The sequence below is a fragment of the Bombina bombina genome, chromosome 3 (genome assembly GCF_027579735.1).
Source record: "Bombina bombina isolate aBomBom1 chromosome 3, aBomBom1.pri, whole genome shotgun sequence".
NCBI classification, from domain to species: domain Eukaryota; kingdom Metazoa; phylum Chordata; class Amphibia; order Anura; family Bombinatoridae; genus Bombina; species Bombina bombina.
Window position 1 is genome coordinate 207491220 of NC_069501.1, and position 288358 is coordinate 207779577.

At 36.7% G+C, this 288358-nt stretch overlaps 1 protein-coding gene across 2 annotated transcripts; it reads right to left on the reverse strand.

Moving 5' to 3' along the window:
* Positions 1-62521: 62521 nt before the first annotated feature.
* LOC128653055 (transient receptor potential cation channel subfamily V member 1) lies at positions 62522-195614 on the reverse strand. Of its 2 annotated transcripts, XM_053706107.1 has the most exons (17): positions 195237-195614; positions 168090-168391; positions 165139-165430; positions 152218-152360; positions 135411-135563; positions 131676-131819; positions 129125-129423; positions 128077-128253; positions 126603-126761; positions 116927-117022; positions 115425-115495; positions 112110-112275; positions 105201-105267; positions 102768-103069; positions 83889-84016; positions 80896-81002; positions 62522-65489 (listed from the first exon to the last, which is right to left on the reverse strand). In XM_053706107.1, exons 3-17 carry the CDS (start codon positions 165366-165368, stop codon positions 65374-65376), a joined length of 2358 nt encoding a protein of 785 aa, XP_053562082.1. In that variant the 5' UTR covers positions 165369-165430; positions 168090-168391; positions 195237-195614; the 3' UTR covers positions 62522-65373. The 2 variants fall into 2 exon arrangements, with proteins under 2 accessions (XP_053562082.1, XP_053562081.1); XM_053706106.1 differs by lacking the exon at positions 168090-168391 and having other exon boundaries at positions 195237-195609.
* Between the last annotated feature and the right edge of the window lie 92744 nt (positions 195615-288358).

The following is a 288358-nucleotide window of genomic DNA, read 5'->3' on the forward strand; positions in this document are numbered from 1 at the left end:
AGCATCTCTCTTGGTTCCCTTCCTATCTGTCTAACCATACCATTAATGTAGCCTTCTCTGGGGGATCCTCTGCCCCGTTACCTCTTTCTGTTGGGGTACCGCAAGGCTCTGTCCTTGGTCCCCTTTTCTTCTCAATCTACACGTCCTCACTAGGTTCGTTAATACAGTCGCACGGGTTTCATTATCATTTGTATGCCGATGATACCCAAATCTACCTCTCTGCACCAGAACTACCTCCTTCCTTGCTAACCCATGTCACTAACTGTCTCTCTCATATCTCATCTTGGATGTCCTCTCATTACCTCAAGCTAAATCTCTCCAAAACTGAGCTCCTTATTTTCCCCCCTTCTTCCAAAATCTCCACCCCCCATGTCTCTATAACTGTTGATAACTCCATCATTACCCCAAACTCACATGCCCGATCTCTTGGGGTCACACTAGACTTAGATCTTTCTTTCACTCCTCATATTCAGTCTTTCCACCTTAAAAACATCACTGAAATTAGATATTTCCTTACACAAGACACAACAAATATTTTAATCCACTGTCTCCATCCTTTCCCGCCTCGACTACTGCAACTCTATCCTAGCTGCCGCATAGCTCCTTTACAATCCATAATGAATGCCTCTGCCAGGCTCATCTTCCTTGCACGTTGCTCTTCATCTGCCGCACCTCTCTGCCAATCCCTTCACTGGCTTCCTCTTGCCTCCAGGATTAAACACAAAATTCTCACTCTAACACACAAGGCCCTCAATTGCACTGCTCCCCCCTACATCTCAGACCTTGTCTCCAGATACTCTCTCTTCCGTCCCCTTCACTCCGCTCATGATCTCCTACTCTCCTCCTCTCTTGTTACCTCCTCACATTCCCGTCTTCAAGATTTCTCCAGATTGGCTCCCATCTTATGGAACTCTCTGCCTCGCTCCACAAGAATCTCCCCTAGTTTTAAAAGCTTCAAGTGCTCCCTGAAGACTCTACTATTCAGGGACACTTACAACCTACACTAACCTTCCTATCTCCACTGCTATCCCATAAAACCCCATACCATGTAAGCCTATGAGCCCAGCTGTTTGTAGTTCACCTTCACAAGAACCGACTACAACAGTGCAACTCTCGGCAGGACCCTCTCTCCACATTTGATCCCTGTAATCGTTTTTATATACCACCTATGTTCATAGCGCTGTGGAACCTGTTGGCGCTCGACAAATACCTGATAATAAAATAATAATAGTTGGCTAATGAAACGTACAGTACTACATTCATTTTTTTCTGAGGATAAAAACAATTACTTTTGAAGTCTAGTTTATTTGTTATTAATATGCACATTTTCTGGTATAGTCTATGTATGGAGGTCGTTATGATGTTCATGATTCATCCATGATGGATATCAGGAAATCAGTGACAATGCAGAAAAGCCACAGCATTCTAAATAATGACTCCAACTGATTCCATATAAAGATAAGCTGCTGTAATACATCATTTTGTGCCCTATACAAAATGAGTGTGATCTTAAAGTGCCATAAAAATGTTTGAGTTATGTGCATATTATAAAGGGCCAACTGAAGTAAACCCGTATGTGAAAATAAAGCTTATAAGTATTTTTATTTTTTTTAAATTCTTTTTTATTGTTGGAGGTGAAGCAACCACAGGAAAATTAACAAATATAGAATCAATTAAGCACAATATACAGATCTTCGAGTACACAAAGCATTACATTGTACCTTCATACATTATCTTTGCGTTGTCAATTAGAACATTCTGGAAAGAGTTCCTGAACAAATCTGTCCATTTATCCATATGATAAGAAAGTTGTCGATGATTGGTATCCAATCCTGTGTGGTCGCCCTACCACCAAAACTTTTTAATAACAACATAACTCAGCATTTAGAACAATCAACTAAGAAAGAGGGGATAGGGAGGGTCTGGAGAGAAGAAAGAGAAAAAAATAAATAAAGGGGGGGTATGGCTCTACATTGTGATCTGTGGGGTCCTATATGTTACAGGTTGGAGTAGCTTTTCTATAACTAATGCTTAAGTACTGAAATTTTCATCATAGGTGGAGATACCACAGGCAAAAGCAACTTTTTAAAGTGATGGTAAATCCAAGCGTTTAAAAAACACTAGGTTTTAACATACTTAAAATAAACTAGACTTTCAGTAATGAGTTTGTAAAAACAAACAGCTAGATTACGAGTTTTGCGTTAGAGGCTGTGCGGTGCTAATGAGCATTTTTTTCTCACCGCTCACTTACCTACAGCGCTGGTATTACGAGTTTTTACAAACCCGTCGTCAAAAGACAAGAAGTGAGTGTTGAGCAAAATTTTGCTCATTACCGCACTCCAATACCAGCGCTGCTTAAGTCAGCGGTGCGCTGGTTGTGCACGATTTCCCCATAGGAATCAACGGGGAGAGCCAGCTGAGAAAAAGTCTAACACCTGCAAAAAAGCAGCGTAAAACTCAGTAACGCAGCCCCATTGATTCCTATGTGGAAATTAAAGTTATGTCTACACCTAACATGAACCCAAGTCTAAATACCCCTAATCTTACACTTATTAACCCCTAATCTTCCGCCCCGACATCGCTGACACCTGCATTATATTTATTAACCCCTAATCTGCTGCCCCCAACATCGCCGCCACCTACATTATATTTAGTAACTCCTAGTCTGCTGCCCCCAATGTCGCCGCCACCTACCTGCACTTATTAACCCCTAATCTGCCGCCCCCAACGTCGCCGCCACTATAATAAACATATTAACCCCTAAACCGCCGCACTCCCGCCTCACAAACATTTGTTAAATATTATTAACCCCTAATCTGCCATCCCTAACATCGCCGCCACCTACCTACATTTATTAACCCCTAATCTGCCGCCCCCAATGTCGCCACCACTATACTAAATGTATTAACCCCTAAAACTAAGTCTAACCCTAACACCCCCTAATTGAAATATAATTAAAATAAATCTGAATAAAATTTCTATAATTAACTACATTATTCCTATTTAAAACTAAATACTTACCTATAAAATAAACCCTAAGCTAGCTACAATATAACTAATAGTTACATTGTTGCTAGCTTAGGCTTTATTTTTATTTTACAGGCAAGTTTGTATTTATTTTAACTAGGTACAATAGTTATTAAATAGTTATTAACTATTTAATAACTACCTAGCTAAAATAAATACAAAAGTACTGTAAAATAAAACCTAACCTAAGTTACAATAACACCTAACACTACACTATAATTAAATAAATTAACTAAATTAAATACAATTACCTAAATTAAATTAAATTAGCTAAAGTACAAAAAACCCCCACTAAATAACAGGAAATAATAAACAAATTACAGATATTTATATATATATTTCAATTAGGGGGTGTTTTGGGGGACGGCAGATTAGGGGTTAATAAATGTAGGTAGGTGGCGGTGATGTTAAATATCCCTCCCACTTCCTCATTACCCCAGTCATTCTTTGCCTTTCGTCACGTTAGGACAAGGTCCATTTTTTGTCAAAATCTAGATTCTCTGAGGCTGACTGCGTGGAGATTGAACGCTTAGTCTTAGCCAAGAGAGATTTCTCTGAGAGTGTAATTGATACTCTTATTCAAGCTCGTAAACCAGTTACTCAGCGTATATACCACAAGGTGTGGAGGACCTACTTATTCGGGTGTGAAGAGCATGTTTTTTCCTGGCACAGAGTTAAGGTTGCCAGGATCTTATCTTTTCTCCAGGATGGGCTGGAGAAGGACCTTTCTGCTAGTTCCCTGAGGGGACAGATTTCGGCCCTGTCGGTTTTATTGCACAAAAGACTGGCTGAGCTTCCAGACGTGCAGGCCTTTGTTAAGGCTCTGATTAGGATCAGACCTGTGTTTAGATCTGGGGCTCCTCCTTTTAGACTAAATCTTGTTCTTCGGGTTTTGCAACAGGTTCTATTTGAGTCTCTGCATTCCATTGACATTAAATTGTTATCTTGGAAGGTTCTCTGCTTTGCAATGTGAGCCCCCTTATCTAATTTTTCATGCAGATAAGACAGTTTTACGTAGTAAATTAGGTTTTCTTCATAAGGTTGTGTCAGATCTCAACATCAATCAGTAGATTGTGGTTCCTTCCTTGTGTCCTAATCCTTCTTCATCGAAGGAACACTTAATTTACAATTTGGATGTGGTTTGCTCATTGAAGTTCTATCTTCAGGCTACTAAGGAGTTTAGACAATCTTCCTCCTTGTTTGTTGTCTATTCGGGGAAGCATAAGGGGCAGAAGGCTACTTCGACTTCCCAATCTTTTTGGTTAAGGAGTGTCATGCGCTTAGCTTACGAGACAGTGAGACATTGTCCTCCTGAGAGGATAATGGCTCATTCCACTAGAGCAGTGGCTTCCTCTTGGTCCTCCTTACATACTTTTTTTTAAATTTTACAAGTTTGATGTTTTTGCTTCGGCTGAAGCAGCTTTCGGGAGAAAAATTTTGCAGGCTGTGGTTTTCTCAGAATAGGGTCCGCCCCTTCCTTTTTGTTCCCTCCCTTTATTTATTCAGTGTCCTCTGGAGCTTGGGTATAGTTTTCCCAACAGTAAGGAATGAAGCCGTGGACTCTCCCTATCTTAGGAAGGAAAACATAATTTATGCTTAAAAGATAAATTCCTTTCCTTCCGGATAGGGAGTGTCCACGGCCCCTGTCCATTTTATCTTGTCCATGGGCGGTCCCCTATTATTTGCTTTATTCTTCTGGCACCATTTATAGCCTAATGTTTCTCATACTTCTCCTTGGTCCCTCGGCAGAATGACTGGGGTAATGAGGAAGTGGGAGGGATATTTAAGCCTTTGGCTGGGGTGTCTTTGCCTCCTCCTGATGGCCAGGTGTTGTATTTCCCAACAGTAAGGAATGAAGCCGTGGACTCTCTCTATCCGGAAGGAAAGGAATTTATCTGGTAAGCATAATTTATGTGTTTCTCAATGAGGTGACGTATCCACCTCTAAACCAATAGCCGTGTTAGTCATCAGATAGTGTTCTGTAAACTAGCACGGCTATTGGTTCAGAGGTGGAAACGTCACCAGGCTGTGCCATAGGCGGCCGAAGGCACTGACTTTAGTGAGGAGGCCACGGCAAAGAAAGGGTCCACTTTATTTTTAATGATGGTAAATCCTAGCGTTTTTTTAAACACTCGGATTATTCTAACTTTAAGATGCAAAAATAAAGGTAAAGGAGCTATTTGTAAACAATGTAATACACTACAGCAGTTAAAAGAGATATTGAAAACAGAATTAGTAACTATACTTTGTAATGTATTTTAGATGTGTTTCTTGCAACTTTTATCTTTCGTGAAACAGTTAACCAGAGCTCTGAAATCGCTGTAATCATTCTAGCGTAAATCGGATTTACTTTACCTAATACGAGTGGTAAGCCCTAGGAGCACAAACCCTTGCAATAAACCACCTATGGATCGGGCGCAAACTTTTGCGGTCCAATCGTTATCTAGCCCTAAATAGGGGGGGGGGGGGATGACAGTACATTATCCCTTTATGGTCAACCTGCTTAAAATGATGTGAAATATAAGCTAATATATTTATTGCTCCATTATTTGAATTAAATTACACTATTCAAATGAAAAATTATAGAAAGTTGTGTAATTAAATAAACAAAATGCTGTCGTTATCATAAACCTGAGATTTGAATAGTTCTACCAACCGAATATCAAAACTGATTGTGGTTGTTTTTTTTAACTGCTTATGTTTTAGTCATGTTGAGGAAGTGTAACCAATCACTGAGTACTTGTTCTGTACAGGCATATTTCCCAGATTCATATTAATAGAAAAAAAAGCTTTCATTTAGTATTTTTTCATGCAAAATACTGTAACTTGTATGATTACTCTTTTTTCATATCCTGGAAATAACTATTTTAAAGCAGTTTTTGTTTTTTGTGAACACCATAAAGATATACATTATGTATTAGTGATTATGCAGATGCCCTTTATTACAAAAAAGGCAGTATAATTTGGGACTGATTTATCATTGGGCTGACAGACAAGGTTCACATCCAGGATGTCCTCTCATTACCTTAAGCTAAATATCTCCAAAAATGAGCTTATTTTCCCCCCTTCTTTCAAAATTTCCACTACCCCATTTTTCTATAACTTTTGATAACTCCACCATTACCCCTACCCCACATGCCCAATGTCAACTAAGATTTTAATCCACTCTCTCATCCTTTCCTGCCTTGACTACGGCAACTGCATCCTCTCTGGTCTCCCTAGCTGCTGTCTATCTCCTTTACAATCCATAATGAATGCCTCTGCCAGGCTCATCTTCCTTACATGTCGCTCTTCATCTGCTGCACCTCTCTGCCAATCCCTTCACAGGCTTCCTCTTGCCTCTAGAATTAAACACAAAATTCTGACTCTGACATACAAGACCCTCAACTGCACTGCTCCCTCCTACATCTCAGACTATCTCTCCAGATACTCTCCCTCCTGTCCCCTTAACTCTGCTCACGACTTCCTCCTCTCCTCCTCTCTTGTTACCTCCTCATATTCTTGTTTTCAGGACTTCTCCAGACTGGCTCCTATCTTGTGGAACCCTCTGCCTCAAACCACAAAACTCTCCCATAGTTTTGAAAAGTTTGAAAGCTCCCTACAAATTCTACTGGTCAGGGATGCATACAACCTACACTAATATTTCCTAACCCTAGTTCCTCTCCTCCTTTGTTTTCCCCTTGAACCCCTTTAGCATGTAAGCTTATGAGCCCAGGTGTTTGCAGATCACCTTCATAAGAGCCGAATACAACAGTGCAATTCTCGGCAGAGCCCTCTACCCACTCGATCCCTATAAATGTTACCATGCATATCATGCCTATGTTAATAGCGCTTTGGAATCTGTTGGTGCACTACAAATAACTGATAATAATAAAAATAATAATAATCTGTCTGCCTGAAATTGCAAATTATAGGGCGCATTCAATACCCATATTTAGAAATGCACGAGTATCCAATGATGTAATCCCGCTCCCCTGCACTGGCTCAACCAATTGCCCGAGAGCAGGGCTTGTCAGTCTCCCCGGTCAGATCAGTCCAGGATGATTTTTATCTGCAAGTTGGTGTAGAGGGTTTAGAAAGTAGCGGTTTAAATCACTGCTTTATAAATATCAGTTGCAGGCTCAAATAAGCAAGCTTATCGTCTCTTGATAAATCTCTCCCTTTGTGATAGATCATATTGTCAGCATTAGAGAATAACACAACTACTAATGTGATTTGCAGCACCAGTGGTTACATGTCAGCTCCTTGTTTCTGATCATTGAATCAGCACATTTTAAAAAAAATCTTTAAAAAGACTTCCAGACATAGATATGTAAATATGTGGTTGGCCATTCACACAACCATTGAGTAAGTGTTATTTTACTTATTATTTAAATCTTTTGCAGGCAGAATCAACTGCAAATCCTGAGCTTACTCACAGGTTTCAGTATAAAGGATTTTGATTATGTAACTATTCAAAACCATTCTTTCAATTAAAGAATTATCACATGGTCAGTTTGAAAATGACAGGGGCATATTTCACCAAGCTACAGTTAAAAAATGAGCTGGCCTAGAGGGCAAGAAACCTGTGATAGATTGCGTTAGTGTCTAATGTACATTATGAATACCAGTCATATACATATACTTTAAATGACTATACCTTTGAGTAAAGCCTTTAAAAGGGAAATTAAAGTAATTATTAATGCACACACGCACCTAAACACAGTACATTGTAGCAGTTAAAGGCACATGACATTCAAAATGAAATATTAATTATTTATGCAGTGCTTGTCGCTTTATTTTACTTTTCAATTTATTTCTATTAACATTTACTTTATTTCTATTGGTGTTACAGGAACTTCCCAGAACTAAAGATATAAATAAATAAATACTTATATTATATTTATTCCATGAATGGCAAATAACAGGTTAAAGTGAAAAGCAAATACAAATTAAACAGGTGATGAGACTTCTTGAGATTGTAAAGTGATGTCTGATAGAAATCTCTTCTGTACAGGCTTTTATATCTTATTATCACATATACACCAATTACTACAAAGTTCTAGAATATTCTCTTACATTCTACGGTGAAAATAACTTGATTGTTTAAAATAAAGCAGAATAAAGGCATATTTAAGAAAACATACATTTTGTGAAATACAGCATTGAAGCAGTAAAGATGTAGTCATAGCTAAACACAGCCTGGTACTAACTCACATTCCAAAATCAGTAGGGGGATTGTCTGTAAGTGAAGCTGTAATTCTAGAAATTGACTATAACTAAATACATTCATATGTGCATAAAGCCATATTAGTTATTTTCTCCATCATTTGTTATCCCTTTATTGAAGAGCATTTCTCGGGATCAGGACAATGCATGACTTCAGCACTTTATGGTAGTCAGTATTTTCTTTTTTAACAATGTTATACATTGTTGTAAAATATAGGGCAACAGCATTACAAATAACAGTGCCCGAGGTGTTGACAGTTATGTGTCAACAAAGACAATTGTATCTTCAATTAAAATGTTCTATATTGCTAAATATTAGAGAGAGCTGTGTATTAACTAGTTCAGTGAAACAAAAAGGAATTAATAAGATAATTAAATTTGCTTTATCACACTAATCCTACAACTATGAAGAAAAAGAAAGAAGAGAATACAATTCTTTGTTACTAAATTCTTAAATTCTCAGAGACTATGAAAACATAAATATAGTTGCAGATTAAAATGTGTTTGTGAGAACATCTGGTGCTTACTAAATAATGTGTTGTATGGGTAACATAAGTCTCAACACTACATTTTATTTTTTGCATTCCATAAATTATTTACACAACTCTTGTTAACCATAACAGAAAAAAACTGTAGCTTTTTCAGTCAATAATAGTGTAATTTCTAGGTGTCACATAGACATATCACATTTGCCACATTTTTATATTTATATATTTTTATTTTATATTATAAATTAGTGCAAAAATTAAAAATAAATTCCATTTTTACCACCCAGATTTACTCATGCAAATTATCTGCAGTGTTTTGAAAAACCAATTAAAACAAATTTGGTTACATTTAAAATATGATAAATATAAGGTTTGTATTAACAATTAACTCAGAATTAACAGTGAATACAAACAATTAAAAAGTATAATGATCTTACTTAATAAAAGAAGAATGTTGCATGCTTTAATGTTAGTCTTCATTCCTATGATAGATCCAGACCAGGAGTACAGTTTGTGCTTCAGCATCATGTGCAGAAAACGACGTATGTTCTGCTTGCGCTTCCTCACAGTACACTTCTTTCAGACGTGTGGCGTTACTTCAGTCTGCTTTGGGGTTTCCTATATTTTGTTTCATTAATAATGATTGTTCCACTTTCTGTAAGCAGCAAAACAACCACTAACAGTCATCAGATAATATTATTTGTATTTCTTTATTTCTTTACTGCAGTAGTTCCCTAAATGCTTCAAACAACATAGGTTAACGTAGGATAATTATTAGACTGTTTCATTGAACATTTTTATATGTATTATATATATATATATATATATATATATATATATATATATATATATATATATATATATATATATATATAGTAATAGGTAATCCCCAGAAAAGAGGACAAAAGACGGCTGAAAAATCATCCACGGCTGGTTCAAAAAAGGTATTTATTGAAGCAAGGTGCTAGTACATTAGGTGAGAGCAAAGCCTTAACACCTGACGCGTTTCGCGCATGCGTACATGCGCTTCATCAGAGGTGATATGTTCAAGGAGTGCATTGACCTATATGCAGCAAAGGAACCAATCCTGTTATCGGTTCAATTAAGAACTATTGTCTACACCTATGAGTAAGGTAGCTGAAACCTTTGCTGCAGATTGGTCATTAATTGTGTTTCTTTAATTACTAAGTCAAGTAACACAGTAAACAATTATACAAATCTTCTAGTACTAGTACAGTTGTTAATATATATACATATATATACAAGCTATTCATTCTAAGCCTATGTAAACTAAATTCTAATAGACAATTTAAATAAAAAATATCTAAATTAAATAAAAATAAAAAGTATATAAATAAAGAGTTAGCCGTCACATATAAAAGATATGTAGGTATTCAATAAAGCAATAATATGTAGGAATGGTTTAGAAAGAAGATATGGCGATTTTTCCAGAAATGCAGACATATCGATAGTAGTGTCAATTGCTATAAGTCAGTCACCATCGATGCATATGTGAAAAAATCGACAATCTAAATTAAGAATGGGGAAACCATCACATTAACATAAACAAAACAATATGTTGATATATGAATAATACAAATGAGATTCATACAGGGAACAGGAATTCTATTTAAAGAAACATAAATATAATAATAAAAAAACATAAATATTATAATAAAAAATTATAATAAAAAACACACAGTTAATTTCGGATGTGCTAAATTAATTGTTCACTATTTAAGTTAGTACATCCAAAGATTTTATTAGATTTTTTCTGATTTTTTCATTCATTTATTTGTGGGACCTGAGCTGTGGTAGTAAACTATAGAGGGAAAAAGAAGACACTTTATAAAGGGTAAATGTGGAGAAAGGTTTTCTCTTATGTTGTTTTATTTTATTTTAGATTATATTGTAAATTGTATTATTCAACAAATAGATCATCATCCATCCTTTTGTTAATTCCTTCTGGTGCTCTAGTATGTAATTTTATAATCCAAAAGATCTCTTTCTTTCTTAAGCATTTTTCCCTATTACCACCCCTAGGATGTTTTTTAATAATATCAATACCTATGAAAGAGAAATATTTTTGTCCTATACCATGCAATCTAAAATGCTTAGCTACCGGCGTTTTAGGTTCTTTTTCATCTAAGGAGCGTAAATGTTCACGAATTCTTTCTTTTAATGGGCGGGTAGTTATACCAATGTATTGACAGGAGCAAAATAGGCAATTAATGAGATAGATAACATATTGTGAATTACAGTCAATTCTATCTCGAATGTGGAACACTTGTTTAGTAATATTGGAAGAAAAAGTGTCTGTTACAGTGATGTACGTGCATCCTTTGCATGGTACATGGCCACATTTAAAACATCCTGGTTTTGGGCTAAGCCAGTGTGCGCCTGTTGTTTCTTTGTCTGTAAACTGTTTGCATAGTCTTATGGTTGGTGCTCTTCGTGCTATACATTTTATTCCTGATGTTAAGATGTTATTAAGTGCTTCATCACCTTTTAGAATTGACAGATTCTGTCTGACTATCTTACAAATTTGGTTATATTGTCTACTGAATTGCGTGATAAACAAAAGGTTTTGGTCAGGCAATATAGATTTTCAGTTTTTCCCGGTTTCTTAGGGCCTCCTTTAAGTAATTCTTGTCTATTTAAATCTGCCACTTGTTTCTCCAATTTAAGTAGCAGATTCCTATGGTATCCTCTATCTGTCAATCTATTTGTTAGTTCTCTTGCTTGGGGGAAATAATCTACCAGTTCTGTACAATTCCTTGTTAAACGAAGGTATTGTGCCTTAGGAATGCCTCTTTTTAAATGATTGAGATGGCAGGAATCAGCTCTCAGTATCGTGTTCCTAGCCAATGGTTTGCGGTAGGTGCATGTGGAGATTGTGTTATCTTTTGCTCTCAGACTTAGATCTAGGAAATCAATAGACTGTTTATGTATCTGTGCTGTAAAAATCAAATTATATTCATTATTATTCATAAAGTCTACAAATTTGTCAGCTGTACAGTCATCCCTGGTGTCCCAGATGACTATAATGTCGTCTATAAAACGGCCATATATTATAACATTGTTCTTATATGGAAACTGGTCTGAAAAGATCATATTTAATTCCAGCCACCCCATATATATATTTGCTAGCGCGGGGGCAAATTTTGCCCCCATCGCTGTACCTCGTCTTTGTAAGTAATAAGTACCTTGGAAGATGAAAAAGTTATGTTGTAAAAGAAATTCTGTTATTTGGACAATAAATGATATAAATTCGTTGCTATAGTCTGAATATCTATGTAACATAAAATCTATAGCCTCCAGTCCTTTTGAATGAGGGATGTTGGAATAAAGGGCCATGACATCAATGGTGGCCCATACATAAGATTCTTTCCATTTTATGTCACTTATCTGTGTCAGTAAGTGTGTACTGTCCCTGATGTACCCTGGTAGGGCCAGCATGATAGGTTGTAGTATGTGGTCGAGCCAGCCACCCAATCTTTCACACAATGATCCATTACTGGCCACAATGGGTCGTCCAGGTGGATTTTTGAGTCCCTTATGTATCTTGGGTGCAATGCGAAAGTATGGGGTGGTTGGCTGTTCCACATATAGGTAATCAGTTAATTCTTTATCCATGAAGCTATGTTCAATAGCATAGTCAAATAAGTGACTAAGTTTGTTTTTGAAGGAGGTGGTGGGATTGAACGTAAGTTTAGTGTATAACATACAGTCTTTTAATTGGTTCTCAACTTCACCAATATAATCACTTTTGTTCAATACCACCACTGCTCCTCCCTTATCCGCCTGGACTATCACCACACTGTCATTTTTCTGAAGTCTAGTCAATGCCTGTCTTTGTTGTCGGGTAAGATTATCCCTAGATATATCTAAGGGATTTTTTTCAATTGTATTTGATAAGTCGGTCAATTCTCTCTCTACCACTCTCTGATATAGGTCCAATAATTGATGTCTAGAATTTACTGGATAAAAATAAGAACTATTCTTATATGTGAAAGATGTGCAATTGTTTGTTAATGTGTCAGTGGATCTGGTGGATTCCTGTTGTAAGGAAATCAAATTAGTGAGATCCACCAGATCAGTGTATTTCAGTCCTACTGAACTATGCTTACTAGAAGCTTGTGTGTTATCAAGTGAGTGCTCAACTGGGATATCTTTAAAGTGTTTTTTCAAAACTATCTTACGGACAAATCTGTTGATATCAATAAGTGTATTTACAAGATCAAAATTATGTGCTGGTGCATACGATAAACCTTTATTTAGCAAATTACATTCTATATATATATATTTCAAGAAAAACTATTTAAAGTTAGAAAAATAACTATTTGTTCACATGAAACAGCGCTGGTAGGTTACAATACTGGCATATGAGTTAGATTCAGCGCTGCAGAATCTGTTGACGCTCTACAAATAACCGATAATAATAATAATAATAATAATAAATGAGGCTATCCTATACAAGGGTAACACTAGGATTCTCTTTCTTGGGTGGGGAATAAAATATCCCAAATGTAATAAAATCAATGTAATGAAACAAATATGCATTTAGAACTTACTTTAACACCCAATCTGCCTGCTTAACTCTAAAGCAAGTTTATATAAAGATAAGTAACTTATAGTTTACTGAAATCATATGATATGAAAATGGTCATATGACCAATATTTTGAAGCAAAGAGTCTGTAGTCCATATAATGTGAGATCTCAACTGTATGTTTTTTGTTTATGTAGTTATTAATTTAGTTTGTTTTTGGTAGGAAATTATTATTTTCGTCTATTGGATTAGCTTTTCACTCTTTTTATCATCATTATGATATTTAGGGCTAGATTGCAAGTGGAGTAATAATTACTGCTGCCGCTCGCAAGCTAACTCCACTCAGCATCTGCTCTCTACACGCGTCAGGTATTAAAAGTTGAAATAATTTTATTTTCACTTCTGCGCTAACCTGACGTGCGCAAAGAGCAGAGGTTAGAATATTGCGACCGTGTTAATGTACTCTCCCATAAACTTCAATGGAGAGAGAAAAGTGGAAAAAAAACATAAAAAACACCCATACTTGCACGCTAAACATAATCGCCATAAGCCCCCTACTCTAATAACCCCTGAACCACCACATAGCCCACTGCAAAATCCCCACTACACTATTAACCCCTAAACCACCACATAGCGCACCTCAAAGTCCTTGCTACACTATTAACCCCTAGACCACCACATAGCCTACCGCAAAGTCCCCGCTACACTATTAACCCCTAAGCCTCCACATAGTTCACCACAAAGTGCATGCTACACTATTAACCCCTAAACCACCTCAAACCACATTGCAAAATACCCCTCTACACTATTAACCCTTAACCACCACACCCCCCACATTGCAAAATACCCACTAACATCTAAACCCCCTAACCTAACACTACCTAAGTTACCCCAAAAAAAACTTACTTTACCTAAAAAAATAAATTAACCTTACCTGAGAATAAAAAACAAACAAATATTACATGAAAAAAGCTACAATTACAGAAAAAACAAAGTGCTAAAAATAAAAAATAAACAGTTATGCCTATTCTAAAACTAAAGCCCCACGTAAAAAACACCCCAAAATAAAAAACTATACTAACACTAAACTATAGCAATAGCTCTTAAAAGGGCTTTTTGAAGGGTATTGCCCTAAAGGGATTTAGCTCTTTATCAATAAAATACTAACCCATTCTACAAGTAACCCCCACCCCCCAAAAAAGGCTATATTAAAAAAGATCTACTCTAAAAATTGTCCTGAAAAGGGCTTTTGGTTAGGCATTGCCCTTAGAAGGGCATTTAGCTTTTTTGCTGCCCAAAAAAATACCCTTTCTAAAAAAAAAAAAAAAAATTCACCCAAAACAAATCCTATCACTAAACTCCAAAGATTTTACTCACTAAAGTTGAATCCGGTTCATACGTGGCAATCCATTTCATCCTGGCAGTGGCAGTCCATCTTCACCCCGCCAGCAGTAATCCATCTTCATCCAAGCTGCGGCCTTCTCTTCATCTATATTCTTATTTTCGGATCTTCCGTCCCCCGATTTCGTCTTCACGCAGTGACGCAGTCACCTGCAACAAATTTTATATAGGGTTACCCTTGCATTCCTTTTGGCTATTTTTATTTTCTAATTCAAATCAGCAAATAGAAAAAGCTTTCATTCTATCAGGAGAAAGATGAGCCACCACCACCACCAGGATTAAGATGGAACGCCGCCAGGTTGAAGATGGAGCACCGCCGCCGCGTAGGAGCCAGATTCAACGATGGTAAGTACAATCTTTGGGGTTTAGTGATAAGATTTTTAGAGTGGTTTTTTTGTTTAGAATAAGGTTGTTTTTTTGAGTATTTTTTTTTAGATAGCCTTTTTTTAGGGGAGAGGGATTACTTGTAGAATGGGTTAGTATTTATTTTATTGAAAAAGAGCTGATTACTTTAGGGCAATCACAACGCCATACAAAAAGCCATTTTAAGGGCTATAGCTGTAGTTTAGTGTTAGTATAGGTTTGTTTTTTTTATTTTGTGGTAGTTTTTTTTAAGTGGGGATTTAGAATAGACATAACTTTTTTATGTATGTTTTTTTTCTGTAAAAGTAGTTTTTTTATTTTCTGTAACGGTAGCTTTTTCCATATATTGTTAAGGGTTTTTTTCAGATAAGGTTAGGTGTTTTTCTTGGTAACAGGGGGAGTTTGATTACTGGGGTTAGCTGGTTAGGGGTTTAGATGTAAGTGGGCATTTTGCAGTGGTGGTTGTGGTTGTTTAGAGGTTAATAGTGTAGAGGGGTAGTTTGCGATGGAGTTGTGGTGGTTTAGGGGTTAATAGTGTAGTGGAGTATTTTGCCATTGGGGCTGTGGTGGTTTAGGGCTTAATAGTGTAGTGGGGTATTTTGATTGGGGGTTGTGGCAGTTTAGGGGTTAAAGTGTAGGTTGGTAGTTTGTGATGTGGGGTTGTGGCAGTTTAGGGGTTAATAGAGTAGTTTCGTGCAACTGTTTCCTGCGGCCAAACTATTTAGGTTGTGTAAAAAGTTTGAGCATTAAATGTGATTGCGTTTACTTTCAACTTGTAAAACAAATGGACATTGACGCTTATTGCCACCCATAGAAAATATGGGGAGTGTACATTACCGCAAGTTTGTGCAAACAAATTTTTGGTAATTTAAACAGCGCACCACTTGTAATATGGATTTGAGGGTAAAAAATACAGCAATCATCCAAAAGGATTTGAGCAGCTCTCATTCTATTGGCTGATTTGAATTTTCAGCCAATAGGAATGCAAGGGTACCCCAATATAAAAGGGGTACCTTGCATTCAATCTTCAGTGTGCGACGGACGATTGCATGAAGAGGACCTCAGTGTCGGACCGATGGACCTCCGCCTCCGCGTATCCACCGACCGCTCCACCTCCGTCATGAAGATAGAAGATGGGCCCGCAATGGATGAAGATAGAGCCGCCCGGGTGAAGATGTTTGTCCGCTGGGAAGAAGATGGATGTCCTGACTTCATCAATCCTGAGTACCGATTTTGGGGTTAGTGTTAGGTTTCTTGTTTTTTTTGGGGTGTTTTTTTTAGATTAGGGCTTTTTTATTTTTAATGGGCTGAAAACGAGCTGAATGTCCTTTTAAAGGCATTGCCCATACAAATGCCCTTTTCGGGGCAATGGGTAGATTAGGGTTTTTTTAGTTAGATTTTTTTATTTGGAGGGGTTGGGGGGTTGTGATGTTAGGGGGTATTTGGTTTATTTTATTGGCAAAAGAGCTGTTCACTTTAGGGCAATGCCCTACAAAAGACCCTTTTAAGGGCTATTGGTAGTTTAATTATAGATTAGTGTTTTGTTTTTTTATTTTGGGGTGTTTTTTTTTAAACGGTGGTATTAGAATAGGAATAATTTGTATTATTTTGGATAATTTCGATTATTTTTTTAATGGTATTTTTTTATTTTTTGTGATTTTAGTGTTTATTATTTTTTTTTTTTTAGTTTTTTTTTAGTTTAAGCTTAGGTTTTATTTTTGCTTCACAGGTAAGCTTTTATTTATTTTAACTATGTAGTTAGTAATATTGTAACTTTAATTTAGGTCTATTTTAATTATGTTAAAGTTAGGAGGTGTTAGGTTAAGGGGTTAATAATTTAATTTAGGTAATTGCGATGTGGGGGGATGGCGGTTTAGGGGGTTGGTGGTCTAGGGGTCAATATGTTTACAGGGTGTCGGTGATGTGGGGGAACGGCAGTTTAGGGGTTAATAGGTTTATTTAGTATTGGTGATGTGGGGGGACGGCGGTTTAGAGGTTAATATATTTATTTAGTGTTGGCAATGTGGGGGGACGGTGGTTTAGAGGTTAATATGTTTTTATTTAGTGTTGGCGATGTGTGTATAATTTACAGGGCTAGAGTGAAAAAACATTAGTACCATCATGTAAACAGTGCTTTTATATTTGCGTTCATATTACCAGTCAGTTATTTTTTATTGCTTAAGTAATACTCTAGGGTACACGTGTCAGATAGCACAGGTGTGCTGAATCCCTCACAAAATGGGGCATGCCGTAAAATTCATGTTTAATATCGCCCAAGCTGATGGAGTGGTAATTTGGAATGAGCTCTTCAGTGAAACTCAACTCACAACTGTAATACAAGTGTGATGAGCGTGCTAATAGCATTTATCAAAGCCTCAACTATGCTGCATTCACCGGCACCAATACGCTCGCCTAACATTGCGGCCGCGGTCCTGAATACGATCTCCATATTTATAAAAAAAGACGCGCACCAAGTACGGGCAATGAGCATCGGACTGTTGTTAACTAGCAGCCATCGATCTCGTGTCTATTTGGCTTTTTACCAACTTTATTTATACCCTGTCACTAAACGCCGCCACTATACTAAAATGTTTAACCCCTATCCCGCCGCTCCCGGACCCCGCTGCCACTGTATTAACCCCTAAACCTCTGACCTCCAACATCACTACCACTAACTAAACCTATAAACCCCTAAACTGCCAGTCCCCCACATCGCCATAAAGTAAATTAAGCTATTAACCCCTAAACCTAACAAGCCGCTAACTTTAAATTAAAATTACAACATCCCTATCTTAAAATAAATTTAAACTTACCTGTAGAATTAAAATAAACTATTTTAAAACTATTAATTAACCTACCCTAACTATTATCCTACAATTAAATTAAACTACCAATTAAATTAACTAAATTACATATTAAAAAAACCTAACCCTAATCAAATTATTTAAATCTATTATTAAAAATTACTGAATTACCAAAAAAAATAAACGCTAAGTTACAAAAAATAAAAAACACTAAATTACTAAAAAAAAATTAAAAAATACACATTATCAAAAATAAAAAAGAATTACACCTAGAGGCCAAATTATCAAATGTCTTGCAGACCTGATCCGACAGTGCAGATCAGGTCCACAAGACATCGCTGAATGCAGAGAGCAATACTCTCTCCATATTCAGCATTGCACCAGCAGCTCACAAGAGCTGCTGGTGCAACGCCACCCCCTGCAGACTCACGGCCAATGGGCCGCAGCAGGGAGCTGTCAATCAACCCGATCGTACTCGATTGGGTTGAGTTCTGGCGATTCCTGTCCGCCTGCTCAGAGCAGGCGAACAGGGTTATGGAGCAGCGGTCTTTGTGACCGCTGCTCCATAACTTGTGTTTCTGGCGAGTCTGAAGAAAAAATAAAAAAGCCCCCCCAAAATAAAAAAACCCTAGCCTACAATAAACTACCAATGGCCCTTAAAAGAGCCTTTTGTGGAGCATTGCCCCAAAGAAATCAGCTCTTTTACCTGTAAAAAAATAATACAAACACCCCCCAACAGTAAAACCCACAAATTTCAACTTTTGCCGGTCTGTAGGCTTTGATAACTAGGTCGGATCAAGCTTGCAACAATTACGCTGCAGAATTCCGGTGTATTTGTGGTTGACGGCTTGATAAATATCCCCCATGGTGTTTTTAAAAAGTGTTGGCCATATTAAGATGATCTGGTTTCAATTTTTAACCATCCAATTGTAATACCATATTGTGTGTTATTTTTAGCGTGCAAGGTAACACACCCTGTGCTATCAGATGCAGTTCACTTATATAGCCCAAAATGCCTAAATAGACATAGCTAGCTACTACTTTCTTTTACTTTGTGTTTGCATACATTGCGAACTGTGTGTGAAAATTATTAACCTAACTGATTTTATCCTAATAGTGTCCACTGTCCAAGATTACTGCCAAAATTGTAGCCACCAGCACCAACAACACAGTAGGCCATATTGTGGCTAGCTGCTATTTTTTTTCTAATTGTAGCTTTATTTTTTTTCCTAGTACTAATTTTAGTATAAAAACAGGTTAACTGTGTGTGACTGACTTATCTTACAGTGTACTAGTAGTGTGACCATCCTCATTCCAATAGCCAACACTGCAGCCAACAATACTGCACCAGTTCCTCTTGTGCCTCCTCCAACTTGCCCATCTCTATATTTAAAAAGCTGTAGCTGTAATATTTCTTATATTCCCTCAAATTATACACACAACTGGGAACCTCTCAGGGTGACACAGGCTTTTATAACCTCACCTAAGCTGTGTACCCAGTCCAGTCTGTGAGTGTGGTCCATTCCTGTGTTTTGTATTTACATAGGGGAGGTTACAAAAACCTGTGTCACTCTGGGAGGTTCCCAGTTGGTTTGTTTGGAAGTATGCATTGTGTGGGTGCTGGTTTAGGGTCCCAGGAAGGGGGATCCCTTGTCGTGGTCCTGGGCTTGATCCTTTGGCACCAAATGTAACTGACTTCCCGAGTTTTGCTTTTAAACATTACTGTAAGTCTGCTTCCCTGCGGGCCTGTCACCCAGGTTGCTCTGGGGTTAACTGCCTGGGTTGCTGGGAACTATGTAGCTGTCTGTCAGTGTTCAGGGCTGTGAAGTTTGCTGTGGCTTAGGATATGTACCCAGTCCAGTCTGTGAGTGCGGTCCATTCCTGTGTTTTATATATATATATATATATATATATATATATATATAGTAAAAAAACAAGAGGAAAAAAGAGATATAGTGGTCAGCCTGTAATAAATTAACCCCTAGAACTCTTTGGGAGGCACCCAATAACAAGAAACTAATTCAGTGCTGCTCAAAATACCCTATAGTACATGGGGAAAGCTCCAACTATTCCCAGCACTAGAAAAATGGCAAATACAAGGGTTAGGTAAAGTACAGCGCAATCTGAACAAATGGAAAAATAAAATGTATACTAAGCAGAAACAATTATTGAATTAACAGATGTGTAAATGTAACAATAGACAATGCATGAAGTCTGTTTTTGCAGATAATAAATATATAGATGGATATATTCACTATCGAGTGGTCAGTTCTAAAGACGTAAATATGGAAATGTATGACACCCTAGTGAGGATGTGCGCACAAACTACTCACAAGCTGTAACCTCAATTGTATGAGGTAAGGACTGGACGTCTATGGAGAGGATTCTGTGCCCATGGAGACCCTCTCTCTACTGGAAGAGGGAGGGTTCGGAACGTCTTCTCTGTTTAATTTATCCACATCGGCACTATCCCAGCGGAGAGGGGGAGGATACGTCTCTCCAATTATATAAGACCTTAATCCGTATGAGGTATCAGTTAAGCATTGAATATATACAGTCCAAACTGTTAGAGTAAAATCTGAAGCTTAAGTTTCTCCAATATCCAAAACTAGTCCGCATCTGTTATTACCATACGGTTAAATGTGAATATAGTGATGCCAGGTACAAAACTGTCAAAACCTTACGTGTTTCGAAGTACAGCAACTTCTTCATCAGAGGTGAGTGTTCTTGGATTTCCCGGAATCTATTTAAACCGCTCCTAATTGGTTGCGTGTCAGGAGGGTGTGTACCCGGCATTAGTTTTGATTGGTGTGGCTTGCCACACCTATCAATTTCTTTTTCATTTAAAAAAATCCGGAAATTTTATTCTTATACTCTAATTAAAATATATACATAATGAATAACATATTCAGTAATTTTAAATATCTAAAGACATCAAACCCACATATTTTCATTAGAATAGTATGCAAACATTTGTAACATGTTGTAAGACTCATATGTCATTTTTATCATTTTAAACTTATTGTATTGATGAAAATAATTTCATAGCATACCTATATTACTCCGAATCTTGATATACATATTAAAACACTGATAAAGATATTGGGGGAAAATATATAAAAATTTGTTTATAAAAATTATTATGGGGGCATGTCCGGACTATGGCCCAAGATGGCAGCTATTCTGGGAGCTCAGTAATAGGGATATGCATTCCGCCGTGTATCTCAAACTATGGAAGCCATCCGGTAGGAAATTTTATTGTAGGTGATAGCTGAAAGTTTGCTGGAAATGAAAATATAAATATTTGCATGATACTGAACTCCCCAGACTGGACCGTTGCAGGCTTTGGCAGCCCAGATTGGGAAAGCCTCCAACACCCCCTCCGGGAAACCGGGGTCTGAGTGAATAACAGTAAGTTTCACTCATTTCAATCTATTATCATGGAGGAGCTTATTATCCAAATACAGGCTTTGTTGGAAGACCAAGTAAGGAAGATATGCGAGAGGATTGATCGTATTATAATTATTCCTATGTCAGTCGTATGGTGTTCAGGCTTGGAGATATCTGAGACTGAGGAGGAGAGCACAGAGACACACCAAGCCATATTTCAAGATGCCCCCCCCCCCAGCCTAGATTTGGAAGAGTGTGTGGTGAAATACCTTGTGCCTACTACCAGGGATCATTCGCCAACTTTTGTGGCTGGGCAACCGGCTCCCGGGTGCTATGCTGAGACTGCTCAGGGGATAGTGGCTGGGTGTAGCGGGGCGGTTTTTCGACCGCTCGCGCATCTCTTGGGTTTCCGACACCCTGAGTTAGCGATCCAACTGTTTGCTGATGTTGGTCCAGTGCAAGAAAACTCCCTAGGCCCTGAGGCCCTCTAGCCGCTGGCGGCTGTGAGAGCTGGGGTGGGGTTGGAATTCATCATGAGGACAATATGATTGTGGCCCAACGGCAGTTGCCGGGCTGTTAGCTGTTGCTTGCCTAAGCCGAAATTGATACAGTTGTGCCCTTGTCAGGTCCGGTGTTGAAGGCTAATAATAAGTTTATTTCTCATTGTACTAAAGCACCACTGGATCTGACTGCATAACTCTGTCTTGCTGGGTCTCTTTGGTCCATAGTTTTTAATAGCCTTGGTGTACTGTCTACGGCAAAACAGCAGGCACTACAGCGAGGGCTCCATAAAAGTAAAAAATCCTTTATTGAGATCCATTAAAACAAAACAGCAACAAACGCTGTATCACACGCTATAAAAAGACAATGGCAGGAATGTAAGAGACACAACAAGCTGTCTTCTCTGACTAACCGGCATCATTTCCGGTTCACTTGCCGGGTCCCCGGATGTTGCCAGAAATGCCGCACTCTCTATGACATCAACTTACTTTAAAGTTTTATTGTTGCTTGTGGCTTTGGTATGTTTCAAGTTCTTCAACTCATTCAGCTGCATATAAAAATTATAGAATACAGGTGGCCCTCGTTTTACAACAGTTCAATTTACACCGTTTTAGAATAACAACCTTTTTTTCCAGTCATGTGACTGCTATTGAAAAGCATTAAGAAGCAGTGCATTTATTAAAATAGCCAGTAGGTGGAGCTGTTCGCTTGTGTTGCAGCAAAGCCAAGCAAGCTGAAATAAATCACTTTAACCAGACCTGAGCTATCAAGCAGACTTCAAAGGAACAAATCCAGAAATCAGTCCAGATTGGAATGCATGGAAAGAACTGTTTGCAGAAAAATGCAAGTGAAGTCTGTGTTGTGTGATTATTTTATTAGGTTTATAATGCTGTTTAGCAAATGTTTTTGTTCTTTTAACTTAGTTTAATTATATATTCTGTGTTGTGTGATTATTTTATTAGGTTTATAATGCTGTTTAGCATTTAAAGTCTTCATTTCAAAGCTTTAAAAATAATGTATTAGGTGTTACTTATGACAATTTTGAGTGGAGCCTGGAACCTATCTCCCTCACTTCCCATTGACTTACATTATAAACTGGGTTTCAATTTACAATGGTTTCAATTTACAACCATTCCTTCTGGAACCTAACCCCGGCGTAAACTGAGGGCTACCTGTATAATGTGCCCCATTACTTTTAGTTTTCTAGGGAGGCCTAGCAGGTATCTAATAGCTACAATAAATCTTCGGGAGCCCTCTGCTTAATAACATTCATCTTATCTATACTTTTTCCTTTGACATAGTAAAAATCAACCTCCCCAGCTAACTATACCTATTGTTTGTGTTGCTGAGGCCTCAGAGAGGCTTCTAATATCAGGGAGGATGAGTCATATATGATTAACCAACTAATAAAATAAAATGAGGCTCTACCCCCAGATGGGACCCAAGAGTGGTCTCCTACCTAACATTTGCCTTCTATAGGTTTTAGATTTTGTAAGGGTCCAAATGTGGCTCTCACTATTAACAGGAAGGCTTTACTATGTTGTACTAATGAATGGGAATATAGACAATAAGTATTGTAGTTTGTGATGGGACTAGGTATTGATAATTTCTAATTGTATGTAATGTTGACCTTATGCTTTTAAGTCTTCCTTTGTACCTAGTAAGTTATGTACTGTTGGGTGAACCTTAATAAAAATTATAAAAAAAAAAAAAATATTTATAAAAAAGCCACTATATCTATGTCTTTATTAAGACCTGCAGGGATCATGGTGCTAAAACGATGGATCCAATTAAACCTGGACACACATGCATTGACTCACCATCACCCCACTCATTTGTCTGATTTCCCAATATTCTGAGCTATAGAACAAGAACAAATACAATCCCAGGAAACTTGTATACAACAGGGATTCACATGGTTTAAATCTGGTTTACCTATAGACGAACACGACTTCATAACAACACACCACCAAAACAGAAACATGACAGTACCGCTAAGAAAATTTAAGAATTTATGCGTAAGAGAACCCCCAATAAGACACACTCTTTCTCTTCTATACAAAATACTAAGCACCCCTTTTTCAGGTTATACAATGCCATATGTTGAAAGACGGGAATCAGACCTTGGAACTCCACAAATATCTTCAGTAATAATTAATTCCTCACTTAAAACTTCTATATCATCAGCAGCACTCGAAATCAACTTAAAAGTTCTTCATACTGTAGATGGTATTATACTCCTCGGAAGCTTCACCGTCTATTTAAAGGGGCAAAAAATAAATGCTGGCGTTGTGGTCACGTCGTTAGCGATATGGCCCATATGTGGTGCACATCCTTACAAAACCTTTGGAGATCCATAATCTCAGAAATTGAAGATATCCTAGAAATTCATATCCCCCTAGACCCCCTTATATGATTATTAAACAACCCCCCTAAAATAAAATATAAGCCATTCCAAAAAAAATAAATTATAATGACCAACAGTATCAAAAAATGTTTTTTAAATACTTTTTATTGAGGTTAAATGCATAATACATAAACATAAAAAGGAATCACAACATACATTTCAATGAAAATACTAAATCATGCCTAAAGCCTCGCAGAGGAATCCAGACATACAAAAAAAAATACACTTAGCCTCATATTTTCTAATTTTTTCTTCTAGAAAATAGTCTAAAAATATGTATGAAACTTATTTAAAGGATTACTTTCTGTTATAATTTTTAAGCTAAACAACTAACATATTAAAGTTAATAAACATTAATTAAAACCTACTGACCTATATTTTCTCCAAAACGAAGTTTCATAACGTTCTAAAAGTTATATCTTTTATTCGCCGATGATGTCACGTTATCCTGCCCACTATTTTCAGCACTGAGTGTTCAAAATACTTTAACCAATAACTTTGTGTTTAAAGCGCCATTTTGAACCTAGGTATTGTAAACGGATTGGTACAGAGCAAAGGATACCCACAGAGTAGGTTTGGAAAACAATTAAATTTGCAGACAAGATTTCTGACATGCGGTAGAGATATGTTAATGAAATTCTATTGATAAAAAGCGTATTTGGGATAGTTAGTTAGTAACAGGCATAGAAAATATTTACTTACAGTGGCCCTTTAAGGCATGCAAGACACACAATACCTGAAATGATGAAGAAAGAACAATCATATCACTTGTCTTGCTACAGCTATTATACTATCATATCTGTTAGATAAATGAAATAATATTCTGAAACTTGTTTTATGACATACTAAACACACAAAACTTACTAAACACACAAAACTTACTAAACACACAAAACTTACTAAACACACAAAACTTACTAAACACACAAAACTTACTAAACACACAAAACTTACTAAACACACAAAACTTACTAAACACACAAAACTTGAAATGTTGAATTATTAAGAAAAAGAAGAGACATATAATTGGTCTTGCTACGAATATCATACAATCATATCTGTTGCCTTAATAAGATAAAAATTATAATATATAAAATGACATACTCAATTGCACAAACACAAAAGCATTTAACAGTTATATAACTAAATGTCAAATGAAGTCAAAAACAGATATGGTATAACATTAAAGAGTTTGTGTTTGCTTTCTTTCCTTTCAATAAAATGGTTTGAATACATAGCTCTATATTGCTGTGAGAGTGACAATATTAAAGATAGAGAGCATGGTTATTTATATGATTGGGTTTTTTCCATATAAAGCATCTTACTGATAAATGCGGTTATTCACAAGGGAACCGCGAGTTAAGTATCTGGTCTAAATTATAAAAAAACAGAATACTATATAGTAGGGGGGGAGGTGATAATGTGAATTATTATACGAAGGATCTGTAGCCTAGGAACTAAAAGGCTCATTGTGGGTTGGGGGGGAGATAATTAAATAAATGTAAGAGGCAGCAAATACTAATTAGATAGGCTTTAGTATCACTGGGCAATATATTCATATATATAGTCACATGAACATATAGGTTAACCATGGGAAGATAAAAGTGAGCTGGTTTTATAGTAAGCTAATGGTATATCTAACATAAAATAGCCTAGTTCTGTATAGTACAGTACTATAATATGGCAGTATATATATATATATATATATATATATATACATACATATACATACATATACAAAAAGGAGTAATTAACTCCATGACTATAGAGTATTTAATAATGCAAAAGGCTTACCGCCTGTTTAAAGCTGACCAGTGTCCCACACTAAGTTGTTGTCCTTTAACTCTAATCCATACCAAATTAACCAAACGCATACTGTTCTTCTTTAGGAGCACCGTTACACTAGTAAGGACTGTCTTGGGCTAGGACAGCAAATTAGATTAGAATTCTACGCAGTAAGTAAAAGTCTAAATACTACTGATGAGATCCTAGATTACATATAAGATTAAGAATAACTAGAATAATTCTAAATAATATCTCCACCATGGCCGCTGGCAGAGACATAACATCAGCTCACTCAGTAAAATCATCTCACTAGCTGCTAAAATTGAATATAAATTTTAAAAATGTAAGCCTTCTCCTATTACAAATGATCTAATCTAGTAAACATAGACAGTAAGAACACTATAGGGAAATTGCTTTGCATATGAAAAATAAGTAGGAATATCTGGCACAAGCCTATAGATTTAACATAGAATATAAAACCATACATAAGGTAAATTGAAAAATATATTACCCTTTCACATTCCTGAACCTCTCATGCCCAACTTGAGTAGAATATATAAATGAACTGATAAAACATACACAATAACAATAGACAGGCTTACCTATAAAATTAATTAAGGTGGGACAGTGAACCATGTCAAGGACACTGATATAAGCTAATATAGCAACAGTGACCGTATACATTTCTCTTAAACTATCCCCCATAGTCTGATTTGTAACTTTAGTATCCTAGCTTATATAGGGATAATATATGGCTGAAAGACCTCAGCAAGTTTTACCCTAGAACACACTGAGGAAAGATATTTAAACGATTCATATGTAGGCAGAGTTTACATGGTTGGGCGTAATAGCCTACATATAGATATGCAGAAATATGTAACAATAAAGTTTAATTACCATGTAAGAAAAAGGAAAGTACTCATTTATAAAAATACATTTCTCAGCATGTAAAATACAATTTTCAAAGTGAAGAAATCGTTTGACACAAAAACAAAAAGTCAAGTGTAGATTTGTTATTAAAAATAGCAAGTATATATTCCTAACTGCGTCGCTCCTAAGAACAATAATATAAACGGCATGTCTAACTGGGTATGATGACCCTCACTTGCACTTTATTATTATATAAACTAGCAACCCGCTACACAGAACCTGTAGAATCCATTATAAAAGTAAGCAGTAAATATAGTGAGGTATAAAGTATGAAGTCCGGCATCTCAGCCAGGATGGGCTCATAAAAGATTTAGAGGAAGTCTATAGGAAAGCTGACCAGTGTAAAAGTTCATTTAGAGTTTGCTGCATTGCTGCCAAATCTATCGGCTTAGAAGATAGCCTGTCTTTTTTTTTTATCCGATACCCGTACTGTCCATCTATGCCCCGAGCTCGAGGTATGCCTTAACAGCATATATCTCAAGGATGATATGCCAGATAGAATAAGGTAAGTAGCTTTGTCTGTGAGCAGGAGGAGGCTGATGTAATGCCATCCTGATTTGTAAAGCCATTGGGGAAATACTAAAGGCGGCTAAGTGGAAAGCGGCACTAGGAACATCGAAGCACTTGAGAATTTCCTGAGACCCGTGATCTGTATGAGTGGAGTCCGCTCTTGTTTGATTATTGAAAATCGCTTCAGATAATGTGGCCTCAGCGGTAATCACCTCAACTTTATGAGATGTCTCCGTCTCAGCCGGTGTAAAGCTAGAAGTGCGTGGGGGACGCCGGGGCCCCAAAGCATCCTCCTCAGTAATATTCACCTCCGCCGAGTCCGGAGACTTCACCTACACAGGTCCGCATTTCTCCTCCAAATCGATAGTACTATTTAAAGTTGCACAGAGTATTTTTCTGTGATAAGTTAAGAGTCTTCCAATTTCTGCAAGCATCAAGCGAGTGTCCATCATAACAGCTATGCTCCCACGAGGGAAATAAAATGGCCGCCACTTGTGAGGTTGTTAGAAAAGTCTCTCAGAGCCAGTACACGATAAATACCCAAGCAGCCAGATCGAGCATCCTCCAGAAATCAGATGAGACTTTAGGAAGGCAAGCAGCTTATAATAAACGCTAATAATGAGTCAAAATCCAGTCTGAGGTCCTTATTGACAAAAAATGTTCCGGAGCTTTGAAAATTTGTGACCTCTCTTGCTCGCTGTTGGCTCCGCCCCCCTCATCAGTATCAAATTTTTAATAGCTAATAATGTGAAATCCAAAGACCCACCCACAGAAAAGATGTGGATACAAAGAGTATCAGAATTGTTATTTTTAGAGGAATTGTATTATTTGAAACAGGATATAATGGATGTTTATGCAGAAATACTGATGACATGGGAGTCATACCTCAAAAGTAACTTAAACTAATCACAAATCTGGGGCCGCTGAATCGAGTGATTTATAGACTGATCGGTACCTAATAAATGAAGTAAATGCTAAGAAAAATAAACATGGGGAAAGACACCAATCACATTGTCAGAGATATCTTGCATATGTATTACTTTTTTTTTTTTTTTTTTTTCTTCTGTTCATTGTTAATTTATATGTTATTTAGAAAAATCGAATTAGCTTAAAAATATATTATTACAACTCAATTGTACTAAAATGGAGCTGCATCTCGAATCTATGTAAAAAACTTATATTATTATCAATAAAGCTAATAAAAAAAAGTGGATCCAATACGTTTCTCTCTGCCTTAATTTTTTAAGCCTATCTCCCCTTCCTGTCCTGGAGGTATGTGCTCTAAAATTGTGCCTTTCAGGTATGCAGGATTTTTTTAATGATTTTTTTTTTAAATGATCTGACACACTATGCCCCTGAAAACCTGATTCTATATTTTTAATGTGTTCCTACAATCTTGTCTTATTCATTCTTTTGGAACGCCCTATATATTGTAATTTACAGCTGCATTCCAGCAAATACACAACATATTTGGTTTTACAATTGGTCAGTGCGTTAATAGTGCAAAATCTATTGTTTGAATGGGATTTTACTATTTGGGTGGTTTACAATCATACGCATGTATGCATTCTTCACAGTTTTTTCTGGTGCACTTATAAAATCCCTTACTGTTGTTTTCTAACCAATTTTTTTTCTTAACATTGTTCTTCAATTTACTAGGAGCTAGCAGGTTTTTCAGATTTTTATTTCTTCTGAATGTAATTGACGGTTTGTCACCAATGGTTCTTTTAAAAAATGTATCTTGCTGTAAAATGGGCCAATATTTATATAAAATGTGTTTGATTTCTGGAGCTGCTTCATTATAAGTTTTTGTAAATCCTATATTCTTTGTATTGCTCTGTCTAATATTACTGTTACCCTCTCTTGGTTCTGATGTTGGTGAATCTCTTCCTAAAAGAGTATTCCTACTTAGATTTCTTGCTCTGTAACATGTCTTGTCTACTAACTTTTTATTATAATTTTTATTGAGTAGTTGAGATTTTAAAAAATCTGCTTCCCTAGCAAAGTCTTCTAATGTTAAACAGTTCCTTCTTTATCACTGGAACTGTCCTAAAGGGAATGTTAGTGATCCATGGTTTATAGTCTCCACTATTGGCTGGAAGATAGCTATTGCTGTCAGTTTCTTTTCTGTATATTTTAGTTAATATTGTATTGTTTTCATGATACAGAATAAGGTCTAAAGATTCTATTTCACTTAGTGCCATCTTGTGTATGAAGGAGAGCTTTATATAAGTATTGTTAATATGTTCAAGGAAGCTCTCCAATGTTTTATCATCTCCCTTCCAAATAATAATGATATCATCTATGAACCTCCCCCACCATACAACATGTTCCAAAAAGTATATGTTGTTCTCTTCCAATACCCCATATATAGTTTGGCATAACTGGGGGCCATGGTGGTCCCCATTGCTGTTCCTCCTGTTTGTAGGAAAAAATACATCTTTAAATTTGAAGTAATTATTTTCCAAAACAAACCTAGCACTTTTCACTATGAAATGTTGTAGTTCCTCGTTCAAATTAGTTTTTTCTTTTAGTGTATGTTTTAAGACTCCAATTTCTTTGTTATGAGTATATAGTTGAAGCCTTAACCCAACAATTAAGGGCCAGATTACAAGTGGAGCTCTAAATATTGCTTTCATGAAAGCATTATTTGCGCTCCAATGTGTAATACCAGTGCATGCTAATGTGATATACCTTTAAATCTTTCACTTCCTCTTGAACCACAGGCCTATTTAAGAAAGCAGTTCCAGGTCATCATTGCCTGAAAATTGAAGTTGTTACCATATGTGTTAATCCTAACACGTGTTCCTAACTTTATCCACAGGTCAATCTAAACCTTGAGAATTTAACTGTTATTGATCCCCCAAAGTGTTTCTTACACTGTGTTTTCAGCCTGTTTCCAGACATACCTAATTTTCTCCTTTTATCACGGAGTTCCTGTTTACAAGATCCCTGAGCATCCGGATCTACTTTTCCTCTCCGCTCTTGCCGCACTCACACAGCGGGTACCGCGCTCCAGGAGTTGTCACGCTCTGCTCCACACTTGGCCGCTGCAGCCTCCAGACTGTAATTAGAAAGTATCGCTCTCCACGCTACAGATTGGTAACGTTGTACTCAGTACTTGTGACATCAATAATCTGTTCTCTGGTATATTCCTGTATAACGGTCAATCAGGTTTATAACCTATCTCCACTTGACATTTGAATACCGGAACTGTTTGTATGGATGCATTTGTATATATTTTAGTATGGCTGATGTGAGTGCGTGAAGTATCTTAAAGAGAAATCATTCCTTGTTAAATCCTCTATATATTCATCTGATATTAAGGGTTTTAACCCTAAATATACATCTGAAGCTTTTACTTACTCCTCTTGTTTACTAATCTTAAACAGATTGCTCATTATTTATCTTGCTCTTGTTATAATTTATAAATCTTATTGAATATTAGAATTGTATTCATATAAGCTACACAATTACTTAATAGTATTGCCTCACTTTGTAGAAACTGAGGAAATCAACTATTTTTATTTCGGTTTTTGCACAAAAGAGCTACAAAACTTATTTAAAGGTACAGGGTATTACAGAATTTTCAGGCCTATAAAAGTAATTGCTGGGTTTTTTTTTGAGACATTGTTGTTATTATGGATCCTAATGAAATAAAAAATGAGTTTTCAAACATACATCAAAAGCTAGAATATTTAGCAAGAGCTTTAACAGAGGTTCAAAGTGAAAATAAAGCACTAAAAACTTTGGTTAAGGACTGTATGCCTACCAAAAGCTCTGAAATCCCAGAACCTCATATTTCTTATCCTCAACCTTTCACAGGTAAACGCAGTGAGTTCAGAGATTTTAAAAACGCATGCAATCTCTTATTTTCTCTGCGACCAAAAACATATCACACAGACAGGATAAAGGTTTGCACCACCATATCCTTCCTCCAGGGGGAGCCCCGCACCTGGGCCAATAGATTCTTTGAACATAATCACCCCATTCTGGATTCTTTGCAGGACTTTTTTCATGCTATTGCAGCTTTGTATGAGGATACCCACACTCAAATAAATGCTGAGACAAAATTAAGATCCCTTAAACAAGGAAAACGTAATGTGGAAGAGTACATAACCGAATTTCAGATGTGGGCTGACGATTCGGAATGGAACGAGATCAGTCTAAAAAATCAGTTTAGACTTGGTCTTTCTGAAATGCTCAAAGATGAGCTATCCCGCCTGGAAATACCAGACAGCTTAAACGGACTTATGAAACTGAGTACAACGCTCGACCGAAGATTGCGTGAAAGGAGGGCAGAGAAGACCACCTATGATCCTACTGGTAAAAGATCTTATACCTTTACATCAACACAGGAAAGAGTCTCCTCCAACCAGACCCCCATGGAAATCGGAACCGTTAAGGGACCCTTATCACCAGAAGAAAAGGCCAGAAGAAGATCTGAGAATTTATGTCTCTATTGTGGCCAAAAGGAACATTCCGTCAACAACTGTCCACTTTTGTTAAAACAGAAGAAGGGTAAGATTATAAAAACACAAAATATTTTTCATATTTCAAAAATCACGCAACTGACTTTAAACCTTTCTTTACAGTGGGACCAGAAAAACGTTCGTACTAGTGCTCTGATTGATTCAGGTGCATCAGGAAACTATATAGATTCAAACTATGTTAAGATTAATAAAATACCCATAATTTGCAAACCTAACCCTGTTTCAGTTCAACTTATTGATGGTTCACCAATACAACAAGGAGCCATAACTCACCAGACAATTCCTATATTACTCACAACTAGTACTGGTCACACAGAGTATCTTACTTTTGACCTAATACCTATACATTTACACACATTAATTCTGGATTTTTCCTGGTTACAAAACCATAATCCCACTATTGACTGGACTAAGACAGAAATAACATTAAATTCTTCTTACTGTTCAAAGACATGCTACCCTTATCAAACGATTTTGTCAATTGAACACGAACTTCCCCGTATTTATCAGGACCTGGCAGAGGTGTTTGATTTAAAGGAGGCAGAAAATCTTCCTCCTCATAGAAATTTTGATTGCCCTATTGATTTAATTCCCGGCTCTCAAATACCACATGGGAAAATGTATCCCCTATCACAAGATTAATTAGAGAGCCAGGAATTAAATCAATAGGGCATTTGGAAATCGAATCGGTCTAAGAAAATGGACCACCGTGCTTGACGAGCCGATAAGGTTTTATTTCTCTTTAAATATTCCAAATTTTTATGGTCAGTGAATTTTTATGGTCAGTGAATTCTTTTATTCTTATCAAATTATATGCCCCATTAAGATCCAATTTAGTGTATCTCACACTCCACATCTCCCGCTGCTGCTGGAATGTTTCTAGTACGCAATAAAGATGGGACCATACGAACCATCATAGATTATAGAGCCTTAAACAGCATTACCATAAAGAACAGATACCCTTTTCCCTTGATCCCAGAACTTTTAGAACGTCTACATGAAGCAACAATATACACTAAATTGGATCTTAAAGGGGCATATAATTTGATAAGAATAAAAGAAGGACATGAATGGAAGACTGCTTTTAGAACTCGTTACGGCTTATTTATTCCAATACAATGTCATGCCTTTTGGACTCAGTAACGCCCCAGCGACGTTCCAACATTTTATTAACTAAATCTTTCATGACTTGATGGACATTTACGTCATAATCTACTTGGATGACATCTTGATTTATTCCAGGACAGCAGAGGAACATGAAAAACATGTTCGTTGGGTCCTAATGCATTTAAAGGAACATAAGCTTTATGCAAAATTAGAGAAATGTGAATTTCATGTCTCTGAAATCAAGTTCTTAGGATACATTATCACTCCAAACAAAATACAAATGGACCCTGACAAGGTAACAGCCATAAAGGATTGGCCAATGCCCACCTCTGTGAAATCTTTACAGAGATTCATAGGTTTCGCGAATTTCTACAGAAAATTCATAAAGAACTTTTCTACGATTATTAAACCCTTAACTCAATTGACTAGCATTAAACAAAGATTCAGATGGTCTGAATCAGCTCAAGAAACCTTCAACCACCATAAAACTTTGTTTACTACTGCTCCAATATTATCCATGCCAGATTATCAAGAAAAGTTCCTACTAGAGGTAGATGCCTCCAATACTGGAATAGGAGCAGTCCTCTCACAACAAAACAGTGAGAAAACAGAAACACATCCCATAGCGTTCTATTCTAGAATGCTTACAAGTGCGGAGATTAATTATAGTGTGGGGGATAAAGAACTCTTAGCTATAAAAAGTTCCCTAGAACACTAGAGACATCTTCTAGAGGGATCCAAAGTTCTGTTTCTGATATTCACTGACCATAAAAATTTGGAATATTTAAAGAGAAATAAAACCTTATCGGCTCGTCAAGCACGGTGGTCCATTTTCTTAGACTGATTCGATTTCCAAATTACATACAAACCAGGAACTTTGAATACGAAAGCGGATGCACTTTCTCGCATACATGAAATTTTACCTCAAAACACTCCAGAACTAACTATTCCTGCTGAAAAGATCATAGGGATTTTAACCCTCATTGAAGAAGATATCCTTAAAGCATTGAAACAAGAAAACATTTCTCCAAAAGATTGTAACAGAGATCCCCAAGGTTTTCCTTGACCAAATTGTTAGATTACATGGCCTTCCATCTAACATTATAACCGACCGGGGCACACAATTTACCTCCTCTTTCTGGAGATCCCTATGTAAATTGTTAAAAATTGACTCACGTTATTCCACCGCTTTTCACCCACAGACCAATGGGTTAACCGAAAGACTCAACCAGACTATAGAACAATATTTACGTTGCTACATTTCACACTTACAGGACGATTGGACTACTTATCTCTCTATTGCTGAGTTCTCATATAACAATGCTAGATCAGCCTCCATAAAGACTTCACCATTCTATGCCACCTACGGTTACCATCCGAATACTATTACTATATCTAGTAAAATAGTGAATTCACCTAAAGCTTTGGAATTTTCTTCCAAGTTATTGGAAAGACTGAAGACTCTCAAGAATCATCTCACCACAGCAAAAGAGTATCAAAAGAAGTATTTTGATAAAAAACACAGAAACGGTCCTGAATACAAGATTGGTCACTTAGTACTCTCTATCAAGAATCTAAAACTACAAGTACCTAGTAAAAAGTTGGCAAACCAATTCCTGGGTAGAGACTATTTTAGATTCCAGAATTTTCAGACGTAGATTACAATATCTAATAAAATGTAAAGGATATGGTCCAGAAGAAAATTCATGGCAAAGTTATAAAGACATACACTCTCCCAAACTTATTCGGATCTTCCATAGAAGATAACCATCCAAACCCCATTTGGAATCCCCGGGGGTGATTCCCTGAGACTGAGGACATGTGATATACCTTTAAATCTTTCACTTCCTCTTGAACCACAGGCCTATTTAAGGAAGCAGTTCCAGGTCATCATTGCCTGAAAATTGAAGTTGTTACCATATGTGTTAATCCTAACACGTGTTCCTAACTTTATCCACAGGTCAATCTAAACCTTGAGAATTTAACTGTTATTGATCCCCCAAAGTGTTTCTTACACTGTGTTTTCAGCCTGTTTCAAGACATACCTAATTTTCTCCTTTTATCACGGAGTTCCTGTTTACAAGATCCCTGAGCATCCGGATCTACTTTTCCTCTCCGCTCTTGACGCACTCACACAGCGGGTACCGCGCTCCAGGAGTTGTCACGCTCTGCTCCACACTTGGCCACTGCTGCCTCCAGACTGTAATTAGAAAGTACCGCTCTCCACGCTACAGATTGGTAACGTTGTACTCAGTACTTGTGACATCAATAATCTGTTCTCTGGTATATTCCTGTATAACGGTCAATCAGGTTTATAACCTATCTCCACTTGACATTTGAATACCGGAACTGTTTGTATGGATGCATTTGTATATATTTTAGTGATCTCTGATGAAGCGCATGTGCCCATGCGCGAAACGCGTAAGATTGGAGTTCACCTTGTATCCAGAAAGCCTACCTTGCAATAAAACTTTTTCCTGACACCTGGGCTCAGCTCTCCTTCTTCCTCATTTTATATTTTAGTATGGCTGATGTGAGTGTGTGAAGTATCTTAAAGAGAAATCATTCCTTGTTAAATCCTCTATATATTCATCTGATATTAAGGGTTTTAACCCTAAATATACATCTGAAGCTTTTACTTACTCCTCTTGTTTACTAATCTTAAACAGATTGCTCATTATTTATCTTGCTCTTGTTATAATTTATAAATCTTATTGAATATTAGAATTGTATTCATATAAGCTACACAATTACTTAATAGTATTGTCTCACTTTGTAGAAACCGAGGAAATCAACCATTTTTATTTCGGTTTTTGCACAAAAGAGCTACAAAACTTATTTAAAGGTACAGGGTATTACAGCTAATGTGCACTGCTATTACAAGTTAACAGCATTGCGAACTCAATGGAATTGCTGGGAAGCATTGCGCTCATGAGAGTGCGCTTCCATAGGCTCCAACGGGAGCCTTGTTTAGAGACGGTATCAGAAGCAATGCACAGTGAAGGGGGTAAGTAGCTCATTGATTCCAGCATTGGTAAATATATATGTATATGCTGATATATATATTTATGTGTTAATATACAGGGAGTGCAGAATTATTAGGCAAGTTGTATTTTTGAGGATTAATTTTATTATTGAACAACAACCATGTTCTCAATGAACCCAAAAAACTCATTAATATCAAAGCTGAATAGTTTTGGAAGTAGTTTGTTTGTGCAGGTGACTATTACTGTGCATAATTATTAGGCAACTTAACAAAAAACAAATATATACCCATTTCAATTATTTATTTTTACCATTGAAACCAATATAACATCTCAACATTCACAAATATACATTTCTGACATTCAAAAACAAAACAAAAACAAATCAGTGACCAATATAGCCACCTTTCTTTGCAAGGACACTCAAAAGCCTGCCATCCATGGATTCTGTCAGTGTTTTGATATGTTCACCATCAACATTGCGTGCAGCAGCAACCACAGCCTCCCAGACACTGTTCAGAGAGGTGTACTGTTTTCCCTCCTTGTAAATCTCACATTTGATGATGGACCACAGGTTCTCAATGGGGTTCAGATCAGGTGAACAAGGAGGCCATGTCATTAGATTTTCTTCTTTTATACCCTTTCTTGCCAGCCACGCTGTGGAGTACTTGGACGCGTGTGATGGAGCATTGTCTTGCATGAAAATCGTGTTTTTCTTGAAGGATGCAGACTTCTTCCTGTACCACTGCTTGAAGAAGGTGTCTTCCAGAAACTGGCAGTAGGACTGGGAGTTGAGCTTGACTCCATCCTCAACCCGAAAAGGCCCCACAAGCTCATCTTTGATGATACCAGCCCAAACCAGTACTCCACCTCCACCTTGCTGGCGTCTGAGTCGGACTGGAGCCCTCTGCCCTTTACCAATCCAGCCACGGGCCCATCCATCTGGCCCATCAAGACTCACTCTCATTTCATCAGTCCATAAAACCTTAGAAAAATCAGTCTTGAGATATTTCTTGGCCCAGTCTTGACGTTTCAGCTTGTGTGTCTTGTTCAGTGGTGGTCGTCTTTCAGCCTTTCTTACCTTGGCCATGTCTCTGAGTATTGCACACCTTGTGCTTTTGGGCACTCCAGTGATGTTGCAGCTCTGAAATATGGCCAAACTGGTGGCAAGTGGCATCTTGGCAGCTGCACGCTTGACTTTTCTCAGTTCATGGGCAGTTATTTTGCGCCTTGGTTTTTCCACACGCTTCTTGCGACCCTGTTGACTATTTTGAATGAAACGCTTGATTGTTCGATGATCACGCTTCAGAAGCTTTGCAATTTTAAGAGTGCTGCATCCCTCTGCAAGATATCTCACTATTTTTGACTTTTCTGAGCCTGTCAAGTCCTTCTTTTGACCCATTTTGCCAAAGGAAAGGAAGTTGCCTAATAATTATGCACACCTGATATAGGGTGTTGATGTCATTAGACCACACCCCTTCTCATTACAGAGATGCACATCACCTAATATGCTTAATTGGTAGTAGGCTTTCGAGCCTATACAGCTTGGAGTAAGACAACATGCATAAAGAGGATGATGTGGTCAAAATACTCATTTGCCTAATAATTCTGCACTCCCTGTATGTATATACACACATTAACACGTAAATAGTTATATATATATATATATATAGTCTTTATCCAATAAGGGACTGCACTCGCTAAGTTTAGTTCAAAGAACCTTTTAAATCTTTATTGCGGTAATGTTTCGAGGTTCGCAGACCCCTTCCTCACACCAGACAACAGTGCAAGTGAACAAAATGTGCAATATATAGCATTAGCCCCACCCATCACAGAAAGTCAAAATTGCGCCAAAAACACAATCACCATGGTGACACATAAACAAGGCCTAATGACCATAACACCAAAAATAAAAATAAAAAATAAAACTACATAAGCAAAAATCTTCCATTACCTCATTCTAATAGACAATAGTATATATATATATATATATATATATATATATATATATATATATATATGAAACATATGAAGGCTTGGTATAAGTCAGTGGAATTATAAATAAACAAGCATGAATTAACAAAACACAGATCAAAGCAAACAGCATACAGAAAGGGAATATGTGTATAAACTTGATGGTACATTGCTAAAGAGTCATCCCTGTGTCAAAAGGCAGGGATCAACAGAATAGATATGTTTGCAAACGCCATTAGAAGTATTGTCACTGTAATTAACACTGGAGCCTAAGTGTAATGCGGTGAAACAAGCCACTAGTAGATTCGCAAATAGTCTGCTGCTGCGGTACCAATGTCCCCCATGTTTAACTGAAAGGAGGCCCTGATGATTCCTGTGTGAGTGTTGAGCTACTTGTGGTGTATGATGAACGCAAATGTATCAAACGTATCATAGCACCATGACAGCTCACTGATGTCTGTAAACCAAACCCGCATCACTGAGACAAACCTACGATCCACAGCATGAAAAATCATGCGACAATGTGATTACTCAATACCACCCGGCCAGTGCTTAGACAACTATTTAAACAAAGCATGGATCAAGGCAACAGACCATAGAGTGTAGTTTGCCTGAATCGCATAGGAGTCATGTCCGTGATACAGCAAAGCCCAGTGAACGGGCGCGGATCAGCCCGACCCCGCGTGTGTCTGCTTACATCAAGGCCACATGGCTAATTAGCATAGCCTGTCAGATATGCAGGAACATGTGTATAGGTGTCAAACCAGAATGTATAAGATACAAAACATAGGGGAGTAGTCCTGCAATAACAATGAGGGTCATATAAATATAGCAGTGCTGATAATACGTGATATAGTAGAAAACATACATTCACATAAGATCCTGAGCAGCTGAAGATAATGAATGATATACCATTAATAGTGCTATGTGTATTACTAAGGGGATCTATAACGATAAACAAAGATAGAGAAAATAAAAAAGATGGCACAATATGTCAAAGACAAGGCTACTTAGACAAGACCCAAAACAAATCCAAACATAGGGAGATAGCCCCGCACTGTCACCGAGGATCATACATATACATTGGCGCTGATAGAGTGTAGTCATACACAGTGCTAAACAGTAATGGCACAGTTATTGCTGTAGAGGTAACTGCACTGGCTAGGAAGCCCAATCCATGTCTATTAAAAATATAATATAGTTAAATGGTGCCGTAGCCCTGCATAAAAGACAACAAAACACATGTGACATAGACTGTAAGTTCTTGTGCCCGAGTAGATGACTCGTACAGTGGGATCTCAATAAGGATATCATTGACCCCCTGTTTAAAAGTGGCAATCAAGATAAGCATAAAGCCAAAGCCATAGGAAGACAAACCATGGAAGGATATATCATCAGAGCAGAGATCACAGGGATGATCAGGTCACAGACCATAGGAGTCACTATACTTAATGGAGGGTGCAGTGGCATCATATAACAAAGAAAAAGCAGGCAAATATGTGTAGATCATAATCCACGTAAGTTAGTCAGGATACATTGTTGCAAATGAGACGTATATTCATGTCACAGGTAGAGGGATAGATTCAGAGGAAACAATGCCAGTCTTTAGACATATTAAGACCTCTAGGGTGTATGGTATCCAGTCTATGTATCCATCTAGCCTCCATCTGCAGGTGTGCTCTGCTGCGGTCACCCCCGCGCCTGAGTTCAGGGACGTGGTCAATTAAGATAAAACGTAAATCAGTTACCTTATGTCCCGCTTGTAGGAAATGTCTTGCCACCGGTTGGTCTGAGGTCCCTTTGTCAATGGCAATTCGTATAGCTGAGCGGTGGTTTGCAATTCTCAGGCGTGCGTTATCTGTTGTTTTGCCAACATAGAAACGTCCACAGCAACAGCTCAGAAGGTATACAACATGTCTCGTTGTACAGGTGATGGTGCTTTATAGTGTAATTTTGGTTAGTGTGGGGGTGTCTGAATACTTTGCATGGGATCATACCGCTGCACGTTGTGCAGCCCTTGCACCTGTAACATCCCATTTTGCTAGTTTTAAGCCATTTCTTGGTGTAGCTCTGTTGTGGGTCCGTTTGCATGAGTAGATCCCTCAGACTTCTGCCTCGCCTGTACCCCATGATTGGTGGATCCATATGTCCGAAGGGGAGTGCTCGGTCTGTGCCCAGAATTTCCCACCTGTTACGAATGGAGTCAGCCAACACTTTCTTTCCTTTGTCATATGTGGTCGTAAAAACCATCCTTGGGGACTCTTTCTTGTTAACAGCTTGAGTGTCTTGTGCCCTGTCAGATGCAATTTTGTCTCTAACTTGCTTAATGAGGTCATCTTTATATCCGTTTTATCAGCACTGCTATATTTATATGATCCTCATTGTTATTGCAGGACTACTCCCCTATGTTTTGTATCTTATACATTCTGTTTGACACCTATACACATGTTCCTGCATATCTTCTATTAAACTTAACACACAAGCTCTAATCATCCTGTCACTCCGGGACATAGCAACGCCCACTGGGGTGACTGACAGGCTATGCTAATTAGCCATGCGGCCTTGACGTAAGCAGACACACGCTGGGTCGGGCTGATCCGCGCCCATTCACTGGGCTTTGCTGTATCACGGACATGACTCCTATGCGATTCAGGCAATACACTCAAACTACACTCTATGTTCTGTTGCCTTGATCCATGCTTTGTTTAAATAGTGGTCTAATCACTGGCCGGGTGGTATCGAGTAATCACACTGTCGCATGATTTTTCATGCTGTGGATCGTAGGTTTGTCTCAGTGATGCGGGTTTGGTTTACACACATCAGTGAGCTGTCATGGTGCTATGATACGTTTGATACATTTGCGTTCCTGATACACCACAAGTAGCTCAACACTCACACAGGAATCATCAGGGCCTCATTTCAGTTAAACATGGGGGACATTGGTACCGCAACAGCAGACTATTTGCGAATCTACTAGTGGCTTGTTTCACCGCATTACACTTAGGCTCCAGTGTTAATTACAGTGACAATACTTCTAATGGCGTTTGCAAACATATCTATTCTGTTGATCCCTGCCTTTTGACACAGGGATGACTCTTTAGCAATATACCATCAAGATTATACACATATTCCCTTTCTGTATGCTGTTTGCTTTGATCTGTGTTTTGTTAATTCATGCTTGTGTATTTATAATTCCACTGACTTATACCAAGCCTTCATATGTTACTATTGTCTATTAGAATGAGGTAATGCAAGATGTTTGCTTAGGTAGTTTTATTTTTATTTTTGGTGTTATGGTCATTAGGCCTTGTTTATGTGTCACCATGGTGATTGTGTTTTTGGCGCAATTTTGACTTTCTGTGATGGGTGGGGCTAGTGCTATATATTGCACACTTTGTTCACTTGCACTGTTGTCTGGTCTGAGGAAGGGGTCTGCGAACCCCGAAATGTTAGAGCAATAAAGATTTAAAAGGTTATTTGAACTAAACCCAGCGAGTGCAGTCCCTTATTGGATAAAGACTGTGTACTTGATTGACTTTGCACCCTGGTCGATGATCCTACAGCATTGGGAGTGCAGACACACACGGAGGATATATATATATATACTTTTACCAGTGTCATTATTAGTACATTGTATGTGGGTGTGTGGTATGTGTGTGGCAGAATCTTGAACATATTTTATGTACCAATCTGCCTTAACTAGCCATTCCCACATATCAACCTGTGTCTGCTCTGTTTTTAATAGACAGACGATTGTTTCGGCCTCGTCAATGTGGTGTAGCCTTATTGCTCTAAGCACACTGAGCAAGGAGTCCACGTCTGGTTGCCCCTTTTTCCCTTACGAAGACTTAATACACACAGAGAGAAGCTCACTCGCAGGAACGAACAACCAGCTCAGTACCATTGTTAGCCTGTTCTATGGCAATTTATCACCTGGGTGCAGTTTCTTTTTAGCCCAGTAATGCTTTTCCCAGAGAAGAACTTTCCTGTAGTATATCAGTCTGATCCCGCCTATAACATTCCGCCCAACGCCAAAATACTAGGCAAATTCTATTCTATGGCAATTTACCACATGGTAGAACTTTCTTGTGGTATATAACTGGGGAGTGCAAAATTAGCAGGTAACAGTGGGTGCACTTTAATGATTACATATTGCAGTGAATACAAATTAGATTACTTTCTGGTAAAGCAGCTTAAAATCACATCTATTTTCTTATGCATGTGTTTTTCTATTAGTGTAAGCATTTTGCATGATTTGACACAATCTCGCCACCTTTTGAGTTTGACAAAAAAAAGGTAGATCTGCAGAAGAAAAATGTTTACAGAATGTGCCAGACCTGGAGGAGAACTGTCAGCTACACCCATAGAACGCCCCTGTTCAGCCCAATAGTAGAGGTCTGGAAACTCATGTTACAATAAGGAAAACAATAAGTTTTGTATTAGGACATGGACTTCATAATACCAGAGAGATTTCTAGTAATCTCACAAGCCCAGAGAGCTTTATAGAATCGAGCCATAAGATTGACACCAAATGGGTGCTCAAGGTGCTGGTCTTAGACCTATGAAATGCTTAATAAGATTTCTTTTAATTCATAGATTGTAAAACCAAGTGCATTAAAATAGCATGCTTGTCTATACATCTGACTTTTATATGATATAAAAGTCAAATAGACCCAGTGAGCTATTTTGAAATCACAACTGAACGGGCTGGACAGGGAGAGGAAACCTCATTAGCTTATCTCTCTTAAACAAAATACTCATCTTTCACTGTATTCTCAGTGAGACCAATACTTAGGTCCCGGTGATTATTTTTGTTGAGCATTTTAATGTAATGTGGGTGTCTCTCCTTTACATCCAAAACCCTGCATAATGAGATAAACATCTCTAAAACTAGAATTTGCATTTAAAATATTGTTTGAGAGACTTTACAGTACTAGCAACGCTTCTTAGATAATCCAAGCAACGCCTTTCTCAGTTATTAAAAGGCTGTTTCATGAAGACTGATGAAAAAGCCTTTTAATAGCTGAGAAACACGCTGCTTGTTTTACTATTTTAAATAAATGTAAGTTTTATCTTACAACGTGCTATTTGCCAATCATTGTTCATCTCCTGTTTGGAGAGAAATCTATAGAAGATATCCTTTCCTGTTGCTGGTACACCACAGGAAGCCAGTCTGCTGGGTGACTGAGAGATTCCAGCCTGCTCTACAAGGGTGCTATTTTTATACGCATGTACAATTTGACATATTTTACCCATTTCACTGCATTTCTGGCAATACTAGGCCATGTGGCGCATCTGTTTATGTTCATTATCTACAGATTGCTGACTCCGGGATTTGGACCACATATACCTTCACAGAGAGCTGCCTGGGCCTGGACACACAATTTTAATGGACTCACCATATTGTAAGCATTTCTCTTTGATTCACCATATTTGTGTTTTTTCACATTGCTTATCACATTGATAATTTGATTGCAGGTACATTTTTTGTATTACTGGTTCATGATTGTATCATTTATAGATTACCTGATCATAAGTTTTTGTACATTTGACCTTGGGCGCCCCCTATCTCTTCACATTTTGATGACTATAATAGCTTTGAAAATAACTATATAAGGCACTTTAAAAAGTGCATATAAACAAACCATCATTCTGACTTTCTGGATAGTCAGTGCAAATCTTTATTTCTGATTTTAATTATTTGGATTGAAATTTGATTAACCCTGTAAGCCTACTGGACGTAGGTATTGCGTCACAGAGTACTTTGCCCAGCATTCCCAGTTGACCTAATACCTACGTCCAACTTTCTGACTCATGCTGCAGTCCCCGTTTTCAACTTTGAGAGCAAAGACTGCCACCAGAGGCAGAAGGCATCTGCCTTCATATAGTAAGGAAAAACTAATTGTTCTTCCTTTACAAAATGAAGGCAAAGTGGCAACACAGACAGTGACATTCTGTGTCACTGTCTGTATTGGCTTGCGGTGATGCCATGGGTGATGTCGGAGGGAAAGAGGGAGACGGGCGGCATCAGCACATCTTAGATGAAGAAGGAAGGGGAGGGTTCCCTACGCTGCAGAAAAATTGATTTGATGAGGAAGGGGAGGAATCGGCCAGTACGCTACAGAAATGTGTAACGGAGGTGAGGGGGGACTCTATTGATGATCGCATGGAGGGGGAATGGAGGGTTGAGGGGGGATCACTACAGACATTTTTTTAAAAATTAATAAATAGTTTAATTTTTAATTATTAAATAATGCAATTTCTATAAACTGGGTACTGGCACACTGCTGGTAGTACCAAAAATGCCTGCTATTAGTGAGAAAGGGAAGGGTTAGAATGCTGTTTGGGAGGGATCAGGGAAGAGGGAGGGTACGAAAGATTTTGCAGAACAATTGGGATAGACTCCCTGGAAAGAAATGCTGTGTAGCACTCTCTGCCCAGACTGGGGTAGAGACAACTGTGTATTTAAAATTTAACTTTTATTGGTTAACTTAAAAAGATGGGTAGACATAGACATTTAAAATCACTCTATCTCTGGTTGCTACTAGCAACTGTATCTAGTTGCTGTTAGGCGATTCGTGAGACCGGTTGGTTAATTTATTTGGCCTTGGTTATCTGTATTAAATTAATCGGTACTCACTAGTTCTGATCACCTTTAAATGAATAGGGATAACAGGTGCCCTGTAATTGTTGTCTGTAGGTGCGTTAGTTTCTCTTTATTAATTGGAACTCTTTAAATTCCAAAAATTGAGTGTGAAATTTGTTTGAATTATTGGCCTGGGTTAGCGAGAAAGATTTAAAGGTTTTATTTACATATGTACACAGACCCTTGGTTGTGTGGTTTGTAGTGCTTTGGAACCAACTCAATTTAGTTAAATTCCATATTTATACATGAATTTACCCAAACAGTATCAATTGTACCTTGCAATGATATTATCTTAAGAGCGTACATTTGCTGTCTCTCTATTCGATATCATGTTCCCCTTATAGGTTTTACAATGTGAGGTTTTATTCCCATATGTACACAGACCCTTGGTTGTGTGGTTTATGGTGCTTTGGAACCAACTTGATTTTGTTAAATTCCCTATTTATACATGAATTTTCCCAAACAGTATCAATTGTACCTTGCAATGATATTATCTTAAGAGCATACAGTTGCTGCCTCTCTATTCGATGTCATGTTCCCCTTATAGGTTTTTACAATGTGGCAAATTTAAACAAACGTTTTCTTTGGTTACTGTCAATTACAGTGATTGTATAACTTTAAGCCTGTGCTTCCTTTGATCACTGTCAAATGAAGTGATTGTATGTCTCACGGTCTGAAGTGATAGTTATGCAACTTTAGCTGACAATTGAAACTATGGGTCACTGGCTATTGCAGTAAAACCATACTATATTATGTTAACTTTCTGGATCGGCACTTCTATAACTCTGTGGTAACCTTGTTTTAACCGTAATAAATTGCTGTGACGGTTAGTGCTTATTTTCTATATACGTTATGTGGCTGTTGTTGGTAGTTCCTACCAGCTCTTAAATTATTATTGCACTGGGAGTTGTGTGTAATTCTCCAATTGCTCTAACCTATTTGAAATGTTAATACTTGTGTGTGATTGAATGGTTCATATTATGGTGTCATTCACACTGACCGTAAGAGACATACAATCACTTCATTTGACAGTGATCAAAGGAAGCACAGGCTTAAATTTATACAATCACTGTAATTGACAGTAACCAAAGAAAACGTATGTTTAAATTTGCCACATTGTAAAAACCTATAAGGGGAACATGACATCGAATAGAGAGGCAGCAACTGTATGCTCTTAAGATAATATCATTGCAAGGTACAATTGATACTGTTTGGGTAAATTCATGTATAAATAGGGAACTTAACTAAATTAAGTTGGTTCCAAAGCACCATAAACCACACAACCAAGGGTCTGTGTACATATGGGAATAAAACCTCACATTGTAAAACCTATAAGGGGAACATGATATTGAATAGAGAGACAGCAAATGTATGCTCTTAAGATAATATCATTGCAAGGTACAATTGATACTGTTTGGGTAAATTCATGTATAAATATGGAATTTAACTAAATTGAGTTGGTTCCAAAGCACTACAAACCACACAACCAAGGGTCTGTGTACATATGTAAATAAAACATCAAATCTTTCTCGCTAACCCAGGCCAATAATTCAAACAAATTTCACACTCAATTTTTGGAATTTAAAGAGTTCCAATTAATAAAGAGAAACTAACGCACCTACAGACAACAATTACAGGGCACCTGTTATCCCTATTCATTTAAAGGTGATCAGAACTAGTGAGTACCGATTAATTTAATACAGATAACCAAGGCCAAATAAATTAACCAACCGGTCTCACGAATCGCCTAACAGCAACTAGATACAGTTGCTAGTAGCAACCAGAGATAGAGTGATTTTAAATGTCTATGTCTACCCATCTTTTTAAGTTAACCAATAAAAGTTAAATTTTAAATACACAGTTGTCTCTACCCCAGTCTGGGCAGAGAGTGCTACACAGCATTTCTTTCCAGGGAGTCTATCCCAATTGTTCTGCAAGTTCAGTACCAAATGCTAGCAGCACTCCTCAAAAGAAATATAATATAGTGATATTGAAATTAATACAGTATCTCAAGTAACCAAAACCAATGAGGAGCTTGCCTTTATAGTGCCCTTGTTATCTTTGTGTGTCAAAAGGGTACGAAAGATCCTACACTGCAGAAAAAAAAGCCCTAAAACCTAATACTGGCAGACTGTTATGACCGCACATGCGGTATGTAAATAATTTTAGTGAAAAACCAAAAGTTTGTGAAAATCTTAACACATTTTTTAATATGGTGACATGAAATATACCCAAATGGGTCTAGATAAATACCTTGGGTTGCCTACTAAAAAATATATAGTTTTGGTAGGTAAATTAAAAAAACAGCAACAAGGTTCTATTTCTGTTTAAATGGAGTGATAGCAACAATTCTAAAAATTCTCCAATACTTTGAGCAAGTTTTTCTCTAAAATTCCCAGTCCTGAAGGGGTTAATATTGCTTTTTAAAATTATTATATGGGGGGGGACAGACAAGGAATAATGTGATGGGTTACTGTTTAGAGCCTGGTTTCTCAACACCGACCTGTTTATATACAAAACACAAAAGGGGACTGTGACGGGAGTCACCAAGATTTGAGGGCCTGTTATGGAACATTCTTTGGGCTGGAGGTACATGGGCTTAAGGATACCCAGAGACTGCATGGAAATGTGGAATTTCATATGCTGGACACCCCATGTACTTTCATAACTCTGTCTTATGTCCATGTCACCCTGTATCCATAAATACAGGATGGGTACAGGGTGTGAGTGCCCCTTGTGGGAGCAATTGTGACTCTATAAACCAAGTGGGCATAAAGGACTTAATAGATAATAAGAGCTGTTCTTATATTCTGTAATAAGATGTATTTTATTTACGTTTCTAATCTGATTGTGTCTCAGGAGTCTGTCTGGGTAAACTGATTGTGTTCCTGTGTGATTATGTTAAATAGACTGCCCAACATCAGATTGTCTGAGTAAACTTTCTACCCCAGTTAATTAACTTGATATGTTAATCTGTTTTACCTGTGAATAGACAATTGTTAGAGGTCTGATGTATTGTTCATATGTTTGCTTTACTGTTTAACCAATTCCCTATGTAACCTGAAGCTCTGTAAATCTGGAATGCCAGGGTGTATAAATATGTGTGCTGCTTTCAAATAAAGTGTTAATTTTTGTGTTCAGAAAACTGAGTGTTGCCTCAGATCTGTTCTCCTCCATAACTTTAGACTGCGGTCAAAGGGGGGTACCAGGAGCTATTACTCTGGATAAAAGGATGTCCAGGACAAGGGAAGTGTTCTGATGGAGGTACTCATTCGGGGTACCAGGCGGTCCGTCGCAGGGACTTCCCTAAACCCGGGTCCCTAATATAGCCATACAAATGCAAGCTCTCAATCAAACAAACTGGGAATAAGTCAAGGGTTCACAGACTTATGTAATCACCCTAGATATATACAAAACACGGAAGGGGACTGCACTCTCAGACTGGACTGGGTACACATCCTATGATCCTGCAACATGCTCAGCTCTGGGTGCTCAATAGAACTCTCAGGAAGCTGTGCTGTCCCCAAAGTCCAGGCAGTTCACCCCAGACCAGTCTGGGTGCAAGACCCATAGGAAAAATTACAAAATAAATTATTATAACACACAGAAAAAGTCCAGCACTCGCTTGCAAGCTCTCAGCTAAGATTAATAGCAAAACTGGAAGAGTTAGCTACCGCATCTGGCCAAATAGGACAAGCCCAGGTACCATGTCAAAGTCTCTCCCAAAACCTGGGTCCCTAATACAGCCATACAAATGCAAGCTCTCAATCCAACAAAATGGGAATAAGTCAATGGTTCATAGACTTATGTAATCACCCTAGACATATACAAAACACTTGCATTTGTATCGCTGTATTAGGGACCCGGGTTTTGGGAGAGTCATGTTGCAGGGTCATAGAATGTGTACCCAGTCCAGTCTGAGAGTGCAGTCCCCTTCCGTGTTTTGTATATGTCTAGGATGATAACATAAGTTTGTGAACCCTTGACTTATTCCCAGTTTATTTGATTGAGAGCTTGAATTTGTATGGCTGTGCTAGGGTCCCAGGTTTTGGGAGAGACATTGACATGGTACCTGGGCTTGTCCCATTTGACCTGGGCCTGTCCAATTTGACCAGAAAACTCTTCCAATTTTGCTTTTAATCATAGCTGAGAGCTTGCAAGCGAGTGCTGGACTTTCTCTTTGTGTTTTATATATATATATATATATATATATATATATATTTCAAGTGATGGTGTAAGTGCACTCTCACCAACTTATGCAACTTGTCAGGGTGATGTAAGATAATAGATAAACTGTAGCAAAGAAGCACTCACTGAACGATTCCAACTGTGACAAAAGACTTTAATTCAAACGAGTGACGTTTCGGGACAATAACAGTCCCTTCCTCTGACAAGCTAACAATGTGAAAAAGCAGGCCTTAAATAGGCTCCAAAAATACCCTCCCCATAAGTGTGACCAATCACGGTCAAGGTAACAAAACCTATCTTACCCAGTAACAAATAGTGATCGATATTACAATAGTGCAAAGCAAGTTAATCAAGTGAGTTAAAACATAAGACCCCGTGTTGCTAATAGAGTGGGGGGAATAATCACAGTCCAACCCTTTCTAATCAGCTGCTAAACGACCATAAACAAAGGAAAAAACGAAGAAAAAAACATATAATGTGAGGATCGTAATTCAACCAATCAGTGTGATCCCAGTCATGTAGATCGTAATTCCACCAATGGGCAGTCATCAGACTTGTGGGAATTATAATAGTACCAATCAGCAGCCTAATAGCATTCTGTATCAGAAGCGTCATACCATTACGCTTTCCAGATACGCCCACCTGTCACTGACTATGCCTGTTGCCTATAGCAACACAGCAAAAACATTTTGCTAAATCGGATCAGATCGCTGCTTGCCAGTCATGGACAGATGCAGTGATACGCTCGCCATAGAGATCACAGCGGCTTTCCCATATCGGATAACAAAGGCGTTGCACAGCCAAATTAATGCTGTTAAAGAGATGGCGAGATCCGACCAATCAGCCGTGTGTCCACACCCCCATGGGCGTAACAAGACCATCACTATGTTATTGTCCGCCTCTATGCCTCTATATCAGAGATGATGGGCTAATCTATTAAAATAATCACACTCGTCTAAAAGTGACAAGCAGTTTCTATCCTGGGCCACACATAGACTGTCAATGGCGAACATGGCTATATTCGTGTAACATTACCAATAAATTTTAGTTGTTTATTTCATAACAATAAACTGTTATTTCTAATATCTATCTGTTTCAACAGTCGCTGCATGCAGACTCCTATTCTGTGCATCAAACAACATCCTAAGAATAAAGTGTAAACAGTGTGAATAGAAACAATATATGTAAAAAAGGGAAACCTATATGCATAAAACCTATATGTATAAAACAACATATAAGCTATTATATATCCATAGTGAGTAATCACGAAAAAGTGAGAAGTATAAACAAATACATTTTAGTTGTTTATTTCATAACAACCAACTGTTATTTCTAATACCTATCTATTTCTACGGTCGCTGCATGCAGACTCCTATTCTGTGCATCAAACAACATCCTAAAAGTAAAGTGTAAACAATGTGAAAAGAAACTATATATACAAAAAGGGAAACCTATATACATAAAACCTATATGTATAAAACAACATATAAGCTATTATATATCCATAGTGAGTAATCACGAAAAAGTGAAAAGTATATCACTGTCGGTTCCTTGTAAAGGCTCCGCCAGCCTTGTATCTAACCATAATTGTGGCACCGATTATGGGTTTGGTGTGAAGTAGACCACCCAAGCTAAAAAGCAACACGGGGTAAGCACAAAGTGAATATAATTAAAATTAAAATAATGTTAAAATTAATTCGTCCATATAATGGACACAATAATAACAACATGATGTTAAGAGAGCCACCTATGGATATTACATAGGGGCAATATAGGACAGAAAAATCAGCATTGTCTTCGGTTACATTGTGCTTTTAGATCAGTCAACTGTATTCAGGGTCTGGAAAAAATAATAAAATAATAAAAATAATAAAATTAAAATTGAAATTAAATTAAAAATAAAAATAAAGATAAATAAATAAAATAAAATAAAATAAAATAATAAAACAAAATAAAATGAGATGATAAATCAATAAAAAATAGATGAATAAAATGAACTGAAATCAATAAATCAATACATGAATCAAAATAAATAAATAAAGAAAATAGACTAAAATAAAATAAAATAACATAAAATAAAATAAAATAAAATAAGATAAACTAAATAAAATAAAATAAAATAAAATAAATTAAACTAAAATAAACTAACCAAAACAAAATAAAATAAATATAAATATAAAATAAAGAAAATAAATGAATAAGATATAAAAGACAAGGGAAAAAAAGGGGGGAAGAAACTGTAGAAGAAGAAAAAAGCCAGTAGTAAATTAGACAGAAACAGCCACCATACAGAAAATGAAACCACATTAAATAAAAATACGGGGGAATCAAGAAGTCAAGTTAGAAAGGAAAGAGAAATAGAGAAAGAATGAAGACTAAGAACAAATGGATCATGAGCTCTCATTGAAATGGACATCAATATTCATATAGACTGGGTCTCAGCGTTCATAAATAACATTGCCATCCTGTGTGGGTGTTGAGACCCCTGGGACTGAGGGTACCAAGTTCATAGATCCACCTTGATTCTTTGCGGAGTAGCATGTTATCTCTGTCTCCCCCCCTCCGTGGGGTCGGTACGTGGTCGATCAGTCGAAATCTCAGATCGTTGACAGTGTGGCCTGCCTCCAGGAAGTGCCTTGCGACCGGTTGATCTGTCTTTTTGTTTCTTATGGCCAAACGAATGCTGGACCTGTGGTTGGCCATTCTCGTCCTTGCATCGTCGGTTGTTTTGCCAATATAAAATTTCCCACAAGGGCAGTTCAAAAGATATATTACGTATTGGGTGGTGCAAGTCAGATAGTACTTGATCTCGTATGACCTGTTGCTTTCAGGGTGGCGAAAGTGGGAGCCAGTGATCATCCCACTACACGTCACACAACTAATGCAGCGGTAGCACCCTTTCTTTTTCGTCCTCAGCCATGTCCTTGCACCCCCTTCTGGATTGACATCTGCTTTCACAAGATGATCCCTCAGATTTCTTCCTCGACGAAACCCTATCCTTGGTGCCTTCCAATTCTTGAAAGGCAGGGTATGGTCTGCTTCAATCAGTTTCCATTCATCCTTAATCGTATGGGTTAGGGGTATAATATCTGGTGAATATGTGGTCACAAAGGTGAGTTGATCTCCTTGTTTAGATTGGGACTCTTCTCCTGGTACACTCGTACATAACACACCTGATTTAATCTCTAGCAGATCCTTATGCTTGTATCCTCTCTCCCTAAAGCGCTCTGTCATATCCTGTAGTTGTTCTTCACACAATACCTCATTGGTATTATTTCTAATCACCCATTGGTACTGGGCTTTAGGGATATTGTGTATAAGGCTAGGCTGGTGGCAGCTTCTGGCATGCAGTAATGAGTTTCGGTCCGTAGCTTTACGGAACAAAGTTGTACCCAATCTCCCATTCACCTTGAAGACCCTCACATCAAGGTAGTCCACCGTGGAATGACTGATTGTGTGGGTAAATCTAATGGGACTTTCAAGTGTATTCAGATCCTCAATCCATTGTGTTAGGCTATCCTCTCCATCAGACCACACCAGGAACAGGTCGTCAATATATCGACAGTAGTACCTGATGTTAACATTGTTAAAGATCTTCATAATGGATGTCTCATAGAATGCCATAAACAGGTTGGCCAGCGATGGGGCCACATTGGACCCCATCGCTGTCCCTGAGATTTGTAGGTAAAATGTAGAGTCAAAAAGGAAGTAGTTCTCCCTCAGGCATAATGAAAGCAGGCAGATGATAACTTCTTCTGATGGGCCAATGTATGCTGCCTTCCTGAGTGCATGTGTAACTGCTGTGATGCCATCTTGATGTGGGATGACCGTGTAAAGGCTAGCCAACCTGTTTATGGCATTCTATGAGACATCCATTATGAAGATCTTTAACAATGTTAACATCAGGTACTACTGTCGATATATTGACGACCTGTTCCTGGTGTGGTCTGATGGAGAGGATAGCCTAACACAATGGATTGAGGATCTGAATACACTTGAAAGTCCCATTAGATTTTCCCACACAATCAGTCATTCCACGGTGGACTACCTTGATGTGAGGGTCTTCAAGGTGAATGGGAGATTGGGTACAACTTTGTTCCGTAAAGCTACGGACCGAAACTCATTACTGCATGCCAGAAGCTGCCACCAGCCTAGCCTTATACACAATATCCCTAAAGCCCAGTACCAACGGGTGATTAGAAATAATACCAATGAGGTATTGTGTGAAGAACAACTACAGGATATGACAGAGCGCTTTAGGGAGAGAGGATACAAGCATAAGGATCTGCTAGAGATTAAATCAGGTGTGTTATGTACGAGTGTACCAGGAGAAGAGTCCCAATCTAAACAAGGAGATCAACTCACCTTTGTGACCACATATTCACCAGATATTATACCCCTAACCCATACGATTAAGGATGAATGGAAACTGATTGAAGCAGACCATACCCTGCCTTTCAAGAATTGGAAGGCACCAAGGATAGGGTTTTGTCGAGGAAGAAATCTGAGGGATCATCTTGTGAAAGCAGATGTCAATCCAGAAGGGGGTGCAAGGACATGGCTGAGGACGAAAAAGAAAGGGTGCTACCGCTGCATTAGTTGTGTGACGTGTAGTGGGATGATCACTGGCTCCCACTTTCGCCACCCTGAAAGCAACAGGTCATACGAGATCAAGTACTATCTGACTTGCACCACCCAATACGTAATATATCTTTTGAACTGCCCTTGTGGGAAATTTTATATTGGCAAAACAACCGACGATGCAAGGATGAGAATGGCCAACCACAGGTCCAGCATTCGTTTGGCCATAAGAAACAAAAAGGCAGATCAACCGGTCGCAAGGCACTTCCTGGAGGCAGGCCACACTGTCAACGATCTGAGATTTCGACTGATCGACCACGTACCGACCCCACGGAGGGGGGGAGACAGAGATAACATGCTACTCCGCAAAGAATCAAGGTGGATCTATGAACTTGGTACCCTCAGTCCCAGGGGTCTCAACACCCACACAGGATGGCAATGTTATTTATGAACGCTGAGACCCAGTCTATATGAATATTGATGTCCATTTCAATGAGAGCTCATGATCCATTTGTTCTTAGTCTTCATTCTTTCTCTATTTCTCTTTCCTTTCTAACTTGACTTCTTGATTCCCCCGTATTTTTATTTAATGTGGTTTCATTTTCTGTATGGTGGCTGTTTCTGTCTAATTTACTACTGGCTTTTTTCTTCTTCTACAGTTTCTTCCCCCCTTTTTTTCCCTTGTCTTTTATATCTTATTCATTTATTTTCTTTATTTTATATTTATATTTATTTTATTTTGTTTTGGTTAGTTTATTTTAGTTTAATTTATTTTATTTTATTTTATTTTATTTAGTTTATCTTATTTTATTTTATGTTATTTTATTTTATTTTAGTCTATTTTCTTTATTTATTTATTTTGATTCATGTATTGATTTATTGATTTCAGTTCATTTTATTCATCTATTTTTATTGATTTATCATCTCATTTTATTTTGTTTTATTATTTTATTTTATTTTATTTATTTATCTTTATTTTTATTTTTAATTTAATTTTAATTTTAATTTTATTATTTTTATTATTTTATTATTTTTTCCAGACCCTGAATACAGTTGACTGATCTAAAAGCACAATGTAACCGAAGACAATGCTGATTTTTCTGTCCTATATTGCCCCTATGTAATATCCATAGGTGGCTCTCTTAACATCATGTTGTTATTATTGTGTCCATTATATGGACGAATTAATTTTAACATTATTTTAATTTTAATTATATTCACTTTGTGCTTACCCCGTGTTGCTTTTTAGCTTGGGTGGTCTACTTCACACCAAACCCATAATCGGTGCCACAATTATGGTTAGATACAAGGCTGGCGGAGCCTTTACAAGGAACCGACAGTGATATACTTTTCACTTTTTCGTGATTACTCACTATGGATATATAATAGCTTATATGTTGTTTTATACATATAGGTTTTATGTATATAGGTTTCCCTTTTTGTATATATAGTTTCTTTTCACATTGTTTACACTTTACTTTTAGGATGTTGTTTGATGCACAGAATAGGAGTCTGCATGCAGCGACCATAGAAATAGATAGGTATTAGAAATAACAGTTGGTTGTTATGAAATAAACAACTAAAATTTATTTGTTTATACTTCTCACTTTTTCGTGATTACTCACTATGGATATATAATAGCTTATATGTTGTTTTATACATATAGGTTTTATGCATATAGGTTTCCCTTTTTTACATATATTGTTTCTATTCACACTGTTTACACTTTATTCTTAGGATGTTGTTTGATGCACAGAATAGGAGTCTGCATGCAGCGACCGTTGAAACAGATAGATATTAGAAATAACAGTTTATTGTTATGAAATAAACAACTAAAATTTATTGGTAATGTTACACGAATATAGCCATGTTCGCCATTGACAGTCTATGTGTGGCCCAGGATAGAAACTGCTTGTCACTTTTAGACGAGTGTGATTATTTTAATAGATTAGCCCATCATCTCTGATATAGAGGCATAGAGGCGGACAATAACATAGTGATGGTCTTGTTACGCCCATGGGGGTGTGGACACACGGCTGATTGGTCGGATCTCACCATCTCTTTAACAGCATTAATTTGGCTGTGCAACGCCTTTGTTATCCGATATGGGAAAGCCGCTGTGATCTCTATGGCGAGCGTATCGCTGCATCTGTCCATGACTGGCAAGCAGCGATCTGATCCGATTTAGCAAAATGTTTTTGCTGTGTTGCTATAGGCAACAGGCATAGTCAGTGACAGGTGGGCGTATCTGGAAAGCGTAATGGTATGACGCTTCTGATACAGAATGCTATTAGGCTGCTGATTGGTACTATTATAATTCCCACAAGTCTGATGACTGCCCATTGGTGGAATTACGATCTACATGACTGGGATCACACTGATTGGTTGAATTACGATCCTCACATTATATGGTTTTTTCTTCGTTTTTTCCTTTGTTTATGGTCGTTTAGCAGCTGATTAGAAAGGGTTGGACTGTGATTATTCCCCCCACTCTATTAGCAACACGGGGTCTTATGTTTTAACTCACTTGATTAACTTGCTTTGCACTATTGTAATATCGATCACTATTTGTTACTGGGTAAGATAGGTTTTGTTACCTTGACCGTGATTGGTCACACTTATGGGGAGGGTATTTTTGGAGCCTATTTAAGGCCTGCTTTTTCACATTGTTAGCTTGTCAGAGGAAGGGACTGTTATTGTCCCGAAACGTCACTCGTTTGAATTAAAGTCTTTTGTCACAGTTGGAATCGTTCAGTGAGTGCTTCTTTGCTACAGTTTATATATATATATATATATATATATATATACATATACATACATATACTACATCATATATACTGATATGCTACAAGATATTTTTTCTCTGTGAAGGGGCATAGTGTGCTAAAAGAACGCGCACCCTGAGTTGCAATATAAATCAACAGGCATGGAAGTTATTCTAGCTTTTGTTCTGTTTAGGGAGTGCTGTTCTCTGTCTTCTGATATTTATGCAAATTACTCTTGGGTCTCCCTAGGAGTAATGGGGAAACTAGACGTGGACTCCTTGCACACATGCCCTTAGAGAGATGCGACTGCACCTCACTGACGAGGCCCACAATAGGCCGAAATTATCAGCTGAGGTTGCTTCTCGGGCCTTTGGCTTGGATCAAGTGCAGTTTTCTGTGCTTGGTCTTGGTCTTGGTTTGCTGCCTGGAGACCTGCTCCTTCGGCCTGGGGTCCTTTCCCTTTGGGGTTTGGGCTCCTGCTGCTATTGGGGGGGTGGCTACTCCTTAGGCGTAGAGCAACTGGGTAGTAGGGCCGTCCCCTTGGCCTTATGGCATCGTCCCTGGACTTCAGCCACATGCTGCTTTTGGGGGGGCGCTCTGAAATCCAGCCTAAAGAGGCAATAGGGCAAATATGGCTACCAATGTGCCTAATGTTCCCCATACACTTCGGGTGTTGATTTCTGAGGACTTTTGAGAGAAGATTGGTTTGGCTCATGTCCAGCAGGTGGTTTTGGAGGGTGTTTTGAAGATGCCAAGAGCAAGTTTGCATTGTGTTCAGTCATTCCCTTCAAGAGGGATTTTTGATGTGGCTTTCACCAATGAGCATTATTTACAGACCTGCTATCAACGGACTATTGATATGGCTGCTGCTCCAGAGTTGGTTGGCATGAAATTTGTTGCCTGTGTGCAGAGGGAGAGAAGAATCCCGGTGACAGTACATATGTACAACCCTTGGGTAACTGATGTGGAAATTCGTCTGTTTCTTTGTCGCTACTTTGATGATGTTCAAGGAGTTTTGGACTTTCAATGGAAAGCGCAGGTTCTGGGTGCGGTTTGTGCCAGATGAATTAGGTATTGGTGGAAAGAAACACCCTCCACAGACTTTTGCCATTGGTGGAAATAGAGGTTTCCTATACTATGATGACATGCCTCTTTTTTGCCGTAGTTGCAACCTGTTTGGTCACATTGCTGAAAATTGCCCAGGTGCCAGATGTCGAAATTGCGGTGAGGAGGATCATCTTGTTGCCCACTGTAGTAAACGCTGGACCTGTGACCTGTGTGGTTCTTCAAGTCATCTGTGCAGGATGTGTCCTTTGATGATGTTTCAGGGGCTTGATAGAGTGAAGCCTTCCTATGCTGATGTTGCAAAAAAAACATCTTCAGTTGCAGTTGAGCCATCTGTGAATGAGGAGGAGGTCTCTGATGAGGCATTGAACTCTATATTACCTCTTTTGTGTAAGAAATCTGCAGTTGGGGTCCCTGTCGGAGAGGTGTCTGATGTTCCTGTGGTGGTTCCTGTGGTTGAGAAGGTAGAGGAAGCCCAATCTCATCTTCAGGAGGTTGATCTTGCTACATCTAATGTGATAGCTGCTTCACATGTTCTTGAAGCCCTGTTGCCCAATTCTGTGGATGATACTGTTGCTGTTCCTGGGACAGATAATTTTTCCTTCACTGAGTCATCTTGTGATGCTGCTCCTGATGCTGTTCTTGGTGAAGGGGAGAACATTGATTGGTCTGCTGTTGTGTCCTCTAGTTCTGAGGAGGATATGGACACTGAAGGGAAAAAATCTACCTCCAAGCGAAAAATAGATGTGGATTCTGATGGATGGGAAAGTCCTGATTTGAATCTTCCAGTAGTTAAGGGTGCAGATCCAGATACTACAAGTGATGCTGACTCTTTAATTTCAGAGTTTCCTTCTGTCTCTACTAAAGACGTTCCTTCTGACTCAAACCAGTGTATAGGTGACTTTTCTGATGCCTCTTCTATTGGTTATCTAGATAAAAGAGATGTGAACCAACTTGCTGAAGTTACTGGTTATGAGGCTGGCAAGGGGGAGCCTAGGAGGTCGGAACGTCACAGAGGCACATTTAAAGAATCTCCTTTGAGTCCTAAGAAAAAGAAAGGAAAGAAGAAGTCCTGATGTTATTTCTTTTTTTGTTTTTCTTTAATTTATTTTTGTGATGTTTCTGACCATTTCTTCCCTTAATGTCAGGTGTATGACAACTATAGCAAGGAGAGCTGCAATTTTTAAATTATTATCTGTATGTTCTGCTAATATTTTTTGTTTGCAGGAATGTGGTCTCTCTGAACATCCTAAATGTGCTGACTGGGAATATGGTCCTAAAGTATGGTCTTGTTCTTCTGATAGGAATGGGGGGGTGGGAGTTTTGTTTAAGGGGTTTAGTTTTTCTATCCTTAATGTAGTTCATATTGTCCCAGGTCGGGTACTTTTGGTTAGTTTTAGTTTTTGTGGGACTGTTTTTCGTTTGTTTAATGTATATGCTTCTCCAAATAGGGTAGAACGTTTGCTTAATTTTGAAACTTTAAAGTTTTTTCTGCCAGGTCGAGAGCCAACTTTTTTGGTTGGGGATTTTAATTGTATTATTAAGAATGGGGACAGAGAGGGTGTGAGTGATTGTAGGGTGGATAGCTCAGGGAAGTTTTTACTTGATTTGCTTAAATCTTTCGGTTTGAAGGATGCCTTCGGGTCTGTTTCTTTTTCAGGGGAGGGTTTTACTTTCTTTAGTGATAGTGGTGGGATAAAATCTCAAATTGATTTTTGTTTTTTATCTAAATTTTTATGTGTTGATGATTTTTCTTTAAAGCGGATGCCCTTTACGGATCATGCCCTTTTGATGTGTAAGGTGAATGTGATTTGAAGATCAAGTATGGTAAGGGTGTTTGGAAACTGAATGTGGATTTGTTAGAAGATGAGAAGTTTAAGCGTCAGTTTGTTTGGATATATGAAAGGTGGCGTGAAAGAAAATGTGATTTTAGTAATGTGCTTATGTGGTGGGAATGGTTGAAGGTGGAAATAAAGAGGTTTTTTATTAAGAAAGGCTGTGAGAAAGCTAGAATGGAAAGGGAGTTGTATGATAAATGGTATCTGAGGTTGTTGTATTTGTATGAATTGAGAAATTGTGGTATTGATGTGCATGAGGAAATTGCTGAAGCAAGAAAGATAATTAAAAAGTGTATGCATGAAAAAGGAAAGAAAATTGTTTTTATGGCAAGATTGGAGAAAATGGAAAAGGATGAGTCTTGTAGTAAATATTTTTTTAAGAAAGCTTTTGAAGGAAAGACTGGTTTTGTTAGTGTTTTTGATAAGGTTGAGTGTGAAGTTAATGGTACGGATGGTGTTTTGCGTGAAGTTCATGAGTTTTACAGTGAGTTGTATAAAGAAAAAACAAGAGATGTTTTATTGGAAAATGAGTTGTTGGAAAACATTGAGGTTAAGTTGGAAAAATATGATAATGATTTGTTAGAAAGGGATCTAAGTTTGGATGAGATTGCAGAGGTTGTTAGGAGTTTTAAGAATGGGAAGGTACCTGGTTGTGATGGTTTGCCTGTTGAATTTTATACTTGTTTTTGGAATTTGATTGGGGTTGATATGTTGGATGTTTGTAAGTTTGTTTTTAGAATGAATGTTTTGCCTGTTTCAATGAGGAAAGGTTTGATTGTTTTGTTATTTAAAAAGGGTGATAAGAGAGATTTGAGGAATTGGAGGCCGATTACGTTGTTGAATGTTGACTATAAGGTTATTGCAAAGGTGTTGGCAAATAGAATGCGTGGAGTGATTGGTAAGGTTGTGGGTGAAGAGCAAGTGTGTGCTGTTCCTGGGCGTCAGATTTCTGAAAGTTTGTTGTTACTACGTGATGTACTGTGGTATGTGAGGGAGAGGATGAGGTCTGTTGATGTTGCTATTGTGGATTTTGAAAAAGCGTATGATAGGGTAGTGCATGATTTTATGTTTCATGTTTTAGAACATTTAGGTTTTTCTGGTAAGATTATTGGATGGTTTAAATGTTTGTATAGTGATATTGTGAGTCAAGTCCAGGTTAATGTTTTTTTGACTGAGGAATTTTGTGTTAAATCTGGAGTGCGTCAAGGATGTCCTTTGTCTCCTGTGTTATTTGTATGTGTCATTGAGCCATTATTAACTAGTTTGAGGAAGGATAAATTAGTTAGAGGTGTGAGTGTTCCTGGTAGTAATGGAAGGTGTTTAAAAGTGATTGGGTATATGGATGATGTGAGTGTGGTATGTGAGACTCAGGCTGGTTTGAGGAGGGTGAAAACTTTAGTTGAATGTTTTTGTATGGCAAGTGGTTTCAGAGTTAATTGGAATAAGTGTAAAGTTAAAGTTTTTGGTAATGATAGGGAGATTGATTCCTGTGGATGGCCTGTGACTGAAGGTGCAATTGAGGTGTTGGGTGTGAAATTTGATGTGGATTTGAAAGGCTTGGAAAGTTGGGAGAATGTTTTTGATAAAGTGAGTAGAAAACTTCAGTTTTGGTCTTTAAGGACTTTATCTTTGGAAGGAAAAATGTTAGTTATTAAATCGGTTTTGATCCCTATTATGTTATATTTGGCGTTAGTTTTTCCGCCACCTGAGAGGATTTTTCGGAGAATTTTGAGAGTGTTGTTTTCTTTTTTCTGGAGTTCTGGTATGGAGCGTTTGAAAAGAAATGTTGTTGTTAAGAGTAAGAATGTTGGTGGTAAGGGTTTTCCAAATGTGGAGAGATTTTTGGCTGTGAAATATGTTAGTAGGTGTGTGGTTCTGAGTGGTAAGGATAGCATGGCTGGTTGTATGGTAAAGTATGCTTGTGGAAATGTTTTAAGACGATATGGTTTATTTGAGATTGATAGAAAGAAACCGGTATGTTTTGCTGTTCCGTGGTTTTATGTAAGGGTGGAATGTTGGATTAAAAAATATGGTTTGGAGAATGTTAGTAGGGAGATGTGGTGTGCAAACAGAATGGTGTTGAAAATGTTGGAGAAGAAGGAAGGTCTTGAGTTGATTGGGGGTTTGAATGAAAATGAATGTGTGTTGGTATGGAAAAATGTGTGTAATAAGTATTTGATGAATAGGCAGAAAGATATTAGTTGGATGAGTGTGCATAAGTGTTTGCCAACAAGGGATTTTCAGAGAATGCGTCGTTTAGTGGCTTCAGAAGTGTGTCCTAGAGATGGTTGTTTTCAAAGTGAGAGTGTTATTCATTTGTTTTGGAATTGTGAGTATGCTAGGGATGTTTGGAGAAGTTTGAAAAGGATGATTAAGGGTTTGACTGGAGTGCAATTTTTTACTTTTAATATGATGATGTATGGTTTGTGTGGAAGTGGTGTGGAAAAGGAGAAAGCAAGATTGATATGGTTGTTGGCATGTTGTGTGAAGGAGGTGTTGTGGGATGTGCGTAATATTTTGATTTTTAAGAAAGAGGTAGTTACTGTAGGTAATTGTGTGGGTATGATCCGTGGGAAGTTGTTTTTGTATTTTTCTTTTGATAGGAGGCGATATGGGGAATTAGATTCTGAAGGCATCTGGAAGACAAAGAAGTGGAAGGATTGGATTATTTAGGTTTTTTTTTTTTTTTTTTTGCCTCCAGTTTGTTTTTGTCTGTATTTGAAATATGTTTAATTTTATTTTGTGTGATTATTTAAGTTTTTAATGTTTGCATTTTGATTTTTTTCTGATGACAAAAATTTGGGTCAATATTTCAGTTTTGTAACAAGAGATATTTTGTTTGCATTTGTTATTATGATTTTATTTTGTATATATGCATATATGATTATTTTTCTAATAAAAGAATTACAAAACGATCGTCTGGGGTTGTTGTTTCTCTTGTTCAGAGAGGAATTGCCTGGTATTTCGGTGCTGGACTGTCATTGGGCAGGGTCAGACTGATATGCTACAGGATATTTTTTCTCTGTGAAGGGGCATAGTGTGTTAAAAGAACGATCACACTGAGTTGTAATATAAATGAACAGGCATGGAAGTTATTTTAGCTTTAGTTCTATCTCAAGAGTGCTGTTCTCTCTCTCTTCTGATATAGATATATATATAAATACATACACACATATACTGTGTATATATATATATATATATATATATATATATATATATATATATATATATATATATATATAATTTACTGGGCCTTGAAGTCGCTTTGGTTAAGAACCACTGGTTTAGAGGGTAGCTATGTGCTGATTGAACAAAATGTGCATGTAATCCTAGACAATCACATAATGAAATATCGTAGTCTATTTGTAAAAAATTTATTTTTTTCATTTCAAAAAGGAAACTTTTTTTTTCGGAACCTGTCTAAAATGAAGGTTGCAAAAAAGTCTGGAGGATTTAGGTTCTCAGAAGACCTAAATGAACTACTGTAACTATAATAATTGCACTCTGAAGACTTAATTAAAAAATACCATATGCATTTATTAATAAAAAGTATAACAGTGCAATTTGATAAATGCAATAATAAAGCTTTATGAAAAAGTTGGCAATTTCACAATAACAGCAATTTAACAATGAACCATACACCACTAAGACATTATAGAGTTTAGCATCAGAACAGTATTTACTGAGCACTGCTAAACCTCAGAGGAAGGTGTCACACTGTATATAATATCTAACATAATTCATGCACTGAAAACCTATTATCTATCCTGCTAATTTAATACAAATCTTGATATATAAAGTAAACATTGTACTGACAATAAAGCAGAATTATACATTTTACAGAACAGCATAAATTTAAGATAACTAAAAAATAAAAATGTACTCCTACCACTGCAGTATGATACAGTTGTTAGATATATTTCTAGGTGAGAACATTTAATTGCTGAAATCTTAATATGGAGTCTGAAATATTTCTCCAGTTACACTATTAAGAACCCCCAATTGAATCAATTCTACAGGATTGCTACCGACAGAATTATAGTAGCACGGTCACTCCTCACTGTCCGATTGTTTTTCTTACTTTTCCTGCAGCTCTGTTCAAAGCCGTTCTCTTAAAGGGACATGAAAACTAAAATTTCTCTTTCATGATTCAGATAGAACATACAATTTTAAACAACTTTTCAATTTACTTATATTATTTAATTTGCTTCATTCTCTTGGTATCCTTTGTTGAAGGAGCAATAATGTGCTTCTGGGAGCTAGCTGAAAGTCAGTGACAAGAAGAATATATGTACCGCCACTAATCAGCAGCTTCTAAGCCTACCTAGGTATAATTTTCAACAAAGGATACAAAAAGAATGAAACAAAATTGATCATACAAATGAAATGGAAAGTTATTTAAAATGGTGTGCTCTATCTGAATAATGAAAGAAAAAAATTGGATTTCATGCCCCTTAAGTTAACCCCTTACATGTGTCAGTTAGTGAAGCCCTGTATTTTCATAATGAGCATGCCATCTTGGAGCTTAGGTATGTTTTTTTTGCATACATTTTTCAAATACATAGCTCCAGATTCCAATTTGTCAACACATTTAAATTCTGTAGATTGTAAGTTACTACATGAATAGGGCCCTTAATTCCTCTTGTTTGTCAGATTTTGTCTTCTCTTACAAGTTTTGTTGGCGCTTTATAAAGTATAATAATCATAATAATAATAACAGTTTTCCTATAAGGCAGGTCCATTAAAATGAGAGCAAATTCCACAAATCCTAGTGAATTTACTTTCAATATATTATTCTCAAAATTATTTTCCCTCCAGCCTTAACTTTATTTACCTAAGGAGGCAACTTGAATAATATATTTAAACAAAAACCTAAGACACATACTGTAGTAAATATTACAATCTAGGAGAGTAGATGTAAAGTATTATATTTGGATGTGCATAGATTCTGTCAGTTACTGTTTTAATCACAAAAATAGTTTAGCAACTTCAGGGAACTTTCAGATGCAGATGATGGGGCCGATTTATGATGGCCCGAATGGGGCCATCTCGCCCTGTTTCCACGCAAGCCTTTATGGTAGCAGTTAAGCTGCAGCGGTCTTAAGACTCTGAGCGTTGTACTGCAATCAACCCGATCCTATACAATTAGGTTCATTGACACCCTCTGCTAGAGGCCGATTGGCTGCGAATCTGCAGGGGCAGCATTGCACAAGCAGTTCACCAGAACTGCTTGTGCAATGCTGACTGCGGACAGCGTTTGTTGTCTGCATTCAGCGATGTCTGGCGGACATGATATGCTACAGCGTATCATGTCCGCCAGGCATTTGATAATTCGGCCCCGATGTCTCTGTGGGTGTCCTGACATGTCCTTTTTAAACTTATTTTACACAATCAAAAAGAAAAGATCTAAAGAATGTCTTTACAAAGAGCTGAAACTGAGAACATAATCAAATAAAGACATGTTTTTAAGGTACTATATTAAGAAGAATTATACAGTTTGTTTGCCATATAATATAATTGTTTTGCATAAGTGCACAGTCTCTACACCCTCAGCGAATGCAGACCATTCATTCTCTTAAATCAAGACCAATGACAGCATTTCCATTTTTTTTTACTTTTTTTAAGCTTCAAATAATAATGTAAAATTCCTCAGTGCATGATCCTTTAGGTTTACACACAATCTCTTTGCAATAAAAAAGTGGTGGGTTTCACACAAAGGCTTTTTAAGGGTTGTAACTAAACCGCACTTAGCCCCAGGGCAAAGGCTGTGATGGGCCTTACATTTAAACAGTTTAGCCACCAGTCACATAGGAGCAAGAGGAGCTACTTCTATGTGATTGTGATTAGTTATTCCCCTTTGTTTAGTCCACATCATGAGATATGAACTTGTGCAGCCTACCTGCACAAAATATGGTGGCAGGTTTTTCCTTACGGACACAATGTGATGGCCATCTTAAAAATTCTGCCACCATATTTGTAAAGGCAAATCTACACACTTTCCTTACACTGTGAGACCTGTTTTACACCCCACCAGGCCCCCATAAAGCGAAACCAATACTGACTGCATGACCAAATGGGCCCCCTTAAGGTGCAAGGGACCCCTGTAGTTACACCCCTGTTTATATGTAAAGTTGTCGTAAGTTAATAGTTAAGACAAAAAAATTCTATCATGACTTTATAGTGTTGGCTTTTGGAACTTGACATGACCTGCAATATTACAGCATCATATTGCCTTTGTTCCTAAATAAAGTTTTTTTTGTTTCGCTTTGTTTTTGATGACAATGTTATTGTCGAGCTTCTATTCCTTGCATAGTTTCCAATATTTCATTTTCTTCTGTATTTATGAAGAAATGCTGCATAATTTCAGCTCACGCTATCTGGTCAAATGTCTTGTCATCTGAAGGAGTTGTAGAAACTGCATTTAATGGCATTTGTTCCTCCTCTCTTGCTTTTTCCCGAGCTTTTGTAACCCAATGACTCCAACCTACAGAAAATGTAATGAACATGTAGGTATCAGAAAAGAGCACAGTATTACAGCACATCTCAAATGGGTAATCTGAAAACATACATTAGTAAAAATTGTGATTTTTTTTTAAATAAAAAGTGACTGTGTATAATGAAATAACATGAGAAATTTACAAAAACATAATTGCATACTAATCTGTATGTATAATTGAGTAAAATGTTATCGTTTTAAAGGCTTAATCATATTAGACATTTGCATTAGTTTTCAGACAAATGTAAAACAAAGAAACAATAATGTATTCATATTCATTGTATTCATTTGAAAATTATAGGCAGCCCTTTAACAAAAAAAGCAAATGCATGAAAGAAATAAAAAATAATAAATTAATTTGTGCTGTAGGCGATAAAGTGTTTATGGTATGAGGAGTTACAGTGTTATCTTTAATATAGGACAGAATGAATGTTGGGAAAGGGGTGGGTCATACATGGGGCAGGGCATGCAGGAGGGGGGGAATAAGGGGGTGGGCCCTACAAATGCTAAGGGTGACCCTGTGCAATATTTAGGTGGGAACAGCTTCAAAAGTTTACATTTTATACTATTCATTAAAAGTTTTGAAATATCCTTGTAAGTAGATTGATTCTGGTGGTAGGGAATAAGTATGTCAGCTTCACTTTTGTTCTTAGCCCTTTAACTTTAAGTTTAAGCTGCTTTCCAGCTTCTTCTCTGTTGCTATAAGAATGTTTCCAGGGGGGCGGAGCGTGCGGGCGTTCTGAATGGCCGCACCAGCCTAAAGCTCCTGCTGCAGTGGAGACGGAACTCTCCCGTGGGCCATCTATTAACCTCAACAGTGCCCTAAAATTGATACCCAGAGCTTTGGGAAGGACTAGAGAATGTAGTGCTATCACTTACTGGTCCCGGTGTGGACTACAGACCTCGCATTCTGACAACGACATGGGCCGCGGCTGAAGCCTCTCTCGAGTAAGCGCAAGGACAGAGTCCCGAGACCACATATCAGCCCAAGCTCACCTAATCACCTGCAGAGAACACAGCACCTTCACGGACTGCCCAGAGACCGACACGCTGTAACACCCGCTCACTACGGACTTTTACACAGATCCGGTAAGCTGCATCTTTTACAGCACTCACATGGCAGTCGCCATTTTTAATGGGGCATGATAACAGAGACCTCACAACACAGTGAAAGAACCACACACCACCCCAAGCTCCGATAGCATTACTCATTTCCTCATGAGAAGCATTGATCTAGACAAATTCACAATACAGCACTAAAGGCACTACTTATTTTATTATGCAAAGAGAACAAGCTGTATGATTGTACAGGTCTGATTTACTCCATTTTGCTAGAGATGCACAGGCTCACTATCACGCTGCCTGATAAGCATAACAGAAGGAGGTGAAAGGGGTAAAAAGAAAAGCGGAGACAAAAGTTTATTTCAAGTGCAAATCTATCTCAACCATGTCGCAGCGCAGGGTCACAAAACCTGACAAAGCCTTAAAATCCACATCTACATCGGGAGCTGTAAACTCCTTTTTCAAAAAGACAGATAGCACAAAAAAGAAAAATGATATGCCACAGGCCTCTAGCGAAGATGAAGATTTATGTGAAAGCCCACACGCTCAAGAGCCCTTGACATCACCTTCTAACCCACATTTACATCTTAAAGAAGCACCTGTAACATTTAAAGCTATGGAGGACTTAATTGACCAGGTGAAATTATGCATAAAAGCTGAGTGTGCGGACCTAAAAAGGGACATTAATGAGCTTGGATTTAGAGTGGAGACATTGGAAGATGATTGGGAAGAAATTACTAAGGAAATGGCAGAAATGTCACACTCCATAGAGGCCCAGCAATCACAAATCCTTGATTTAGAAAATAAGCTTGATGATGTCGAAAATAGGGCACGCAGAAATAACCTCCGAATACGCGGAATCCCTGAATCAATCAAAGGCGAAGATATTTCAGAATACTTACAAAACCTGTTTCAGTCTCTGGCAATTTCTAACCAACGTGTGATTGAACCCATACCTTTGGAGAGAGCACATAGATCTCTGCGGCCGAAGCCAAACGATAATCAACCTCCAAGGGACATTATAATCTGTTTCCTGAGCTATAAGGACAGAGAGAAAATTCTACAATTGTCTAGAACACAACCACATTTCTCTTATATGGGTGCAAAGGTCCAAATCTTTCAGGACTTGTCCACTAGAACGCTGCAACTCAGAAAGGGATTTACCATCCTTACCTCCCACCTAAGAACTCTACAGATCCCTTACAGATGGGGATTTCCCGTATCGCTGCAAATTATTAAAAATGGAAAACGTCATGAGTGCAGCTCCCCAGTAAAAATTGAAGATTTTTGTAGACTGCTGGACATTCCTATTCCAGAAACCACCACTCCTCAGCCCGAGACACGCAAACTACCACAACCAAAACCTCAGAGACGTCTCTGGTCCGAAATAGTTGACAAGAAAAACAGGAAAAAGATATGCCCAGATCCCTCCACCTCAATGGATAACACATGAGCGAATCTACCCTTGCTTTGAAGTCCTATCAGTAATTCGGATTCAAGTTAACACTGAATCTTAGTTGTGCAATCGTGCACCAGTTATGGAAGTTATATTTGTGATATCTCTCATTCCTTCTTGTTTGCTTGAAGGATTACAGAATGAAGAACTGACCGATTGTGTCCCCCCCACAGCGGACACGATCAGCCTTGACCTGGACTAACTACAAGTACCCTGAGGTCGTGAGTATAAGTAGTTAGATGCCATGATGGGACACTGTTGAATGACTATATAATGAGCTATTTCTCATCTTGTTTGTCTGTGAGCTCATCTACCTCAGACTTTTACTATATATTTGTTTTTTTTTTTCTTTTTGCTTTTTTATGCCTATGTGACATCGTGGGTAACATGTTAAGAGATGTGTAATATACTGTGATGCGCCCTCTTACAGGGCATCGGTTCATGTTGATGTCTTTGTTCTTATGTCTCTCACCCTCGGCCTGTCGGGGGAGTTCCGTCATACTGTACTCATCCCCCTACTCAATCCTTCTACTTTATTCCCTAATTGTTTCTACCACCTATCTTCTTCTCACTTGCCTACCCCCCTTCTCTCCTTTCTTTTTTCTTTCTTTCCTCCTTTCTTTCTTTTCCCCTCCCCCCTTACAGTTCAAGGAGTACCTGTTACAAGTTTTCATTTGTTGAAATAGTTATACCATTCAAGTGTACTAGATAGTGAAGTATTTATCAGAGTGCATATTATAACAGGGTTGGTTTACTTCATATTTATTGTTGAAAACAAAAGCACACCTCCATAAGTTTAGACGTTAACGCTAAGGGTCAAATGCCTGAACAAAACCAGCCTAGTCAATTTCGGTTAGCCACACAAAATGTTAAGGGTTTCCTGTCCCCTCAAAAACGCTCTATAGCATTTCACGACTTCCACCGCAAGAAAGTTGACATTATTATGACACAAGAGACTCACTTTAAAAAGACCAATGAGCCCAGACTTTCGCAGTTATATTATGATCAGCATTTTCTAAGTTCTGGCCCGACGAAACATAATGGCGTATGTATCTCTTTCAAGAAGGGTACCTCATTCACTCTACTAGACAAGTACACTGACGCAGAGGGGCGGATTTTAATTCTGACAGGTCTTTACTTTGGTAGACCCATTACACTGGTAAATATATATGCACCTATCCGCCCCAGATCTTCATTTTTCCGCAAGGTCATCAATCATATTTTAGATATCTCAAAAGGCCCAGTTTTCCTAGGTGGAGACTTTAACTTCCCAATCAACCCCACACTAGACACCTCCACAGGCCGCTCCTATATGCAAAACTCGCAGATAAAAGCTAACTGGCAGGCTATACGCAATATACCCATGTTTGACACCTGGAGAGTGACACACCCAACTACAAAAGACTTTACATTCTTCTCTAATCCACAACGCTCATACACACGCCTTGATTATATATTATGCGAACAACGAACACTACCCTCACTATACAGCTCTAGACTTTTTCACACTGCCTGGTCAGATCATAGTATGGTGTGTACAAATTTTTTATGGTCGGCTAAACCACAATTTTTGCAACATTGGAGACTAAGTGACCAGATTTTCTTAGACCCATTGATCACAACTGATATAGAAGAAAAGACAACTGAGTTTTTCACTTTTAATACCCCCTCAGCCACCTCAGCAACCAATAATTGGGAAGCATATAAATGCTATATAAGGGGGGTGATAATGGGGCACACGCATAGACAACGTAAGCAAAGAGAGAGCCAACTTAATTCATTAACCTCCAACTTTAACAAGTGTGAAAACGACCTAAAACAGAACCCTCAATCTCAACTTCTCCTACAGAAATCCCAACAGGCCAGGGAAGACCTACACCACTACCTAATTAAACATGCGCATATGAGAGCCATAGCCTCCGAATCAAAATTCTTTGTTGAGGGGGGAACTTCCGGGTGGCGGCCATGACAGGTCGCAAGAGTGTTAGTCTCTTCAACCTACAATTATAATCTGTTTAAAATCCTCATCCTAACACTGCATCGTCTACATTGCTTGATCAAAGGTGCACCACTGAAGCAAGCTCTATCATATAATACCACTATCTTTTGGTCTAGCTATTAAATCCAGCACGCCGGAGTGAAACAAAGGTTGCGGCCTACCATCTAATACCCCCCCGGCGGGACACCTCGGTGCTCCTGTCGTTAAGAGACAGTGATTCCCCGCAAGGCACTGCTTGACTATACTTTGAGTAGACAACGCATCTATCTATCGCAACCTTGCTCTTCACATCTGCCTAGCGCCTATCATCTAACTCGCATGCTGGAGATTCCAGCGTATTTCTTTAAAGAGTTAAGCCGCTTACTGTGCTGAATGCAAAGCTCTGGGAGAGTGCTAGCGCAATACACGGTATCCTGACCAGTGTGCTGACCGGACAACATGGACATGAAGAATGCCACTGACGTGTTGCAAGTGCTGCGCAACCTACTCTCGAACCACCATGCGGCCTTAGAGGAAAAGATGGCTACCGCATTTAGCCTCAGAGGCTCCATGACATCCCAGCGAGTTATTCCAGCCAGACCTATTTTGGTGATGTGTGTGGGTGATAGCGCTTTGGGGCCCCAGCGCTTCAAACCTCCTCTAACCAAAATGAATGTCTCGCGCACTACCGCAGGATCTGTGACTGGTGATGTGGCCGTTACAGAGGTGAATACCGAACGGATCATCGTTGGTTCTGCAGCCGATGCAGGACGCCGCGGGGGAGATACAGCAGCGACTCAATCAGCCTTTCTATCAGCTGGGGAACATGTAGCTGCGGAGACCCCTGTGAAACACTCATTCCGAGATTGCGGAGGTACATGGGCACGAATGCAGAGGTCCTCAGTGTCTTTGAAAGTCTTGAAAACCCCTTATTACACAGATGAGTGGTTATTCACCTGGGATACTATGCAGGAACAGGGACGATATCCTTTTACCACTACCTTTGTCTGGCTTAGACTTTGGGGGACCAGGCAACCAACTGATAAAGAGGACTATCTCAGGGGGACTCGCACTGGAGTAGGTTAGACCGGTCCCTAACTGTGTTTAAATAGACTCACATTAAATATTTTATATGCAGCTATAGTTTGTTTGTGAGTTCCTACTTTATCACCATTAGTGTTTAGAACGATTGATACAGCCTAAATTTCTTAGTAGTTCTTTGACCTTGTTGTTGTTTTATTTTCAAATGTATACTAGTTGCATCCTCTTTTCATAACTGTACTTTGGCTTGCATGGGAATATTTCTCCTCATAGCATGTATCTATTTTTCCACAAATATGTACTACTGTCATTATAGAACTATTGTGCTATGTTGTGCAGCTTGCGGCCGAGGCTGTGCACTATGCATATAGTTACATAGCCAGCTTTTATATTTAACAGAGTACCTGGAATAATATTTAGTTTAAGGTGAGACTGCCCATATAAGTAATTCCAAATATACTGCTTTTGTTACAACAGATTCCCAAGTTATGCAATCAGGCACAGTTTATTCTTGCTCATGCTAGGTTGTTCCATAAAATGTCATGCAAATTGTTCCTCTCTCTTAACTGGTTAGTACAGAAAATTTATACCTCAGCCTAGGTTAGTAGCATTAATCTGAAATAAATGTGATAAAATAATAAACAAAGGATGAAGACTAACAAAGTGTACTATAATATAAACTAAATACTCATAAAAAGTTCTTATAAGGATATGTGTGTGATTTTCGGAATCTTCAATCTTCTATTTTCTTTTGATCCTCATATAAAAAGAGAGAAAGAGATGCCACATAGCGTGATTCTGTGATTATTCAGAATGCAGAATGCGTGTTTACAAATGCTTACTCACATGAGATGGAGCTATAGCCTAGCTCAGGTTTATGTGCACACCCGATATTATACTGTTGGGTAAACAGTTGCTTGAACCGGATTTTAGTAAAAAAGATTTATTAAAATACAAGTGTAAAAAGCGTCACAAGAGCTGCAAGGAACACCAAATATACATAGGGTTGGCAATACAATTAAGTAATTGCTCGCATTGAGCTTATACACAGTACTAGAAACCTTGGTAAGGAGTGCAGAAACTTAACCACACAACCTTTCCATTCAGAGTCCAGCATATGTTGCTCTCCTTACTGGTGTGCAGATTCTTGGAAAGACGCCAAGGGTAAGAAACAATGTATCCGACGTACGTTTCGCAAAGGAGCTTTTTCAAGGAATGGTGTGCGCATGTCTGAAAGTCTTATTTGAGTGTTTCTGATTTATTAAACCGGATATCCGGTATTGAGTCCTCCATTTTGAAAGTGGGCATATTTCTGGTTATTCCTTCTTATACTGCCGATAATTGTACACAGGAATCATAGGTACTATTTCTATATATATGAGTTAAGGGCAATAATGGTTTACATCAATTAACATATATAAACGTCCTAATCATATTTTATTAAGACAATATTCGCTAGCAGGTCTAATACATAGCGTATCGTTATATGACATTTGAGGATTATTGTGTGGCACATCGGCTTAAATCACATTATTCATCACTTGTACTTTCATATTACTTATCCATAACAAGAATATACATGTTTAAACTAAACATCACAAGGAATTAACCTTTAAGAAATATCTACACAGTATATATATAGATTAAATTTCCCACAACTAGTACTATTTGGTAACCTTCTCAGGCTGTATAAAGCAACATGTCCTCTTCAATCAGACACAGAGTTTTATCAGGATATCGATAATTTTTATATTATCTGATTTCACTATAAAGATATAAAATACTGAGGGAATTTTATAATAATGGGGGCTGAGTTATATTTTTATAAGAAATGATGTAACTCAAAATCCTTGTTAAGGCCGTTCGGTATGAAACTATCCATAATATGGATCCATTTCATCTCAAGCCGACCCAATTGATTTTGTACATCACCTCCTCTCCAGCTATATTCTACCTTCCTAATACCAAGGAAGTCAAGGTCTTCTATTCTCCTATTGTGTATTCTATCGAAATGTGCTGATAATGAGTGTTTTTGGAGGCCTTTTTCTATGTTGTAAATATGCTCATTTAGTCTGATTTTCAGAAGCCTAGAGGTACGACCAATGTAAATTAAATTGCACGAGCATCTTAATAGATATATTACGTTCTTACTGTTACATGTGATGAACTGATTAATATCATAAGTCTTATTGCCATCAGCAGAGTGGAATATGTTACAAGCTCTTGGTCCCTTTTTCATTTTTTTGCAAGCATTACAAAACTGACATCTTCTGAAGCCTGCTTGTGGAGAGGATAACCAGTTAGTATTAGGGTTTATTCTTTCCACTTTTGTTATATTATGTGAAAGTTGTAATTTTAAATTAGGTACCTTTTTAAAGATTATGTTTGGTTTATCCTCTATAATTTCCGACATACTTGGGTCTCTAAAGAGAATACCCCAATGTTTCTGTATAATGTCTCTGACTTCTTTACTCTGAGTACTATGTTGTAGAATAAGTCTACTTGCTGTTTTTGTGTTGTTTAATGCCGATATCCCTTTATCTCTTTGTTTGTAATGTAATAATTCTTTCCTATCTAGTTTTGCAACTTCCTCTATTTTTTCCTCTAGGAAGGCTTTAGGATAGTTTTTTTCTTTAAATCTATCTTTTAATACTTTCGCTTGAGTCTGAAAAACAGTTTCGTCTTTACAGTTGCGTCTCAGACGAACAAATTGCCCCTTTGGTATATTCTTTAACCAATGTTTCTGGTGACAGCTGTCAAGACTGATATAATTGTTCACATCGATACTTTTAAAAAAATTTTTTGTTTTCAGTGTATTGTCCTCTATGTAGATTTCCAAGTCGAGAAATTCTACCTTAGTATTACTATGGGTCCATGTTAATACTATGTTGAACTCATTGTTTGCCAGATATTTTTTAAATTCGTCCAACTGACATTCTGTTCCTGACCAGATCAGGAACAGGTCGTCTATGTAACGACGATAGGACACCAGATATTGCGCCCAGGGGGAATTATAGATGTAGATGTTTTCCCAATTAGCCATATATAAATTGGCGTAGCTGGGCGCAAATCTGGTGCGCCCAGCTACGCCAATTTATATATGGCTAATTGGGAAAACATCTACATCTATAATTCCCCCTGGGCGCAATATCTGGTGTCCTATCGTCGTTACATAGACGACCTGTTCCTGATCTGGTCAGGAACAGAATGTCAGTTGGACGAATTTAAAAAATATCTGGCAAACAATGAGTTCAACATAGTATTAACATGGACCCATAGTAATACTAAGGTAGAATTTCTCGACTTGGAAATCTACATAGAGGACAATACACTGAAAACAAAATTTTTTTTTAAAAGTATCGATGTGAACAATTATATCAGTCTTGACAGCTGTCACCAGAAACATTGGTTAAAGAATATACCAAAGGGGCAATTTGTTCGTCTGAGACGCAACTGTAAAGACGAAACTGTTTTTCAGACTCAAGCGAAAGTATTAAAAGATAGATTTAAAGAAAAAAACTATCCTAAAGCCTTCCTAGAGGAAAAAATAGAGGAAGTTGCAAAACTAGATAGGAAAGAATTATTACATTACAAACAAAGAGATAAAGGGATATCGGCATTAAACAACACAAAAACAGCAAGTAGACTTATTCTACAACATAGTACTCAGAGTAAAGAAGTCAGAGACATTATACAGAAACATTGGGGTATTCTCTTTAGAGACCCAAGTATGTCGGAAATTATAGAGGATAAACCAAACATAATCTTTAAAAAGGTACCTAATTTAAAATTACAACTTTCACATAATATAACAAAAGTGGAAAGAATAAACCCTAATACTAACTGGTTATCCTCTCCACAAGCAGGCTTCAGAAGATGTCAGTTTTGTAATGCTTGCAAAAAAATGAAAAAGGGACCAAGAGCTTGTAACATATTCCACTCTGCTGATGGCAATAAGACTTATGATATTAATCAGTTCATCACATGTAACAGTAAGAACGTAATATATCTATTAAGATGCTCGTGCAATTTAATTTACATTGGTCGTACCTCTAGGCTTCTGAAAATCAGACTAAATGAGCATATTTACAACATAGAAAAAGGCCTCCAAAAACACTCATTATCAGCACATTTCGATAGAATACACAATAGGAGAATAGAAGACCTTGACTTCCTTGGTATTAGGAAGGTAGAATATAGCTGGAGAGGAGGTGATGTACAAAATCAATTGGGTCGGCTTGAGATGAAATGGATCCATATTATGGATAGTTTCATACCGAACGGCCTTAACAAGGATTTTGAGTTACATCATTTCTTATAAAAATATAACTCAGCCCCCATTATTATAAAATTCCCTCAGTATTTTATATCTTTATAGTGAAATCAGATAATATAAAAATTATCGATATCCTGATAAAACTCTGTGTCTGATTGAAGAGGACATGTTGCTTTATACAGCCTGAGAAGGTTACCAAATAGTACTAGTTGTGGGAAATTTAATCTATATATATACTGTGTAGATATTTCTTAAAGGTTAATTCCTTGTGATGTTTAGTTTAAACATGTATATTCTTGTTATGGATAAGTAATATGAAAGTACAAGTGATGAATAATGTGATTTAAGCCGATGTGCCACACAATAATCCTCAAATGTCATATAACGATACGCTATGTATTAGACCTGCTAGCGAATATTGTCTTAATAAAATATGATTAGGACGTTTATATATGTTAATTGATGTAAACCATTATTGCCCTTAACTCATATATATAGAAATAGTACCTATGATTCCTGTGTACAATTATCGGCAGTATAAGAAGGAATAACCAGAAATATGCCCACTTTCAAAATGGAGGACTCAATACCGGATATCCGGTTTAATAAATCAGAAACACTCAAATAAGACTTTCAGACATGCGCACACCATTCCTTGAAAAAGCTCCTTTGCAAAACGTACGTCGGATACATTGTTTCTTACCCTTGGCGTCTTTCCAAGAATCTGCACACCAGTAAGGAGAGCAACATATGCTGGACTCTGAATGGAAAGGTTGTGTGGTTAAGTTTCTGCACTCCTTACCAAGGTTTCTAGTACTGTGTATAAGCTCAATGCGAGCAATTACTTAATTGTATTGCCAACCCTATGTATATTTGGTGTTCCTTGCAGCTCTTGTGACGCTTTTTACACTTGTATTTTAATAAATCTTTTTTACTAAAATCCGGTTCAAGCAACTGTTTACCCAACAGTATAATATCGGGTGTGCGCATAAACCTGAGCTAGGCTATAGCTCCATCTCATGTGAGTAAGCATTTGTAAACACGCATTCTGCATTCTGAATAATCACAGAATCACGCTATGTGGCATCTCTTTCTCTCTTTTTATATGAGGATCAAAAGAAAATAGAAGATTGAAGATTCTGAAAATCACACACATATCCTTATAAGAACTTTTTATGAGTATTTAGTTTATATTATAGTACACTTTGTTAGTCTTCATCCTTTGTTTATTATTTTATCACATTTATTTCACATTTGCTTCATTTTTGTGATATCATGGTATTTATTCTCACTAGTAGCATTAATCTATCTAGCGGCTTCCAAATAAGCTATATAGCCAGCTTTTATATTTGACAGAGTATTCTGAATAATATCTAGTTTCAGATGAGGCTGCACATATAAGCACTTTTAAAGATACTGCTTTTGTTATAACAGATTCCCAAGTTGTGCAATCAGGCATAGTTTATTCTTGCTCATGCTAAGGTGTTCCATAAAATGTAATGAAAATGTTCTTCTCTCTTCACTGGTCAGCACAGAAAATTTATTCCACAGCCTATGTCAGTAGCATTAATCTATCTAGCGTCTCTCCAATATATTCCAAAATGTTTTACCTTCTAGTATTCCCTGAATAATAATATTGCACCTAAAGAAAAATAAAACAAAATTTGAGGTTCATTTGAGACCCATATTTTAAGGGCAGATGTTTGAGCCTAATATCTTTATGTCTTAGCATTTATATTTATAGTTATGGCATTATTAGTATTTTAAACTTCCAACTTCTACATTACAGCTATAAACCCTAAAACTTGAGGTTGTAATTAGATCCATAAGTGATCTTATATCTAGCAGGCAGCCTCCCATTGCAACAAATTCTTAACCAGGGACCCAAGAGTGGCCCTTTGACTCAGAGGGGAGGCTTTGACTCTTTAAGGCATGTTTATATTAGCTCTTTATATGACATTATGTGTATTGGTTACTCTACTGTTTTACTAACTGGACTTGTTTACATTCCTTGTATCTATACTTTTTTTTTTTTTTTGCATGGATTGCTCTGTAACATGTTTTCTTTAATAGCAATTGTGTAATGTCTTAAAACACTGTATGCCTTACTTTACCTCAATAAAAAAATTAAAAAAAAAAAAAAAAAAAAAGAAAAAAAAAAAAAAATTTTTGTTGAAAGTAATAAAACTGGGCGCCTTCTTGCTAGATCCCTGAAAAAGAAATGCTACAAAACCTTTATAGATAAAATTACAGGCCCAGATGGTACCACATTCACCACAAACACTGACATTGTCAACCAATTTGCAAAATACTACTCCTCATTATATAACCTCCCCTCCCTTGACATGGAAACTAAGCTAGCTAAGATTAATAGTTACTTAACTAATATCCAGCTTCCTACATTACTTCAAGAAGACTGCGAGGCACTGGATGATGGATTCACTATTCAGGAACTTATGTTGGCAATTAAAAGCCTCCCCCAGGGCAAAGCCCCGGGACCTGACGGTTTTACGCCCAAATTCTATCATCAGTTTAAAACCCTACTAGGCCCCCACTTGTTGAGCATGTACCAATCATTAGATGAAGAAGGTCAGCTAACCCCAAATCTCCTAGAAGCCACTATTTCTGTTATCCCTAAGCCAAATAAACCTGCTGATAAAGTAGCCAACTATCGCCCTATCTCCTTAATAAACATTGATATTAAGTTATATGCTAAACTAATTGCCACGAGAATTAACAAATATTTACCTTCCTTAGTGCACTCCGATCAAGTGGGATTTATCCCACGTAGGGAGGCTAAAGATAATACCATTCGAGTTCTGCACACTTTGTTTACCGCTTCATCTACCAAAATGCCCCTGATCTTGCTATCTACAGATGCGGAGAAGGCCTTCGACAGGGTGGACTGGGACTTTCTCTGGTCCATCCTGTCGAGGTTTGGATTCTCGCAGAAATTAATTACTCGCATTAAAGTACTCTATTCTGCCCCTTCAGCGCGCGTTAACGCAAACAATACACTCTCACAAAAAATCCACATAAATAATGGCACACGTCAGGGATGTCCCCTATCCCCTCTCCTATTCGCTCTGGCGGTGGAGGCATTGGCGGCGCGAATTAGAAGCAATCCCCTAGTTCACTGAGTCACTTTTGGAGAGATTTGCCAGAAATGTCTTTTATATGCTGATGACATTATATTTACAATAAGCTCTCCACTTTCTTCTATCCCCACTATACTCAGAGAACTAGAAAGTTATAAACTGGTTTCCAACTTCTCCATCAACATGGAAAAGTCTATGATATTACCCTTGCATCTCGCAGAGGACGAAATACAGTATATAACAAATAACACCTCATTCCAGATAACTAGCAAAATTAGATACCTAGGGATAGACATATCTCCTAACCACACGGAATTGTTTCATCTTAATTATACACCTCTCAAAATAGAAACTAATAAATCCCTAGAGCATTGGAGTAAACAGGGCCACCTTTCTTGGGCTGGACGTATTAATACGATAAAAATGAACCTCCTTCCTAAATATCTATATTTGTTCCAGGTCCTCCCATTAGATCTCCCCACTCAGTACTTAATGAAACAACAAAAAATGTTTGACTTATTTATATGGGATCACAAGAGAGCCAGGGTGGCCAGGAACACCCTGTTTTTAAAGAGAGAAGATGGAGGATTGGGATCCCCAAACCTGATGTATTATTATAAAGCTGCACATATGGCTCGCATAGTTGCATGGAAACATTCGCCCCTAGAGAAACCCTGGATACAAATAGAAACATCTCTGGTGGGTGGCCTGAACCTGGGCGACCAGTGCTGGATCCCACACAGAAATAGACCACCAGAAATTTGGGGAAATTACTATATAGCTTCTACCCTTAAAATATGGGATAAAACTCTAACTGAAGAGAATCAGATCTCGACTCCCATTTCCCCTCTATCCCCTGTGCTCAATAACCCCTTATTGCTACAGGCACACACTTTTCCCTCACCACGTCTAGATGGTAAACCTACTAACATACCAACACACATGATACTCCAAAATGGACTTATTAGATCCCAAGCTGATATCCATCAACTCCTAGGTGCCCCTTTCCACCTTTGGTTCCCATACTTTCAAATTAGACATGCTATTCATAATAGTGCCCATATGGCTAATCTTGTCAGACCTCTTACCCCCTTTGAAACGCTGTGCACAACTACCACAGTCACTAAATCCCATGTGTCCATCATATATAAACTTCTCAGAGGAACTTTCCCTAGTAAAAAACCCACTTACATCATAAAATGGGAAAAAGAATTAAACATAGTATTCACTGACACCCAGTGGCAGCGGATTTTTTTAGAGACCAAAAAATCCTCCCTCTCAATGGCAATGGTGGAAACAAACTACAAACTTCTTTCGAGGTGGTATCTGACCCCCCACCGCTTACGTAGCATTTTTCCTAATTCGTCCTCACTTTGTTGGAGACACTGTGGGGGGGGTGGGTACTCTTTCGCACATTTGGTGGTCCTGTCCATGCCTCCGATCTTATTGGGACAGCATAAATAAACATATTGATAGGGTGCTGGGTAGATCTGTAGTGCTCACACCTAGTCTGATACTGCTAAGTGATATCCCTAAAATTCCATGTGTATATAGAAAGAAATTATTACAATGTATGCTTAGCTGCGCCAGGCGCCTGATTCCTAGCTTCTGGAAGAAAACTGCTGTCCCCTCATACACTATGTGGGTAAAGGAGGTGAGCCACGTGCTTGAATTGGAAAAAGTATATTATGCATATAAGAGAAAACAGGATGCTATTGTAGATATAATTTTTATTTGGGAACAGCAGACCACCTAAAACCTGAAAATAAGCAGAGATATACCCGAAAACTGTTAATACAGGCAATTATGACTGGTATGTGTGTTTTAACATAATATGTTTAATACTTCTTCACTTGGCCTAACAAATCTTGAAATAGAGTGCTTTGAATAGATATCATAAAATGTTATATGACCCTAATGTATATGCTATTGTACACGTGAGCAATGTTTGTACGCTTGGCATTACACTCTTGTACACTTGTTATATGTGATTTTCAGTTTGATCTTGTTTTGAAAATAATAAAAATTACTTGATGAAAAGAATGTTTCCAATACAAAATAGCGTAAAATGGATTTTTGTTTGCAAATTAATTGTGAATGACAAATACCGGATGAAACTAAAAAACTTTTTTTATGACAGGTGATTTATCTGAAACAAATGTTTTTCCTGTGAATAAATGTAAATGTCATGTTTCAGATAGGGTATACTGTTTTAAAAACTTTCCAATGAATTTCATTTGTTTATAAGAAAGTTCCAAAATAATTTTATTTATTTTAAAAGGTTAATTTTGCCTCAAAATTCAAGAAACAATGTCTTTATGGTAGGGCATCAACCAAACAGTAATGTAAATAAATAATGCTTGAAATAAGAAAAAAGAAAACAATCCTTGAATTATGCTGCACTAAGACCGGGCATCTCTATTATTTTAGCCATGTGGGTGTAAATGTATTTATCTAAATATATCCATGATTAACTTTCCTACCTTTGGGACTCTTGTAAGTTGCTTCTTTTGCTTCTTTCTTGTCACCAGGTTCCTCGTCAAGGTTATATACATCCCTTCCCCACGCACCCCAGAGCATTTCCTCTACTCTAGAGCACAGAAAAGCAAAACAAATATATCACTATTGTGAAGGTGCAAGATAGATAGATAGATAGATAGATAGATAGATAGATAGATATTGCTGTTTTAGAATGTAGATTTTTACTTAGAGACCAATAGATCATTCTAACACTGTCCTTCACTAAAATGTAGAACTCACACTAGTGTCACCATATAGCTGATATATTCTGATCTAATCACCAAGAACGCTCTCTAGCCGCTCCAGCTTCAGGGGCTGAACCAACTTCTTCCACTTCACCTATTATTAAAGGGACACTGAACCCAAAAATTTTTCTTTTGTGATTCAGATAGATCATGAAATTTTAAACAACTTTCTAATTTACACCTATTATCAAATTTTCTTAATTCTCTTGGTATCTTTATTTGAAATGCAAGAATGTAAGTTTAGATGCCGGCCCATTTTTGGTGAACAACCTGGGTTGTTCTTGCTGATTGGTGGATAAATTCATCCACCAATAAAAAAAAGTGCTGTCCAGAGTTCCAGAGGCTTAGATGCCTTCTTTTTTAAATAAAGATAGCAAGAGAACGAAGAAAAATTGATAATAGGAGTAAATTAGAAAGTTGCTTAAAATTGCATGCTCTATCTGAATCACAGAAGAAAAAATTTGGGTTCAGTGTCCCTTAAAGTTATTCTATGTATCTGATTCACTGAAGAGTAGAGAGACGAGTGAGCTGCAGTAAATAAGATACACAGAATATCTAAAAAGGGACATTAAACACTAGATACATGATATTAGCAAAGTATTGTAGTTATTGCCCACCTCCCTCCAGTCATAGGTGCTACCATGTTGAAATCTGTTTGCACATGTGCAGCAACTCTAGATACCTGCAGTGAAACCTAGGTTCCAAAATGGCAGTGCCTATGATTAGAGGGAGGTGCATAAAATGTATTTAGTGTTTAGTGTTCCTTTAAGAACTTGTAAAGCTGGTTGGTGAATCAGATGAAGCTGGAACAAACTTTTAGCAAATTTTGACTACTGTGTGATTAAAAAACTGTTATGCCCCCCCCCCTCCCACTCAATACAGCTTTACTATGAATGTACAAATCTAAATAACATAAAAAAGTTCAGTTACTAATGTTGTACATCAAGTACATATATAGGGTCCGATTTATCATCTGTCTGGCAGACATGATCCGCTTTAGCGATCATGTCCGCCAGACATCGATAAATGCCGACAGCATACGCTGTTGGCATTTATCGTTGCACAAGCAGTTCTGGTGAAATGCTTGTGCAATGCCGCCCCCTGCAGATTTGCGGCCGCTAGCAGGGGCTGTCAATCAACCCGATCGCATGCGATCGGGCGGATTGCTGTCCACCACTTCAGAGCAGGCGAGCAAGTTAAGGAGCAGAGGTCTTAAGAGTATGGATGTACTTATTTAAAGCGCCATTAAACTCAAAATTTCATTCCTCATAAAATGTTTAATCATTCATAATTTAAACAATATTTGCAATTCAGTTTCATTATTGATTTAGTTTGTTTCTCTTGTAATTAACTCAGAAATCTGAGTTCCCCTCCCCCCCAGAGAAGCTGGAATACATCCCATGAAATGCAGTACCCTAACAATGCAAGATGCTGCACAGTGATTGCTTCTATTTCCAGCAGCGTGTTTATATCTGTCCCTTATTGGCTACAGCAAAAAAAGTAAGATAAACAACACTCAAGTGGCTTTTATGTAGGTTTGTCCTTGGCCTGCAAAATAATGAATATTTTTTAACAAGAAGCTGTAAATGTTCTTAAAATATGTATTTTGAATACAGATCTATTTAATGAAATTGATCATTTATGATGCATAAATTAAAAAAAGAACATCAATATCCTTTTAAAGAGACATGAAACCCAAATGTTTTTGTTCATGATTCTGAGAGAGCATGCAATTTTAAACAACTTTTTGATTTACTTCTATTATCAAATATTCTTCGTTCTCTTGCTATGTTTTGTTGAAAAGCAGGGACATAAGCTCAGGAGCATGCATGTCTGGAGCACTATATGGCAGCAGTTTTTCAAGAATGTTATCCATTTGCAAGAACATTATTTCCTGCCATGTTTTGCTTCAGACTCCTACCAAGCTATCTCTTTAACAAAGATTACCATGAGAACAATTAAAATGTGATAATAAAAGTAAAATGCCATGACCTCAGGAACTATACTTAAGTTACAGCCAAGCCTGCTGGCACTTTCTGCAGCTCCGATATATATATATATATATATATATATATATATATATATATATGTGTGTGTGTGTGTGTGTGTGCAGCAAAGGATTCTGGGTAAGATATGCAAATTAGATTCACAATGACACACCTTTTCTCTCTCTCTCTCTCTTCTCTCTCTTCTCTCTCTTTCTCTATCTTTCTCTCTCTTTCTCTCTCTCTCTCTCTCTCTCTCTTTCTTATATATACATAAATCATGTGGTACGATAGGCAAAGTACCACACAACGTATATATATATATTGCATTGGCTAAAGCGGTTGAATACATTTGTCATATGTAAAAAAGAGCATTTTAAAATTAATCGGTTTTTTAAATGGATGTTTGTGAGCTGCCCACCAGTAGAGTTGGCGGGGAAATGGTGGCACGAAATATAACATAATGGGCCTAGATCAATACATTGGTTTGTCTGCTTAAAAAACATAGATAGAAAAAATGCTAAAAATTCTCCAGTGTTCTGGCCAAGTTCTTCTCTGAAAGTCCCGGTAGTGAAGGAGTTAATGCCCCTTCAAATTTAAAAAAGGGACACACTAGTTACTTTTTATTCATAGTGGTCCAAAACGAATTATGCTACTGATAATTCACTGAAAGAACACAAAACAATTTCCTCTGCTTGTTTCACACAATATTGAGTTTTCCCTTACCTGAAGCACCATCTCTCATCTGGTTTCCCTTCAGCTGTTCTCCCCACACTGAGCAGGTGCCCAGATCTCCATTTCTTCCTAAGACATCTGGGTAAAAATCGCTCAATGTCCAAGATAGTGGTAGCCCTCTGTCAAACAAATAGTTAAATATTATAGTATATAATGGTAAGTAGGTGATTATAAGGGTAATGCTAACCACTGCCTATCAGGTAAAAGTACCAGCAATACAAGTGCATTTAATATAAGGAGAAAAAAGGCAAACAAAATTGGATTTTATACACCTGTCCCAAAAGCTTTTACCCCACCCTGTCATTAAACATTAAACACTAAGGGCTAGATTACAAGTGAGGCACAAACGGTTTTGCGCAAGCGATATCGTCTTTTCACAAGCAGTTTTAATTGCGCTGATATTACAAGTTGAGAGAAACCGCAATCTCAGAGCTGTGGTTAACTGTTTTCTAAAACAAAAAAGTGTTACAAAAATACATTACAAAGTACAGTTACACTAATAATAACACCATCTAATAACAATTATTTGAAAAACATATTGTACAAAAAAGTTATAAGGGCTCAAAGATATGAATTCTTGGGTGTTAGAAAAAAAAAGCTGCCAAAGTACTTTAACATAGAGATACATACAGATATATTGCTAAAGATGCATCTGTATGTAAATAAATCTGTTTAACTATGTATTTACTGTAAATATTTCACATGCTAATGTTTTGCACATAGTAGAATATGTTCTATGTATTTCTAAATAAATATTCATATATATGTATATATGTTTACCTATAAACATCTATATATACACTATGGGGCCTAGTTATCAAGCCGTCAACCTCAAATACGCTGCGTATTCCGCAGCGTATTTGTGGCGAGGCTGATTCGCCTTAGTTATCAAAGGCTCGAGACCGGCAAAAGTAGAATTTTGTGACGTAAACTTCGATCCGCCGGACTCAGTCCGACACAGATCGATTCTTACGTCACTCCAGATGTTCCGCACACAAGTGCGGCACAATCTCACTACTTTTGCTAGTTATCAAAAAACTAGCAGGTACGCTCGGCACTTTTACGGCCCAGCGTACCTGGTTTTCAAAGCGCCAGCCTGGAGGCGGCGGATCCCATAGGAATCAATGGGAGTCTGACCATAGCGAAAGTACAAGTTCGCTGCTGCCAGACATCCCATTCATTCCTATGGGAGCTGTCTACACCTAACACCCTAACATGTACCCCGAGTCTAAACACCGCTAATCTGACCCCCCCTACACCGCCGCAACTACATAAAGTTATTACCCCCTAAACCGCCGCTCCCGGAGCCCACCGCAACTATAATAAATGTATTAACCCCTAAACCGCCGCTCCCTGAACCCGCCGCAACCTATATTAAATGTATTAACCCCTATCCTGCCCCCCTACACCGTCGCCACCTATAATAAATTTATTAACCCCTATCCTGCCCCCACTACGCCGCCGCCACTGTAATAAAATGATTAACCCCTAAACCTAAGTCTAACACTAACCCTAACGCCCCCCTAACTTAAATATTAATTAAATAAATCTAAATAAATTAACTCTTATTAACTAAATGAATCCTATTTAAAACTAAATACTTACCTTTAAAATAAACTCTAATATAGCTACAATATAAATAATAATTATATTGTAGCTATCTTAGGATTTATTTTTATTTTACAGGTAACTTTGTATTTATTTTAGCTAGTTAGAATAGTTATTAAATAGTTATTAACTATTTAATAACTACCTAGCTAAAATAATTACAAAATTACCTGTAAAATAAATCCTAACCTAAGTTACAATTAAACCTAATACTACACTATCATTAAATTAACTAAATAAACTACCTACAAATAACTACAATTAAATACAATTACATAAACTAACTAAAGTACTAAAAATAAAAAAGCTAAGTTACAAAAAATAAAAAATTAAGTTACAAACATGTTAAAAATATTACAACAATTTTAAGCTACTTACACCTAATCTAAGCCCCCTAATAAAATAACAAACCCCCCCAAAATAAAAAAAATCCCTACCCTATTCTAAATTAAATAAATTTCAAAGCTCTTTTACCTTACCAGCCCTTAAAAGGGCCATTTGTGGGGGCATGCCCCAAAAAGTTCAGCTCTTTTGCCTGTAAAAGAAAAATACAACCCCCCCCAACATTAAAACCCACCACCCACATACCCCTAATCTAACCCAAACCCCCCTTACAAAAACCTAACACTAATCCCCTGAAGATCATCCTACCTTGAGTCGTCTTCACTCAGCCGAGCCACCGATGGAACTGAAGAGGACATCCGGAGCGGAAGAAGTTAATCCTCCAAGCGGCGCTGAAGAAATCTTCCATCCGATGAAGTCATCATCCAGGCGGCGCTGAAGAAGTCTTCGATCCGGCCGATGTCATCTTCAAAGAGGCGCTGAAGAGGTCTTCTATCCGGGCGAAGTCATCTTCCAAGCCGGGTCTTGAATCTTCCTTCCGCCGACGCGGAACCACCTTCTTCACCGACGGACTACGACGAATGACGGCTCCTTTAAGGGACGTCATCCAAGATGGCGTCCCCTCAATTCCGATTGGCTGATAGGATTCTATCAGCCAATCGGAATTAAGGTAGGAAAAATCTGATTGGCTGATGGAATCAGCCAATCAGATTGAGCTCGCATTCTATTGGCTGTTCCGATCAGCCAATAGAATGCGAGCTCAATCTGATTGGCTGATTGGATCAGCCAATCGGATTGAACTTGAATCTGATTGGCTGATTCCATCAGCCAATCAGATTTTCCTACCTTAATTCCGATTGGCTGATAGAATCCTATCAGCCAATCGGAATTGAGGGGACGCCATCTTGGATGACGTCCCTTAAAGGAGCCGTCATTCGTCGTAGTCCGTCGGTGAAGAAGGTGGTTCCGCGTCGGCGGAAGGAAGATTCAAGACCCGGCTTGGAAGATGACTTCGCCCGGATAGAAGACCTCTTCAGCGCCTCTTTGAAGATGACATCGGCCGGATCGAAGACTTCTTCAGCGCCGCATGGATGATGACTTCATCGGATGGAAGATTTCTTCAGCGCCGCTTGGAGGATTAACTTCTTCCGCTCCGGATGTCCTCTTCAGTTCCATCGGTGGCTCGGCTGAGTGAAGACGACTCAAGGTAGGATGATCTTCAGGGGATTAGTGTTAGGTTTTTGTAAGGGGGGTTTGGGTTAGATTAGGGGTATGTGGGTGGTGGGTTTTAATGTTGGGGGGGGTTGTATTTTTCTTTTACAGGCAAAAGAGCTGAACTTTTTGGGGCATGCCCCCACAAATGGCCCTTTTAAGGGCTGGTAAGGTAAAAGAGCTTTGAAATTTATTTAATTTAGAATAGGGTAGGGATTTTTTTTATTTTGGGGGGGTTTGTTATTTTATTAGGGGGCTTAGATTAGGTGTAAGTAGCTTAAAATTGTTGTAATATTTTTAACATGTTTGTAACTTAATTTTTTATTTTTTGTAACTTAGCTTTTTTTATTTTTTGTACTTTAGTTAGTTTATGTAATTGTATTTAATTGTAGTTATTTGTAGGTAGTTTATTTAATTAATTTAATGATAGTGTAGTATTAGGTTTAATTGTAACTTAGGTTAGGATTTATTTTACAGGTAATTATATATTTCTTTTAGCTAGGTAGTTATTAAATAGTTAATAACTATTTAATAACTATTCTAACTAGCTAAAAGAAATACAAAGATACCTGTAAAATAAATATAAATCCTAAGATAGCTATAATATAATTATTAATTACATTGTAGCTATCTTAGGGTTTATTTTACAGGTAAGTATTTATTTTTAAATAGGAATAATTTATTTAAGTATAGTGTAGTGTTAGGTGTAATTGTAACTTAGGTTAGGATTTATTTCACAGGTACATTTCTCTTTATTTTAGCTAGGTAAGCTATTAAATAGTTAATAACTATTTAATAGCTATTGTACCTGGTTAAAATAAATTGAAAGTTACCTGTAAAATAAATATAAATCCTAAGATAGCTTCAATATAATTATTATTTATATTGTAGCTATATTAGGGTTTATTTTAAAGGTAAGTATTTAGTTTTAAATAGGATTCATTTAGTTAATAAGAGTTAATTTATTTAGATTTATTTAATTAATATTTAAGTTAGGGGGGCGTTAGGGTTAGGGTTAGACTTAGGTTTAGGGGTTAATCATTTTATTACAGTGTCGGCAGCGTAGTGGGGGGCAGGATAGGGGTTAATAAATTTATTATAGGTGGCGACGGTGTAGGGGGGGCAGATTAGGGGTTACTAGGTATAATGTAGGTGGCAGCGGTGTCCGGGAGCGGCGGTTTAGGGGTTAATACATTTATAAGAGTTGCGGCGGGGTCTAGGAGCGGCGGTTTAGGGGATAATACATTTATAAGAGTTGCGGCGGGGTCTAGGAGCGGCGGTTTAGGGGTTAATACATTTATAAGAGTTGCGGCAGGGTCTAGGAGCGGCGGTTTAGGGGTTAATACATTTATAAGAGTTGCAGCAGGGTCTAGGAGCGGCGGTTTAGAAGTTAATACATTTATAAGAGTTGCGGCAGGGTCTAGGAGCGGCGGTTTAGGGGTTAGTAACTTTATTTAGTTGCGGGGGGCTCCGGGGGCGCCGGTATAGGGGGTAGAGCAGTGTAGTTAGTGTGAGTGCTTAGTTACAGGCTAGCAATAAAGCTGGGAAAAAGCCGAAGGGCAGCGAGATCGGATGAGTGATAACTGTCACAGTCCGCTGCTCATCGCCCCGCGGCTTTTTGACAGCTTTATTTGATAACTTAGGCATATTTTTTTCAGGTCCGCGGCAGCGAAGGTAGGCGAGCTTAGGCGGACGTATTGGGCCGGCGAAGCCAGAAAAGTAGACGGCTTGATAACTAGCCCCCTATATATAGGTTTAAATATATGTGTTTAAAAAAACATCAGATATATGTAGAAATATTTAATTATGAATAAATAGAACATATTCCATTAGGTTAAGAACATTGGAAAATAAAATATTTATATTTTCATGTCGAGCTAGCGCAATTGTGAAAATGCTATAGTGTTTGCGCAAGAGAGTGGGTGTTTTTTTTCCCACTTTTTTTCTCCATTGACTTTTATGAGTGAATGCAAAAACGCGATCATAATTTTTTATTTTAAGCGCGATTTGGGTTACCGCTAGCGGAAAATAAGTTTTTTTGAAACTTGTACGTAACACGACTAGTGCAAAAAGCTTAACTCTAGCGGAGAAATATACTGCACCACTTGTAATCTAGAACTAAATACATTTTATAAGCATAGTCTAGTCATAAGTGCCGCCATGTTGAAATCTAGCTTTCATTGCATTCTACTGCTGATGTGTTTGCACATGTGCAGGAACTCTCCTTCAGACACCTGCAGTGCAACCTAGATTCCAAAACTGCGGCACACACAATTAGCAGGAGCTGCATATTAAAGTATTTAGTGTTTATGTCCCTATAAATAACTATTTTATGGCCAAAATTAACTGTATCTACCCCCATGCCCGATTACTTATTATTTCCACAATAAAATATATCTGCTACCATTACATTTAGACAGGCCACATGTCTTCCCACACTTTTTTTATTAGTTACTAATATAACAAACAATAACGTATCTCAAATATAGAATGTTCCACAAAGATGTAACAATATTTCATTCTAAATTTAAAGTGTCATAATCACCCATTTAACCTAATACAAATAATAAGTATGTTAACAATTATGAATACAAATTAGGACCAATTTACCCATAAAGAGTCTAATCTCCACACTCCCTCAAAGAAAAAAAGAAAAGAAAAAAAATGATATTTCTTAACTGTTATACCTTGCTCTTCTTCCCCCAATCAACCTATGTTTCCCCCTCATCTTTCCTCTTATTGAATCTGGAAATTAACAATCCGATCTATTTGATTTTTGAACTCTAATCTCATATAATTAATGCATTTCCTCCAAATTTTAATAAAATAATCCCTTTTCCTTCCTCTTTCCATTTTATAATCATATGCATCAATTACTGTATAACATGGTTAACCAGCATATTTTTAACTTGTCTAACTGAGGGGAACTTAGCATTGACTTAGTTCCCATTACCCCTCCATGAATCATCACTAAATAAAAAAAGAATAGTTTCCTTTGTCAGAATAACAAAAAATGTTTTTGTTATTTGTGAGAGAAGGGGTGCCACCCTCAACTAAAATTCTTTCAAGTTAGGGCAATCATAAAACAAATGCCCCAAATCCGGATTCTCAAGTGAACATTTAATACAAATATTTTTAACTTCCTTTTTCCATTTGGCCACCCTCCCAGGAGTCAGGTAATCATTATGAAGTAATCAACAGTAGTTTGGGTTTCCCTCAAGTAAGCAGAAGCGGTTAAATATTGAGTAGCATTTAAACTATTTAATAATATTTTATCCAACTGAGGAGTTTCGAGCATATCTGCCCACTTTCCTCTCAGGTCTCTCAATTGTCTTCTTGTATCTTTTGTTTGGAGTAGTTTATATATTGATGAAAGTGAACATTTCTCAGTTTGGATGTAATTAGATAATGGATGTTTCTGCCAGATGGGAGGGGGGACATTTTTGCCAATTGAGCAATGTAATGTTTCAATTGAAGAAAGTAGAATATATGCCTCGTTTGGACCCCAGGGGAATGTTGTTGTTTTTTAAATCGTTAAAGGTATAAAGTTTTTTTGTAGTAGGATCAAAAACATCTTTAATGATTAGAATTTTTTTAGGTGCCCATAAACCAAAAATATGTATATCCAAAGGGATATACAGGTTGTCCCCTACTGGCAACCATTTAGAAATCTTTACGTTAGTGCCCAGTAGTTTCATAGTCTTCCTCCAGACCCATAGAATATCCTTAAACAGAGGATTTGTATGGATGTTTCTTCCCAATTCTCTATTTGAAACCATAACATTTAAGGAATGAAGATGGCATACGTACTCTTTTACTTCTCTGCAGGAGTATCTGGTTGCTTAAAACATCAAATCTATTGGAAATCTAAGAATTGTTGCATAGATGTAAAATTTCAAGTTCGGTAATGCTAATCCTCCCTTTGTATATATATTGTATATTGATTTTCAAGTTTTATTCTAGCTCTCTTCCCACCCCAAAGGAAATATCGTAGGGTCCGATTAAACCCTAGCAATTCTTGCTTTCTCATTAAAAGAGGGAGCAGCCTCAAAATGTTGGGAGTATAAACATCCTAAATAGATTTAATTTGCCTGTCAAAGAAACCTTTCCTGCTTTTCATTTTATCCCTGCTTTCCTGTAAAACAGACAAGATATTATCCCCATACCATTTTAAAGGGTCAGTCGAAATACATAACCCCAGATAAGACAAGGATTTTGTTTCAATAAATAGATAAGATTGATGGCAATCCATTTTTTTAGCCATAATATTTTAGATTTTGTTAAGTCAATCTTATAGCCCAATACAAGGCTATATACTATTTTTTATAATTTAATAATTTGATTTATATAATTTTCCAGATCAGTTACAAATATAAGAAGATTGTCTGCAAAAAGCGAAGTTCTAAACGAGATATTCCCCAGGCTAATGCCAGGAACAACCTCCCTTAGTTTCACAGCAAGGGTTTCCAAAACTAAGTCAAACAATAAAGGGGATAAAGGGCAACCTTGATGGGTAGCCCTTGTCAACAAAAAAGAACTCAAAATCCCATTATTTATCAATAGAGTTGCCTTTGCATTGGAGTAGATATTACTAATTAGTCCCAGGAAATTACCACCAAAACCAAATCTTCCCAATACTTTCAACATATAATCCCACTCCACCCTATCAAAGGCCTTCTCTGCATCCAAATATAGCAGGAAGGCCTCCAACAAGGCTGGGTGATACTTAGATTAATGGCATATTATATGATGAATCTTCCTAACATTAAATTCTGAAGGTCTGCCACTCATGAACCCCACCTGATCTGGGTGTACCATCTTGGGTAGAATACATTTCAACCTTTCTGCCAAAATCTTCATAAAAAATTTGTAATCAAGGTTTAATAGGGAAATGGATCTGTAAGATGTTAATTCCAACAGATCTTTATCCTGCTTGGGGATCAATATGCTATTTGATCTTTTAAATTAATCTGCAATCTTATGGTTATACTCATAATATTGCATATAAAGGTCCTTTAATAAAGGAACAATTTTAGTTGACAATGATGTATAGAATTCCAGCGGCATGTTGACTGGCCCTGGAAATTTCCCCTTAGCCATTGAATTAATCATTGTATAGATCTCTTCCTCTTCTATTGGATTATTTAAGATGTCAACATCTACTTCTGAGATTTTAGGAAGTTCAATATCTTCTAGGAATTTATAAATATTTTGTTTTTTTTACAACTAAAATAGTTCTTTCTATTCTCCCTAGAAGGATATTGTGAAGAAGGGCATATGCTTCCCTTAATTTGCTTGACAATTTCCTAAGTAATGCAGTCTGAGTTTTCTTTAGTTTATGTAAGAAGATATCTGCCTTTAAATAAACTTTAGCAGTCTCCCCAAAAATTGGGATATTGTTCCTATGTTCTTTATTAAGAATAAAGAATTATTCCCATTTTCGCTTAAAAAATGCCTAAATCTAATTGAATTAGATAGCTAAGAAGGAAAAAAAAAATTATAGGTGAATTTTGTAACTTCTTCCAGTTCTAGCATAACAGGGGCGAGATCTCATAGTGTATGTTCCAGTATTTTACAATTTAAGATCTTAGGGATTAAATATTCTGATGTGAGAAAAATGTCTAATCTTGATAATGTATTATGGGTCTTGGAAAGACAAGTACATTCTAAGTTATTTGGGTTCAAAAGTCTCCAAATATCTACTAGTCTTATTGAATATGTGAATTTTTTTTTTTTTTAAGTGGGGCTTTGTATAGGTAGATCTCTTACTCCCAACATCCAGCATTTTCCTATCCACAAAGGAGTTAGGTGTAACATTAAAATCACCAGTCAATATAATCTTATCATTAGGGAATTTGATCAAAGTTTTCACCAATATATTCCAAAATTTTTCATTGGAGTCATTTGGGCCATAAACCTATTAAATAATCCACACCATGAATAGACAGCCTAACCAAAAATATCTACCATCTTTATCTCTTAATACTTGATGAATCCTATATGTAAATTTCATGTTAAAGAGTATAATTAACCTTCTAGCTGATTATTTTTTTGTATGAAGAGAAGAGCGTTTCTTTAAGCCATTTAGCCTTTATCTTCTCATGTTCAATATCGAAAAGATAACTTTCTTGTAAACATACTATATCAAAGTTTTTCTTCCCCAAATAGTTCATAATGGCTTTCTGTTTTATTGGGGAGTGAATACCTCCCACATGCCATGTTAATATTTTAACCATTTAAACTTGATTATGAAATAAACAAAGGAGAGGAAGAGAGAGAAAAAAAGGAAAGGAGGGAGTGGAGTTAAAAGATTACTGTGAAACGTCTTGATCTTTACAATAAAACTTTAGAAAAACAATTCACAAAATGTAACCAATCAAAATTAAAAATACAAACATGCTATTTAAAACCTATTCTTTCTTGTGTGAATTAAGACTCAAAATGAGCCTGTCTAATATTGATCTCATGTACAATTTACTATGACAAGGAAGGAAAAGTTTCAACCTGGAAAAATTATGGATTTTTTTTTTTAAACACTTATAGACTTTCTCCATTCTCTCCTTCAAGCTCACGAAAAGGCTAAAAATAAATAATGAGAAGGCTAAAAATAAATAAATTAATTAATTAATTAATTAAATAGGTGAGCAAAAAAGGAAAAGAAAAGGTCCTCCCATTAAATTTATTTCCCTACTTCATTGTCTAAGAAAGTTTGAGTCAATTCTGTTGTCTCAAAGGTAAAAAAAAAAGTATTTCCAGATTTAAGCCTCAGTTTTCCTAGATATAAATGAGAGAAAAATGCACCCTCCGTAACCGAGCGTGAGCATATATTGGAGAATTGTCTCCTCTTCAATGATTTTTAAACAGGAAAATCCTGGAAAAGCAAAATTTGAACATCCTTATAGTACAATTGTTGTTGTTTCCTATAAGCTTTCAGTATCGCAGTCTTTCCTTGGAAATTTAAAAATGTGACTATTACAGGGTGAGGTTTCCTATGCCCTTGAAGAGATGATTCCAGCACTCACCCCACCCTCTCAATTATGTAAAGACTTTTCTAATTTTATAGGCCTAGATGGTCAGGGAGAGTCTTTTTCTTCTAAATCCTGAAAGTTGAGGGATTCTGGGAGCCCAATCAGTCTTAAAAGGACACTCAGGTTAAATTAAATTTTCATGATTCAGATACAGCATGTAATTTTAAACAACTTTCCAATTTACTTCCATTAAAAAAATGTACAATTTTTGAGTCACCTCACCAGATCCTACTGAGCATGTGCAAGAATTCACAGACTATACGTATATGCATTTGTGATTGGCTGATTGTTATCACATGGTACAAGGGGAGTGGAAATATACATAACTTTGAAATTTGTTATAAAAAAATTTACTACTCATTTGAAGTTCAGACTAAGTGATATTGCATTGTCTTGTTATCTTGCAGTTGTTGATTATGAAAATCTAATGTGTTGACTGGTCCTTTAAGTTATTGTGTCTAGTTCCGTTTTCAATACCCTCCAACCTATTAATTAAACTTGAGTTTTGTTTTAATAAAATTTCATTTTTAATTCCAAGTTTCTTTGAATATCATCACATTTAGAGACCTTTTGTTCCAGTTCTGCAATTCTATCAGACTTAGTTTTTAGTTCCTCAATCACAGTATACAATCTTTTATGAATCTCCTCTATCTTTGGAATAATCAAAGCTGAAACCTGCAGAGCAATACTGTTTACATCAATAGAGTCTCCATTTTTCTCCTCTATATTTATCTTACTAGGGGAGTTCAAATATTTAGTTGATTTTTTCTCAGGGTTTTTAAGTTTAGGGGATATTTTGGGTTGCTGGAGGTATTTATCCATAAACTTCTCCAATACTGATTACTTCCCAAAGAGATTTATCCACCTTAAATCAGAGTCCTCTATTCAACAAGATAAGAGAGCAAATACCAATTAAAGAGGTGTATGTATGTCTATAAACTGCCCTCTAATATGCATAGACACTTTTTCAATCAAAGTTCCTTAATCATTTTCCAATAATTGTAGGGGAAGATAGGTTCAGGGAGGAAAGAGGGGCTTTATACATAAAGTGTCCCAGGATAGCAGATTATGTCTCAAGGAGATAAAGGCTCTTACCTCAGTCTACCTGAAAGATATGACCTTGACCTCTCAATAACTCAGTACAAGGCTACTTCCCTTCTAACTCCTTAAAGGGACACTGAACCCAATGTTTTTCTTTCGTGATTCAACACATGCAATTTTAAGCAACTTTCAAATTTATTCCTATTATCAATTTTTCTTCTTTCTCTTGCTATCTTTATTTGAAAAAGAAGGCATCTAAGCTAAGGAGTCAGCCAATTTTTGGTTCACACCCTGGACAGCACTTGTTTATTGGTGGGTGAATTCATCCACCAATCAGCAAGAACAACCCAGGTTGTTCACCAAAAATAGTACGGCATCTAAACTTACATTCTTGCTTTTTAAATAAAGATACCATGAGAATGAGGTAAATGTGATAATAGGAGTAAATTAGAAAGTTGCTTAAAATTGCATGCTCTATCTGAATCAAGGAAGAAAAAATGTGGGTTCAGTGTCCCTTTAATTCCTCTTACCTTGCTCTCTTTCTTTAATATTGGGGATAAAAGGCTTTGCCTGATAGTCTGCAAGATAAGGATAAGACCAAGGGACCTATTTATTAATGTGTGAGGGGACATGATACGATGTAGCGTATCATGTTCGCCGCACATCGATAAATGCCGACAGCATACGCTGTTGGCATTTATCATTACACAAGCAGGGGGTGTCAATCAGCCCGATCGTATAGGATCGGGCAGATTGATGTCCGTGGGTTCAGAGCAGGCGGACACGTTATGGAGCAGCGGTCTTTACACCGCTGCTTCGTAACTGCTGTTTCGTGGAAACATGATAATTTGGTCCCCTAGACTTCTCTCTTGGCGGTGCGTAGGGCAGCTCTATAGGCGGTTCCAACACCCTCCTCACAGTTAGCCTAGTCAAGGTTGACTCCCCACGGTGCTCCCTCTCAGCAGTAATCCAACTCAGAAAACTGTGAAAATGCCATGGCTACTTTCCAAGCAGCATGGATATCGTAGCATGCTCCTGCCGCTGCTGCATGGCTCATAATGCATGCGCTGCAAGCATTTACCATGTCCCCTTATCTTTTGACTTCCTACACTTTCAATACATTTTTAATTCTGCTCTCAGAACTGTTCACTTGAACAGGCCACTGAGCTGCTCTGTAATGATTTTTGTCACACTTCTGTTTTAGGATTAATTTGAGATTTTGGAAACATTTAGGGGTCTGTCAGGTTTCAGGTAAATATGTAATAAACAATTTTTTGATACGCATATAACCAAATGTATAAACTCACACCTGGTTAATTATCTTTTTAAAGCACAATTGTATAGTAATTTTATCCAGATGTGTGAATAGTACTGAGGATGGACAAATACAGAATATTCCTAGGTACTGATTACCAAGCAATAATGCTTAGCATTCTTATTCAGATGCATTTCCAGGTGCCATTAAAATCAAAGGATAAAATCCATTAGAAAATGCCATGGCCTCTGAATCAGAAGTCACAATCTCAGGCTTCTCCATTGCTCATTCACACAGGCAGAATTCTGTCTAACTGGCAGCACATTGTCTAAACTAGCAGTTATAGGTCACATCTTTCCACAAGTTTACAGCGTGCAGTCACACAGAACTGCAGTCATCAGATACTATTTGTATGAGGTCAAAATGTAAATTCAAAGTGAAGCTGAAACAATGTGATTGTGCACCAGTAAAGCCCCAGCCCCCACTACTGCATTTTCCTAAGCGTCCTTTAGAAATGTCCCTTCCCTAATGTAAACCTATATCTGCATTTGTTTTATATAGATAAACTGACCGTAAAACTGTATCTTAGCTAATGTCGTATTATCAGTTGGAAGATGCAAATCTTTAAAGGGACAAGAAACATTTTTTTATGTTGTGATTCAGATAGAGCTTACAATTTAAAACAAAAGCTTCCAATTTACTTATTTTATCATTTACTTTGTTCTTGTGGTATTCTGTGTTGAAGAGCATAACTAGGTAGGTAGCATGCACATGTCCGGAGCACTATATGGCAGCAGTTTTGACAAAAGGCTTTCAACAATCTTATACACGTTTGAGCACTAGATGGCAGCAGTTTTTGCACAAGGCATAACAATGATTTGTATTGATGTAAAATCTCTACCATAAAGTATTTCATTAAAGCACCCAAAACCTACCCAGGTATTTTGTTCAACAAAGGATACCAAAAGACTTAAACAATTTCATAATAGAAGTAAATTGGAAAGCTATTTTTTCTAAACGGTACACTCTACGTGTATGAAAAAAGAAAAATGTGGGTTTCGTATCCCTTTAAAGATCCCAAAGACTATATAAATAAGCTTATATTAACTGAGTTCTAAAAATCGGAGAAGACTTTAACACAACATCATTATTAAGGAATGAAGACTCTTAAGAAGATCTACACTGAAAGCGGTCTTTTGTATTTTCCACTTGATTATTCACTTATTCTACAACCAATCACCGAGATTACGAGTTTTGCGGTAACAGGGGTGCGTTGCTAACGAGCAGTTTTTTCTCACCGCTCACTTAAGACAACGTTGGTATTACAGGTTTCTTTAAACCCGGCGTTAGCTGCAAAAAGGTAAGCATAGAGCAAAATTTAGCTCCACATCTCATCTCAATACCAGCGTTGTTTACGGTAGCGGTGAGCTGGCAAAACGTGCTTGTGCACGATTTCCCCATAGGAATCAATGGGGCAGAATCGGCTGAAAAAAAAACTAACACCTGCAAAAAAGCAGCGTTTAGCCCTTAACGCAGCCCCATTGATTCCTATGGGGAAACAAAAGTTATGTCTACACCTAACACCCTAACATGAACCCTGAGTCTAAACGCCCCTAATCTTACACTTATTAACCCCTAATCTGCCACCCCGACATCGCCAACACCTACATTATATTATTAACCCCTAATCTGCCGCTCCAGACACCACCGCCACCTATATTATCCCTATGAACCCCTAATCTGGTTCCCCCAACATCGCCGACACCTACTTTTTATTTATTAACCCCTACTCTGCCGCCCTCAATGTCGCCGCCACCTAACTACACTTATTAACCCCTAATCTGCCGCCGCCAACGTCGCTGCCACTATAATAAAGTTATTAACCCCTAAATCTAAGTCTAACCCCTACCCCCACCTAACAAATATAATTTAAATAAGTCTAAATAAAATTACTACAATTAAATAAATAATTCCTATTTAAAACTAAATACTTACCTATAAAATAAACCTTACGCTAGCTACAATAAAACTAATAGTTACATTGTATCTAGCTTAGGGTTTATTTTTATTTTACAGGCAACTTTGTATTTATTTTAGCTAGGTAGAATAGTTATTAAATAGTTATTAACTATTTAATAACTATTTAATAACTTCCTAGTTAAAATAAGTACAAATTTACCTGTAAAATAAACCCTAACCTAAGTTACAATTACACCTAACACTACACTATAATTAAATTAATTTACTAAATTACCTACAATTAACTACAATTAAAGAAAATAAACTAAAGTACAGAAAAAAACCACTAAATTACAGAAAAAAATAAAATAATTACAAGAATTTTAAACTAATTACACCTACTCTAATCCCCCAAATAAAATAAAAAAGCCCCCCCAAATAATAAAAAGCCCTACCCTATACTAAATTACAAATAGCCCTTAAAAGGGCCTTTTGTGGGGCATTGCCCCAAAGTAATCAGCTCTTTTACCCCCCAACATTAAAACCCACCACCCACACACCCAACCCTACTCCAAAACCCACCCAATCCCCCCTTAATAAAACCTAACACTAACCCCTTGAAGATCACCCTACCGTGAGACGTCTTCACCCAGCCGGGCACAAGTGGTCCTCCAGAGGGGCAGAAGTCTTCATCCGATCCGGCCAGAAGAGGACCTCCAGACAGGCAGAATTCTTCATCCAGGCGGCATCTTCTATCTTCATCCATCCGGAGCAGAGCGGGTCCATCTTCAAGCCAGCTGACGCGGAGCATCCTCTTCCAACGACATCCAAATGAAGAATGAAGGTTCCTTTAAATGACATCATTTAGAGTAGGGTTGGGTGTGTGGGTGGTGGGTTGTAATGTTGGGGGGGTATTGTATTTTTTTTTACAGGTAAAAGAGCTGATTACTTTGGGGCAATGCCCCGCAAAAGGCACTTTTAAGGGCTATTTGTAATTTAGTATATGGTAGGGATTTTTATTATTTTGGGGGGCTTTTTATTTTATTAGGGGGCTTAGATTAGGTGTAATTAGTTTAAAATTCTTGTAATTATTTTATTTTTTCTGTAATTTAGTGGGGGGGGGGTTTCCGTACTTTAGTTTATTTTATTTAATTGTAGTTAATTGTAGGTAATTTAGTAAATTAATTTAATTGTAGTGTAGTGTTAGGTGTAATTGTAATTTAGGTTAGGATTTATTTTACTGGTACTTTTGAATTTATTTTAGCTAGGTAGTTATTAAATAGTTAAAATAAATACAAAGTTGCCTGTAAAATAAAAATAAATCCTAAGATAGCTACAATGTAACTATTAGTTATATTGTAGCTAGCTTAGGGTTTATTTTATAGGTAAGTATTTAGTTTTAAATAGGAATCATTTATTTAATTGTAGTAATTTTATTTTGTTTTATTTAAATTATATTTAAGTTAGGGGGGTTAGACTTAGGGTTAGACTTAGGTTTAGGGGTTAATAAATTTAATATAGTAGCGGCGAGGTTGGGGGCGGTAGGTAGGTGTCGGCGATGTTAGGTATGGCAGATTAGGGGTTAATAAAATTTAACTAGTGTTTGCGAGGCGGGAGTACGGCGGTTTAGGGGTTAATACATTTATTATAGTGGCGGCGATCTCCGGTTCGGCAGATTAGGTGGTACAAATTTTATTATAGTGTTAGCGATGTGGGGGGGCCTTGGTTTAGGGGTTAATAGGTAGTTTATGGGTGTTAGTGTACTTTTTAGCACTTTCGTTAAGAGCTGTATGTTACGGCGTTAGCCCATAAAACTCTTAACTACTGACTTTTAAATGCGGTAGGAGTCTTGACAGGAGAGGGTCTACCGCTCACTTCTTCCAAGACTTGTAATAAGGGAGTTAGACAAGTCCCATTGAAAAGATAGGATACGCAATTGACGTAAGGGGATTTGCGGTAAGCTCGAGTCGTGGAATAAAAGTGAGCGGTGAGCCTGTACCTGCCAGACTCGTAATACCAGCGGGCGTTGAAAAGCAACGTTGGGACCTCTCAATGCTGCTTTTTATGGCTAACGCAAGACTCATAATCTAGCCGAATATCTTGAAATGTTTTCATTGTAAAATGCTGTAAGCTCTATTCTCAGAGACATGTGTCAGACAATCTGTATATTATAATAGACTATTGTAAAAATATTAATGATTATTGCATTGGCAACGGCTTGTAAAAATACATTAATTGGATCTGAATATGTATCTTTAAGTGCAAGTAATAGATCACAGCTAGTTAGTGTTTAGTCATCTTTAAAAGTAAGTTCAACCGAACTATAGAACTGTTGAAACATTTCATTATTTTGCTATATTACAAGAACTGCTAAAATTCATTACAAATATGTTAGCTTTAATTTTTTTTAAAATCACTAAGCTGTGAAAGAATAGTAATTTCTATCTGTATTTTATCTGCTTTTTATAGGTGGAATCTTGTGCATTTTAAAAGTATGAGCATGAGTCTTTATCGAAAGAGTGAGTCATAAACAAATGATGCTATATTTCCTTTAAAAAAAATATTTACTGATGTCCTGTGTGGTTATGTTCTGCAGCACATGCCTTCTCTTGGTGTCTCTCTGTATACGCTCAGTTTCCTTTTTCTCCTTGTGGTTGAATAGCTGACATTTACTGCTTGATGTGTGGTTGTTAACGCAATGCAGCCTGTCTTCTGAAATATCACACACACATATATATATTTATGTGTGTATAAATATAAATATATATATGTGTGTATAAATATAAATATATATATGTGTGTATAAATATAAATATATATATGTGTGTATAAATATAAATATATATATGTGTGTATAAATATAAATATATATATGTGTGTATAAATATAAATATATATATGTGTGTATAAATATATATATATGTGTGTATAAATATATATATATGTGTGTATAAATATAAATATATATATATGTGTGTATAAATATAAATATATATATGTGTGTATAAATATAAATATATATATATGTGTGTGTATAAATATAAATATATATATGTGTGTATAAATATAAATATATATATGTGTGTATAAATATATATATATGTGTGTATAAATATATATATATGTGTGTATAAATATAAATATATATATGTGTGTATAAATATAAATATATATATGTGTGTATAAATATAAATATATATATATGTGTGTATAAATATAAATATATATATGTGTGTATAAATATAAATATATATATGTGTGTATAAATATAAATATATATATGTGTGTATGAATATAAATATATATATGTGTGTATAAATATAAATATATATATGTGTGTATAAATATAAATATATATATATATATATGTGTGTATAAATATAAATATATATATATATATATATATATATATATGTATAAATATAAATATATAAATATATATATGTGTGTATAAATATAAATATATATATATATGTGTATAAATATAAATATATATATATGTGTGTATAAATATAAATATATATATACTGTATATAGTATCTCACCCCTCACATTTTTGTAAATATTTTATTATATATTTTCATGTGACAATATTGAAGAAATTACACTTTTCTACAATGTAAAATAGTGAGTGTACAGCCTGTATAACAATGTAAACTTTTTTCGTTACACAAAAGTCCCATATTTTGTATAATTATCATCTATTAAAAGCTACTAACCTATATTTTGTATAAAACAAAGCTTACAAACCTTATATTTTTACTAAATATTACCCGGCCATGACGTCACCTTTTCCAGCCCACCATTTTCGGCATAGTGTGTATATGAAATGATTGACCAATAACATTTCGCTCCTATGCATATCATTAGCAACATAACCCTTCCTAATAAGCAATTCAATTCGGCTAAATCGCGCATGCGCATTTGTAATTGTAGAAGCCGAAGTTACCCACATCTCTGTTAGTTTTACGCTTGCGCATTGGAGGGAACTGCTGCTGATAGATTCGACTTGCCTTATTCTACTGCAGATGGTGACGTTTCCTGTGACGCTGCGGTAACTCGCGCATGCGCATTAGTTCAGAAAAACGCCATCTTACAACTGCAGTTGTCAGCAAGGATTGGGAATCCGTAACGGCTGACATACAAGTAGGTTGGGAAACAATTAATAGTTCAAAGTAAATTATTGGCAAAAGGGTACATATTTAATAAATGAAGTACATTAGAAAATATATTTGCATATCATTTCTGACTACAGTGTCCCTTTAAGTTTTGCTTATTTAGAACATTACATTTTCTGAAACTACTGCCCTCTTTTAAACTTTTAAATAAAACAAATAAATGTAATGTCACTTAAATAATTGTAAGACTTGCACGGGCATCATAGGTGTTTAACTGTAGTCTTGCCAGTTGCAAAAAAAAACTCACCTGAAGCTTCCAAACACTCTTGCTCTCATTGGAAATCTTGTTAACAGTTTCACTCATCAAGGCAATCAGCATGTTCAGAAGAAGGATGTAAGTGAGCACAACATAGAGAATAAGCAGGAACATGAAGAAGTGCTTGAATTTCAAGTTTTCATTGAACTCCAAATCTCCCATGCCAATGGTAAACTTGAAGAGCTCCAGGGATGTGCTATAAAGTCCACTATATGATGTTCCTGTTCCACTTTGACTCGCATCTGTTTCATTTCCTGCCTTTTGAGGAGCTTCTCCAGTAAGTGTTACCAAAGCTGAAGGAGGACAGATATATTGTTAGTTATATTCATTTTGCTAAAGCGACTGAAATAAAAGCTGCATTGGAAATGACTGCAAGCAGCTCCAGCTTCTCATTGGCTGCAAACACTAAATATCACAAAAGCCAAGAGAAGAGCAAAGGTTACAGATACCTTCATGCTTGTCCGCTATTTGAAATTAAAGGCATATTCTACACTATAATTTTTATTGTTTTAAAATATAGATAATCCCATAGAGATAGATAGATATTACCCATTCCCTAGTTTTGCATAACCAACACAGTTATAATAATACACTTTTTACCTCTGTGATTACCTTGTATCTAAGCCTTTGCAAACTGCACCCTTATTTCAGTTCTTTTGACAGACTTGCATTTTAGCCAATTAGTGCTGACTCTTAGGTAACTCCACGTGCGTGAGCACATTGTTATCTTTATCACACATGAACTAACACCCTCTAGTGGTGAAAAACTGGCTAAATGCATTCAGATAAGAGGCGGCCTTCAAGGTTTAAGAAATTGGCATATGAACCTCCTAGATTTAGCTTTCAACTAAGAATACCAAGATAACAAAGCTAAATTGGTGTTAAAAGTAAATTGGAAAGTTGTTTAAAATCACATGCCCTATCTGAATCATAAAACTTTATTTTGGATTAGACCGTCCCTTTAAATGAAGTGTCTGATTGAGGCAGACATGTTGCAAATTCTGGTATTATGTTAGCATTGTTCTTTAAGCAATACATTATGTGTGGGAGAGTAAAATGTAGGATATCATGTATGTCTGGATCGGTACAGCAACACATCTTTGCACGGCATTACAAGATGGATAAGGGGACTTGTGCAAGATCATGGCGTACATCTAGTTATTCCATTTCTAATCTGGATGATGCATAAGTTATACATTTTATTTTATTTCTTTATTAGTAGAATTTCTAAAGTTTTCTCACTGGCTCTTAGAATTAAAAACATTCTAGCAAAGTATAAAGATAGTCCAGCAAATGTTCTATTAGTATGACATGACACATCCATTTAAAGCCAATAGTCAAAGCCGTGCAAACATTTTTGTTGAGGTTAAGTAGGTTGATTTTAATCCCTGATCTTATGTAAAAATCAGTCAGTGGAAACAGCAATTACAATTTCCTTTTTCAGGCACGGAAAATAGATTTGCCAATGACATCAAAATAATCAAAGCGGAAAACATTTCCAACCGGTTGTATTAAAAAGTCCTTTATTCATTTACTACATAAGGGTCCAAACACAGATATATAGACAAGATAGATAATCCCTTTATTTCCCATTCCCCAGTTTTGCACAGCCAACATGGTTATATTAATAGACTCTTTACCTCTGTGATTACCTTGTATCTAAGCCTTTTCTGACAGCCCCCTGATCACATGACTTTTTATTTATTATCTATTGACTTCCATTTTATCCAATTAGTGCAGTGTCTGCAACAACCCACAGGCATGAGTACAATGTTATCTATATGGCTCACATGAACTAGCACTACCCTGATGTGAAAAGCTAACAAAAAAGCATGGGATAAGAGGCTTTCTGTAGTGGCTTAGAAAAAGGCATACATTTAGAGGTTTAAAGGTTATAAAGCGTATTAATATAACAATGTTGGTTGTGCAAAGCTGGGAAATGGGTAGTAAAGGCGATATCTAGCTTTTTAAACAATAACAATTTTGGTGTTGACTGTCCCTTTAAGTAGCCTGTTTTATAATGCAATTCCCACTCTGTATTCATTAGGAACAGTTTTGTTATGTGATTTAGACAAGATGAGCCATTAAATTCACTACACTAACCTTTGTGATTAACTGCAGTTGTAACAGAATTTTATCTAAATGTATACGAGGTAGAAATATACATAGAGGGCATTAAGTCATAACTTACTGATTGTCATGAGAGCTAAAGCTAAAAAAAGTGCAGGCACTCGTGCAACAGACAAGATTTAAGAACATGGGGGGGGGGGGCATGGAAAAATGTAAACTTACTTTAAACTTTTAGGGTTAAAGGGGTTTTGTTCCATTGACATTCTAAGCAGATTTCAGTGTTAAAATCTAGCAATAGCTGTATAATCCATTGCTCTCTGTATCAGTATGAAACCAGTGGTCATGATAAAATACCTGCTGCAAAGCCAAGGAGGAAGACCAGGTACACAAGCAGGAAGCGTAGCATGTCCCTCAGGATGGTCTAAAAAAAGAGGATGGGATGCATAAATAAAAGGCACATAGGTCAAAGCAGTGATAAACTGTGAAAAGATACCATCAATTGTTGACACCGAAGAAAGGATGTAAAATGAAAAGCAAACAATGTTAGGAAAATATTCAGTGCATCAGTTTCTGTAACCTGTGTAATGTTTTCTGATGATGAGAAGACAACAGCTGTTTCCTAAACATGTTAGAATGGCCTTAAAGGGACATAAAAACAAGTTGAAATGCATTAACAACTTGCTTGCTGAAATTGCTTTTCAATAGCCAAGCTTTCCTTATTTGGAGAAGCCAGTTCCGAACTTACTGAAGTAGAGACAAAGCTAGCCCCTGTCAGTTGTCAGCAAAAGTCCATAGTTTTGCAGTTCTTTATCTGATTGCCTCTGCTGAGGTCATTGAAGGACAGGCGTGAAAAAAAGGTTAGGGTTGTAAAGTTTGCAATGTGAAAAATACACACTTTTCAGAATTATGGAAATTTGGAGGTAAAATATCTTCCCTTTTTGGCTCCTGAATGTTTTTTTAAAGTCGCATTGCAATGGGATGTGGCTACTGAGGACATTTGAGGTAAAATATCTTCTTTTTTTACATAGAGATGCTCATGTAAAATTTTCTAGTCAACTTTATACAGCTATGCTGCACCACTTTCAAGTGTTCCCTTTAATTAACAAGAAGTGCCTGGTTGTGTACAACTAGGTCCCTGGACACTGAAAGGCTTTAAAACCTGCATCAACAGCTTCATAAATTGAGCCCACGATGCTACTTGCGTCAAATTAATGAAATTACACACCTGGGGCGCGATCCGATATGCAGCGTAGTTTGCGGCACAAGCCAGGGAACCCCCGCCGCCCGCAGTTTCAGCTCGCAACTCGAGCTATCCTATATACGGCGCCATCAGATGCTAAAGTGCCGTAAGTCGGATAAACCAGCGATGTCCAGAAATCTGCGTAAGTACAAATTTCTGGAGTCGCCAGTGACTTACGGCACTTTAGAAACTGCCGGCGCCTACAAAACCTGACTAAAGTATGAAATCACCCGTACACGCCTCCCAAACATAGCCCGACACGTCTAACCCTCTATCCGCTATCCCCCCTCACTATCCTAACAATAAAAAATGTATTAACCCCTAAATCGCTGCTCCTGGACCCCGCCGCCACCGAATAAACTTATTAACCCCTAAACCGCCGCTCCCGGACCCCGCCGCCAGCTATATTAAATCTATAACCCCCTAATGTGAGCCCCTACCCCGCCGCCATCTACCTTACCTACCACCTAAAGTGAGCCCCTACCCCGCCGCCATCTATTTTAAAATTATTAACCCCTAATTGAATCCCCCTACCCCACCGACACCTATATTAAATTATTTAACCCCTAATCTAATCCCCCTACCCCGCCGCCACCTATATTAAATTAATTAACCCCTAATCTAATCCCCCTACCCCGCCGCCACCTATAATAAATTATTAAACCCCTAAATTACTAAACTATCCCTACCACTAAACCTAAGTCTAACCCTACAAATAGCCCTGAAAAGGGCTTTTTGCGTGACATTACCCCAAAGTAAACTGCTCTATTGCCAGCCCTTAAAAGGGCTTTTTGCAGGGCATGCCCCAAAGAATTCAGCTCTTTTACCAGCCCTTAAAAGGGCTTTTGGTGGGGCTTTGTCACAAAGTAAACAGCTCTTTTGCATCTAATCTAAATCCCCCTACACCGCCGCCACCTATAATAAATGTATTAACCCCTAATCTAATCCACCTACACCGCCGCCACCTATATTAAACACATTAACCCCTAATCTAATCCCCCTACACCGCCGCCACCTATATTAAACACATTAACCCCTAATCTAATCCCCCTACACCGCCGCCAGCTATATTAACTACAGGGAGTGCAGAATTATTAGGCAAGTTGTATTTTTGAGGATTAATTTTATTATTGAACAACAACCATGTTCTCAATGAACCCAAAAAACTAATTAATATCAAAGCTGAATAGTTTTGGAAGTAGTTTTTAGTTTGTTTTTAGTTATAGCTATTTTAGGGGGATATCTGTGTGTGCAGGTGACTATTACTGTGCATAATTATTAGGCAACTTAACAAAAAACAAATATATACCCATTTCAATTATTTATTTTTACCAATGAAACCAATATAACATCTCAACATTCACAAATATACATTTCTGACATTCAAAAACAAAACAAAAACAAATCAGTGACCAATATAGCCACCTTTCTTTGCAAGGACACTCAAAAGCCTGCCATCCATGGATTCTGTCAGTGTTTTGATCTGTTCACCATCAACATTGCGTGCAGCAGCAACCACAGCCTCCCAGACACTGTTCAGAGAGGTGTACTGTTTTCCCTCCTTGTAAATCTCACATTTGATGATGGACCACAGGTTCTCAATGGGGTTCAGATCAGGTGAACAAGGAGGCCATGTCATTAGATTTTCTTCTTTTATACCCTTTCTTGCCAGCCACGCTGTGGAGTACTTGGACGCGTGTGATGGAGCATTGTCCTGCATGAAAATCATGTTTTTCTTGAAGGATGCAGACTTCTTCCTGTACCACTGCTTGAAGAAGGTGTCTTCCAGAAACTGGCAGTAGGACTGGGAGTTGAGCTTGACTCCATCCTCAACCCGAAAAGGCCCCACAAGCTCATCTTTGATGATACCAGCCCAAACCAGTACTCCACCTCCACCTTGCTGGCGTCTGAGTCGGACTGGAGCTCTCTGCCCTTTACCAATCCAGCCACGGGCCCATCCATCTGGCCCATCAAGACTCACTCTCATTTCATCAGTCCATAAAACCTTAGAAAAATCAGTCTTGAGATATTTCTTGGCCCAGTCTTGACGTTTCAGCTTGTGTGTCTTGTTCAGTGGTGGTCGTCTTTCAGCCTTTCTTACCTTGGCCATGTCTCTGAGTATTGCACACCTTGTGCTTTTGGGCACTCCAGTGATGTTGCAGCTCTGAAATATGGCCAAACTGGTGGCAAGTGGCATCTTGGCAGCTGCACGCTTGACTTTTCTCAGTTCATGGGCAGTTATTTTGTGCCTTGGTTTTTCCACACGCTTCTTGCAACCCTGTTGACTATTTTGAATGAAACGCTTGATTGTTCGATGATCACAATTATATTAGGGTTAATATAGTTAATATCGTTATTATATTATATATATATTAAGTATAATAACCCTATCTAACTCTAACATCCCTAACTAAACTCTTATTAAAATAAATCTAATATTAATATTATTAATTAAAATATTCCTATTTAAATCTAAATACTTACCTATAAAATAAACCCTAAGATAGCTACAATGTAATTAATAATTACATTGTAGCTATTTTAGGGTTTATGTTTATTTTACAGGTAACTTGGTATTTATTTTAACTAGGTACAATAGCTATTAAATAGTTAATAACTATTTAATAGCTACCTAGTTAAAATAATTACCAATTTACCTGTAAAATAAATCCTAACCTAAGTTACAAATACACCTACACTATCAATAAATTAAATAAACTACAAATATCTAAACTAAAATACAATTAAATAATCTAAACTAAATTACACAAAAAACAAACACTAAATTACAAAAAATAAAAAAAGATTACAAGATTTTTAAGCTAATTACACCTATTCTAAGCCCCCTAATAAAATAATAAAGCCCCCCAAAATAAAAAAAATTCCCTGCCCTATTCTAAATTTAAAAAGTTAGCTCTTTTACCTTACCAGCCCTTAAAAGGGCCTTTTGCGGAGCATGCCCCAAAGAAAACTGCTCTTTTGCCTGAAAAAAAAAACACAATACCACCCCCCAACATTACAACCCACCACCCACATACCCCTAATCTAACCCAAACCCCCCTTAAATAAACCTAACACTACCCCCCTGAAGATCTCCCTACCTTGTATTCACCCCGCCGGGCAGAACTCTTCATCCGATCCGGTCGATGTCTTCAAGCAAGCTGCAGTGAAGTCTTCTTCCAGCCGGCGATGTCTTCAAGCAAGCGGCAGAGAGTCTTCTTCCATCCGGTGATGTCTTCAAGCAAAGCGGCATCTTCAATCTTCTTTCTTCGCTCCTCCGCCGCGGAGCATCCATCCGGCACGACGACTTCCTGACGAATGAGGTTCCTTTAAATGACGTCATCCAAGATGGCGTCCGTCGAATTCCGATTGGCTGATAGGATTCTATCAGCCAATCGGAATAAGGCAGAAAAATCTGATTGGTTGATTGAATCAGCCAATCAGATTCAAGTTCAATCTGATTGGCTGAACATATTGAACTTGAATCTGATTGGCTGATTTAATCAGCCAATCAGATTTTTCTACCTTAATTCCGATTGGAATTCGACGGACGCCATCTTGGATGACGTCATTTAAAGGAACCTCATTCGTCGGGAAGTCGTCGTGCCGGATGGATGCTCCGCGGTGGAGGAGCGAAGAAAGAAGATTGAAGATGCCGCTTTGCTTGAAGACATCACCGGATGGAAGAAGACTCTCTGCCGCTTGCTTGAAGACATTGCCGGCTGGAAGAAGACTTCACTGCAGCTTGCTTGAAGACATCCCCGGATCGGATGAAGAGTTCTGCCCGGCGGGGTGAATACATGGTAGGGAGATCTTCAGGGGGGTAGTGTTAGGTTTATTTAAGGGGGGTTTGGGTTAGATTAGGGGTATGTGGGTGGTGGGTTGTAATGTTGGGGGGTGGTATTGTGTGTTTTTTTCAGGCAAAAGAGCAGTTTTCTTTGGGGCATGCCCCGCAAAAGGCCCTTTTAAGGGCTGGTAAGGTAAAAGAGCTAACTTTTTTAATTTAGAATAGGGCAGGGAATTTTTTTTATTTTGGGGGGCTTTATTATTTTATTAGGGGGCTTAGAATAGGTGTAATTAGCTTAAAAATCTTGTAATCTTTTTTTTATTTTTGTAATTAAGTGTTTGTTTGTTTTTGTAATTTAGTTTAGTTTATTTAATTGTATTTTAGTTAGATATTTGTAGTTTATTTAATTTATTGATAGTGTAGGTGTATTTGTAACTTAGGTTAGGATTTATTTTACAGGTAAATTGGTAATTATTTTAACTAGGTAGCTATTAAATAGTTATTAACTATTTAATAGCTATTGTACCTAGTTAAAATAAATACCAAGTTACCTGTAAAATAAATATAAACCCTAAAATAGCTACAATGTAATTATTAATTATATTGTAGCTATCTTAGGGTTTATTTTATTGGTAAGTATTTAATTAATTATAAAGTATTTTAATTAATAATATTAATATTAGATTTATTTTAATAAGAGTTTAGTTAGGGATGTTAGAGTTAGATAGGGTTATTATACTTAATATATATATATATATAATATAATAAATATATTAACTATATTAACCCTAATATAATTAGGGTTAATATATTTAATATATATAATATAATAACTATATTAACTATATTAACCCTAATATAATTAGGGTTAATATAGTTAATATAGCTGGCGGCGGTGTAGGGGGATTAGATTAGGGGTTAATACATTTATTATAGGTGGCGGCGGTGTAGGGGGATTTAGATTAGATGCAAAAGAGCTGTTTACTTTGTGACAAAGCCCCGCCAAAAGCCCTTTTAAGGGCTGGTAAAAGAGCTGTTTTCTTTGGGGCATGCCCCGCAAAAAGCCCTTTTAAGGGCTGGCAATAGAGCTGCTTACTTTGGGGTAATGTCACGCAAACAGCCCTTTTCAGGGCTATTTGTAGGGTTAGACTTAGGTTTAGTGGTAGGGATAGTTTAGTAATTTAGGGGTTAAATAATTTAATATAGGTGGCGGCAGGGTAGGGGGATTAGATTAGGGGTTAATTAATTTAATATAGCTGGCGGCGGTGTAGGGGGATTAAATTAGGGGTTAATTAATTTAATATAGGTGGCGGCGGGGTAGGGGGATTAGATTAGGGGTTAATTAATTTAATATAGCTGGCGGAGGTGTAGGGGGATTAGATTAGGGGTTAATTAATTTAATATAGCTGGCGGCAGTGTAGGGGGATTAAATTAGGGGTTAATAATTTTAAAATAGATGGCGGCGGTGTAAGGGGCTCACTTTAGGGGGTAGTTTAATGTAGTTGGCGGCGGGGTAGGAGCTCACATTAGGGGGTTATACTTTTATTGTAGGTGGCGGCGGGGTCTGGGAGCGGCGGTTTAGGGGTTAATAACTTTATTAGGGATTGCGGCGGGGGATCGCGGTTGGCAGGTAGATAGACATTGCGCATGCGTTAAGTGTTAGGTTTTATTTAGCAGATCGCGGGTGACAGCTAGATAGACATTGCGCATGCGTTAGGTGTTAGGTTTATTTTGTAGCTAGTTTAGGGAGTTACGGGGCTCCAATAGACAGCGTAAGGCTTACTACGGCTGCTTTTTGTGGCGAGGTGAAAATGGAGTAAGATTTCTCCATTTTCGCCACATAAGTCCTTACGCTGTATATTGGATACCAAACTGCGCTGGTTTGGTATACCTGCCTATGGCCCAAAAAACTACGGGCGACGGCAGAAATATACGGGCGTAACTTCTAGGTTACGCCGTATATAGGATACCAAACCAGCGCAAAATTCAGCGTCGCCGGCATTTGCAGGCAGACTGCAGGAAATATTAAAACATATGTATTAATAGAAATCAGTTTATAGAAATTAGCATTGATAAGTTTTGTATATTATAACTTACATGTTTAATATATTACATATTTTTTGCTTATGCTGCCAGTTAGTGTTTCTTTATTATTTTTATATTAAACCAAAATAGAAAACTCTGATACTTTATGAAATACATGAATACGTATTTGAGATAAAGCAACAAGACTAACCTTTTGAATCATGACACTGTAGATACCAGTTTGCTGGAAGCCTCGAGTGTAGAACAACATATTCACCCAGCCAATCACCAATGCGAAGACCATTAACGGCACATATTGCTCGCTTCCTGCCAGATACGCCAAACCACTACACAGCAAGATGGCCGACTGAAGAAAACTGGTCAAAAGGAAAACAATTTAACATAAGGACCATGCATCCTAAAGAATCTACATCCAGAATAAAAGTACTTATTAGTTGTTGTGTGAGAATTATTGTTTTAGTTTAACAGGATGATGAAATAGAAATCAAATTATCATTAGAGAATTGTAGATATTTTTTTTTTGTGCTGATAAAAACATGTCCACTAGTTACTTTCGCTGAGGCATATTTGGCTTATGCTAGGATTCAGGGTGGGCAGCAAATTTTGAGGAGCAGTTCTAATGTATGACGCTTTCTCACTCCTATGATCTCACATTGTTTTATTCACTCATACATTCATTCATTCATTACAAATAAATGCCAATTTTTGGGTGCATAACCCCCTTCATGTGTCTCTGCCCTATGGTTGTGAGAAAAGTATTAACTTAAATTGTTGCGTTTGGAAGAAGAAAAGCGTGCAACAGCACTACACTGGGATTAGGGAGTTGCTTAAGTATAGGGAACAATAAGTTATCCTGAGCTTGAGTGCTTATGCATAAACTGACTTAGGAAAATAGTCAACATAGAAGTTGGGCAAAAGTATGCATCTATATAGCACTCCACTCTCCCTTTAATTATTCTAAAGTAACATCAAAATCGAAGGATGTAGTGAAGTGGTGTGTTTAAAATTTAACCTTTATTGGTTTTTATTAAAATTGCAAAACAAACACAACATAGCATTTAAAAAACACAATAAAATTTAGACCAGTAGAACAATGGCTCTGCTGCCAAGTCAGAAATAATTGCGGGAGATATGCCTATCTGTGGAATGAATTGGTGGTGGAGTCAACATGAATAATGGATATTGGTATTGCATCCACAAATATATGTCAATAGTAGAACACACCATCCGCATATATATTTTATCTTGGACTTCTGTGGGCGAATATTTCAGGTGATTGTACGTGGGATACTACTGTATCTGGTTCTGATATAAGGTATTTAAATATCAATCTATAATTGTAAATATGAGTATACTAGCAAGCAATTACTTCAGGACATGCTGTTAATAATATAAGAGAGTGTGAAATACTTAATATCTCAGGCTCTGTATATACTGGGCAATAATTACAGTCCTGTGTTTCTTGTCAGAGGCTCATATTTGAAGTTGCCAGATAACTATCCGAGCAACTAAGGTACTAATATAGATTAGTATAAGTTACACTATTATTCCAGAGAGGTAGTATAATCCTTTAGTATTATGTCCCACAACTGAATTAACCGCCACGTCTTTTGTCAGTGGCTCATAATATCATTGGGGTATTGTATAATGTATGTGATTGGTGTAAAACACTGTTGAATGGTTTTGCAAAAAACTACAAACTAATTTTTGTATGTACCACAAATTGGTTCTTAATAAAGAAGTTACTTTGTGTATGTACACATACAGATAGAATTAATCACGTGTTTTAGTGAAATTGACATTTTAAGTTTTTTGGGGGCTCAGGTACTAGAGCTCCTTATATTATGGTAGATTATAGGTTTATTACACAGTGTCTGTTCATTTATTGATGGATCCCCAGGATTGGGCAGATATTGTAATCAATATTTGACAAATGCCAAACTGGCAGAATAGTGTCAAGCTATAATGATAGAATTATATATATACGCTTAATATGTTTATATCCTTTTTAATTTTTACAAAATGATAGAATATATGATGTACTTCCACAATTATAGCTCCTGATGTGAGTTCAAATAGACTGACAAATAGTAATGGGGGGAGAATACTGTTTGAAGCATAATATATAGTACAAAGTAACCTGCATTAATTTGCTGCAGTACTGATTTTATATACACTGTTTCAGTTACTCCCCTGGATTGCAACAGTCAGTGCTTGCCTCTAATAGATATAGTTGCAGAAGGGCATAATAAGTTATTAAAGGCAGAGTAGGTAAATTGCAATAACCTGCACTTATCTAAAGTCTGCTAAATGTTACTACTGAGGTACTGCCCTTGACTGCTTTTAATTAGGTATGGCAGTAACTATTTGAGGAATTATAAAATATATCCACATTACAACGGAGCTGGAGTGTTGTAATTGGTCCCAGGCGAAAAGCCACCTTGGTTGCACTGTTTAACGATAGATAGATATCTCAAATAATATCGATTATATTCTGTCACTTTAAATTCTGCAGTTTTACCAAGTAGACTTATTTAGTATTCTTTATATGTTATACAGTCGCTAGGACTTCAACTTAATTTTTAAGGTAGCAGATAGTTCTACTTCGTTAAAGTATTAACCTAAGTAAGGCATTGGCATGGTCTAAATTTTATGCTAAGTTTAAAAACTGTTATAGATTGATATTTAAGTACCCTATATCAGAACCAGATACAGTAGTATCCCACGTACAATCACCTGAAATATTCGCCCACAGAAGTCCAAGATAAAATATATAAGTAATTGCTTGCTAGTATACTCATATTTACAATTATAGATTGATATTTAAATACCTTATATCAGAACCAGATACAGTAGTATCCCACGTACAATCACCTGAAATATTCGCCCACAGAAGGCCAAGATAAAATATATATGCGGATGGTGTGTTCTACTATTGACATATATTTGTGGATGCAATACCAATATCCATTATTCATGTTGACTCCACCACCAATTTCATTCCACAGATAGGCATATCTCCCGCAATTATTTCTGACTTGGCAGCAGAGCCATTGTTCTACTGGTCTAAATTTTATTGTGTTTCTTAAATGCTATGTTGTGTTTGTTTTGCAATTTTAATAAAAACCAATAAAGGTTAAATTTTAAACACACCACTTCACTACATCCTTCGATTTTGATGTTACTTTAGAATAATTAAAGGGAGAGTGAAGTGCTATATAGATGCATACTTTTGCCCAACTTCTATGTTGACAATTTTTCTTAAATTGTTGCGTGTTGGAGGTTTGGGGGGCAGCAGATTTCCCAGTGCCTAGGGCAGCACAAAACTATTTTCACTGCTATTTTCTTATGTATTTACTTTTCTCTCCATCAATATGGTTCTGTGTAATGTTTTAAACAGTATACATTAAGTAATAATCTCTTGTTAAAGTATGGTATTGTATTAATATGTAACATTAATGTAATCAATAAAAAAAATATAATTTAAATAAAATATTTAACTTACAAAAGCACTTCAAAGTAACCATCCATCATTAGAACGTGTAAGGTCGGCCTCCTCTTCCAGAAATAGACTATCTGCAGAGAACACACGTGCAATGATATATTCAAATATTCACATTAAAAAATAAAAGTCATCTTAAAGGTAAGTTTAAACATCAAATAGAAATAAAAAATAAATTCACGTTTTTTTTATTTGCTATAATGTTGTATTCAGTTAAAAAAAATGTATAGGGATAAATTCTTGTGCTTTGAGACTCTGAAGTATGAATAATATATGATATCCTGCTAACTTAAAGGAACGTAATACAATTCAAATTCACATTCATTTTGAACAGAAGTTTTGCAGTGTACTAATTGGAGAGCAATACATGGCAGCAGTGTTTGTATAATGTATAGCTTTGTTAAAAAACATTCTTAAGAAACTGCTGCCCGATAGTGCTTACCATACCTTGGTATGTTCTTCAACAAATGATACCAAGAGAACCAACTACATTTAATAATAAAAGTAAATATGATTTATTTTTTTCTTAATTGTACACTCTAAATCACATAAAAATGTCATTCAATTGAAACCAATTGCTTCTCAAAAATGGAATTGTAATATATTTTATACTATACGATATATACTCTTTTTAGATACTTTACTGTCCCTTTAAACCAATTCAAAATGGGAATTAGTGAAGAGGGAGCTGAACATAAAATTAGATTTATGACTCTGATACAGCATTGAGGTTAACAAAAGAAATACAACTTTCCTGTTTACTTATATTGTAAAATTTACTTCACTTCCATCTTACGGAATCCTCTTGTTGAAACTTAGCTTTTTTCCCTGAAAGGTATGCTCAGGAGTGCGCATGCGTTTTCAGGAGTGTGCATGCGTTTTCAGGAGTGTGCATGTTTTTTTGGGCACTACAGGTATCACTTTGTTACAAACATTGTTGCTTAACACTGCTGCCACATAAGTGCCCAATATACATGTCAGTGCATGAGCTCCTCAGTATGCTCTTATGGATAGGAGCACATTTTTAAAAAAGGACACCAAGATAATAGTGAAGTAAATTTTACAATAGAAGTTAGGATTTTATTTTAATTGCATGTTCTGTGTGAATCACTAACATTTACATTTGACTTTCCCTTTAAGCCAGATATTTCTGTGGTTCACTATGACAACCGTCCATTAGTCATAAATAATCTTCAGATGTTTCTCTTATTGTTGTATATATTAGGGACAGCTCCTGTTTATTAGCCATTGACAGAACTTTCTCAGCACATTTTGTTTTCCTGTTACTTCTGCTTAATGTCACAGGACCAGCAGTTCTCGTCAGCTCCATAGCAGTATTTTAACTGTGTGTTTAACCCATTTTTGCAGGATCTCATTCATATTTGTCCCTTACTGGCTACAGCAGTACAGATAAGATATACACATGTATAATTTTGTTTTAAAAAAATGTTAGTGATACCCAATTAAATAATGTTAATAAAAAAGCAATTTATTATTTTTGGTACCTGGCAAATAAAAATATAGACGCCTCCAAACATGATGATGATTTCCCCAATTAGTCGTAGGGAGTCTGATGATGTCCCTTCCACAGGAAATGGTGGCTGTGAAAATATACAGTGTATTTTAGTCAGAAGCTCTCTCTTTACTGATGTGTGATGTGTGTGCATGTGTATACAGATGCAAATCCACAAAGCCAGATTGCCAAAATCCAAACATATTCTGAAATCCAAACTTTTTAAATAATATTTTTTTTTTAAATAAAATTATGAAAAATTACTAAGTTTCCCAGCATGTAAGTAAAAATCTTCTCTGCCTGTAGCTGGTTTTTTTTTTTGTTTTTTTTCTAAACTGCAAATAATAATCTATATTTATTTAAAACAACAAATATTACCTTTCTAATTACAGAGCTGTACTATCTTTCTGGGGTTACTATGAGGCCAATTTAACAAATGTCTTGCGGACCTGATCCGCAAGACATTGCTGAATGCGGAGAGCAATACGCTCTCCGTATTCAGCATTGCACCAGCAGCTCAGCTTTGTGACCGCTGCTTCATAACTTGTGTTTCTGGCGAGTCTGAAGACTCGCCAGAAACACGGGCCATCAAGCTCCGTTCAGAGCTTGATAGATAGGCCCCCATGTATGCAAAGTATTAAACATTATATAAAACTACCTTTAGGTTGCATGTACGACGTATAAGCTGTATTATGACATGTAAATATTTTTAAATGACATAAGATATTGTTGTTCACACTTGGTCCCATCCTCTCTTTAAACTATCCTATTTACAGATGCAAATATTCCAAAATCCAAACTATTCTGACATCCAAATCTTTTCCAGTCCCAAGAAGTTTAGATAAACGGTTTTCTACCTGTATATGATATCCATGTATATGAATGTGTGTGTATATGTGTGGTTGCGTGTAGATGTATGTGGGTTTCTTTGTGTATATGTATGTGTGTTTGTGTATGTATAGGTGTGTATATATGTTATGTATGTGTGCATCTGTGGTTGTGTGTATATATGATATGTATGATGTGTGAATGTGAGAAGTGTGCTTATTTAGATGCCTAATGTGAGTGCGTGTGTGTGTGTGCGAGTGTGTGTAAAATATGTATATGTGTAATGTGAGTGTGTGTGTATAATATTTGTAATGTGAGTGTGAGGGTATAATATATATATATATACTATATATATATATATACTATATATATATATATATATATATATATATATTGTGTATATATATATATATATACTGTGTATATATATATATATATATATACTGTGTATATATATATATATATATATATATATATATATACTGTGTGTATGTATATATATATATATATATATATATATACTGTGTATATATGTGTGTGTGTGTAATAGGTATGTGAGAGTGTGTATAATATGTATGTGTGTAATGTGAGCGTGTGTGAATAATATGTATGTAAGGTGTGTGTGTGTGTGTGTGTATATATATATATATATATATATATATATATTATGTATGTGTGTAATGTGAGTGTGTGTGTAATGTGAGTGTGTGTGTATGTAATATGTATGTATGTAATGTGAGTGTGTGTATAATATGTATGTGTATAATGTGAGTGTGTGTGTATAATATATATGTGTGTAATGTGAGTGTGTGTATAATATGTATGTGTGCAATGTAATGTGAGTGCATATGTATAATATGTATCACCTAGATTACGAGTTTTGCGCTAAACAGGGTGCGAAACTAACGCCAAAAAGTTGCGTTATTTCACTCTCTATAGTGATGCCATTACGAGTTACTGAAAAGCCTCCTTGTGCGTGCAATATGGTGGCGTTAAGCTCCATACCGCACAAAAGCCAAGGGCTGCTTTGACGTGCTTGTGTACGCTTTCCCCCATAGACATCAATGGGGAGAGAGTGTTAGAAAAAAAAACAACATCTGAAGTGCGGAATAAAAAATGTCCGTAACGCAACCCCATTTATGTCTATGGGGAAACAAACGTACGCTTAAATCTAACACCCTAACATAAACCCCAAGTCTAAACACCCCTAATCCGCCACCCTGACATCGCCGACACCTAAATTAAGTTATTAACCCCTATTCCGCCGCTCCCCGACATAGCCGACACTATAATAAAGTTATTAACCCTATTCCACCGCTCCCCGACATCGCCGCCACTATAATAAAGTTATTAACCCCTAAACCGCCGGCCCCCCACATCACAAAACACTAAATTAAACTATTAACCCCTAAACCTAACACCCCCCTTAACTTTAAATTAAAATTACAATATAAATAGCTTTAAAAAAATAAAAACTGTGAAATAGAAAAAATACAAGTTTAAACTATAAATTAACCTAACTACTCTAATAAAATAAAAAAATACTACCAATTAAAAAAAACTACTACTAGGAAAAAAATAAAAAAAATAAAAATACAAAAAAATAATAAACACTAAATTACAAAAAATAAAAAACACTAAGATTACAAAAAATAATAAACAAAATTATCAAAAATAAAAACAATTAAGATGAGATGGATGAGGATGAGAGCTTCTGATTTGAACAGCCAATAGGATTTTAGTAGCTCTCATCCTATTGGCTGTTTTGAACAGCCAAAAGGATTTCAGAAGCTTTCATCCTATTGGCTGATTTGAATTTGAAGAATCATTTTAAAACAGCTACCTTGCATTAATGTGAGTGTGTGTGTATAATATATGTATGTGTGTATAATATGTATGTGTGTGTGTATAATATGTGCGTGCAATGTAAGTGCGTGTAATGTGAGTGTGTGGGTGTATAATATGTATGTGTGTAATGTGAGTGTGTGGGTATAGAATATGTATGTGTGTAATGTGAGTTTGTGGCTATAATATGTACAATATGTGTGTAATGTGAGTGTGTGTGTGTGTGTATAATATGTATGTGTGTAATGTGAGTGTGTGTGTGTGTAATGTGAGTGTGTGTATAATATGTATGCCTGTAATGTGAGTGTGTGTATATAATATGTGTGTAATATGTATGTGAGTGTGTGTGCATAATATGTGTGTGTGTAATGTGAGTGTGTATAATAAATATGTGTGTAATGTGTGTGTAATGTCTGTATAATATATATGTGTCTGATATAAGTGTGTGCATATAATATTTGTGTGTAATGTGACTGTGTTTATAATATATATGTGTGTAATATGAGTGTATGTGTGTAATGCGAGTGTGTGCATAATATGTGTGTGTGTAATGTGAGTGTGTATAATATATATGTGTGTAATGTGTGTGTTGTTGTGTATAATATGTGTGAGTGTGTATGAATAATATGTAGGTATATATACATATATATATATGTGTGTGTGTGTGTATAATATATATATGTAATGTGTGTGTGTGTATAATATGTATGTGTGCAATGTGAGTGTGTGTATAATATATATATATATATATATATATATATATATGTGTCTGTGTGTGTGTGTATAATATATATATGTAATGTGTGTGTGTGTATAATATGTATGTGTGCAATGTGAGTGTGTGCATAATATATATATATATATATATATATATATATATATATATGTGTGTGTGTGTGTGTGTATAATATATATATATATATATATATATAGTGTGTGTGTGTGTATATAATATGTATGTGTGCAATGTGAGTGTGTGTATAATATATATATGTGTTTAATGTGTGTGTGTATATAATATGTGTGTGTGTGTAATGTGTGTGTGTATGTATAATATATACAGTATGTGTGTAATGTGAGTATGTGTATAATATATACAGTATGTGTGTAATGTGAGTGTGTGTGTATAATATATATGTGTTTAATGTGTGTGTGTGTGTGTGTGTGTGTGTGTGTAATGTGAGTGTGTGTATAATATATACAGTATGTGTGTAATGTGAGTGTGTGTATAATATCTGTGTGTACATGTTATGTATACAGTTGTATCTGCATATTACTATGACATACACACAAGGTTAAATAGTGGAAACAGGAGTTAAGCAATTTTAAGACCGCTGCTCCTTAACTCGTACACCTCCTCTGAAGCTGCGGAAATCAATCCGCCCAATCTCATACGATCGGATTGATTGACACCCCAGCTAGCAGCCAATTGGCCGCAAATCTGCAGGGGGCGGCATTTCACAAGCAGTTTAGCAGAACTACTTGTGCAATGTTAAATGACACAACAGTGGATCGTGTCCGTCCAACTGTTAATAAATCGGCCACATAGATGTTTGTGAGATTGCCAAGGGGCGTCTCTGTCAACACAAGATTATTTTCAGTATTTATTAAGCATTGTTTTACCTATATTTCCATAAATTCATTACTGAGTTTTCCTGCTATTAACATCAATAGTTGTGGAAGGAGCCAATACATGATATCAGGGGCATGAAACAACAACTGCTTGCAAAGAGGAAAAACAATTACAACTGCACCAACAAAGAGTTAAGCATGCAGACTTCCGAACCATGTCTCTATTGTACACAGTGATTGCTTGATCAATGCAGGATCTCATTCATATATGTCCATAATTGGCCACAGCAGGAAAGATAAGATAAACATTATCAAGAGCCTTTTCAAAGAGTTTGTTCCTGGGCTGTAAACTGTGCTCACAAACTACTGCAGATCTTTTCCAGTGCAGTGTTTAATTGCTGGTAAATATTATGTATACTATGGGCTCAATTTATCAAAGGCTTCTCCTCCTTATGACTGCAGATTCTCACAAGAGAACCTGCAGTCGGTATTTATCAAGCAGCGGTCATCAGACCACTGCTTCCCTAACTCTTCTCCACCTCTTAGGTGGAGAATTTCAATCGCCCGGTCTCGTCCGACCGGGGAGATTGACAGCTCCTGGCCGTGCATGATTGGCTGTGCGCAAGCAGGGGGCGGCATTGCACAAGAGCGCAAATAGCGTAAGTAGTATCAGATTAGGATGGCCGGTTCTCTGGATGTTCTTTTGCCTGCTCTGATCATTTTTATGAAGCTGGGGCACTAAGTTTAATACTCTTTATTCTTTTACTGACTGAAAATGACCCTGGCCTTGTTCCAGGCACCAAGCCTGAATGGGAGGTGTTAAAAGGTAATCTCAGACTCCAGCACCCTAGACAAGGAGTATAGAACATGTAGTCCACAAACTATTAACATTATCCCTAAAGGTCCTCATCATTTCATCAGAGATATGGGGGACGATTTATTAGGCAGTGGATGCTGCATCGATGCCCCATCCTTTCAGGTCCTCCTGAAACGGAAGTTAAGAAGCAGCGGTCACCTTTTAGGTGGTGGATTGAAATCATCCTGATCCAATCCGAATGGGATGATTGACGGCCCCTGCTAGCGGCCAATTGTCCGCCAGTGAGCAGGGGGCAGCATTGCAGAAGCATTTCACCAGAAATGCTTGTGCAATGTTAAATGATGACAGCGTCCGCTCGACCATCAATAAATCTACCCCCTGAAGTCTACATCCTTCAAATCATTTAATTCTACCAAAAGTGAAACACTTTAATCAGAAGATTGTGAGGCAGTAAATATGAACAAATTAACAACCACACGGCCAGATTACGAGTTTTGCGTTAGAAGCTGTGCGGTGCTAATGAGCAGTTTTTTCTCACCGCTCACTTACCTGCAGCGCTGGTATTATGGGTTTTTACAAACCCGGTGTTAAAAGGCAAGAAGTGAGCGTTGAGCAAAATTGTGCTCCTTACCGCACTCCAATACCAGCGCTGCTTAAGTCAGCGTTGAGCTGGTCTTACATGCTCGTGCACGATTTCCCCATTGACATCAATGGGGAGAGCCGGCTGAGAAAAAGTCTAACACCTGCCAAAAAACAGCGTAAATCTCAGTAACGCAGCCCCATTGATTCTATGGGGAAATAAAATTTATGTTTACACCTAACACCCTAACATGAACCCCGAGTCTAAACACCCCTAATCTAACACTTATTAACCCCTAATCTGCCGCCCCCGACATCGTCGCCACCTACATTATATTTGTTAACCCCTAATCTACCGCTCTGCACATCGCCACCACTATAATAAACATATTAACCCCTAAACCGCCGCACTCCCGCCTTGGAAACATTAGTTAAATATTATTAACCCCTAATCTGTCGTCCCTAACATCGCTGCCACCTACTTACATTTATTAACCCCTAATCTGCCGCCCCCAACGTCGCCGCCACTATACTAAATGTATTAACCCCTAAACCTAAGTCTAACCCTAACACCCCCTAACTTAAATATAATTACAACAAATCTAAATAAAAATTAATATTATTACCTAAATAATTAATATTTAAAACTAAATACCTATAAAATAAACCCTTATCTAGCTACAATATAACTAATAGTTACATTGTAGCTAGCTTAGGGTTTATTTTTATATCACAGGCAAGTTTGTATTTATTTTAACCAGGTAGAATAGTTATTAAATAGTTATTAACTATTCAATAACTACCTAGCTCAAATAAATACAAATTTACCTGTAAAATAAAACCTAACCTAAGTTACACTAACACCTAACACTACACTACAATTAAATACATGACCTAAATTAAATACAATTAAATAAATTAAATACAATTAGCTAAAGTACAAACAAAACCCCCCACTAAATTACAGAAAATAATACACAAATTTAAACTAATTACACCTAATCTAATAGCCCTATCAGAATAAAAAAAAGCCCCCCCCCAAAATAAAAAAAAACCCTAGCCTAAACTAAACTACCAATAGCCCTTAAAAGGGCCTTTTGCAGGGCATTGCCACAAAGGAATCAGCTCTTTTAACTGTAAAAAAAAATACAAACACCCTCAACAGTAAAACCCACCACCCACACAACATACCCCCCAAATAAAAACCTAACTAAAAAAAACCTAAGCTCCCCATTGCCCTGAAAAGGGCATTTGGGTGGGCATTGCCCTTAAAAGGGCAGTTAGCTCTTTTGCGGCAGAAAGCCCTAACCTAAAAATAAATCTCACCCAATATACCCTTAAAAAACACTAACCCCCTTAAGATCGACTTACTGTTCTGAAGACCAGACATCCATCCTCAAGGAAGCGGCAGAAGTCTTCATCCAACCGGGCCAAAGTCCTCAATGAAGCCAGGAGAAGTCTTCATCCAAGCCGGGCGAAGTGGTCCTCCAGACGGGCAGAAGTCTTCACCCAGACGGCATCTTCTATCTTCATCCATCCGACGTGGATCGGCTCTATCTTCAAGACATCCGACGCGGATCATCCTCTTCATCCGGAGTCTTCTTACTGAATGAAGGTTCCTTTAAATGACGTCATCCAAGATGGCGTCCCTTAGATTCCGATTGGCTGATAGAGTTCTATCAGCCAATCGGTATTAAGGTAGAAAAATCCTATTGGCTGATGCAATCAGCCAATAGGATTGAAGTTCAATCCTATTGACTGATCCAATCAGCCAATAGGATTGAGCTCGCATTCTATTGGCTAATTGAAACAGCCAATAGAATGCGAGCTCAATTCTATCAGCCAATCGGACTCTAAGGGACGTCATCTTGGATGACGTCATTTAAAGAAACCTTCATTCAGTAAGAAGACTCCGGATGAAGAGAATGCTCCGCGTCGGATGTCTTGAAGATGGAGCCGCTCCGCGTCAGACGGATGAAGCTAGAAGATGCCGTCTGGATGAAGACTTCTGCCCGTCTGAAGGACCACTTCGCCCGGCTTGGATGAAGACTTCTCTCGGCTTTGTTGAAGACTTCAGCCCGGTTGGATGAAGACTTCTGCTGCTTCCTTGAGGATGGATGTCTGGTCTTCAGAACAATAAGTCGATCTTCAGGGGGTTAGTGTTAGGTTTTTTTAGGGGGTATTGGGTGGGTTTTATTTTTAGGTTAGGGTTTTGGGCCGCAAAAGAGCTAACTGCCCTTTTAAGGGCAATGCCCATCCAAATGCCCTTTTCAGGGCAATGGGGAGCTTAGGTTTTTAAGTTAGGTTTTTATTTGGGGGGTTTGTTGTGTGGGTGGTGGGTTTTACTGTTGGGGGTGTTTGTATTTTTTTTTACAGGTAAAAGAACTGATTACTTTGGGGCAATGCCCTGCAAAAGGCCCTTTTAAGGGCTATTGATAGTTTAGTTTAGGCTAGGTTTTTTTTTATTTTGGGGGGCTTTTTTTATTTTGACAGGGCTATTAGATTAGGTGTAATTAGTTTAAAGATCTGTAATTTGTTTTGTTTTTTTCTGTAATTTAGTGTTTGTTTTTTGTGATTTAGCTAATTTAATTTAATTTATTTAATTGTATTTAATTTAGGGAATTTATTTAAGTGTAGGGTTAGGTGTTAGTGTAACTTAGGTTAGGTTTTATTTTACAGGTCAATTTGTATTTATTTTAGCTAGATAGTTATTAAATAGTTAATAACTATTTAATAACTATTCTACCTAGTTAAAATAAATACAAACTTGCCTGTAAAATAAAAATAAACCCTAAGCTAGCTACATTGTAACTATTAGATATATTGTAGCTAGCTTAGGGTTTATTTTATAGGTAAGTATTTAGTTTTAAATAGGAATAATGTAGTTAATGATAGGAATTTTCTTTAGATTTATTTAAATTATATTTAAGTTAGAGGGTGTTAGGGTTAGACTTAGATTTAGGGGTTAATACATTTAATATAGTGGCGGCGACGTTGGGGACGGCAGATTAGGGGTTAATAAATGTAGGTAGGTGGCGGCGATGTTAGGGATAGCAGATTAGGGGTTAATATTATTTAACTAGTGTTTGCGAGGCGGGAGTGCGGAGGTTTAGGGGTAAATATGTTTATTATAGGGGCGGCAATGTCCGGAGTGGCAGATTAGGGGTTAAAATTTTTATTTTAGTATTTGCGATGCGGGAGGGCCTTGGTTTAGGGGTTAATAGGTAGTTTATGGGTGTTAGTGTACTTTTTAGCACTTTAGTTATGAGTTTTTTGCTACGGCGTTGTACCATAAAACTCTTAACTACTGACTTTAGAATGCATTAGGGATCTTGGAGGTAGAGGGTGTACCGCTCACTTTTTGGCCTCCCAGGACAGACTCGCAATACCGTGCGCTATGGAAGTCCCATAGAAAAAAGGGTTTACGAAGTTTATGTAAGTCGTTTTGCGGTAAGGCCAAAGAAGTGTGCGGTGCCCCTAAACCTGCAAGACTCGTAATAGCAGCGGGCGTAAAAAAGCAGCGTTAGGACCTGTTAACGCTGCTTTTTTACCTTAACGCACAACTCGTGATCTAGCCAACAGTTATTTAGGACCTCTATGCATGACAAATATCTCCTTGACCATCAAAAAAAGGGGCACTTTCCAAGATTTGTGTGACAATAGTCCTCTAATTAATATAAATACACAACTTATTCAACCACAATTCTCCTGAACTATCTTAGAAACCATCTGTGATTTTTCAGCTCCTATTGCATAAATTCTGAATACCCAAAAAAGTCCTAAGCGTAACCTTAATCTTTTTATCCCAAATATGTGTTTGGTTGGCTGTTATACTGGTGTGTTGAGGGTGTAAAAACAAGGGAGAGTTTTGAATGGATAGTTCTGCAAAAGATATATGCATGCAAATATAAATGAACACCTTGTTAGAAAAATGTATAATTTTTGCAAATCCAGAACAGTTCAGTGATACACCTTTAAAAAAACTGTTTGCTCTCATTAATTTTGTTCTTCCATTTTTTTTCCTCACCTTTCCTTCAAGAGGCCTATTGTACGCAGTCACTGTGAATATAATCATATACAGAAAATAAATCAGGAACTTAAGATAGAAGATTTTGCTGGCAAATGTATCCCATTTTTCTTGCAGCAATTGGTTGATTGGCTCCAGTATTATCATTTTATGCCGATTCTGCAAAAGACCGGATTATTTATACATGAAACGGCAAACTTACAAATCTGAATACATACAAATTCCATTAAGTGCGCTAATTAATACAAAATATATCATATAGATAGATGGTAACTACATTGCTGCGGGACAATAGACCACTTCATAGTCATCCTAGCTAATGGGGTATATGTTTACCAATGAAAGAAGGTGGGCGATAAATACCTAGAAAATATACTGTATATACAATAAAAGTCTTACTAGTATTTGCACACCTTTTTTCTTTGTTCGCATAGCTTCAGCCTGGTACCTTATAGTCTTTTAATGGGACATTCCAGTATTTTAAGTGGCTGTTCAGTAAATTATCGGTAAAAGAAAAATGGTCACTTAACTGTATTTGATCTGAGCCATGGGTCTGAGCTGAGGTCCTGTATAGTAATATAACTGACTGAGGCTGTGGGATGTGATCTAAGATCCTATATGGGTATATATATAACAAGAACCGCAGGATTTTATTCTCAACCCTGTTTGCTAATTTCCCTATCACATGCTTGTCTGCAATATTTTTATGGACAACAGTGGCAACTCTAGCCGTACCATCGAACTAAGAGATAGCAACTTCCATTTGATCTGTATTGATCACTGCCTTGTATTAAAGGGACAGTCTACACCAGAATTTTTATTGTTTTAAAAGATAGATAATCCCTTTATTACCCATTTCCCAGTTTTGCATAACCAACACAGTTATATTAATATACTTTTAACCTCTGTGATTATCTTGTATCTAAGCCTCTGCAAACTGCCCCTTTTTTCAGTTTTTTTGACAGACTTGCCGTCTAGCCAATCAGTGCCTGCTCCCAGATAACTTCTCGTGCACAAGCACAGTGTTATCTATATGAAATACTTGAACTAACACCCTCTAGTGGTGAAAAACTGTTAAAATGCAATCTGAAAGAGGTGGTCTTCAAGGTCTAAGAAATTAGCATATGAACCTCCTAGGTTAAGCTTTCAACTAAGAATACCAAGAGAACAAAGCAAAATTGGTGATAAAAGTAAATTGGAAAATTGTTTAAAATTACATGCTCTATCTGAATCATGAAAGTTTATTTTGGCCTAGACTGTCCCTTTAACTGATGTTTGCTGCACTTATGCCCCAGTAACTTGCAATGAATGTTCATATGCTTCATGTCTATCTCAAAAAGGATCTATATTATACCATGGTTCTCAATAATCAGTACATATCGCCTCTCTTAAGGGCACACCTACTACATTAGTGCGTATTTGAATTACACCTTAGCACTGCATATGTTTTTTCAGTTTTTTTTGTTTCTCTTACCTCTGCATGACTTTTAAATACAATTGTTTCCAAAACAGAATCCTGCTCAAAAGTGTCCACAGATGAAAGATCATACAGAGATGTGTGCACTGGGCCATACGTCCATTCTGTGAATTTCCGAGAAAGATGATTGTACTCTGGCTCTGTAACCTCCCTCTGAAGAATATGCTTAAAAATCTAAAATAAGCAATAGTAACACCAAACATTTAAAACAAAAAATAAACTAAAAATAGAATAAAAATAATTTCAGTATTCCTAATATTTGCTTACCAAATAATATAAGCTACGAAAGCAAATACAATATGACCCCCGTCATGATAATGTGCAGCATTTCTACAATACATTACTTATACAATCCTTTTTAAATAATGTTTGTTTTATAGGTCTATGAATCCAAATGATGTCATTTACATATAGTTTATATATATATATATATACTGTATATATAAAGTGAGTCAGGTGCACTCTCACAAACACTGTTTGTCAAACAGTTCTTCAAATGCCAGGGTGCTAGAATAAGAGTAAGATATGGCAAGCAGGAGACAGCACTCTCTGGTCTTAATAATCAAGTAAATGTATTTAGTGACGTTTCGGGGAATGCTCCCCTTCATCATGCCTTTCCTTCTTGAATTGTAAATATAAAAAATCCCAAATAAGTATGGCCCTGTGCAAATTAGACAGATCTATTTATTCTGTACCATCCCTATCATCATTAAACCAGAATGATGATAAACGTAGAACAAACAAATGTAAACAAGAGGTAAATTATTACATTTCTAATTAAAAGGACATCAGCTTCTAACCCAACAGATAATGACTAACTAACCCAATTTTTAACAGACGGGAGTAATTTTTAACAGACGGGAGTAATTATTCTTCATTCAAACAGAATAATTATGAACTACAAGGGATTTGCCAATTAGAAAAAAAAAATACAATGTTTTTATTGTTAGCAACATTTTAAGAGCCCTGGTTCCCTAGATTTGTACCCCCTGCTAATAAATATGTTTCTATAAATGTTATCAGTTTTGTTTTCTATCAGACTCACCTCAACTTTACCCATCTTTGCGGCCAGTTTGATAGGCGTTAGACCATCCCAGTTGGCAAGTTCTTCCAATTTTACAGGTGGGTTGAGTTTTGATGATTTCTTTAAGATGTCATCGTACATTTTTGTCACCATTTTGGTGTTCTCTTCTGTGTCATCAGCCACCAAAACCAGAGCATGGAGGACCGTGTTCCCATGAGTATCTCTTTCAGCGAGATGAGCATTCTTATATGGGTTATTTAGAAGATAGTTCACAATGTCTGGTTGGTTAGTACAGGCGGCCAGTGAAAGAGGCAGCTCTCCTGTTTAAAAAATAATAATAATAATAATAATAATATATATATAAACTAGTTTTCAAAAATATTGATAGATGTTAATGACTCAATAGGTTAAAGGGGTGAAAGTCATGACTTTCATGCATGTGTCGTACACATATTAACTTTAATGCAATAGAGTCTATTTACATATTTACAAAATATTGACACTGTATACAATCTATCATTGTGTGTCCCTAATAGAAAGGTCCGTCTTTACATTTGCTACCGTGCTTCTTTCATTTCTTAGAGAAACGGTCTCTGCCACGTGTTTCTCTAAAGAGGCACAGCAGGTGTAAAAAGTAAATGCTAAGGCAAAGCAGGTGTAAAAACTAAATGCTTAAAGGGACAGTATACACTCATTTTCATATAACTGCATGTAATAGACACTACTATAAAGAATAAGATGCACAGATACCGATATAAAAATCCAGTATAAAACTGTTTAAAAACTTACTTAGAAGCTTTCAGTTTAGCTTTGTTGCAAAGGTAGCTGGAAAGCCCACTTCAAGTGGGAAATAAGACACTTTTCCCCCCTCCCCCTTCTTTTGCATATGAAAAGACCCTTTACACAAACAGGAGCAAGCTGGAGAAGGTATACATCAGTACTTACATAAAACTTTGGGGCTTGGTTAGGAGTCTGAAAATCTGAGCAATGTTATTTAAAAATAAGCAAAACTAAACTTTTTTTTTTTAAAAAAAACTTCATGGGCTATATAAATAGATCATCTACAAAACATTTATGCAAAGAAAAAATTAGTGTATAATGTCCCTTTAAGTCTGTTTAGTTTAAATGCATGGGAATGGTTTGTATGCTTGTGAAACCATACATTACAACAAAGAGAGTGATTAGACTTATTTTATTACTTGTTTAATGTATTACAAAGTACATCATATTGGCTACTTCATAATGATTCACTTTTCTAATTTCTCAGAACAAGTTGTTTGAATTTCAGTTGCAAAGATAATAAAGCTAAACGTGGCTGCAAGAGCTTTGAATAAGCTGTGGGACTGTTAAAACTGAGCATTTGTGCTGTGAGTAGAATGCTACATTTGGGATTTCTAAGATCATTTGTGTTTATCAATGGTCTGTGCTATATGGTGTCCTTATGTTTTGTAGTGATTCTACAAGGGGTTCATTGTTATTTGTGTTACTGGCAAGCAAGGATTAGCAACAACATTATGTTACTAGCAAACAATGGGTAATCACAATAAGCTGGCATCTAATGGTTAAATCCTTTCTATGTGTAAAAGACATACAGACTGGAATAGATAAAGAGATAGATGGACATATAGACAGACATGGATAGATAAAGCGATAGATAGACAGACAGGGATAAAGACAGACCGATCGATAGATAGACAAATAGAGATAGATAGATAGATAGATAGATGATAGACAGACAGATAGATAGATAGATAGATAGATAGATAGATAGATAGAATTTATAGGGAGAGAAATGAAAGCAAACAGAAAAATGGATAGATAGATAGATAGATAGATAGATAGATAGATAGATAGATAGATAGATAGATAGTGGATGGGTGGATAGCTATATCAGGGATAGATGAATAGATATATTGATATGTAATAGAGGGATAGATAGATAGATAGATAGATAGATAGATAGATAGATAGATAGATAGATAGATAGATTTTATAGGGAGAGAAATGAAAGCATACAGGAAAATAGTGGGATAGTATATCAATAAAATCCCCTTAGCCAGTCCATTGACCATGCCCCTTAGACGATTTAAACCAAATAAGTTTGTCTGCATTCAGACCAAAAACATAAACTTTGCTATTGGGGAGACCCTAATCATGTTTTATTATCCAATATTAATGGAATGTTTACATAATCTAGAAACAATAATAAAGAAAGAATATAAATTGTATATACAGATTGTAAAACTAGATGGTTTAAATACTAAAAGGTACACAGAAGACAAAAGCTACACAAAATCTTAAGAATTCCTGTGTCTCAACCATAGGGTTCCTGACTTAAAGACCATTTAATTTGCTTCTATTTTAAAGGTACAGTTAAGTCAAAATTAAACTCATGATTCAGATAGAGAATGCAATTAAACAACTATCCAGTTTATTCATTTGATCTAATTTGCTTAATTCTCTTGGTATCCAAGAAAAGCATACTTAGGTAGGCTCAGGGGCTGTGCATGTTTATGTAAGTTTTCTTGGCAAGAAATAATTAAGTATTAAGAAATATTTTATGACAACCTACCAAAATAAAAACTGACTCCTTTCTTCTTCTTCTTCTGAAAAAATATTCCATCGGCTTTTGCATGGACGTCAGCTTCATTTTTCATGAGAAGTTTTACTAAATTTAAATTTCTCTTTTCTATGGCAATGTGCAAAGCAGTCTGTCCTAAAAGAGTCAAAGATTGAAAACAATGTTAAATACAATTATAAATAAGTAGTTTTAATACATAGTAAATCATTCATCCATTAAACCTGGTATAGTCTCAATAAGTTATGGCAACAGCTTCCTAGTTTATGTGTGGTGAGGAATCTTTAGTCACATCTCAGCCTATAATCAATATTACAGTAATGTGCATATTTACTTTTATAAATAATTGATAAATACATTTATAAAATATCCCTAACTGCTCATTATTGTTCCCAAGACACAATTGAGGATGATGGATTGAAAAAGAAATCTCATAGACTGGTGAATATTCTGATTTCCTGAGGAGACATGTTGGATCTTACTGGCCACAAGCCAGGTGTTATCTCAGCAGTCTTGTCTAATGTTTTTCTTAATTACTTCTACAAAATGTCTTTATTGATAATAGTGTATCCGGGCCCTGTGTAATGGCAGCACTTTGAGTCAAATGCATAGGCTTCATATCCATGACGTAATGATTCATCTGAACTGAAAACACCACAACAGCCTAATAAGCTCATAGGGGATTATTTAAAATAAAAAAAAAAAATACCTGAATGTGATCAAATTTACTTATAGGGATATGGAAGTCAGATTTCAACTGTTATGGTTCAGACAGAGCAAGCAATTTTAAGATACTTTTCAATTTATTTCTATGAAGTTGACTTTATTCTCTTGATATCCTTTGTTGAAAGGCATACCTAGGTAGGCTCAGGAGCAGCAATTCTGTCCTGGGACCTAGCAAGTGATTGGTGCCTAGGCACATGTGCTTCTTGTCATTGGCTCAACAGATGTGTTCAGCTACGTCTCAGTAGTGCATTTTTGTTTAGGAAATATTTTTAGCTATGTATTTAACCCTTTTGCAGAGGTTAAACACATATTAATATGCACACAATAGTGCAGTAATAAAATGCTCTTACACATTACAGCATTTTCTTTTTGCATCTTTTATGTCACTTTTAGCACAAAGCTAAATTAGGTAGTGCCATCGATGTATAAAAATATATTCATTATTCATTTGTTTACTTAATTATTTATTACATTATCTAATTAACTAATTACTGTCAATGAAGTATAATGACTCAACTAGGTGCATGGTGCAATTTACAAAAGAAGGCAACCACAAAAAACGGTGAACAGGACCCTGTCTGTGACCCACATCTGAAATAAGTAACTTACTTTTTATTACTCTTCATTTATCCTTTTGAAGCTTCAGATTTAAAGGGACTCTAAAGTCACAATAAACTTTAACCAATCTGTTACCTGGAATTTCAAAGAAGAACTTGCCCAAAATACCAGATAATTTTTACTTTCACTCAATTTAAACAGAAATAGAGCCTTGTTTGTTTTTTGGTTTGATTGTTTGTTTTCTACGTGTCAAAAATATCTTTTTTTTTAAGCAGAAAATTTTAGGTATTGATCTAGAACCATTTTGGTAAATTTCATGCCATCATTTCACCAAATGCGATCATATAAAAAAAATTATTAACTTTTTCACTGAAATTATTTACATACCGCTTGTGCAATCATGACACAAATTATTGTAAAAGCTTCTCTGGGATCCCCTTTGTTCAGAAATAGCACATACATGGATTTACCATTAGTTTCTGGTAATTAGAATGCTGCTAACTGCAGCTGCGCACCACACTTCTATTTTTCGCGGCAGTGAAGGGGTTAATCAGGCAGCTTGTAAGGTTAATTTTAGCTGTAGTGTAGCAATTACCCTCCCATCTGGCACCTCCTGCCAGCTGATCCCTCCCAAACAGCTCTCTTGCCTCCCCCCACCAACACTCATCCCCATCATCAGGTACTGGCAGACAGTCTTTCAGTATGCACTTATTTTATTATATTTATATATTTATTTATTTTTATTTTATTTTTTTTCCTGCAGTTTAGTGATCCTCCTCTACCCTCCCACCTCCCTGATCCCCCCAAATAGCTCTCTAATCCTCCCCCTCCTACTAATGGCAGACATGCCAGAACCTAATAAATACATATAATTTTATTATATATATATATATATATATATATATATATATATATATATATATATAAAATTTTCTCTAGAGTAGTGGTCGCCTTACCTCCCCCCTCCAGCAATCATTACTTAGGTCACCCATTCCCCTTTTTTCTGTAGAGTAGCTCCACATTCTTTCCTCTCCCTTCATTTTTTTTTTATCTGCAGTGCAGGGACAATTTGCCTTTTTAATCACCCCTAGACAGCCTTTTTTTCTTACTTTGACAAGCAGGTAGTACATCCAATAGGAAGCATACAAGCCACACTATGTTTTTCTTTTGCTTTTACACTGCTGCTTTCCAATAGCTACAGCTATCGTCTTTCACTGCAACTGCAGAATGCTGCTATAGAAATACATTGTGTGGCTTGTATGCTTCCTATTGGATGTACTACCTGCCTTTCAAAGTAAGAAATAAAATGCTTTTACTGAGAGGTGGTCGGGGTAATTAACAAAGGCAGAAATAAATGTAAGTTTTTATCTTTAACTATCAAGTATCATTTATGGTATTACAGGTAGCCCTCAGTTTACATCGGGGTTAGGTTCCAAAAGGAATGGTTGTAAATCAAAACCGTTGTAAATTGAAACCCAGTTTATAATGAAAGTCAATGGGAAGTGAGGGAGATAGGTTCCAGGCCCCTCTCAAAATTGTCATAAGTAACACTTAATACATTATTTTTAAAGCTTTGAAATGAAGACTTTAAATGCTAAACAGCATTATAAACCTAATAAAATAATCACACAACACAGAATATATAATTAAACTAAGTTAAATGAACAAAAACATTTGCTAAACAGCATTATAAACCTAACAAAATAATCACAAAACACAGACTTCACTTGCATTTTTCTGCAAACAGTTCTTTCTATGCATTCCAATCTGGACTGATTTATAGACAGGAAGATCTTGTTCCTTTAAAATCTGCTCGATAGCTCAGGTCTGGTTAAACTGAGTAATTTCAGCCTGCTTGGCTTTGCTGCAACACAAGTGGACAGTTCCACCTACTGGCTATTTTAATAAATGTACTGCTTCGCAATGCTTTTCAATAGCAGTCACATGACTGGAAAAAAAGGTTGTTATTCTGAAACGGTGTAAATTGAACCGCTGTAAAACGAAGGCCACCTGTAATATAGATCATGGGCTAGATTACAAAGCATCTTAAAGCTATCTAGACTTTTTTAACCTGTACAATACATTTAATGAATAGTGCAGGAAGAGTTTATTAGTGCGTTCATTGTGCTTGTGGTACCCCTAGATTATTTCTTGAGCAATAACAAATTACTTTATACTATGAGCACAAAAATAGAAGCGATATTGACTGAGCTCAAGCGATGTTAACTCACAAAAGCACACATTTTTGAGCTTCACTTGTCATCTAGACCATTTTAAGCTTTTAAAGAATTGAAAAAACATTTTCATTTTACCATCATTTTAATAAATTATACTTTTTTTGTCCAATGTATTAGTATTAAACGCTACCTCTGAAGTACTAAGAGCAACTTGTTTTATTCTGATCAATGTTACAAACCTTTTTAGTATTAATTCATATTGTCTTACCTTTATAATAGGCATTTGAGTATGCAGCATTTACAAACTCTTTGAGGTTCTTTGATTTTTTAGCGGCTTCCAGCAATATTGGGATTGTTTCATTCATTCCATTCTTTAAATTCCACATGGCCTTTAGTAGACATGTCTTCCCTGTGTCAGGATCTAGGAATTAACAAAAAAACAGTCACTTGCAATTATTCTTGCATGGTCTTGCAGATAACATCTTCCTTAGGGTGGGAAAAAAGAGGAGATGAGGAGTAAAATATGTTTTTAAAGCTGACTTTTATTAGAAATACTCTGGTTGGTTTAGTTATTTGTGAGTGCATTGTATATAACACTAGATGATTGCTAGGAAGATATAACATGCTTTAAAGAATGCTTTGACAATCTGGAAAATATTCCTAGCACATCCAGGGTATGCAGGAAACAGACATTCCATTACATCTCTTAAAGGGACATAACACTCAAAATGTGTCGCAGCTTTTTGTTTTAGAATTTATTTTTTTATTGTGCTGAATAAAGTATTTTTTTTTTGTGCCAGAGTTTCCCTGTCAACCAGTGAGCAATACCTAGGTATAAGTTGCACTTCTGTCACCTTAAACAGCCTTTGCTTAATCTTTTTCATGCAAAAATATTTTTACGCTATTCTGCTACTCTTTTATATACATGATAGAAAAATCTAAAATATAATGAGCTCAATTTAATGTCCATGATCAATACTGTCCACTGCTCTCATTTATTATTGCACATGCAACCCCACCCCCTGCTTTAACACAACCAATCTTGCAAGAGCAGGGCCTGTCAATCATCCCAAACATATGAGTTCTAAGTAATTTAAAGTTCAAAATTGAAATGTGCATGGGGGCCTTTCATGTTTTGTATAGAAACATTTTTGCAATATATTTCCATTAGTGAAAATAATTCCTGTAAAAGTTATGCAAAATCACAGACCATACTATCATTAGCAAGTTACTGGATATTAAAAATCCAGGGTAAAGCACATTAACCAGTGAAGGTTAAGCAAAGTCGATTTAACTCGAGCACAACCTATATTTTCAATGGATTTCAATGGGCTAATTTGCGCTCGTATTACAAGTTTAAAGTTATGGGGGTCTATGTAAGAAGCAGCGGATGCTGACTCCGACCACTCCGCTTCAGTGATTGACACCCCTGCTAGTGGCCAATTGGTCACGAATCTGCAGGGGGTGGTATTGTACAAGCACTGCTGGTGCAATGATAAATGCCTACAGTATCGATGTGCGGCAGACATGATTCGCTATATCGTATCATGTCCGTCCGCACATTAATAAATGGACCCCATAGTCTGCACTCGAGCGAAAGCTGAAACTGTGCTAGAATATTTAGTTTGACTTGAGATCTGAAGTAAGCTTTAAGGTTATAAAAAAAGTTGCATAAAACACATACAAAACATATTAACAAAGTTTTACGCACATATATACAATTTAATAAACAATATATCATATTAAAGGGACAGTAAAGTCATAATTAGACATTCATGATTTAGACAGAGCATATAACTTTAAACAACTTTCAACTTTATTTCTATCATTTAATTTTCTTCCTTCTCTTGTTATCCTTTGCTGAAAGGTTTATCTAGGAAAGCTCAGGAACAGCAAAGAACCTAGGTTCCAGCTGCTGATTGATGGCTGCATATATATACTGATTGTCATTGGCTCACCCATGTATTCAGTTAGAAACCAGTAGTGTATTACTGCTCCTTCAACAAATGATACCAAGAGAAGCAAATTTGATTATAGAAGTAAACTGGAAAGTTGTTTAAAATTGTATGTTCTTCCTAAATCATGAAAGAAAATTTTTGGGTTTCATGTCCCTTTTAATATTAATAAAATATGTTTTAAAAGGGTTAAAAAGCATATGGTATTTAGCAAGGTGTTTGACTGGAAAGGACCCCAGTGTGTGTGTGTGTGTGTGTGTGTGTGTGTGTATATATATATATATATATATATATATATGTGTGTGTGTGTGTTTATATAAATATATGTGTATACATGTGTATTTATGTGTTTATATGTGTAAATATATATGTACACACATACATACACATGTATACACTTATATAGACATATATAAACTTTATAGCCCTATAGCCCTTCCCAGTCAAATACCATGAAACAAGCAATATAGTTTTTTTCTAGAAATACTTAAAATTCCTATGTTCTTTACAAAATGATATTTTTATTTTAAAATAAATATTTAAATATATATATATATATATATATATATATATATAATATCTATCTTTATGACATTTCAGTGTCTTCACTAATTCATCACTTAAAATGCAATGAGCGCCAGCAACTTATATTCTATGTGGATTACCTTTGCTATATAGATATATGAGTGAAGATATATATTCTACAAAAAAATAATAGTATATACCTATAGAAATATATATTTTAAAATAAAAATAACTTTTTCTTCTAGAAAGAACAGAGGAATGTAAAATGTACATGTCAGCTGTATTAGTTAAAAGCACATTAGGTTGGTGAGCTTTAAAATGAATATGGATTTAGAAAGTAAGACGGCTAGATTTGGAGTTTTGTCGGTAACGACCCGAAAAACTAACGCCCGCGTTTTACTGGCCGCACCATAAAAATAACTCTGGTATCGAGAGTCCACATAAAGGCTGCGTTAGGCTCCAAAAAAGGAGCATAGAGCATTTTTAACGCAGCTTCAACTCTCGATACCAGAGTTGCTTACAGACGCAGCCAGCCTCAAAAACGTGCTCGTGCACGATTCTCCCATAGGAAACAATGGGGCTGTTTGAGCTGAAAAAAAACCTAACACCTGCAAAAAAGCTGCGTTCAGCTCCTAACGCAGCCCCATTGTTTGCTATGCGGTAACCCTTCCGACGTCTGCACTCTAACACTCTAACATGTACCCCGAGTCTAAAGACCACTAACCTTACACTTATTAACCCCTAATCTGCCGCCCCCGCTATCGCTGACCCCTGCATATTATTATTAACCCCTAATCTGCCGCTCCGTAAACCGCCGCTACTTACATTATCCCTATGTACCCCTAATCTGCTGCCCTAACATCGCCGACCCCTATATTATATTTATTAACCCCTAATCTGCCCCCCACAACGTCGCCTCCACCTGCCTACACTTATTAACCCCTAATCTGCCGACCGGACCGCACCACTATTATAATAAAGTTATTAACCCCTAATCCGCCTCACTAACCCTATCATAAATAGTATTAACCCCTAATCTGCCCTCCCTAACATCGCCGACACCTAACTTCAATTATTAACCCCTAATCTGCCGACCGAATCTCGCCGCTATTCTAATAAATGTATTAACCCCTAAAGCTAAGTCTAACCCTAATACTAACACCCCCCTAAATTAAATATAATTTAAATCTAACAAAATTAATTAACTCTTATTAAATAAATTATTCCTATTTAAAGCTAAATACTTACCTATAAAATAAATCCTAATATAGCTACAATATAAATTATAATTATATTATAGCTATTTTAGGATTTATATTTATTTTACAGGTAACTTTGTATTTATTTTAACCAGGTACAATAGCTATTAAATAGTTAAGAACTATTTAATAGCTAAAATAGTTAAAATAATTAAAAATTTACCTGTAAAAGAAATCCTAACCTAAGTTACAAATAAACCTAACACTAGACTATCAATAAATTAATTAAATAAACTACCTACAATTACCTACAATTAACCTAACACTACACTATCAATAAATTAATTAAATACAATTGCTACAAATAAATACAATTAAATAAACTAGCTAAAGTACAAAAAATAAAAAAGAACTAAGTTACAAAAAATAAAAAAATATCTACAAACATAAGAAAAATATTACAACAATTTTAAACTAATTACACCTACTCTAAGCCCCCTAATAAAACAACAAAGCCCCCCAAAATAAAAAATGCCCTACCCTATTCTAAATTACTAAAGTTAAAAGCTCTTTTACCTTACCAGCCCTGAACAGGGCCCTTTGCGGGGCATGCCCCAAGAAGTTCAGCTCTTTTGCCTGTAAAAAAAAAACATACAATACCCCCCCCCCAACATTACAACCCACCACCCACATACCCCTAATCTAACCCAAACCCCCCTTAAATAAACCTAACACTAAGCCCCTGAAGATCATCCTACCTTGTCTTCACCTCACCAGGTATCATCGATCCGTCCTGGCTCCAAAATCTTCATCCAACCCAAGCGGGGGTTGGCAATCCATCATCCGGTGCCTGAAGAGGTCCAGAAGAGGCTCCAAAGTCTTCATCCTATCCGGGAAGAAGAGGCGATCCGGACCGGCAACCATCTTGATCCAAGCGGCATCTTCTATCTTCATCCAATGATGACCGGCTCCATCCTGAAGACCTCCACCCCGGACCCATCTTCTTCCGGCGACGTCCAACTGAAGAATGACGGTTCCTTTAAGGGACGTCATCCAAGATGGCGTCCCTCGAATTCCGATTGGCTGATAGGATTCTATCAGCCAATCGGAATTAAGGTAGGAATATTCTGATTGGCTGATGGAATCAGCCAATCAGAATCAAGTTCAATCCGATTGGCTGATCCAATCAGCCAATCAGATTGAGCTCGCATTCTATTGGCTGATCGGAACAGCGGACGGCAGATTAGGGGTTAATAAGTGTAGGTAGCTGGCGGCGACGTTGTGGGGGGCAGATTAGGGGTTAATAAATATAATACAGGGGTCGGCGGTGTTAGGGGCAGCAGATTAGGGGTACATAGGGATAATGTAGCTGGCGGCGGTGTGCGGACGGCAGATTAGGGGTTAATAAGTGTAGGTAGCTGGCGGCGACGTTGTGGGGGGCAGATTAGGGGTTAATAAATATAATACAGGGGTCGGCGGTGTTAGGGGCAGCAGATTAGGGGTACATAAGTATAACGTAGGTGGCGGTCGGCAGATTAGGGGTTAAAAAAATTTAATCGAGTGTCGGCGATGTGGGGGGACCTCGGTTTAGGGGTACATAGGTAGTTTATGGGTGTTAGTGTACTTTAGAGCACAGTAGTTAAGAGCTTTATAAACCGGCGTTAGCCCAGAAAGCTCTTAACTACTGACTTTTTTCCTGCGGCTGGAGTTTTGTCGTTAGATGTCTAACGCTCACTTCAGAAACGACTCTAAATACCGGAGTTAGGAAGATCCCATTGAAAAGATAGGATACGCAATTGACGTAAGGGGATCTGCGGTATGGAAAAGTCGCGGCTGAAAAGTGAGCGTTAGACCCTATTTTGAGTGACTCTAAATACCGGCGGTAGCCTAAAACCAGTCTTAGGAGCCTCTAACGCTGGTTTTCACGGCTACCGCCAAACTCCAAATCTAGGTCTAAGTTTGGTGGATACATGCAGCACCACAAAAAAAATCAAATAAATCATGATGCAGACATTTTCTTTACCACACACGCAAGAAAGCTATAATTTAGAGACAACAGAATGTCGGATGCACAGAACTACTGATTAGACAACAACAATAAAATAAGTATCATATTATGGATGCTCATCATTGGGAGACATAGAGCCCAAGGGGCCGATTTATGATGGCTCGAATAGGGCCATCTCGCCCTGTTTCCATGCGAGCCTTTAGGACTGCTGCTCCTTAACTGTATCCGCCACTTCTGAGTGGCGTACAGCAATCAACCCGATCCTATACGATCAGGTTGATTGACACCCCCTGCTATCGACCGATTGGCCGCAAATCTGCAGGGGGCGGCTATGCACAAGCAGTTCACTAGAACTGCTTGTGCAATGCTGAATGAGGACAGCATATACTGTCCGCATTCGGCGATGTCTGTCGGACATGATAGGCTGCAGTATTTTATGTCAGATAGATATTAGTAAATCGGCCCCCAAGTATCTAAAGGTCTCTGGGCTGGCAAGATTTTTTAAGAAAACTCACCAGTATTATGAAGCCCCTAGTAGAATTCTCTAAGGGATGTTTGTGATGAAGATGCATAAATTATAATAGGTGTCACAAAAAAGCCATAGTTTAATAATTATATGAGAAGAATAAATGATGTATTGAAATAAATAGGCAGTAAAAAAAAATAATTAAATTGCATAACAAATCATAACAAAATTGTATTTTAAAATAAATATTAAAAGTATGCAGAAAAAAAATGATTTAAAGGGACAGTCTAAGCAACGAACTTACTTTTATCATCAGATATGCTTTGTTCTCTTGGTATTCTTAGTTTAAGAATAAGAATAATGGGTAGGCTCATATGCTAATTTCTAAGCTCTTGAAGGCCTCCTCTTATCACAATGCATTTTACATTTTTCACAGCTAGAGGGCATTAGTTCATCTGTGCCATATAGATAACATTGTACTCACGCCCGTGGAGTTACTTATGAGAGGGCACTGATTGGCTAAAATGCAAGTCTGTCAAAAGAACTGAAATTAGGGGGCAGTCTGCAGACGTTTGTATACAAGATAATTACAGAGTATAAAATATATTAAAATAATTGTGTTGGTTAAACTGGAGAAAGACAATAAAGAGATTATCTATCTTTATAAACAATAACAATTCTGGAGTAGACTGCCCCTTTAATTAACACAGTAGAAAAAAGTAATAAAACTATGCTAGCAAGCAAAAAAATGCTGCACATTTCGTAATTGTGTGAGTATGAAATTCAAAGTTCATTATTTTCCATATTGTAAAATGTATTTCCCAGACTCTGTTAGTGGTAGGCGCAGCATATTCTTGAACTTTTTTTCCTTCTATCTCCCCTTATGGTAATCCCGGCTCCCCCTTTCTATCTCTCTTATCTTATGTTATTAGCATTTTGGGTACCACCAAGATTCTCTTGGTATTCTTTGGTGAAAAGCATACATCGATAGGCCTAGAAGCAGCATTTTTTTACTGGAAGCTTGCTAGTGACTGGTGGCTGCACAGATATGTCTCTTGTCATTAGATCAGCAGATGTGTTCAACAAGGTCCCAGAAGTGCATTACTGGTCTGGAAATTAATTTCCATTTAACCATATTGCACAAGTTAAATACATAATAGGGCAATAATATAGGGCCAGATTATGAGTGGAGCGCTATTTAGCACTTTCACTAGCCTTCTAATTGCTCTAGAAGTAAATATTTTGTGCGTGTTGGGTTGGTATTACGAGTTGAAAGCAAAAAGTTATCGCTCTCGCACTAACCCGACGTGCGCAAAAAGCGGAACTTAAGATATTGCGCACGCGATAACCTATTCCCCCATAGAAGTCAATGGAGTAAAAAAAGTGGAAAAACATCCAACTCACCTGGAAACCCGATTGCATATTCTTAAAGGGACACTGAACCCAAAAAAAATATTTTGTGATTCAGATAGAGCATGACATTTTAAGCAACTTTCTAATTTACTCCCATTATAAAAATTTCTTCATTCTCTTGGTATCTTTATTTGAAATGCAAGAATGTAAGTTTAAATGCCGGCCCATTTTTGGTGAACATCCTGGGTTGTTCTTGCTGATTGGTGGATAAATTCATCCACCAATAAAAAAGTGCTGTCCAGAGTCTGAACCAAAAAAGAAGCTTAGATGCCTACTTTTTAAAATAAAGATGGCAAGACAACAAAGAAAATTTGATAATAGGAGTAAATTAGAAAGTTGCTTAAAATTGCATGCTCTATCTGAATCACGAAAGAAAAAACATTTGGGTTCAGTGTCCCTTTAAGGGTGCTAACCGGACATGAAAATATGAATATTTCACATTTCATTGTTTATTACATAGCAGAATATGTTCTATTTATTCCTAATTACATATTTATATATTTATATGAAGGTATTTTGGTGCAATATATATGTATATACCTATATATATATATATATATATATATATATATATATATATATGACTATATATAGATATATACATATATATATACTCACCGGCCACTTAATTACACCTGGTCAATTGCTTGGTAACACAAATTTTTAATCAGCCAATCACATGGCAGCAGCATTTAGGAATCAAGACATGGTGAAGACGACTTGCTGAAGTTCAAACCAAGCATTAGATTGTGGAAGAAAGGGGATTTAAGTGACTTTGAACGGGCATGTTTGTTGGTCCCAGACGGGCTGGTCTGAGTATTTAAAAAACTGCTGATTTACTGGGATTTTCATGCACAACCATCTCTAGGGTTTACAGAGAACGGTCTGAAAAAGAGAAAATATCCAGTGAGCGGCAGTTGTGTGTATTTCAGAGGATAATGGGCAGACTGATTTGAGATGATAGAAAGGCAACAGTAACTCAAATAACCACTCGTTACAACCAAGGTATGCAGAATAGCATCTCTGAACGCATAACATGTCAAACCTTGAAGCAGATGGGCTACAGCAGCAGAAGACCACACTGGGTGCAACTTCTGTCAGCTAAGAACTGGAAACTGAGGTTACAATTCGCTCAGGCTCACCAAAATTGGACAGTAGAAGATTGGAAAAATGTTGCCTGGTCTGATGAGTCTCGATTTCAGCTGCAACATTGAGATGGTAGGGTCAGAATTTGGCGTAAACAACATGAAAGCAGGGATCCATCCTGCTTTGTATCAACGGTTCAGGCTGGTGGTGGTGGAGTAATGGTGTGGGGGATATTTTCTTGGCAAACTTTGGGCCCCTTAGTACCAATTGAGCATCATTTCAAAGTGGCCAGTGAGTGTATAAACTTAAAACATATTCTGCTATGTGCAGAACATTGCTTTTACATGTATTCATCTACTTAACTGCAAAGGGTACAGGTATATGTCTATATATGTATTTATATGAGTATATATGAGTATATATGTCTGTAAATACATATATACACATATAAATACATAAATACATATATAGACATTTATACATACATACATTTCCATCTTTATACATGGATATGTAGGTATCTCAATGTTAAAGCCCGTTGCAACACCTGACATATCATATCTTTTAGCCCTTATAACTTTTTTTGTGCAATATTGTTTAGAAATATTTTTATTAGATTGTGTTATTATGAGTGTAACTGTACTTTGTAAAGTATTTTTGTGAGACTTTTTTGTTTTGCAAGACAGTTAACCACAGTTCTGAGAACACGCTAACCCGACAAGTGTTAAAGGGACATTATACACTCAATTTTTCTTTGCATAATTGTTTTGTAAATGATTTTCATTTATATAGCCTATACAGCTTTTTTTTTTTCTTTTTTTTTTTTAAATAATATATAGTTTTGCTTATTTTTAATTAACATTGCACTGATTGTCAGACTCCTAACCAAGCCCCAAAGTTTTAGGAGAATACCGACGTATACCTACTCCAGCTTGCTTCTGTTTGTGTAAACTGTAAAGGGTCTTTTCATGTGCAGGGGAAGGGGGAGGGGGGTATCTAAATATTTATATAATATAAGTGTCAGTGGGTGTTCTAGCTAATCCTTTTAACAGAGCTATATTGGGAACTTCTAAGTAAGTTTTTAAACTGTTTTATACTGAATTTTTATATCAGTATCTGTGTATATTATTCTTTATAGTAGTGTCTATTACATGCAGTTAAAGTGAATGTCAATTTAGATGAGTCGGTGCCCGGTTTTTAATAATCCTATTAAAAACAAGGGCACTTTAATTCTTCAAAATTTACATTTCACTTGTTTTCTTCAAATATTTACCTTTTAATCTTCACAGCCGCTCCAGCGATTCCCCCATCCGTCGGAAGCCTCTTCATACATCAGAAATGATGAATCCGGCTTCCTCTAATCACAGCTTCCCCCTGGGGGAATCATGGCCTGAGGCAATGCAGTGATTAGAGAAAGCCAGATTCGCCATTTTGGACCTGTGAAGAGGACTTGCGACGGGCGGAGGAATCGCTGGAGCGGCTGTAAGGATTAAATGGTAAGTATTTGAAGAAAATAAGTGAAATGTACATTTTGATTAATTAAAGTGCCCTTGTTTTTAATAGGATTATTAAAAACCGGGCACCAATTCATCTAAATTGACATTCCCTTTAAATGAAAATTGGTGTATACGGTCCCTTTAACTTCAATTGCACTAAAGTGATCGCTTGTACTTTCAACTTGTAATACCAGACCAATTTAACCTGCAAGCAAACGAACGCAGAAACCCGATATTGCTTGCGTGTACACGTTTGCTATTCACTCACATTTTTTTGTCCCTTTAATTATATGTTCCGGCAACTATTTATTATTATTGAATATTAATTAAAATGATTATTAAATATTTGCTCACTATCTATTTACTATATTTATGTCTTATTAGTATCTTTTTTGCCACATATATAATTACACAAAAGTAGTGCAGACATAATAGCAGCCTAAAGAACCCTTGTGATAGTAACACAAATTCCCTAAAAAGGCATAAAGCTCAAAACCACTGCGGTTTCTCTATTTGGAATATCTGTTCTCTCTTATAACAACTGGCAGCCTAGAGTACAAATTGCTTTAAATATTTAAAATTAAAACAAATCATAAAACAACAATTTACTTTACAAAATTAGATTTAAGACCAGAATAAATCATAGTGACAGTGTCAGACTGGTCTACAACAGCTGACTTTGTTTATAACAAATAGCAAAACAAAACAAAACAAAAAAAGTGACTCTTGAGTTGAGTTTTAATAAAACTGAGGCTTCATATGGTAAAATTATTAACAATAAATATTTAATTATTTTATTTTAGTTTTTTGCAATAGAAAGCAGTGTTCTAAAGTACATATTTAATCTTGAATAAAGAATATTGAGTGATGAGCGGTCAGTTGATGCATCCCCATGTGACTAGCATGCTCTGTAAACCACATGTTCAGACAAAGTATTCTGTCAGGAAGCAAAGCAAATGTAGAAGATAACAGCTCTTAAACTAATCCTTTAAAGTGCTGAGCATCAATAAGTGAAAACGAAATTACATAATGAGCTAAGCAATTTAGTCAGACAGCATTAGAAGAATAAGCTTATTTAATTCCAAGTAAAAACAACTGTGAATTACATTATGGAATTACAGAAAATTGTCATATACTGACCATAAATGTATACTTTAAATATATACGTGTAGTTCCTTTACAAATTACATCTTGCTGGTTGATTTACTTATTAAATTTTGTGGCAGCCATAATTCTAAGTGCCACTGTTACCTTCTCAGACTTGCCAAATATAAAAAATATTTCATAGTGATTTGCATATGAAATCTAAAGTAATATACCAAAGGGTTACTCCAATTTGTTTTTTATGTTTGCGGTTTAGCAGCAATAGTATTTAACAGTTTTTATAGGATTTGAAATCTAAATATTTATTAGTCAATCTTACACCAGTTATTAGCCTAGGTCAGATAGCATAACGTTTGCATCTCCACCCTTTCTACAATCTTTGCCATTCAGGGGATTGGAGCAGACTTCAGACAAGGGGCCCAATAATCAGAAACTTGCCAGCATATTTATTTATTTATTTATAAAATATTTTACCAGGAAGGATACATTGAGATTTCTCTTGTTTTCAAGTATGTCCTGGGACCACAAAACTCCTGGGACCACAAAAGCATAGACAGAAATCACGCAAAATCTTTGGGGGCTTTTTTAAGCATTTATTGTAATGTATGTGCATCTCACATCTAAGATCTGCATAGAGAGATAAGCAGCTCTTAAGTAGTGATGTCGCGAACTGTTCGCCGGAGAACAGTTCCCGGCGAACATAGCTTGTTCGCCGCTGCAGACGAACATATGCGATGTTCGATCTGCCCCCTATGTGTCATCATTGAGGAAACTTTGACCCTGTATCTCACAGCCTTCTGACACATTTGAGCCAATCAGCAGCAGACACTCCCTCACAGACCCTCCCAGCTCCTTGGCAGCAGCCATTTTAGATTCATTACGATCTTGCTTTCTTAGTGAGAGGAGCTTTAGTGTTGCTGCTGCTGACATTATAGGGAAATAGATAGCTAGGCTAGTGTATTTAGTGTCCACTACAGTCCAGAAGGACTCATCTAATCTCTGCTGTAAGGACAGCACCCCAAAAAGACCTTTTTAGGGCTATAACTTCAGTCGTTTTTTTTGTTTTTTATTTGTAATTTTATTTGCATTTGCCTGGCTTTCAGCCTGTGTGTGAGGCTGACAGCATATGCTGTGATTGGTGCCACCACTGATATCTGCTTAACATTAGTGTAAATTTAACCAACAAAACTTTTAAATCATTTTGCTAGTGTAATCTAATTTCATTTTCTATCAAGTCTGTGTGTCAGGCTTACACAGCATATACTGTGGTTAATTGCTCTGTGCCAGCCACCACTCATATCTGCTTAACATTAGTGTAAATTTAAACAACAAAACTTTTAAATCATTTTGCTAGTGTAATCTAATTTCATTTTCTATCAGGCCTGTGTGTCAGGGTTACACAGCATACACTGTGGTTAATTGCTGTACCAGCCACCACTCATATCTGCTTAACATTATTGTAAATTTAAAAAAAAAAACTTTTAAATCATTTTGCTAGTGTAATCTAATTTAATTTTCCATCAGGTCCTTATATCTGGTGTAACATTAGTGTAAATTTTTAAAAAAAAATATTTTTTACATCAGTCCTCTTCTAGTGTTATTTAATTTTAGTTGCCAGGCCAGCCTGGCTGCCATTAGTGCCAGCCTGTGTGTCAGGCTGCCAGCATATACTGTGCCTACTTCCATCCTCAGTGCCAGTCCACCACTCCTATCTGGTGTAACATTAGTTTAAATTTTGTAAAAAAAAAACTTTTATATCAGTCTTCTAGTGTTATTTAATTTTAGTTGCCAGGCCAGCCTGTCACTAGTGCCAGCCTGTGTGTCAGGCTGCCAGCACATACTGTGCCTACTTCTATCCTGAGTGCCATCACTCCTATCTGTTGTAACATTAGTGTAACTTTAAAAAAAAAACTTTTACATCAGTCTGCTATTGTTATTTAATTGCAGTTGCCTGTCTGCCAGCGTGTGTGCCAGGCCCACTTTCCAACTAGTGCCACGAATCATATTTGTTATAACAGTAGTGTAAATATTTTAAATAAAAACTTTTTTGACTGTGAATCATCAGTGTGCTAGTGCAATTGAATTGCAGTTGCCTGCCTGCCAGCGTGTGTGCCAGGCCCACTTGCCAACTAGTGCCACCAATCATATTTGTTATAACAGTATTGTAAATATTTAAAATAAAAACTTTTTTGACTGAGAAACATCAGTCATCTAGTGTAATTTAATTGCAGTTGCCTGCCTGCCAGCGTGTGCGCCAGGCCCACTTGCCAACTAGTGCCACCAATCATATTTGTTATAACAGTATTGTAAATATTTAAAATAAAAACTTTTTTGACTGAGAAACATAAGTCATCTAGTGTAATCTAATTGCAGTTGCCTTCCTCCCAGTGTGTGTGCCAGGCCCACTTGCCAACTAGTGCCACCAATCATATTTGTTATAACAGTAGTGTAAATATTTTAAAAAAATATTTTTTGACTGTGAAACATCAGTCTGCTAATGTAATCTAATTGAAGTTGCCTTCAATGTATCTATCTATCTCGTGGTTGTGCAAATGGACTGTTTGCGGTTGTTTGCGGTGCGTTACACGGGGAGTTTGGTCTGTCACTGTGAAGCGGGCGTAACCCTTACACTACCTGATCGATACAACATCATACCTGATGTTTTAAAGCACGTTATTCCAAACAATTTAGGAATGTTAGGTGATTTAGGCCCTTTATGGGTTAAAACCAGACTCTGCATCAACTATGTAATTTTCCCTGGGAGTTTTGCCATGGATCCCCCTCCGGCATGCCACAGTCCAGGTGTTAGTCCCCTTGAAACAACTTTTCCATCACTATTGTGGCCAGAAAGAGTCCTTGTGGGTTTTAAAGTTCGCCTGCCTATTGAAGTCAATGGCGGTTCGCCCGGTTTGCGAACATTTGCGGAAGTTCGAGTCCGCCGTTCGAGAACCTAAATTTTTAGGTTCGCGACATCACTACTCTTAAGCTTTAAAATTTGCCTTTATAAATTTGTCTGAGGGACTTCACAGTACTGACGAGGCTTCTTAGATTATATCAACAGAGTGGAAGGTTTAGATAATTGATTGAGTCATTGATGCTTTTCCCTTTGCTCTTTCATAACTGACCCAATGGGCCCATGCAATCTACTCAATTTAAACAGATCTCCACAGATCCTCCAGCTCACTTGCAGTTGGCACTCCTGCATATTTCTATCCACAGAAACAGTTATTTACCAGAGTACTGGTGGTGCTTATTGATGAGCCTAGTAAAGTGGCGAACAGCCAGTATGTGGAAACTCCCATTTAGAATACTCAATGACCTAAACTCTCATCTTTCAAAAAAGGAGACTGAATGTCGGCCATGCAAAAATTATGCCCTGGGTCCTTCTCATCTATCTCCCACCTTCTACATTACACTTGTGCACAGTGTGCTAGTGACTGATAGCACCACACATGGGGATAAGGAAGAGAAGAGAGTGTTATGTTTGGTTGGCATGATCTTGACCACAGACCAGCACCGCTGCTACAAGAATGCAGTGCACAGCATCACACAATACACAGAAAAAAATAAAAAAATATTTTGCAGTAGACCCCCTTACTCATGCACCCTAAGTGGTTTGCTTTCCATGTGTGTATATTTGTGTAAAAATCATTGAAGAATATTCTTTTTAACTAAGCTGTCATAAACTGTTGTTTGACGAACCAGAACACGCCTGTGTTTTCATGGAAATGTGCTTATTGACCTGCATGCAAACATAAATCACTTGCAGAGGGCAAACATATGGCTGGCTTTATACCTAGATGTAATAGACACTACTATAAAAAAGAATATGCACAGATACTGATCTAAAATTTCAGTGTAAATCCTTTTAAAAACTTACTTAGAAGCTCCCTGTTTAGCACTGTTGATGAGGTTAGGCTGGGACACCCAATGAAAGGGACTGGGAAAGCAGAAAGAGCAGACTACCCCCTCCATTGGATATGAAAAGACCAATTACACAAACAGGAGAAAGCAGGAATCTGTAGACTTCAGTCTACATCTGATACTTTGGGGCTTGGTTAGAAGTCTGAAAATCAGCACATTGTTATTAAAAAATAAGTAAAACTATACATTGTTACAAAAACACTTCAAGATGGGCTATACAGGTAGCCCTCAGTTTACGCCAGGGTTAGGTTCCAGAAGGAATGGTTGTAAATAGAAACCGTTGTAAATTGAAACCGAGTTTATAATGTAAGTCTATGGGAAGTGAGGAAGGCCCCTCTTAAAATTGTCATAAGTAACACCTAATACATTACTTTTAAAGCTCTGAAATGAAGACTTTAAATGCTAAACAGCATTATAAACCTAATAAAATAATCACACAACACAGAATATATAATTAAACTAAGTTTAATTAACAAAAACATTTGCTAACAGCATTATAAACCTAATAAAATACTCATACAACACAGACTTTACTTTAGTGCTCTCCATTGTTAGGATCTTAGATAATATCGGGTCTGCAGCTATTCTATGCATTCCAGTATGGACATATTTATAGGCAGGAAGATCTTGTTCCTTTGAAAGCTGCTCGATAGCTCAGGTCTGGTTACACTGATTAATTTCAGCTTGCTTGTGTTGCATAGCTTTGCTGCAAAACAAGCGGACAGCTCCACCTACTGGCTATTTTAATCAATGCACTGCTTCTCAATGCTTTTCAATAGCAGTCACATGACTGGAAAAAAATTTTGTTATTCTGAAACGGTGCAAATAGAACCGTTGTAAACCGAGGGCCACCTGTATATGGATCATCTACAAAACATTTATGCAATGAAAAATCTAGTATATAATGTCCCTTTAATAAAATAAACATATCATTGGTGATGATGAATGTTGGAACAACATGGCATCTGTTGTATAGAGATTTATATTAGGACTTGGTAGATAGTCAACAGCCAGTGGCACGTGAGTGTTAAAGGGCCTATTTATCATGATGTGAGTGGACATGATCCGATATTGCTGATCATGTCCGCTGCACATCGATAAATCCTGACAGCATACGCTCTCTGCATTTATCATTGCACCAGCAGTTCTGGTGAACTGCTGGTGCAATACCGCCCCCTGCAGATTCGCAGCCAATCGGCTGCTAGTAGGGGGTGTTAATCAACCCGATCGTATTGGAGCGGGTTGATTTCTGGCCTCACAGCAGGCGGACAGGTTATGGAGCAGCAGTCTTTAAGATCGCTGCTTCATAACTTGCGTTTCGGGGCATCAAGCTCGATACGGAGCTTGGTAAATAGGCCCCTAAGGCTTGACCTCACTGTTAGTACTCCAAATAGAGTTATGGTAAACTGAGACTCACATATTAATTAGGGTGGACACCCAGACAGTAGTTTATCAGCGTGGTCAGTATTTTTAGGATTTAGATCAATGTACTTAGTACATAAATAAAGGCCCTGCTAAAGTTAAACATCTTGTACATAAATGTGTTTGAATCTAATTTTAAACAAGAAATGTGTCAGATGTCACGTCGGCCACTGCAACATGGTTTAGAATATCTCTGTAAATCCATGTATGCACCTACAATATATTTAGTTTTCTTCTACAACTTACAAGCCTAAACAGTTTCATATAGAAACACAGAGCAGGGCCATACACAGTCAATTAACAATAATTTTGTGTAAGACAAGAGGTTTTTTTTTTTGTTTTTTTTGTTTTTTAATTTGCACAACTTCCTTACATTTTATATTTTCAGCATAAATGAACAAATAAAGAAAATAAAGTGTCTGTTATGTATATGATCCTGGCAAGTGAGCGCTCACATATACAGTGATGCAAATATACCTTTAAATTCAGTGTTAGTTAGGAGTTTCATGGTTTTCTGTAGATACTCTTGAAGTCCAGCAAGGTCCTCTGCATCATCTTTAGCGACAGCACTGAAGATTCTATCTCGTGTATACACATCTGAAGGGTCTATGTCAGGAGGCCTAGCAAGAGAGCACAACAGATACTACAAATAAGTCCATAATTATATTATGCACTGTAAATACTCAATCAGACTTACTTAAAGGGTCAAGTAAAAATTAAACTTTAATGATTCAGGCAGAGCACACAATGTTGAACAACTTTTCATTTCGCATCTATTATCTAAAAATGCACAATCTTTTTATTTGTACACTTTCTGAGGCACTAGTTCCTACCGAGCATGTGCAAGATTCACAGGATATACGTATATCTATTCTGTGATTGGTCGATGGCTGTCACATGTTGCATTAAAAAAGGAAAATGTAACTAACTATCAGCTAGATTACAAGTTATGCGCGCTATATGGAAATTAACGAACGCAACAAAGTTGCGTTATTTAACCCCCTATAGCGCAGCCATTACACCCGGCTGCTTGTGGGTGCAATATGGTGTTTTTAAGCTCCATACCGCACACAAATCAAGTGCTGTTTTGACATGCTCGTGCTGCTCGCAACACCTGTGATCGAGGAAAGAAAAGTTCTGTAATGCAGCCCCATTGATGTCTATGGGGAAAAAACTAACGTTTAAACCTAACACCCTAACATAAACCCCGAGTCTAAACACCCCTAATCTGCCCCCCCCCCACCGACATCACCGGCACCTACATAATGTTATTAACCCCTAATCTGCCGCCCCCAATATCGCCGCCACCTACATAACGATATTAACCCCCACACTGCCGCTCCCAATATCGCTGCCACTATACTTAAGTTATTAACCCCTATTCCCCTGCACCCCAACATTGCCGCAATTAAATAAAGCTATTAACCCCTAAACCTCTGACCTCCCACCTCACTACCACTAAATAAACCTATTAACCCCTAAACTGCCAGCCCCCCCACATCGCAACAACCTAAATTAAACTATTAACCCCTAAACCTAACCCTAACATAACCCTAACACCCCCTAACTTTAACATAATTAAAATATAGCTAAATTAAACTTACAGTTATTAACTAAATAATTCCTATTTAAAACTAAGTATATACTTACCTGTGAAATAAAATCTAAGCTAGCTACAATTTAACTAATAGTTACATTGTAGCTATCTTAGGTTTTATTTTTATTTCACAGGTAAGTTTGTATTTATTTTAACTAGGTAGACTAGTTAGTAAATAGTTTATTTATTTACTAACTACCTAGTTAAAATAAATACAAACTTACCTGTGAAATAAAACCTAACCTGCCTTATTCTAAAACCTAACATTACAAAAAATAACAAACACTAAAATTACAAAAAATAAAAAAACTACCATTACAAAAAATAACAAACGAAATTATCCAAAACAATAAAAATTATTTCTATTCTAATACCCTTTAAAAAACAAAATAAATAAAAAAAAAAAAAAAAAAACTAATCTATAATAAACTACCAAGGGCCCTTAAAAGGGCCTTTTGGGGGGCCTTTAAAGGGCCTTTTGTAGGGCATTGCCCTAAAGTTAACAGCTCTTTTGCTACAAAACAAAACAAACACCCCCTAACAGTATACAACCCCCCCTCAAACCCACAAAATAAAGTAAAACATAATCTACCCATTGCCCTGAAAAAGACATTTGTAAGGGTATTTAGCTCTTTTGCTGCCCAAGCCCTAATCTAAAAATAAAAACCCACCCCAAAACGAAAAAAAATACATTACACAAAATAACAAACAAATTATCAAAAATAATAAAAATTATTCCTATTTTAATACCCATTTAAAAAAAAAAAACACCCCAAAATAAAAAACCTAATCTAGAATAAACTACCAATAGCCCTTAAAAGGGCCTTTTGTAGGGTATTGCCCTAAGTTAAACAGCTCTTTTACCTAAAAAAAAAAAATACAAAGTCCAACTAACATTACAACCACCCACCCAAACCCACAAAATAAAAAATCTATCTAAAAAACCTAATCTACCCATTGTCCTGAATGAGAGCGGCTTAAATCCTATTGGCTGATTTGAACAGCCAATAGGATTTTAGCAGCTCTAATTCCTATTGGCTGATTCAAATTTTTTAGCTAATAGGAATGCAAGGGATGCCATTTTAAAACTGCATCCCTTGCATTGAAGTGCACGGCGGTGACCGTATGAAGAGGATGCTCCGCGCCGGATGTCTTCAGGATGGACCCACTCCACGCCTCCTGGATGAAGATAGAAGAGGCCGTCTGGATGAAGACTTCTCGCCGCCTGGATGAAGACTTCTCACCGCCTGGATGAAGATCGTTCAATCGGGACTTCAAAAATTGTAAGTGGATCGTCGGGGGTTAGTGTTAGGGTTTTTTTTAAGGGTTTTTGGGTGGGTTTTTTTTTAGATTAGGGTTTGGGCTATTCCTAAACAAGCTAAATGCCCTTTTAAGGGCAATGCCCATACAAATGCCCTTTTCAGGGCAATGGGTAGATTAGGTTTTTGTTAGAGTTAGGATTTTTATTTTGGGGGGTTGGTTGGGTGTTGGGTTTCACTGTTGGGGGGTCTTTGTATTTTTTTAAAAGGTAAAAGAGCTGTTTAACTTAGGGCAAAGCCCTACAAAAGGCCTTTTTAAGGGCTTTTGGTAGTTTATTGTAGGCTAGGGTTTTTTTTATTTTGGGTGGGCTTTTTTATTTTTATAGGGCTATTAGATTAGATGTAATTTGTTTTTATTTTGAATAATTTTGTTTGTTATTTTTTGTAATTTAGTGTTTGTTATTTTTTGTAATTTAGTCTTTTTTATTTTTTTTAATTAGATACTTTGTAATTTTTAGAGTAGTATTAGGATTTTTTTAATGTGTAATTTAGTTTATTTAATTGGTAGTTAGTTTAATTTTAGTTTAATAATTATATTAGTTGAATAGTTAGTTTAAACTTAGTTATTTTAATTTGACAGGTAAGTTTTAATTTAATTTAAGATAGGGGGTGTTAGGTTTAGGGGTTACTAGTTTAATTTAGTTTATTGCGTTGTGGGGGGCTTGCGATTTAGGGGTTAATAGGTTTATTATAGTGGCGGCGGTGTAGGGCTTAATAACTTTCAGTGGGGGCGATATGGGCGGATGGCAGATTAGGGGTTAATAATATTTAAATAGTGTTTGCTATGTGGGAGGGCGGTGGTTTAGGGGTCAATAACTTTATTATAGGGGTGATGATGTTAGGGGGGTGGCGGAATAGGGGTTAATAATTATTTTTATTGGCGGCGATGTCGGGAGCAGCAGATTAGGGGTTAATAACTTTAATATAGTATTGGCGAAGCGGGAGGGCTTCGGTTTAGGGGTTAATAGGTAGTTTATGGGTGTTTAGTGTACTTTACAGCAGTTTAGTTATGAGTTTTATGTTACAGTTTTGTCGCGTAAAACTCATAACTACTGCTTTTAGATTGCGGTACGTATCTTGTCGTTTTAGGTTGTAATGCAGGTTATTTTGCCTCACTACAAAACTCGTAATGGCAGCGCTATGGAAGTCCCATGAACAAAACGTAATTTTTACGTGTGCGGGACTGACGTTGCGTTACAGGCTAAAAGGCTTGCGGCACAGCTATACTGACAAGACTTGTAATGGCTGCGGTGCTGTTTTAACGCTGAAATTACCATTTTTTCAGCGTTAAAACACGAACGCAAAACTTGTAATCTAGGTGTTTGACATTAGTCAGAAAACAAATCTACTACTCATTTGAAATTAAAGTGCATTGTAAATTCATTATATATTTATTCATTGTGCAATTCTGCTGAATGTATCGGTTCTTTAAAGGAGTATTAAAATATTGTTTTCTTTGTTTCATTTAAAAGAGAGCATTTAAAAAAATAATTGAAGTTAGTCTTTTCTCAAAGTGAATGTTTCTGTACTGAGGAAAAAAAGAAGTTTTTATGCTTGTAAAAAATGTAATTGTACATCAATAAGGAAGTAGGAATGATATATTTCTGCCAGTAAACATTCAGTCCTTAAAGGGATAGTCTAGTCAAAAATTAACTTTCATGATTCAGATAGAGCAGGCAATTTCAAACAACTTTCTAATTTACTCCTATTATCAATTTTTCTTTGTTCTCTTGGTATCTTTATTTGAAAAAGCAAGAATGTAAGCTTAGGAGCTGGCCCATTTTTGGTTTTGATACAGCTATCAAAAAGCCAGCAATGTCACTGACCTATCAACGTGCACTGCCTCTGTCACACACTGACCCCACTTGCAATGCAACTGGATGGTGTCCAACATGAAGATGCTGAGCTTCACCAACATTCTGTTGAAGTTGTGTCCAACTGTGTCATATCTCTTTAAACTGAAACGTGTAGAAAGCTTGTGCTTGTGTTCAAATGATACTGCTATATTATTGTTTACTGAGTGATGGTGACATCCCCCATATTGGAGAAGACCATGCCATGACAACCATCCATGTTTAAAAAACAACAGGAGACAATAACACTTTTCAAAATGCACTCTGTTAGCTGGAACAAAGGAAATATTTGAGTGTAAACAGACAATTTATTTCTTTATATAAAAAAAATTTAATTTATGAATTTAAAATATATTTAAAAATATTGTTAAAGTTTATTTTACAAAAATGTCAAAGTACATAAATGCATACTATTAATCATTTTCTTTTTATTCACTTTTAACGTTGATACATTTTAATTCCTGGGCTACATTGTGTGCATTCTCAGACATATATTTGTTCTGCTTGTCCTAGTAGCATTTCAGAATTTCAATATTTACATCCTGAAAGCCATTTGTGACCACATCCCCAAGAGTACACAAGAACCATTTTTAAAAGCTCATCTGAAGGATTTTTATCACAACTTTCCCAGGCCACAAAATATTTGACAATAATGAGCTGAAATGAACTGATGAGAGTAGGACAAGATACTTGTAGAAACTATTATATAGGCATTTATTATTTAAAGGTGAATTGTCAAGAATATGACCAATGCACTTTGATCAATAAAACCATACTATTCTATTGCAATTTATTCTATGATTTAGGAAGGAATTACTTGACCAAAAAGCTGACGCAGGAAGCAGTCTCTTCAGATATTACTGGCTCATCCTAGTTACATAGAGCTGAGAAGGATTTAAAGCAAATGTAAATATATGCCCATTAGACAGAGCTATACATTCTACATATTGAAAGGATGTCAGTGATTTCAATAGCACTTAACCCCCAGAGCTGACTCTAAGGTTTGTGAGGCCAGGTGCAAGGTAAAATTTGAGGCCATTTAATGTTTGCAAGCTATTTAGAGTTGAATTTTAGTACGTAGTTATACGCTCCTACTATACATTTGTATTACATTTAAAATACTGTTTGTGTATGTGCACCATCTTTACTGACCACCAGGCTAAATTTTACCCAATACTAAGCTAAAATGGGCTAATATTAAAAATGTTCATTTTTAATGCACAAATTATCATTAAATACATCTTTGATAAATTATGCAATTCATGTGTGCTTTGGATAGCAGAAAATGATATAATTTCATATAATTTCATAATGCCGGTTTTATACTGCATATAGATATATACTGTAAATATATATATATACACACAAAAATGTTTGTCAAATATTAAAGTTGTAAAACAGTGAATTATTTTTAATGGAGTAAAACTTAAAATATGGCTTGATAGCCAAAGTTTATTTTTTCTTGGTAATTCAATGTAATTTGTTTCTTAATTAATGTATTGATTAATTAATTAATTAGTCTTCAGCATATTAGCTGGTACAGACACAACTCCTTGTATTGATAGATACCAGCTTTAGAATAATTTAAAAAGCAATGAGTATCTCAGACAGTATTCATAACAACTGTTTCCCTAGCTTTAAACAATATTGTAGGAAAGTTAGATAATCTTTTCCAAAGGATTGTGAGTGACCCCTTTACAACTGATGCAGCATTTAAATGTAATAGGTGCATTGGCTGGTGAGTTAGCTCAGTTGGTAAATTCCCTGACTACAACAAAAAGCCTGTTTAAAATATCCAAGGTCACAGGTTCAAATCCTGGCAGGGCTGACTGCATCCTTCATCCGTTGGAGGTCAATAAAATGAGTACCATTAAAATGGTTATTAATAACAACTATTACTATTCAGCAGCTGATTTGGTTAATACTGAGCGCAAGCATTGAAAAAGCGCCACTGGGAGAAAGGCGCTCTATAAATGCTAGTTATTATTATTATTATTGAGGAAATAAATTACTGTAAATTGTTCAGGGGCAGTACTATTCTTGTCATTGTATCAATTTGTACTAGCAAATCTGTGGTAATATTTTACTATAACTTTATTTGTTATAACTTTTATTTATAACTAACAATGGGTACACTTATACAAGTCACAGGACAATGCGCCACAAAGGGCATGGTGTCACAAAAAAATGAATAGAAAATATACACAATCATATAAGTGACAGTAGTATATAGTCTATACTGATACAGTACCTTTCAAGATTTTCTATGAGTTAGATAACTTTCAACTGCAAAAGATATCTATAACTTTATTTGTATCAGTATGAATAATTGTGTATTATTTACAACTTGCAAACATATTCTGTTCTATATTATATGGCATTGATTTTCAAATATTATCATTATTATTATTATTATTAATGATAATAATAAAAAATTGTACCTGCCAACATTTAGCCAGGAGTCATAGCAGTCCGTGTTTGGAGTCATAGCAATACAGGGACTCTGTCAGAGTGGGGGAAGAGAGTCAAAACATGTAGTGGGTAGAGTTAGACAGGACATGTGCGGGTCTGGGCTGGCTGGGAGCATCAATGAGTGGTCACTGGTTTCACTTTGTGCAACTGGACATTTATATAAAGTAGATGGGGCAGATGTACAGTTAAAGAGAACTCCCAGACTGGAACTAATCACACAAAATGCAGGACAGTTGGGAGATAACGTAAATCAGATCATTTTAAAGCATGTCTGAAAATAAAAATATTACCTGAAAATTATAATATTAATATAGATTGAGGGCTATGCTGGTTGCAAGGCGCTAGTCGGCACTACAAGCTCCCCCACAGCAAGCTTGCAAAAAAACAAACAATGCATTTAGTGTCCCTTTAAAACAAATATACTTTTCTGAGATATAATGTGTCCATTCAGATTCAAGGCGATGTAGCACAGATTACAATGATATTAATGACCCATAAGCAATATAAGATAAGTAAATTAATGGAACAGAGTTATGTATATGAACACAATGACCTAGAAAATAAATGTAAGGAATGTTATGTTTAAAGAACACAATGCCCCTTTTGAAAACAAGATAGTATGTGCTCCTCATGTCATAGAAACATAAACATGAAAGGGGTTCTCTGCGGTTAACTTCATGAAGTAAACTAAGGAGACAATCACTGTAAGAAACTGTGAATAAAGCAGAACAGGAATAAGAGGAAGGACAGACATGCTAGGGCAAGGTAACCAGCAGAAGTTAAGTGAGCAACAAAATATGGAGGGATACACTCATGCAGAGTATGGGCACACCTTAGTTTAGTGTACACAAATGATTAGTATCATCAAATGCTCAGGAAGGTTGGTAATGAAAACACCTGGCACAATATCGTTATTGTTGTTGGTTCTTAAATGTTTTGTTTGTAATGGAACTGATGCAAATTAGTTAGATGAGAGTCTGGGTGGAGGGGAACTATATTTATCCTAATAATAATAGAAATGTACTGTATATACCTCATCCTTTTGTTTAGAACAGTGATTCTCAACCCCAGTGTTGGATCACTCAGTTAAACAGATATTTTAATGTGTAAAGCTCTATAGCAGCTTTGATATACATGAAACTATGTGTGTCTATGTATATAAATTCAGTAACTTAAGCAATCATAAAAGAGCAACATAGATTGGACTAAAATCATATATTGAGACCATTCCTAGGTCAACAGAGATTTAGTCATTCAAATATACCAAAAAGAGAAAGGGTAAAGATAAGTGAACTTAGCCAGTACTAGCCCATCAATATAATCAATTATAATCAAGAGCAAAATGGAGGAGCAACAGGTATATAAGGAACATATTTATTAAACCATCAATAAAAAGTGTTATGGTAAGGCATAGTTTTATATTTAGATATCACAAAACACTTGTAAAGGATCAATAACCAGAACAGCATTCATCAAACTTAAGCCTTATTTATGGTGCAACATAGTTTACTACTGACTACACCTATGTTGAGAATATATCATTTTAAAGGTCAACTAATCCAAAGTTTAAGAAAAATAGCAAGTGACTTCCAGTTGCCGTATGTAAAGCAAATCCTGAATACTGGTCACAAAAAATATAGAGCTACAATTATCATAGTGTCTCATGTCACTGAAGTTTATGTCACACAATAAATACTTGTGTCTTAAAGTTGTCATTGCACTCACTGAGATAATTTACCCATCTCTTCAATTAAATATTAAGTGAAATACATACCCCAGAAGAAGCCTGTTTTAAGAAGCACTAAAAAGCGAAATGCGTGTTGTTTTTGTACTTCAGGTCCATGGTGATGGATTATAGTGTGTGAACCTTATACCAGAGCTCACACTACAGAGCTGCACTTGAATGTGCATACTTGCTAACTGCAAGTACTAAAATGATTGTCTAACAGCTGAAACTGAAATTGGCTATGTCTATAACAAGCTGATCTATACAAAACTGGATTTAGTTGATTACTCTGAGAAAGGGTACATTCCTTTCAGTAGCATGTAATATTCATCATATAAGGATAATACTATGATAATTGTGGTTCTGTATTCTTTGTGACTAGCATTTCACATCTGGTTTACATAAGGTGGCTGGAAGGCACTTGTTATTTGTTTAATTTTGGATTAGTTAAACTTTGGAATTATAAATTCTCAATACGTTGTCAACCGTGAACTATAGTGCACTTTAAATAAGGCTGTTATATGATCTGTCTTCACTATGATAAATGTTGCTCCATATACCTAATCGTTTAGTTTTTTTTATGTGGTTTTACTATTTGAAATATTTTAAATATGTCTTTCAAAAATGAGTCTATCTGAAAAATTTTAAGGATGATTTAATAAATATTATTTTCATATTGGCTTGTTACTCCATTTTGCACTATATTGATTGGCTGAGTGGCCGCTTGTTTTACCTTTTGACACTGGACATTTATGTAGAAGGTAGATGGGCCAGAGGGATAGTGCAAGAGAAATCCCAACCTGGAACTATCCCACAAAGTGGAAGGCAGTCAGGAGATAATGTAAATCAGTTCAAAGCATGTCTTAAAATAAAAATATGCCCCCAAATATTAACACACACGCATATACTGTACATATATATGTTGGTCTGAAGAAGGAACATTCTTGCTCCGAAACATCACAATAATAAATATCACAATTGATACAAGTCCAGTGAGTGTGGCTCGTTACTATATTGGATACAATTTATCTTTCCTGACACCCTGGCAGTTGCTGTTTCTTTTTGAGATGTTAGTGCAAATCCACCCTGACTGTTCTATATATATATATATATATATATATATATATATATATATATATATATAAAATATATATATACAGTATATAAGTGTGTGTGTGTATGTTTGTGAATATATATATATATATATATATATATATATATATATATATATATATATATAATATATTTATATATAATGTATATATACATATAAATATTTTTTATTATAACACTTAATGTGCCCACAATGTATCACAAATACATGAACAACAAATTACAATGATATTCATGATATATTAACAATGTAAGAGAAATAAATGGAAAAACCAAAGTTCTGTATATGAACAAAGTGACCTAGAAAATAAATGTAAGGTATACTATGTTTAAATTGTATAAAGAAAAGAAAGAAAAGGGAAAGAGGAACATATAGAGTACTCTCTTACAAATATACTGGAGAAGGAGGCTATTTCACAGAATAAAAATAAAACAACTTTTATTAGGGCAAATAAAACAATGGAAACATTATAAAAATCCAAATAAGATATAGAATCTTCACAGCATGAATTGTCAATAACAATATAAAATAAACAATCAAATAAGCAATAGGCATCAGCTGTCCCATTGTGTGAGCTCTAACAAATAGCATTATATAACTAAAGAAGACACAGTCCACCAATCAATTAACTGTTATATAGTACTTCTCACACAATTATTAAAACTGGTTGGGTCCGTGCATCCACATACTGCAAAAATAATCTCTAAAGCCAAGGTATACTATTCAAAAAATCATATCAACTTGCTGAAAAGATTCAAGGAATACGCCTGATGCACATTTTGCCGTTAGGCTTTCTCAAAGTTCCCTTTGGGGTTACTGTGTCCTCTTTAGTTATATAGAACTTTTGGGTGGAGCTCACACAATGGGACAACCGATGCCTTTTGCTTTATGACTCCATCTCTGTTTCTTACTTGATTGCTTATTTGATATTGTTATTGACAATTCGTGCTGTGAAAATTCTATATCCTATCTGCATTTTTAACGTTTTTTATACTTTTTCCTTTGTTTTATTTGCACTAATAAAGGTTAAGTTTTGTAAGTGAGTGCTATTTCACTTTTTTTCCTTTGCTTTGTACAATTTGTTTTCGGCATAGAGCACCCCCTGCATTATATTGGTAAAGGAATGGAATAGTCATTGTTGCATATGGATTATTGAGTGGGTTGATTGACTTAAGGGTTTCCTTACTGCTTTATTTTTCTATATGTTATGTTTAAAGCAGACAACACCACATTTGAAAACAGGGTAGAATGTGCTAATCATGCTATAGATATCTAAGCAAAGAAGAACAAGACAGAATAGAATATATATATATACAGTATATATATATATATATATATATATATATATATATATATATATATATATATATATATATATAGAGAGAGAGAGAGAGAGAGAGAGAGAGAGAGGCCATTCCTAGGTACAGAGAAGTTTTGTCATTCAAATATACAAAAAAGAAAAAAGTTAAAGATCAGTAAACTGTCACCAGCACAACGGTATGATTAAACAACTTTCTAGTCTTTTATAATCAAATTTGCTTTGTTCTCTTGGTATTCTTTGCTGAACGCTAAACCTAGGTATGCTCATATGCTAATTTCTAACCCCTTAAAGATAGCCTCTTATCTCAGGGCATTTGGACAGTTTTTCGCAGCTAGACAATGCTAGTTCATGTGTGTCATATAGATAATACAGTGCTCACTTCCGTGGAGTTATTTATGAGTCAGCACTGATTGGTTAAAATGCACGTCTGTCAAAAGAACTAAGATAAGGGGACAGTCTGCAGAGGCTGATATACAAGGTAATCACAGAGGTAAAAAGTATATTTATATAACAGTGTTGTTTATGCAAAACTGGGGAATGGGTAATAAAGTAATTATCTATCTTTTAAAACAACAACTATTCTGGAGTAGACTATGCCTTTAAGTATAATCATAAGCAAAATGGAGGCGCAGGCTGGTGTGCTGTAACACATTTACTAAACCATCCATAAAAATGTACAGATAAATAGATTTTTTGAATTACTATCCAAAGTATTAGAAATATTAGAACTGCATCACAAAAACATCTCTAAAACATCAATAACCAGAGCAGCATCCACCAAAGTGAAGACATATTATATAAAGCCTTGTTTATAGTGCAATATAGTTGAGAATGTATTGTTCTATTAATTAATATTTTTCTTATTTTGTAATGTGTTTTTATTATTCGTAATACTTTGTATATTTATTTTAAAAATGCATTTTTCTTCACATTTTTTAGGGTTGGTTTGATAAATATGTCATTGTCATACTGACTTTCTTTTTGCTTCTCCATACAATTGTGACATTGTATCAAGTCACTTTGGTTTCCTTGGATTCTGGCTGGAATGAGCAGGCCAGTAATACAACGGTGGGGGTTACACATAAAGAGAGGGCACGGGGTGAATATTACCGCAGGACAACAGCGCAGAACATCACTTTGTAAATAATCTTATTAGTTACAGTTAACATATTAAGTTACGAAAAGAAAAAGATTCAACAGGATATAGAAAACAATGTTTATTTAAGCAATGATTTTATTACTCTTTTGGGGATTTTAAAATAAAACTTTTTAATAATTAAAGGGACAGTAAAAACTTAAATGGGTTGGATAGAACATGCAGTTTTAAACAACTTTCTAATTCACTTCCATGATCAAATATGCTTAGCTCTCTTTGTATCCTTTGTTAAAGTGATGGTAAATTTAAGCGTTTAAAAAATGCTATAGGGTTTACTATCACTAAAACTAAACAGTGGTTTCAGTCATAACTTACTAAAAAAAGGTACTAAACTCACCCTGTGTGTGCCGCAGTAGATCGCTAAACTTTTTTTTAGTAAGTAATGACTGAAACTAATATTTATTTTTAGTTATGATAAATTCTAGCATTTTCTAAAAGCTTGGATTTACCATCACTTTAAAGAGTAATCCTAGGTTAGCTCACAACAGGTATCAGTCTACCTAAGTTTATTTTCAACAAAGGATAACAAGAGAACAAAACAAATTTGGTAAAAGAAGTAAATTGGAAAGCTGTCCCTTTAATAGGAGTTTGGGGAAATATCCATATGCTTATATTAAAAAAAATATATAGCAGTGAATAATCCAAATAATTTTAGACAATCAAAATAATAAGAGAATAGCAGGTACGGTGAAAAGCAGAGGAAGTATTCAGGATAAGAAGATGAGAGAAAAATAAAGATACAAATGTTAACTGAAACTGAATTAAAATCTAAAAGATAAAAAGCTATTTACAACATAACAATTGCACCATTGCCAACAAATGCAGATACATTTTACTTACTTTGTTCCATTGCCTTTTATTTGTGGTAGAAAATCTATATTGATACCAATTGTCACATCAAATTTGTCGCTTTCTTTTTGGTGTGAAGAATCCATAGGGGGTTTCTTGTCCTTTTTTCCATCGTTTATTTGGTCTCCTTTGTTAAAAGCAGCAAGAGTGTCATTATCATGGACTTCAAGACTGAATCCACGTTTCGGTGAATCTGAATCATCTGAATCTGAATCAGACATCTTTACTGGCTAAAGGTCTTCAGGGGTTTCCAGGTAATGAAGCTGTCCACATCTGCTGTACACTAGAGCAGAGACAGAGAATATGTTTGTATAAGAGGGATGACAGAACAGCACTGTGTTTGCACACTGTAAGCCAGCTGTACTGGGAATGGCTTTAGCGCCTATGTAAATAATATAGTGTAAATGTTCATTATAATAGGCTTGAAGCAAAACAGATTGTTTAGGTTTTTACATGCAACAAAAATAATGTATTGTTTAAACCGGCATATGAGAATAGACATGCAGCAGTTGTTTTGATTATTTCAACCGTTTTATACAAACTTTATGTAAACATAAGAAGAGAACAATAATGCAATATCACTTTCAGCCAATATTTACAACTGAAAGATTATAAAATAAAATCTAGATAGACAGGCAGATGGATACAACAAAGTCAAATTAAAAACAACTTTAGGTTGCACATTATTAATGAAAGGGATATTAATGCATTTCTCAATGCATGATAGATAGATAGATAGATAGATAGATAGATAGATAGATAGATACATAGACATAGATAGATAGATAATAGATGGATAGATAGATAGATAGATAGATAGATAGATGATAGATAGATAATAGATGAATAGCTAGATAGATAGATAGATAGATAGATAGATAGATAGATAGATAGACAGACAAACAGATAGATAGATAGATACATACATACATACATACATAGCATACATAAATAACTCCACAGGAGTGAGCACAATGTTATCTGTATGGCACACATGAACTAGCAATGACTAACTGTGAATGGAAAGTTGTTTAAAATTGTATTTTCTATCTGAATCATCAAATAAAAGAAATAGGTTTTGATGTCCCTTAACAAAAACATAGGGGGGGGGAGGCAGGAAATAAATCATGAACATAGATTACATTTCATATTTTTACCAGCATTGTTTAAAATAAATTATGCGGAATTGAATTTTGAGGTTAATTTTCCTTTAGGTTGGAAGCAGCAGAGCAAGTACTAACATAATAAAAATTGTCTATCAGAACAAGTATTTATTTAAAAACAAATCAAAGAAAAAAACAACAACTTTATGCACACTATTCAATGCTTAGCGGCCGAATTATCAAAGTGCGAGTGGACATAATCAGCTGTAGCGGATCATGTCCACCGCACATCGATAAATGCCGAAAGCATACGCTGTCAGCATTTATCATTGCACAAGCACTTCACAAGACATGTTTGTGCAATGCCACCTCCTACAGATTCGAGGCCAATTGGTCGCTAGCAGGTGGTGTCAATCAACCCGATCGTATCCGATCTGGCTGTTTGCTGTCCGCCGCTGCTTCTTAACTCTGTTTCCGGCGAGCCTGAAGGGTCGCACAGAAACAGATGCATTGGGGCCAATTGACGGCTTGATAAATCGGCCCCTAACAGTGCTTTCTAAGACATTCTGGTTACATTGACTTTGACACTTTTAAATGGGTTTTGTTTCATTGTTGCAAATGGAAATAAAAGAAAGTTAAACTTGACGAGATTGCACAAACAATAGTTTCCATTCTATTTCTTATTTTCTTTTACAATAAGGGGGCACCTTAATAACTCTTTTTTCAACTGCTTTTTAAGAAAACAGGGTAAAGCAAATTTAAATTGAATTCTTGTGGTTTCATGTTTTATTTATAATAGCCGATTAACGTGGTACAGCATTTCAGTGGAGGAAGGTCCCAATTTGTGGATGAGAATGTAAGCACGGAAGATAAAATCTAATTGTAAGCCTTGTTTTGTTTTCTTGCTTGTTATGTTTGATCAAATCTTTAACTTACAGATAAATTTAATGTTTATTCCATAATGGTTATATTTATATAATTGGTGTTTAGTTCTGTGCTGCTCTAAACAATGGGAAATCAGCTGCCTCCAAATCCCCCTGTTCCCAAACATTTTATCTAAAATGTTTTCCATATTTCTCACAACCAGACATCAGGGGCACATAGAGTGAAACTGCACCCCACATGCACACCCAGTCTAAATTCCTATATATATATATATATATATATCTGTATATATCTATACCTATATATAATCATGTATAGGTATAGATATATACTGTACCAGAAAAACATCAGATATATGTAGAAATGTTTATTTATGAATAAATAGAACATATTCTGTTATGTGCAGAACATTCGAATGTGAAATATTCCTATTTTCATAAAGGGTTAGCACACATAAGAATATGCGATCGGGTTTGCGCAAGAGTGGGTTTTTTTCCCACTTTCTCCATTGACTTCTATGGGGTATATGTGAACACGCACAAGATATTCTAACTTCAGCTTTTTGCCCTTGTCAGGTTAGCGCTTGAATGAAAACAGTTTACTTTCAACTCATAATACAACCTGATGAGCGCAAAAAGCTTACTTCTAGCGCAATTAACGCTCAAGCAGGAGCGTTTATTAGCACTCCACTTGTAATCTAGCACTAAGACTTTACTGTGTGTAGCAATATGTGTGAATATTTAGCACTTCTACAGCAGCAAGCACAGCTCCTCTGAACCAAGGAAGATGCTGCCTTTAATTGGCTGCATTAGTCTTTCAATATAAAAGAGGACATGACAGGAGGGAGAATGAGGCACAATTTTAGGACAATATTTTGAAAAATCCCCAATTACTTATTAAATACCTTTTTATACAACAAATAATAGAAGTGATACATTAAAACGTGGTATTTACCTTATGTATCTTTACATTCAAAAGAGGAATTTGTTGTCACCTTTTTATTTATTTTCATTTGACCTTTACATATCATTAATGCATTACTTATGAGATGTGACCACTTATATGGAATGCTGTGTACAATTTGTATAGTAGCACTCATGTATCACACAATGATCTTTGGCTTATAAATATTGTGATCTTCATCACAACAGCTTTCTTCTGCTCTGTTGATTTTCTGGAATATAACCTTGGAAGGATAATAATGTATTTGTAGTTTCCTAACTTTTTTGCTGGAGTAAGTACATCACTTTTGCCTGCTGTAAGTACAGGAGAGGAAGAGACATTGTTATTGCATGCTGATCTATACATTATTGTCATTGTTGCAGATTTCATTTGAAGATAGTGTCTTGCTGCAAAGCTATAAATGATGAACCTTAAACAGAGTTCTATATTGATAGCAATATACCTAGGGCTAGAAGTTTTAAAGAAAGACTATTTTCATGTGTGTAAGAACATTTTGTAAATGGCCTTCTATGGTTATTTATGCTGCTACCCACTCTTATGGCAGAAATTACTCTTTTCCACAAGACTGACAGCAAATGCCTCTAGCTTTCACCCCTATACTGTACATGCCCTGTATGCAGAGATGAGCTCAACCTTTATAGTGGATAAGACTTTTAGGTAATATGCAGGACATTGGAGAGTGAATGTCATAAGTCATTAGGAGCCAGGGAGATGATTTATATACTGTGCGTTCAGAACGTATTCAGACTTTTTAATTGTTTCACATTTGTTATGTTGCCTTATGCTAAAATGCTTTAACATATTATTATTTTCACATCAATCTACTCTCCATACCCCATAATGACAAAGCAAAGCAAAAACAGATTCTTGATGTCCAATCAATTGGATTTGCCACAGGTGGGCTCCAATCCAAGTGCAGAAACATCTCAAAGATGATTCAGAGAAATGGAATCCACCTGAGCTAAATTTCAAGTGTAATAGCAAAGGGTCTGAATACTTATGTCAATGTGACACTTCAGTTTGTTCTTTTTAATAAAGTTGCAAATTTATCAAAAATCTGTTTTTTGCTTTGTCATTATGGGGTATGGAGTGTAGAATAACAGAAAATGCCTAAATCCGGGTGTGCAAAGCTTGTCAAATCATACCCAAAGAAAGACTTGAGGCTGTTATCGCTGCCAAAGGGGCTTCAACTAAGTACTGAGTTAAAGGCCTAAATACTTACTGTATGGCAATGTGATATTTCAGTTTTTCTCTTTTTAATACATTTGCAAAGTTATCGAAAATCTGTTGTTGCTTTGTCATTATGGGGTTTGGAGTGTAGATGATGTGGGGGGGGGGTATACCATTTTAGCATAAGACTGGAACATAAGAACATGTAAAAATAAAATTAAACGGTCTGAATACTTTCTGAATGCACTATATTCACATATGCAGAATGTATTAGAAATGTCAGTGATCTACACAGTGCAGCTTCCAGTTTGAACCATAATATTAAAGAGACAATGTACTTGCAAGCAGCTTATAAGAGTTGATTATATTCAAAGCAGCTGCAAGAACACCCTTTCAAATGGTCTGGACTCTCTCCCACCCCCACTGCGAAGTTAATTTATGTGATTGCTGTTACTATGTTACTATGTTGATTGCCCCTTATTCTAGGTTTTATATAGCCAATACAGGAAGCCCTCTGTTTACAGCGGAATCCTGTTCCTGAAGGAACAGTTGTAAAATAAATAGATGTAAAATGAACCCAGTTATATAATGTAAGTCAATGGGAATCAAATAAGTTAGGTTCAAGGCACCTATCAAATTTGACATTAGTAATGTAATATTATATTATATTATAACTTAATATATATAGTATGTGTCATTTTATAATATTATATTATATATTTAAAGCCCTGAAATTAATGCTGTAAAAATAGCAATATAAAAATTGTTTTTATGCTTTTGAGGCATGTCGCTATCCATCAATAAGGAAGTGGTGAGTTCTGTTTATTATGTAGAAAAAAATTCCATGAGGAGCACAGCCGGGTTTAAATAAAACTTAGCTTTTATTTGATTTTTGCCTAAAACATAAAGTAACCCAAGCCACAAATGGAGAATGTCCTTCAGTCCATGAGAATAACGTATGCATTTCGGCTGTGTACTATAATCATAGCTATACTACAATACACCATTCATAGATATTTAAAATATTAAACCCTTATTCATTGGTTTACATTCTGTGACATCACAACATATTTCTCCAATCCCCTCCTAACTTTTCTTAAGGTGGAAATATTTAAATTATAATCAGTGGCTACTGAGCTAACCTGACAAGTTCTGGGATTCAGTTCAATTCTGTTTTATTTTCTAAAAGGGTCAATTTCGCATATTGCTACTCTCTTCTACATTGTCTCATTTCTTTTATTAGAAATGTCATTAATTCAATATTGTTATTTGGGAATTCAAAAAGAAAGGAACTCCATTGTTAACCATTTGTCACCCCAAATAAAATGGTCTATTTGTTAATCTTATTGGCTTTACAAATCATTCTCTTGAACTTTTTACTAATGCTATTGGCTCTTCACCATATATTTTTGTCATTATAATTTGGTATCTTGAGTGTTCAGGAGTTCTGTTTATCAGTCAGTGGGTAATCATTTTTTTATTTGCTGAATAAAAACAACATTCCCACAGGCATACACTACTGGCTAGCTTTAATATCAAAAAGGCCAGCATTAAAAATAAGTTTATTATGTTACTGCTCTTTTATATGTATGATACCAATTTGTTTACAGCTTACTGTACTGACCGTTTACTCACATGTGCTATACACAGTATTATAATGCTATACACTAAATGCATGTGGCAAAAACTCTTTTTAATATCTTTTGTTTGCAGCTAAGGAGCCTATGGAACAACTTCCTCAGTTGTGTTCACGTGATCAGGTGCAATAGTGAAACGGCGTAAAACAAGGGCTACCTGTAATGTATTATTATTTGAAGGTAGTTTTAACAGAAAAAAACACTATTTCAAATTACAAAATAGGGGTAAAAGAACTATTTATAAACTTTATACTTACTATTTATTAATTTAAAACAAAAAATAAATGAACAAAAAACAATAAAAATGGCACATAAATTAGGTACTGGCAGAAAAGAAACCAAAGATGACCGCCAGTAGTGAGAGGGAGGAGGGTTAGAGAGCTTTCCTCGTTAAATACCATATCCCTTTAATTCCATTTTTTTGTCAATAAAAAAAATTGTTTTAGATGTAATAAGTCTACTTATAACTTATCAAACAAATACAGGAGGAATTGAGGGCCCTATTCCTGTGGAAACGTACAATCTAGAAGGGTGAGAAATATGAAATAAGGACTGGAAGCGTGAGAACGATGTTCCTGCCTATTAACACAGCTCTGGCAACAGTCGATATCAGCCAGTTAAAAAGCATTGATTTATCTGCTAGTTTCATTGTGTCATTTTAGCACCTTACTCTCCTAGAACCTTAGCATCTAATTTTTTTTATTATACACCTATTTGTGATTGCACTGAGTGTTTCTAGGTGCAAGTGAGCACATTTTTTAAATGCTACTAATTGAACAAGAAATATATACTGTACTTTATATTCAAATAGCTTGCAAGAGAGAATTATGAATTTGTAATATATATTGTAATAAATACAGTGAGCATAGGTCCCAAACTTTAGTAGGAGGCTCAGTGTGTCTGGAGGTCGAGTCTGAATGGAGTGGGGAAAGAATGAAAGTGTGGCTAGATCAGATAAGCATACAATTTGAAACAATTTTCCAATCTACTTCTTTTATCTACTTTGGTTTGTTCACTTGGTATCCTTTGTTTAAAAGCATACCTACTTAGGCCCAAGATCTGGTAGCTAGCTGCTGATTGGTCGGTGCCCATATATGCCTCTTGTCATTGGCTTACTGATGTGTTCAGCTAGCTCCCAGTACTGAATTGCTGCTCCTTCAATAAAGGATACCAAGAGATTAAAGTAAAATTGGACTTCATGTCCCTTTAATAATTGCCCATAAAGAAGAAGAAAATTGAGAAATCATGGAAATTAGAAGTGCCTGTTAAGGAGGTATTTTAAGAATACATGTATCCAATTAGAAAATTCAATAGAAAATGCAATAGCTACATAGAAGACAAGGCTGTAAATAGAAATTAAGAAAGGATTTAAAGGGACAGTCAAATCCAAAAAAAACTTTCATGATTTAAATAGGGCATGTAATTTTAAACAACTTTCCAATTTACTTTTATCACCAATTTTGATTTGCTCTCTTGGTATTCTTTGTTGAAAGCTAAACCTAGGAGGTTCATATGCTAATTTCTTAGACCTTGAAGACTGCCTCTAATCTGAATGCATTTTGACCACTAGAGGGCATTAGTTCATGTGTTTCATATAGATAACATTGATCTCATGCATGTGAAGTTACCCTGGAGTGAGCACTGATTAGCTAAAATGCAAGTCTGTCAAAACAACTAAAACAAGGGGGCAGTTGCAGAGGCTTAGATACAAGGTAATCACAGAGGTAAAAAGTGTATTTCTATATTTATGCAAAACTGGGTAATGGGTAATAAAGGGATTATTTTTCTTTTTAAACAACAAAAATTCTGGTGTTGACTGTCCCTTTAACTGTGCTTTTACATATTAATATTAAAGATTATTACTCTTATTCACTATCAAGTACCTGTTTTGATATCCACATTTTTTACCTGCCTCCAAATTATAGTAAATAACATGGGGTACCTGTATATTCAAAATTACTCAATTAACTCTTCACATTCCTTATCCATTTATGTGATTTTAATTTTATCTATTTTTTAATCTTATCACAATAAAGTTTGTAATGTTATATTCTGGAGCTTGGTGTCATTATAATTATAGAATTAACTAGAAAAAGGAACAGTTAGTGCTTTACATGTATCCTTACTAGTCAGTGTTTATACTGAATAGAATATTGTTTTTTATTTAAAGGGACGGTCTATTCCAGAATTTTGATTGTTTAAAAAGTTAGATAATCCCTTTATTACCCATTCCTCAGTTTTGTATAATCAACACTATTATATTAATATACTTTTTACCTCTGTGATTACCTTGTATATAAGCCTCTGCAGACTGCGCTCTTGTTTAGTTCTTATGACAGACTTGCATTTTAGCCAATAAGTGCTGGCTCATAAATAACTCCACGGGAGTGAGCACATTGTTATCTAAATGGCACACATGATCTAGCACTGTCTAGCCGTGAAAAACTGTCAAAATGCACGGAGATAAGAGGCAGCCTTCAAGGGCTTAGAAATTAGCATATGAGCCAAACCTAAGTTTAGCTTTCAACAAAGAATACCAAGAGAACAAATCAAATTTGATGATAAAAGTAAATTGGAAAGTTGTTTAAAATTGCATGACCTATCTGAATCATGAAAGTTTAATTTTGAATAGACTTGTCCTTTAAATGCATATTTAGGCTTTTTAAGTGTCTGTGTCTTTCAGGCAAGATTCTCATAAACTCGCCAGCAAGGAGAGACATCAACTTATTTTACTGAGCTTTATACTGTAAATTAAGTGTCTATCCTGACCATAAAGCATGTCAATGAACTCCCCTAATGTACAGTTTCCAAAGTACAAATTTCCTTTAAAACAATACCTGAAGCTTCTTACAGAATTTTACAAGATCTAAGAGTTGTAGACAATCAGGCCCTCAGTCTCCTTAATATTAAATAATGAAAAGGGACACAAACCCCAACATTTCTCATCCATGATTCAGATAGAAAATACAATTTTAAACAACTTCCCATTTTACTTTTATTATCTATTTTGCTTTGTTCTCTTCTTATCCTTTGTTGAAAATCATACCTAGGTAGGCTCAGGAGCTGGGAATTAGCTGCTTATATGTGGCTGGAAATATATGTTTCTTATTATTGGCTTACTAATATTTTCAGCTAGCTCCAAGAAGTGCATTGCTGCTCCTTCAACAAAGCATACTAAGAGAATGATGCAAAATTGATAATAGGAGTTATTTGAAAAGTTGTTTCAAAATCTATGATCTACCTGAATCATGAAAGAAAAAAAATCATGTTTCATGTAGGTTATATGAATATTGTGCTGTTCATTACGAATAGGTTGTGGGATCACGGAATTATAGGACTATGATTAATATTTATTTGTAAAGTGTCAACAGATTCAGCAGTTTTATAACCAATGGTATAATATACAAAGATAACTTTTATGGGAGGCAAATTATAGATCAGCTGAATGGGTAGAGGGCCCTGTCAAGTGTAGACAGCTGTTGTAGATCACATGAAGGTGATCAACAAGACGGGCATGTAAGATTAACCGGGGTAGTCATAATGTTAGCATAAATTGTAAGCATCCTTGTACAGGAAAGTCTTTAAGGAACACTGAAGACTTTGAAAACTAAGGGTGAATATTGTGGAGCAAAGCAGAGTTCCACATGATTGGGGCCCGGTATGGGAGGAAACAAAAGAGGGCAAGAACATATCTGGAAACAAGGGCAGACTTATAGGAGGGACTAATGTTATTGAGGGCCTTGAATTATAGGGTCAGGATTTTGTATTTTATTTTTAAAAAAATATTTTTACGGAATTTTTTAAATACAAAGGTCAAAGATATACAGGCACAGCAACACGATCAGGAGTGTTAAATCCTATACAGATCAATAGCATCAGAATCAAGAAGCTTACAAGAAGGATTTTGTATTTTATTCTGGAGGCAAGAGGACACCAGTAAAGAGAGAGTGGGAGAGAGGTGCAGCAGATGAGCAGCAACGTATGAGCGATCATTGTGAAAGAGGCATCATTTTATAAAGGGTATAGACAGAAGGTAGGGAAAACAAAGAGGAAAGAGTTGCAATAGTCAAAGCAGGAAATGATGAGAGAGAGGACTGTAAATTAACTAATTTGACACCAAAACACTAACATTCTTCTTTGACAGTCAATAATGTATATGCAGTTCTTCTACAAAACTAAAGAATCCTGCATTAGCAACCTTAAAGGGATATGAAACACCTCTTGCTTTTGAGTAAAATTGTTTGCTTAATTGTTTCCTAGAGAGGCCAAATATTAAATTCTGTAGGTTATCTTCAAAACGCTGCCTATATTTCCCATAGGTTTGTTTATGGCTGTTCCTACCACCAACATCCCTAACTGCGTGAGGTGCCCAACACATGAAATCATGCTCATAAAGTAAGAACCTCTTGCAAAGGGGAAAAACAACTTTCAAAGCACACTTTAAACACAGTTACTTTAATTGTTTTTAATTGTAAAACATTTGTATGTAACTTTTGTTATAGGAAAGTAGCTTTGCTGAACAGAAGAAAAAAGTGTCTCTGAGACCTCGTAGACACAAACGATGGGCTGGCCATGGGCATTCTGTCAGGATTTTTCATCACCGCTAATGTCAGATGTGGAATTCTCAAAGACTCCATTGCTTTTGTGAATTATTGTGAAAGCGATATTTAGCGCTCCACTTGTAATCTGGTCCTTTTTATGTTAATTCAATGAATTTTTGCACTATTGCTTGCTTATAACTATGTGTTTAACAACAACAAAGGTGTGAAACACATAGTTAAAGCCACCTCCAGAACAGTAGTGCACTATTGGGAGCTAGCTGAGCAAATCTGGTGAGCAAATGACAAAAGCCACCAATCATCAGCTAGTAATGCACTGGTGATTTTGAGCATGTGTCCATATGGTTTTCAACAAAGAAAAACAAAAGAACAAAGTAAAAGTGACAACAGTAGTGAATTTAAAAGTGTATTAAAACTGCATACTCTGAGGCCGAATTATCATATGTCTGACGGACCTGATCCGACAGTGCGGATCAGGTCCGACAGACATCGCTGAATGCGGAGAGCAATACACTCTCCGTATTCAGCATTGCACCAGCAGCTCACAAGAGCTGCTGGTGCAACGCCGCCCCCTGCAGACTCGCGGCCAATGGGCCGCCAGTAGGGAGGTGTCAATCAACCCGATCGCACTCGATCGGGTTGAATTGTGGCGATTCCTGTCCTCCTCATCAGAGCAGGCGGACAGGGTTATGGAGAAGCGGTCTTTAGACCGCTGCTCCATAACTTGTGTTTCTGGCGAGTCTGAAGACTCGCCAGAAACACGGGCCCGCAAGCTCCATACGGAACTTGATAAATGGGCCTCTTTATCTGAATCATGAAAGCTGACAAGGTTTCTTCATTTTTTTTTTCTCTTCTACTTTTTTACTTTTTATTTTTTGCTTGCGTTAGCGTGGACTGTCTTATCAAGGGAATTTTTCCCCCCTGTAGATTATAATGGCAACTCCTCTCATGTTTGCAACGAGGGGAAGGAGGATATCTTCACATTGTGTGATTTTCATGTTACGACGTTGCATCTAGGTTTTCCTCGAGATGTTATGTTCACAAATTGATTTTATTGGCTCTGAGACAATGTCTGATAACGCAAACATAAAAACATTCTGGAAGAGACAGTTAAACAACACTGGGAATGTTTTCTCAGTCTGTTAACTGCTATTGCTCACAATTACATTTTACTTTACTTTACAAACTTTCAGTTTATGGATCATTACACAGAGCTACAATAATTATTATTTGCACTAACAATAATAATATCCAATATTTAAAACGTCTTCATGAAAACCAAAAAATAATGTTTCATGCTGCTGATTATATAATGCAGGGAATACGTGTGTAGCAGAATCAAGGCACTGCACTATAAAAAGATCCAAACATCTATTTACACCTGGGGCCACTCCCTTTACACGTGGCTCTTCACCTATCATCTTGGTGATAGATCTGTCAGTGGGCTCTTAAAATGATATGCAAAAAGCAGATCTCTCCTGATGTACATGTTGCTATTGGTATAATTATGTCTACGATATTCTCCGAGAGGAAAAACAAATCTGCAGATACCCATGATAAGAGAAGGCAAAGTGTCTCTAGTTCCTTTGTTATTATATGAAACCTTTTACTAAAATATTGTCATCCATGGAGTGTTATGAGTTTGTAGAGGCTGTTAATAAATCTAATTTTGTGTCATGAATGGGGTAAGGTGATGTAGTATGCTCTATTTGTGTTTATGGAATATTTTATAGCTGGATCTAGAAGTGTAACCTTTACCACCCTTGCAAACTCACCAAACAAATGCCTAATCTTTTTACATCATGAAACATTCTTAAAATAAAACACATGCATACATACATACATACATACAAATACATACATACATACATGCATACATACATACTTAAAATGAAACACATACGTACATACAAACACATACAAACATACATTCTTAAAATGAAACACACACGTACATACAAACACATACATACATAACTACAATCTTAAAATGGAACACATAAATACATACATTGTACAAACACATACATACATACATACATTCTTAAAACGAAACGCATACATACATTCTTAAAACGAAACGCTTACATACATACAAACACATACAAACATATGTACATTCTTAAAATGAAACACGTACATACATCCATACAAGCACATACATACATTCTTAAAATGAAACACATACATACATACAAACACATACATTCTTAAAATGAAACACATACATACATACATTCTTAAAATGAAACACATACATACATACAAACACATACAAACATATGTAAATTCTTAAAATGAAACTTGTACATACATCCATACAAGCACATACATACATACATTCTTAAAATGAAACACACACACACACACATATATATATATATATATATATATATATATATATATATATTCATATAAACACACACATACAAACTTATTTAAAATTAAACAAATACATAAACTTAATACATACATACACTTAAAATTAAACACATAAATACATTCATGCAAACACATACTGTACATAAATATGTTCTTAAAATTAAACATACATACATTCATACAAGCACATGCATACATACATACATTCTTAAAATTAAACACACGCATACAATCATACACATACAGCCATACTTCCCTTTATTGCGCTTTGCAGATATTGATATTTTTACAAAGTTTGTTTTTAGACATAATGCTATTGCACACTTTATAAACTACAGTATAGTGTAAATATAACTTTTATATACACTGGGAAACCAAAAACAAATAGTGTGACTCACTTTATTGCTATAGTCGCTTTATTGCGGTGGTCTGGAACCAAACCCGCAATATCTCCGAGGTATGCCTGTTCAAACATACACTTTTAAAATGAAACACATGCATAGATTGAAACAAACACATACAATCTTAAAATGAAACACATACATGCATTCATACAAACACATACATACATTCATAAAATGAAAAACACATACTTACATTTATATAAAACATACATACATTCATAAAATGAAACAAATACATACATTCATACTAACACATACATACATTCATAAAATGAAACAAATACATACATTCATACAAACACATACATACATTCTTAGAATGAAACACATACATACATTCATACAAACACATACATACATTCTTAATAAAACACATACATACATTCATACAAACACATACATACATTGTTAGAATGAAACAAATACATACATTCTTAAAATGAAACACATACGTACATTTATACAAACAATACATACATTCATGCTTAAAGGTATAGTAAACCCAATATTTTTCTTTCATGATTCAGATAGAGCATGCAGTTTTAAGCATCTTTCTAATTTACTCCTATTATCAATTTTCTTTGTTCTCTTGGTATCTTTATTTGAAAAAGCAGGACTGTTAAAGTGATGGTAAATTTCAGACTATAAGAATGTTGCAATAAAACATATATTAGTTTGCAAGTAAAACCACATAATTATTATTTTTGTAAAGTGTATATATATATTTTATAATAAAAGGTTTATAATCCTAATTGGTATTGTCTGTTCCTCCGCCCCCCCCCCCCCCTTCATTTCCTCTTTTGGCTGGGCTGTGATGTATAGAGCAATCCCACTCACACTCACCATAGGCTTTCTATGGGCTTTAAAGGGGCTGGACTTCAAGATTGTCAACTGACACACATGTTGATTGGACGTTCACTGGAATTGTCATTAAAAAAAGAGTTCATCCATGTGGGCCAGCATAACATTGTAATAGAAGCATTACTATATGCACTAATTTAACCCTTTCACAGATGGATTAAAAACATGGCTTCCTGGTTTTGACAAACGCTTAGAGTGATTTCTTCAGTCTTGCTGCTCCGCGTGAAGAGATGCTAAGAATCAACTCCAGCTGTTCCTGCAGCTCTCTAGCATCAGCAGGCATGGGCTGCCTAGATTTAAAAGGGCCATGTCCTAATTGCCTTAACTCACACCTGGAGGCTATTGGAGTGGGAATTTCTATAAATAGTCATTCAGCCCAACACTCTGGGCAGAGTAATTGCCTTACCTACCTTGTTCCTGGTTCCTGGAAGCCAAGCAGACTTGTCTGATACCTGTGTATGCTCACCTTGTTCCAGAGACCAAGCATACTTACCTGTTACCTGTGTATGCTCACCTTATAGCAGAGAACAAGCATACTTACCTGATAGCTGTGTATTCTCACCTTGTTCCAGATACCTAGCATACCTCCTTTGCATCTGAGTATGTTCACCTGGTTCCTGAAAGCCAAGAAGATTTGTCTGATACTTGTATATGCGTTCCTTGTTTCAGAGACCAAGAATACTTACCTGATACCTGTGTATGCTCACCTTGCTCCAGAAACCAAACATACTTACCTTGCACCTGGAATGCTCACCTGGTTCCTGAATGCCAAGCAGACTTGTCTGATTCTTGTGTATGCTCACCTTGCTCCAGACACCAAGCATTCTTTCCTTGCACCTGGAATGCTTACTTGGTTCCTGAATGCCAAGCAGATTTGCCTGATACTTGTGTATGCTCACTTTGTTCCTGAAGCAGTGCTGCTGTACCTATCTGGTATTCTGTGACAGTCCCACCAACAGTTGAAGAAACAAAAAATAAATTGTCACAGTCCCACCAACAGTACCTGCTGGGTATCATGTGCCTGCTGAGAATCCTGTGTTTACCATGCCAGTGATAGCTTTCCTCAAACCAGCTGTGCCTGCTGTTCCTATCTGGTATCACGTGACAGTCCCACCAACAGTACCCACTGGGTATCCTGTGCTTGCTGAGTATCCTGTGTCAGCTTTTCTCCTACCAGCTGTATCTGCTGTACCTACCTGGTACAGGTATCTATTCATTGACAATCTCACCCTCTACTGCACAATTCAAGTATCAGTGTCCACTGGATTTTGTTACTGCAACCTACTTAAGTATTCTGAACTTTGTTTAGGACTTTAGTGTTCTGCATTGGGCCTATTTTCAAACTTGCTTTTTCTGTGATCTTCAATTTGAACTACTAACTGTTCATTTACTTATCGTTCAGTAAAACTTTTAAAAGACTTTTGTTGTTCAGTGTATAGGTCCCTACATTCTGAGGAACATACATACATTCATATACATACATAGATTCATACAAACACATACATACATAGATTCATACAAACACATACATAAATGTATTCAAACACATACATACATACAGTTCTGTCTCTCTGTCCCACTGAGACAACCATATGTGCCTCTTTAAAGGATTTTAACACAGAGTACCCAGAAACACGCACAGACCACCAAGAACCACACACAGACCATCCAGAACCACCCACAATCCCACCCAATAACCACCCAGGATCCCTACCAACATGGCTCCACCCACAATATAGTGACATGCTCCTATCAACCTCATGTGTCCCTCATTCTCAGCCACATTTGTTGTAATGTATGCTAAATACATTCTTAAAATGAAATACATACTTAATTTCATACAAACACATACATATATTCATATAAAAAAAACATACACACATTCATACAAACATATACAGGGAGTGCAGAATTATTAGGCAAGTTGTATTTTTGAGGATTAATTTTATTATTGAACAACAACCATGTTCTCAATGAACCCAAAAAACTCATTAATATCAAAGCTGAATAGTTTTGGAAGTAGTTTTTAGTTTGTTTTTAGTTATAGCTATTTTAGGGGGATATCTGTGTGTGCAGGTGACTATTACTGTGCATAATTATTAGGCAACTTAACAAAAAACAAATATATACCCATTTCAATTATTTATTTTTACCAGTGAAACCAATATAACATCTCAACATTCACAAATATACATTTCTGACATTCAAAAACAAAACAAAAACAAATCAGTGACCAATATAGCCACCTTTCTTTGCAAGGACACTCAAAAGCCTGCCATCCATGGATTATGTCAGTGTTTTGATCTGTTCACCATCAACATTGCGTGCAGCAGCAACCACAGCCTCCCAGACACTGTTCAGAGAGGTGTACTGTTTTCCCTCCTTGTAAATCTCACATTTGATGATGGACCACAGGTTCTCAATGGGGTTCAGATCAGGTGAACAAGGAGGCCATGTCATTAGATTTTCTTCTTTTATACCCTTTCTTGCCAGCCACGCTGTGGAGTACTTGGACGCGTGTGATGGAGCATTGTCCTGCATGAAAATCATGTTTTTCTTGAAGGATGCAGACTTCTTCCTGTACCACTGCTTGAAGTAGGTGTCTTCCAGAAACTGGCAGTAGAACTGGGAGTTGAGCTTGACTCCATCCTCAACCCGAAAAGGCCCCACAAGCTCATCTTTGATGATACCAGCCCAAACCAGTACTCCACCTCCACCTTGCTGGCGTCTGAGTCGGACTGGAGCTCTCTGCCCTTTACCAATCCAGCCACGGGCCCATCCATCTGGCCCATCAAGACTCACTCTCATTTCATCAGTCCATAAAACCTTAGAAAAATCAGTCTTGAGATATTTCTTGGCCCAGTCTTGACGTTTCAGCTTGTGTGTCTTGTTCAGTGGTGGTCGTCTTTCAGCCTTTCTTACCTTGGCCATGTCTCTGAGTATTGCACACCTTGTGCTTTTGGGCACTCCAGTGATGTTGCAGCTCTGAAATATGGCCAAACTGGTGGCAAGTGGCATCTTGGCAGCTGCACGCTTGACTTTTCTCAGTTCATGGGCAGTTATTTTGCGCCTTGGTTTTTCCACACACTTCTTGCGACCCTGTTGACTATTTTGAATGAAACGCTTGATTGTTCGATGATCACGCTTCAGAAGCTTTGCAATTTTAAGAGTGCTGCATCCCTCTGCAAGATATCTCACTATTTTTGACTTTTCTGAGCCTGTCAAGTCCTTCTTTTGACCCATTTTGCCAAAGGAAAGGAAGTTGCCTAATAATTATGCACACCTGATATAGGGTGTTGATGTCATTAGACCACACCCCTTCTCATTACAGAGATGCACATCACCTAATATGCTTAATTGGTAGTAGGCTTTCAAGCCTATACAGCTTGGAGTAAGACAACATGCATAAAGAGGATGATGTGGTCAAAATACTCATTTGCCTAATAATTCTGCACTCCCTGTACACACATTCATACAAACACATACACACATTCATACAAACACATATACACATTCATACAAACACATACATACATTCATACAAACACATACACACATTCATACAAACACATACACACATTTATAAAAAAACACATACACACATTAATACAAACATATACATACATTCATAAAAACACATACACACATTTATATAAACACATACATACATTTATATAAACACATACATACATTCATATTGACATACACACATTCATACAAACATATACACACATTCATACAGAAATATACACACATTCATACACATATACACATTCATACAAACATACACATATACACATTCATTCAAACACATACATACATTCATATTAATATACACACATTCATACAAACATATACACACATTAATACAAACACATACACACATTCAAACAAACATATACACACATTCATACAAACACATACACACATTCATACAAACACATACACACATTCATACAAACACATAAACACATTAAAAAAACACATACATACATTCATACAAACACATACACACATTCATACAAACACATACATAAATTCATACACATATACACATTCATACATTCATACACATATACACATTCATACACATATACACATTCATACATTCATACACATATACACATTCATACACGTATACACATTCATACAAACACATACATACATTCATACACATATACACATTCATACACATATACACATATACACATTCATACACATATACACATTCATACACATATACACATTCATACACATATACACATATACACATTCATACATTCATACACGTATACACATTCATACACATATACACATTCATACACATATACACATATACACATTCATACACGTATACACATTCATACACATATACACATTCATACATATATACACATTCATACACATATACACATATACACATTCATACACATATACACATTCATACAAACACATACATACATTCATACACATATACACATATACACATTCATACACATATACACATTCATACATTCATACACATATACACATTCATACACATATACACATTCATACACATTCATACATTCATACACATATACACATTCATACACATATACACATTCATACACATTCATACATTCATACACATATACACATTCATACACATATACACATTCATACATTCATACACATATACACATTCATACACATATACACATTCATACACATACACACATTCATACATTCATACACGTATACACATTCATACAAACACATACATACATTCTTGAAATGAAACACATTGATAGAAACAAAATCTGAAAATGTTATTTTTACTAATACTGCAGAGTTTACCCTGTAAAAATAAAATATTTTTTTGCATCATTTGTAGGAGTAAAATCTATAGTGATGTGATGACAAAATACATTCATATGTTTTTGGTTGCTATATTAGGAGGTTGCCAAAATATTCTACTTTATTAGCAATCCTCAAGGATTCTACCAGGAACTCCCAATGACATTTTTAAATGAATATCCTTAAATGAATTAGATAGTGCCATCTCTTCTTGCAATACAAAAATGCATATATAGATGAGGGTCAATTAAAGGGATATGAAACCCAAAAATGTTTTTTTGTGATTCAGAGTATACAATTTAAAAAAAAAAGTTTCCAATTTACTTCTATTATCAAATTAGCTTCATTTCCATGATATTCTTTGTTGAATCCATCCCTAGGTAGGTGTCTCAAGCACTATATGGCAGGAATTAGTGCTGCCACCTGGTGCTTTTGCAAATGGATAACATTCTTGCAAAATTGCTGCAATATAGTGCTCCAGACACACTGCTGAGCTTCACATTAGAATCTTTATTAAAAAATCTCAAAGCAAAGAGAAAATTTCACGCATACAACTAACTTGAGCTCAGGTTAAAAACACTTAAACCAAGGTGAATTGTGAACCTCCCACATTGGTTATTTAAATCTTAGTTGGTAGAATTAAAGTATATGAGCTAGCAGAAAAAAAAATCAATATCAACTAAGCCCTTACAATCCAAGGGCTGTAATTAAATTAATTTTACAATTTTAAGTTAACTGCTGGCTGAAATATATAAGTAAGTTGATAGGGAATAATTATTACAACATTGGTTAGCTGATTTAAAAAAAAGAGAGACAGAGCATCTCCAAGGGACCCCTGACGCGCGTTTCACAAAAACGCTTCCTCAGAGGCTGGCTCATATACTTTAATTCTACCAACTGAGATTAAACAATATGGGAGGTTCACAATTCACCTTGGTTTAAGTGTTTTTAACCTGAGCTCAAGCTAGTTGTATGCGTGAATTTTTCTCTTTTCTTTGACATTTTTTAATAAAGATTCTAATGTGAATGAATTTGACCTATTATTTATACCATTACCTTGGCCATTCTAATCTAGCAGAGTTACTACTCCTTACACAGATTAGAGCTATCTATACACAATTGTATACCCTATTACACATACTTTGTTAGTTGTTTCCTGTTCCTCGCTCTGAATCTGTGCCAGGAAATATATACTTATATATACTAAGATTTATCTTATAATACTTGTAAAATTATATTGGTTTCCTGTTTATTGATACTCTGCTTCCCACCACCCTTTATTGTATTTAATACACTGCTTAAGTATCTGCTTTTAAACAAAAGATACCACGATAACTTGTATAGCAAATTACAATTCAAGTTTACCATTTAATATCTCAATATTTGTGTTGCAATAAAGACAGACATAAAACTTTTTCTTTCATGGTTCAGCTAGAGCATGCAATTTTAAACAACTTTCTAATTTACTTCTATTATGAAATTTAACTTTTTTAAAAGCATACCTAGGTAGTTGTCAGGATCAGCAAAGTACCACTGGGAGCTAGCTGCTGGTTGGTTGCTGCACATACATGCCTGTTGCCATTGGCTCACCTAATTATTATTATTATTATTATCGGTTATTTGTAGAGCGCCAACAGATTCCGCAGCGCTATAAACAGACGGTAGTACAACAAAACAATTAAAGGGATAAAATGGGTAGAGGGCCCTGCCAAGAGTTGCACTGTTGTAATTAGCTCTTAAGAAGGTGATCTACAGACAGCTGGACTTAAGGGGGTTCAAGGGATAGCAATGGAGGAGTGGAACTGGTATAAAGTAAGGTTAGCCTAGGTTGTATGCATCCCTGAACAGTAGAGTCTTTAGGGAGCGCTTGAAGCTTTCAAAACTAGGGGAGAGTCTTGTGGGGTGAGGTAGAGAGTTCCACAAGATGGGAGACAGTCTGGAGAAGTCCTGTAAACGGGAGTGCGATGAGGTAACCAGAGAGGAGGAGAGTAGGAGGTCATGAGCAGAGTGAAGGGGACGGGAGGGAGAGTATCTGGAGACAAGGTCTGAGATGTAGGGGGGAGCAGTGCAGTTGAGGGCTTTGTGTGTCAGAGTGAGAATTTTGTGTTTGATCCTAGAGGCAAGAGGAAGCCAGTGAAGGGATTGGCAGAGAGGAGCAGCAGATGAAGAGCGACGTGTAAGGAAGATGAGTCTGGCAGAGGCATTCATTATGGATTGTAAAGGAGCTAGGCGGCAGGTGGGGAGACCAGAGAGGACAGAGTTGCAGTAATCAAGGCGGGAAAGAATGAGAGAGTGGATTAAAATCTTAGTTGTGTCTTGTGTAAGGAAGTGTCTAATTTTGGAGATGTTTTTAAGGTGGAAGCAGCAGGCTTTAGCCAAGGACTGAATGTGAGGAGTGAAGGAAAGATCTGAGTCAAGTGTGACCCCGAGACATCGGACATGCGGGGTAGGGGTAATGATGGAGTTGTTGACAGTTATAGAGATATTGGGGTGGAGATTTTGGAAGAAGGGGGGAAAATGAGGAGCTCAGTTTTGGAGAGATTTAGCTTGAGGTAGTGAGAGGACATCCAGGAAGAGATGTGAGAAAGACAGTTAATGACACGGGTTAGCAAGGAAGGAGATAGGTCTGGTGCAGAGAAGTAGATTTGGGTGTCATCGGCATACAAATGATATTGGAAACCATGGGACTTAATTAGGGAACCTAGTGATGACGTATAGATTGAGAAGAGAAGTGGACGGAGGACAGAGCCTTGTGGTACTCCGACAGAAAGTGGTGACGGGGCAGAGGAGGCCCCAGAGAAGGCTACACTAAAGGTACGGTTTGACAGGTAGGAAGAGAGCCACGACAGGGCTGTGTCACAGATGCTGAATGATTGGAGGGTTTGGAGCAAAAGAGGGTGGTCGACAGTGTCAAAGGCTGCGGACAGATCAAGGAGGATAAGCAGAAGTGGCCTTTTGATTTTGCTGTAAGTAGGTCGTTGGTGACCTTAACAATAGCTGTCTCTGTGGAGTGATAGGGACGAACTCCAGATTGCAGCGGGTCAAGAAGGGAGTTTAACATAAGGAAATGGGATAGGCGTGCATATACTAGTTTTTCGAGAAGCTTTGAGGCAAGAGGGAGGAGGGAAAAAGGGCGGTAGTTGGATGGGGAGGTAGGATCAAGGGAAGGTTTTTTGAGGATAGGTGTGACCAGTGCATGTTTCATCGATGAGGGAAATGTACCAGTGCTGAGGGAGAGGTTGAAAATGTGTGTTAGTATAGGGGTAAGGGTAGCAGAGAGGGAGGGGAGTAGCTGTGAGGGGATAGGGTCAAGGGGACAGGTAGTGAGGTGAGAGCGCATTATAAGTGCCGAAACTTCTTTCTCAGTAACAGGGGAGAATGAACTAATTTTCAGGTTATGAGGGTTGTGGTTGAGTGAGAGCATTTGAGGGGGGGGGGGGAGAATGGAATTATGTTGAGAGCTGATTTCATGTCTGTTGGAGTCAATTTTGTTAATGAAGTGACTGGCAAAGTTTTGAGCTGACAGAGAAGTTGTAATCTCAATGTGGTCTAATGTGGTCAGCTAGCCCCCAGTAGTGTATTGTTTCTCCTTCAACAAAGAATGCCAAGAGAATAAAGCAGATTTGATAATAGAAGTAAAATATATTTAAGCTCTATCTGAGTCATTAAATAAACATTATGGGTTGCATGTCCCTTTAAACACTTTCAGATTGCAATATAAAATGTTTCATTATATGTATTAAAAGACTTTGCAAAATACTTTCATTATTTATTTTGCCTCTTTTCTTGCAATTTAATTCTAAAAATGTTGACTTTCCAATTCTTTTTAATAGTGGACCTGCAGACTCCAGGCTTAAAGGGACAGTAAAGTAATAATTAGATATTCATGATTTAAAAAGAGCTCTCCAATGTACTTCTATTATTTAATTTGCATCCTTCTCTTGTTATCCTTTGCTAAAAGATTTATCTAGGTAAGCTCAGGAGCAGCAAAGAACCTAGGTTCTAGCTGCTGATTGGTGGATGCATATATATATACCAATTGTCATTGGCTCATCCATGTGCTCAGTTACAAACGAGTAGCGCATTGCAGCTCCTTCGACAAAAGATGCAAAGAGAATGGAGCAAATTTGATAATATAAATAAACTGGAAAGTTGTTTAAAATGATATGTTCTACCTAAACCATGAAATTATTTTTTTGGATGTCATGTCCCATTAACACTGCTATATTCTACACAGTCATTGGTTCCACAGTAGTTATCCACCTGTAACTGTAATTAATTGGCCCAGCAGACAATGATTTCTAGGTTATAACATGGTGGTGCTCAGTGATTTTATGTAAGGACACTTATTTTGTTTAATATGTATGCAACTATTACAATTTGAAGGGAGGAAAATGTATCTGCATATTATGGCCTCTAGTTATCAAGGTCTGTCGGACCTGATCCGACAGTGCGGATCAGGTCCGACAGACCTTCACTAAAGACTGGGGCAAGCTGCACTACTGTACTAGAATTATTTACTACTATTATTTACTACTAGTTGGTAAGCATGCCCAGAGGGCATTCTATGTGTTGTAAATACAAAAATTAAAAAAATAGAACTACAGAAAAAATAAACACATTATCCAAAATAAAAAATTAAACCTAATTCCTATGAAAATAAAAAAGCCCTCCCAAAATAAAAACACCCACTAATCTAATGCTAAGCTACCAATAGCCCTTAAAAGGACTTTTTGTAGGGCATTGCCCTAAGCTAAACAGCTCTTTTGCAGTTACAAAAAATTCTAAGTCCCCCTAACAGTAAAACCCACCACCCATCAAACCCCCCAAAATAAATAAATAAACCTAACACTAAAAAAACTAAACTATCCATTGCCCTGAAAAGGGCATTTGTATGGGCATTCTGCTCTTTTGCTGCCCTTAAAAGGGCATTCAGAAGTGCCCATAACCCTAATCTAAAAAAAAACAAAAAAAAAAAAACACCTAAATCTAACCCCCCAAAATTAAACCTAATCCCTAGGGGAAAAAAAAACCCCAAAACAAAAACACCCCCTAAACTACCAATAGCCCTTAAAAGGGCTTTTTTGTAGGGCATTGCCCTGCCTAAGTTAAATAACTGTTTTGCATTTACAAAAAATTCTAAGTCCCTCCTAACAGTAAAACCCACCACCCACAAAGCCGCCCAAAACAGGCCTAGGCCAACAAGTCCGGTTTTGGGAGGGGCAGCACATCTGCCCTATCCTCTCTCTAAAAGCCAGCACACAGTACAGCGAGCAATTAAGTTCAGACTTTTACAGAGAAGACAAGGCACGTGCGCTGATTAAGGTCGCTCTTCACAGACAGTGCTCCTTTAAACCGTTGCTTCATTTAGAGCCGCTGGCATTTTTGCAGTGGAAGCGTTCTTGGTGAGAAACTTGCCCAGGGATATGCTTACAAGGTGCGGCTGGAGGAGAAGACCTTGTGCTGATATGCTGCCTCCCCTTGTCAGCTGTGGTGGGTCTACAACCGCAGTGCTTATTGCAGGTCTTAGTAACTAACAGACTGGATGTATCTGTGCACAGCTTAGATCAGCTTGTGATGTCTAATCAAAAACTTTAATAGCTGGCTTTCACTGCATTCATGAACCCACAGAGTAAATAGTAAACGGACACTTAAAAAGTTTCATTACTTGAATGATGGTAATTACTGTATGTTGTTGCATGTGAAGGGCAGTGTTTGTTTCAAAGTGTATTCTCCTTTCCCTCCCTACCTCTTCTTTCCCTTTCTCCCTCCCTTCCTCCCTCAACTCACTCCCTCCCTTCTTTCTTTCCCTCTGTCCCTCCCTTCTTTTCCTCCCTCCTTTCCTCCCTCCCTCCCTTCTTTCTCTCCCTCCCTCCCTTCTTTCTCTCCCTCCCTTCTTTCTCTCAACTCCCTCCCTTCTTTCAATTCAACTCCCTCCCTTCTTTATCTCAACTCTTCCCTTGCTTTCTTCTTTCACTCCATTCTTTCCCTCCCCCTTTTCTCTTCTCCCTCCCCACTTTTCTCTTCTCTCTCCCTCCCTTCTTTCCTTTCCCTCCCTTTCCTCCCCTCTCCTTTTCTCTCCCTTCTCTCAGGGAAAAAAATGGTATGAGATGCATGCAATTTAACCCACCTACATACAAGTGTTTTGCTAGCCCATTTTCTTTTGAAATGTTATTAAAAAAAAAACAACATTTTACATACTGAGCCCAAAAAAAACCTAAACCTAACAATAAAAAACCTAAACTACCCATTGTCCTGAAAAGGGCATTTGTATAGGCATTGCCCTTAAAAGGGCATTCAGCTCTTTTGCTACCCTTAAAAGGGCATTCAGCTCTTTTAAGAAGTGCCCATAACCCTAATCTAAAAAATTTTTAAAAAATAAACCTAAGTCTAACCCCCAAAAATTAAAAAATTAAACCTAAATTTAAATTAAGCTAAAATTAAACCTAATCCCTATGAAAATAAAAAAGTCCCCCAAAATAAAAACAATATAAGAATAAACTACCAATAGCCCTAAAAGGGCTTTTTGTAGGGCATTGTCCTAAAGAAATCAGCTCTTTTACATTAAAAATAAACAGTCTCTCCTAACAGTAAAACCCACCACCCACCAAACACCCCAAAATAAAAAACCTAACACTTAAAAACCTAAGCTATCCATTGCCCTGAAAAGGGCATTTGTATGGGCACTGCCCTTAAAAGGGCATTCAGCTCTTTTTCTGCCCATCCCTAATCTAAAAAAAAAACAACAAAAAAAGTCTAACCTCCAGGTTGGTTCTCACGGTTGCTGAAGTCCAGCGGAGAAGGTCCTCTTCTAGGCGTTGAAGTCTTATTCCAAGCGGCCGACATCTTCTTCCAAGCGGGGACCTCTTCTTTCTTCATCCAGGACAGGAACTGAAGTCCGGTGACCGTGGAGCCATGAAGCGTGGAGGATCCTCTTCTTCTGATGCAAATCAGCCAATAGGATGAGAGCTACTGAAATCCTATTGGCTGTTCAAATTAGCCAATAGGATTTCAGTAGCTCTCATCCTATTGGCTGATTTGAATTTGAAGAATCAAATCAGCCCATAAGAATTCAAGGGACGCCATCTTTAATCGCGTACCTTGAATTCACTATTCAGTGTACAGCGGAGATCATGCGATGAGAATCCTCCATGCTCCATGGCTCCGCGGTCGCAGGTCTTCAGTTCCAGGGTCACCGGTCTTCAGTTCCAGGGTTCCCGGTCTACAGCTCCGCCTTCTGCTCCGCGCCGGCTTTTTCCTGGAAGAAGAAAGAAGAGGTCACCGCTTGGAAGACTTCAGCGCCTGGAGCAGGACCTTCTCCGCCAGACTTCAGGAACCGTGAGTACCAACCTGGGGGTTAGGCTTAGTGGTTTTTTTTTATTTTTTGGGGGGGTTGTTTTATTTAGATTAGGGATGGGCAATTCTTAAAAGAGCTAAATGCCCTTTTAAGGGCAGCAAAAGAGCTAAGTGCCCTTTTAAGGGCAATGCCCATACAAATGCCTTTTTCAGGGCAATGGGTAGTTTAGGTTTCTCAGTGTTAGGTTTATTTATTTTGGGGGGTTTGGTGGGTGGTGGATTTTACTGTTAGGGGGGACTTAGAGTTTTTTGTAACTGTAAAAGAGCTGTTTAACTTAGGGCAATGCCCTGCATAAAGCCCTTTTAAGGGCTATTGGAAGTTTAGCATTAGATTAAGGGGTGTTTTTATTTTGGGGGGCTTTTTTATTTTCATAGGGATTAGGTTTAATTTTTTAATTTTTGATAATTTGTTTATTATTTTCTGTAATGTTAGACTTTTTTAATTTTTGTAATTTTAGTTTAATTTAAACTTAGGTTTTTCTTATTTTTAAAGTAATTTTAGGTTTTTTATATTTATTGTAATTTTGTATTTTTAATTTAGGTAATTGGGTTTAATTTAGGGGTGTTAGGTTAGGGGGTGTTAGGTTAGGGGCTTAGTAATTTAATTAGTTATTTGCGATGTGGGTTTTGGCGGTTTAAGGGGTTAATAGGGCAATTAGGTTTATTGCAATGTGGGGGGAGGTTGTGGTTTAGGGGTTAATAGGTTAATTAGGTTTATTGTGATGTGGGGTTTTGCGGTTTAGGGGTTAATATGTTAATTAGGTTTATTGCGATGTGGGGGTTTTGCGGTTTAGGGGTTAATGGCGTAATAGGTTTATTGCGATGTGGGGGTTTTGCGGTCTAGGGGTTAATAGGGGAATTAGATTTATTGCAATGTGGGGGGTTTGCGGTTTAGGGGTCAATAGGTTATTAGGTTTATTGCGATGTGGGGGTTTTGCGATTTAGGGGTTAATAGGGTAATTAGGTTTATTGCAATGTGGGTGGTTGACGGTTAAGGGATTAATATGTTAGGTTATTTGCAGATTAGGAGTTATTACTTTATTATTTTGCGATGTGTGGGTTTGCGGTTTAGGTGTAAATACTTTGTGTGGGATGTTATTTTTTTTTTGTTATACTTCGTGCGGGCAGTGTTTTTTTTGTTTTTTTTTAATGCTCCGTTTGCCTTCCCTGCATCCCGGTGGATTCCGAAAATGGCAGGGTGGCACCAACCTGCCATTTTTCGGAATCCACCTGGATGCAGCGTAAACTGCATCCAGGTGAATTCTTTTGGCTGCGTGCGCAGCCAACATTCTGTTGGCTGCCTCGCGCTGCCAACATTCCTTTGAGGAAGCGTGCGCAACTGCCGACGGCGACGGACGCGTTACAAATGCAATTATAGTATAGATAGGTTTGGCAATCAAAAACTTCACCTATGCAAACATGGTTAATATAATCTATAAACAAACATATTAAAGGGACATAAAACCCAAAATTTGTTTCATGATTCACATAGAAAATACAATTTTAAAGAACATTCCAATTTGTTTCTATTATCTAATTTGCTTTATTCTTTAGATGCCCTTTGTTGAAGAAATGGCAATGCACATAGATGAGCCAATTACATGAGACATCTATGTGCAGCCACCAATCAGCAGCTACTGAGCCGATTTATATATGCTTTTTATCAAAGGATATCAAGAGATTGAAGCAAATTAGACAATAGAAGTAAATTGGACAGTTATACCCAAATTTTTCTTTCATGATTCAGATAGAGAATACAATTTTAAACAACATTCCAATTTACTTCTATTATCTAATTTGCTTAATTCTTTAGATATCCGTTGCTGAAAAAATAGCAATGCACATTAGTGAGCCAATCACATGAGGTGTCTATGTGCAGCCACCAATCAGCAGCTACTAAGCCTATCTAGATATTCTTTTCAGCAAAGGATATCAAGAGAATGATTCAAAATGGATATCAGAAGTAAATTAGAAATTTGCTTAAAATTCCATGCTCTTTCTAAATCATGAAAGAACAAAAATGGGTTTGATGTCCCTTTAACATTAGGTAAAAGGACTTAATTTACAAACCAAACTATTATAGTTTTACATTTTGGAATTGCCTTTAAAGGGACATGAAACCCAAATGTTTTCTTTCATGATTTAGTAAGAGCATGCAATTTTAAGCAAATTTCTAATTTACTTCTGATATCCATTTTGAATCATTCTTTTGATATTGTTTGCTGAAAAGCATATCTAGATAGGCTTAGTAGCTGCTGATTGGTGGCTGCACATAGACACCTCATGTGATTGGCTCACCAATGTGCATTGCTATTTTTTCAGCAACGGATATCTAAAGAATTAAGCAAATTAGATAATAGAAGTAAATTGGAATGTTGTTAAAAATTGTATTCTCTATCTGAATCATGAAAGAAAAATTTGGGGTTTAGTATCCCTTTAAATCTGGTCATGATTTAATTTTCCAGAGCAGCATTCTTAAACAAGCATTACCACATAATGTATAGAGAATGAGCCTGTGGAAAACCTTCCAGCTGCTGTAATTGTAACTGGCATACAAGCAGTTAATAAAGAAGTGTTACTCTGTGGTAAAAAGTTCCCATCACACAGTTGTAGCTCAATAAGACTTTCCGGTGTTGACTACAGTTCATATCACTACAGATGCAGCACAAATTCCCCTGTCAGTAAAATAGCCCAGAAGGGATATCACTGCTATCCTGAGAACCCCATCTGGGCTGGAGCCAGCCTCACTTGTTTTATGCTTTAATTTAGATGCAGTGAAAGACAGTAAATATGCATTATTTAAGTTTATGAATACAATTGCAAATCTAAAAAGTCTACAAGAATAGTATTAGTCTGCTCTGATGTAAGTTCTGGGGAGTACCTTAATGTCTAACGTCTGGTGCTAAGGTTTATGCAGGGAAATACAGAGAAATGACATCAGTTCTTTGCTATGAAAACCTGGCACAATGTTCTAGCTCAGTTTGGAAAATGTTTGGGAAAAGTTTTCATTGTGGAGACCATTTATCCTCTGTAGAAAAGCAAAGTTATTCCCCAGGGTGTCCCCCACTATTATGCTATACATTCAGCCCCAGGACACTATAAAAAAAAACAAGAGTTCAGAGACATTTCAGCTCATGGGTGCAGTAGATAGATAGCAGATAGCTCTGCAGTACCTAATGGACACACCCTGGTTTATACTACAAGGCAAGATCAGTGAAGGTTCTCCAACTAAATTCCAACCTCCGAGTCCTATTACACTGGGAGAGTATGAATTCTTGCAGCATATAGTAGGAACTCACAGAACATTGGGATTTGTAACTATAAAAATGTAACTGGTAACAATTGAGACTATTGTAAGTATAAATATAACAGAAAGATACAAAAGGGGAAGTTGAATTAACACATTTTTTTTTCTTTGTAATAAAGTAATCTTTCTATATTATCTCGACTTTTTCTAAATATCTAACCCTGAAAAAAGTGACTATTGTTTCATTGTTACAAATTAACAGTAATAAACTACATATTTGTTGAAAACAAATTTATTAGTGACGTCATAACGTAGCAATCATATAATTATATGGGGCACTAACAAAGATTTAAATAGATTCATAAAGCTGACAATGTGATCGCTGTTTTGCAATGTAACTATGAAAAATTATTTGGTAAAAATATGAGTTATTTTTTACACCAAACTACTTTTTTATTCTACAAACTTATAATATAGTAAATACTATCATAAAAATGCTACAGAATATATTATTTTGAAAGAACCAAAAGGCTATATTCCTGTACAGAAAACCACCTAACCCATAGCTCCAGTTTAACAACTTAAACCTAATCCCCATATGTAACTCAAAGGCTGGTTTAAAGACAAACATCTTGCACAAAATTGAAGGAGTAACGCAAATTATAGAAGATAAATTTACTTACAGAACCAGTTCCAAGGGCTGAGAGTCCCTGTCCAGGGAGAAGCAGAAGCAACAAATAAGCAAGAAAGAGACAAAATTGGAAACCTTTAAAGCTCTTGTTGAAGGCAATGTTGAGTCACAAATGAAGATCCAACGCAGAGCTACAGTGGTGAAGCTGTATAGTGAATTCCAAAGTCTAAAATCCAATCTACAAGCCTTTGCATGTCATTGGATGGACTGCCTGTCTTTTTAAGTCACGTTGCAAGGGTTGCTCTGGTTAACCCTTTGCACTGAGACAAGTATTGAGAAGATGGATTAATGTAAGATTTAAACATTGTTTTAATAGTAGATATGCACCAGACATTCTCTAACCTCCCTGTCCTTACTAAAACTGTCATTCTGTGCAACAAGATTAGTCTACAAGCAGCAATCACAAATCCAGACTTCACTTATTTTGCCTTCCCCTGTCCACACCTCCCATCTTTTTACTGAGTTCCCCTTTTCTCTAGTTCTCACAAGCCCTCCCTTTCTTCTCTATCCATTGCTCTATTGTACTGATTCAGTCTTGTGTGTATGTGCTTCTGTATTTCAACTCTCCAGTGACACTGTGCTGTTTTTCTTTCTCTCTTTTCAGCTCGAGTTCTTTAATCTTCCATTGCACACACTTATCACCACATAGCTTATACATATGGCTAAGTCTGCACAGAGTTCCCCTATTACATGGTATCTTAAAGGAAGCAGCTGACAGGAAAAAAAGTAAACAATGTTCAAGATATGACTGGTCCCTCCACCACCCATGTTATGGTAAATTTATGAGAGATAAAACTACAGTAAACACTCAACTGAAAATGAGATGCTGCATTAAGTCACATATCACTAGTCCAGCAGGTGCTACCTAGGCATAAACTTACTGAGCTGTCCATACTCTGACCTGTAGTAAAAGTGAAGGTTATTTACATCTGGTTTAGTGTCATTGAGAAACAAAATAAAAAATATCACCTGTCAACTTGCACACACCCAGACATACCAAGGACGTTTTCCAGCCCATCATGGCTCCTTTTCATGCGTAATTTGTGCACGTCTGTAAATGACTTCATAAAATGGTCACTTGAATACAATATTTGCTTAAATATCCAAAATGGCTCAAATTGTGTATCTAATCTACTTGCCTTACATTTGCATCTTGCAGTGATCAGTACTCCATATATTATTACCTATTTATCCAAGCCTGCAGCAAGCGGCTGAGACATCAACCGTTTCACAGAACTTTTAAATCTAATTTTCATAGTCACTGCTTTCACTATAGATTCTTATTCTCAGTATAAAATGGCTTTAATGGTTATTTTATAGTATGATGCTGAATTTCAATTTGTGATGTAAAATATATATATTTATTATTAACAAGGAAAACCCACCACTAATTGATGCACTTCATCATTGTCGTGCGTTTTTATGTTATATGCTTTGTGCAGGGTAATCAGCAGATACCTCAAAGCAGGTACAGAAGCTGAGCATTAAAATGATGTGCAAATGAGCTCTCTGTAAATAGAACAAATGTGTTAGTCAGGAGATAAGGGGAAAGCAATGAAAGCGAAGTTGCACATCCTCTAAGCTACTTCTTCTGTACATTGCATTGCAGAGACAAATATTACAGGCACCAGCAATTCTGGTCATAACTCCACAGTCTGAAAAATGTTCTCACAACATCGTTGAGCTACAGGGCAATTCATCATTAGCAGGTATTACCTGGCATATTAGGATGGGTAAGGCAAACGTGTCAATTGTCCGTTAATGAGGCTCAGTGGAGTAACTGAAGTTGTAGTACTAATATAATATTTATATGACATTAGAGCAGGATTATTCCGAGATTGTATTGTTCAATTGTTTGTTTTAAAAGAGAGATACTCCCTTTATAACCCATTCCCCAGTTTTGCAACCAACACTTTTATATTAATACACTTTTTACCTCTGTAATTACTTGTATCTAAGTCTCTGTAGACTGCCCCCCTATCTCAGTTCTTTTGACAGACTTGCACAGGAGTGAGCACAATATTATCTATATGGCAAACATGAACTAGCAGTATCTAAATATAAAAAAACTGTCAATGCACTTCAAGGGCTTAAAATCAGTTTGAGCCTATACCTAGGTTTACATTTCAATAAAAATACAAAGAGACAAAGCAAATTTGATGACAAAAGTAAATGATCTATCTATCTATCTATCTATCTATCTATCTATCTGTCTGTCTGTCTGTCTGTCTGTCTGTCTTTCTGTCTGTCTGTCTATCATTCTTCTATCTATCTATCTATCTATCTATCTATCTATCTATCTATATCATCTATCTATTATACCAAAACAAAGATGCATGCATGATTAAGAGGTGTTAACCTCGAAACATTGCTATCTTATATGTCCTAATAAAGATTTGTCTTATCATTGGAGAGCTGTGGACATCCTCTTTGTTTTGGATTACTTCTGGGTGAATTGGCAGTTCACCAGTCTGCATGGGCACTCCACATCCATTTAGTGCTGTTCTACTTCTATTTGACCAGTAATTATAAGTTTCTTTCCATTACACACAGAACTCTTATATTATATATATAATTTAACCCTTGCCTCTCTTATCTATCACCTTCTGCACAGTTTCACCCCACTTGAAGATTCCCACATCATAACATAACAGCCGTTCATAGGAACCAGCAATTCCCTTGTTACATAGCTTCCCATGGTAAAACTGCCATTTCAATCCCTCATCCCATGAAAGCTCAACATGGGCCTGGTTCCCTAAAGCTCTCTGGTCTGGATTCTCTAAGGTGCCTCATCAGTATCACATGACCCCTAAGGGATTGCTTCAAATGCATTTCCTTTAGAATTATGTACAGTATATCATGAAGGGGAGATCAGTGATATGTTTTATGTGAAGGAGAGACACTTACTTTACATTACAGGGCTCAGTAAATAAAGCTGATGATTTCTCTCCATGCCAGTGAGTTTTTGAGAACCAGACCCCAGAACTTGAAGTGTAACTATGTCATTGCATGATTAAGCACTGATACCCTAAAGCATTGCCTGCTTAAGACCCAAAGCTTGGATAAAAGTTATTTAAAACTTTGATGTTGGTGCTGATAAGAATTTGTAATGTCCACATCACAACCATGACTGTCCGATCCTGCCCCATTGGGATGTTGACAACTCTGTCTCCAGCCTGCCAGTCCTGAATACCATTCAGGAAATGTTGGGAGGTAATTGTTTCCCTAAAGGTCATGATAATGTGCAACAGGCACACCAGTATTGTAAACGAAGTGCACAACCCAATGGAGTAACAGAGGTGGAGGAGCACAGCTGCACCACATTCACTAGCCCTGTATGTCAGCCCCGTACTTGCTAAATAATAATTCTTATATCTGTCTTTAAAAGGAGCAGGACTAGCACACTTTCCATGATGCTAGGCCCTATTTTTTTTAGCCCTGGTGCATAGTTAGGTTTTGGCCCTGCTCCAGGTTAAGCCTTTTTGGTCTGCTCCAAACGGTGCCAGCCTATGCCTAAAAGGTTGTTTTAATATAAAATATGCTGATATTGTATTTGCCTATACACCATTTTTTATGCAATTGAGCATTTAAGTCTCTGTTTGGACTGTATGTACCAAACACTCTTTTTACCTGTCAATAAATAATCACCCCTGGATGGAGCAGTGTATCACTGGTATAAAAGTACAACCATATGTTTTCCTTTGTTAACAATATAGAAATACTTCAGTTCAATTATATTATTTATAGTTTAATAACCTATTATGGCAGCATACAGAGAATTTTTTTCTAATTCATTTGTAGGTCCACTCTAACTAATGCAAAAATAATGGTATGTGAGGTTAATAGTTTATTTTTACTTTTATTTGTAACAAAGGGTTAAAACTGATACCATAACACAAGTCTATATAATAATCTGAAGGACTAATGAAATTTAACTTTTAATATCCACTGTAATCCATGATTGTACACATGTAGATCTAGAGCAGTGATCTGAAGTACGGCCTGCATTCCACATCTGACTTCCAAAGTTCTTAGTGTGACTCAGCACTACTGATCAGAAAAAAACACAACCCTTCATATTAGGTACCCATGCATTTGTATTTGTGCCAATGTTTGTTAATGTTAGTAGTATATATAGTTAAATTAACTTTTTATTAATGTTATCAAAATTTTATTTTATTTCTCTGTTTATAACTGGCTAAGTATGAGTATCATATACACTTCTCCCCTGGCCAACTCTACCATCCGTGACATTGATCCAAAAATGTGGACTTTTCTGATGTAGAGGAAGCCACACAGTAACCCAGAAAAACAACACAGCATTCAGTCTAATATAATTAAACACCTTCTGACCTCCCAAACAGGTATTGGATTGATAGTTACATAGTAATATAGGTTGAAAATGGACTCAAACTCATCAAGTTTTCCCTTTCACATATTCCTGTTACTATTGTTGATCCAAAAGAAGGGAAACAACTCAATTTCCAATTATGCCTCAGAGGGAAAAAAATCATTCTTTACTCCAAAACGGTAATCAGATTCCTTCTTGGATCAACAAGCTACTATAATGCCAAAGCTAACTGTTATATCCCTGTATTTGCTAGTTTGCCAAAAAAATCATCTAGTGCAGTGATTTTTAACCTTTTTTTTGCTGTGGCACACTTTTTTACATTAAAAAATCCTGTGGCACACCACCATCCCAAAATTTTAAAAAAAATCACACATTGTAGCCTAATACAGCATATATATATATATATATATATATATATACACATACACACAAACACACACATACTGTATGTATTGTGCTGTTATGCCATGCCTCCTACAAACTACCCCTGCACTGGGAGTAAAAAAAAGCAAAGTTTAAAAAATATGTCACACTGTTGTCAGTCTGCCGTGGCACACCTGAGGATCTCTCATGGCACACTAGTGTGCCACGGCACACTGGTTGAAAAACACTGATCTAGTGAATTTGCTAAAACAATCTATTTAGACAGAGAATTCCATATTCTTATTGTTCTTACTGTTAAGAACCCCTTACTCTGCTGTAGGTGAAATATGTGTTCCTCAAGTCTGAATGGATGACCTCTTGCCTTTTAACAGCCCTATTGATGAACAGGTCAGCCGATCACTGCTTCTACTGGCCTTGTATATATCTGTATAAAGTAATCATATTCACTCAGAGAAGCTCTTTTCCAGTGTAAATAATTTCAGCCTTTCTTCATAATGCAAATCTTTAATACCCTTTATCAATTTTGACACCCTTCTCTGTTCTTTTTCCAGTTCTACAATATTCTTCTTCAAATCTGGACCCCAAAATTGCACTGCACATTCAAGGCAAAATCTTACCCTTGACTTATAAAGAGGCAAAATTATGTTTTCATCACATGAATATATACACCCCTTTTATACATGGCAGTACCATGCTGGCCTTTGCAAATGCTGGCTGAATTCACATTTTAATGCTGTCTATTGTCTACAATAATGCCCTGAATTGATTTTCCTATTATCAAGTTTGGATGTTTTAACACTTTTCATTGAGGGTGCTTATTGTAATATATTTCACTTGCAGCGATGATGAAAATATATAAAAATGTTGATGCTGGACAATATATATAGCAATTTTATTCATTTTACTGTAATTTCTATATCTTGGCTCCAATCTCATTAAAGGGACATGGTCATATTGCAATGCAAAAATGCTATGCTCTAATTTGTTAGCACTTGGTTTTCTTTTCTAATTTTGGACAATAAAATTCTATGTGCTTTACCCCCCCATATAACTTAGAAGCTGCAATGCTTGTTGCTCTTTACCTATGTGTTTATAACCCCTTTTTGGGTAAACAAGTAGGGTTACAATACAAGTGGAGCACAATTTATAGTGCAGGGTGTGTTATCTTTTGCGCATCCTTGCTCAAAGAATAGCGCAATCTTGTATTTTAAGTGGATGGTTCAATATTTCCATCAGAGCATCTTAACGCATCCAAAACTTTAGTATGCCCTATACTTATAATGCATAAAGAAGGGAGCATTACTATCATGCTCTTTGCGCTTTTATTACAAAACTTAAGTTTTGCGCTCAAGCACAATCCAAAATACCACTTTAAAATGTAACTCTTTGTAAGACCTGAAGTAAACCACTATTATTAATATTATTGTACAGAACTGAAAGAGATCCATTACTTGTACAGCTTAAAGGTACAGTAAACCTTAAAAATAATGTTATATAATTCTGTGCATAGTGCAGAATTATATAACATTATATTAGCCAAACATTATTAAAACATAATTTCCCCTCTTAATTTAAAAAAAAAAAAGCGCTGTTTCACAGACACGCTCTCTGCTCTCTGCTGAGCGGGTCTGTTATATTTACTCAGCGCATCGGGCCAGCTGTATAGTTAAAGCCCGGCCCGACCGTGCCATAAGACTAAGTGCAGCTTGCTCCTGTGACAGGACATATTTATGTATATAATATAATACAATGTTCTCTTTCTTTTTTTAAAAATATATCTTTATTAAAGAAGAGTTACAGTATCAGACATAACTAGCACACATCACATAATACATTATTTCAGTTTACATATAGCACAACAAGGTTAGCGTGTAGTTCATATGTTGGTAGGTAGGAGACAAGGTCTTGCCCTTATTAAAATGTTGAGATGACAGTTCCGTGCCTTTGTATGATAGTAATCCGATTGTATACGTGCATCATCATCTGTCCAATTATCTGCACCCCTTCATTTTCAATATTATATAAACAAAAACTTAACATAACACATAACTCTATGTAACATACTCATAGGTTTAACACAAAGAGACAAGTTATCCAGGCTAGTATCTAGCAGACATTTTCTCAGGGGGGGAGGAAAAAAAACCAAAAAAAAAAAAAAAACCCAAAAAGGGTAAAGGGAGAGTACACTGTCTGGAGATAAGCGGAAAAAGTTCTAAGATGGGAAGGACGAAAGAGAGCCACTACACCCTCAGAAAAAGGATGCTACTGCGATCTCATTCATAGGTTCTGTCATGCCTGTATTAGTAAGAGAGTCATACAAAGCCCCCCATTCCCCTCTCAACGCTGCCTCCATCATCACCTCAGTCTGAAGGAAGGGCCCCAGAATTTGTTTCTGTTTTTCTATTTGTAATGATCCCAGAAAAGTCTTCCACTTTTTTAAAAAGGGCAGCAATCTTCCTCCTGTATCTAATAGTGTATCTTGTTGCTCAATAAAGATCTGTCTGAATAGGGCTGTTTTGAACTGTGTCAGTGTAGGGGGACGTCTAGAGCACCACAAAGTTAGAATACAGTTTCTAGCTATCAGAGTACAAAGGGTACAAAAGGGGTGTAATTTTGTGTTGATTCCCTCCCACAAGAATAGGTAGATATTCTTTATAGTGAATGTTACCTCCAGCTTCATTACCCTCCCAAACCAATATTGCAGCATCCCCCAAAAGCGGCGAACCTTAGGACAGTGCAGAAAATAGTGGGCCAAGGAGGGGTTGGGATAGCCACACTTTACACACTGATTCGGGTGTTGGGGATTCCATTTACTTCGCCTATTTGGCGTGATATAATCTAGATGCAACATTCTGACCTGGGCCTCTCTCAGTGTCATACTAAGTGTAGCTGCCTTTACCTTCAAGATACTGTCTGTGATGTCCGTGTTAGTGATGTCGGGTGTGAGTTCCTTCTGTATACCCTCTAACATAGCACCTTGTGTCTTAGCCATTTGATGTCTAATTAGAGCTTTGTAAAGTGCCGAAATGGAGAAGCTTCCCAGACTATATGCTGTTTGTGTGATCACAAATGGAGATTGGTTCCAGAAGTTTTTATCAGAGTCTATCAAAGAAGTCACATAGTGCCTAATTTGTAGATAGGCAAAAAAATGCCCATGTGGTAAATCATATTTGGTTTTTAGTTCTTGAAAAGTCCTGACTGTGTGCAACAACGGATCCAGGAGATCACCGACTCTGATTAGACCTCTCTCCCTCCACATTGCAAAGGGTGCATGGTCATTTCCTGCCGGGAAATCAGGGTTCCCTATAATAGGGATAAATTTTGGAGAAGGTCGGATCCGACCAAACATCTTGTGAGCCTGAGCCCAAACCTTAAGTGAGTCTTTATACATAAGATTGTTTTTAAGCCGATGTGGGAGGTCGCCCGGCGAGAGATCAGGCAACATGTTCAAAGCCAGAGGTGCCACTACTGACTCCTCTAGTGATTTATCATAAAAGTGGCGTGTGTCTAACTGCCAGTCCACAACCAGCCTCAGCAGCGCTGCCCAATTGTAGAACTTGATATACGGAAGACCCAGACCACCATCCAAAAACGTATGGTGAAGTTTGTGGGTGGCCATTCTCGTTTTTTTCCCCCTCCACATAAACTGCCGGATTGCTCTCTCCAGTCTCCCGATGTCACCCCTATGCAGCATGAAAGGCAACATCAAAAGTGGATAGAGGATTTTTGGTAGTAAGGACATTTTAAAAAGGTTAATGCGTCCCGTCAACCCCAGGGGGAGGTTCTTCCATCTCTCCATTTGAGAGCAAATTGTGGTACACTGAGAGTCCAGATTCATCTGGTATAGTTTATTCGGATTGCTATTTAATTGTATCCCCAGATAAGTAAGTGAGTGTGTGACCTCCACAAAAGGATAGACCGTTTCTCCGTGGTTGTGTCTATGTAACCATAAAATCTCAGATTTAAGGTTGTTTATCTTATATCCAGAGAAACTACCGAACAGTTCCAAAATTTTCAAGATCTTTGGGATGTGTTTCCGGGGTGACTCCACAAACAACAACATGTCGTCTGCGTATAGCGCTAGTTGTTGAACGCTGTTACCTATTCGGACCCCCGGGAAAATTTGTCTCAACTTAACCGCAAGGGGTTCCAGGGCGAGATCAAAAATCAGGGGAGATAAGGGACAACCCTGTCTTGTGCCCCTCTCCAGCTGAAAGTCCGAAGAGAAATGTCCATTAACCATGATGCGGGCCATGGGTGCATGATAGATTTTGTGCAGCGCCGACACAAAGGGGCCACGAAAATTGAAGCGTTCCAAGGTGTCAAATAGATAGGGCCATTCAACCCTATCAAAAGCCTTTTCAAGAGACAGCAGAAAGGCTTCTGGCCGTTCAGTAGCACCTTTTTCACTTGCCTGCTCATGAAAGTGGTTTATCACCTGGAGGACCCGACGCAAGTTAGTGACAGACGATCTCCCGAACACAAAGCCAGTCTGATCGGGGTGTAAGAGGCCAGGCAGCAAGGGTTTTAATTGGTTCGCCAGAATTTTTGTGAAGACCTTGTAATCTGCGTTAAGCAACGAGATTGGGCGATATGATTCCGGGACCGAGTGGTCCTTCCCTGGCTTGGTAATAAGGGTTATATGGGCTGATGAGAATGTAGGAGAAGGAGGAGTATTCTCTTCAAGAAGGCCATTATATATCATGCCCAATACAGGCGACACCTGAGGCAGCAGCATCCGATAGAATTCTATCGGAAGGCCGTCCGGGCCAGCCACCTTGCCTAGTGCTATGGATCTTATTGTATGCTGAATCTCCTCAACCGCGATGGGCGCATTCAGGGATTCTAGTTGGTCCTCCATTAAAGGGAGTGCCAGTGTTTCCCAGAACCGATGCAGCTCTGTCGCCTCAGCCTCTGGTTGTTTGGTATACAGAGTTTGATAGTACATTGCAAAGCAGTGCGCTACGTCGGAAGTCATTTTGTAATTGGCTCCTTTATAAGTCAAGGCAACCACTTCCCGTCTCGTTTCCCTTCTATTTACCAAAGAAGCTAACAATCACCCTGACCTGCTCCCGTATCTGTAAAATTTTCCTGCAGTTCTCAACAGACCGTACGCTGCTTTTTGCTTTAAGAAGTTGTCCATTTGCTTCTTAATCTCTATATAGGCATCATATGCCTCCCTGGATTTGGTAGTACTGTATGTCTGGTATGCTATATCCATATCTCTCTGTAAGTCATCATGTTTCCTTTGAAGATTACGCTTCAAAGTCGACAAGTAAGAAATCACCTGTCCCGTAAGGACCACTTTTGCAGTGTCCCAAAACAATTGTGGCGTGTCTAAATGCTGCTGATTATCGGTTAAGAAGTCATTCCAGCAGTGTGTTAGGTATTTTTGGAATTTTTCAGATTTCATTAGGTAAGTTGGAAATCTAAGTATATTTCTGTTGGGCTTAGGTTTATTTAAGTCGAGCATGATTTATATAGGTGCATGATCCGATAACACAATTGAGTGTATTTTTTCGGACCGGACTAGCGGGATCATAGAGTTGGACACTAAGAATAAATCTATCCTAGAAAACGCCCCCGTCGCTCTGGAAAGACATGTGTAGTCTTTGTCTGTTATATGTCTTCTTCTCCATATGTCGCACACCTCAAGCTCTGTCTGTAATCTCTGGAATGTTTTGTGCTCATATCTACCTTTATATTTCAGGAGTCTAGGATTAACCTCTCGTGGCTGTAACCATGATCTATCTAGTTGGGAGTTGGGGGCTAAATTGAAATCTCCACCTAGTATAAGTGGAAATCCCGTGAACGGTATGAGAGCTTGTATAAGTCTGTCCCAGAATTAGGGATCTCTATTGTTTGGTGCATATATATTACAAAAGATATAGACTGTGATACATAATCTAACTTTAAGTATGAGAAACCGACCCTAGTTGTCCTTACGTGTATGGAGAATGTCTACTGGATTCCTTTTCCCAAAGAGTATAGCAAGCCCTCTACTGGAGCTAGTGTGTGAGAGATATGAAAGTATACCTACCCATAGCCTTTTGAGTTTATCATGTTCTGTGTCCACCAAGTGTGTCTCTTGAAGGAATGTGATGTCAGTATCCAATTTCTTAAGGTGTGCCAAGATCGAGCTTCTCTTCACTGGGGAGTTAATACCCCCCACATTCCATGAGGTGATCTTAAGTGTCATTCAGATCCTGAGTGGGGAGAAGAAAAAGCAGGGGGAGAGAGACAGCAAAGAAGAAGAAGAGAAAAAAAAAAAAATCCTCCCCCCAGACAGGAGGCAAGCCCGTTTAGATACAAACATGATCTGTAATCCCACTACATAAATCGGTTAAGTATCCCCTCAAACTAAAGCTAACATATGTTGTTCTCCATTTAGGACAAGTATCAATCTCACTGGGGTCTCCAGTTTGGAATCTTGTAATAGAGGTGGCCAATTCCGCAGGCCCGCGATTCTCAAGCACACACGGGCCTACTGGAACGGGCCAATCTTGATTATTTTTCAGATTCCAGGTTTTCTGATGTCTAAGGGCACTCAAAGCCTCTGAGTGTATTTGCAAAAACTGCAGAGTAGTCATACCCGTCCCCAAGATTATCCTAGCACACACATTTCCACATATAATGCTGTAGGGCATCTGACCACAGAGCAACATGACCAGCCCTGCGGACCCTCTTACTCGGACACGGGTCCACACGGGTCAGCCGTTTAGGAATATACCTCTGGAACAGTGAACTATAGAAGATGTGTGCACTGCATGTCGATATATATGGGACAACATCTGCTAACAAAATACATATCCTAAGTCGTATTAAAGCATAGTAAACAATTAACAACCCCCTCATTTCTACAGTGATAACAGAGAGAGCAAATAGCAAAACAACAGTCATCACATACAAAGCATATAACCAGGTATTAAAACTAGCATCCGTCAAGGTTTCCTGCAGACTATCTTTACTTTGTAGCCTGGTTGTTGTATGTATACAAGAAAATTTGACCAGCTCTGCGGATTCATGAATTTCAACTTCACACAAATCCGCTAAAGCCAGTCTCTCAGAGGTCTGTCTCAGAGCCAAAGGTATATTAACATTAAACAGAACCATAACAAACAGCAAAACATTAAACTTAAAAACATTTCTAACTTTTCTAACATTTCTTTGGAAGGGCTGGGTTGCTCCAAAAAAGCCCATCATTATACTCTAAGATCAATGTGATATTTGCATATATCGTAACAACAACTCCCCTCAGTCTGTCCCATTCTGCTTTTCCGTTTTCAAATAGCTTTCCACGGCTTGAGGAGAGTGAAAGAATTTGGGGCCGTGAGCAGTCTGCAGCCGCAGCTTCGCAGGAAACAGCAGCGCCACTTGCCCACCCTGCTCATAGAGACGGGAACAGATAGGTACAAATTCTTTGCGCTGTCTCGTGACCTCAGAGGAGAAGTCCTGAAACAACAGCAACCTACTGCCCTCGTAAATGACTTCCTTTCTTAATCTGTAGGCTCTGAGGATTCTTAGCTTCTCCTGGAAGTTTAGGTATTTAAAAATGACCTGTCTTGGTCTGGTGTTATTAGTCTCCAAATTGCGCTCTGGACCCACTCTGTGTGCCCTTTCTACGTCAATGGGGAGGATGTCTTGTGCAATGCCCAGGAGCTTCGGGAACACTAGTGCAGTGAAAGCTAGGAGATCCTTGCCCTTTACCTTCTCGGGGAGACCTACTATTCGTAAGTTATTACGACGACTACGATTCTCTAAGTCGTCTACTCTTTCTTGTAGAGCTTTGTTTTGGCGTAAGATTTGCTGCAGTGTCAGGATGTCATTCTGCCAACCAGCTTTACCTTCCTTTTCTCTGACTTGTACCTTTAAATTTCAATTAAGGTCATGTTGACTCCCTATAAATTCCCAGCAGCCCTTTTTCTTTTGCTTGGTATTATTGTGCCTACATTATATCCAGCCTCTGCCTTGCATTTGATGTTTAGCAAATAATCAACACTCTTTGGATCAAGTTATCCTTTTCTAAATCAAAACTATTCTACAGCAGCACTCTCTGTATATGCGCTGCTTTGCTGCCTGAACTGCCTGTGTCTGTTCTTCGCACGGAACTACTTCCACCTAAGACGGCCGGACCTCGTATCCATCCGCGGTGACGTCACACGCCAGCTTCACGGATCAACGGACATTGCTAGCTGCTGCTCCCGCTCCACTACCGTCAAGGCTCTGTTCCCACTGCCCATCTGACTACCGAAGTACTATCCATAATCCAAACTAAGGGGACAAGGTAATAACATGTACATATATGTATACTAACTTCTATTGCTTATAAATCCTTGCCTAAAACGTTCCTATCTAAGTTAACTTGATCAGCTAAAGTCTCTTACTAAGTGGCATATTATAACTCTAATTTTTGTTACTGAGTTTGATAAGGTTCTTCCAGTAAACTATACTACAAAGGTCTTAAATTATCTTTATGTAGCCAAAGTTCACTGGTGAACCAGTATATTAACACTCTGGTTGTATATGGGTATCAGAACACCATCTAGGTGTTTTATCTGTTCCCCTCACATCTCCCAGAAACAAATCCCAATTTTCACATCTCAGCAGCTGAGGTCAGTTTTTTGTAACACATCTATCTCTCTAGTTGTTGTAGGTTGCTGACAAGTCTGACAGAGCCTGACATGCAGAGAGTTGCCTGCCTCACTTTGCCTGTCTTCAACCTCTGATATTCTGTTTTCAGCCGCCGTGAGGCGTGTTGAATACTGCCTAACCTCGCTGGTGAGTGTATCGCCTGTAAACTCTCCATTTTAGGCAAAAATAAAGATTTGAGATCTTTCATCAGCTGCCCCTTATCCTCTGCGCTAGTAGATTGGTCCATTGAGTGTGGGGATATTTCTGCACTCGCTTCGGACTGGTGCCTGTTCTTCTTGTCCCCCATCTTATTTCTATGGGTCATAGCGCCTTCCTGGGGGGGTGTTATTTTATAAAAATATTTATCCACTTTCATGTATGAGTGACCCACTGCTCTTTCTGTTAAGTAATATGTCTTATTTCTTTATCACAGTGGATCAAAAATGGGCGAGTTTCCCAGCACCAGCAGGAGGATTTATGTGAGGGAACAGGGGGTGCACCCCAAAACAACCCAGGCACAGCGATCTCATATGTGAGGTATAGATCTGAGAGTCTCTTCCCCTATCTTTCAGTTCATATTATGTGGAATGTCTCTGAACCTTAGCTAGGCTGTGTCTATCAGAATGACTGCAGTTTAGTCGTGAATTTTCACTCAACCTATACAAAGACACATAGGAAACTACACATTTGCTCAATCCCCAACAGTTCAGAGGTAGTACAGATTCCCACACCAGTCTTTGTAAGCTTCCCAGGTGTTAATAAAAAAGTGTCTCTCAGTGGTGGTGGGGAGAATTATGCAAAGGTGCTAATGATGCGTCTTACCCGTATCTTGACGTTGAACTGTGAAGAAATCCGCCTCAGAATGGATCATCAATCCCAGATGTAATGCTGTCTGGGTATCGTCCTGAGTCCGCTCCGGGTTAATGTGCGGGGAGAAAAGAGCGCCCGCCAGCCGTTATGTACGAGCCAAGATGGCGCCTGGACACTTTCGCGCCCTGTGAAAGCTGCTGAGACAGTAAGTCCGGCCGACTCAGGCGTTATACCTGTAGCGCCTCAAACTCCGTCTTTGAAGGAGTCTTTCCAGAATTGTCAGGCAGCTCTCCCCTCTCCAGCCCCACCGCCCGGGCCTTTCCCCTTCCTCCCTTGTGGCTTATCTGTTAGGCGTGTGAATGGGCGAGGGGGGGGAGCGGCGCTTCTCACCGCGGTACCCGGGTCTGACTTTTTTGGGATAAAAAGAGGATGTCTCCGCAGCTACGGTCTTATCGATCCCAGTCCTCTCTCGGATCACCTCCTTCACACAAACTGCGGGTAAAAGTTCCGACCCGCTGCACAAATCTGTAGTGATGCACTACAAGTACTAGCGGACTTGCAGCGGGGGCAGTTGTTAGCCGGTGCTTAGAATTGCCGGGTACCCAGTGTACCAAGGCTGGAATGCACCCAGGTCTCAAGGAGAGTAAAATGTTGCCCACAAGAAGGGTATTTATATAGATTAAAAAATTTAATAAATGTCCACAGCTCCGGAGCTCTCTCTGAAAGCTGCTTCCTCCTTGACCCGCCCACCGGAAGTCCCTAATGTTCTCTTTCTATGAAAAATGTATATTTTTTCCCTTTTCTACAAGTGATGCAAATGTCTTTGGCTGCTTAAATATACTCCAGAGAACATTATGTTAACACTATTATGTGGTGGGTTAATGTCGCAGAAAGTGCTATTTTTCCATTCTGCACTAAGTATTGCAATTGTCAAATAATTGAAAATACTAACGATTCTGACATTTTATCAATGTGGGAAAACAATAAAGGTAACACAACTTCCAAATTATGTTTCTTCATCTTTTTTATTAGTATCGCGTTCGTCAGATTATGCATGGAACATGAACAATTTATTAAAATTCTCCAATATTGAACCAAATTTTTTAAAACCCATTTGTGAAACTAATATATCACAAGAAAATCATGAGCAACATCACAATTTAAAATTACGCAGACCCCTCTCCTCTTATCTGTGACCCTACATTATAATCAATGCAACAGTATCTTGTAACTATTCATCTATTATTTTATATATACTGTATATATGTGTGTGTGTGTGAGTATATATATATATGTGTGTGTGTGAGTATATATATGTGTGTGTGTGTGTGTATATATATATATATGTGTGTGTGAGTATATATATATGTGTGTGTGTGAGTATATATATATATATATGTGTGTGTGTGTGTGTGAGAGTATATATATGTGTGTGTGAGTATATATATATGTGTGTGTGTGAGTATATATATATATATGTGTGTGTGTGTGTGTGTGTGAGTATATATATGTGTGTGTGTGTGTGTGTGAGTATATATATATGTGTGTGTGTGAGTATATATATATATATGTGTGTGTGTGTGTGTGTGTGAGTATATATATGTGTGTGTGTGTGTGTATATATATATATATTTATATATATATCTTGATTCAGATAGCGCATACAATTTTAAACAACTTTCAAATTTACTTCTATTATCACATTTTCTTTATTCTCTTGGTATCCTTTGTTGAAGGAGCAACAATGCACTACTGGGAGCTATCGGAACAAATCATTTGAGCAAGAGGAAAATATGTGCAGCCACCTCAGTAGCCAACTTCTAGTAGTGCATTAGTGTGCCTGAGCCTACCTAGGTATGCCTTTCAGCAAAATATACCAAGACAACAAAGCAAATTAAATAATAGGCCAAATTACAAGTGGAGCGCTATTTTAACATGCACCCATAACAGGGCAAATATGCCCCTTTATGGGCGCAAGTTAAATAACCAGCCATTACAAGTGCTTGCTGGAGCACTTTGGGCTAAGCACAATAACCAGAGGTTAGACCTCTGTTTAATTAGAAAAAATATGCCCCAATTGCCCCCAAATAAAGTGTAAAGTTCCTTTCCTCTCATAAAAAATATAAGCATCTTTATTTTATTTTTTTTAAATAAACTGCACAAAGCAGTTATAAGAGGTTAAATTAAGGGGATGTGGGGTGTTATAAAAAAAAACACATTGTGATCAAAGGGGACTAAAATATATATGTATATGCTTATAAACCTGTACATATATATGCATGCGTTAATATTTATAAATGTACATATTTATTTTTAATTTGCTGCCCAAGGCTGCGTGACTTACCCCCTGCGCTGCGCAAGGTTATTTGCCGTGTCTCACAGCATCAGAACAATGCTCCCATTGGAGCTTATGGAAGCGCATTCTAGTGAGCGCAAGGTTTCCAGGCAATGCGAACGTGACTGTCTAACTTGTAATACCACTACACATTGCGTGTGCTGGTATTACTGAGAAAGCGCAATTTTGTGCTCCACTCATAATCTAGGCCAAAAATAAATTGGAAAGTTGTTTGGAATTGCATGTTCTATAAATCTAAACAGATATTATAAATACAGATAAAAGAGTTGCACAGATCTATACCATTTAACTCTTGCTTCCTTGCAACCCTGCTCCCACAAGGTGTGTAGTATGAGTGCTCTTAGCAAAAAAGGGAAAAAAATGGATTAATCTTCAATGACTGTTTTCACATAAATGTCTTACAAAAATAAATAATTTATTAAAATTAACAGTGATGATTATTATAATGTGACAGGTCACAATGTATAAGAATATTTTAAAAATAGATTCTTCCACAGTAAGTCCTTTTGACAATGTTGATTTAGTGAGCTAATGGCAATTATGTTGCTCTTGAGTTATCGAGAGATTGGATTTAATTGCACCACACTTGGCAAACCGATCAAAGAGGATCCTTCTTATTAGTAAGAGCACATAAATGCCATTTTGTGATACACATCAGCTTTTTTTCTGTTTTTTTTATGGCCCCATTGAAGTCTTTCGGAGAGAGTTAACGTGGTCGTGAATTTTTTTTGCGCGGCGGTTATGCTCATACACAAATATTTTACTTTCAACTTGTAATACGCTGCGCAACCCGAAGCGCACCAATAATCCTCCATCTAGCATAGTTTATACTCGAGCAGAAACACTAAATTGCACTCCACTCGTAATTTAGCCCATCATGTGCCTGTCATGTTTTTTTTTAACCTCAATTAAAGAATTAAAAAAAAAAAAAAAGAATAGTTCTTAAATTTGAAAACAAAACAACAAATGAGTGGAATAAAAATTTAGTTGATTCGTTTATGCGTTTATGCAGATAGAAAGGCATCAAATTTACACTTTGCAACGATTTGGCAAGATCCTTGTCAACTGATTGATTCTTTTGTCAGCCAATAAGAAAGTAAGCTTTACTTTTGCTCTTGGCAATCCTGACCCATTAAAAAATGTATATATATATATATTTTGTGCTGCTTCTGGCTTGTAGCTGCAGCACTGTTTACTACTTTATTATCCAGCTGCTCCTCTTGCCCTGAAGATATTCCCTGTAGATTGGATTTTTGTTCTGAACCAACCCCAATGGGGCCTATTTAAGAAAGTGCGAGTGTTACATGATCCGATATTGCGGATCATAGTCCGCTGCACATTGATAAATGCTGACAGCATACGGCTGTCGGCATTTATCATGTGCACCAGCAGTTCTTGTGAACTGCTGGTGCAACACCGCCCCCCTGCATGTTTGGGACCAATCGGCCGCTAGCAGGGGGTGTCAATCAACCCCGATTGTATTGGATCGGGTTGATTTCCGACGATGTCTGTCCGCCACCATCAGAGCAGGTGGATAGGGTTATGGAGGCAGCGGCCTTTAGGACCGCTGCTTCAATAACTTGTGTTTCTGGCTTGATAAATATGCCCCAATGCATGAATATCAGATGAAACGACAGAATTTATTTTTCTATGAATTATTTATTGGAAATGTATTCGGTGCACATGCTATTACAGCCCTATACCTTGCACCTGGTAGTTCAATCAATCAGAAAACAATTTTCATACAGCTTTGCATACAATTTGAAATGCTTGTATTCAACAGGCCTTGGCTTCATAAAGCCTCTTCATCCGTCTTTCATTCTTGGGCATGATCATTTCACGTTAATAAACATCATTGTTTCCTTCTTTAATAAGAAAATAAAAGTCTAGCTCCAATCATACTTCTTAAAGGAGATGAAACCCAACATTCTTCTTTATTGAGTAAGATAGAACATATGATTTTTAAACAACTTTCAAATGTACCTCTATAATCAAATGTGCATCATTTATTTTTTTGAAGAAGCAGCGAATATACTACTAGTGACAAGAAGCATATATGTGCAACCACCAATCAGCAGCTGGTTTCCAGTAGTGCATTGCTGCTCCAAAGCACAATTAGGTATGTTTTTCAACAAAGGATACCAAAAAACAAAGAAATTAGTTAAGTGAAGTAAATTGGATTTTTTTTTAAATTATATGCTCAATCTGAATCATGAAAGTTTAACTTTGATTTTATGGTCCCTTCATGGTTCAGTTAGACTGTACAACTTTTCCAGTTATTTCTATTACCATTTGTTCTTGGATCTTTTAGTGTCCTTTGTTAAAAAGCTTACCTAGGTAGGCTCAGAATCTCTAATTCCTAGGGTGACCATATTGCAGCTTAAAAAAGGGACACATATGGAACATTATTCAAAACATTTCTTTAAACAGCCCTGACAAATGTATTTTTCATATGTGTCCCTTTTTGAAGCGGCAATATGGTGACTATATTCTCTACTGGTACCTAAGTGGTGATTAGTGGCTACACAAATACATGCAGGAGATAACAACAGTGCAATAAAACACTGCTCAAACAATAGATAATTTTGCATTTTTAAATCCCTTTAAGCAGTTTTGGTAATTCAAATAACAGCTTTTCTAAAAGACTGGAATGTCTTAGAAAAAAACCACAAAACCAATCACCAAAGCTAATCTTTTGGCTTGAAATTCTGAAGGAATATATTATATATTACAACTATTTTTATGCAAAACATGACTGTTTAATAAAGCCAGATGCTCTTTAAAGGGGCATTCAACAATTGTAATATAAAATGATAAATTGTATATAAAAAAATATAAAAAAAACTCTGCAATATACTTTAATTATTTATATTGTCCCCTTTACTGTATTTCCATTTTGAAATTGTGAGCTTTTTAGTTCCTGTTAGAAATGGAAGTGCAGTACACTGTTATATTCAACACAGCCATTATTGACCTATTGATAACTGTTCCTAATTGGTTACAGCAGAGAAGGTAACCTAAGATACAACATGGCAGCTGCCATTGTTCTATAGACACCAAGGGGCCGAATTATTAAGCACCGTATGGTGCCTAATACATTTGTTTCCGCGAGAGCCTTCAGGCTTGACAGAAACAGCAGTTAAGAAGCAGCGGTCTTAAGACTGATGCTCCTTAACTGGTCAGCTGCCTCTGAACGGCGGACAGCAATCAACCCGATCAGATACGATCGGGTTGATTGACACCCCCTGCTAGCGGCCGATTGGCGGCGAATCTGCAGAGGGCGGCATTGCACAAGCAGTTCAGCAGAACTGCTTGTGCAATGCTAAATGCCGACAGCGTATGCATCGCTGAGCAGATCATGTCGGACAGACATATGATTAATCGGCCCACCAAAACTTGACATTACTTATTATGTCACTATTTGAACATATAATGAAATTTACATCTACTTGTTATTCTCAGACTAATCTTTTCTTTGAATGCTTCATTCTATCTAGCATTTATTTAGTCTTTAATGTCCCTTTAATGAATGCATCATGGTCCCTGTGGCTTGGAACTTGCATCTTATTCACATGTTGCTTGCCCTACTGATGTTTAGTAAAAGCCTTTCATTTTCCTATAATTTCCCTATAATTTTCCTTCTAATTCACCGGCATTTGATCATATTGCTACATTAATATCTGCAGGGCATATCATATCATTCTTTCATCAAGTGTGCCTTGTTCTTTTAGTATAATTTGTAAAACCTTTGCTCCTTTTCATGAGAGCATACTCACATAGGTTCAGGAGCACTCTATGGCAGCCATGTTTGCATTAATGTTTTACATAGGGCCCATTTATCATATGCAGGATGGATAGGATTATGTGTTCTTAAGACTACTGCAGTTGTGAGCCAACCCCGCAAGGACTCCAAAGCTGTCTCTACAACTTTATAAATAAAGCCCAGCATAGAACAGCAATTGCCAACTTCTTAAAACATGAAGACCACCGATGAAGATTTTAAAAGCCTTAAAGGGACATTAAACCAACATTTTTATTTAATGATTATATAGCGCATATCATTGTAAACCCCTTTCCAATTTACTTCTTTTATCACATTTGCTTCATTCTCTTATATCCTTTTGTTGAATGAGTAGCAATGCACTACTGGGAGGTTAGCTGAACACAATGGTGGGGCCAAGAGGCATTTGATCTGCAGCCACCAGATCAACAGCTAGCTCCCAGTTAAGCATTGCTGCTCCTGATCTTACTTAAAGTTTGCTTTTCAACAAAGAATACAAAGAGGAACAAATCAAATTATATAACAGAAGTAAAGTTGTTCAAAACTGTATCCTGCATCTGAATCACAACTCAGATCACAATAACATATTCCCATGGAGAGTGCTTATAAAACATCTCTTAGCCTACCTAGGTATGCTCTCAAGACAAAAAGGTCAACTTTGATCATAGAAGTCAGTTGGAGCCTTGTTTTTAATGTTCTCTCTGTCATTTCCTCTGAATCATGTTTCATTTTTTACTTAAATTTACTTTTAAAGTGGACTAAATACATTTTTTTTGTTAAACATAAGAATTACTTCTAAGGAAACAGCTTCCTTGCTCTGTTGAGGAGCCTCTGGCATTTTCCACTGTTCTCCAATTGCAATGGTTTCATTATCTATAGGCTGCGGGAGGGCTGCAAGACAGTGTTCTAGTAAATCACACGGAATGGGTTAACTATCTTTTATTTTAGTGTTCAGATGTTTTGTAAATAATATAAATATAGTGTGTTCAAGGACAACTTCATTTGTGTTATGCCCTCTCTGTTTAATCACTAGGAACACAACAACCTTGACTGTGTCATACTAAGTTTAATTTGCACGTACCAGTTTATTGTTAAACTTTTGAGACTGGAAATCAGTGAGGCGAAAAGTAAAAAAATGGACTGTAGGTTAAGTTATGTATTGGATTAAAATGCTAACAAATAATTATTTTTTTCTTTTTTTATAATTTCTCCAAGAACAATATCACAGACAAAGAAAACATATGCAATAGTATGTTTAGCTTAGAAAAATAATAAATGGGTTCAGATTACAATTTAGTTTTTATGCGCTTGAACGCTAACTACACTTAAAGGGACACTAAACCCCAAATTTTCATTCATGATTCAGGTAGAGAATACAATTTTAAACAACATTCAAATTTACTTCTATCTAATTTGTTTCATTTTTTAGATATCCTTTGTTGAAGAAATAGCACTGCACATGTGTGAGCCAATCACATGAGGCATCTATATGCAGCCACCAATCAGTAGCTACTGAGCCTATCTAGATATGCTTTTCATCAAAGAATATCAAGAGAATGAAACAAATTAGATAATAGAAGTAAATTAGAAAGTTGTTTAAAATTGCAGACTCTTTCTAAATCATGAAAGAAAAAATGTGGGTTTCATGTCCCTTTAAGTTAAAAAATAAGCGCAGATTGGTTAGCACTGGTATTACAAGTTGAAAGTAAGAAAGTAAAAAGCTAGCTCATGAGTGAAAGACATAGGAGCGCTAACTTCAAGACATAGGAGATAATTTAGCTCAAGCGCAACCCATAACTTTCAACTTGTAATAGCAACGCTATTTAGCTGCTATTTAGGTAAAATAATAGGTTGCGCTAGTTTGATGTCAGTTACACAAACCCATGTCTGGTAAGTGTGATTTACCATGGACTTTATATTGTGTCGTGCACTATCGTTGGTGTGCCACTTAGTCCTATATGTGGGTCTCTTTCTGAAAAATGACGTACAGTAGGGGTTAAATGTGAGCACTGCATAAGAGTTCAGCACAGCGGTGGAAATAGCTCAGAAGTTAAAGGGTTAAATAAAGATATCATACTGTTTAATATCCGGTCATTTATTTCTATAGCAGCACAAACTTTTATTAGCATTTCAATAGTTAGAGTTTTTCATTGGGAGATTTTGAAATTCTAAACAATTATAATATTTTCATAGTATGTAATTCAAACAAAAATTAGAGTTATCCGATGAGTGTAATAATTTTATGCAACGACCCCATTCTTGTCAGTCTTGCTTCTTAAAGTGCATCTGTATTCTAAAATGTTCTGGGCTAGATTTCAAGTGGCGGACATATCACACAAGTTTAAGGTAAATGTGTTTGCTCGAGTGCCGACGGGATGAAGATAGAAGATGCCCCCGGGATGGATGAAGATGTCGCCACCTGGATGAAGACTTCTCGCCGTCTGGATGTCCGGCCTTCAGCAACCGTGAGTAGATATTCTGGGGTTAGTGTTAGGTATTTCTTTTATTTTTTGGGGTGTTTTTTTTTTTAGATTAGGGTTTGGGCTTTTGAAAAAGAGCTAAATGCCTTTTAAGGGCAATGAAAAAGAGCTGAATGCCCTTTTAAGAGCAATGCTCATACAAATGCCCCTTTAGGGGCAATGGGTAGTTTATGTTTTTTTTAGAGTTAGGTTTTTTATTTTGTGGGGATGGTTGGGTGGTGTGTTTTACTGTTGGAGGGACTTTGTATTTTTTTTACAGGTAAAAGAGCTGTTTAACTTAGAGCAATGCCCTACAAAAGGCCCTTTTAAGGGCTATTGTTAGTTTATTGTAGGCTAGGGGGTGTTTTTATTTTGGCGGGGGGCTTTTATATTTATAGATTAGGTGTAATTGTTTTTTTTTATAATTTTGTTTATTATTTTTTGAAAGCTAGGGCCTAGATTTAGAGTTCGGCGGTAGCCGTCAAAACCAGCGTTAGAGGCTCCTAACGCTGGTTTTGGCCGCCCGCTGGTATTTGGAGTCAGTGATTAAAGGGTCTAAAGCTCACTTTGCAGCCGCGACTTTTCCATACCGCAGATCCCCCTACGCCATTTGCGTAGCCTATCTTTTCAATGGGATCTTTCTAACGCCGGTATTTAGAGTCGTTTCTGCAGTGAGCGTTAGAGCTCTAACGACAAGATTCCAGCCGCCTGAAAATAGCAGGAGTTAAGAGCTTTCTGGCTAACGCCGGTTCATAAAGCTCTTAACTACTGTACCCTAAAGTACACTAACACCCATAAACTACCTATGTACCCCTAAACCGAGCTCCCCCCACATCGCCGCCACTCGATTAAAAATTTTAACCCCTAATCTGCCGACCGCCACCTACGTTATACTTATGTACCCCTAATCTGCTGCCCCTAACACCGCCGACCCCTGTATTACATTTATTAACCCCTAACCTGCCCCCCACAACATCGCCGCCAGCTACTTAAAATAATTAACCCCTAATATTCCGACCGCAAAGCGCCGCCACCTACGTTATCCCTATGTACCCCTAATCTGCTGCCCCTAACACCGCCGACCCCTATATTATATTTATTAACCCCTAATCTGCCCCCCACAACGTCGCCGACACCTGCCTACACTTATTAACCCCTAATCTGCCGAGCGGACCTGAGCGCTACTATAATAAAGTTATTAACCCCTAATCCGTCTCACTAACCCTATCATAAATAGTATTAACCCCTAATCTGCCCTCCCTAACATCGCCGACACCTACCTTCAATTATTAACCCCTAATCTTCCGATCAGAGCTCACCGCTATTCTAATAAATGTATTAACCCCTAAAGCTAAGTCTAACCCTAACACTAACACCCCCCTAACTTAAATATAATTTACATCTAACGAAATAAATTAACTCTTATTAAATAAATTAATCCTATTTAAAGCTAAATACTTACCTGTAAAATAAACCCTAATATAGCTACAATATAAATTATAATTATATTGTAGCTATTTTAGGATTAATATTTATTTTACAGGCAACTTTGTATTTATTTTAACCAGGTACAATAGCTATTAAATAGTTAAGAACTATTTAATAGTTACCTAGTTAAAATAATAACAAATTTACCTGGAAAATAAATCCTAACCTAAGTTATAATTAAACCTAACACTACCCTATCAATAAAATAATTAAATAAACTACCTACAATTACCTACAATTAACCTAACACTACACTATCAATAAATTAAATAAACACAATTGCTACAAATAAATACAATTAAATAAACTAGCTAAAGTACAAAAAATAAAAAAGAACTAAGTTACAGAAAATAAAAAAATATTTACAAACATAAGAAAGATATTACAACAATTTTAAACTAATTACACCTACTCTAAGCCCCCTAATAAAATAACAAAGCCCCCCAAAATAAAAAATTCCCTACCCTATTCTAAATTAAAAAAGTTACAAGCTCTTTTACCTTACCAGCCCTGAACAGGGCCCTTTGCGGGGCATGCCCCAAGAAGTTCAGCTCTTTTGCCTGTAAAAGAAAACATACAATACCCCCCCCCCAACATTACAACCCACCACCCACATACCCCTAATCTAACCCAAACCCCCCTTAAATAAACCTAACACTAAGCCCCTGAAGATCTTCCTACCTTGTCTTCACCATACCAGGTTCACCGATCCGTCCTGGCTCCGATATCTTCATCCAACCCAAGCGGGGGCTAGACATCCACTGAAGAAGTCCAGAAGAGGGTCCAAAGTCTTCCTCCTATCCGGCAAGAAGAGGACATCCGGACCGGCAAACATCTTCTCCAAGCGGCATCTTCGATCTTCTTCCATCCGGTGCGGAGCGGGTCCATCTTGAAGCAGGCGACGCGGATCCATCCTCTTCTTCCGATGTCTCCCGACGAATGACGGTTCCTTTAAGGGACGTCATCCAAGATGGCGTCCCTCGAATTCCGATTGGCTGATAGGATTCTATCAGCCAATCGGAATTAAGGTAGGAATTTTCTGATTGGCTGATGGAATCAGCCAATCAGAATCTAGTTCAATCCGATTGGCCGATCCAATCAGCCAATCAGATTGAGCTCGCATTCTATTGGCTGATCGGAACAGCCAATAGAATGCGAGCTCAATCTGATTGGGTTGGATGAAGCTATCGGAGCCAGGACGGATCGGTGAACCTGGTATGGTGAAGACAAGGTAGGAAGTTCAGAATCTAGTTCAATCCGATTGGCCGATCCAATCAGCCAATCAGATTGAGCTCGCATTCTATTGGCTGATCGGAACAGCCAATAGAATGCGAGCTCAAACCCGCTTGGGTTGGATGAAGATATCGGAGCCAGGACGGATCGGTGAACCTGGTATGGTGAAGACAAGGTAGGAAGATCTTCAGGGGCTTAGTGTTAGGTTTATTTAAGGGGGGTTTGGGTTAGATTAGGGGTATGTGGGTGGTGGGTTGTAATGTTGGGGGGGGGGTATTGTATGTTTTCTTTTACAGGCAAAAGAGCTGAACTTCTTGGGGCATGCCCCGCAAAGGGCCCTGTTCAGGGCTGGTAAGGTAAAAGAGCTTGTAACTTTTTTAATTTAGAATAGGGTAGGGAATTTTTTATTTTGGGGGGCTTTGTTATTTTATTAGGGGGCTTAGAGTAGGTGTAATTAGTTTAAAATTGTTGTAATATTTTTCTTATGTTTGTAAATATTTTTTTATTTTCTGTAACTTAGTTCTTTTTTATTTTTTGTACTTTAGCTAGTTTATTTAATTGTATTTATTTGTAGCAATTGTGTTTATTTAATTTATTGATAGTGTAGTGTTAGGTTAATTGTAGGTAATTGTAGGTAGTTTATTTAATTATTTTATTGATAGGGTAGTGTTAGGTTTAATTATATCTTAGGTTAGGATTTATTTTACAGGTAATTTTGTAATTATTTTAACTAGGTAACTATTAAATAGTTCTTAACTATTTAATAGCTATTGTACCTAGTTAAAATAAATACCAAGTTGCCTGTAAAATAAATATTAATCCTAAAATAGCTAAAATATAATTATAATTTATATTGTAGCTATATTAGGGTTTATTTTACAGGTAAGTATTTAGCTTTAAATAGGATTAATTTATTTAATAAGAGTTAATTTATTTCGTTATATGTAAATTATATTTAAGTTAGGGGGTGTTAGTGTTAGGGTTAGACTTAGCTTTAGGGGTTAATACATTTATTAGAATAGCGGTGAGCTCTGATCGGAAGATTAGGGGTTAATAATTGAAGGTAGGTGTCGGCGATGTTAGGGAGGGCAGATTAGGGGTTAATACCATTTATGATAGGGTTAGTGAGGCGGATTAGGGGTTAATAACTTTATTATTGTAGCGCTCAGGTCCGCTCGGCAGATTAGGGGTTAATAAGTGTAGGTAGGTGTCGGCGACGTTGTGGGGGGCAGATTAGGGGTTAATAAATATAACATAGGGGTCGGCGATGTTAGGGCAGCAGATTAGGGGTACATAGGGATAACGTAGGTTGCGGCGGTTTACGGAGCGGAAGATTAGGGGTTAAAAGTGTAATGCAGGGGTCAGCGATAGCGGGGGCGGCAGATTAGGGGTTAATAAGTGTAAGGTTAGGGGTGTTTAGACTCGGGGTTCATGTTAGGGTGTTAGGTGCAGACGTAGGAAGTGTTTCCCCATAGGAAACAATGGGGCTGCGTTAGGAGCTGAACGCTGCTTTTTTGCAGGTGTTAGGTTTTTTTTCAGCTCAAACAGTCCCATTGTTTCCTATGGGAGAATCGTGCACGAGCACGTTTTTGATGCCGGCCGCGTCCGTAAGCAACTCTGGTATCGAGAGTTGCATTTGCGGTAAAAATGCCCTACGCTCCTTTTTTGGAGCCTAAAGCAGCATTTGTTTTAACTCTCGATACCAGAGTTAAATTTATGGTGCGGCCAGAAAAAAGCCCGCGGAGCGTTAACAGCCCTTTTACCGCCGAACTCCAAATCTAGGCCTTAGTGTTTTTTATTTTTCGTAATTTAGTATTTATTATTTTTTGTAATTTTAGATTTTTTAATTTTTCTCGTAGTGTTGTTTTATTAAATTTGTAATTTAGATTTTTTATTTGGTAGTTTTTTAATTTTATTAGAATAGTAAGGTTAGGTTAATTTATAGTTACATGTTAGGTTTATTTTTATTTCACAGGTAAGTTTTTATTTATTTAAAAAGTTATATTGTAATTTAATTTAAAGTTAGGGGGTGTTAGGTTTAGGGGTTAATAGTTTAATTTAGTGTTTTTGCAATGTTGGAGAGCAGCAGATTAGGGGTTAATAGCTTTATTATAGTGTCTGTGATGTCGGGGAGCGGCAGAATAGGGGTTAATAACGTTATTATAGTGGCAGTGATGTTGGGGAGCGGCGGAATAGAGGTTAATAATTTTTATTAGTGTCGGCGATGTTGGGAGCGGCAGATTAGGGGTTAATAAATTTATTTAATAGTTGCGACGTGGGCGGCAAATTAGGGGTTAATAGGTTTAATATAGTGTTTGCGATGCGGGAGGGTGGCGGTTTAGAGGTTAATAGGTAGTTTATGGGTGCTAGTGTACTTTGTAACACTTTAGTTATGAGTTTTGTGAAACATTTTTGTGGCGCAAAACTCATAACTACTGCTTTTAGATGGCGGTATGGATCGTGCTGTAATGCAAGCTTTTTAGCCTCACAGCACAACCTGTAATACCGGCACTATGTAAATCCCACGCAAAAACATCATTTTTTTGAGTGCGGAACGGACGTTGCGTTACAGGCTAAAATACTTGGGGTAAAGCTATACCGACATGACTCGCAATAGCTGCGTTACTGCCATTATGCTGAAATTGCCATTTTTTTCAGCGTTAAAAGCCGTAATGCAAAACTCGTAATCTACCTGTTAGTCAATTCCTCATTCTCTTTTTCATTCATATAATGCATTTCTTTATTTCATTCAAAGCTTTTCTTTCAAAAATTATCAAGGACATTAGCTTTGTAGTACATTCCTCTAAAATATTGTTTCATTAACTTAAAAATATTAAATTGTCTTGCCCAAAAGAAGGATTTTTCAATGTCCGGAGTCCCTTTGGTGTAATCTGTTCTTTCAGATATTTCTCTAGTATTATAACTTCTAATTGATATTTTAACAAATATTGTTCTACGATGAGAGTCTCTAGACGTTTGGTGTAGCATGATAGAAGTAAAATCCGTGGTGGACTATAGGAAACAGAAGAGAAAACAATTGTGAAGACCGTATGGCCCAAACAACTAATCTCACAAGGAGAGTTACTCACTCTTTATAGAGCTATGTCTCAGCTCTTAGATAGAAGGCAGGTAGGTACAAAGCCCCACGGCTTGCTAATGGCTCCCAATTTCACTTCAGGGATCCCACGTAGGGTAAAGGAAATTCAAATGATCCCAACAGGGATAATTAAAATATATATTTATTAAAAGCAAAGGACATAACAGCAAACTGCATCAGTCTGGGACCAGGGCTACACATAACCATTCAGTTTGCGGCCAGAAGGCTTACAGCAAACAGATCAGATAGCCTTAAATGGTTCCAACTTTCTATACAAATGTTTCTAAAGTCCTGTTTTTTATTTTAAATATTGTTCTACCACTTTCATTACTATCATTATTAACTTTAATTATTATCATTCTTAGATCTTCTACAGTGTAATTTAAATTTTTATTGGTATTTCCAGAGTTTACCTCAAATAAATCCTCTACCATAGATATGGTTATTCTTCTCTTATGAAATAAAGACAATGAGGTCTATTTACATATGTGCGGACAGACATGATCCGCTATAGCGAACCACGTACGCTGTCGGCATTTATCATTGCACCAGCAGTTCTTGTGAACTGCTGGTGCAATACCGCCCCCTGCAGATTTGAGCAGGGGGTGTCAATCAGCCCGATCGTACATAATCATAGGCAGCGTATGAGTTTAGGAGCAGTGGTCTTAAGACCGCTGCTTCTTAACTCCTGTTTCTAGCGAGCCTGAAGGCTTGCATGGAAACAAGGGGAACAGGGGCCATTTGGCCCTTGTTAAATAGACCCCAATGTCAAACTGAAATATCTAAAATATATTTTCATGTTCCTTGTTCAGAGAAGGATTGCCTGGTATTTTGGGGCTGGACTGACCTTACTAGGCAAGATTAGACTGATATACTTCAGGAAAGATCTCTCTGTGAAAAGCACAATTAAGCTAAAAGAAGCTGTTCCTGAGTGGTAACTTGCCATAGGAAAAGCTACTGAGCTGTTAATTTCTGGTAGAGCGCTTCTTTTTCTATATGAATCTGGACATGTTACTGGGGTAGGCAAGGCTTCCCACTGTCATTTTGTTAGCATTTTCTATTATAATTATCAAGTGTTTCATGCCCCTTTAAGCTACATAATGATTTATGTAGAAAATTGGAGGTGAATAAATTCCAAAGCAGTTTATTTGTGTTTCATTTTTTATTTTGTATATATCATAAACAAGGAATTTAATTAATTATTATGGATGTGTATGTTCTTAACATACAGGAACATGTTATTTTTATTATTAAATATATATTCCTATATATATCTGTATACCCCTATACCTCTATATATTCCTATAGATATATAGGTATATATATATATATATATATATATATATATATATATAAAAGAACTCAGAAAGGGAGGGCACTCTCAGGATTTGTGAAAATTGCATGACAGCAATTAGAATATCATTTATTTTTCATAGCAACAACATATATAAGTCATAGGTTGACGTTTCGGCTTACAAGGAAGCCTTCATCAGGACAAGCAAAAAACTCCAATCGGCATACTGTGCCGTGTTTCAACACACCAGGTATTTTTTTAATATCTTTTAATATTTAATATGTCCATAACGCACTTTAAGATAACTCATTCTTCATGTGCACTAACCCGACACCGTGTTATATCTAAGGCTCTAAACACAGCCGTGTTATGCATATTTTACATTCCAATCTTTTTCATATAGAATTTTTTTCATTTTTTATTGTTAAATATATATTTGTAATGCTCGTGGGATATTCCACTATCAGACCAAACTTGGCCAGTAGTCTTGTTATCACGGCGTCAAGCTGGAATGATAGGAAATACACACTATGCAGGGCAGTCTTTGGCGGCAGCAGATAGTAATCAGCAGTTAGGCAGTTTAAGGGTAAACGACTTGAAAGACTGAAACAGACAGGATAGTCTCTGACGGCAATAGGTAGGGATTCCAGCGGTAAGGCAGTTCAAGGGTAAATCAATAGATTGGTCAGGCCGGCAGAGTTTGGCAAAAGAATGGCAATCCAATATTTTAGGTTTAAGGCAAGCAGAGTAGTTAAACAGGAAGAGTTCATCAATGGTAAAGCAATCCAGCAATTCAGGGGTTAAGGCAAGCAGCGTAGTGAAACAAGCAGAGTTCATCAACAGTTAAGCAATCCAGCAATTCAGGGGTTAAGGCAAGCAGCGTAGTGAAACAGGTTGAGTTCATCAACAGTTATGCAGTCCAGCAACTCAGGGGTTAAGGCCAGCAGTGTAGTCAAACAGGCAGAGTTAATCAACAGTTAAGCAATCCAGCAATTCAGGGGCTAAGGCAAGCAGCGTAGTCAAACAGGCAGAGTTCATCAACAGTTAAGCAATCCAGCAATGCAGAGTTTAAGGCAAACAGCATAGTCAAACAGACAGAGTTCATCAACAGTAAAGCAGTCCAGCAATTCAGGGGTAAAGGCAAGCAGAGTAGTCAAACAGACAGAGTTCAGCAACAGTGAATCAATACAGCAATTCAGCATACAGATATACAGTACCCAGGAGCACAAAAATAAACACCTATACTTTGGCACAGGTGAGAGGGACTGAGGCCTTTACATAGAGAAGACAGGGCAGGCAGTGATGATGTTATCACCGTGCTGCAGTTACACTGCTGTATCCCTAGCAACAGGAGGAGTGCCTGTGTCCGTGGCAATGGCCACAACAGAGCAAAGAGCAGCGTGACAATATCTATAGGAATATATTCAGTTATAGGCATATACAGATATACAATAATCGTTACAATTCTCAAAATGAACATCAATACAATTATAACAGTACTAATAGGGATTCAAATACCCCCAAATTTAGAAGATATCCTCAAAATGAATAAAGATCTAACAATTATGACCATTTCGAACGAAAACCTCAGCAACACTTTAGATCATCTCACCATTCCCAGTATCAAGCAGATGGTGAATTACATCCCAAAGCTACATATAACACCTTTCAACACCCTAACCGTTTTTTACCTCTGACCTCTGTATCTGAGGACAATGTATTTCCAGAACTAACCATTAGGCCCAATTCTACATCATTATCCTCTTTTTTAGAGAATGCCCCCCAACATTGCAGAATCCCTTTAGAAGAACCAAATTCCAAAAAAAGACCCTTCCATATAGACCACGAGACTCAAGAGGCGGAGGCCTTACCGCCAAGAAAAAGGAATTGCAAAAACTAGAAAAGGGCATTTTTAATCTTTCTTCACACACTTTAACTCTAAGTGAGAAGAGAATTTTACATCAAGGTCTTTCTTTTTGCCCACCCAACCCACACAACATGTTCAATCTTTTTGTGGACCTTAATCGTTTCACTAGGAAACTATCTCTACAAAAATATTTCTCACAAAAGAATCTCAAAAAACAAAATCTTTGCGAAGATAACACCTTATGCATTTTTACAGACACCATGAATTGTGAAAACAATACATCCACTATATACAGTTCAGTAGATAACCTTACTACACATCTTATGAAGGCATGATACATACCAATGTAAAGTAAAATCTCCTTTTCACCCCCAGCAGCTGGAAGTCAATATATTGATATTTACCAAAATTTAGTCTTGGAAGATCTAGAGAAAATAACAACTAAAAATTCCAAAAACGATTTCTATAAAAAACTCAATGAGAAACAAGCTATCCATTCTCTCACAAACAATCCCAACATCATTATACGTGATGCCGATAAAGGAGGAGGGATTATAATCCAAAATCTCAAAGATTATCTTGCAGAAGCAGATAGAATTTTAAAAGATACAAACTATTATAAAATTCTACAACAAGATTCCACTATCGATTTTCTAAAAACATATCACACACTTATTGAAAAAGGAATAGATCTCAAAATTCTTAATAAAGATGAAAAAACTTTTCTCAGAGTCAACAATCCCAGCATAGCACATTACTATCACTTACCAAAAATTCATAAAAGTTTAACAAATCCCCCTGGTCGCCCGATTATTGCAGGAATTGACAATCTCACTTACAATCTATCTTATTATGTTGATCTTCATTTACAAAAATATGTTTTGGGTTTGCCATCATACATTAAAGATAGTACAGATTTATTGAACAAATTGAAAAAACTTTTACAAATACAGGAGACCTCATTTGGATTTCTGTGACGTTAGTGTACTCTATTCCAATATTTCCCATCATTTGGGGCATACAAGCCATTTCCCTTATTTTGAACCGTGATCATTATATGCCAGATATACAGAAGGATTTTGTATTGGAATGCATTGAATACAATTTTGAAGCTATAATTATTTCCTATAGTCAAGATTCTTTCTATTTACAGATTAAAGGAACGGCATGGGCACCAGATTGCCCCCCAGCTTTGCTAATTTGTTTATGGGCATTTTTGAGGAAACTTACATCTACAAATCCTCAGGCTGGGGCGAATCTGTGTTTCTGATGGCCGTATATAGATGATCTGATTAGGGACTAATTGTACACATCTTGAACCTTCGAGCAACACAGCATTATTATCTATGAGAGATTTGTAGACAAAGGTTATGCAAAAAAACTATTAGACCAATGCCTTAACAAAGCAAGACTCCTTGATAGAAACACACTTCTAGATAATAGTCACAAAAATAAAATAGGAATAAAAAGAAAAATGCACCAATAAAACGTAGTATCTGCTGTAGTAGAAAGTGTTTATTGTACAATCCAGAAGTAGTGTACAAACAAAGTCACAGTGGAGAACGCCTGACACGTTTCGCGCATGCGTAGATGCGCTTCTTCGGAGGCTAATTCAAATCTAATAGTGACAGCTTTTCTTAGAGTATTTCTGCCTTATTCTTTACTTTTTCTTTTTTCTTTTTATATTTATATTTTCACTCATATCCATTCATTCCCTAACAACTTTTGTCCTATATATTAGCCTCAATTTCCAATAGCACACTACCTTGAGATAACTACTTAGGATTCTATTTTTGAGCCAACCTTAAATGTCAACATCTGATCATGCTCTAGGTAATAAGGAAATATCAAATAGCTTAATTTGTAAATACTAAGGTTTAATTATATAGAAGGACTACAAATAACATTTTCACCATACCATACAATTGAGCATAGGGATAGTATGTTTAATTAGATGTTTGAATGTTAATTTTATTTATTTTTTGTTTTTCATACCTTCTTAAATATGTGCGATGTATATGTACCATATATTATTATTTTTTTTATCTAAGTATATTACACATAATTTTTTATTTTATGTTTAAAATTAGCCAGCAACTAGTTATTATTTAGGGCAAACATTATGAAGCGATAATACAAGAAATTACATACGTGACAATATGTGCAAGCATCCATATACACATTTTTTCTCACATCATGTCTTCAATTTATATGTTAATATTGCCTAGAATTTTAATGCTTATTACTGGAAGGATATTTTAGAATGTACATATTTCGCTATATACAATGATTATGCACATGTATATACATACACTTAATAGGAGCCAAGTATTTTTAAGGTCTGGACATTCCAGAGCAGTTATACCTTTTTGGGACATAAAATGCAGCATTAATGGTTCACTATGAACTGATTTTATGCATGTATAAATGCACTGGATAGCCACACATTGGCTTATATTCAAACTCGTAAATGATTGGTAGAAGATTTGTTTAAAAGCTGTCACTATTAGATTTGAATTAGCCTCCGAAGAAGCGCATCTACGCATGCGCGAAACGCGTCAGGCGTTCTTCACTGTGACTTTGTTTGTACACTACTTCTGGATTGTACAATAAACACTTTCTACTACAGCAGATACTACGTTTTATTGGTGCAATTTTTTCTTTTGACTTTATGTTCCTTAAGCGGCTGGGTCTACCGCATTCATTGCACCACTTACTTGCATAAGCCATCCTTGGGTTACAGAGCCGGCTTTTTCGCCTTTACGGATTCCCCCCCAGGAAATACCACTTGGTTCAGCCTTGCAACGTCACGGGGTGATGTACTAAGGAAACGGTCTCCGCGTGCGGATCTCTCTGTGGCACGCCGAGGAAGGGAAGACACAGACTGCACCCCCCCGAAGGGCTTTCATCGCTATTCGAGGAGAAGTACAGAAGTGTGCCCCCAGGCACCCCACCAGCTAATTGAGGGTAAGAGTTGATCGTAGACGAAAAAACTGTGAGCTTAACCTTACCACCCGTGACTACTAGGCTCTGGGACATACTTTGATACTTTAATACGTGGGACTCTTTACATGGCACAACGGACTCAGTTTTCAACCTGGAAGTGACTTTTAATACTGACTTTGGTCCAAGATTGATACGCTGATATTTGGGACCCTGAATTCCCCATTATTGTGTGCTTTGATATACGTCTTGAGCACTTGGGGGATTATTTAATTCTGAACACATTTTGCTCTGATGATAAATTGTAAAATAGGAATAACCAGACTTTCACTGATCCTATGTTCAGTTACTCGATATAACAAAATAATTACAGACAAATTTGTCAATCCTAAACAAACATTGGCATATTGTCCCCAGAGGACCCTATTTTAAAAGCCACTGTTAGGGGAACACCCTAGAATAGTATACACTAGAGCCCCCACACTTAGGAGCAAATTAACCCCCAGCAAAAAGTTAAACATAAACATCTCAATCCCAATTCCAAAATAAAAAAATCCAATCTGTTTCTAAGACCACATAGGGAATCTACAAATGTGGAAAAAAGAGATGCAATACCAAGTAAATATATAACATCAGGAAAGAAAAACTTTCAAATCGTTCTCAACTGGGGGAAACTTTCGAAATATCCAGATTCTTTAATTGTAACTCAAGTTTTGTAGTCTATGTTTTTGGAGTGTGTTTGTGGGGTCCAGTACGTTAGACGCACCTCTAGAAAAGCCAAAGTTTGCTGGGGTGAACATTGGCGCAATTGTAAGAACTGCAAGAAGAAAAACATCAAACACAGTATACCAGAACAGTGCCTCAATAAACATGGGGGCAACCCTGAAATTTTCAAATTCTTTCCCATTGATGTATATCCCTCCATCAACTGATTAAAAAGAAATTATTAAACTCAGGACAAAGCGAGACCTTTTGGATACATACATTTAACACTTTGTTTCCATCAGGCCTCAATTCCAATCTGGACCTTGCAGCTTTCAACTAATCAATGCAGTATCCTTATTTGTTCTATATTACACTAGCTGGGATGCCATTCACCCGCTGTTTCAATTTTTTATCAACACCCCATGGTGCTTTTCCCGAGTATTATTTTTCATTACCCTTCCTCCCCCTTCTCCCCCCCCCCCCTTTTTTAGGATCTTTTATCCTTTTTTGTTATATCACATTATCCATTGATATTCACATTGTTTTTTTTATATTCTTCAACAAACATTGGAATCATTGCCCACCCCCCGCCTCTCCCCCCCTCCTCCCTATTTTTAGGTACGGTCATTTTCTTAAGCCACATTCACTATATTCACAATGTGGCTATCTAACTACGTTTACCATAATAACCCCCCATTTAATATTTAATTTCTTTTGTTCCAGTTTAGTCTATGTTGTTTTTATTGTTTTTTCATTCATTCATATCCCCATTCACGCTCACACGCACCATTCTTCTCCTTTTAACGACAACAGACAACAAGTTTTTCATATCCCTTCAACAAACGATGAATCAGATAATTACTTATTTTTTATTCCTCCGCCCCCTCCTTTCCTATATAGTGACAAGTTTTTCACTATATTCATATTTTTGTATTTTTCAATATATTTTTTTGTTCTATTGCCCCATTTGTTGTATTATAGTATCTCCCTTGTTTCATCCTTTGGCAAGTTCCGTTTGTATTAATACAATCATATTCGACAAATATGTAAAATACACGTTCTGAGCAATATCTATTTTATCACTTCTTTTACTTTTTTGACAAATTCACATCATTTTTATATTGTTTGTTTTTATATGCTAATTTTAAAGAGACCTGTTGGTATCAAGGTTTGTATTTAATGTAGTAGGTATCAGTATGGTTTTAGACACTTGATTATATATTGTATCAATTGTGTTACCAAATGTTACCAATGGAGTACTTTTGGCCAATCATATTCGCTGTATCCTTTTTTAACCTCACTGGAGGTTCTGTTTGTAATTAACCTGATGAAACAGCCAGGAGCTTGCGGGCCGAGAAAACGCATTTTTACAAGCTCAAATAAATACCCTTTTTATTCTATTTGGATGTTTTAACATTCCTTTTGAACTCTGAGAAGGGATTTTATATACTGATCGCTACTACCTACACCTCTAGCAGCACCCCTCTCTGCAACCTGTTTGCAGCTCCCACGCTTAGACTGCACCTTTGCAGCGGTCAGACAAAGGAACTTTGGGTTTCGTTGTGGTGAATTGACAGCTGGATTTTGTTATCGGACCTAACCGCACTTACCCCCAGCGTACTGACTCTGTATAAACGTCAGCTGCTCGTTTGCACATTTTTCATTAAGAGTGCCACCTTTCTTGTGAGTACGATTTCCCCGGACACATCACACTGTGTTTCAAAATGTTTTTGGAGTTTATCCACACCATGAGGCGCTTTCTTTTTGTTTTCACACCATATACAGATATATGTAGGAATATATATTTAATGATAAAAAAGAAAGTTTTCCTGTATGTGAAGGAACATTGAATGTAAAAACATTTAATAATCATAATAACAGCAACTTATATAGCACTTTTCTATGGCTTAGACTCAAATCGCCTTACACAAGGGATATTTACATACGAGGGGTTAGGAGTTACAGATTTGATTTCCTGAAAAGATTGTGTAAACAGGTAGGTCTTGCGTCTTTGTTTGAAATTGTCCAGAGAAGTGGTTTTCTTTAACTGTGCTTAGGAAATGGGGCAGCATAGAAAAAAGATTGCACACCAGATTTTGTTTGTGAATTCTTGGTACATTTTAGCTTCCCGGGCATGCGATGGTTGAAGTGTGCAAGGTTAGGACATAGGGCACCAGTAATTCTTTAAATAGCTTGGTCCCTAACCAATGCAGAGATTTTCGTAGAATCGCAGGCCTTTCTTGAATAGTATGTGCATTTTATTGACAGTCAGTGCAGAGAGTGGAGGATGGATGCTTCATGTATCATTTTGCTGGCCAGTTAGAAGCTTCACATCAGGGTTGCGTAAACTTGTTAAACGAGTTCGGGGGTTAGCGAGGTGAGCGATAGGTTTTTTCATTTGTGCTCTACATTGAAGTATTTGGGGAGAATAAGTTAACACGACCTGATATCCAAAGTCCTATAGCACGTCGGGTTTCACTTGCGAGCAAAACTTTTACTTTCAACTTGTAATACAAAAAGATTACTTCTAGTAATGTTTACTACTTGAGTGGGTGTGCTAAAATAGTGGGCTACTTGGACCTCTTTCCCATATTGTGGTATACAGACCAAGGCATGTCTGTCCTTCTGCAGTAGCAAACATCCTTTCTCACACCTGAGTATAGTTCATCCGCGGACCTGTCCCTCTATTAATTCTGCAAATTTTACAGTGTTTGTCTTAACACTGACCTCCTCAGCACAATGCAGATGGTGAGCATTGAATCTTATCCTGATCATTCTTATGCGGCTTAAGGCTTATGAAAATACCCAAACTTAACTAGGCACAGCCAAGGATTGTCAGGTTTCCATTACATCTTCAGTTGGTCATCTGAAATGGTCCGATTCTATGCCAAAATGCTACTCTAGAGCTCATAATTTCATAATATCTACTTCACGAAAAGATTACATTCCCTTGCATAATTTAGGCACAAATTGTAATGCAGTTAGTAACCAGTAGTTTTTCAATGTATAACCCTAAACAAATCTATATACCTAACAGATGACTGCTGCTCTTGTTGATTAATGCTTTGATAGGCACACAAGGATCTTCCATATGCTGCAGAAGATTAGAAGAGAGCACTCAGATTAATCAAAGAACAAGTATAGCTTCATTTGTGCGTGATTGCATTTCTGCTTTCATTAAAAGTTCCCAATGAATTGCTTTCTGCTAAATGATTGGCTTTATGGAACTAGGAGTGCTGAGTTCAGCACCTAAAACTGCTTCAGTAGAACACAGTACAGTACATTACTGATAATTTAAAAGGCATTTGAAACTACATAGGAGTCGATAGCTGTAATTCCAAATCGTCAGAGTGCGATCTTCTACATAATTGTTGATTACACAATTAATTTGGATTTAAAAGTCTCATGTACTGATCATTTAAATTAATTCAATAACATTTATAGGAGACCATAAAAGGTAACACATAATGCCATAAATTAAAAATTAAACTTTCATGATTCAGATAGATCAAGCAATTTTAATCAACTTTCTAATTTACTCTAAATTTAAATTTTTCTTTATTCTCTTGGTATCTTTATTTGAATGTTAGCTTAGAAGCCTACCTATTTTTGGTTCAGTACCTGGGTAGCGCTTGGCTGATTGGTGGCTACATTTAGACACCGACTCAGAAAGTGCTATCCAGGTGCTGAACCAAAAATGGGCCAGTTCCTATGCTTACATTCCTGCTTTGCAAATAAAGATAGCAGGAGAACGAAGAAAATTGATCATAGGTGGTAAATCAGAAAGTTGCGTAAAATTGCATGCTCTATCTGAATCATGAAAGTTTAATTTTGACTAGACTATTCCTTTAAGTCTGTCTTTTTTTCTAATAAATGCTGTGACACCACGCACTAGTGTCATAATCACTGAGTGTCTCACAGGAAATTAGTCTTGACTCGGGCTGACCTATGGACTGTTTGTGTAGTAGTATGATTGTTACAGTTTGTAATGCAGATTCTAATCTAGACAGAGATTTATAAGGCCCAGAGGTGCTCAGATTTTATGAAGCTAGGATCTAATTTTTTTTTATAAATGTTATCAGAAGGATTTTACTTGGGCATTTGCAAAACATAAGAGACATTATACTCAAAATCGTTCTGCTCACTCAGCTATAAATGTTTAAAAAATTGCATAAAACAAGGTTCAGTTAAAGCTCTTTGAACTAATATTTAAATCTTTAAAAAAAAAAAAACAATTATAATTATGTTCAGTTGCTCCCTAGGTTCATTGTCTAGAGACACAACCACTAAATCATAAAAAACAAAAATCAGTTTTTATTTAGCAAAAAATAATTATAAAAAAAATTTGTGTATTGTGTTTTACACGGAGTAGATTAGATAGAGAGGGGTGCGTTATCTTTTGCATGAGCTGATATTACAAGCGGATGGTTAAATGTTCTTAATGAAATCTCTGTGAAGTGACTGAAACTTTTTTAGCGCACCCTATACTTAGAACAGGAAGCACTATTAGTGCACGTATTGGGCTCATGTTAGTTAAGTGTTGAGCAATCCCAAACACTGCTGCAAAATGTAGAACTTTTTAACACTTGAAGGAAACCATGACACTCCAAGCATCCATAAACTCTAGTAGAGATAAATGAAGTAAATATGAGCTAAAATGGTTGATTGAAGTAACAATTTGTCCCAGTGCCTAGGGTAGCATAGCAACTAAATACATTGTTAAAGCTGTTCTTATATGGAATAATCTACTTAACAAGGGCACTATATTTTCTATTCTATGACAATTTTACAAAGAGTTTTTACACTTTCATTGGACTTTTAACATTTCATACTTTTATTAATTATATTGCTTTGTGTTCCTCATTTTTGTTTCATACTATTGTGTTTCATTATTAGACATATCAATAAGATATGATGCAGCAACCAGTAATTAATGAAAATGGAAGTAATTTGGAAATTAAGTGCAGCTTTTGAAAATTATTATTAGCCCTACAGGGTTTGACCACAGTGAATGCACCTAGCCAACTTCGAGATCTGTGAAGGATGGAAGGATTCCTATTTACCCTGTGTTTATTTTGTACCCCATCTAATTGTAATAATAGATGTCTTTTACTCAGGGGCATAACTAGACCTCTGTTTGCAATTAACAGAAGCAGAGCTAGCAGCCACACAGGGAGAACAAGTTGCTGCTCCTTTGTGGACTATGAGTCAACCTTCCCCATAGTTACCCAAGAGAATATGCACTAGTGGCACACCTACCTACCCTACCTGTACAAATACGGTGACAGGTTTTTGATGAACAACAATTCTGTGATGGCCATCAGAAACCTTGCCACTATATTATAACACCATTTTACACAGGGGGCACACAAAGGGGCCAGACATGATACATTTGGAACCAAGGAACCACAAGGCCTCCCTTTAGTGATGTCATTACTCATTGCAGAGCCAGTTGGGCCCCCTAGAGGTGTGGGCTCAGTCTTATAGGAGACCTCTGAGACTCCTAGAGTTAAGTCCCTATCTGTAATTTGTTTAAGTCTTTGTACAGTATAGGTGTAGGTGCTATAAAGAATAGGCAAATGTAAGGTACAGGATAATTAAACTGGTAGCATAATTAGTTTGATATATACTATTTTTCCTATTCAAGAGAGTTTATAGACAGTACATTTATTAACATCTTTTTAATAGAGGTTATGAAGAGAGAGATAGGCACAATTGAATTTTCTAGGAGGTTAATGTAGGGAATTAATCTAAATAATTGAGTCTTTGAGCCATTCCTAGCAGTTTTTTATTGTGCTTAGGAAGTTTAAAGCTGCTTATATTGAAACTAATAGGAAAATAATCTGGATTGATTAAAAATAAATATGTTTGTGTCCTTTACATTTTCTAACAAAACATTTTTGTAGACCAACAAAGAGATATTTGTTTAGTGATAGAAGATCTTCCGTATCTGCAAAAGGGTGTTATATTCCCTGTCTTCTATATTTATAGCTGAGATGTGAGCTAAGCATAATTTCAACAAATTATGCTTTCTTCAAAGCTATTCTCTTACCACCTTAACAGTGCAATCTGATCAAGCTTGACATCTGCATCCTGGGCACCACCATCTTGAAACTTAGGTAGTCTTGCATGTGACAGAATTGGTGTACAATCACAGATCACTGACATTGCTGGCTTTTTGTCAGCTGTATTGTGCACTTTAGTTAGGTCAGGGTGTAAGATACACAGCAAAGATTAAATGGACATGAAACCCCACATTTTTTTCTCTCATGATTCAGATAGAAAATACAATTTTAAAAAACATTCAATTTTACTTCTATAATTTAATTTGCTTCATTCTTCAGATATCCTTTGTTGAAGAAATAGCAATGTATATGGGTGAGCCAATCACACAAGGCATCTATGTGCAACCACAATCAGCAGCTACTAAGCCTATTTAGATATGCTTTTCAACAAAGGATTTCAAGATAATGAAGCAAATTAGATAATATAAGTACATTGGAAAGTTGTTTAAAATTGCATGCACTTTCTAAATCATGAAAGAAAAAAATTGGTTTCCTGTCCCTTTAACATTTTAGCATTGGCTGCATAAATAATAACATTTGTACAAAAAAAGTTGGGGCTGTTGAATTAGAAAAATCAAAAGAATAATATGGAAATTGTAGAAAATATTTTTAGATGAAACTACAAGAAAACCACATCATATCTGTTTTTTATAACGAATTTTAATGGTGCTTTCCTCGAATCTGCATTATTCTTCATAGTTTTTGGAATAACATTATCCTCAGGTGGAGTTTACATTTTTGTGTAGTAGATCTGTTCTTTCTTCTGATCAGGAACATGAATAGGTTAGTTTGTTGTGTAGAAAATCTGAAGGGAAATCGCCATCTGAATTTAATATGTGGTTTTTGGCTGGATTAAATATTCTTTTTCATTACACAAATTTTTTTTTATGAGAGCAATTGGAATACATCTGGAAAAACATTTTTCCTACTATTGCCCGCCCACCAGGTGCACATTACATTACTTTCTTGCCTGCCTATGCTTCCATCTGTGTCTTCGGCATAAATTTAACATCATTGTAATTCACCAGGGCAAGTTGAGGACAGGGAATCTCCTCTGTAACGTTTAGCTGCGCAGCTCTGTTTCACAAAATTCTGAGTGGATTTCAGCTGTTCCTGAAAATTCTTTTTTTTTTTTGCCTAACAAAGCATCATTAGAGTCCTGATAAGACATAGAAAGATAGGTTATTAATATTAGCAGACATACTTTCTGATCCAGGTTGTTTTATTTATCTATGTATTTTAGGTATATGTTTATCTTTGCTGAATAAAGGGGAACTGCTTTAGTAATCACCATTATTGTTTAATTTTTTTTAATGCATAGAAAACATGAAAAGAATGTAGGATGGGAAAAAAAGAATAATCCTTTTCGTAGTGCTACCTGTGTATTATATCATAGTTATAAATGGAAAATTAAGTATACTTATTCAAGGAAAGGAGACAAGGACAATACTAATTCTTGTCTGGACTGAATAGTACTTCAAAGTCAAGTGTAGGATAGAAAGATGTTTTGCTATATTTATAGTTTGTATATTATAGTGTGACAATGAGACAGAATAATTCAGTAAAGTTGATTAGCAGTGAGCAATGATCGTTGTTTTTATGCCAATGTGGAGCCAAGTTGTTTCTGTTTTGTTTTGTTTGTTAGATTTATTTTTTTGTATTCAATTTTGAGTCTAATCTCTTGTTCCAGCTTCAGCTTTCACACACAGCCCTGTCTGAAGCTACCACATGTCTAAGGGACTGGAATGCCGCAGATTGGCCATGTAAGGGATGTAGGTTCGGATTATTAATTTAATCTTTGTTAGAGTCTGATCTTGATAAATTAGTTAAACAGCAGTGTTTATATGTTAAATCAGCAATAATAAAATACAATGATACAATGTTCAGAGGTACAATAACCCACTCATTAAATGAATGTACCATATTTGGTAAAGGGAAAAGAAGATACAAGTACAGAATACAAATAACCTGCTGTTGGAGATTTATGTTTTCTTGTTCATACAGACTGTGCCAACCTGTTTTATCTGGACCTCATGTCCTATGTGATCTTCTTCAGTTATGGCCTGAAGACCTGGTCCCAGGGCCGCCACTAGAAATTTTGGGGCCCCTGACTTAACCATTGATCAGCCCCCCCCCCCCTTTGACATGTGCAATTTTTGACCAAGTGACTAAAACGTATATGCACTTTATTCTTAAGTGTCTATTTAAACTTGGAAATGTTGTAAAGGTAGTAACATACAAACACACAGACACACTCATACACTGAAACACACACACACACACACACACACACTCACACATAAGGATTCACATATAGACACTCTAGAAACACACTCAGACACAGACACCCAAACAGACACTCAGCACTTGTTTACATTGACCTGACAAGTAATGAGTTTTGTAAAAAAAAGGAGATTTAGAAAACAAAATATGGAGTTCTGATTATCTTTTTGTAAAGGAAGATGCCAACTAAATGATGCCAACGGCATGCAGTGGCTGAAAGGAAGGGCACTGAACTCTCTAAACAATCATTTAAAGGTTAAATGGTAGATTGGTGACTTCCGGAAAGGTCTCAGTCTCAAAGTCTGTAGAAAGATGTTAATAATTAGTAGTAAGGTCAAAATGTCCTAAAAAGGAACAGACAATGGACACACACACAAACTCAAACTTGCACATACACCCAAGGAAACACCGACAGAGACAGCCTCAGAAGTCACACAAAGACATACATACACACACAGAGACACCCACAGAAAACACACAAAGACATACACACACACAGAGAGACAACCACATAAAACCCAGATAGATAGACATACATACACACACCCTCATTGAGACATCCACAGAAAACACACAAGGACATACACACACCCTCACAGAGACACCCACAGAAAACACACACCCTCACAGAGACATCCACAGAAATCACAGACAGACATACATACATACATACACACACACACACAACCCTCACAGAGATATCCACAGAAACACAGACATACACACCCACCCTCACAGAGGCATCCAGAGAAAATAAATACACAAAGACAAACATACACACACCCTCACAGAGACCCCCATAGAAAAAGCTCAAAGACATATGCACACACCCTCACAGACATCCACAGAAAATGCACAAAGAGATACACATCCACCCTCAGAGAGAGACCCACACAAAAAAAATACATACACACTCATATAGACACAAACCAAAGCACAAAGACAAAAACACAGACACCCACAGAAACACTCACAGGAGGAAACATTTATGCACCTTGCATCCCCTAAATCAACAGTGTGTGACATGCATGATAAAAAAAATTGCAGAAATTAAGAGATCACTTTTTAAAGAATCATATTTGTAAATGTGCAAACAAAAATAATTCTGTGAATTCAAAATTGTACAATAATGATCTGGGTAGATGGCTAGATGACGAAAAGTACTTTTAAAAAGGTTAACATATGTTTGATTTTTCCCCATTTTCCACAACCAAGAGCACCACTTCAAATATAGTGTACAAATGTTCCCATCTGTCAGCTGTACTTATGGATTTTAAAAATGCTGTACTCTATATGGTCTTGGTGGAACCATAAGCTGTGGTACTCATACCACAAAATGCAGGATTTAGGCATGTTGGTATGTATTTCAAAATTAAGTTAGCTGTAGTGTAAACAGAACAGTTTTAAGTTAACCTGTCTCATTTCAAACACTGAGCAATCTTAGTCTGAGAGTATAACATGTTATGCAGATGTAAACATCTTAGATAAAATGCCTCCTTGCATCTGGAAAGTCCTTGCATAAAGGGGCAGTAAACTGGAATGTAATATATATAGGAGGAAACATTTCCGCATGGTTTTAAATATAGAAATTCAACAGTATTGTCAAATAATCATAAATACACTGCTGCTAAAAATGTGTTTTTATGGACACCTGGCCCCACCATACAACTACTACCACACTGAAGTTACAATCTGAAATTACACAAAGAAATAAAAAAAAACATTTGCTAAGTAAGTCCTACCTCCTCTGCAAATTAAAGTGATCTGCCGTCTGACTCAGGCACACACTGTACAAACAAAGTGCCTAGTCTGTCTCACACTGTGCATAGTGGTTGAGTGCACACTCAGAAATCCTCTCAAATGCTAATACTTTACTCCTTGTAATAACATTTCCCATGCTCAATTAGCACTCTGCTGTAGTACCCACTGGTGGCTGCCAAAATTTTTAAAAAAAATAAAAAAAAATAAAAAAATATTTTTATTTTTTAGTTCTTGCCTCATGGGGCCCCCCTGGCCCATGGGGCCCCTGACAGGAGTCACCCCTGTCACCCCCTGATGGCGGCCCTGCTGCTGGTCCTAAATGTTCCATTCAATTATAGCGGCTGCCAGTTACACTTGAGGACATTTGTCAGTGGCTCTTTAGAGATTTTTAAAGCACAGATCTGATAGCTGGTCCACACTAATGCAAAATGCTTGTTGCTTTGTTCTTTGTGTGAATGATAAATGTTTCTTCCTTAAATTGTTAATCTCCTCCAGCATCCTCATAAGTCATCAGAGGAGACTCTATGCTTAAAGGTGGAAGTGCATAAAAAATTCAATTTTTGTTCTGACACATACAAGATTGAATTTGGAAAAGTGTGACATATTGTGAGCCTGTTAGCTATGTTTCAATGGCTGTCAGCTTTTTTTTTTTTTATAAACTATTGATTCTTGAGTCTTCTACTATGTCCCCTTAATGGGAATTTAAAAATGTCATGTTGTCACCTTCTAAACTTTTTTAGCCTTTGCTAATTTCATTATTTTTTATTGTTATTTTTTAAAATATGTCAAAATACAAAAGAATTTAAATAATCAAAAGAGAAGAATACATTATACAGTATATATACAGTATATATATATATATATATATATATATATATATATATATGTGTGTGTTACATTCTTAAATCTTAAATTCCCATTTTTCTATCTCACAATATCATTAGATACCAGCTAAATAAAAAAAACTAACTAAAAATATGTATCTTAATCAAATTATTAAATCCTTATAAATAATGTCTTGAAGACCTGGTTCCATATACATTACATATTTTTCCAATTTGCCCATAAAAATATCCATCCTACTCATTAGATCATATTTTTCTATAATTTTTTGTTGCTATAATGCCTTTTTAAGTGCAGCAATAGAAAGTTTATATAAAAAATCCATAATTTAGTAATAGCAATAAAATAATAAAAATCTGATTTATTTAATTTTTTCCATTTAAAAAAATAAATATCCAATGTGATATCTGTCAACAAAACTGATAATTCCCAAAAATAATGAGAGCAATCTGATAATGAGTATTTTGGACATATGGGATTACAATCTTGTTTCAATGTATTACTTCTATTAATTGATAATAATCATTATGAAGAATTCTATATGTTTCTCTTAAATCACTCACTAGAACAGTTTGCTTAGTGATACTTCTACAAAGATTTTTATAATAAATTGGTATCTCATTATCTGTTGCCATAATCAATGAGTTTTTTTCCACAATCATATCTATTAGTTTATTATATAAGGTGTCTTATCTATATTCCCCTTTATTATATTTTATACATGTGTCTATAAGTAGGGAGCTTCTACATATATTTGGTGATTCTCTTACTATTCTTTTGATATCAAATTCAATCTGTAGATAAAAGTAATAACTATCTGGCTTTATATCATTTTATGTATACATTTTATTTAAATTAAGAGCTAATAAAGCTTCTACTTTAGTTATATCTATCTTGTACCATATGGAGTTTAATTGCTTCCATATATATCTTCTAAAGGCTGAATAGAACTGTTTATTATCTCTGTCTACAATTCATAACACCAAACATGTGAATTGGGTACGTAAATCTTGGTAGTACACTCAATTTGATAAGATGAACTCTACCAGAAATATTAAGATTTACATTTTCCCAGGCTTTAAGGTCTTTCACTATAACATTTATAACTGATAATAAATTCAATTTAAAAAATAAACAAAGGATTTCTACATATTTGTATTCCTAAATATGTCAAATAATCTGTAACTTCCTCAAATTTATATATTTTATTTTTAAGCTCTTTTTTTTGTAGCCATAAAAGTTGAGATTTTCCCATTTTATGTCCTGACATGTCTCCAAAGATAGCAATTATATCTAAGATTGTATCTATAAATATTTCAGATTATTATTATTGATACAAATAAGAGTAGATCATCAGCAAAAAGTGCAAACTGAAGTCTAAATTTCCCAACTTCTATACGCGGAAAAGTAGTCTTTAATAGAGATAGGGCTCCAATGCTATATTAAAATAACAAAGGTGATAATGGACACCCTCGAAAGGTACCTCTAAATATTTTTTATTGGAGGATATATCTGACCATTTATTAATATAATATATATACATATATATATATATATATATATATATATATATATCTGTTAGTGTATAAACTGGTTTGATAAATTCTACAAAAGCACCTTTGAATTAAAATGTAGATACAGTATTAAATAAGTAGTTCCATTAAACCCTATCAAAGTCCTTCTAAGCATCAACTGATAAGAGGAAGGCCTCCGGCAGGGTCTCTCCCTCCCCTAACTATTTACTATTCCAAAAGTTTTCTACAACATGTAAAATATTTCTACTATGTCTTACTGAAACTCTACCATAAATCCAACCTGATCCTCAGAAAGAGTAGATAGTAAAATGTTTTTTTAAACTGTTTAATAATATTTTCACCAAACTTTATAATCCACATTAGATAAGGATATAGGTCTATATGATATAACTGAGGCTTTTGAAGGACTTTTTTGTTTAAGAATTACTACCATATTTGCTATTTTAAATGTTGGTGATATTTTATTTTTCATAAATAAAAAGAGAGAAGCGCTCAACCTGGGAACGAACAATAGCATAATAGCTTGCTCTATGGCTACTTACCACCCAAGAAGCAGCCTCTTTTTGCTCAACATGTGCCTTTCACAGAGAAGAACTTTCCTGTAGCATATCAGTTGGATCCTGACTTAACAGTACAGTCCAGCCCTGAAATGCCAGGCAATCCCTCTCTGAACAAGAAAAACGGCAAAACCCCAGACGTACATTTCAGTCTAGTGTGGGCCTCATCAGTGAGGTGCAGACATATCCCTCTAGGCACCCTGAACAATGGTCCACATCTGGATTCCCGCATCATGCTTAGGGAGACTTCCCTAAGAGTCATAATTTGCATAAATAAAAAGAGAGAAGCGCTCAAACTGGGAACAAACATTAGCATAATAGCTTGTTCTATGGCTACTTTCCACCCAAGAAGCAGCCTCTTTTTGCTCAACATGTGCCTTTCACAGAGAAGAACTTTCCTGTAGCATATCAGTTGAATCCTGACTTAACAGTACAGTCCAGCCCTGAAATGCCAGGCAATTCCTCTCTGAACAAGAAAACCGGCAAAACCCCGTTTCGGCCTAGTGTGTGCCTCGTCAGTGAGGTGCAGCCATATCCCTCTAGGCACACTAAGCAACGGGTCTACGTCTGGATTCCTGCATCATGCTTAGGGAGATTCCCTAAGAGTCATAATTTGTATAAATAAAAAGAGAGAAGCGCTCAACCTTGGAACAAACAATAGCATAATAGCTTGTTCTATGGCTACTTACCACCCAAGAAGCAGCCTCTTTTTTCTCAACATGTGCCTTTCAGAGAGAAGAACTTTCCTGAAGCATATCATTCTGATCCTGACTTAACAGTACTGTCCAGCTCCGAAATACCAGGTAATCCCTCTCTAAACAAGAGAAACAGCAAAACCCTAGACATACGTTTCGGGCCTAGTGTGGGCCTCGTCAGTGAGGTGCAGCCATATCCGTCTAGGCACACTGAGCAATGGATCCATGTCTGGATTCCCACATCACGCTTAGGGAGACTTCCCTAAGAGTCATAATTTGCATAAATAAAAAGAGAGAAGCACTCAACCTGGGAACGAACATTAGCATAATAGCTTGTTCTATGGCTACTTTCTACCCAAGAAGTAACTTCTTTTTGTTCAACATGTGCCTTTCACAGAAAAGAACTTTCCTGTAGCATATCAGTCTGATCCTGACTGAACAGTAAAGTCCAGCCCCGAATCCCTCTCTAAACAAGAGAAGCGGCAAAACCCCAGATGTACGTTTCGGCCTAGTGTGTTCCTCATCAGTAAGGTGCAGCCATATCCCTCTAGGCACACTGAGCAACGGGTCCACGTCTGGATTCCCGCATCACGCTTAGGGAGATTCCCTAAGAGTCATAATTTGCATAAATAAAAAGAGGGAAGCGCTCAACTTTGGAACGAACAATAGCATAATAGCTTGTTCTATGGCTACTTACCACCCAAGAAGCAGCCTCTTTTTTCTCAACATGTGCCTTTCAGAGAGAAGAACTTTCCTGAAGCATATCATTCTGATCCTGACTTAACAGTACTGTCCAGCTCCGAAATACCAGGTAATCCCTCTCTGAACAAGAGAAATGGCAAAACCCCAGACTTACGTTTTGGCCTAGTGTGGGCCTCGTCAGTGAGGTGAAGCCATATCCCTCTAGGCACACTGAGCTATGGGTCCAAATTTGTTAAGTACTGTTAAGTCAGGATCAGACTTATATGCTACAGGAAAGTTCTTCATTGTGAAATGCACAAAGAGGCTGCTTCTTGTGTGGTAACTAGCCATAGAACAAGCTATTATGCTATTGTTTGTTCCCAGGTTGAGCGCTTCTCTCTTTTAATTTATGATATTTTATTTTTCTCAGTATACATTTTACAAAATACTTCATATATTGGATATACAATTTTATGAATCATAGATTTATAATATTCATCAGGTAGCCCATCCGGGCAAGATGCCTTAAATTAGGATAACTCTTGAATGACTTTTTTAATCTCATCTTTTTTGACTACCTTATTAAGCATCAAGACCCGATCATTAGTTAGATTTAAAAGATTTATTTGAACCCATAAATGTTGTATACTAGTTTTATTGACCCTTTGTGAATTATATCATTTCTAGTAATATTTCATAACAATATTTAATATGGAATCTGTATCTCTATATATCGTAAAAATGTCTTGAATATAATTAGTGGATTTTTAAAATTTACCAGCTTTTGCTAACAATCTACCAGTCTTATTACCAAAGCTATTAAATTCAGTATTTTATGTGTAGCTAGCTAAATAGATGGAAAGGTCAGGCTTCATGGATACAAGCATAAGAATACTATTGCTTATAGCAAGGGAAACATGTTTTACATTCTTTCCTCCTAAAAATGAATATGTACTTGCAGAAACAGAAATAAATCAGATTAAAGCTGTTTAAACTGAAATTTAAATGAACACTAAATTCATGCTACTGAACAACTGATCCCTAAGGACAAATTACTAACTGGCTAAGGTACAACCCCTAATTTCTCTTAAATGTATCAGATAGCACATATCATTTTAAACTTCTCAATTTACTTTTATCAAATTTGCTTCATTATCTTTATACATCTCTAAACACATAGGGCTAGATTACAATTGGAGCGCTAAATTGTTTGCGGGAGCAAGATAATTTACCAGCAAGTGGCTGGTTATTGCTACAGTGAGCTGGCGGTAGCAATTGTTGCTTATAAATTAACCAGAAGTCAGATCTCTGGTTCATTTTATAAAATCTGCCCCAAATGGCCCCAAAATACTGTCTAGTTTAGTTTATTACAAAATAAAGATGGCAGCATCTTTATTTTTTAAAGTGAATATCAAGTCACGGTCACCCCTCTTCCTCATCTTGTTAATTACCGAAAATAAACGTTAGTTTAAGTCATCAATTTTTTATAATTTAAGAATAAACCATAATCGAAGGATTTATAACCCTATTTCGCTTACTTTCTTCCTCCGCCCGCCATCTTGTCCCTCTTATCTAATTTGATTGACATTGCCTTTAACTAATTATAGCTCATACCCCGTGGCGTCCAGCCCCTTTCTGCACACGTAACGCGATCAAACTGTGCATGCGTTCCCTAACAAATCATCATTGACAATCCATGCTCGTTCACGTGTAGCGCATGCGCAAACGGTTTTACTATATTATTTACATTGCCGATCATGAAAAGAGGAAAGTATGTATACTATCGATGTTGAGATCAGAATAAACGAGGTCGCTTTTGCTTGCTGCCAAAGTATTCAATGAATGGAAACATTCATTGAATACTTTGTTTCTTATTTACATAGGGCGTAAAGACGCAGGCGCAATGACAATAGATTTCAGAATACGAATAGAAACGGATCAGGGCACGCATGCGCATATTAACAGCTGTTTCAAAACGCATGCGCAAATTGTTGTCTCCTCAGGAGCGCGCTTCAAGCCTAGGTAAGAGAGCAGGAGGGACTGCTCTATAAGCAATGGATTGAATACCGGAAGTCAAGGATGGGAGGAGTTGGCGTTCAAGACGTAGATAAGTTATAAAATAAATTATAATATCACAAAATGCTTATTTTCCAAAATAAACATTGCGGTTTACATTGCAAGTATATTGAGAATTAATAATGTTCATTAGAAAGCATATAATTTACATTCACTTTAATAAAAGTACTGCACGTCTCGCATACTCACTGGCTCCCGAGTATGACGTCACTGAGAGAAGAGGGGTGTGTGTATCTCCGTGCCAAATACGGATAGAGGTAAGCGTGCCTAGTTGAGCTTAGAGTGCTGGTTATTAATATACATGTAAAGACGAACTCTTTTAGCTCATAATATAAAACTTCACATTTAATAAATTGGTTAAAAATGATGGCAGCAGCCAACAGTAAATACATAAAAGATAGGATGCGCAGCACAGAAGCCTTCTGTGCTGTGCATCCTATCCTTTTTTCGTCTTTACATGTTAATATGTGTATCTACATTTATATATAGTCATATACATATATACATATATTTAAAACTGCTGCGCTACTTACCTCCATTCTCTTGATACATATCTAAACACATAGGGTGAACCAATGACAAGAGGCATACATATGCAGTCACCAAACAGCAACTAGCTTTGAGTAGTGCAGTGATACTTCTCAGCCTACATATGTATGCTTTTTAACAAAGGACACTGAAGGAACAAAGCAACTTAGATAATAGTAAATTGGGACGTTTAAAATCTTATGCTCTAGCTGAGACATGAAAGTTTTATTTTTTACATTACTGTCATTTGGGGGGGAAAAGTTTTATTCTGGACAAGAACAAATTTAATACATTTTAAAATACTCTCTTTTAAGTGCAACAAAGAAAAAAAATAATTGTGTGAATTCATGTTTAATTAATCACAATTTTATTAGTACAGTCTTCATAGTAAAAACTCTGAATATTGTCTTAAAAATAATGCGATAGAGAAGCAGTACTTTGGTAGCGTGGGAACCAGAGCATTTGGATGACTGAACTTGAAATGATGTAATTATACAAACTAACAAAATAAAGTGAAACCATCAGCAGAAGCTCTGTTACTTTACACAGAGGGTGATCCCAACCTTCAGGATCGACTATCCTGGCCTGGAACACAAGGACATGTAAGTCCAACAGACATCTGTAAATAATTGTTTCAGAAGGGGACACTGCAAGATAAAAAGTAGTAACATTACACTGCAGTTCCCCAGATGTGCAGTCTCTGAGACAAAACATACTCCTGCCTCCAATTTGGCAAAAAGACCTTTATTTGTTACATGGGGTCCAAAGAAATAAAGTACAACGTTTCAGGTCTTTGCTAGGCTCTTAAAGGTTTTTTTTGCCAAAGAGGAGACTGGAATAATAATGTTATTGTCTGGATGAGAGGACCTCGCAAGTCTTGCACTCTGTGCCCCAAACAAGAAAAAGTGTGTTGTTTTCCAAACTTTCGGATAGATTACGAGTTTTGCGTTATGGGTGAAAAAGCAGCGTTATGGCTCATAACGCTGCTTTTTCACTACCGCTGGTATTATGAGTTTTGCAGGTACAGCGGTAACGCACACTTTTTTAGCCGTAACGCAACGTAACTACCGCAGCTTTTAAAAAGTCCTTTTTCAATGGGACTTCCACAGCGCCGGTATTATGAGTTTGCCTGGCAGGCCAAAAAGTGAGCGGTACAGCCCATAACTACAAGATCCATACCGTAAACTGAAAGTCAGTAGTTATGGGTTTTACGCTACAAAGCTGTAGCATAAAACTCATAACTAAAGTACTAAAAAGTACACTAACAACCATAAACTACCTATTAACCCCTAAACCCAGGCCCTCCCGCATCGCAAACACTAAAATTAAATTATTAACCCCTAATCTGCCGCTCCTGACATCGCTGCCACTATAATAAACATATTAACCCCTAAACCGCCGTAGCACTGCATCGCAAACACTAGTTAAATATTATTAACCCCTAATCTGCTGTCCCTAACATCGCCACAACCTACATTACTGTTATTAACCCCTAATCTGCTGCCCACAAAATCTCTGCCACTATACTAAAGTTATAAACCCCTAAACCTAACCCTAAGTCTAACCCTAACACCCCCTAACTTTAATGTAATTAAAATAAATCTAAATAAAAATGACTATCATTAACTAAATAATTCCTATTTAAAACTAAATCCTTACCTGTAAAATAAACCCTAAGCTAGCTACAATAAAACTAATAGTTACATTGTATCTTAGTTGTGTGGGTGGTGGGTTTTACTGTTGGGGGGTTGTTTGTATTTTTTTTTACAGGTAAAAGAGCTGATTTCTTTGGGGCAATGCCCCGCAAAAGGCCCTTTTAAGGGTTATTGGTAGTTTAGTTTTAGGCTTAGGGTTTTTTTTTTTTTTTTTTGGGGGGGGGGTTATTTTGATAGGGCTATTAGATTAGGTGTAATTAGTTTAAATATTTGATAATTTCTTTTTTATTTTAAGTAGTTTAGTGTTTGTTTTTTTGTAAAAATTTGTATTTACAGTATTTTAGCTAGGTAGTTAGTAAATAGTTAATAACTATTTACTAACTAGTCTAACTAGTTAAAATAAATACAAACTTGCCTGTGAAAAAATAAATAAAACCTAAGATAGATACAATGTAACTATTAGTTATATTGTAGCTAGCTTAGGGTTTATTTTACAGGTAAGTATTTAGTTTTAAATAGGAATTATTTAGTTAAAGGAACACTGAACCCAAATGTTTTCTTTTGTGATTCAGATAGAGCATGCAATTTTAGGCAACTTTCTAATTTACCTCCTATTATCAAATTTTCTTCATCTTTTGGTAATTTGAAAAGCAAGAATGTAAGTTTAGATGCCGGCCCATTTTTGGTGAACAACCTGGGTTGTTCTTGCTGATTGGGTGGATACATTCACCCACCAATAACAAATGCTGTCCATGGGTACTGATCAAAAATTTGGCTGGTTCCTTAGCTTAGATGCCTTCTTTTTAAAATAAAGATAGCAAGAGAACGAAGAAAAATTGATAACAGGAGTAAATTAGAAAGTTGCTTAAAATTGCATGCTCCATCTGAATCACAAAAGAAAAATTTTGGGTTCAGTGTCCCTTTAATGATAGTAATTTTTATTTAGATTTATTTTAATTATGTTAAAGTTAGTGGGTGTTAGGTTTAGGGTTACACTTAGGGTTAGGTTTAGGGGTTTATACTTTAGTATAGTGGCGGTGACGTTGGGGGCGGCAGATTAGGGGTTAATAAGTGTAGGTAGGTGGTGGCGATGTCGGGGCGGCAGATTAGGGGTTAATAAGTGTAATGTAGGTGTTGCGATGTCGGGAGCAGCAGATTAGGGGTGTTTTGACTCGGGGTTTATGTTAGGGTGTTAGGTGTAAACATAAATTTTGTTTCCCCATAGGAATCAATGGGGCTGCGTTATGAAGCTTTACGCTCCTTTATTGCAGGTGTTAGGCTTTTTTTAGCTGGCTCTCCCCATTAATGTCTATGGGGAAATTGTGCACGAGCACGTAAAACCAGCTCAAAGCAGCGCTGGTATTTGAGTGCGGTATGGAGCTCAATTTTGCTCAACGCTCACATATTGCCTGCTAACGCCAGGTTTTTGAAAACCTGTAATAGCAGTGATATAGGGAGGTGAGCGGTGACAATAACTTGCAAGTTAGTACCGAGCCGCTCATAACGCAAAACTCGTAGCTACAACACATACTCCTGGCAGTTCAGGCCAGATCTGCAAAAAATAAAATGGTCTGTCATTGTGAAGATTCCCAGAGCTTATAATATATATTGGCATTATTCTCTGGTTTTATAAAGTTATGTTATTCATGGGTCATTTTATTGAAACACAAGGAATGATACTTTACAATTTGCTTGATCTGTTGTATTTTACTGTTTGATATTATGTACAATTAAATCACAAATGATTAGGTCTAGATTTTAGGTATTGCAAACTGAAGCAATCTGAAACAACTGAAATAAACCTGGAGCACTATACACCCACAATGGTCGTGGCACAGACATGAGTGCGGCATGCTGGCACCTGTATACTTTATTAGCTTTTAATTAAATAGACTTTAAACTCCTTCGATACCATTGACTAAATGCTCTAATTCTCAGGCCCCCCTAAGCACTAAATCTACCTCCCCCCCTCCCAAAAAAAAAAAAAAAAAATCAGCATAGAAGTGAAAGGCCTCATTATTATAATCAAAGCACAAAAATATTTGGAAATATTAATTCTCTTTTGCCAGATGAGAGGTAAAAACATGGGTCTTCCGGATTACTAAAAAAAGAAAAATCAATCAAAGGAATAGTTTGCTTTATACTTATTCTATTAATTTATGTTATTATTGCATGCATAAGACATCCAAGCAACCACTTAATCAATATGCACAGAACGAGCAGCATACCACATGGAAGTTGGTACTATACGTACAGAGAAAATGGGTTAGAAAACAAGTTAGCATTTCAATCTACCAAATTAAAAATAAAGCAATTGAGCTAAATTAAAAGCATAAGGGAAACACAGGGAATTAAGTGCTGAAATAGCTCAGGTTAAAGCAGTGTTTTTGGTAAAATGCAATAAGTGTTAAGGCTAGAATAAATGCAGAAAAAACACGTTTAACACACACACACACACATATCAATATATATATATATATATATATATATATATATATATATATATATATATATATTACTTTTAAAATATAGCTTTATTTTTTAAATAAATGTTTGAACAGTGGGCTGAGAAGGGCTCAAATGTGTATGTGTATGTTTATGTATTTGTATGTGTGTAATATATCTGTGTGTATGTATTTATATATGTATATGTATGTGTAATGTATGTGTGTGCATACATATCTAAACACACATACAGATATATACACATATATACATATACACTGATATATCTACACTCATACAAATGCACACACATACATATGTGTACCTTTGAACCTTTGAGCCCTTTTCAGTCCAACACCTTTTCATATAGTATATCCCTTTAAATCACCATTAAAACATTTATTTTGATTATATATATATATATATATATATATATACATACACACACATATATACACTCACAACCATCCAGTACTTTGTGTGAAACATACAAGACATCAATACGCACTGCCAGTTTAGGATTCACAAAATGAGAGACTGCACACAGGCCCTACAAGTAAAACATAACATTTACTGTATTGGTTAAAATATCCCGGCTCTACCATAAAGTTTTGGTTCTATGCCAAATGGAGTTATACGTACCTCCACCAAATGTAATAACCAACAAACAAGCAGCTGTGAAGGTATTTCACACCTGCTTTTTCCCACCACATGTCACACCACTTCCAGAGTAACCCATATAAACATACAGTAAAATAAACGGAGCAAATCACTCCTTCATAATACATGCCAATCTCATATTTGTATTAATATTTTATGGGACGTAGGTTCATTATCAAAAAATACTTCAAAAATACTTTAAAATCCTCTAATATAAAACAATAACAAACGTATTATTCGATGGTTATTATTGGGTCATTTGGTAATTGTAATCAAATGACCTAACTAACTAACTAGCTAACAAATATTCAGTGCCAGCAGTCTATGGCCTAGATTTGGAGTTTTGTCGGTAACGACCCGAAAAACTAACGCCGGCTTTTTTCTGGCCGCACCATAAAAATAACTCTGGTATCGAGAGTCCACATAAAGGCTGCGTTAGGCTCCAAAAAAGGAGCGTAGAGCATTTTTAACGCAGCTTCAACTCTCGATACCAGAGTTGCTTACGGACGCGGCCAGCCTCAAAAACGTGCTCGGGCACGATTCCCCCATAGGAAACAATGGGGCTGTTTGAGCTGAAAAAAAACCTAACACCTGCAAAAAAGCAGCGTTCAGCTCCTAACGCAGCCCCATTGTTTGCTATGCGGTAACCCTTCCTACGTCTGCACTTAACACTCTAACATGTACCCCGAGTCTAAACACCCCTAACCTTACACTTATTAACCCCTAATATGCCGCCCCCGCTATCGCTGACCCCCTGCATATTATTATTAACCCCTAATCTGCCGCTCCGTAAACCGCCGCTACTTACATTATCCCTATGTACCCCTAATCTGCTGCCCCTAACACCGCCAAACCCCTATATTATATTTATTAACCCCTAATCTGCCCCCCACAACGTCGCCTCCACCTGCCTACACTTATTAACCCCCTAATCTGCCAACCGGACTGAGCGCTACTATAATAAAGTTATTAACCCCTAACCCGCCTCAATAACCCTATCATAAATAGTATTAAACCCCTAATCTGCCCTCCCCTAACATCGCCGACACCTAACATCAATATTAACCCCTAATATGCCGACCGAATCTCGCCGCTATTCTAATAAATGTATTAACCCCTAAAGCTAAGTCTAAACCCTAATACTAACACCCCCCCTAAGTTAAATATAATTTAAATCTAACGAAATTAATTAACTCTTATTTAAATAAATTATTCCTATTTAAAGCTAAATTACTTACCTGTAAAATAAATCCTAATATAGCCTACAATATAAATGATAATTATATTATAGCTATTTTAGGATTTATATTTATTTTACAGGTAACTTTGTATTTATTTTAACCAGGTACAATAGCTATTAAATAGTTAAGAAATATTTAATAGCTAAAATAATTAAAATAATTACAAATTTACCAGTAAAATAAATACTAACCTAAGTTACAAATAAACCTAACACTAGACTATCAATAAATTAATTAAATAAACTACCTACAATTACCTACAATTAACCTAACACTACACTATCAATAAATTAATTAAATACAATTGCTACAAATAAATACAATTAAATAAACTAGCTAAAGTACAAAAAATAAAAAAGAACTCAAGTTACAAAAAATAAAAAAAATATTTACAAACATAAGAAAAATATTACAACAATTTTAAAACTAATTACACCTACTCTAAGCCCCCTAATAAAATAACAAAGCCCACCAAAATAAAAAAATGCCCTACCCCTATTCTAAATTACTAAAGTTCAAAGCTCTTTTACCTTACCAGCCCTGAACAGGGCCCTTTGCGGGGCATGCCCCAAGAAATACAGCTCTTTTGCCTGGAAAAAAAACATACAATACCCCAAGCCCCCCAACATTACAACCCACCACACCCACATACCCCTAATCTAACCCAAACCCCCCTTAAATAAACCTAACACTAAGCCCCTGAAGATCATCCTACCTTGTCTTCACCATACCAGGTTCACCGATCGGTCCAGAAGAGCTCCTCCGATGTCCTGATCCAAGCCCAAGCGGGGGGGCTGAAGAGGTCCATGATCCGGCTGAAGTCTTCATCCCAAGCGGGCCAGAAGAGGTCTTCCAATCCGATTGAAGTCTTCATCCAAGCGGCATCCATCCGGAGCGAAGCGGCAGCATCCTGAAGACCCTCCACCGCGGAACATCCATCCTGGCCGACGACTGAACGACGAATGACGGTTCCTTTAAATGACGTCATCCAAGATGGCGTCCCTCGAATTCCGATTGGCTGATAGAATCGGAATTCGAGGGACGCCATCTTGGATGATGTCATTTGTGGGTGGTGGGTTGTAATGTTGGGGGGGGTATTGTATGTTTTTTTTTACAGGCAAAAGAGCTGAATTTCTTGGGGCATGCCCCGCAAAGGGCCCTGTTCAGGGCTGGTAAGGTAAAAGAGCTTTGAACTTTAGTAATTTAGAATAGGGTAGGGCATTTTTTTATTTTGGGGGGCTTTGTTATTTTATTAGGGGGCTTAGAGTAGGTGTAATTAGTTTAAAATTGTTGTAATATTTTTCTTATGTTTGTAAATATTTTTTTATTTTTTGTAACTTAGTTCTTTTTTATTTTTTGTACTTTAGCTAGTTTATTTAATTGTATTTATTTGTAGCAATTGTATTTAATTAATTTATTGATAGTGTAGTGTTAGGTTAATTGTAGGTAATTGTAGGTAGTTTATTTAATTAATTTATTGATAGTCTAGTGTTAGGTTTATTTGTAACTTAGGTTAGTATTTATTTTACAGGTAAATTTGTAATTATTTTAACTATTTTAGCTATTAAATAGTTCTTAACTATTTAATAGCTATTGTACCTGGTTAAAATAAATACATAGTTACCTGTAAAATAAATATAAATCCTAAAATAGCTATAATATAATTATCATTTATATTGTAGCTATATTAGGATTTATTTTACAGGTAAGTATTTAGCTTTTAAATAGGAATAATTTATTTAATAAGAGTTAATTAATTTCGTTAGATTTAAATTATATTTAACTTAGGGGGGGTGTTAGTATTAGGGTTAGACTTAGCTTTAGGGGTTAATACATTTATTAGAATAGCGGCGAGATTCGGTCGGCAGATTAGGGGTTAATAATTGAAGTTAGGGTGTCGGCCGATGTTAGGGAGGGCAGATTAGGGGTTAATACTATTTATGATAGGGTTAGTGAGGCGGATTAGGGGTTAATAACTTTATTATAGTAGCGCTCAGGTCCGGTCGGCAGATTAATGGTTAATAAGTGTAGGCAGGTGGAGGCGACGTTGTGGTGGGCAGATTAGGGGTTAATAAATATAATATAGGGGTCGGCGGTGTTAGGGGCAGCAGATTAGGGGTACATAAGGATAACGTAGGGTGGCGGCGCTTTGCGGTCGGCAGATTAGGGGTTCACTAAGTGTAGGCAGGTGGAGGCGACGTTGAGGGGGGCAGATTAGGGGTTAATAAATATAATACAGGGGTCGGCGGTGTTAGGGGCAGCAGATTAGAGGTACATAAGGATAACGTAGGTGGCGGTCGTCAGATTAGGGGTTAAAAAAATTTTTTAGAGTGTCGGCGATGTGGGGGGACCTCGGTTTAGGGGTACATAGGTAGTTTATGGGTGTTAGTGTACTTTAGAGTACAGTAGTTAAGAGCTTTATAAACCGGTGTTAGCCCAGAAAGCTCTTAACTACTGACTTTTTTCCTGCCGCTGGAGTTTTGTCGTTAGATGTCTAACGCTCACTTCAGAAACGACTCTAAATACTGGAGTTAGAAAGATCCCATTGAAAATATAGGATACGCAATTGACGTAAGGTCAAGATCTGCGGTATGGAAAAGTCGCGGCTGAAAAGTGAGCGTTAGACCCTATTTTGAGTGACTCCAAATACCGGCGGTAGCCTAAAACCAGCGTTAGGAGCCTCTAACGCTGGTTTTCACGGCTAACGCCAAACTCTAAATCTAGGCCTATGTTAGGGAAAAGCTGCTGTCACATAATTACAAAATTTCAGTTTTATAAAGACTTCCGACATAACTTGGACAAAAGAAATGTCCTTGCATATTTTATAGTCCCATTTTATAACAGGCACTTCCAAATCCAACATGGTATTCAATCCCTTAGGTATTACCATGTCCAAGTAAGATATCCTCCTGGTTTCCAACTTCATGAGAGATTTTGCTCAATCCCTTCCCCTCCTAAATGGGGTATTTGGCCTTGGTCATTCAACATTGTTCTGAGGGAAGAAACCTAATGTCCTGCTTCAAGGAAATGTGTGACCCCAGTTGTTCCAAGTGGCCATTCTTAAAAGCTTGTCAAATGGTCAATTTGGTATAAGCCAATCATTCTCTTAATCAATTGATAATTTTACCAACATAATAAAGGGAACATGAAAGGGAATAGACAAATAAGTAAATATACAACATGGTTTGAGGTACACTTGAATCTATTGCATGTGACACAACTGCCACATCTATAGCAACCTGGCTTTCTCACAGATATCCAATTTGATCTCTAATAACAATATGTCAGATCTATACACATACGTTTGATGAATATACTTGCTATTAATTTGAATTAGTCTTCTTTTCCTTTCTTATTGTCTTGGTTAAAGCATTAGACACATTAAAAAAAGGTATTGCCTTGCAAGATGATGGCAGCCATCTTATTTGAGGCTACAATAACACGAGTTGCTGATAATAAAATGTGAGGTGATCATAGTTCCATATTTAGAGTGAGGTAAGCCTTATTAAGTATGGCTTACCAAACATATCCACATCTGTAATTTGGTCCTTACTTCTTATTTAATTCCTTCTTGTTTTGCTCATCCTATCACGGGAGTAAAAATTGTGCAGCCTGAGAGAAGAAAACAAGGAACCCAAATCTAAGTGACTTCCTCAATAATGATTAATTGTCTAAACACCATCTGATTTGTTATATTACACTCTTGGCACCTGCCTATGTACATCTCCACTCAAATGGGCTCCTGCCTGACAGAACAAATTATACCAGTTGAAGACTCACTTATAGTTGATTTGCTTATTGATTTGCTGCAAATGGCTCTGCACAGCTCAGCCAATCAGATTGCCCTGGTTGATTGTATCTTTCTATCACAGTGGTTATGTTACTGAGAAATAGTATTGTCTAAAGGCAATGAACTATCACAGTGATAACACAATGACTTGGCGTTTTTGGAAGCATTTGTGAAACAAGAACTGAAAACGTTTTCCTAAATCTTGTTTTTTATAATCAAAAATAAATATACCTAGTTTTAAAATACTGATAAATAGAATTGTTTTTCTTTTCACATTTTGTTTGCTTTGTGTTAATATTCATAAGACCATTGTTATTGGGCTTAAATGGTTATACAGTGCATACATTCAACACAAGTAAATACATACACATATATAAACTCATACATACACACACAAATACACACAAACACATACACACATAAACATACACATATATGCACTCATACAAACACACACAAATACACACAGACAAACACATACATACATACAGACAAACACATACATACAAACATAAACATACACATATATGCACTCAAACATACACACACAAATACACATGCACACACATACATACATACAGACAAACACATAAATACAGACAAACGCATACATACACACATAAACAAACACATATAGGCACTCAAACACACACAAATACACATGCACACACATACATACAGACAAACACATACATACAGACCAACACATACATACAAACATATACATACACATACAGACACACATACATACTAATACTTGTAAAGCCTAAGGGGCCTATTTATTAAAGCGTCAACTACAGGTATGTTGCATTCGCCGGCGTCAATACGCTCGCCAAACGTCACTGCCGTGGACCTGAATACGATCTCCTTATTTATCAAAAAAGCTGTCAAAAACACATGTGTCAAGTACGATGCGAAGAGCATTGGACTGGTGTTAACTAACAGTCATCAATGTCGCGGTTATTCGGGTTTTTCCCAACTTTATTTATACCATTTCATTACTATCCATGAACAAGCACATTTCTCTAAAGCTAGTCTTTTATTTTTCAACTGTTAATGTCCAAGAAATAGATTGATTTATACCTCAACAAACAATATCTCATAGAAAGTTATTTTTATATTCATTTGATATATGATACTTTCAGAGAAATTAATTTGTATTTCTAGAAGTCATTTTTATTAATTTTTTTAAATTATTATTAAAGCTAGAATTTGTACATATATCCTTGCTCATACTTTTATATATATATATATATATATATATATATATATATATATATATATATATATATGTGTGTGTGTGTGTGTGTGTGTGTGTGTGTGTGTGTGTGTTATGTCAGAAATCTTTTGCAAACATATTTACATGTCCCTAAGTTCCTTTTTTTGTTCTAAACAATGTTGTCTGTCATATCTCTGTGTTTATTTATACCACTATATGTATATATTGTAAATGTATTATTATTCTGAGCAAGAATAATTGCAAATATAACATGTAATCAGAGTATCATATGTATTTATTTGCAATAAATTGATATTTTAAAGGGATAGGACAGTAAACATTTAAGACCTGTCTGCTGGTCTTATTCCTGTATGTTGGATTTTAATTATTGAAAATAAAGATTACGTTTTATGGCATCTTGGGACTCTTACCGGATCATTTTCTTCTTGTTTTCTATAAACATTTAAGTTGCATGATTCAGATAGAGCATACACTTTAAAATTCACTTATATTTTCAAATGTGCTTTGTTTTCTTGGTATCCCTTGTTTGGAAAGAATATGCACATATCCTACACTAGTGGGAGCTAGCTGCAAATTGGTACCTGCACACATTTGTCTCTTGTGATTGGCTAAATAGATGTGTTCAGTTAGCTGCCAGTAGTGCAATGCTGTTCATTCAGCAAAGGATAACAAGAGAATAAAGCAAATTTGATAATAGAAGTAAATTTGAAAGTTGTTTAAAATTGTATGTTCTTTCCAAATCATGAAAGAATATTTTGGGGTTTCCTGTCCCTTTAAGAGCTGGGACATTTTCCTCTCTGCACCTGTCTAACCCCTCCTGATTGCAATCTATTTTTAAAAACCACCCCTACACAGGTGCTATAAAATGGGCTGGCATATAAGATGACATTTCTTAATGAAAAAAAAAATTCAAGAGAAGGAAGAAATACACTGAATATAGCATGCCAGTAAAGAGGTGATTTTAATTTCTGCTGTATCTGAATCATGACAGTTTAAAGTTAGGTGGGCTATCCCTTTGAGCTATCAGCTAAAGATTCTATTGATTCAAACATCAATTCGAATTTTAAAATCCTTGTCTAAAATATTACACTGTGTGTCCTAATGTCAGCATCAATGTTTATCTTTAATACTAATTTCACATATATATACTTTCAAAGTATAATACACAATGTAACAAATGGCACTTACAAGTTCTGATGAGTGATCAATGACACAAGTATTGAGCAATTTGATTTGTTAGTGATAGTTTATAATGTATATTTGAATCAGATTGGCAGATGTCATAAATCATGTGATTATGCATATTCCAATCAAAAGTGGTGGAAAAATTCACTAGTGTGTGGGTTGTTAAGGAGTTTGCGTCATAATTGGTGCGAAAAGTGTTGTCAAATATGGCGCAAAGTGGTGAGTGGGACTTGTATTACATGGATTTTTCCAAAAAAATAAAAAGGAAGTTAGCTATAATTATGTTGTGTATTTATTTCATTTTTATCTCTATATCTATTAGTACAACAAGTTTGGGGCAAAACTTGTGCCCAAATTTGTAGAAAAAATATAGTCCCCTTGCTTTGTAATGAGAGACAAATTTGTAGCATAATCCATAAGTAGTAATGTATTTTTAATTGTTATCCCTATATCTACTAGTGCACCAAATGTGGAGCAATAATATTGTTTGATTTAGAAAGGGTATACAAATTTAATAAAGTTTCTAATTTACTTTTATTATGTAATATACTTCATTCTCTTGCAGCATCGAACATAAACTTCCTGTGTTTTCAGACTCCCATTGAGTTCTATGACATCCGCGACCTCAAGGGTGGCGGATTGAAAACTAGGTATGCTGAGTCGGAAAAGAAGCAAGCGTAAATGTAGAATTTTTGATAACTTCATGGAAGCTTCAAATAGTGTCAATTAGGAAGGCGAATGGAAACAATTCTGCTCGAATACCACGGTTTTCAACTTGCATCGATTTGTGTCGGATTGAGATCACGGGATCATATTTTACGTCACAAATTTCAACATTTGCAGATTTTGACGCTTTGATAACTACGGCGGATCAATCTCGCGACAAATACGACGTGGAATTCAAGCTTATTTTCAGTTGACGCTTTGACAAATAGGCCCCTATTTATTTTTGTAAAGTACAACTGGTGTTGGACAGAGGAATAGAATAAGACAAATGGAAAGAGAGGCCTGAACTGGCTGAACAGCTGTGACCCAATGTACACTTGCAATACCTAGCCTGTTTGCCAAGTTTCGCTCTTGTTCATCAGTATTGGTTAGTAATGGGTATGTCGCAAAGTGTCAGATGCTGGATCACATTAAAGGGACAATGTGCTCAAAAGTATTCTCTCAGGAAAATAAAAGGCAGCATTTTAGATGTTTAAAATGTGTTTTTGCCAGGAAAAAAAGTTTCAAAGGGACAATGTAGAAGCTGATAAAGGTTCATTGTATTATAGCATTCACAAGAACACCCAATTAAATTGTCTTGGCCCTCTCCCTTTCTCTTCCATCCCACATATTTCTACTGGTGTAAAACTCTTGAGAAAACTTAGGTTTCAACTCTTGGGAGGATCACAACTGCAGATGAAAAAAATATATCTTTGTATCACCAAGACAATTGGGCTATTATGACAGCATAGACCAAGCAGTCTGAGGCGAAATATAATAAACTTAGGTAAGTTGTTGTTAATGCAAGCACAGCAAATCAAAGCACACTGATTTCTCAGATCTGTTATTGCCTCACAGATAGGAATCAGTGTAGAATTGCAAGTAATTATAAAAGTCTTTTATGCTCACTAATAAGCAACACTAAACTTCCTTTATATACCTGCCTGCAATAAATTGAGAGATTATGCAGGAGTGGTTGTTTGTACAAAAAAGAAGAGAGAGAGCAGCTTGATGTTTCTAGTTGTACTGTCTCTTTAGATAGCACACCGGAGCAGGTCTTGTGAATAAGCAAGTAAGTTGAAAGGAGCACAAAGTTTGTATAAGCAGTATATATATGCAGTTAAATGGAAAGCAGATTCTATTTAAGTAAAGCACTCTGTGCTGTTAAGCTCAAGATGTAATGTGAGCTTAAAACAGATAAATAGTCCTTACTTTACAAAGGTAATCTCCCAGGCTTGTCTGTGTAATGCAGCAAGGAATGCACACAGCTTGAACTCCAGGCAGGCTGACAGGTTTAGTTCAGTACTTCAGTAGAAATAAATGAAGCTTGTAATTTTGCAAAGCAATGATGTCCATTTGCAAACAGGTAGCAGAAGTGCAATTAATCCAATTAGGAAGGATCGAGAAAGGAGTCTGAAATGTAGGCTTAATTTCCAAGTAGCAGGAACAAACAAACAAACAAACTGTGAAACAGTACTATCTGCAATAACTAAGCACCTGTTTAATGTCAGGTGATCCCTTAAGTAAAGGGAAAGGTAAAACCATGTGATGTGGAAATGGAAGGAGAGATGCAAAACACGGAGTGGAATCCTCACAACTGGCTTTTGTTTACATAGCTTTCCTATTGAGAATACGGCAGTATTCGTATTTTTCAGTATAGGCAACAACAGCTATTTGAAATGACAGAATAAAGGTAAAGCAACCTCCAAATGCTCTGTGATTCATGTAACTATAGTCCAACATTCAACAGCAAATTTACTGTATATGATGGTCACTACAGGAAAAAATGATCCACAAAATCAGCCAAATGTCAAATACTGTGACAAATCTTTTTTTTACAGACTTTTCAAATTTACTTCAAATTCCAGTCCACATTGTTTAAACACATAAGCAAAAACTTGTATACATTTAAATGAAAACCATTAAAATTGGAATTCCAAACCATTTGGAAACACTTACATTAGGTTTATGCAACTTTGTCAGCAGCCTTGACCACTCAAAACAACTTTTGGTATATTTTGTTAAAGAATATACCTAAGTAGGCTCAGGAGCAGTGATGTACTACTGGAAGCTAGCTGCTGGTTGCAGATCTGTTGAACTAACTCCCAGTAGTGCACTGTTGCTACTTGACTTTACTCTTTAATAAAGCATAACAAGAGAACAAAGCACATTTATTAATAGAAGTAAACTGGAAAGTTATTTAAAAATTGTATTATCTGTCTGAATCATGGAAATTTAATTCATGTTTACTGTCCATTTATGTTTCCAAACATGTTCATTTGATATGTTCTTAAACACAATAATTTCCTAGATTAATAAACAAAATGTTAAACTATTGCACAAATTAGTATGAGATTTGTACACATATAACACCATGATGTTTATTTATGTTTGCAATTATGTGATTAGACGTTTAAAAAAAAATGTGATTTATAACATACTACTCTCTCCTCCTTGGCCTGGAATGCTTGCCAACATCTTATTTCTCTTTGATCTGAGCATGTGTAAAATGCTGGAGATTTCCCGCCCCTTATGAGTTCTGAGAACTATAGTTCCCACTGCCTTTCAGCTCTTGGTTGTGGTTTGTAGTTCCATCCCACAATTTCCTTTGGATGATATATATCAAATGTATAATTTCTTCCTCTGTTATTATTTTCTTGTACGGATTTTCCCTCACAACAAATTGTTCATTTATTTAATGGCTACATTTCTTTTCATTGTCCATTTTTGCTGATTATATAACCCTTATTTATTTTATATTGTTTAATAAAATATAATTTCCAGTTAATTATTCATCACAGAGCCTATCACTTAAAATCAGTGCAGATGATTGACAATTCCATAAACAAACTGTTTATTCATTTTAATTTTTAAATTAATAATTTACTGGAGGTTATTTGGTCTTCTCTTCGTAAGAAATGTCATTATACTCAAAAGGGAAAATCTAAAGATAAAAACCTTATAACCATAATGTAAATCTGCTTTATTCAGGACCGCCGCCATTGAGGACCGCCCGCTGAGGATCCAGGCATTGGGATCACACTCCAGATGAAGATAGAAGATGATGGATCCGTCTGGAAGAAGACCTTCTCCACCGGACTTCAGGAACAGTGAGTACCTATTTGGGGCTTAGTTTTAGGCTTTTTTATTTTAATTTGTGTTGTGTTTCTTTTTCTGATTAGGGTTTTTGGGGCTTGAAAAATAGCTGAATGCCCTTTTAAGGGCAGTAAAAGAGCTGAATGCCCTTCTAAGGGCAATGCCCATACAAATGCCCCTTTAGGGGCAATGGGTAGTTTAGTTTTTTTTTAGTGTTATTTTTTTTTTTTGGGGGGGGGGTAGGTGGGTGGCAGGGCCAGACTGGGAAATTAGACCGACCCTGGAAATTTGCATAGACCGGCCCAGCCCAGCTCCCTCCAGCCCAGCCCCGCCATATTGACTACTAATTTTTGCTTATGTTAGCCTATTGTTTATTATACAGGTACCAATGTTACTGCATTAGTAACCCTAACCATCAAAATTAAAACCACCATCCAACACACCAATCAATTATAACTGTAAACTGCAAGCTATGCTTTCTATACCACATTTAACCCTTAAAGCACTGGCCCTGCCTTGTACCACGAAACAACCATGGTTCTACATGCAACAGCTGGCTACACTACTGCTCTATTGACATGACACAATACTTTTTTTCAATTTTCAGCCCATTGTAGTAAGGAAGAACTGAATATCTAAGGAGTATAAATTGTGTTCCTTTTAAAGGAAGATGTGAGGGTTAAAAAGAGTAAATGCAACGGTTTTGTAATTTAATATAGAATACTGTACAGATCTACTGGAAAATATAGATATATAGTAGGTTTGGTGATTTTTATTAGAGACACTTGTTGATGTACTTGTGTTAGTATAAAGAACCACAGTTTTAAATAAGCACAACACTTAATATAATAATTTCTAGTAGTAGTAAATATAGTACATAAAAGTTAAAGGATGATCCTGCATAGCATAGAGAGGTACTGTGTCAGATGAACAGGGTAAATGAAAGTTTTGGACCAGCGGGCTAGGAACAATACTACATGATGTAGTATGAATGATCCGCTTACCCCAGAATCAGCTCTTCTTCTCTTCTCTATCTTCGTCACGTCACGAACCGGACTGGGTGTCTTCTCCTTCCCCTGCCCACGTTTCTGCACACAGCACCTGCTGGATGGCTCCTCCCTCTTCCTCTCCAGAGTCTCCGGTCGGGTCAGTCATGTTCCTTGTGCTGTGAAGGAAGGAACGCGACCAATCTGAAGGAGGAGCAAATAGCGCCAGCCCAGCATGCATGCATGCCATGATTGCATGGGTTTTGCATGGGGTTTCTTTCTTTTCTTCTTTCTTTTATGATTGCATGGGGATTGGATGGGGTTTCTTTCACTCTTCACATTCAGTCCTTGGCTAAAGCCTGCCGCTTCCACCTTAAAAACATCGCTAAAATTAGACATTTCCTTACACAAGACACAACATCTCTCATCCTTTCCTGCCTCAACTACTGCAACTCTATCTTCTCTGGTCTCGCTAGCTGCCGCCTAGCTCCTTTACAATCTATAATGAATGCCTCTGCCAGGCTCATCTTCCTTGCACGTCACTCTTCATCTGCCACACCTCTCTGCTAATCCCTTCACTGGCTTACTCTTGCCTACAGGATTAAACACAAAATTCTCACTCTGACACACAAAGCCCTCAATTGCATTGCTCCCCCCTACATCTCAGACCTTGTCTCCAGATACTCTCCCTCCCGTCCCCTTCGCTCCGCTCATGATCTCCTACTCTCCTCCTCTCTTGTTACTTTCTCACATTCCCATCTACAAGATTTCTCAAGACTGGCTCCCATCTTATGGAACTCTCTGCCTCACTCCACAAGAATCTCCCCTAGTTTTAAAAGCTTCAAGTGCTCCCTGAAGACTCTACTATTCAGGGACGCTTATAACCTACACTAACCTTCCTATCTCCACTGCTATCCCCTTAAATCCCATAGCAAGTAAGCCTATGAGCCCAGCTGTTTGTAGTTCACCTTCATAAAATCTGACTACAATGATAAAAGTGTGGGAATAGGCGCTTAAATAGCTAAATAGGCTCAATCAACTTTACAAATGAATATGGTACGCTAGATAATATAACTCAAGTAGGTGGAGGTAAACAGTATTTTAGGCAGAACTGTGGCAGACCTGACTAGTTAAAATGGATAGATTTAAAAAAAGGTTTAATAAACAGCTATAATAAAAAACAAGTACAGGTAGCCCTCAGTTTACGCCGGGGTTAGGTTCCAGAACGAATGGTTGTAAATCGAAACCGTTGTAAATTGAAACCCAGTTTATAATGTAAGTCAATGGGAAGTGAGGGAGTTAGGTTCCAGGCCCCTCTCAAAATTGTCATAAATAAGACCTAATACATTATTTTTAAAGCTTTGCAATGAAGACTTTAAATGCTAAACTGAATTATAAACCTAATAAAATAATCACACAACACAATATATAATTAAACTAGTTAAATGAACGAAAACATTTGCTAAACAGCATTATAAACCTAATAAAATAATCACACAACACAGACTTCACTTGCATTTTTCTGCAAACAGTTCTTTCTATGCATTCCAATCTGGACTGATTTATATACAGGAAGATCTTGTTCCTTTGAAATCTGCTCAATAGCTCAGGTCTGGTTAAACTGATTAATTTCAGCTTGCTTGGCTTTGCTGCAACACAAGCGGACAGCTCCACCTACCGGCTATTTTAATAAATGCACTGCTTCTCAATGCTTTTCAATAGCAGTCACATGACTGGAAAAAAAGGTTGTTATTCTGAAACGGTGTAAATTGAACCGTTGTAAAACGAGGGCCACCTGTATACAATATTACAACCGAATACATGGATCCTTGATAACAATAAAAAGAATAGGTAAAAACAATGCGCAATAAGTAAACGATGTGCAATACGTCAGACAGCAAATGCGAGAGTTTGATCTAACTCTAAAAGATAGGTGGCTAGATGGTCTCCTAAAATCTATAGACTAAGGTCAATATGGAAGTGAATAAGATGGTGTGGTGTATAACAATGTTAGGTGCAAACAATCTGAATAATCATACAGTGTTGAAATACAACAGTGAAAATTAAAATAGTGGTACAAAAATGTGCTAAAACAACAACATCTATGTGGATGCTGAAAAATAAGACAAGTGAGAAAAAGAAAAAATCAGAAAAAAACAACTAAGTGGTACTAAGAACCCCTTGATTACCATATTTATCCTAGTCCCTAGTTAGTGTTCTGAGCAGAAGGGCACCATTGTATAATTTATTACTTTTTTAACTTATTAGCCACATCCATTCTATTTGAGCCCCCCTGCACTATTTGCATCAAATTTCCCCTTATTACAGCGTACAGCTGAGAGAATCTTATAGATTCCTCCACACCTCTAGGGTTTAGATAATCTTCACTGGACATACTCCACTAATCCAGTATGGATTCACTACTCTCCCTAAGGATGGATATTACATTGGACATATCCACATCCACATATGATAACCAGAACGATCCAGATAGAATTGATATCCCATCTATCTTTAAGAATCTGGAAAAACTCTTGACATCTGAAGTCAAATATAAGGCTGAAATATCCTTCCTAAACAAATGCTTGGGATTAGATATCATACCCAAAGGTCTGAGTATTAAAAAAGATTGTTCATTCCAATTAGTTGACCCAGATTTTGCAGAAAAATGGGTCAAGATATTACTTGAAACGTCCAGACAATTGATTAAACTTATCATTGAATATAGGACATCTCTTATCACCAAATTAGATAACGAAATTAAAGATGATGAGGTCATGCTAACAAACATGGACACAACAGAATCTGAATCTAAAGACATAGCTGAAAGAAGGGAAACCTTAGTCAAACGAGTCACAAGAACTAGAGAGGATGTCATAACAAAAAAAACAAAAAAACTAAATAGGGAATTAGAAAATAAGAAACAAAACAATCTAAATGCCATGAAAACAGAAGAACGTAATTCTGAAGTCAATACAGACCCCACACATAAATCAAGTAACTTTGAGGGGAACCACATAGTCGTAGACACACAGAATACTTGGACAGAAGTAAGACATAAAAAACAAAGACAAGATAGTCATCACAATGGACATAGACATTGTAGGGCACCTAGGGGACACTATCATACCTTTAGAGGGCCCAGGATCAGCCATAACCAATCTGATAGAAATGCAATACATTACACTAATGATTGGAATAACACACACGAAATAGGCCAGATAGACCAACGGGACAATGGAGGGGATTACAATTACAGAAATTATGAGCGGAGACAGATATATGAGAGTGGCAAATATCAGAATCATCCATATCGAGATGACAGAATGCGCCATGATAACTATGATAATAGATCATATAACACCCACTACTGCCCGGAACAACATAGCTATAATTACTCTCACAATTACCGTGACAATAGAAGAACACCCCCATCCAGAGGCAACTACGAGAGAAGAGTTTCCTTCTCCGGCCATAGACAAAATTCTACTCATTCCGAAAGAAGGAACCAAAGATATGGACATTGGGCTGATTATAATCAACATACACCTAACGAGTATGGATGACCCAATTGGGGTGAATACCCCTCACATAATACTAATAAATTTAGGAATGTACAAAGAAGGGACTATTATGAACATACTTCCGAGACAGGATCAAGTCATAACAGACATATCCCACCACCTCAGAGGACCAACACAAATCAAGATAACACACAGAATCGGAATCAGGACTCTACTTCAGACCAATTTTTTTTAGGGGAGAGTCCCCAACCCTCCAAGGAAAGAGAGAAGGAGAAACCTACATTGAAAAGGAAAAATGTAGATTTAGAAGAACCATCAAGCTCCACTCAAAAAAGAAGACCTATAGAGGTACAAGAGGGGGCTCCAAACTAAAGAACAAAGAGAAGGAAAAACAATCTTTACCAGACCCTCTAGTTGACAACAGAAATAATGAGAAGACACCCAAAGGAATATTTAATCTGAGCTCAAAAGTATTGACAGACAAGGAAAAATCAGTACTCTCATATGGCCTCAGCTTTGCTCCATCTAAAGGGATGGACAGAGTCCAAACTTTTATCAATGTTAAGGAACTGGTCAGGAAACTGACACTGAAGAGACATTTCCTAAAGTCCCCTTTGGGAACATATGGAACAAAGGAATGTCATGATCACTTCAAACACACAGACCTCAAGCCAAGATCTACATTCAACCCTATTACAAGCAAGGGCAACGCAATTGAAACATTTGAGATGAATGTCTGCCAAGATATAAAAAACCTAAGTCTGACCAAATCCAAAAAAAATAGGCATAATATGACTAGATCTCAGATATAGACTGTCAAAAAGATGGAAAAAAATCGAGATCTGATCATTAAGCCAGCAGACAAATGTGGCGGCATAGTCATCATGGATAGAATGAAGTATGATGAAGAATGTGAAAGAATCCTAAATGATGGTAAGACCTATCAACGACTATGTAGCAATCCAGTGGTACAATACAAGAAAGAATTAGACGATCTTCTCTCAAAAGCCAAAAGTCAAGGAATACTGAATGAAAGAGAATATAATTACATAAAGGTTATGCACCCGATTACGCCAGTCTTTTATCAATTGCCCAAAATCCATAAATCACTGGTTAATCCAACTGGAAGGCCCATTATCTCGGGAATAGGGTCTCTATCGAGCAATTTGTCTGAGTACGTCGACAAGATCTTACAGAAATACGTTACCAGACTTCCGTCATATTTGAGAGACTCCACCCAGGTACTGGCGACTTTGAATTCACTGACCTGGGATAAGAGATATATAATGGCCACGTGTGATGTTACATCACTTTACACGAGTATACCACACAAATTGGGCATCAAGGCTGTCGATCATTTTCTGAGCAAAGACCTAGAATTACCTAAAGAACAATGGATATTTGTGCTAGATAGCATAAATTATATCCTAAACCATAACTACTTTTGCAATGAGAAGAAATTCTATAAGCAGCTATGTGGTACAGCAATGGGGACCAGGTTCGCGCCGAGTTACGCAAACCTTTACATGGGCTTATGGGAAGGAATCTTTTGGGACTCATGCCCAGCAGGCGCGGACCTGGTCCTATATGCAAGGTATAAAGACGATATCTTGATCATCTGGAGTGGAACGCTAGAAGATCTAAAACACACCATTGATGTAATGAACCTCAACACAATGAATTTGAGGTTCACATACGAACATAGCTACGTCAAAATAGATTTTTTAGACTTACAAATTGAAATTAAGGATGGAAAGATAGAGACGTCAACCTTTTTTAAAGAGGTCAACTGCAATAACTACATTCACAGTACAAGCTGCCACCATCCCACATGGAAAGCCAACATACCGAAGGGACAACTCCTAAGAGTCAGAAAGAACTGCTCTAACCACAAACAATGGGAATTACAGGCGAACATACTGAAGGAGAGATTCCTCGAAAGAGGATACAATGAAGAGATACTGGATAAGAAGATAGAAGAAGTCAGCAGAGTGTACAGGAACAGTCTTATCAAATATAAGACTAAGGCGGCTAACGGATGGGGAGAAGACCCAATAAATGTACCTATGATTACTGAATACTGCGAAAACAGACACATCATTGAACGAATCATTCGCAAACACAGGGCAATATTGAAGGAGGATGATGTGATTGGGGAAAAACTCATCCCCCAACCTAGATTAATTTACAGAAAAGCCGACAACCTGAAGAACAAACTGGCTCCAAGCATCCCGAGGAATAAAACAAAGATAATCACAGACTACCAAGGACAACAGATTAGAGGCTTCTACCCATGCCCTAACTGCAAAGCCTGCAAACATGGATTAAAGACGAGTTCCTTTACATCACGACATAAGAAAGATAAATATAAGATACAAGATCTTATCAGATGCCACGATAAGGGTGTCATATACATTATATCCTGCACATGTGGCCTCCAGTATGTAGGGCAGACATCTAGGGCCTTAAAAGACAGAATGAGAGAACACATTTTGTGCATAGAAAAGGCAAATCTGGACACCCCACTATATAAACATTTTTCGACCACACACAGAGGAGATCTAAAAGACGTCAAATACTTTGGAATTCAGAAGGTCCAGAAAGACTGGAGAGGGAGTAACTTTGAACGTAAACTATTATATAATGAATCAAGATGGATTTTTACATTAGACTGTCTTTTTCCTAAGGGGTTAAACCAGAAGGAAGATCTGGCAAACCTTCTATCCATAAGATAATATCCACTCCATTGTCCTATTACCTGATGTTAAAACCAGATTGGAGAACATAACTACCAAAAATCCCAAATACTGGAGATATACAAGTAAACCAAATATAGATCTGATCATAGCACTAGAACTTCCACAGATATCTAACACACTGACTGTACCAGTCCACCACCAAGTTGGACGGTTAGTTTTTAGCTTTTACTTTTAATAATTTTTAAAAAAATCTTTCAATTTTGATATTTCATCTTACACTGACCTCTGTAAAGATAATTACATTCTGTCCCATACCACTAGTGGCGACCCACATTCTAAGGGTCTACGTCGACATGGCATATCAATACTATCTCAAAGCAGCTTTTACCACCATTACGAGATAGAGCTCTTATAGGGGGTTAACTAGGAGTGGTCTTTACACACAACATATATACCACCCCTTCATTTTGAGTGCATATTGACACACGGTTACACTTTTCAGATACCTAACTAGACTAGACCTGACGAGAGCTCTATAATTACTAGGGTCTATTATTCCGTTAGCAGACCCACGCATCACTTAGGCTATCTAGTACCTATAGCTTCTACTAGTCTATAAGGGGCCATCATGTTAAACACCATTTATTTGTAGAAGAATACCAATCTATAGGCTAGTCACCAATTAGTACTAGTGGGACTCGATCATCTGTGAGGGTATCGACCATACAGTGACTTCTGAGGCTTCCTGTTTATGTATCATTCATTTCCCAATCTAATCACTAACATGAAATCTCCATTTTACTATTAACTATTTTATAGACATTGCATATTGATATAAAATTAACCATATAGTTTAAGACCCTGAAACCTAATTAACAAACACAAAGTCACCCCCATATTTGAATTGACCTCATATTTCAATTTATCATACTATTCTACAGGAATAGCTCACATGAACAATCTATTTTAAGAAGACCTTGATATATCTATGAGACACATGTAGGCTTGCAACATCAGAAATGTTCACCTTGTCACTGTTTGTGTTAAACACTGACAACTTGTTTCGCAGAAAAATCTGGCCACATTTTGGACCAACATCCTATAAGTCCTTAATTATACATATCTCATAAATCGTTTTATATCTCCAATTATGTAATTGATATTAGAGACCACTGGTCTACCTAACATAGGTTTTAGAACATACAGACTTTCCATCTTCCAACCTCATATAGATGGACACCAACTACTACTCACTCCTTTTGGTCCTCAGTCACACTAACCCCTGCATCAGTCCTTTTATAAAATAATATGTTATAGTCTTTTTTAAAAATTAACTACGCTAAATGAGGATTTAGAACACACAAGTACACTCACATGATTCTAATTCGGTCTACGCTGATTTGAAGGTACCTACCCTATTAATAATCAAGAGCAAGCCCAAGAGAGGACCCTTTTGTCCAGTCACTTTATATTTACATTCTATGTTATATTGTATATATATATATATCCAATTTTGAACACACAAACCATTCTTGTGTTATTCTTTAGACAAATCACACAGACATCAATTGATCATTGTAGTTTATGTTTTATTTTTCCCTTTTATTGACATCCTCCATTAGCACTATCATGTTGTGCATTAATTCTGTATGATTCAAGTATGATCCCCTTATCTTATCCAGCGACGCTATCCACCATGTACGATCACCTGTAAACATCCGGTCACAGACTAACTGGAAGTTATATCATACCCGGTGTCCAAGAAACCAGACTAAGCCTATCAGTGGCAAAATTCAAAAATTGAGATAGAGCACAACAGTTCAGTAAGATAGATAATCCAACGTCTCGGACCTCTCCCTTATCTGAATCATATTTGAGCAGTGGGACCCGGTAGCAAACAAAACTGGAAACCGCCTCACATCCAGTGGTCATGTAACCGGAAGTACTAGACTCCAACCAAGGGCTAACCCGGAAACAAAACAGAGAAGATGTGAACGATATTCAACAGATCGATAACGATCTAGGGCAAATTTTAAAATAGATGAACTTGCTAACTATACAACACAGCTGATATTCCCTAAGGTACACATCTATCATAATAAAAGTATGAACATATAAAGGGATTTTAATTAGTTGAGATTTACTCCCATCAACCACCAGGAATCACAGGAAGGGGCGGGCCTCATTTTTGGCGCAAAAACTCTAACTCAGATACACCCTATATAAAGCTCCCAGTACTATGCTAAAGTATAGTCTTGAAAAAGGCCCAAAAAGGCCGAAACGCGTTGACGACATACTGGTGAGCATATTTTCAACATTTATACACTGTGTACAAACAGTTTTGCACTATTGTATTTTCTTTTCTTTCCACAGGTTTTTACACTATATATATTATTATTTTTTGCGGTTATATATATTTTTTATGCTGTTACATATTTTTTAAAGAACTTTTTCCATCACCCACTCCCCCACGTTCCATCTGGATATTTTTATATTTTTTAATTTTTATTTTTTATTTTTTTATTCATTTGTTTATACACTTCATTTTTACAATTTTTGGTTTTTGCTACTTATTTTGGATCACTCTTAGTATGCTGCATTAACTATTCTTTGGTCCACCAATTTTTACACCGGACAGGAATGATCTCAGCACTGGAGCACCCACAGACTTATTCCTCATTGGGGATCCTGGACTATTGGACTTAGTACCACTTAGTTGATTTTTTCTGATTTTTTTCTTTTTCTCACTTTTCTTATTTTTCAGCTATAGATGTTGTTGTTTTAGCACATTTTTGTACCACTATTTTAATTTTCACTGTTGTATTTCAACACTGTATGATTATTCAGATTGTTTGCACCTAACATTGTTGTACACAACACCATCTTATTCACTTCCATATTGACCTTAGTCTATAGATTTTAGGAGACCATCTAGCCACTTATCTTTTAGAGTTAGATCAAACTCTCGCATTTGCTGTCTGACGTATTGCACATTGTTTACTTATTGCGCATTGTTTTTACCTATTCTTTTTATTGTTATCATGGATCCATGTATTTGGTTGTAATATTGTATACTTGTTTTTTATTATAGCTGTTTATTAAACCATTTTTTAAATCTATCCATTTTAACTAGTCAGGTCTGCCACAGTTCTGCCTAAAATACTGTTTACCTCCACCTACTTGAGTTATATTATCTAGCGTACCATATTAATTTGTAAAGTCGATTGAGCCTATTTAGCTATTTAAGCGCCTATTCCCACACTTTTATCATTGTATCTACTCATTTCAGTCCACTATGGCACTGACGTGGGATCAGGTTTTAGGCTGTGCCGCATTGCGCTTAGGACACTTACCCCTTGATTACCATAAAAGCTGACTACAACAGAGCAACTCTCTGCAGGACCCTTCCCCCAATTGATCCCTGTAATCGTTTTTCATATACCACCCATGTTCATAGCCCTGCGGAACCTGTTGGAGCTCTACAAATACCTGATGATAATAATAATAATAATAATATTGAAGTACCGCCCATGAAGCTTCATGAAGCCTCTTTCTTGTCTATGTAGCGGCCCAATCCGGCCCTGTGCAGCTGCCGGCCCACCAAGATTTTTCCCGGTATCCTGTGGCCCAATCCGGCCCTGGTGGGTGGGGGGTTTTGACTGTTAGGCAGAACTTAGTATTTTTGAAAGATAAAAGAGCTGTTTAATTTAGGGCAATGCCATACAAAAGGCCCTTTAAAGGGTTATTGGTAGTTTAGATTAGGGGGTGTTAGACATTTTTTATTTTTTGTAATTTTAGATTATTTTTTGCTAATTTAATGTTAGGTTTTATTTAAGTGTAACTTAGTATTGCGGTAAATTAAATTAGTTATTTGTGTTGTGGGGGGGTTGGCGGTTTAGGAGTGAATAGGTTAATTGTGATGTGGGGGGTTGGCAGTTTAGGGGTTAATAGGTTAAATAGGTTTATTGCGATAATGGGGGTTGGCGGTTTAGGGGTTAATGAGTTAATTAGGTTTATTGCTATTCTAGGAGTTGGTGGATAAGGGGTTAATATTTTAATTGTGTTATTTGGGATAAGGGGTTAATAACTTTATTATTTTGTGATGTGGGGGTTGACAGTTTAGGTGTTTCTTAATACTTTGTGCGGGAGGTTAGTTTTTTTTTATACTTCGTGCGGGCGGTTACGTGTTTTTTTTATTATTTCTTGTAGGCAGCTACTGTTTTTTTCAATATATCGTGTGGGCGATTGCGTGTTATTTTTTTTAAAGGCTTTGGGTTTGCCAACGCTGTATCCAGGTGAATTCTTTTGGCTGCACGTGCAGCCAACATTCATTTGAGGATGCGTGTGCAAATGGCGACACAGACGGAAGCCTTACAAACGCGATTATAGTATAGTTTTTTTTGTTACAATATATATTTATACCTATGAGTCTCCCAAACACATTCCAAGAATAATCACCTAGCACCCGGTTTAATCAATCAAAATCACCACTTTATTGTCACATTGTGTTGTTACCTTACATCCAACGTTTCGGTCCTCCACCTGGAACCTTTGACAAGGATACAGTAATAGTTCTAAAACACACATAAACCCACTCACCTTAAATAATATCCCCAAACGAATATCACCACACATCTTGCAGCTCAAACCGGAACAGCAGGCACCAACTTTCTGTGATGACGTCACCGCTGTATACACAGAAAAATCAGTGCACCTTAATCTTAAACGTACACATCAGGGAAAGGTAAAAGATATATGGAAAACAATTCCACAAACATGCGCTACCATGAAAGAGCCATAACGTGTGCAAGATAAAAATACTAACACTAAGAAAAAAGAGAAATAGTCTCGCAACGATCCGTTGCCATGGAGACCAATAAACATGTATATGTCAAAAAAGGGCATGCTCCTGCCACAGACAGCGTAGTCAACAAAAACAAAGGAAGTTGATGCCTCCTACTCCCATATATAGATATACAAATATATACATTATTAAGTATACATTAATACACACCTAATTATTAATAACCATTCATTATTACACTCACAATTCTCATAAAGCACATACGGCTAGATTACGAGTCTTGCGTTATGAGGGGTGCGGTACTAACGTACAGTTTTTTCTCACCCTCACTTACCTGCAGCGCTGTTATTACGGGTTTTTACAAACCTGGCGTTAAAAGGAAAGAAGTGAGCTTAGAGCAAAATTGCGCTCCACACTGTACTCCAATACCAGCGCTGCTTAAGTCAGCGGTGAGCTGGTTGTACGTGCTTGTGCACGATTTCCCCATAGACATCAATGGGGAGAGTGGGCTGAGAAAAAGTCTAACACTTGCAAAAAAGCAGCGTAAATCTCAGTAACGCAGCCCCATTGAATCCTATGGGGAAACACATTTTATGTTTACACCTAACACCCTAACATGAACCCCGAGTCTAAACACCCCTAATCTTACACTTATTAACCCCTAATCTGCCGCCCCCGACATCGCCGACACCTGCATTATACTTATTAACCCCTAATACTTACCTGTAAAATAAATCCTAAACTAGCTACAATATAACTAATAGTTACATTGTAGCTAGCTTAGGGTTTATTTTTATTTTACAGGCAAGTTTGTATTTATTTTAACTAGGTAGAATAGTTACTAAATAGTTATTAACTATTTACTAACTACCTAGCTAAAATAAATACAAATGTACCTGTAAAATAAAACCTAACCTAAGGTACACTAACACCTAACACTACACTACAATTAAATAACTTACCTAAATTAAATACAATTAAATAAATTAAATACAATTAGATAAATTACAAACAAAAAAAACACTAAATTATAAAAAATAAAAAACAAATTAAAAGATATTTAAACTAATTACACCTAATCTAAGAACCCTATAAAAAATAAAAAAGCCCCCCCCCAAATAATAAAACCCCCTAGCCTAAACTAAACTATCAATAGCCCTTAAAAGGGCCTTTTGATGGGTATTGCCCCAAAGAAATCAGCTCTTTTACCTGTAAATAAAAAATACAAACAACCCCCCGACAGTAAAACCCACCACCCACACAACCAACCCCCAAAATAAAAGCCTAACTAAAAAAACCTAAGCTCCCCATTGCCCTGAAAAGGGCATTTGGATGGGCTTCGCCCTTAAAAGGGCATTTAGCTCTATTGTTGCCCAAAGCCCTAACCTAAGAATAAAACCCACCCAATACACACTTAAAAAAATATTAACACTAACCCCCGATTATTCACTTACCGGGAGAAGTCTTCATCGAAGTGGCAAGAAGTGGTCCTCCAGATGGGCAGAAGTCTTCATCCAGACGGCATCTTCTATCTCCATCCATCCGGCGCGAAGCGGCTCCATCTTCAAGACATCTGGCGCGGAGCATCCTCTTCAATCAACGGCTTCTTCGGAATGAATGTACCTTTAAGTGACGTCATCCAAGATGGCGTCCCTTAGATTCCGATTGGCTGATAGAAGTCTATCAGCTAATCGGAATTAAGGTAGAAAAAATCCTATTGGCTGATGCAATTAGCCAATAGGATTGATCCTTCTACCTTAATTCAGATTGAATTCTATCAGCCAATTGGAATCTAAGGGACGCCATCTTGGATGACGTCACTTAAAGAAACATTCATTCCGAAGAAGCCGTCAATTGAAGAGGATGCTCCGCGCCGGATGTCTTGAAGATGGAGCGGCTCCATGCCGGATAGATGAAGATAGAAGATGCCATCTGGATGAAAACGTCTGCCCGTCTGGAGGACCACTTCTTGCCGCTTGGATGAAGACTTCTCCCGGTAAGTGAATCTTTGGGGGTTAGTGTTAGGATTTTTTTAAGGGTGTATTGGGTGGGTTTTATTTTTAGGTTAGGGCTTTGGGCAGCAATAGAGCTAAATGGCCTTTTAAGGGCAATGCCCACCCAAATGCCCTTTTCAGGGCAATGGGGAGCTTAGGTTTTTTTTAGTTAGGCTTTTATTTGGGGGGTTGGTTGTGTGGGTGGTGGGTTTTACTGTTGGGGGGTATTTGTATTTTTTATTTACAGGTAAAAGAGCTGATTTCTTTGGGGCAATGCCCCGCAAAATGCCCTTTTAAGGGCTATTGATAGTTTAGTTTAGGCTAGGGGGTTTTATTATTTTGAAGGGTTTTTTTTAATTTTACAGGGCTCTTAGATTAGGTGTAATTAGTTTAAATATCTTGTAATTTGTTTTTATTTTCTGTAATTTAGTGTTGTTTTTTTTGGTAATTTAGCTAATTTTATTGAATTTAGTTAATTGTATTTAATGTAGGGAATTTATTTAATTGTAGTGCAGTGTTAGGTGTTATTGTAACTTAGGTTAGGTTTTATTTTACAGGTAAATTTGTATTTATTTTAGCTAGGTAGTTATTAAATAGTTAATAACTATTTAGTAACTTTATTATTTTGGGGGGGCTTTTTTATTTTTATAGGGCTCTTAGATTAGGTGTAATTAGTTTAATATCTTGTAATTTGTTTTTTATTTCTGTAATTTATTGTTGTTTTTTTGGTAATTTAGCTAATTTTATTGAATTTAGTTAATTGTATTTAATGTAGGGAATTTATTTAATTGTAGTGTAGTGTTAGGTGTTATTGTAACTTTGGTTAGGTTTTATAATACAGGTAAATTTGTATTTATTTTAAATAGGTAGTTATTAAATAGTTAATAACTATTTAGTAACTATTCTACCTAGTTAAAATAAATACAAACTTGCCTATAAAATAAAAATAAACCCTAAGCTAGATACAATGTAACTATTAGTTATATTGTAGCTAGTTTAGGGTTTCTTTTATAGGTAAGTATTTAGTTTTAAATAAGAATAATTTAGGGAATGATAGGAATTTTATTTAGATTTAAATTATATTTAAGTTAGGTGGTGTTAAGGTTATGGTTAGACTTACGTTTAAAGGGTTAATAAATTTAGAATAGTGGCGGCGATGTTAGGGACGTCAGATTAGGGGTTAATAAATGTAGGTAGGTGGCGGCGATGTTGGGGCAGCAGATTAGGGGTTAATAAATATAATGTAGGTGGTGGCGATGTCCGGAGCGGAAGTTTAGGGGTTAATAAGTATAATGTAGGTGGGGGCAGCAGATTAGGGGTTAATAATATTTAACTAGTGTTTGCGAGGTGGGAGTGTAGGGGTTAATATGTTTATTCAAGTGGCGGCGATGTCCGGAGCAACAGATTAGGGGTTAAAAATTTTATTATAGTGTTTGCAATGCGGGAGGGCCTCGGTTTGGGGGTTAATAGGTAGGTTATGGGTGTTAGTGTACTTTTTAGCACTTTAGTTATGAGTTTTATGCTACAGCTTTTTAGTGTAAAACTCATAACTACTGACTTTAAAATGCGTTAGGAATCTTGGGGGTAGAGGGTGTACTGCTCACTTTTTGGCCTCCCAAGACAAACTCGTAATACCGGTGCTATGCAAGTCCCATTGAAAAAAGACTTTACAAAATTTACGTAAGTTGATTTGCATTAAGGCCAAAGAAGTGTGCGGTGCCCCTAAACCTGCAAGACTCGGAATACCAGCGGCCATTAAAAAGCAGGGTTAGGACCTGTTAACGCTGCTTTTTAAGCGTACTGCAAAACTCGTAATCTAGCCGATATACTATACTGATGCATAATGCTACTAATATCACTGCTCTACCTGGGAAACCCAACTGAGTAAGATGACAAGAGATGAAGGGTAAACATAATATCATAACAACATAAGCAGCAACATTATCTCTCATCCAGGAAACAGGACAAACAGATCTGTTTATTAAGACCCCGGGGTGCCATCATTTGCAGTTTATATATATATATATTTTTATATGTTTTCATCCACTTAACTGCAAAGGGCTCCAATGCACTCCTATATATGTCTATTTATGTGCACATATGGATTTATGTGTTTATGTGTATATATCTCTGTAAATACATACATATTTTAAAGATGTATATGCATGTATGTCTTTCTTAAAGCCTTTTGCCTGCCTTTTTTTCTACCACCAGATCTCATATATTTGAGCTTTTATAACTTTTGTGTGCAATATTTTTTTTAAAACAATTTTTATTAGATACTTTTATTATGGGTGTAAGTGTACTTTGTAATATATTCTTTATGTGTTTTGTGACACTTTTTTGTTTCGTGAATCAGTTAACCGGAGCACTGAGGATGCAGTAATCATTCTAGTGTAAATCAAGATTGCGCTCAAGAGATCGTGTTTACTTACAAATAGTAATATGAGCAGTAAGCCCGACGAGCAAAAACACCCGGAATAAACCCCTTATCGCTTGTGCGCAAACGTTGGCGCTCCACTCACAATCTGGCTCTTTATTTAGAAAAGGTGAACAAAAAAAGATCAACTTCACCATCAGGCTTAGAGGGGAAACTATTGAACCAAAAAAAAAAAAAAAAACCTTTGTTAAACACCACTTTGTCACTCACAGTTATTGTAATCATATGAAGAGAACAAAGACAGTTTGAACTCTAATAGGTCCTGTGACTTCTGAAAAGCATAATATTTCAGATGATGACTCAAAATCACCAGTCGCAAAAATACATTAAAAAAGTAAAACCAGCTAGTTTATTAACCAATGACAATTCAGATTATATTGTGATGTACAGTATGGGAAAGTCTTGCTTTGAATTGCACCATCAGAGTTGCATTTATTTCCTACTTAAAAATATATGAGGAGCAAAATAAGAGCCAAATGCCCTTGACATAACTTACCTTCCAGTTCAGCAATTACCACTAAGGTGGGCCCAAAATGTATCTCATCCTCTGGATTTAATATCATAAAAGGTCTTTACAGATCTTGTGAGATCTGGCAGTATAAACTAGATATCATTGCCCCCTACCTGAAATCTATGATTTAACAGACCATATTGTGGTGAATAATGTTATACATGATCCCACAATTGTAAGACATTGGTTACAAAGAGTTTTATGTAATTTAAAAATTTAAGGCAATGCAAAACAACTCTATTGCCATTAAACTCAGCAAATGTATCCTGAGGAAAATAAACCCTAATTATCTGAATAATTACATAAGTACCTTCCCCCCCCCCCCCCCTCAAGAAAGTCTAATCAAGATTGTGGCAGCAAAGAGGATGCAGGTCTACAACACTCTCCAGGCCTCCTGCAGGTTTTTTTATTTACAGGTAAAAGAGCTGATTTCTTTGGGGCAATGCCCCGCAAAATGCCCTTTTAAGGGCTATTGATAGTTTAGTTTAGGCTAGGGGGTTTTATTATTTTGAAGGGTTTTTTTTTTTAATTTTATAGGGCTCTTAGATTAGGTGTAATTAGTTTAAATATCTTGTAATTTTTTTTTATTTTCTGTAATTTAGTGGGGTTTTTTTTTGGTAATTTAGCTAATTTTATTGAATTTAGTTAATTGTATTTAATGTAGGGAATTTATTTAATTGTAGTGCAGTGTTAGGTGTTATTGTAACTTAGGTTAGGTTTTATTTTACAGGTAAATTTGTATTTATTTTAGCTAGGTAGTTATTAAATAGTTAATAACTATTTAGTAACTTTATTATTTTGGGGGGGGCTTTTTTATTTTTATAGGGCTCTTAGATTAGGTGTAATTAGTTTAATATCTTGTAATTTTTTTTTTATTTCTGTAATTTATTGTTGTTTTTTTGGTAATTTAGCTAATTTTATTGAATTTAGTTAATTGTATTTAATGTAGGGAATTTATTTAATTGTAGTGTAGTGTTAGGTGTTATTGTAACTTAGGTTAGGTTTTATAATACAGGTAAATTTGTATTTATTTTAAATAGGTAGTTATTAAATAGTTAATAACTATTTAGTAACTATTCTACCAAGTTAAAATAAATACAAACTTGCCTATAAAATAAAAATAAACCCTAAGCTAGATACAATGTAACTATTAGTTATATTGTAGCTAGTTTAGGGTTTATTTTATAGGTAAGTATTTAGTTTTAAATAAGAATAATTTAGGGAATGATAGGAATTTTATTTAGATTTAAATTATATTTAAGTTAGGTGGTGTTAGGATTAGGGTTAGACTTACATTTAAAGGGTTAATAAATTTAGAATAGTGGCGGCGATGTTAGAGACGTCAGATTAGGGGTTAATAAATGTAGGTAGGTGGCGGCGATGTTGGGGAAGCAGATTAGGGGTTAATAAATATAATGTAGGTGGTGGCGATGTCTGGAGCGGAAGTTTAGGGGTTAATAAGTATAATGTAGGTGGGGGCAGCAGATTAGGGGTTAATAATATTTAACTAGTGTTTGCGAGGTGGGAGTGTGGCGGTTTAGGGGTTAATATGTTTATTCAAGTGGCGGCGATGTCCAGAGCAACAGATTAGGGGTTAAAAAATTTATTATAGTGTTTGCAATGCGGGAGGGCCTCGGTTTGGGGGTTAATAGGTAGGTTATGGGTGTTAGTGTACTTTTTAGCACTTTAGTTATGAGTTTTATGCTACAGCTTTTTAGTGTAAAACTCATAACTACTGACTTTAAAATGCGTTAGGAATCTTGGGGGTAGAGGGTGTACTGCTCACTTTTTGGCCTCCCAAGACAAACTCGTAATTTCGGTGCTATGCAAGTCCCATTGAAAAAAGACTTTACAAAATTTACGTAAGTTGATTTGCATTAAGGCCAAAGAAGTGTGCGGTGCCCCTAAACCTGCAAGACTCGGAATACCAGCGGCCATTAAAAAGCAGGGTTAGGACCTGTTAATGCTGCTTTTTAAGCGTACTGCAAAACTCGTAATCTAGCCGATATACTATACTGATGCATAATGCTACTAATATAACTGCTCTACCTGGGAAACCCAACTGAGTAAGATGACAAGAGATGAAGGGTAAACATAATATCATAACAACATAAGCAGCAACATTATCTCTCATCCAGGAAACAGGACAAACAGATCTGTTTATTAAGACCCGAGGGTGCCATCATTTGCAGTTTATATATATATATTTTTATATGTTTTCATCCACTTAACTGCAAAGGGCTCCAATGCACTCCTATATATGTCTATTTATGTGCACATATGGATTTATGTGTTTATGTGTATATATCTCTGTAAATACATACATATTTTAAAGATGTATATGCATGTATGTCTTTGTTAAAGCCTTTTGCCTGCCTTTTTTTCTACCCCAGATCTCATATATTTGAGCTTTTATAACTTTTGTGTGCAATATTTTTTTTAAAATAATTTTTATTAGATACTTTTATTATGAGTGTAAGTGTACTTTGTAATATATTCTTTATGTGTTTTGTGACACTTTTTTGTTTCGTGAATCAGTTAACCGGAGCACTGAGGACGCAGTAATCATTCTAGTGTAAATCAAGATTGCGCTCAAGAGATCGTGTTTACTTACAAATAGTAATATGAGCAGTAAGCCCGACGAGCAAAAACACCCGGAATAAACCCCTTATCGCTTGTGCGCAAACATTGGCGCTCCACTCACAATCTGGCTCTTTATTTAGAAAAGGTGAACAAAAAAAGATCAACTTCACCATCAGGCTTAGAGGGGAAACTATTGAACCAAAAAAAAAAAAAAAAAAACCTTTGTTAAACACCACTTTGTCACTCACAGTTATTGTAATCATATGAAGAGGACAAAGACAGTTTGAACTCTAATAGGTCCTGTGACTTCTGAAAAGCATAATATTTCAGATGATGACTCAAAATCACCAGTCACAAAAATGCATTAAAAAGTAAACCAGCTAGTTTATTAACCAATGACAATTCAGATTATATTGTGATGTACAGTATGGGAAAGTTTTGCTTTGAATTGCACCATCAGAGTTGGATTTATTTCCTACTTAAAAATATATGAGGAGCAAAATAAGAGCCAAATGCCCTTGACATAACTTACCTTCCAGTTCAGCAATTACCACTAAGGTGGGCCCAAAAATGTATCTCATCCTCTGGATTTAATTTCATAAAAGGTCTTTACAGATCTTGTGAGATCTGGCAGTATAAACTAGATATCATTGCCCCCTAGCTGAAATCTATGATTTAACAGACCTTATTGTGGTGAATAATATTATACATGATCCCACAATTGTAAGACATTGGTTACAAAGAGTTTTATGTAATTTAAGAATTTAAGGCAATGCAAAACAACTCTATTGCCATTAAACTCAGCAAATGTATCCTGAGGAAAATAAACCCTAATTATCTGAATAATTACATAAGTACCTTCCCCCCCCTCAAGAAAGTCTAATCAAGATTGTGGCAGCAAAGAGGATGCAGGTCTACAACACTCTCCAGGCCTCCTGCAGGTAAATATTTCCATATCCTATTTTAATTTTTAAAAGAGTGGATGTTAAAATGTTTTTTTATCAAATAATATTGGTCACTAATTACATCAGACCCCAAACATAATCACAGGTATTGAGAATTTGTATATATACCAGTTCAAATTCCAATTCCTCATCCCTTCAGTGGAGGCTCCTCTATAGGAGCACTTGAGCACGTGAACCCCCTGACCCCTGATGAACAAAAAAAATAAAGTGATAAATAAAAAAACAAATTAAATTTTTAAACGTTTTTTGCTTATTAAATAAAAAAAAATCTTCAGGCTCCACTGCAGTTTTGACTAAAAAACATTAAAATTGTTATTTTTAAATCTTTAGGCTGAAAGTGGAATGGGCTTTTGCCAAATACTTCTATGTCTATCGCACATGATGTGCAGTGCGATAGATAGAAGTATAGGCAAAAGCACTTTCCATTTTAAGCCTGCATTGCTTGCAGCGCCACCTACAGGCCAGCCCATAGCCTTTTATGTTAGGGTGTTAGGTGTAAACATAACTTTTTTTCTACCATAGAAATCAGTGGGGTATGCTTCATTCTCTTGCAGCATCGAACATAAGTTTTCAGTGCTTTCATACTCCCATTGATTTCTACGGCATCCACGGTCTCAAGGGTGGCGGATTGAAAACCAGGTACAATGCGTCGGAATAGCTGTGAGCGTACCTGTTAGAAGTTTGATAAATTGGAAAAAGTGTCAAATAGAGCCGAATGTGTATTCATAACATCTGTAATGACGTAAGCATCGATCTGCATTGGATTGAGATCACGTGATCGTAAGTTACTTCACAAATTTCAACATTTGCCGATCTTGAGGCTTTGATAACTTGGTCGGATCAATCTCGCAAAAAATTACGATGCGGAATTCTGGCATATTTTAGGTTGACACTTTGATAAATAGGCCCCTTATTCCCTACACATTTAATCTATTTTGTTAGAAATGTTAATTAACAAAACCTTTCTAGTTTTCATTTTTAGACCTTGATTTTTTATGTTCTTGATGGTTTTAGTTTTAATTAGACAACTAATGTACTTTTGTTCTATCACATCTGTTTAAGTGAAACAATGTTTAAATCCTGCACCTATGTTAATAATATTGGTTTGTCTATATATCATTAAAACATCCCATCCATGATACCTTAGCTCATCTTAGTAAATTATAAAAATTAATAAATACATGTAGACGTATACCTCCATACATAGCTATAGGGAGTAGGGACAATGTATACACAACTTAGAAAAGGAGGTCTAGGATTCCCTAATATTCCTCAGTACAAAAAAGCTGTGTCCTTACAGCAGGCTATTGAATGTTGTCAACATGACACCTCTAGATCTAAAAGTTGGATACAATATTTAAAAAGAATAAATCTTTTAGTATCATATCGCAGACATTTTCTGATTAGACAGAAGCCATACATAAGTGTCAGGGACATTCTGTCAAGAAAAAGGAGATATGTTACACATTTGTTGGTGTTGTCCCAAAATACAGTTATTTTAGAGTATTGTTTCTGATAATATTGAAAAATGATAGAAGCCAGGATTAAGTCGAATGCAACAAATTTCCTTCTTAATTCCCCACTTGGACTTAAATGTAAAATTAGAACACACTTGAGTATGATCTTTCATTGGGACTCCTATTTGAATAGTTAAGGTGAGCGCCCTGCTATTTACAACCCACTTGGGTAAAATTCTTTTAGAAACCTAGAATAAAACAATTTGGGCAATCTATACATTTCATAAACATCTTTTTGTACAATATTATCTTTATTACAGTGAAAATTGTTTTCCATACATACAGGTTGTGGCTAATACATCTTTCATGCATTAGTGTTGATAATGATATATGTTTCATGACAGTCTTTTGATCTTTAGTTTATGTTGTTTTAAAGTTTATTTTATTATTGTATTTTAAGTGTTTATTTTTATTTTCAACAAAGGGCTTAACCTCTGTTAATGATAAGAAATGGGAGTATAAGTTTTGAGTCAGAGGACTTGTTTTAAGCAATTACATGCTTAAATTACAATATTCTGATTGGCTTCCGCTTCTGTTTGGACCCATTGTGATGTGGGAACAATTTTTTTTAAAAGACCAACAGATGGACATTGAAGCCAAGCAGTAAGTTTTAACAAATCAGTAATGAAAATGTATCAAACCCCAAAATGATGTAACAAGGAGAAGTTGGAAAAATGTTTATATTTTATTTGTATAAACAAGTAAATAACAAAAGTCACTCACCATTAAACTTGATCACTGAACCCACTAAACCCATCATCTGATGTGTTGTGTTTGCTGCTTTCCAAAAGAGGACAATGAAATAAATTATTCTTAATTTCTTTCATTGTCATTTTTTAAATGACGTAATGGTAGAAAAAATGTCTTTACATCTTTTATCTTTCATTGTTTTCAGTTGGGCACTAAACATCTAAAAATGATACATCCTTGCGAGTTCAGTAATAAATGGAATTGTAAGCACTCTCCAAACCCCGCCCCTTAGAAGCACTACTGGTTCAGTTGTATGCATAAATACCAGATTCAGCTAGAACAGGGTTGCTATACTATTAGAACATTACTGGGCTCAATTATAGTCATATAGATTTTAATAGCTTGCTGAGAGTGTTATTGCTTGACATTGTGTGTTGAGATAGTGTTACTTTCTGTTAGATTGTTACAGCTTGCTGAGTAAGATTGTGCTAGCTTGTAACAGCTTGCTGAGTGATTGATCATTTGTGCTAACTTGTAACAGCTTACTGAGGGACGTTTGATAGCCAATGGTATCAATTGGTATCATAGAGGACGGGAGAACAGACCAATCGTATGGACGTTTGATAGCCAATGCTAACTTGTGAACATTGCGTGCGATAGTTTGTGTTAGCTTAGGAGTCAGGACAGCTTGTTGAGTGAGATTTTGATAATCGATGGTAGTTTGTTATAGCTTGTGAAACATTATGTGTGATAGTGATAGTTTGTGCTAGCTTGTAACAGTTTGTTGAGTGAGTCATAGTTTGTGCTAACTTGTAACAGCTTATTGAGGGATGTTTTAAAAGTCAGTGCTAGCTTGTGAACATAGTGTGTGATAGTGATAGTTTGTGCTAACTTAGGACAACTTGCTGAGTGATATTTTTATAATCAATGCTAGCTTGTGAAACATTATGTGTGATAGTGATAGTTTGTTCTAGCGTGTGACAGCTTGCTGAGTGAGATTTTGATAGCCAATGCCAGCTTGTGATAGCTTGTGAAACATTGTGTATAATAATGATAGCTTGTGATAGCTTGCTGACAGAGAAGACAATCATTTGTTCTAGATTGTGATTGCTGACTGAGAAGGCAATCATTTGTGCTAGCTTGTGATTGCTGAGTGAGATGACAATAATGTGTGCTAGTTTGTGATTGCTTGCTTAGTGAACTCTGATGGGGCTTATATTTATTTGTGTAGAATAGAATTCCAAGCTTGCAGTCTTCCCAAAACAAAAATTCCATTTGTTTTATACAGCTTGTTAAACAAGAGGCCTTTATGTCAGATATCATGTTATGCATGTTTGCCAACACAAAGGCTTCCAAGGGTCTACTAGCGCAGGCCTCAAGGATAGATAGGAGAGTGCGCTTTTACTGCACATCTCACTGCAGGCCTGGAAGCCCTTGCAATGGCTGAAATACAGGATGCGTTGCCTGTCACAAAGGGGTTAAACATTGGGGTTACTATAAGACATTTATACAATGAGAAAATGGGCCTAAAGCAAAATGACCACGTTACAAATGTAGTGAGTGTGAGTTGTTAATAATCTAATGTGAATATAGTTCTGTATTTGAGGTGATGAATGCTTTATTAATATTATTAACAAATGACACATTCATATTTTACTTCATTCCTCTTTTTCAGTTCTTTCTTGTTTTGCTTTTCACATGACATGAGGAAACATTTGCAGCCCGGAGGAAGAAAACAAAAAATTAAAAACAAAGATTAAAGAACATGAATCTAAAGCTAAATGAGTTCCTCACTAAAAAAAACATTAATTTTCTAAACTCCCTTAGTCTTAAAGCCTCTGAACTGTTATAACCCTGTTGGTACCTCTCAGTATGGACCCTCACTCAAATGTGGAACAGACCCAAGTGATACAAGTAGCAAACTCTCTTATAGTTGGTTTGCTACAATTACCCTGCACAGT

Bases quoted from the DNA above. Each gene is read 5' to 3' on its own strand.
- LOC128653055 (XM_053706107.1), bottom strand. From the start codon at position 165,368: ATGTCTGATTCAGATTCAGATGATTCAGATTCACCGAAACGTGGATTC. The intron at 117,023-126,602 runs GTGAGGAAAAAA...ATATTTTCACAG, and splicing joins ATAGGCCTCTTGAAGGAAAG to CCACCATTTCCTGTGGAAGG. The intron at 65,490-80,895 runs GTAGGAAAGTTA...CATTTTCTGTAG, and splicing joins AACTTACAAGAGTCCCAAAG to GTTGGAGTCATTGGGTTACA.